Genomic DNA, 288,358 nt, shown 5'->3' on the forward strand with positions numbered 1-288,358 from the left:
CTTTTGTGCATCTTGGGCACATCTGTGATGAAAAATTGAAGATTTTAACCATTGTTGCAAAAATAGGCTTATCTCCCCGTTTCCAGCACTTTTTGGCACTTAGAGCGAATCTGACAGTAGAATCCGTGCAGTTGCTACTTTTTCATTGGGGTTTCCAAAACTTAAAATCTTTTTTTTAAAGAGTTCCTTTAGAGTTGAAACCAAGATTTCAAATTATCCTTTTTCATTATTATAATCCACTGTATGCATTTTAAGTATCAAGGAATTTGACTGAAGGCCTTTTGAGAAAACACGTTGATTAGTGACCCTATTTCATTATGGCAGTCAAACCACTGATTTTCAACTTTAGTCTATGAAACCTCCAAACCTTAAACATTGTTGCAAAATTAGGCTTATCTCACCGTTTCCAGCACTTTTGTGCACCTTGGGCATATCTGTGATGAAAAAATGAAGATTTTAACCAAAGTTGCAAAAATAGGCTTATCTCACCGTTTCCAGCGCTTTTGCGCATCTTGGGCACATCTGTGATGAAAAATTGAAGATTTTAACCAAAGTTGCAAAAATAGGCTTATCTCACCGTTTCCAGCGCTTTTGTGCATCTTGGGCACATCTGTGATGAAAAATTGAAGATTTTAACCAAAGTTGCAAAAATAGGCTTATCTCACCGTTTCCAGAGCTTTTGCGCATCTTGGGCACATCTGTGATGAAAAATTGAAGATTTTAACCAAAGTTGCAAAAATAGGCTTATCTCACCGTTTCCAGCGCTTTTGGGCATCTTGGGCACATCTGTGATGAAAAATTGAAGATTTTAACCAAAGTTGCAAAAATAGGCTTATCTCACCGTTTCCAGCGCTTTTGTGCATCTTGGGCACATCTGTGATGAAAAATTGAAGATTTTAACCATTGTTGCAAAAATAGGCTTATCTCCCCGTTTCCAGCACTTTTTGGCACTTAGAGCGAATCTGACAGTAGAATCCGTGCAGTTGCTACTTTTTCATTGGGGTTTCCAAAACTTAAAATCTTTTTTTTAAAGAGTTCCTTTAGAGTTGAAACCAAGATTTCAAATTATCCTTTTTCATTATTATAATCCACTGTATGCATTTTAAGTATCAAGGAATTTGACTGAAGGCCTTTTGAGAAAACACGTTGATTAGTGACCCTATTTCATTATGGCAGTCAAACCACTGATTTTCAACTTTAGTCTATGAAACCTCCAAACCTTAAACATTGTTGCAAAATTAGGCTTATCTCACCGTTTCCAGCACTTTTGTGCACCTTGGGCATATCTGTGATGAAAAAATGAAGATTTTAACCAAAGTTGCAAAAATAGGCTTATCTCACCGTTTCCAGCGCTTTTGCGCATCTTGGGCACATCTGTGATGAAAAATTGAAGATTTTAACCAAAGTTGCAAAAATAGGCTTATCTCACCGTTTCCAGCGCTTTTGTGCATCTTGGGCACATCTGTGATGAAAAATTGAAGATTTTAACCATTGTTGCAAAAATAGGCTTATCTCCCCGTTTCCAGCACTTTTTGGCACTTAGAGCCAATCTGACAGTAGAAACCGTGCAGTTGCTACTTTTTCATTGGGGTTTCCAAAACTTAAAATCTTTTTTTTAAAGAGTTCCTTTAGAGTTGAAACCAAGATTTCAAATTATCCTTTTTCATTATTATAATCCACTGTATGCATTTTAAGTATCAAGGAATTTGACTGAAGGCCTTTTGAGAAAACACGTTGATTAGTGACCCTATTTCATTATGGCAGTCAAACCACTGATTTTCAACTTTAGTCTATGAAACCTCCAAACCTTAAACATTGTTGCAAAATTAGGCTTATCTCACCGTTTCCAGCACTTTTGCGCACCTTGGGCACATCTGTGATGAAAAATTTAAGATTTTAACCAAAGTTGCAAAAATAGGCTTATCTCACCGTTTCCAGCGCTTTTGCGCATCTTGGGCACATCTGTGATGAAAAATTGAAGATTTTAACCAAAGTTGCAAAAATAGGCTTATCTCACCGTTTCCAGCGCTTTTGCGCATCTTGGACACATCTGTGATGAAAAATTTAAGATTTTAACCAAAGTTGCAAAAATAGGCTTATCTCACCGTTTCCAGCGCTTTTGTGCATCTTGGGCACATCTGTGATGAAAAATTGAAGATTTTAACCAAAGTTGCAAAAATAGGCTTATCTCACCGTTTCCAGCGCTTTTGTGCATCTTGGGCACATCTGTGATGAAAAATTGAAGATTTTAACCATTGTTGCAAAAATAGGCTTATCTCCCCGTTTCCAGCACTTTTTGGCACTTAGAGCCAATCTGACAGTAGAATCCGTGCAGTTGCTACTTTTTCATTGGGGTTTCCAAAACTTAAAATCTTTTTTTTAAAGAGTTCCTTTAGAGTTGAAACCAAGATTTCAAATTATCCTTTTTCATTATTATAATCCACTGTATGCATTTTAAGTATCAAGGAATTTGACTGAAGGCCTTTTGAGAAAACACGTTGATTAGTGACCCTATTTCATTATGGCAGTCAAACCACTGATTTTCAACTTTAGTCTATGAAACCTCCAAACCTTAAACATTGTTGCAAAATTAGGCTTATCTCACCGTTTCCAGCACTTTTGTGCACCTTGGGCATATCTGTGATGAAAAAATGAAGATTTTAACCAAAGTTGCAAAAATAGGCTTATCTCACCGTTTCCAGCGCTTTTGCGCATCTGGGCACATCTGTGATGAAAAATTTAAGATTTTAACCAAAGTTGCAAAAATAGGCTTATCTCACCGTTTCCAGCGCTTTTGGGCATCTTGGGCACATCTGTGATGAAAAATTGAAGATTTTAACCAAAGTTGCAAAAATAGGCTTATCTCAACGTTTCCAGCGCTTTTGTGCATCTTGGGCACATCTGTGATGAAAAATTGAAGATTTTAACCAAAGTTGCAAAAATAGGCTTATCTCACCGTTTCCAGCGCTTTTGTGCATCTTGGACACATCTGTGATGAAAAATTGAAGATTTTAACCAAAGTTGCAAAAATAGGCTTATCTCACCGTTTCCAGCGCTTTTGGGCATCTTGGGCACATCTGTGATGAAAAATTGAAGATTTTAACCAAAGTTGCAAAAATAGGCTTATCTCACCGTTTCCAGCGCTTTTGTGCATCTTGGGCACATCTGTGATGAAAAATTGAAGATTTTAACCATTGTTGCAAAAATAGGCTTATCTCCCCGTTTCCAGCACTTTTTGGCACTTAGAGCGAATCTGACAGTAGAATCCGTGCAGTTGCTACTTTTTCATTGGGGTTTCCAAAACTTAAAATCTTTTTTTTAAAGAGTTCCTTTAGAGTTGAAACCAAGATTTCAAATTATCCTTTTTCATTATTATAATCCACTGTATGCATTTTAAGTATCAAGGAATTTGACTGAAGGCCTTTTGAGAAAACACGTTGATTAGTGACCCTATTTCATTATGGCAGTCAAACCACTGATTTTCAACTTTAGTCTATGAAACCTCCAAACCTTAAACATTGTTGCAAAATTAGGCTTATCTCACCGTTTCCAGCACTTTTGTGCACCTTGGGCATATCTGTGATGAAAAAATGAAGATTTTAACCAAAGTTGCAAAAATAGGCTTATCTCACCGTTTCCAGCGCTTTTGCGCATCTTGGGCACATCTGTGATGAAAAATTGAAGATTTTAACCAAAGTTGCAAAAATAGGCTTATCTCACCGTTTCCAGCGCTTTTGTGCATCTTGGGCACATCTGTGATGAAAAATTGAAGATTTTAACCAAAGTTGCAAAAATAGGCTTATCTCACCGTTTCCAGAGCTTTTGCGCATCTTGGGCACATCTGTGATGAAAAATTGAAGATTTTAACCAAAGTTGCAAAAATAGGCTTATCTCACCGTTTCCAGCGCTTTTGTGCATCTTGGGCACATCTGTGATGAAAAATTGAAGATTTTAACCAAAGTTGCAAAAATAGGCTTATCTCACCGTTTCCAGCGCTTTTGTGCATCTTGGGCACATCTGTGATGAAAAATTGAAGATTTTAACCATTGTTGCAAAAATAGGCTTATCTCCCCGTTTCCAGCACTTTTTGGCACTTAGAGCGAATCTGACAGTAGAATCCGTGCAGTTGCTACTTTTTCATTGGGGTTTCCAAAACTTAAAATCTTTTTTTTAAAGAGTTCCTTTAGAGTTGAAACCAAGATTTCAAATTATCCTTTTTCATTATTATAATCCACTGTATGCATTTTAAGTATCAAGGAATTTGACTGAAGGCCTTTTGAGAAAACACGTTGATTAGTGACCCTATTTCATTATGGCAGTCAAACCACTGATTTTCAACTTTAGTCTATGAAACCTCCAAACCTTAAACATTGTTGCAAAATTAGGCTTATCTCACCGTTTCCAGCACTTTTGTGCACCTTGGGCATATCTGTGATGAAAAAATGAAGATTTTAACCAAAGTTGCAAAAATAGGCTTATCTCACCGTTTCCAGCGCTTTTGCGCATCTTGGGCACATCTGTGATGAAAAATTGAAGATTTTAACCAAAGTTGCAAAAATAGGCTTATCTCACCGTTTCCAGCGCTTTTGTGCATCTTGGGCACATCTGTGATGAAAAATTGAAGATTTTAACCAAAGTTGCAAAAATAGGCTTATCTCACCGTTTCCAGAGCTTTTGCGCATCTTGGGCACATCTGTGATGAAAAATTGAAGATTTTAACCAAAGTTGCAAAAATAGGCTTATCTCACCGTTTCCAGCGCTTTTGTGCATCTTGGGCACATCTGTGATGAAAAATTGAAGATTTTAACCAAAGTTGCAAAAATAGGCTTATCTCACCGTTTCCAGCGCTTTTGTGCATCTTGGGCACACCTGTGATGAAAAATTGAAGATTTTAACCATTGTTGCAAAAATAGGCTTATCTCCCCGTTTCCAGCACTTTTTGGCACTTAGAGCGAATCTGACAGTAGAATCCGTGCAGTTGCTACTTTTTCATTGGGGTTTCCAAAACTTAAAATCTTTTTTTTAAAGAGTTCCTTTAGAGTTGAAACCAAGATTTCAAATTATCCTTTTTCATTATTATAATCCACTGTATGCATTTTAAGTATCAAGGAATTTGACTGAAGGCCTTTTGAGAAAACACGTTGATTAGTGACCCTATTTCATTATGGCAGTCAAACCACTGATTTTCAACTTTAGTCTATGAAACCTCCAAACCTTAAACATTGTTGCAAAATTAGGCTTATCTCACCGTTTCCAGCACTTTTGTGCACCTTGGGCATATCTGTGATGAAAAAATGAAGATTTTAACCAAAGTTGCAAAAATAGGCTTATCTCACCGTTTCCAGCGCTTTTGCGCATCTTGGGCACATCTGTGATGAAAAATTGAAGATTTTAACCAAAGTTGCAAAAATAGGCTTATCTCACCGTTTCCAGCGCTTTTGGGCATCTTGGGCACATCTGTGATGAAAAATTTAAGATTTTAACCAAAGTTGCAAAAATAGGCTTATCTCACCGTTTCCAGCGCTTTTGGGCATCTTGGGCACATCTGTGATGAAAAATTGAAGATTTTAACCAAAGTTGCAAAAATAGGCTTATCTCACCGTTTCCAGCGCTTTTGTGCATCTTGGGCACATCTGTGATGAAAAATTGAAGATTTTAACCAAAGTTGCAAAAATAGGCTTATCTCACCGTTTCCAGCGCTTTTGTGCATCTTGGACACATCTGTGATGAAAAATTGAAGATTTTAACCATTGTTGCAAAAATAGGCTTATCTCCCCGTTTCCAGCACTTTTTGGCACTTAGAGCCAATCTGACAGTAGAAACCGTGCAGTTGCTACTTTTTCATTGGGGTTTCCAAAACTTAAAATCTTTTTTTTAAAGAGTTCCTTTAGAGTTGAAACCAAGATTTCAAATTATCCTTTTTCATTATTATAATCCACTGTATGCATTTTAAGTATCAAGGAATTTGACTGAAGGCCTTTTGAGAAAACACGTTGATTAGTGACCCTATTTCATTATGGCAGTCAAACCACTGATTTTCAACTTTAGTCTATGAAACCTCCAAACCTTAAACATTGTTGCAAAATTAGGCTTATCTCACCGTTTCCAGCACTTTTGTGCACCTTGGGCATATCTGTGATGAAAAAATGAAGATTTTAACCAAAGTTGCAAAAATAGGCTTATCTCACCGTTTCCAGCGCTTTTGTGCATCTTGGGCACATCTGTGATGAAAAATTGAAGATTTTAACCATTGTTGCAAAAATAGGCTTATCTCCCCGTTTCCAGCACTTTTTGGCACTTAGAGCGAATCTGACAGTAGAATCCGTGCAGTTGCTACTTTTTCATTGGGGTTTCCAAAACTTAAAATCTTTTTTTTAAAGAGTTCCTTTAGAGTTGAAACCAAGATTTCAAATTATCCTTTTTCATTATTATAATCCACTGTATGCATTTTAAGTATCAAGGAATTTGACTGAAGGCCTTTTGAGAAAACACGTTGATTAGTGACCCTATTTCATTATGGCAGTCAAACCACTGATTTTCAACTTTAGTCTATGAAACCTCCAAACCTTAAACATTGTTGCAAAATTAGGCTTATCTCACCGTTTCCAGCACTTTTGTGCACCTTGGGCATATCTGTGATGAAAAAATGAAGATTTTAACCAAAGTTGCAAAAATAGGCTTATCTCACCGTTTCCAGCGCTTTTGGGCATCTTGGGCACATCTGTGATGAAAAATTTAAGATTTTAACCAAAGTTGCAAAAATAGGCTTATCTCACCGTTTCCAGCGCTTTTGGGCATCTTGGGCACATCTGTGATGAAAAATTGAAGATTTTAACCAAAGTTGCAAAAATAGGCTTATCTCACCGTTTCCAGCGCTTTTGTGCATCTTGGGCACATCTGTGATGAAAAATTGAAGATTTTAACCATTGTTGCAAAAATAGGCTTATCTCCCCGTTTCCAGCACTTTTTGGCACTTAGAGCGAATCTGACAGTAGAATCCGTGCAGTTGCTACTTTTTCATTGGGGTTTCCAAAACTTAAAATCTTTTTTTTAAAGAGTTCCTTTAGAGTTGAAACCAAGATTTCAAATTATCCTTTTTCATTATTATAATCCACTGTATGCATTTTAAGTATCAAGGAATTTGACTGAAGGCCTTTTGAGAAAACACGTTGATTAGTGACCCTATTTCATTATGGCAGTCAAACCACTGATTTTCAACTTTAGTCTATGAAACCTCCAAACCTTAAACATTGTTGCAAAATTAGGCTTATCTCACCGTTTCCAGCACTTTTGTGCACCTTGGGCATATTTGTGATGAAAAAATGAAGATTTTAACCAAAGTTGCAAAAATAGGCTTATCTCACCGTTTCCAGCGCTTTTGCGCATCTTGGGCACATCTGTGATGAAAAATTGAAGATTTTAACCAAAGTTGCAAAAATAGGCTTATCTCACCGTTTCCAGCGCTTTTGTGCATCTTGGGCACATCTGTGATGAAAAATTGAAGATTTTAACCAAAGTTGCAAAAATAGGCTTATCTCACCGTTTCCAGAGCTTTTGCGCATCTTGGGCACATCTGTGATGAAAAATTGAAGATTTTAACCAAAGTTGCAAAAATAGGCTTATCTCACCGTTTCCAGCGCTTTTGTGCATCTTGGGCACATCTGTGATGAAAAATTGAAGATTTTAACCAAAGTTGCAAAAATAGGCTTATCTCACCGTTTCCAGCGCTTTTGTGCATCTTGGGCACATCTGTGATGAAAAATTTAAGATTTTAACCAAAGTTGCAAAAATAGGCTTATCTCACCGTTTCCAGAGCTTTTGCGCATCTTGGGCACATCTGTGATGAAAAATTGAAGATTTTAACCAAAGTTGCAAAAATAGGCTTATCTCACCGTTTCCAGCGCTTTTGTGCATCTTGGGCACATCTGTGATGAAAAATTGAAGATTTTAACCATTGTTGCAAAAATAGGCTTATCTCCCCGTTTCCAGCACTTTTTGGCACTTAGAGCCAATCTGACAGTAGAAACCGTGCAGTTGCTACTTTTTCATTGGGGTTTCCAAAACTTAAAATCTTTTTTTTAAAGAGTTCCTTTAGAGTTGAAACCAAGATTTCAAATTATCCTTTTTCATTATTATAATCCACTGTATGCATTTTAAGTATCAAGGAATTTGACTGAAGGCCTTTTGAGAAAACACGTTGATTAGTGACCCTATTTCATTATGGCAGTCAAACCACTGATTTTCAACTTTAGTCTATGAAACCTCCAAACCTTAAACATTGTTGCAAAATTAGGCTTATCTCACCGTTTCCAGCACTTTTGTGCACCTTGGGCACATCTGTGATGAAAAATTTAAGATTTTAACCAAAGTTGCAAAAATAGGCTTATCTCACCGTTTCCAGAGCTTTTGCGCATCTTGGGCACATCTGTGATGAAAAATTGAAGATTTTAACCAAAGTTGCAAAAATAGGCTTATCTCACCGTTTCCAGCGCTTTTGTGCATCTTGGGCACATCTGTGATGAAAAATTGAAGATTTTAACCAAAGTTGCAAAAATAGGCTTATCTCACCGTTTCCAGCGCTTTTGTGCATCTTGGGCACATCTGTGATGAAAAATTGAAGATTTTAACCATTGTTGCAAAAATAGGCTTATCTCCCCGTTTCCAGCACTTTTTGGCACTTAGAGCGAATCTGACAGTAGAATCCGTGCAGTTGCTACTTTTTCATTGGGGTTTCCAAAACTTAAAATCTTTTTTTTAAAGAGTTCCTTTAGAGTTGAAACCAAGATTTCAAATTATCCTTTTTCATTATTATAATCCACTGTATGCATTTTAAGTATCAAGGAATTTGACTGAAGGCCTTTTGAGAAAACACGTTGATTAGTGACCCTATTTCATTATGGCAGTCAAACCACTGATTTTCAACTTTAGTCTATGAAACCTCCAAACCTTAAACATTGTTGCAAAATTAGGCTTATCTCACCGTTTCCAGCACTTTTGTGCACCTTGGGCATATCTGTGATGAAAAAATGAAGATTTTAACCAAAGTTGCAAAAATAGGCTTATCTCACCGTTTCCAGCGCTTTTGGGCATCTTGGGCACATCTGTGATGAAAAATTGAAGATTTTAACCAAAGTTGCAAAAATAGGCTTATCTCACCGTTTCCAGCGCTTTTGGGCATCTTGGGCACATCTGTGATGAAAAATTGAAGATTTTAACCAAAGTTGCAAAAATAGGCTTATCTCACCGTTTCCAGCGCTTTTGTGCATCTTGGGCACATCTGTGATGAAAAATTGAAGATTTTAACCAAAGTTGCAAAAATAGGCTTATCTCACCGTTTCCAGCGCTTTTGTGCATCTTGGACACATCTGTGATGAAAAATTGAAGATTTTAACCATTGTTGCAAAAATAGGCTTATCTCCCCGTTTCCAGCACTTTTTGGCACTTAGAGCGAATCTGACAGTAGAATCCGTGCAGTTGCTACTTTTTCATTGGGGTTTCCAAAACTTAAAATCTTTTTTTTAAAGAGTTCCTTTAGAGTTGAAACCAAGATTTCAAATTATCCTTTTTCATTATTATAATCCACTGTATGCATTTTAAGTATCAAGGAATTTGACTGAAGGCCTTTTGAGAAAACACGTTGATTAGTGACCCTATTTCATTATGGCAGTCAAACCACTGATTTTCAACTTTAGTCTATGAAACCTCCAAACCTTAAACATTGTTGCAAAATTAGGCTTATCTCACCGTTTCCAGCACTTTTGTGCACCTTGGGCATATCTGTGTTGAAAAAATGAAGATTTTAACCAAAGTTGCAAAAATAGGCTTATCTCACCGTTTCCAGCGCTTTTGCGCATCTTGGGCACATCTGTGATGAAAAATTGAAGATTTTAACCAAAGTTGCAAAAATAGGCTTATCTCACCGTTTCCAGCGCTTTTGTGCATCTTGGGCACATCTGTGATGAAAAATTTAAGATTTTAACCAAAGTTGCAAAAATAGGCTTATCTCACCGTTTCCAGAGCTTTTGCGCATCTTGGGCACATCTGTGATGAAAAATTGAAGATTTTAACCAAAGTTGCAAAAATAGGCTTATCTCACCGTTTCCAGCGCTTTTGTGCATCTTGGGCACATCTGTGATGAAAAATTGAAGATTTTAACCATTGTTGCAAAAATAGGCTTATCTCCCCGTTTCCAGCACTTTTTGGCACTTAGAGCGAATCTGACAGTAGAATCCGTGCAGTTGCTACTTTTTCATTGGGGTTTCCAAAACTTAAAATCTTTTTTTTAAAGAGTTCCTTTAGAGTTGAAACCAAGATTTCAAATTATCCTTTTTCATTATTATAATCCACTGTATGCATTTTAAGTATCAAGGAATTTGACTGAAGGCCTTTTGAGAAAACACGTTGATTAGTGACCCTATTTCATTATGGCAGTCAAACCACTGATTTTCAACTTTAGTCTATGAAACCTCCAAACCTTAAACATTGTTGCAAAATTAGGCTTATCTCACCGTTTCCAGCACTTTTGTGCACCTTGGGCATATCTGTGATGAAAAAATGAAGATTTTAACCAAAGTTGCAAAAATAGGCTTATCTCACCGTTTCCAGCGCTTTTGGGCATCTTGGGCACATCTGTGATGAAAAATTTAAGATTTTAACCAAAGTTGCAAAAATAGGCTTATCTCACCGTTTCCAGCGCTTTTGGGCATCTTGGGCACATCTGTGATGAAAAATTGAAGATTTTAACCAAAGTTGCAAAAATAGGCTTATCTCACCGTTTCCAGCGCTTTTGTGCATCTTGGGCACATCTGTGATGAAAAATTGAAGATTTTAACCATTGTTGCAAAAATAGGCTTATCTCCCCGTTTCCAGCACTTTTTGGCACTTAGAGCGAATCTGACAGTAGAATCCGTGCAGTTGCTACTTTTTCATTGGGGTTTCCAAAACTTAAAATCTTTTTTTTAAAGAGTTCCTTTAGAGTTGAAACCAAGATTTCAAATTATCCTTTTTCATTATTATAATCCACTGTATGCATTTTAAGTATCAAGGAATTTGACTGAAGGCCTTTTGAGAAAACACGTTGATTAGTGACCCTATTTCATTATGGCAGTCAAACCACTGATTTTCAACTTTAGTCTATGAAACCTCCAAACCTTAAACATTGTTGCAAAATTAGGCTTATCTCACCGTTTCCAGCACTTTTGTGCACCTTGGGCATATCTGTTTTGAAAAAATGAAGATTTTAACCAAAGTTGCAAAAATAGGCTTATCTCACCGTTTCCAGCGCTTTTGCGCATCTTGGGCACATCTGTGATGAAAAATTGAAGATTTTAACCAAAGTTGCAAAAATAGACTTATCTCACCGTTTCCAGCGCTTTTGTGCATCTTGGGCACATCTGTGATGAAAAATTTAAGATTTTAACCAAAGTTGCAAAAATAGGCTTATCTCACCGTTTCCAGAGCTTTTGCGCATCTTGGGCACATCTGTGATGAAAAATTGAAGATTTTAACCAAAGTTGCAAAAATAGGCTTATCTCACCGTTTCCAGCGCTTTTGTGCATCTTGGGCACATCTGTGATGAAAAATTGAAGATTTTAACCAAAGTTGCAAAAATAGGCTTATCTCACCGTTTCCAGCGCTTTTGTGCATCTTGGGCACATCTGTGATGAAAAATTGAAGATTTTAACCATTGTTGCAAAAATAGGCTTATCTCCCCGTTTCCAGCACTTTTTGGCACTTAGAGCGAATCTGACAGTAGAATCCGTGCAGTTGCTACTTTTTCATTGGGGTTTCCAAAACTTAAAATCTTTTTTTTAAAGAGTTCCTTTAGAGTTGAAACCAAGATTTCAAATTATCCTTTTTCATTATTATAATCCACTGTATGCATTTTAAGTATCAAGGAATTTGACTGAAGGCCTTTTGAGAAAACACGTTGATTAGTGACCCTATTTCATTATGGCAGTCAAACCACTGATTTTCAACTTTAGTCTATGAAACCTCCAAACCTTAAACATTGTTGCAAAATTAGGCTTATCTCACCGTTTCCAGCACTTTTGTGCACCTTGGGCATATCTGTGATGAAAAAATGAAGATTTTAACCAAAGTTGCAAAAATAGGCTTATCTCACCGTTTCCAGCGCTTTTGGGCATCTTGGGCACATCTGTGATGAAAAATTTAAGATTTTAACCAAAGTTGCAAAAATAGGCTCATCTCACCGTTTCCAGCGCTTTTGGGCATCTTGGGCACATCTGTGATGAAAAATTGAAGATTTTAACCAAAGTTGCAAAAATAGGCTTATCTCACCGTTTCCAGCGCTTTTGTGCATCTTGGGCACATCTGTGATGAAAAATTGAAGATTTTAACCATTGTTGCAAAAATAGGCTTATCTCCCCGTTTCCAGCACTTTTTGGCACTTAGAGCCAATCTGACAGTAGAAACCGTGCAGTTGCTACTTTTTCATTGGGGTTTCCAAAACTTAAAATCTTTTTTTTAAAGAGTTCCTTTAGAGTTGAAACCAAGATTTCAAATTATCCTTTTTCATTATTATAATCCACTGTATGCATTTTAAGTATCAAGGAATTTGACTGAAGGCCTTTTGAGAAAACACGTTGATTAGTGACCCTATTTCATTATGGCAGTCAAACCACTGATTTTCAACTTTAGTCTATGAAACCTCCAAACCTTAAACATTGTTGCAAAATTAGGCTTATCTCACCGTTTCCAGCACTTTTGTGCACCTTGGGCATATCTGTGATGAAAAAATGAAGATTTTAACCAAAGTTGCAAAAATAGGCTTATCTCACCGTTTCCAGCGCTTTTGGGCATCTTGGGCACATCTGTGATGAAAAATTTAAGATTTTAACCAAAGTTGCAAAAATAGGCTTATCTCACCGTTTCCAGCGCTTTTGGGCATCTTGGGCACATCTGTGATGAAAAATTGAAGATTTTAACCAAAGTTGCAAAAATAGGCTTATCTCACCGTTTCCAGCGCTTTTGTGCATCTTGGGCACATCTGTGATGAAAAATTGAAGATTTTAACCATTGTTGCAAAAATAGGCTTATCTCCCCGTTTCCAGCACTTTTTGGCGCTTAGAGCGAATCTGACAGTAGAATCCGTGCAGTTGCTACTTTTTCATTGGGGTTTCCAAAACTTAAAATCTTTTTTTTAAAGAGTTCCTTTAGAGTTGAAACCAAGATTTCAAATTATCCTTTTTCATTATTATAATCCACTGTATGCATTTTAAGTATCAAGGAATTTGACTGAAGGCCTTTTGAGAAAACACGTTGATTAGTGACCCTATTTCATTATGGCAGTCAAACCACTGATTTTCAACTTTAGTCTATGAAACCTCCAAACCTTAAACATTGTTGCAAAATTAGGCTTATCTCACCGTTTCCAGCACTTTTGTGCACCTTGGGCATATCTGTGATGAAAAAATGAAGATTTTAACCAAAGTTGCAAAAATAGGCTTATCTCACCGTTTCGAGCGCTTTTGCGCATCTTGGGCACATCTGTGATGAAAAATTTAAGATTTTAACCAAAGTTGCAAAAATAGGCTTATCTCACCGTTTCCAGAGCTTTTGCGCATCTTGGGCACATCTGTGATGAAAAATTGAAGATTTTAACCAAAGTTGCAAAAATAGGCTTATCTCACCGTTTCCAGCGCTTTTGTGCATCTTGGGCACATCTGTGATGAAAAATTGAAGATTTTAACCATTGTTGCAAAAATAGGCTTATCTCCCCGTTTCCAGCACTTTTTGGCACTTAGAGCCAATCTGACAGTAGAAACCGTGCAGTTGCTACTTTTTCATTGGGGTTTCCAAAACTTAAAATCTTTTTTTTAAAGAGTTCCTTTAGAGTTGAAACCAAGATTTCAAATTATCCTTTTTCATTATTATAATCCACTGTATGCATTTTAAGTATCAAGGAATTTGACTGAAGGCCTTTTGAGAAAACACGTTGATTAGTGACCCTATTTCATTATGGCAGTCAAACCACTGATTTTCAACTTTAGTCTATGAAACCTCCAAACCTTAAACATTGTTGCAAAATTAGGCTTATCTCACCGTTTCCAGCACTTTTGTGCACCTTGGGCATATCTGTGATGAAAAAATGAAGATTTTAACCAAAGTTGCAAAAATAGGCTTATCTCACCGTTTCCAGCGCTTTTGCGCATCTTGGGCACATCTGTGATGAAAAATTTAAGATTTTAACCAAAGTTGCAAAAATAGGCTTATCTAACCGTTTCCAGAGCTTTTGCGCATCTTGGGCACATCTGTGATGAAAAATTGAAGAATTTAACCAAAGTTGCAAAAATAGGCTTATCTCACCGTTTCCAGCGCTTTTGTGCATCTTGGGCACATCTGTGATGAAAAATTGAAGATTTTAACCATTGTTGCAAAAATAGGCTTATCTCCCCGTTTCCAGCACTTTTTGGCACTTAGAGCCAATCTGACAGTAGAAACCGTGCAGTTGCTACTTTTTCATTGGGGTTTCCAAAACTTAAAATCTTTTTTTTAAAGAGTTCCTTTAGAGTTGAAACCAAGATTTCAAATTATCCTTTTTCATTATTATAATCCACTGTATGCATTTTAAGTATCAAGGAATTTGACTGAAGGCCTTTTGAGAAAACACGTTGATTAGTGACCCTATTTCATTATGGCAGTCAAACCACTGATTTTCAACTTTAGTCTATGAAACCTCCAAACCTTAAACATTGTTGCAAAATTAGGCTTATCTCACCGTTTCCAGCACTTTTGTGCACCTTGGGCATATCTGTGATGAAAAAATGAAGATTTTAACCAAAGTTGCAAAAATAGGCTTATCTCACCGTTTCCAGCGCTTTTGCGCATCTTGGGCACATCTGTGATGAAAAATTTAAGATTTTAACCAAAGTTGCAAAAATAGGCTTATCTCACCGTTTCCAGAGCTTTTGCGCATCTTGGGCACATCTGTGATGAAAAATTGAAGATTTTAACCAAAGTTGCAAAAATAGGCTTATCTCACCGTTTCCAGCGCTTTTGTGCATCTTGGGCACATCTGTGATGAAAAATTGAAGATTTTAACCATTGTTGCAAAAATAGGCTTATCTCCCCGTTTCCAGCACTTTTTGGCACTTAGAGCCAATCTGACAGTAGAAACCGTGCAGTTGCTACTTTTTCATTGGGGTTTCCAAAACTTAAAATCTTTTTTTTAAAGAGTTCCTTTAGAGTTGAAACCAAGATTTCAAATTATCCTTTTTCATTATTATAATCCACTGTATGCATTTTAAGTATCAAGGAATTTGACTGAAGGCCTTTTGAGAAAACACGTTGATTAGTGAACCTATTTCATTATGGCAGTCAAACCACTGATTTTCAAATTTTGTCTATGAAACCTCCAAACCTTAAACATTGTTGCAAAATTAGGCTTATCTCACCGTTTCCAGCAATTTTGTGCACCTTGGGCATATCTGTGATGAAAAAATGAAGATTTTAACCAAAGTTGCAAAAATAGGCTTATCTCACCGTTTCCAGCGCTTTTGCGCATCTGGGCACATCTGTGATGAAAAATTGAAGATTTTAACCAAAGTTGCAAAAATAGGCTTATCTCACCGTTTCCAGCGCTTTTGTGCATCTTGGGCACATCTGTGATGAAAAATTTAAGATTTTAACCAAAGTTGCAAAAATAGGCTTATCTCACCGTTTCCAGAGCTTTTGCGCATCTTGGGCACATCTGTGATGAAAAATTGAAGATTTTAACCAAAGTTGCAAAAATAGGCTTATCTCAACGTTTCCAGCGCTTTTGTGCATCTTGGGCACATCTGTGATGAAAAATTGAAGATTTTAACCAAAGTTGCAAAAATAGGCTTATCTCAACGTTTCCAGCGCTTTTGTGCATCTTGGGCACATCTGTGATGAAAAATTGAAGATTTTAACCATTGTTGCAAAAATAGGCTTATCTCCCCGTTTCCAGCACTTTTTGGCACTTAGAGCCAATCTGACAGTAGAAACCGTGCAGTTGCTACTTTTTCATTGGGGTTTCCAAAACTTAAAATCTTTTTTTTAAAGAGTTCCTTTAGAGTTGAAACCAAGATTTCAAATTATCCTTTTTCATTATTATAATCCACTGTATGCATTTTAAGTATCAAGGAATTTGACTGAAGGCCTTTTGAGAAAACACGTTGATTAGTGACCCTATTTCATTATGGCAGTCAAACCACTGATTTTCAACTTTAGTCTATGAAACCTCCAAACCTTAAACATTGTTGCAAAATTAGGCTTATCTCACCGTTTCCAGCACTTTTGCGCACCTTGGGCACATCTGTGATGAAAAATTGAAGATTTTAACCAAAGTTGCAAAAATAGGCTTATCTCACCGTTTCCAGCGCTTTTGCGCATCTTGGACACATCTGTGATGAAAAATTTAAGATTTCAACCAAAGTTGCAAAAATAGGCTTATCTCACCGTTTCCAGCGCTTTTGTGCATCTTGGGCACATCTGTGATGAAAAATTTAAGATTTTAACCAAAGTTGCAAAAATAGGCTTATCTCAACGTTTCCAGCGCTTTTGTGCATCTTGGGCACATCTGTGATGAAAAATTGAAGATTTTAACCAAAGTTGCAAAAATAGGCTTATCTCACCGTTTCCAGCGCTTTTGTGCATCTTGGACACATCTGTGATGAAAAATTGAAGATTTTAACCATTGTTGCAAAAATAGGCTTATCTCCCCGTTTCCAGCACTTTTTGGCACTTAGAGCCAATCTGACAGTAGAAACCGTGCAGTTGCTACTTTTTCATTGGGGTTTCCAAAACTTAAAATCTTTTTTTTAAAGAGTTCCTTTAGAGTTGAAACCAAGATTTCAAATTATCCTTTTTCATTATTATAATCCACTGTATGCATTTTAAGTATCAAGGAATTTGACTGAAGGCCTTTTGAGAAAACACGTTGATTAGTGACCCTATTTCATTATGGCAGTCAAACCACTGATTTTCAACTTTAGTCTATGAAACCTCCAAACCTTAAACATTGTTGCAAAATTAGGCTTATCTCACCGTTTCCAGCACTTTTGCGCACCTTGGGCACATCTGTGATGAAAAATTTAAGATTTTAACCAAAGTTGCAAAAATAGGCTTATCTCACCGTTTCCAGCGCTTTTGCGCATCTTGGGCACATCTGTGATGAAAAATTGAAGATTTTAACCAAAGTTGCAAAAATAGGCTTATCTCACCGTTTCCAGCGCTTTTGCGCATCTTGGACACATCTGTGATGAAAAATTTAAGATTTTAACCAAAGTTGCAAAAATAGGCTTATCTCACCGTTTCCAGCGCTTTTGTGCATCTTGGGCACATCTGTGATGAAAAATTGAAGATTTTAACCAAAGTTGCAAAAATAGGCTTATCTCAACGTTTCCAGCGCTTTTGTGCATCTTGGGCACATCTGTGATGAAAAATTGAAGATGTTAACCAAAGTTGCAAAAATAGGCTTATCTCACCGTTTCCAGCGCTTTTGTGCATCTTGGACACATCTGTGATGAAAAATTGAAGATTTTAACCATTGTTGCAAAAATAGGCTTATCTCCCCGTTTCCAGCACTTTTTGGCACTTAGAGCCAATCTGACAGTAGAAACCGTGCAGTTGCTACTTTTTCATTGGGGTTTCCAAAACTTAAAATCTTTTTTTTAAAGAGTTCCTTTAGAGTTGAAACCAAGATTTCAAATTATCCTTTTTCATTATTATAATCCACTGTATGCATTTTAAGTATCAAGGAATTTGACTGAAGGCCTTTTGAGAAAACACGTTGATTAGTGACCCTATTTCATTATGGCAGTCAAACCACTGATTTTCAACTTTAGTCTATGAAACCTCCAAACCTTAAACATTGTTGCAAAATTAGGCTTATCTCACCGTTTCCAGCACTTCTGTTCACCTTGGGCATATCTGTGATGAAAAAATGAAGATTTTAACCAAAGTTGCAAAAATAGGCTTATCTCACCGTTTCCAGCGCTTTTGGGCATCTTGGGCACATCTGTGATGAAAAATTTAAGATTTTAACCAAAGTTGCAAAAATAGGCTTATCTCACCGTTTCCAGCGCTTTTGGGCATCTTGGGCACATCTGTGATGAAAAATTGAAGATTTTAACCAAAGTTGCAAAAATAGGCTTATCTCACCGTTTCCAGCGCTTTTGTGCATCTTGGGCACATCTGTGATGAAAAATTGAAGATTTTAACCATTGTTGCAAAAATAGGCTTATCTCCCCGTTTCCAGCACTTTTTGGCACTTAGAGCGAATCTGACAGTAGAATCCGTGCAGTTGCTACTTTTTCATTGGGGTTTCCAAAACTTAAAATCTTTTTTTTAAAGAGTTCCTTTAGAGTTGAAACCAAGATTTCAAATTATCCTTTTTCATTATTATAATCCACTGTATGCATTTTAAGTATCAAGGAATTTGACTGAAGGCCTTTTGAGAAAACACGTTGATTAGTGACCCTATTTCATTATGGCAGTCAAACCACTGATTTTCAACTTTAGTCTATGAAACCTCCAAACCTTAAACATTGTTGCAAAATTAGGCTTATCTCACCGTTTCCAGCACTTTTGTTCACCTTGGGCATATCTGTGATGAAAAAATGAAGATTTTAACCAAAGTTGCAAAAATAGGCTTATCTCACCGTTTCCAGCGCTTTTGTGCATCTTGGGCACATCTGTGATGAAAAATTGAAGATTTTAACCATTGTTGCAAAAATAGGCTTATCTCCCCGTTTCCAGCACTTTTTGGCACTTAGAGCGAATCTGACAGTAGAATCCGTGCAGTTGCTACTTTTTCATTGGGGTTTCCAAAACTTAAAATCTTTTTTTTAAAGAGTTCCTTTAGAGTTGAAACCAAGATTTCAAATTATCCTTTTTCATTATTATAATCCACTGTATGCATTTTAAGTATCAAGGAATTTGACTGAAGGCCTTTTGAGAAAACACGTTGATTAGTGACCCTATTTCATTATGGCAGTCAAACCACTGATTTTCAACTTTAGTCTATGAAACCTCCAAACCTTAAACATTGTTGCAAAATTAGGCTTATCTCACCGTTTCCAGCACTTTTGCGCACCTTGGGCACATCTGTGATGAAAAATTTAAGATTTTAACCAAAGTTGCAAAAATAGGCTTATCTCACCGTTTCCAGCGCTTTTGCGCATCTTGGGCACATCTGTGATGAAAAATTGAAGATTTTAACCAAAGTTGCAAAAATAGGCTTATCTCACCGTTTCCAGCGCTTTTGCGCATCTTGGGCACATCTGTGATGAAAAATTGAAGATTTTAACCAAAGTTGCAAAAATAGGCTTATCTCACCGTTTCCAGCGCTTTTGTGCATCTTGGGCACATCTGTGATGAAAAATTGAAGATTTTAACCAAAGTTGCAAAAATAGGCTTATCTCACCGTTTCCAGCGCTTTTGCGCATCTTGGGCACATCTGTGATGAAAAATTTAAGATTTTAACCAAAGTTGCAAAAATAGGCTTATCTCACCGTTTCCAGCGCTTTTGTGCATCTTGGGCACATCTGTGATGAAAAATTGAAGATTTTAACCAAAGTTGCAAAAATAGGCTTATCTCAACGTTTCCAGCGCTTTTGTGCATCTTGGGCACATCTGTGATGAAAAATTGAAGATGTTAACCAAAGTTGCAAAAATAGGCTTATCTCACCGTTTCCAGCGCTTTTGTGCATCTTGGACACATCTGTGATGAAAAATTGAAGATTTTAACCATTGTTGCAAAAATAGGCTTATCTCCCCGTTTCCAGCACTTTTTGGCACTTAGAGCCAATCTGACAGTAGAAACCGTGCAGTTGCTACTTTTTCATTGGGGTTTCCAAAACTTAAAATCTTTTTTTTAAAGAGTTCCTTTAGAGTTGAAACCAAGATTTCAAATTATCCTTTTTCATTATTATAATCCACTGTATGCATTTTAAGTATCAAGGAATTTGACTGAAGGCCTTTTGAGAAAACACGTTGATTAGTGACCCTATTTCATTATGGCAGTCAAACCACTGATTTTCAACTTTAGTCTATGAAACCTCCAAACCTTAAACATTGTTGCAAAATTAGGCTTATCTCACCGTTTCCAGCACTTTTGTTCACCTTGGGCATATCTGTGATGAAAAAATGAAGATTTTAACCAAAGTTGCAAAAATAGGCTTATCTCACCGTTTCCAGCGCTTTTGGGCATCTTGGGCACATCTGTGATGAAAAATTGAAGATTTTAACCAAAGTTGCAAAAATAGGCTTATCTCACCGTTTCCAGCGCTTTTGGGCATCTTGGGCACATCTGTGATGAAAAATTGAAGATTTTAACCAAAGTTGCAAAAATAGGCTTATCTCACCGTTTCCAGCGCTTTTGTGCATCTTGGGCACATCTGTGATGAAAAATTGAAGATTTTAACCATTGTTGCAAAAATAGGCTTATCTCCCCGTTTCCAGCACTTTTTGGCACTTAGAGCGAATCTGACAGTAGAATCCGTGCAGTTGCTACTTTTTCATTGGGGTTTCCAAAACTTAAAATCTTTTTTTTAAAGAGTTCCTTTAGAGTTGAAACCAAGATTTCAAATTATCCTTTTTCATTATTATAATCCACTGTATGCATTTTAAGTATCAAGGAATTTGACTGAAGGCCTTTTGAGAAAACACGTTGATTAGTGACCCTATTTCATTATGGCAGTCAAACCACTGATTTTCAACTTTAGTCTATGAAACCTCCAAACCTTAAACATTGTTGCAAAATTAGGCTTATCTCACCGTTTCCAGCACTTTTGTTCACCTTGGGCATATCTGTGATGAAAAAATGAAGATTTTAACCAAAGTTGCAAAAATAGGCTTATCTCACCGTTTCCAGCGCTTTTGGGCATCTTGGGCACATCTGTGATGAAAAATTTAAGATTTTAACCAAAGTTGCAAAAATAGGCTTATCTCACCGTTTCCAGCGCTTTTGTGCATCTTGGGCACATCTGTGATGAAAAATTGAAGATTTTAACCATTGTTGCAAAAATAGGCTTATCTCCCCGTTTCCAGCACTTTTTGGCACTTAGAGCCAATCTGACAGTAAAAACCGTGCAGTTGCTACTTTTTCATTGGGGTTTCCAAAACTTAAAATCTTTTTTTTAAAGAGTTCCTTTAGAGTTGAAACCAAGATTTCAAATTATCCTTTTTCATTATTATAATCCACTGTATGCATTTTAAGTATCAAGGAATTTGACTGAAGGCCTTTTGAGAAAACACGTTGATTAGTGACCCTATTTCATTATGGCAGTCAAACCACTGATTTTCAACTTTAGTCTATGAAACCTCCAAACCTTAAACATTGTTGCAAAATTAGGCTTATCTCACCGTTTCCAGCACTTTTGCGCACCTTGGGCATATCTGTGATGAAAAAATGAAGATTTTAACCAAAGTTGTTAAAATAGGCATATCTCAACGTTTCCAGCGCTTTTGGGCATCTTGGGCACGTCTGTGATGAAAAATTTAAGATTTTAACAAAAATTGCAAAAATAGGCTTATCTCACCGTTTCCAGCGCTTTTAGGCATCTTGGGCACATCTGTGATGAAAAATTGAAGATTTTAACCAAAGTTGCAAAAATAGGCTTATCTCACCGTTTCCAGCGCTTTTGTGCATCTTGGGCACATCTGTGATGAAAAATTGAAGATTTTAACCATTGTTGCAAAAATATGCTTATCTCCCCCTAAAAGGCCTTCACTCAATTTCCTTGATACTTAAAATGCATACAGTGGATTATAATAATGAAAAAGGATAATTTGAAATCTTGGTTTCAACTCTAAAGGAACTCTTTAAAAAAAAGATTTTAAGTTTTGGAAACCCCAATGAAAAAGTAGCAACTGCACGGTTTCTACTGTCAGATTGGCTCTAAGTGCCAAAAAGTGCTGGAAACGGGGAGATAAGCCTATTTTTGCAACTATGGTTAAATTCTTAAATTTTTCATCACAGATGTGCCCAAGATGCGCAAAAGCGCAGGAAACGGTGAGATAAGCCTATTTTTGCAACTTTGGTTAAAATCTTCATTTTTTCATCACAGATATGCCCAAGGTGCACAAAGGTGCTGGAAACGGTGAGATAAGCCTAATTTTGCAACAATGTTTAAGGTTTGGAGGTTTCATAGACTAAAGTTGAAAATCAGTGGTTTGACTGCCATAATGAAATAGGGTCACTAATCAACGTGTTTTCTCAAAAGGCCTTCAGTCAAATTCCTTGATACTTAAAATGCATACAGTGGATTATAATAATGAAAAAGGATAATTTGAAATCTTGGTTTCAACTCTAAAGGAACTCTTTGAAAAAAAGATTTTAAGTTTTGGAAACCCCAATGAAAAAGTAGCAACTGCACGGTTTCTACTGTCAGATTGGCTCTAAGTGCCAAAAAGTGCTGGAAACGGGGAGATAAGCCTATTTATGCAACTTTGGTTAAAATCTTAAATTTTTCATCACAGATGTGCCCAAGATGCGCAAAAGCGCTGGAAACGGTGAGATAAGCCTATTTTTGCAACTATGGTTAAAATCTTAAATTTTTCATCACAGATGTGCCCAAGATGCGCAAAAGCGCTGGAAACGGTGAGATAAGCCTATTTTTGCAACTATGGTTAAAATCTTAAATTTTTCATCACAGATGTGCCCAAGATGCCCAAAAGCGCTGGAAACGGTGAGATAAGCCTATTTTTGCAACTTTGGTTAAAATTTTCATTTTTTCATCACAGATATGCCCAAGGTGCACAAACGTGCTGGAAACGGTGAGATAAGCCTAATTTTGCAACAATGTTTAAGGTTTGGAGGTTTCATAGACTAAAGTTGAAAATCAGTGGTTTGACTGCCATAATGAAATAGGGTCACTAATCAACGTGTTTTCTCAAAAGGCCTTCAGTCAAATTCCTTGATACTTAAAATGCATTCAGTGGATTATAATAATGAAAAAGGATAATTTGAAATCTTGGTTTCAACTCTAAAGGAACTCTTTAAAAAAAAGATTTTAAGTTTTGGAAACCCCAATGAAAAAGTAGCAACTGCACGGTTTCTACTGTCAGATTGGCTCTAAGTGCCAAAAAGTGCTGGAAACGGGGAGATAAGCCTATTTTTGCAACTTTGGTTAAAATCTTAAATTTTTCATCACAGATGTGCCCAAGATGCACAAAAGTGCTGGAAACGGTGAGATAAGCCTATTTTTGCAACTATGTTTAAAATCTTAAATTTTTCATCACAGATGTGCCCAAGATGCCCAAAAGCGCTGGAAACGGTGAGATAAGCCTATTTTTGCAACTTTGGTTAAAATCTTCATTTTTTCATCACAGATATGCCCAAGGTGCACAAAAGTGCTGGAAACGGTGAGATAAGCCTAATTTTGCAACAATGTTTAAGGTTTGGAGGTTTCATAGACTAAAGTTGAAAATCAGTGGTTTGACTGCCATAATGAAATAGGGTCACTAATCAACGTGTTTTCTCAAAAGACCTTCAGTCAAATTCCTTGATACTTAAAATGCATACAGTGGATTTTAATATTGAAAAACGATAATTTGAAATCTTGGTTTCAACTCTAAAGGAACTCTTTAAAGAAAAGATTTTAAGTTTTGGAAACCCCAATGAAAAAGTAGCAACTGCACGGTTTCTACTGTCAGATTGGCTCTAAGTGCCAAAAAGTGCTGGAAACGGGGAGATAAGCCTATTTTTGCAACAATGGTTAAAATCTTCAATTTTCATCACAGATGTGCCCAAGATGCACAAAAGCGCTGGAAACGGTGAGATAAGCCTATTTTTGCAACTTTGGTTAAAATCTTCAATTTTTCATCACAGATGTGCCCAAGATGCACAAAAGCGCTGGAAACGGTGAGATAAGCCTATTTTTTCAACTTTGGTTAAAATCCTCAATTTTTCATCACAGATGTGCCCAAGATGCGCAAAAGCGCTGGAAACGGTGAGATAAGCCTATTTTTGCAACTTTGGTTAAAATCTTAAATTTTTCATCACAGATGTGCCCAAGATGCCCAAAAGCGCTGGAAACGGTGAGATAAGCCTATTTTTGCAACTTTGGTTAAAATCTTCATTTTTTCATCACAGATATGCCCAAGGTGCACAAAAGTGCTGGAAACGGTGAGATAAGCCTAATTTTGCAACAATGTTTAAGGTTTGGAGGTTTCATAGACCAAAGTTGAAAATCAGTGGTTTGACTGCCATAATGAAATAGGGTCACTAATCAACGTGTTTTCTCAAAAGGCCTTCAGTCAAATTCCTTGATACTTAAAATGCATACAGTGGATTATAATAATGAAAAAGGATAATTTGAAATCTTGGTTTCAACTCTAAAGGAACTCTTTAAAAAAAAGATTTTAAGTTTTGGAAACCCCAATGAAAAAGTAGCAACTGCACGGTTTCTACTGTCAGATTGGCTCTAAGTGCCAAAAAGTGCTGGAAACGGGGAGATAAGCCTATTTTTGCAACAATGGTTAAAATCTTCAATTTTTCATCACAGATGTGCCCAAGATGCGCAAAAGCGCTGGAAACGGTGAGATAAGCCTATTTTTGCAACTTTGGTTAAAATCTTCAATTTTTCATCACAGATGTGCCCAAGATGCCCAAAAGCGCTGGAAACGGTGAGATAAGCCTATTTTTGCAACTTTGGTTAAAATCTTCATTTTTTCATCACAGATATGCCCAAGGTGCACAAAAGTGCTGGAAACGGTGAGATAAGCCTAATTTTGCAACAATGTTTAAGGTTTGGAGGTTTCATAGACCAAAGTTGAAAATCAGTGGTTTGACTGCCATAATGAAATAGGGTCACTACTCAACGTGTTTTCTCAAAAGGCCTTCAGTCAAATTCCTTGATACTTAAAATGCATACAGTGGATTATAATAATGAAAAAGGATAATTTGAAATCTTGGTTTCAACTCTAAAGGAACTCTTTAAAAAAAAGATTTTAAGTTTTGGAAACCCCAATGAAAAAGTAGCAACTGCACGGTTTCTACTGTCAGATTGGCTCTAAGTGCCAAAAAGTGCTGGAAACGGGGAGATAAGCCTATTTTTGCAACAATGGTTAAAATCTTCAATTTTTCATCACAGATGTGCCCAAGATGCGCAAAAGCGCTGGAAACGGTGAGATAAGCCTATTTTTGCAACTTTGGTTAAAATCTTCAATTTTTCATCACAGATGTGCCCAAGATGCCCAAAAGCGCTGGAAACGGTGAGATAAATCTATTTTTGCAACTTTGGTTAAAATCTTCATTTTTTCATCACAGATATGCCCAAGGTGCGCAAAAGTGCTGGAAACGGTGAGATAAGCCTAATTTTGCAACAATGTTTAAGGTTTGGAGGTTTCATAGACTAAAGTTGAAAATCAGTGGTTTGACTGCCATAATGAAATAGGGTCACTAATCAACGTGTTTTCTCAAAAGGCCTTCAGTCAAATTCCTTGATACTTAAAATGCATACAGTGGATTATAATAATGAAAAAGGATAATTTGAAATCTTGGTTTCAACTCTAAAGGAACTCTTTAAAAAAAAGATTTTAAGTTTTGGAAACCCCAATGAAAAAGTAGCAACTGCACGGTTTCTACTGTCAGATTGGCTCTAAGTGCCAAAAAGTGCTGGAAACGGGGAGATAAGCCTATTTTTGCAACTATGGTTAAATTCTTAAATTTTTCATCACAGATGTGCCCAAGATGCGCAAAAGCGCAGGAAACGGTGAGATAAGCCTATTTTTGCAACTATGGTTAAAATCTTAAATTTTTCATCACAGATGTGCCCAAGATGCCCAAAAGCGCTGGAAACGGTGAGATAAGCCTATTTTTGCAACTTTGGTTAAAATCTTCATTTTTTCATCACAGATATGCCCAAGGTGCACAAAGGTGCTGGAAACGGTGAGATAAGCCTAATTTTGCAACAATGTTTAAGGTTTGGAGGTTTCATAGACTAAAGTTGAAAATCAGTGGTTTGACTGCCATAATGAAATAGGGTCACTAATCAACGTGTTTTCTCAAAAGGCCTTCAGTCAAATTCCTTGATACTTAAAATGCATACAGTGGATTATAATAATGAAAAAGGATAATTTGAAATCTTGGTTTCAACTCTAAAGGAACTCTTTGAAAAAAAGATTTTAAGTTTTGGAAACCCCAATGAAAAAGTAGCAACTGCACGGTTTCTACTGTCAGATTGGCTCTAAGTGCCAAAAAGTGCTGGAAACGGGGAGATAAGCCTATTTATGCAACTTTGGTTAAAATCTTAAATTTTTCATCACAGATGTGCCCAAGATGCGCAAAAGCGCTGGAAACGGTGAGATAAGCCTACTTTTGCAACTATGGTTAAAATCTTAAATTTTTCATCACAGATGTGCCCAAGATGCGCAAAAGCGCTGGAAACGGTGAGATAAGCCTATTTTTGCAACTATGGTTAAAATCTTAAATTTTTCATCACAGATGTGCCCAAGATGCCCAAAAGCGCTGGAAACGGTGAGATAAGCCTATTTTTGCAACTTTGGTTAAAATTTTCATTTTTTCATCACAGATATGCCCAAGGTGCACAAACGTGCTGGAAACGGTGAGATAAGCCTAATTTTGCAACAATGTTTAAGGTTTGGAGGTTTCATAGACTAAAGTTGAAAATCAGTGGTTTGACTGCCATAATGAAATAGGGTCACTAATCAACGTGTTTTCTCAAAAGGCCTTCAGTCAAATTCCTTGATACTTAAAATGCATACAGTGGATTATAATAATGAAAAAGGATAATTTGAAATCTTGGTTTCAACTCTAAAGGAACTCTTTAAAAAAAAGATTTTAAGTTTTGGAAACCCCAATGAAAAAGTAGCAACTGCACGGTTTCTACTGTCAGATTGGCTCTAAGTGCCAAAAAGTGCTGGAAACGGGGAGATAAGCCTATTTTTGCAACTTTGGTTAAAATCTTAAATTTTTCATCACAGATGTGCCCAAGATGCGCAAAAGCGCTGGAAACGGTGAGATAAGCCTATTTTTGCAACTATGGTTAAAATCTTAAATTTTTCATCACAGATGTGCCCAAGATACCCAAAAGCGCTGGAAACTGTGAGATAAGCCTATTTTTGCAACTTTGGTTAAAATCTTCATTTTTTCATCACAGATATGCCCAAGGTGCACAAAAGTGCTGGAAACGGTGAGATAAGTCTAATTTTGCAACAATGTTTAAGTTTTGGAGGTTTCATAGACTAAAGTTGAAAATCAGTGGTTTGACTGCCATAATGAAATAGGGTCACTAATCAACGTGTTTTCTCAAAAGGCCTTCAGTCAAATTCCTTGATACTTAAAATGCATACAGTGGATTATAATAATGAAAAAGGATAATTTGAAATCTTGGTTTCAACTCTAAAGGAACTCTTTAAAAAAAAGGTTTTAAGTTTTGGAAACCCCAATGAAAAAGTAGCAACTGCACGGTTTCTACTGTCAGATTGGCTCTAAGTGCCAAAAAGTGCTGGAAACGGGGAGATAAGCCTATTTTTGCAACTTTGGTTAAAATCTTAAATTTTTCATCACAGATGTGCCCAAGATGCACAAAAGTGCTGGAAACGGTGAGATAAGCCTATTTTTGCAAATTTGGTTAAAATCTTCATTTTTTCATCACAGATATGCCCATGGTGCACAAAAGTGCTGGAAACGGTGAGATAAGCCTAATTTTGCAACAATGTTTAAGGTTTGGAGGTTTCATAGACTAAAGTTGAAAATCAGATGTTTGACTGCCATAATGAAATAGGGTCACTAATCAACGTGTTTTCTCAAAAGGCCTTCAGTCAAATTCCTTGATACTTAAAATGCATACAGTGGATTATAATAATGAAAAAGGATAATTTGAAATCTTGGTTTCAACTCTAAAGGAACTCTTTAAAAAAAAGATTTTAAGTTTTGGAGACCCCAATGAAAAAGTAGCAACTGCACGGTTTCTACTGTCAGATTGGCTCTAAGTGCCAAAAAGTGCTGGAAACGGGGAGATAAGCCTATTTATGAAACTTTGGTTAAAATCTTCAATTTTTCATCACAGATGTGCCCAAGATGCACAAAAGCGCTGGAAACGGTGAGATAAGCCTATTTTTGCAACTTTGGTTAAAATCTTCAATTTTTCATCACAGATGTGCCCAAGATGCCCAAAAGCGCTGGAAACGGTGAGATAAGCCTATTTTTGCAACTTTGGTTAAAATCTTAAATTTTTCATCACAGATGTGCCCAAGATGCCCAAAAGCGCTGGAAACGGTGAGATAAGCCTATTTTTGCAACTTTGGTTAAAATCTTCATTTTTTCATCACAGATATGCCCAAGGTGCACAAAAGTGCTGGAAACGGTGAGATAAGTCTAATTTTGCAACAATGTTTAAGTTTTGGAGGTTTCATAGACTAAAGTTGAAAATCAGTGGTTTGACTGCCATAATGAAATAGGGTCACTAATCAACGTGTTTTCTCAAAAGGCCTTCAGTCAAATTCCTTGATACTTAAAATGCATACAGTGGATTATAATAATGAAAAAGGATAATTTGAAATCTTGGTTTCAACTCTAAAGGAACTCTTTAAAAAAAAGATTTTAAGTTTTGGAAACCCCAATGAAAAAGTAGCAACTGCACGGTTTCTACTGTCAGATTGGCTCTAAGTGCCAAAAAGTGCTGGAAACGGGGAGATAAGCCTATTTTTGCAACTTTGGTTAAAATCTTAAATTTTTCATCACAGATGTGCCCAAGATGCGCAAAAGCGCTGGAAACGGTGAGATAAGCCTATTTTTGCAACTATGGTTAAAATCTTAAATTTTTCATCACAGATGTGCCCAAGATGCCCAAAAGCGCTGGAAACGTTGAGATAAGCCTATTTTTGCAACTTTGGTTAAAATCTTAAATTTTTCATCACAGATATGCCCAAGGTGCACAAAAGTGCTGGAAACGGTGAGATAAGCCTAATTTTGCAACAATGTTTAAGGTTTGGAGGTTTCATAGACTAAAGTTGAAAATCAATGGTTTGACTGCCATAATGAAATAGGGTCACTAATCAACGTGTTTTCTCAAAAGGCCTTCAGTCAAATTCCTTGATACTTAAAATGCATACAGTGGATTATAATAATGAAAAAGGATAATTTGAAATCTTGGTTTCAACTCTAAAGGAACTCTTTAAAAAAAAGGTTTTAAGTTTTGGAAACCCCAATGAAAAAGTAGCAACTGCACGGTTTCTACTGTCAGATTGGCTCTAAGTGCCAAAAAGTGCTGGAAACAGGGAGATAAGCCTATTTTTGCAACTTTGGTTAAAATCTTAAATTTTTCATCACAGATGTGCCCAAGATGCACAAAAGTGCTGGAAACGGTGAGATAAGCCTATTTTTGCAAATTTGGTTAAAATCTTCATTTTTTCATCACAGATATGCCCATGGTGCACAAAAGTGCTGGAAACGGTGAGATAAGCCTAATTTTGCAACAATGTTTAAGGTTTGGAGGTTTCATAGACTAAAGTTGAAAATCAGATGTTTGACTGCCATAATGAAATAGGGTCACTAATCAACGTGTTTTCTCAAAAGGCCTTCAGTCAAATTCCTTGATACTTAAAATGCATACAGTGGATTATAATAATGAAAAAGGATAATTTGAAATCTTGGTTTCAACTCTAAAGGAACTCTTTAAAAAAAAGATTTTAAGTTTTGGAGACCCAAATGAAAAAGTAGCAACTGCACGGTTTCTACTGTCAGATTGGCTCTAAGTGCCAAAAAGTGCTGGAAACGGGGAGATAAGCCTATTTATGAAACTTTGGTTAAAATCTTAAATTTTTCATCACAGATGTGCCCAAGATGCGCAAAAGCGCTGGAAACGGTGAGATAAGCCTATTTTTGCAACTATGGTTAAAATCTTACATTTTTCATCACAGATGTGCCCAAGATGCCCAAAAGCGCTGGAAACGGTGAGATAAGCCTATTTTTGCAACTTTGGTTAAAATCTTCATTTTTTCATCACAGATATGCCCAAGGTGCACAAAAGTGCTGGAAACGGTGAGATAAGCCTAATTTTGCAACAATGTTTAAGGTTTTGAGGTTTCATAGACTAAAGTTGAAAATCAGTGGTTTGACTGCCATAATGAAATAGGGTCACTAATCAACGTGTTTTCTCAAAAGGCCTTCAGTCAAATTCCTTGATACTTAAAATGCATACAGTGGATTATAATAATGAAAAAGGATAATTTGAAATCTTGGTTTCAACTCTAAAGGAACTCTTTAAAAAAAAGATTTTAAGTTTTGGAAACCCCAATGAAAAAGTAGCAACTGCACGGTTTCTACTGTCAGATTGGCTCTAAGTGCCAAAAAGTGCTGGAAACGGGGAGATAAGCCTATTTTTGCAACTTTGGTTAAAATCTTAAATTTTTCATCACAGATGTGCCCAAGATGCGCAAAAGCGCTGGAAACGGTGAGATAAGCCTATTTTTGCAACTATGTATAAAATCTTAAATTTTTCATCACAGATGTGCCCAAGATGCCCAAAAGCGCTGGAAACGGTGAGATAAGCCTATTTTTGCAACTTTGGTTAAAATCTTCATTTTTTCATCACAGATATGCCCAAGGTGCACAAAAGTGCTGGAAACGTTGAGATAAGTCTAATTTTGCAACAATGTTTAAGGTTTGGAGGTTTCATAGACTAAAGTTGAAAATCAGTGGTTTGACTGCCATAATGAAATAGGGTCACTAATCAACGTGTTTTCTCAAAAGGCCTTCAGTCATATTCCTTGATACTTAAAATGCATACAGTGGATTATAATAATGAAAAAGGATAATTTGAAATCTTGGTTTCAACTCTAAAGGAACTCTTTAAAAAAAAGATTTTAAGTTTTGGAAACCCCAATGAAAAAGTAGCAACTGCACGGTTTCTACTGTCAGATTGGCTCTAAGTGCCAAAAAGTGCTGGAAACGGGGAGATAAGCCTATTTTTGCAACTTTGGTTAAAATCTTAAATTTTTCATCACAGATGTGCCCAAGATGCGCAAAAGCGCTGGAAACGGTGAGATAAGCCTATTTTTGCAACTATGGTTAAAATCTTAAATTTTTCATCACAGATGTGCCCAAGATACACAAAAGTGCTGGAAATGGTGAGATAAGCCTAATTTTGCAACAATGTTTAAGGTTTGGAGGTTTCATAGACTAAAGTTGAAAATCAGTGGTTTGACTGCCATAATGAAATAGGGTCACTAATCAACGTGCTTTCTCAAAAGGCCTTCAGTCAAATTCCTTGATACTTAAAATGCATACAGTGGATTATAATAATGAAAAAGGATAATTTGAAATCTTGGTTTCAACTCTAAAGGAACTCTTTAAAAAAAAGATTTTAAGTTTTGGAAACCCCAATGAAAAAGTAGTAACTGCACGGTTTTCTACGTTTAGATTGGCTCTAAGTGCCAAAAAGTGCTGGAAACGGGGAGATAAGCCTGTTTTTGCAACTATGGTTAAAATCTTTAATTTTTCATCACAGATGTGCCCAAGATGCGCAAAAGCACTGGAAACGGTGAGATAAGCCTATTTTTGCAAATATGGTTAAAATCTTAAATTTTTCATCACAGATGTGCCCAAGATGCCCAAAAGCGCTGGAAACGGTGAGATAAGCCTATTTTTGCAACTTTGGTTAAAATCTTCATTTTTTCATCACAGATATGCCCAAGGTGCACAAAAGTGCTGGAAACGGTGAGATAAGCCTAATTTTGCAACAATGTTTAAGGTTTGGAGGTTTCATAGACTAAAGTTGAAAATCAGTGGTTTGACTGCCATAATGAAATAGGGTCACTAATCAACGTGTTTTCTCAAAAGGCCTTCAGTAAAATTCCTTGATACTTAAAATGCATACAGTGGATTATAATAATGAAAAAGGATAATTTGAAATCTTGGTTTCAACTCTAAAGGAACTCTTTAAAAAAAAGATTTTAAGTTTTGGAGACCCCAATGAAAAAGTAGCAACTGCACGGTTTCTACTGTCAGATTGGCTCTAAGTGCCAAAAAGTGCTGGAAACGGGGAGATAAGCCTATTTATGAAACTTTGGTTAAAATCTTAAATTTTTCATCACAGATGTGCCCAAGATGCGCAAAAAAGCGCTGGAAACGGTGAGATAAGCCTATTTTTGCAACTATGGTTAAAATCTTACATTTTTCATCACAGATGTGCCCAAGATGCCCAAAAGCGCTGGAAACGGTGAGATAAGCCTATTTTTGCAACTTTGGTTAAAATCTTCATTTTTTCATCACAGATATGCCCAAGGTGCACAAAAGTGCTGGAAACGTTGAGATAAGTCTAATTTTGCAACAATGTTTAAGGTTTGGAGGTTTCATAGACTAAAGTTGAAAATCAGTGGTTTGACTGCCATAATGAAATAGGGTCACTAATCAACGTGTTTTCTCAAAAGGCCTTCAGTCATATTCCTTGATACTTAAAATGCATACAGTGGATTATAATAATGAAAAAGGATAATTTGAAATCTTGGTTTCAACTCTAAAGGAACTCTTTAAAAAAAAGATTTTAAGTTTTGGAAACCCCAATGAAAAAGTAGCAACTGCACGGTTTCTACTGTCAGATTGGCTCTAAGTGCCAAAAAGTGCTGGAAATGGTGAGATAAGCCTATTTTTGCAACTTTGGTTAAAATCTTAAATTTTTCATCACAGATGTGCCCAAGATGCGCAAAAGCGCTGGAAACGGTGAGATAAGCCTATTTTTGCAACTATGGTTAAAATCTTAAATTTTTCATCACAGATGTGCCCAAGATACACAAAAGTGCTGGAAACGGTGAGATAAGCCTAATTTTGCAACAATGTTTAAGGTTTGGAGGTTTCATAGACTAAAGTTGAAAATCAGTGGTTTGACTGCCATAATGAAATAGGGTCACTAATCAACGTGTTTTCTCAAAAGGCCTTCAGTCAAATTCCTTGATACTTAAAATGCATACAGTGGATTATAATAATGAAAAAGGATAATTTGAAATCTTGGTTTCAACTCTAGAGGAACTCTTTAAAAAAAAGATTTGAAGTTTTGGAAACCCCAATGAAAAAGTAGCAACTGCACGGTTTCTACTGTCAGATTGGCTCTAAGTGCCAAAAAGTGCTGGAAACAGGGAGATAAGCCTATTTTTGCAACTTTGGTTAAAATCTTAAATTTTTCATCACAGATGTGCCCAAGATGCCCAAAAGCGCTGGAAACGGGGAGATAAGCCTTTTTTTGCAACTTTGGTTAAAATCTTAAATTTTTCATCACAGATGTGCCCAAGATGCGCAAAAGCGCTGGAAACGGTGAGATAAACCTATTTTTGCAACTATAATTAAAATCTTAAATTTTTCATCACAAATGTGCCCAAGATGCCCAAAGGCGCTGGAAACGGTGAGATAAGCCTATTTTTGCAACTTTGGTTAAAATCTTCATTTTTTCATCACAGATATGCCCAAGGTGCACAAAAGTGCTGGAAACGGTGAGATAAGCCTAATTTTGCAACAATGTTTAAGGTTTGGAGGTTTCATAGACTAAAGTTGAAAATCAGTGGTTTGACTGCCATAATGACATAGGGTCACTAATCAACGTGTTTTCTCAAAAGGCCTTCAGTCAAATTCCTTGATACTTAAAATGCATACAGTGGATTATAATAATGAAAAAGGATAATTTGAAATCTTGGTTTCAACTCTAAAGGAACTCTTTAAAAAAAAGATTTTAAGTTTTGGAAACCCCAATGAAAAAGTAGCAACTGCACGGTTTCTACTGTCAGATTGGCTCTAAGTGCCCAAAAGCGCTGGAAACGGTGAGATAAGCCTATTTTTGCAACTATGGTTAAAATCTTAAATTTTTCATCACAGATGTGCCTAAGATGCCCAAAAGCGCTGGAAACGGTGAGATAAGCCTATTTTTGCAACTATGGTTAAAATCTTAAATTTTTCATCACAGATGTGCCCAATATGCGCAAAAGCGCTGGAAACGGTGAGAAAACCCTATTTTTGCAACTATGGTTAAAATCTTAAATTTTTCATCACAGATGTGCCCAAGATGCGCAAAAGCGCTGGAAACGGTGAGATAAACCTATTTTTGCAACTATAATTAAAATCTTAAATTTTTCATCACAAATGTGCCCAAGATGCCCAAAGGCACTGGAAACTGTGAGATAAGCCTATTTTTGCAACTTTGGTTAAAATCTTCATTTTTTCATCACAGATATGCCCAAGGTGCACAAAAGTGCTGGAAACGGTGAGATAAGCCTAATTTTGCAACAATGTTTAAGGTTTGGAGGTTTCATAGACTAAAGTTGAAAATCAGTGGTTTGACTGCCATAATGAAATAGGGTCACTAATCAACGTGTTTTCTCAAAAGGCCTTCAGTCAAATTCCTTGATACTTAAAATGCATACAGTGGATTATAATAATGAAAAAGGATAATTTGAAATCTTGGTTTCAACTCTAGAGGAACTCTTTAAAAAAAAGATTTGAAGTTTTGGAAACCCCAATGAAAAAGTAGCAACTGCACGGTTTCTACTGTCAGATTGGCTCTAAGTGCCAAAAAGTGCTGGAAACAGGGAGATAAGCCTATTTTTGCAACTTTGGTTAAAATCTTAAATTTTTCATCACAGATGTGCCCAAGATGCCCAAAAGCGCTGGAAACGGGGAAATAAGCCTTTTTTTGCAACTTTGGTTAAAATCTTAAATGTTTCATCACAGATGTGCCCAAGATGCGCAAAAGCGCTGGAAACGGTGAGATAAACCTATTTTTGCAACTATAATTAAAATCTTAAATTTTTCATCACAAATGTGCCCAAGATGCCCAAAGGCGCTGGAAACGGTGAGATAAGCCTATTTTTGCAACTTTGGTTAAAATCTTCATTTTTTCATCACAGATATGCCCAAGGTGCACAAAAGTGCTGGAAACGGTGAGATAAGCCTAATTTTGCAACAATGTTTAAGGTTTGGAGGTTTCATAGACTAAAGTTGAAAATCAGTGGTTTGACTGCCATAATGAAATAGGGTCACTAATCAACGTGTTTTCTCAAAAGGCCTTCAGTCAAATTCCTTGATACTTAAAATGCATACAGTGGATTATAATAATGAAAAAGGATAATTTGAAATCTTGGTTTCAACTCTAAAGGAACTCTTTAAAAAAAAGATTTTAAGTTTTGGAAACCCCAATGAAAAAGTAGCAACTGCACGGTTTCTACTGTCAGATTGGCTCTAAGTGCCAAAAAGTGCTGGAAACGGAGAGATAAGCCTATTTTTGCAACTTTGGTTAAAATCTTAAATTTTTCATCACAGATTTGCCCAAGATGCCCAAAAGCGCTGGAAACGGTGAGATAAGCCTATTTTTGCAACTATGGTTAAAATCTTAAATTTTTCATCACAGATGTGCCCAATATGCGCAAAGGCACTGGAAACTGTGAGATAAGCCTATTTTTGCAACTTTGGTTAAAATCTTCATTTTTTCATCACAGATATGCCCAAGGTGCACAAAAGTGCTGGAAACGGTGAGATAAGCCTAATTTTGCAACAATGTTTAAGGTTTGGAGGTTTCATAGACTAAAGTTGAAAATCAGTGGTTTGACTGCCATAATGAAATAGGGTCACTAATCAACGTGAGGCCTTCAGTCAAATTCCTTGATACTTAAAATGCATACAGTGGATTATAATAATGAAAAAGGATAATTTGAAATCTTGGTTTCAACTCTAGAGGAACTCTTTAAAAAAAAGTTTTGAAGTTTTGGAAACCCCAATGAAAAAGTAGCAACTGCACGGTTTCTACTGTCAGATTGGCTCTAAGTGCCAAAAAGTGCTGGAAACAGGGAGATAAGCCTATTTTTGCAACTTTGGTTAAAATCATAAATTTTTCATCACAGATGTGCCCAAGATGCGCAAAAGCGCTGGAAACGGTGAGATAAGCCTATTTTTGCAACTTTGGTTAAATCTTAAATTTTTCATCACAGATGTGCCCAAGATGCGCAAAAGCGCTGGAAACGGTGAGATAAGCCTATTTTTGCAACTTTGGTTAAAATCTTAAATTTTTCATCACAGATATGCCCAAGGTGCGCAAAAGTGCTGGAAACGGTGAGATAAGCCTAATTTTGCAACAATGTTTAAGGTTTGGAGGTTTCATAGACTAAAGTTGAAAATCAGTGGTTTGACTGCCATAATGAAATAGGGTCACTAATCAACGTGTTTTCTCAAAAGGCCTTCAGTCAAATTCCTTGATACTTAAAATGCATACAGTGGATTATAATAATGAAAAAGGATAATTTGAAATCTTGGTTTCAACTCTAAAGGAACTCTTTAAAAAAAAGATTTTAAGTTTTGGAAACCCCAATGAAAAAGTAGCAACTGCACGGTTTCTACTGTCAGATTGGCTCTAAGTGCCAAAAAGTGCTGGAAACGGGGAGATAAGCCTATTTTTGCAACAATGGTTAAAATCTTCAATTTTTCATCACAGATGTGCCCAAGATGCACAAAAGCGCTGGAAACGGTGAGATAAGCCTATTTTTGCAACTTTGGTTAAAATCTTCAATTTTTCATCACAGATGTTCCCAAGATGCACAAAAGCGCTGGAAACGGTGAGATAAGCCTATTTTTGCAACTTTGGTTAAAATCTTCAATTTTTCATCACAGATGTGCCCAAGATGCGCAAAAGCGCTGGAAACGGTGAGATAAGCCTATTTTTGCAACTTTGGTTAAAATCTTAAATTTTTCATCACAGATGTGCCCAAGATGCCCAAAAGCGCTGGAAACGGTGAGATAAGCCTATTTTTGCAACTTTGGTTAAAATCTTCATTTTTTCATCACAGATATGCCCAAGGTGCACAAAAGTGCTGGAAACGGTGAGATAAGCCTAATTTTGCAACAATGTTTAAGGTTTGGAGGTTTCATAGACTAAAGTTGAAAATCAGTGGTTTGAATGCCATAATGAAATAGGGTCACTAATCAACGTGTTTTCTCAAAAGACCTTCAGTCAAATTCCTTGATACTTAAAATGCATACAGTGGATTTTAATAATGAAAAAGGATAATTTGAAATCTTGGTTTCAACTCTAAAGGAACTCTTTAAAGAAAAGATTTTAAGTTTTGGAAACCCCAATGAAAAAGTAGCAACTGCACGGTTTCTACTGTCAGATTGGCTCTAAGTCCCAAAAAGTGCTGGAAACGGGGAGATAAGCCTATTTTTGCAACAATGGTTAAAATCTTCAATTTTCATCACAGATGTGCCCAAGATGCACAAAAGCGCTGGAAACGGTGAGATAAGCCTATTTTTGCAACTTTGGTTAAAATCTTCAATTTTTCATCACAGATGTGCCCAAGATGCACAAAAGCGCTGGAAACGGTGAGATAAGCCTATTTTTGCAACTTTGGTTAAAATCCTCAATTTTTCATCACAGATGTGCCCAAGATGCGCAAAAGCGCTGGAAACGGTGAGATAAGCCTATTTTTGCAACTTTGGTTAAAATCTTAAATTTTTCATCACAGATGTGCCCAAGATGCCCAAAAGCACTGGAAACGGTGAGATAAGCCTATTTTTGCAACTTTGGTTAAAATCTTCATTTTTTCATCACAGATATGCCCAAGGTGCACAAAAGTGCTGGAAACGGTGAGATAAGCCTAATTTTGCAACAATGTTTAAGGTTTGGAGGTTTCATAGACCAAAGTTGAAAATCAGTGGTTTGACTGCCATAATGAAATAGGGTCACTAATCAACGTGTTTTCTCAAAAGGCCTTCAGTCAAATTCCTTGATACTTAAAATGCATACAGTGGATTATAATAATGAAAAAGGATAGTTTGAAATCTTGGTTTCAACTCTAAAGGAACTCTTTAAAAAAAAGATTTTAAGTTTTGGAAACCCCAATGAAAAAGTAGCAACTGCACGGTTTCTACTGTCAGATTGGCTCTAAGTGCCAAAAAGTGCTGGAAACGGGGAGATAAGCCTATTTTTGCAACTTTGGTTAAAATCTTAAATTTTTCATCACAGATGTGCCCAAGATGCGCAAAAGCGCTGGAAACGGTGAGATAAGCCTATTTTTGCAACTATGGTTAAAATCTTAAATTTTTCATCACAGATGTGCCCAAGATGCCCAAAAGCGCTGGAAACGTTGAGATAAGCCTATTTTTGCAACTTTGGTTAAAATCTTAAATTTTTCATCACAGATATGCCCAAGGTGCACAAAAGTGCTGGAAACGGTGAGATAAGCCTAATTTTGCAACAATGTTTAAGGTTTGGAGGTTTCATAGACTAAAGTTGAAAATCAATGGTTTGACTGCCATAATGAAATAGGGTCACTAATCAACGTGTTTTCTCAAAAGGCCTTCAGTCAAATTCCTTGATACTTAAAATGCATACAGTGGATTATAATAATGAAAAAGGATAATTTGAAATCTTGGTTTCAACTCTAAAGGAACTCTTTAAAAAAAAGGTTTTAAGTTTTGGAAACCCCAATGAAAAAGTAGCAACTGCACGGTTTCTACTGTCAGATTGGCTCTAAGTGCCAAAAAGTGCTGGAAACGGGGAGATAAGCCTATTTTTGCAACTTTGGTTAAAATCTTAAATTTTTCATCACAGATGTGCCCAAGATGCACAAAAGTGCTGGAAACGGTGAGATAAGCCTATTTTTGCAAATTTGGTTAAAATCTTCATTTTTTCATCACAGATATGCCCATGGTGCACAAAAGTGCTGGAAACGGTGAGATAAGCCTAATTTTGCAACAATGTTTAAGGTTTGGAGGTTTCATAGACTAAAGTTGAAAATCAGATGTTTGACTGCCATAATGAAATAGGGTCACTAATCAACGTGTTTTCTCAAAAGGCCTTCAGTCAAATTCCTTGATACTTAAAATGCATACAGTGGATTATAATAATGAAAAAGGATAATTTGAAATCTTGGTTTCAACTCTAAAGGAACTCTTTAAAAAAAAGATTTTAAGTTTTGGAGACCCCAATGAAAAAGTAGCAACTGCACGGTTTCTACTGTCAGATTGGCTCTAAGTGCCAAAAAGTGCTGGAAACGGGGAGATAAGCCTATTTATGAAACTTTGGTTAAAATCTTAAATTTTTCATCACAGATGTGCCCAAGATGCGCAAAAGCGCTGGAAACGGTGAGATAAGCCTATTTTTGCAACTATGGTTAAAATCTTACATTTTTCATCACAGATGTGCCCAAGATGCCCAAAAGCGCTGGAAACGGTGAGATAAGCCTATTTTTGCAACTTTGGTTAAAATCTTCATTTTTTCATCACAGATATGCCCAAGGTGCACAAAAGTGCTGGAAACGGTGAGATAAGCCTAATTTTGCAACAATGTTTAAGGTTTTGAGGTTTCATAGACTAAAGTTGAAAATCAGTGGTTTGACTGCCATAATGAAATAGGGTCACTAATCAACGTGTTTTCTCAAAAGGCCTTCAGTCAAATTCCTTGATACTTAAAATGCATACAGTGGATTATAATAATGAAAAAGGATAATTTGAAATCTTGGTTTCAACTCTAAAGGAACTCTTTAAAAAAAAGATTTTAAGTTTTGGAAACCCCAATGAAAAAGTAGCAACTGCACGGTTTCTACTGTCAGATTGGCTCTAAGTGCCAAAAAGTGCTGGAAACGGGGAGATAAGCCTATTTTTGCAACTTTGGTTAAAATCTTAAATTTTTCATCACAGATGTGCCCAAGATGCGCAAAAGCGCTGGAAACGGTGAGATAAGCCTATTTTTGCAACTATGTATAAAATCTTAAATTTTTCATCACAGATGTGCCCAAGATGCCCAAAAGCGCTGGAAACGGTGAGATAAGCCTATTTTTGCAACTTTGGTTAAAATCTTCATTTTTTCATCACAGATATGCCCAAGGTGCACAAAAGTGCTGGAAACGTTGAGATAAGTCTAATTTTGCAACAATGTTTAAGGTTTGGAGGTTTCATAGACTAAAGTTGAAAATCAGTGGTTTGACTGCCATAATGAAATAGGGTCACTAATCAACGTGTTTTCTCAAAAGGCCTTCAGTCATATTCCTTGAAACTTAAAATGCATACAGTGGATTATAATAATGAAAAAGGATAATTTGAAATCTTGGTTTCAACTCTAAAGGAACTCTTTAAAAAAAAGATTTTAAGTTTTGGAAACCCCAATGAAAAAGTAGCAACTGCACGGTTTCTACTGTCAGATTGGCTCTAAGTGCCAAAAAGTGCTGGAAACGGGGAGATAAGCCTATTTTTGCAACTTTGGTTAAAATCTTAAATTTTTCATCACAGATGTGCCCAAGATGCGCAAAAGCGCTGGAAACGGTGAGATAAGCCTATTTTTGCAACTATGGTTAAAATCTTAAATTTTTCATCACAGATGTGCCCAAGATACACAAAAGTGCTGTAAATGGTGAGATAAGCCTAATTTTGCAACAATGTTTAAGGTTTGGAGGTTTCATAGACTAAAGTTGAAAATCAGTGGTTTGACTGCCATAATGAAATAGGGTCACTAATCAACGTGCTTTCTCAAAAGGCCTTCAGTCAAATTCCTTGATACTTAAAATGCATACAGTGGATTATAATAATGAAAAAGGATAATTTGAAATCTTGGTTTCAACTCTAAAGGAACTCTTTAAAAAAAAGATTTTAAGTTTTGGAAACCCCAATGAAAAAGTAGTAACTGCACGGTTTTCTACGTTTAGATTGGCTCTAAGTGCCAAAAAGTGCTGGAAACGGGGAGATAAGCCTGTTTTTGCAACTATGGTTAAAATCTTTAATTTTTCATCACAGATGTGCCCAAGATGCGCAAAAGCACTGGAAACGGTGAGATAAGCCTATTTTTGCAAATATGGTTAAAATCTTAAATTTTTCATCACAGATGTGCCCAAGATGCCCAAAAGCGCTGGAAACGGTGAGATAAGCCTATTTTTGCAACTTTGGTTAAAATCTTCATTTTTTCATCACAGATATGCCCAAGGTGCACAAAAGTGCTGGAAACGGTGAGATAAGCCTAATTTTGCAACAATGTTTAAGGTTTGGAGGTTTCATAGACTAAAGTTGAAAATCAGTGGTTTGACTGCCATAATGAAATAGGGTCACTAATCAACGTGTTTTCTCAAAAGGCCTTCAGTAAAATTCCTTGATACTTAAAATGCATACAGTGGATTATAATAATGAAAAAGGATAATTTGAAATCTTGGTTTCAACTCTAAAGGAACTCTTTAAAAAAAAGATTTTAAGTTTTGGAGACCCCAATGAAAAAGTAGCAACTGCACGGTTTCTACTGTCAGATTGGCTCTAAGTGCCAAAAAGTGCTGGAAACGGGGAGATAAGCCTATTTATGAAACTTTGGTTAAAATCTTAAATTTTTCATCACAGATGTGCCCAAGATGCGCAAAAAAGCGCTGGAAACGGTGAGATAAGCCTATTTTTGCAACTATGGTTAAAATCTTACATTTTTCATCACAGATGTGCCCAAGATGCCCAAAAGCGCTGGAAACGGTGAGATAAGCCTATTTTTGCAACTTTGGTTAAAATCTTCATTTTTTCATCACAGATATGCCCAAGGTGCACAAAAGTGCTGGAAACGTTGAGATAAGTCTAATTTTGCAACAATGTTTAAGGTTTGGAGGTTTCATAGACTAAAGTTGAAAATCAGTGGTTTGACTGCCATAATGAAATAGGGTCACTAATCAACGTGTTTTCTCAAAAGGCCTTCAGTCATATTCCTTGATACTTAAAATGCATACAGTGGATTATAATAATGAAAAAGGATAATTTGAAATCTTGGTTTCAACTCTAAAGGAACTCTTTAAAAAAAAGATTTTAAGTTTTGGAAACCCCAATGAAAAAGTAGCAACTGCACGGTTTCTACTGTCAGATTGGCTCTAAGTGCCAAAAAGTGCTGGAAATGGTGAGATAAGCCTATTTTTGCAACTTTGGTTAAAATCTTAAATTTTTCATCACAGATGTGCCCAAGATGCGCAAAAGCGCTGGAAACGGTGAGATAAGCCTATTTTTGCAACTATGGTTAAAATCTTAAATTTTTCATCACAGATGTGCCCAAGATACACAAAAGTGCTGGAAACGGTGAGATAAGCCTAATTTTGCAACAATGTTTAAGGTTTGGAGGTTTCATAGACTAAAGTTGAAAATCAGTGGTTTGACTGCCATAATGAAATAGGGTCACTAATCAACGTGTTTTCTCAAAAGGCCTTCAGTCAAATTCCTTGATACTTAAAATGCATACAGTGGATTATAATAATGAAAAAGGATAATTTGAAATCTTGGTTTCAACTCTAGAGGAACTCTTTAAAAAAAAGATTTGAAGTTTTGGAAACCCCAATGAAAAAGTAGCAACTGCACGGTTTCTACTGTCAGATTGGCTCTAAGTGCCAAAAAGTGCTGGAAACAGGGAGATAAGCCTATTTTTGCAACTTTGGTTAAAATCTTAAATTTTTCATCACAGATGTGCCCAAGATGCCCAAAAGCGCTGGAAACGGGGAGATAAGCCTTTTTTTGCAACTTTGGTTAAAATCTTAAATTTTTCATCACAGATGTGCCCAAGATGCGCAAAAGCGCTGGAAACGGTGAGATAAACCTATTTTTGCAACTATAATTAAAATCTTAAATTTTTCATCACAAATGTGCCCAAGATGCCCAAAGGCGCTGGAAACGGTGAGATAAGCCTATTTTTGCAACTTTGGTTAAAATCTTCATTTTTTCATCACAGATATGCCCAAGGTGCACAAAAGTGCTGGAAACGGTGAGATAAGCCTAATTTTGCAACAATGTTTAAGGTTTGGAGGTTTCATAGACTAAAGTTGAAAATCAGTGGTTTGACTGCCATAATGACATAGGGTCACTAATCAACGTGTTTTCTCAAAAGGCCTTCAGTCAAATTCCTTGATACTTAAAATGCATACAGTGGATTATAATAATGAAAAAGGATAATTTGAAATCTTGGTTTCAACTCTAAAGGAACTCTTTAAAAAAAAGATTTTAAGTTTTGGAAACCCCAATGAAAAAGTAGCAACTGCACGGTTTCTACTGTCAGATTGGCTCTAAGTGCCCAAAAGCGCTGGAAACGGTGAGATAAGCCTATTTTTGCAACTATGGTTAAAATCTTAAATTTTTCATCACAGATGTGCCTAAGATGCCCAAAAGCGCTGGAAACGGTGAAATAAGCCTATTTTTGCAACTATGGTTAAAATCTTAAATTTTTCATCACAGATGTGCCCAATATGCGCAAAAGCGCTGGAAACGGTGAGAAAACCCTATTTTTGCAACTATGGTTAAAATCTTAAATTTTTCATCACAGATGTGCCCAAGATGCGCAAAAGCGCTGGAAACGGTGAGATAAACCTATTTTTGCAACTATAATTAAAATCTTAAATTTTTCATCACAAATGTGCCCAAGATGCCCAAAGGCACTGGAAACTGTGAGATAAGCCTATTTTTGCAACTTTGGTTAAAATCTTCATTTTTTCATCACAGATATGCCCAAGGTGCACAAAAGTGCTGGAAACGGTGAGATAAGCCTAATTTTGCAACAATGTTTAAGGTTTGGAGGTTTCATAGACTAAAGTTGAAAATCAGTGGTTTGACTGCCATAATGAAATAGGGTCACTAATCAACGTGTTTTCTCAAAAGGCCTTCAGTCAAATTCCTTGATACTTAAAATGCATACAGTGGATTATAATAATGAAAAAGGATAATTTGAAATCTTGGTTTCAACTCTAGAGGAACTCTTTAAAAAAAAGATTTGAAGTTTTGGAAACCCCAATGAAAAAGTAGCAACTGCACGGTTTCTACTGTCAGATTGGCTCTAAGTGCCAAAAAGTGCTGGAAACAGGGAGATAAGCCTATTTTTGCAACTTTGGTTAAAATCTTAAATTTTTCATCACAGATGTGCCCAAGATGCCCAAAAGCGCTGGAAACGGGGAAATAAGCCTTTTTTTGCAACTTTGGTTAAAATCTTAAATGTTTCATCACAGATGTGCCCAAGATGCGCAAAAGCGCTGGAAACGGTGAGATAAACCTATTTTTGCAACTATAATTAAAATCTTAAATTTTTCATCACAAATGTGCCCAAGATGCCCAAAGGCGCTGGAAACGGTGAGATAAGCCTATTTTTGCAACTTTGGTTAAAATCTTCATTTTTTCATCACAGATATGCCCAAGGTGCACAAAAGTGCTGGAAACGGTGAGATAAGCCTAATTTTGCAACAATGTTTAAGGTTTGGAGGTTTCATAGACTAAAGTTGAAAATCAGTGGTTTGACTGCCATAATGAAATAGGGTCACTAATCAACGTGTTTTCTCAAAAGGCCTTCAGTCAAATTCCTTGATACTTAAAATGCATACAGTGGATTATAATAATGAAAAAGGATAATTTGAAATCTTGGTTTCAACTCTAAAGGAACTCTTTAAAAAAAAGATTTTAAGTTTTGGAAACCCCAATGAAAAAGTAGCAACTGCACGGTTTCTACTGTCAGATTGGCTCTAAGTGCCAAAAAGTGCTGGAAACGGAGAGATAAGCCTATTTTTGCAACTTTGGTTAAAATCTTAAATTTTTCATCACAGATTTGCCCAAGATGCCCAAAAGCGCTGGAAACGGTGAGATAAGCCTATTTTTGCAACTATGGTTAAAATCTTAAATTTTTCATCACAGATGTGCCCAATATGCGCAAAGGCACTGGAAACTGTGAGATAAGCCTATTTTTGCAACTTTGGTTAAAATCTTCATTTTTTCATCACAGATATGCCCAAGGTGCACAAAAGTGCTGGAAACGGTGAGATAAGCCTAATTTTGCAACAATGTTTAAGGTTTGGAGGTTTCATAGACTAAAGTTGAAAATCAGTGGTTTGACTGCCATAATGAAATAGGGTCACTAATCAACGTGAGGCCTTCAGTCAAATTCCTTGATACTTAAAATGCATACAGTGGATTATAATAATGAAAAAGGATAATTTGAAATCTTGGTTTCAACTCTAGAGGAACTCTTTAAAAAAAAGTTTTGAAGTTTTGGAAACCCCAATGAAAAAGTAGCAACTGCACGGTTTCTACTGTCAGATTGGCTCTAAGTGCCAAAAAGTGCTGGAAACAGGGAGATAAGCCTATTTTTGCAACTTTGGTTAAAATCATAAATTTTTCATCACAGATGTGCCCAAGATGCGCAAAAGCGCTGGAAACGGTGAGATAAGCCTATTTTTGCAACTTTGGTTAAATCTTAAATTTTTCATCACAGATGTGCCCAAGATGCGCAAAAGCGCTGGAAACGGTGAGATAAGCCTATTTTTGCAACTTTGGTTAAAATCTTAAATTTTTCATCACAGATATGCCCAAGGTGCGCAAAAGTGCTGGAAACGGTGAGATAAGCCTAATTTTGCAACAATGTTTAAGGTTTGGAGGTTTCATAGACTAAAGTTGAAAATCAGTGGTTTGACTGCCATAATGAAATAGGGTCACTAATCAACGTGTTTTCTCAAAAGGCCTTCAGTCAAATTCCTTGATACTTAAAATGCATACAGTGGATTATAATAATGAAAAAGGATAATTTGAAATCTTGGTTTCAACTCTAAAGGAACTCTTTAAAAAAAAGATTTTAAGTTTTGGAAACCCCAATGAAAAAGTAGCAACTGCACGGTTTCTACTGTCAGATTGGCTCTAAGTGCCAAAAAGTGCTGGAAACGGGGAGATAAGCCTATTTTTGCAACAATGGTTAAAATCTTCAATTTTTCATCACAGATGTGCCCAAGATGCACAAAAGCGCTGGAAACGGTGAGATAAGCCTATTTTTGCAACTTTGGTTAAAATCTTCAATTTTTCATCACAGATGTTCCCAAGATGCACAAAAGCGCTGGAAACGGTGAGATAAGCCTATTTTTGCAACTTTGGTTAAAATCTTCAATTTTTCATCACAGATGTGCCCAAGATGCGCAAAAGCGCTGGAAACGGTGAGATAAGCCTATTTTTGCAACTTTGGTTAAAATCTTAAATTTTTCATCACAGATGTGCCCAAGATGCCCAAAAGCGCTGGAAACGGTGAGATAAGCCTATTTTTGCAACTTTGGTTAAAATCTTCATTTTTTCATCACAGATATGCCCAAGGTGCACAAAAGTGCTGGAAACGGTGAGATAAGCCTAATTTTGCAACAATGTTTAAGGTTTGGAGGTTTCATAGACTAAAGTTGAAAATCAGTGGTTTGAATGCCATAATGAAATAGGGTCACTAATCAACGTGTTTTCTCAAAAGACCTTCAGTCAAATTCCTTGATACTTAAAATGCATACAGTGGATTTTAATAATGAAAAAGGATAATTTGAAATCTTGGTTTCAACTCTAAAGGAACTCTTTAAAGAAAAGATTTTAAGTTTTGGAAACCCCAATGAAAAAGTAGCAACTGCACGGTTTCTACTGTCAGATGGCTCTAAGTCCCAAAAAGTGCTGGAAACGGGGAGATAAGCCTATTTTTGCAACAATGGTTAAAATCTTCAATTTTCATCACAGATGTGCCCAAGATGCACAAAAGCGCTGGAAACGGTGAGATAAGCCTATTTTTGCAACTTTGGTTAAAATCTTCAATTTTTCATCACAGATGTGCCCAAGATGCACAAAAGCGCTGGAAACGGTGAGATAAGCCTATTTTTGCAACTTTGGTTAAAATCCTCAATTTTTCATCACAGATGTGCCCAAGATGCGCAAAAGCGCTGGAAACGGTGAGATAAGCCTATTTTTGCAACTTTGGTTAAAATCTTAAATTTTTCATCACAGATGTGCCCAAGATGCCCAAAAGCACTGGAAACGGTGAGATAAGCCTATTTTTGCAACTTTGGTTAAAATCTTCATTTTTTCATCACAGATATGCCCAAGGTGCACAAAAGTGCTGGAAACGGTGAGATAAGCCTAATTTTGCAACAATGTTTAAGGTTTGGAGGTTTCATAGACCAAAGTTGAAAATCAGTGGTTTGACTGCCATAATGAAATAGGGTCACTAATCAACGTGTTTTCTCAAAAGGCCTTCAGTCAAATTCCTTGATACTTAAAATGCATACAGTGGATTATAATAATGAAAAAGGATAGTTTGAAATCTTGGTTTCAACTCTAAAGGAACTCTTTAAAAAAAAGATTTTAAGTTTTGGAAACCCCAATGAAAAAGTAGCAGCTGCACGGTTTCTACTGTCAGATTGGCTCTAAGTGCCAAAAAGTGCTGGAAACGGGGAGATAAGCCTATTTTTGCAACAATGGTTAAAATCTTCAATTTTTCATCACAGATGTGCCCAAGATGCGCAAAAGCGCTGGAAACGGTGAGATAAGCCTATTTTTGCAACTTTGGTTAAAATCTTCAATTTTTCATCACAGATGTGCCCAAGATGCCCAAAAGCGCTGGAAACGGTGAGATAAGCCTATTTTTGCAACTTTTGTTAAAATCTTAAATTTTTCATCACAGATGTGCCCAAGATGCCCAAAAGCGCTGGAAACGGTGAGATAAATCTATTTTTGCAACTTTGGTTAAAATCTTCATTTTTTCATCACAGATATGCCCAAGGTGCGCAAAAGTGCTGGAAACGGTGAGATAAGCCTAATTTTGCAACAATGTTTAAGGTTTGGAGGTTTCATAGACTAAAGTTGAAAATCAGTGGTTTGACTGCCATAATGAAATAGGGTCACTAATCAACGTGTTTTCTCAAAAGGCCTTCAGTCAAATTCCTTGATACTTAAAATGCATACAGTGGATTATAATAATGAAAAAGGATAATTTGAAATCTTGGTTTCAACTCTAAAGGAACTCTTTAAAAAAAAGATTTTAAGTTTTGGAAACCCCAATGAAAAAGTAGCAACTGCACGGTTTCTACTGTCAGATTGGCTCTAAGTGCCAAAAAGTGCTGGAAACGGGGAGATAAGCCTATTTTTGCAACTATGGTTAAATTCTTAAATTTTTCATCACAGATGTGCCCAAGATGCGCAAAAGCGCAGGAAACGGTGAGATAAGCCTATTTTTGCAACTATGGTTAAAATCTTAAATTTTTCATCACAGATGTGCCCAAGATGCCCAAAAGCGCTGGAAACGGTGAGATAAGCCTATTTTTGCAACTTTGGTTAAAATCTTCATTTTTTCATCACAGATATGCCCAAGGTGCACAAAAGTGCTGGAAACGGTGAGATAAGTCTAATTTTGCAACAATGTTTAAGGTTTGGAGGTTTCATAGACTAAAGTTGAAAATCAGTGGTTTGACTGCCATAATGAAATAGGGTCACTAATCAACGTGTTTTCTCAAAAGGCCTTCAGTCAAATTCCTTGATACTTAAAATGAATACAGTGGATTATAATAATGAAAAAGGATAATTTGAAATCTTGGTTTCAACTCTAAAGGAACTCTTTAAAAAAAAGATTTTAAGTTTTGGAAACCCCAATGAAAAAGTAGCAACTGCACGGTTTCTACTGTCAGATTGGCTCTAAGTGCCAAAAAGTGCTGGAAACGGGGAGATAAGCCTATTTTTGCAACTTTGGTTAAAATCTTAAATTTTTCATCACAGATGTGCCCAAGATGCGCAAAAGCGCTGGAAACGGTGAGATAAGCCTATTTTTGCAACTATGGTTAAAATCTTAAATTTTTCATCACAGATGTGCCCAAGATGCCCAAAAGCGCTGGAAACGTTGAGATGAGCCTATTTTTGCAACTTTGGTTAAAATCTTAAATTTTTCATCACAGATATGCCCAAGGTGCACAAAAGTGCTGGAAACGGTGAGATAAGCCTAATTTTGCAACAATGTTTAAGGTTTGGAGGTTTCATAGACTAAAGTTGAAAATCAGTGGTTTGACTGCCATAATGAAATAGGGTCACTAATCAACGTGTTTTCTCAAAAGGCCTTCAGTCAAATTCCTTGATACTTAAAATGCATACAGTGGATTATAATAATGAAAAAGGATAATTTGAAATCTTGGTTTCAACTCTAAAGGAACTCTTTAAAAAAAAGGTTTTAAGTTTTGGAAACCCCAATGAAAAAGTAGCAACTGCACGGTTTCTACTGTCAGATTGGCTCTAAGTGCCAAAAAGCGCTGGAAACGGTGAGATAAGCCTATTTTTGCAACTTTGGTTAAAATCTTCATTTTTTCATCACAGATATGCCCAAGGTGCACAAAAGTGCTGGAAACGGTGAGATAAGCCTAATTTTGCAACAATGTTTAAGGTTTGGAGGTTTCATAGACTAAAGTTGAAAATCAGTGGTTTGACTGCCATAATGAAATAGGGTCACTAATCAACGTGTTTTCTCAAAAGGCCTTCAGTCAAATTCCTTGATACTTAAAATGCATACAGTGGATTATAATAATGAAAAAGGATAATTTGAAATCTTGGTTTCAACTCTAAAGGAACTCTTTAAAAAAAAGATTTTAAGTTTTGGAGACCCCAATGAAAAAGTAGCAACTGCACGGTTTCTACTGTCAGATTGGCTCTAAGTGCCAAAAAGTGCTGGAAACGGGGAGATAAGCCTATTTATGAAACTTTGGTTAAAATCTTAAATTTTTCATCACAGATGTGCCCAAGATGCGCAAAAAAGCGCTGGAAATGGTGAGATAAGCCTATTTTTGCAACTATGGTTAAAATCTTACATTTTTCATCACAGATGTGCCCAAGATGCCCAAAAGCGCTGGAAACGGTGAGATAAGCCTATTTTTGCAACTTTGGTTAAAATCTTCATTTTTTCATCACAGATATGCCCAAGGTGCACAAAAGTGCTGGAAACGTTGAGATAAGTCTAATTTTGCAACAATGTTTAAGGTTTGGAGGTTTCATAGACTAAAGTTGAAAATCAGTGGTTTGACTGCCATAATGAAATAGGGTCACTAATCAACGTGTTTTCTCAAAAGGCCTTCAGTCATATTCCTTGATACTTAAAATGCATACAGTGGATTATAATAATGAAAAAGGATAATTTGAAATCTTGGTTTCAACTCTAAAGGAACTCTTTAAAAAAAAGATTTTAAGTTTTGGAAACCCCAATGAAAAAGTAGCAACTGCACGGTTTCTACTGTCAGATTGGCTCTAAGTGCCAAAAAGTGCTGGAAATGGGGAGATAAGCCTATTTTTGCAACTTTGGTTAAAATCTTAAATTTTTCATCACAGATGTGCCCAAGATGCGCAAAAGCGCTGGAAACGGTGAGATAAGCCTATTTTTGCAACTATGGTTAAAATCTTAAATTTTTCATCACAGATGTGCCCAAGATACACAAAAGTGCTGGAAACGGTGAGATAAGCCTAATTTTGCAACAATGTTTAAGGTTTGGAGGTTTCATAGACTAAAGTTGAAAATCAGTGGTTTGACTGCCATAATGAAATAGGGTCACTAATCAATGTGCTTTCTCAAAAGGCCTTCAGTCAAATTCCTTGATACTTAAAATGCATACAGTGGATTATAATAATGAAAAAGGATAATTTGAAATCTTGGTTTCAACTCTAAAGGAACTCTTTAAAAAAAAGATTTTAAGTTTTGGAAACCCCAATGAAAAAGTAGTAACTGCACGGTTTTCTACGTTTAGATTGGCTCTAAGTGCCAAAAAGTGCTGGAAACGGGGAGATAAGCCTGTTTTTGCAACTATGGTTAAAATCTTTAATTTTTCATCACAGATGTGCCCAAGATGCGCAAAAGCACTGGAAACGGTGAGATAAGCCTATTTTTGCAAATATGGTTAAAATCTTAAATTTTTCATCACAGATGTGCCCAAGATGCCCAAAAGCGCTGGAAACGGTGAGATAAGCCTATTTTTGCAACTTTGGTTAAAATCTTCATTTTTTCATCACAGATATGCCCAAGGTGCACAAAAGTGCTGGAAACGGTGAGATAAGCCTAATTTTGCAACAATGTTTAAGGTTTGGAGGTTTCATAGACTAAAGTTGAAAATCAGTGGTTTGACTGCCATAATGAAATAGGGTCACTAATCAACGTGTTTTCTCAAAAGGCCTTCAGTCAAATTCCTTGATACTTAAAATGCATACAGTGGATTATAATAATGAAAAAGGATAATTTGAAATCTTGGTTTCAACTCTAAAGGAACTCTTTGAAAAAAAGATTTTAAGTTTTGGAAACCCCAATGAAAAAGTAGCAACTGCACGGTTTCTACTGTCAGATTGGCTCTAAGTGCCAAAAAGTGCTGGAAACGGGGAGATAAGCCTATTTATGCAACTTTGGTTAAAATCTTAAATTTTTCATCACAGATGTGCCCAAGATGCGCAAAAGCGCTGGAAACGGTGAGATAAGCCTATTTTTGCAACTATGGTTAAAATCTTAAATTTTTCATCACAGATGTGCCCAAGATGCCCAAAAGCGCTGGAAACGGTGAGATAAGCCTATTTTTGCAATTTTGGTTAAAATCTTCATTTTTTCATCACAGATATGCCCAAGGTGCACAAAAGTGCTGGAAACGGTGAGATAAGTCTAATTTTGCAACAATGTTTAAGGTTTGGAGGTTTCATAGACTAAAGTTGAAAATCAGTGGTTTGACTGCCATAATGAAATAGGGTCACTAATCAACGTGTTTTCTCAAAAGGCCTTCAGTCAAATTCCTTGATACTTAAAATGCATACAGTGGATTATAATAATGAAAAAGGATAATTTGAAATCTTGGTTTCAACTCTAAAGGAACTCTTTAAAAAAAAGATTTTAAGTTTTGGAAACCCCAATGAAAAAGTAGCAACTGCACGGTTTCTACTGTCAGATTGGCTCTAAGTGCCAAAAAGTGCTGGAAACGGGGAGATAAGCCTATTTTTGCAACTTTGGTTAAAATCTTCATTTTTTCATCACAGATATGCCCAAGGTGCACAAAAGTGCTGGAAACGGTGAGATAAGCCTAATTTTGCAACAATGTTTAAGGTTTGGAGGTTTCATAGACTAAAGTTGAAAATCAGTGGTTTGACTGCCATAATGAAATAGGGTCACTAATCAACGTGTTTTCTCAAAAGGCCTTCAGTCAAATTCCTTGATACTTAAAATGCATACAGTGGATTATAATAATGAAAAAGGATAATTTGAAATCTTGGTTTCAACTCTAAAGGAACTCTTTGAAAAAAAGATTTTAAGTTTTGGAAACCCCAATGAAAAAGTAGCAACTGCACGATTTCTACTGTCAGATTGGCTCTAAGTGCCAAAAAGTGCTGGAAACGGGGAGATAAGCCTATTTATGCAACTTTGGTTAAAATCTTAAATTTTTCATCACAGATGTGCCCAAGATGCGCAAAAGTGCTGGAAACGGTGAGATAAGCCTATTTTTGCAACTTTGGTTAAAATCTTAAATTTTTCATCACAGATGTGCCCAAGATGCCCAAAAGCGCTGGAAACGTTGAGATATGCCTATTTTTGCAACTTTGGTTAAAATCTTCATTTTTTCATCACAGATATGCCCAAGGTGCACAAAAGTGCTGGAAACGGTGAGATAAGTCTAATTTTGCAACAATGTTTAAGGTTTGGAGGTTTCATAGACTAAAGTTGAAAATCAGTGGTTTGACTGCCATATTGAAATAGGGTCACTAATCAACGTGTTTTCTCAAAAGGCCTTCAGTCAAATTCCTTGATACTTAAAATGCATACAGTGGATTATAATAATGAAAAAGGATAATTTGAAATCTTGGTTTCAACTCTAAAGGAACTCTTTAAAAAAAAGATTTTAAATTTTGGAAACCCCAATGAAAAAGTAGCAACTGCACGGTTTCTACTGTCAGATTGGCTCTAAGTGCCAAAAAGTGCTGGAAACGGGGAGATAAGCCTATTTTTGCAACTTTGGTTAAAATCTTAAATTTTTCATCACAGATGTGCCCAAGATGCGCAAAAGCGCTGGAAACGGTGAGATAAGCCTATTTTTGCAACTATGGTTAAAATCTTAAATTTTTCATCACAGATGTGCCCAAGATGCGCAAAAGCGCTGGAAACGGTGAGATAAGCCTATTTTTGCAACTATGGTTAAAATCTTAAATTTTTCATCACAGATGTGCCCAAGATGCCCAAAAGCGCTGGAAACGGTGAGATAAGTCTAATTTTGCAACAATGTTTAAGGTTTGGAGGTTTCATAGACTAAAAATGAAAATCAGTGTTTTGACTGCCATAATGAAATAGGGTCACTAATCAACGTGTTTTCTCAAAAGGCCTTCAGTCAAATTCCTTGATACTTAAAATGCATACAGTAGATTATAATAATGAAAAAGGATAATTTGAAATCTTGGTTTCAACTCTAAAGGAACTCTTTAAAAAAAAGATTTGAAGTTTTGGAAACCCCAATGAAAAAGTAGCAACTGCACGGTTTCTACTGTCAGATTGGCTCTAAGTGCCAAAAAGTGCTGGAAACGGGGAGATAAGCCTATTTTTGCAACTATGGTTAAAATCTTTAATTTTTCATCACAGATGTGCCCAAGATGCGCAAAAGCACTGGAAACGGTGAGATAAGCCTATTTTTGCAAATATGGTTAAAATCTTAAATTTTTCATCACAGATGTGCCCAAGATGCCCAAAAGCGCTGGAAACGGTGAGATAAGCCTATTTTTGCAACTTTGGTTAAAATCTTCAATTTTTCATCACAGATGTTCCCAAGATGCACAAAAGCGCTGGAAACGGTGAGATAAGCCTATTTTTGCAACTTTGGTTAAAATCTTCAATTTTTCATCACAGATGTGCCCAAGATGCGCAAAAGCGCTGGAAACGGTGAGATAAGCCTATTTTTGCAACTTTGGTTAAAATCTTAAATTTTTCATCACAGATGTGCCCAAGATGCCCAAAAGCGCTGGAAACGGTGAGATAAGCCTATTTTTGCAACTTTGGTTAAAATCTTCATTTTTTCATCACAGATATGCCCAAGGTGCACAAAAGTGCTGGAAACGGTGAGATAAGCCTAATTTTGCAACAATGTTTAAGGTTTGGAGGTTTCATAGACTAAAGTTGAAAATCAGTGGTTTGAATGCCATAATGAAATAGGGTCACTAATCAACGTGTTTTCTCAAAAGACCTTCAGTCAAATTCCTTGATACTTAAAATGCATACAGTGGATTTTAATAATGAAAAAGGATAATTTGAAATCTTGGTTTCAACTCTAAAGGAACTCTTTAAAGAAAAGATTTTAAGTTTTGGAAACCCCAATGAAAAAGTAGCAACTGCACGGTTTCTACTGTCAGATGGCTCTAAGTCCCAAAAAGTGCTGGAAACGGGGAGATAAGCCTATTTTTGCAACAATGGTTAAAATCTTCAATTTTCATCACAGATGTGCCCAAGATGCACAAAAGCGCTGGAAACGGTGAGATAAGCCTATTTTTGCAACTTTGGTTAAAATCTTCAATTTTTCATCACAGATGTGCCCAAGATGCACAAAAGCGCTGGAAACGGTGAGATAAGCCTATTTTTGCAACTTTGGTTAAAATCCTCAATTTTTCATCACAGATGTGCCCAAGATGCGCAAAAGCGCTGGAAACGGTGAGATAAGCCTATTTTTGCAACTTTGGTTAAAATCTTAAATTTTTCATCACAGATGTGCCCAAGATGCCCAAAAGCACTGGAAACGGTGAGATAAGCCTATTTTTGCAACTTTGGTTAAAATCTTCATTTTTTCATCACAGATATGCCCAAGGTGCACAAAAGTGCTGGAAACGGTGAGATAAGCCTAATTTTGCAACAATGTTTAAGGTTTGGAGGTTTCATAGACCAAAGTTGAAAATCAGTGGTTTGACTGCCATAATGAAATAGGGTCACTAATCAACGTGTTTTCTCAAAAGGCCTTCAGTCAAATTCCTTGATACTTAAAATGCATACAGTGGATTATAATAATGAAAAAGGATAGTTTGAAATCTTGGTTTCAACTCTAAAGGAACTCTTTAAAAAAAAGATTTTAAGTTTTGGAAACCCCAATGAAAAAGTAGCAGCTGCACGGTTTCTACTGTCAGATTGGCTCTAAGTGCCAAAAAGTGCTGGAAACGGGGAGATAAGCCTATTTTTGCAACAATGGTTAAAATCTTCAATTTTTCATCACAGATGTGCCCAAGATGCGCAAAAGCGCTGGAAACGGTGAGATAAGCCTATTTTTGCAACTTTGGTTAAAATCTTCAATTTTTCATCACAGATGTGCCCAAGATGCCCAAAAGCGCTGGAAACGGTGAGATAAGCCTATTTTTGCAACTTTTGTTAAAATCTTAAATTTTTCATCACAGATGTGCCCAAGATGCCCAAAAGCGCTGGAAACGGTGAGATAAATCTATTTTTGCAACTTTGGTTAAAATCTTCATTTTTTCATCACAGATATGCCCAAGGTGCGCAAAAGTGCTGGAAACGGTGAGATAAGCCTAATTTTGCAACAATGTTTAAGGTTTGGAGGTTTCATAGACTAAAGTTGAAAATCAGTGGTTTGACTGCCATAATGAAATAGGGTCACTAATCAACGTGTTTTCTCAAAAGGCCTTCAGTCAAATTCCTTGATACTTAAAATGCATACAGTGGATTATAATAATGAAAAAGGATAATTTGAAATCTTGGTTTCAACTCTAAAGGAACTCTTTAAAAAAAAGATTTTAAGTTTTGGAAACCCCAATGAAAAAGTAGCAACTGCACGGTTTCTACTGTCAGATTGGCTCTAAGTGCCAAAAAGTGCTGGAAACGGGGAGATAAGCCTATTTTTGCAACTATGGTTAAATTCTTAAATTTTTCATCACAGATGTGCCCAAGATGCGCAAAAGCGCAGGAAACGGTGAGATAAGCCTATTTTTGCAACTATGGTTAAAATCTTAAATTTTTCATCACAGATGTGCCCAAGATGCCCAAAAGCGCTGGAAACGGTGAGATAAGCCTATTTTTGCAACTTTGGTTAAAATCTTCATTTTTTCATCACAGATATGCCCAAGGTGCACAAAAGTGCTGGAAACGGTGAGATAAGTCTAATTTTGCAACAATGTTTAAGGTTTGGAGGTTTCATAGACTAAAGTTGAAAATCAGTGGTTTGACTGCCATAATGAAATAGGGTCACTAATCAACGTGTTTTCTCAAAAGGCCTTCAGTCAAATTCCTTGATACTTAAAATGAATACAGTGGATTATAATAATGAAAAAGGATAATTTGAAATCTTGGTTTCAACTCTAAAGGAACTCTTTAAAAAAAAGATTTTAAGTTTTGGAAACCCCAATGAAAAAGTAGCAACTGCACGGTTTCTACTGTCAGATTGGCTCTAAGTGCCAAAAAGTGCTGGAAACGGGGAGATAAGCCTATTTTTGCAACTTTGGTTAAAATCTTAAATTTTTCATCACAGATGTGCCCAAGATGCGCAAAAGCGCTGGAAACGGTGAGATAAGCCTATTTTTGCAACTATGGTTAAAATCTTAAATTTTTCATCACAGATGTGCCCAAGATGCCCAAAAGCGCTGGAAACGTTGAGATGAGCCTATTTTTGCAACTTTGGTTAAAATCTTAAATTTTTCATCACAGATATGCCCAAGGTGCACAAAAGTGCTGGAAACGGTGAGATAAGCCTAATTTTGCAACAATGTTTAAGGTTTGGAGGTTTCATAGACTAAAGTTGAAAATCAGTGGTTTGACTGCCATAATGAAATAGGGTCACTAATCAACGTGTTTTCTCAAAAGGCCTTCAGTCAAATTCCTTGATACTTAAAATGCATACAGTGGATTATAATAATGAAAAAGGATAATTTGAAATCTTGGTTTCAACTCTAAAGGAACTCTTTAAAAAAAAGGTTTTAAGTTTTGGAAACCCCAATGAAAAAGTAGCAACTGCACGGTTTCTACTGTCAGATTGGCTCTAAGTGCCAAAAAGCGCTGGAAACGGTGAGATAAGCCTATTTTTGCAACTTTGGTTAAAATCTTCATTTTTTCATCACAGATATGCCCAAGGTGCACAAAAGTGCTGGAAACGGTGAGATAAGCCTAATTTTGCAACAATGTTTAAGGTTTGGAGGTTTCATAGACTAAAGTTGAAAATCAGTGGTTTGACTGCCATAATGAAATAGGGTCACTAATCAACGTGTTTTCTCAAAAGGCCTTCAGTCAAATTCCTTGATACTTAAAATGCATACAGTGGATTATAATAATGAAAAAGGATAATTTGAAATCTTGGTTTCAACTCTAAAGGAACTCTTTAAAAAAAAGATTTTAAGTTTTGGAGACCCCAATGAAAAAGTAGCAACTGCACGGTTTCTACTGTCAGATTGGCTCTAAGTGCCAAAAAGTGCTGGAAACGGGGAGATAAGCCTATTTATGAAACTTTGGTTAAAATCTTAAATTTTTCATCACAGATGTGCCCAAGATGCGCAAAAAAGCGCTGGAAATGGTGAGATAAGCCTATTTTTGCAACTATGGTTAAAATCTTACATTTTTCATCACAGATGTGCCCAAGATGCCCAAAAGCGCTGGAAACGGTGAGATAAGCCTATTTTTGCAACTTTGGTTAAAATCTTCATTTTTTCATCACAGATATGCCCAAGGTGCACAAAAGTGCTGGAAACGTTGAGATAAGTCTAATTTTGCAACAATGTTTAAGGTTTGGAGGTTTCATAGACTAAAGTTGAAAATCAGTGGTTTGACTGCCATAATGAAATAGGGTCACTAATCAACGTGTTTTCTCAAAAGGCCTTCAGTCATATTCCTTGATACTTAAAATGCATACAGTGGATTATAATAATGAAAAAGGATAATTTGAAATCTTGGTTTCAACTCTAAAGGAACTCTTTAAAAAAAAGATTTTAAGTTTTGGAAACCCCAATGAAAAAGTAGCAACTGCACGGTTTCTACTGTCAGATTGGCTCTAAGTGCCAAAAAGTGCTGGAAATGGGGAGATAAGCCTATTTTTGCAACTTTGGTTAAAATCTTAAATTTTTCATCACAGATGTGCCCAAGATGCGCAAAAGCGCTGGAAACGGTGAGATAAGCCTATTTTTGCAACTATGGTTAAAATCTTAAATTTTTCATCACAGATGTGCCCAAGATACACAAAAGTGCTGGAAACGGTGAGATAAGCCTAATTTTGCAACAATGTTTAAGGTTTGGAGGTTTCATAGACTAAAGTTGAAAATCAGTGGTTTGACTGCCATAATGAAATAGGGTCACTAATCAATGTGCTTTCTCAAAAGGCCTTCAGTCAAATTCCTTGATACTTAAAATGCATACAGTGGATTATAATAATGAAAAAGGATAATTTGAAATCTTGGTTTCAACTCTAAAGGAACTCTTTAAAAAAAAGATTTTAAGTTTTGGAAACCCCAATGAAAAAGTAGTAACTGCACGGTTTTCTACGTTTAGATTGGCTCTAAGTGCCAAAAAGTGCTGGAAACGGGGAGATAAGCCTGTTTTTGCAACTATGGTTAAAATCTTTAATTTTTCATCACAGATGTGCCCAAGATGCGCAAAAGCACTGGAAACGGTGAGATAAGCCTATTTTTGCAAATATGGTTAAAATCTTAAATTTTTCATCACAGATGTGCCCAAGATGCCCAAAAGCGCTGGAAACGGTGAGATAAGCCTATTTTTGCAACTTTGGTTAAAATCTTCATTTTTTCATCACAGATATGCCCAAGGTGCACAAAAGTGCTGGAAACGGTGAGATAAGCCTAATTTTGCAACAATGTTTAAGGTTTGGAGGTTTCATAGACTAAAGTTGAAAATCAGTGGTTTGACTGCCATAATGAAATAGGGTCACTAATCAACGTGTTTTCTCAAAAGGCCTTCAGTCAAATTCCTTGATACTTAAAATGCATACAGTGGATTATAATAATGAAAAAGGATAATTTGAAATCTTGGTTTCAACTCTAAAGGAACTCTTTGAAAAAAAGATTTTAAGTTTTGGAAACCCCAATGAAAAAGTAGCAACTGCACGGTTTCTACTGTCAGATTGGCTCTAAGTGCCAAAAAGTGCTGGAAACGGGGAGATAAGCCTATTTATGCAACTTTGGTTAAAATCTTAAATTTTTCATCACAGATGTGCCCAAGATGCGCAAAAGCGCTGGAAACGGTGAGATAAGCCTATTTTTGCAACTATGGTTAAAATCTTAAATTTTTCATCACAGATGTGCCCAAGATGCCCAAAAGCGCTGGAAACGGTGAGATAAGCCTATTTTTGCAATTTTGGTTAAAATCTTCATTTTTTCATCACAGATATGCCCAAGGTGCACAAAAGTGCTGGAAACGGTGAGATAAGTCTAATTTTGCAACAATGTTTAAGGTTTGGAGGTTTCATAGACTAAAGTTGAAAATCAGTGGTTTGACTGCCATAATGAAATAGGGTCACTAATCAACGTGTTTTCTCAAAAGGCCTTCAGTCAAATTCCTTGATACTTAAAATGCATACAGTGGATTATAATAATGAAAAAGGATAATTTGAAATCTTGGTTTCAACTCTAAAGGAACTCTTTAAAAAAAAGATTTTAAGTTTTGGAAACCCCAATGAAAAAGTAGCAACTGCACGGTTTCTACTGTCAGATTGGCTCTAAGTGCCAAAAAGTGCTGGAAACGGGGAGATAAGCCTATTTTTGCAACTTTGGTTAAAATCTTCATTTTTTCATCACAGATATGCCCAAGGTGCACAAAAGTGCTGGAAACGGTGAGATAAGCCTAATTTTGCAACAATGTTTAAGGTTTGGAGGTTTCATAGACTAAAGTTGAAAATCAGTGGTTTGACTGCCATAATGAAATAGGGTCACTAATCAACGTGTTTTCTCAAAAGGCCTTCAGTCAAATTCCTTGATACTTAAAATGCATACAGTGGATTATAATAATGAAAAAGGATAATTTGAAATCTTGGTTTCAACTCTAAAGGAACTCTTTGAAAAAAAGATTTTAAGTTTTGGAAACCCCAATGAAAAAGTAGCAACTGCACGATTTCTACTGTCAGATTGGCTCTAAGTGCCAAAAAGTGCTGGAAACGGGGAGATAAGCCTATTTATGCAACTTTGGTTAAAATCTTAAATTTTTCATCACAGATGTGCCCAAGATGCGCAAAAGTGCTGGAAACGGTGAGATAAGCCTATTTTTGCAACTTTGGTTAAAATCTTAAATTTTTCATCACAGATGTGCCCAAGATGCCCAAAAGCGCTGGAAACGTTGAGATATGCCTATTTTTGCAACTTTGGTTAAAATCTTCATTTTTTCATCACAGATATGCCCAAGGTGCACAAAAGTGCTGGAAACGGTGAGATAAGTCTAATTTTGCAACAATGTTTAAGGTTTGGAGGTTTCATAGACTAAAGTTGAAAATCAGTGGTTTGACTGCCATATTGAAATAGGGTCACTAATCAACGTGTTTTCTCAAAAGGCCTTCAGTCAAATTCCTTGATACTTAAAATGCATACAGTGGATTATAATAATGAAAAAGGATAATTTGAAATCTTGGTTTCAACTCTAAAGGAACTCTTTAAAAAAAAGATTTTAAATTTTGGAAACCCCAATGAAAAAGTAGCAACTGCACGGTTTCTACTGTCAGATTGGCTCTAAGTGCCAAAAAGTGCTGGAAACGGGGAGATAAGCCTATTTTTGCAACTTTGGTTAAAATCTTAAATTTTTCATCACAGATGTGCCCAAGATGCGCAAAAGCGCTGGAAACGGTGAGATAAGCCTATTTTTGCAACTATGGTTAAAATCTTAAATTTTTCATCACAGATGTGCCCAAGATGCGCAAAAGCGCTGGAAACGGTGAGATAAGCCTATTTTTGCAACTATGGTTAAAATCTTAAATTTTTCATCACAGATGTGCCCAAGATGCCCAAAAGCGCTGGAAACGGTGAGATAAGTCTAATTTTGCAACAATGTTTAAGGTTTGGAGGTTTCATAGACTAAAAATGAAAATCAGTGTTTTGACTGCCATAATGAAATAGGGTCACTAATCAACGTGTTTTCTCAAAAGGCCTTCAGTCAAATTCCTTGATACTTAAAATGCATACAGTAGATTATAATAATGAAAAAGGATAATTTGAAATCTTGGTTTCAACTCTAAAGGAACTCTTTAAAAAAAAGATTTGAAGTTTTGGAAACCCCAATGAAAAAGTAGCAACTGCACGGTTTCTACTGTCAGATTGGCTCTAAGTGCCAAAAAGTGCTGGAAACGGGGAGATAAGCCTATTTTTGCAACTATGGTTAAAATCTTTAATTTTTCATCACAGATGTGCCCAAGATGCGCAAAAGCACTGGAAACGGTGAGATAAGCCTATTTTTGCAAATATGGTTAAAATCTTAAATTTTTCATCACAGATGTGCCCAAGATGCCCAAAAGCGCTGGAAACGGTGAGATAAGCCTATTTTTGCAACTTTGGTTAAAATCTTCATTTTTTCATCACAGATATGCCCAAGGTGCACAAAAGTGCTGGAAACGGTGAGATAAGTCTAATTTTGCAACAATGTTTAAGGTTTGGAGGTTTCATAGACTAAAAATGAAAATCAGTGTTTTGACTGCCATAATGAAATAGGGTCACTAATCAACGTGTTTTCTCAAAAGGCCTTCAGTCAAATTCCTTGATACTTAAAATGCATACAGTAGATTATAATAATGAAAAAGGATAATTTGAAATCTTGGTTTCAACTCTAAAGGAACTCTTTAAAAAAAAGATTTTAAGTTTTGGAAACCCCAATGAAAATGTAGCAACTGCACGGTTTCTACTGTCAGATTGGCTCTAAGTGCCAAAAAGTGCTGGAAACGGGGAGATAAGCCTATTTTTGCAACTTTGGTTAAAATCTTAAATTTTTCATCACAGATGTGCCCAAGATGCGCAAAAGCGCTGGAAACGGTGAGATAAGCCTATTTTTGCAACTATGGTTAAAATCTTAAATTTTTCATCACAGATGTGCCCAAGATACCCAAAAGCGCTGGAAACTGTGAGATAAGCCTATTTTTGCAACTTTGGTTAAAATCTTCATTTTTTCATCACAGATATGCCCAAGGTGCACAAAAGTGCTGGAAACGGTGAGATAAGTCTAATTTTGCAACAATGTTTAAGTTTTGGAGGTTTCATAGACTAAAGTTGAAAATCAGTGGTTTGACTGCCATAATGAAATAGGGTCACTAATCAACGTGTTTTCTCAAAAGGCCTTCAGTCAAATTCCTTGATACTTAAAATGAATACAGTGGATTATAATAATGAAAAAGGATAATTTGAAATCTTGGTTTCAACTCTAAAGGAACTCTTTAAAAAAAAGATTTTAAGTTTTGGAAACCCCAATGAAAAAGTAGCAACTGCACGGTTTCTACTGTCAGATTGGCTCTAAGTGCCAAAAAGTGCTGGAAACGGGGAGATAAGCCTATTTTTGCAACTTTGGTTAAAATCTTAAATTTTTCATCACAGATGTGCCCAAGATGCGCAAAAGCGCTGGAAACGGTGAGATAAGCCTATTTTTGCAACTATGGTTAAAATCTTAAATTTTTCATCACAGATGTGCCCAAGATGCCCAAAAGCGCTGGAAACGTTGAGATGAGCCTATTTTTGCAACTTTGGTTAAAATCTTAAATTTTTCATCACAGATATGCCCAAGGTGCACAAAAGTGCTGGAAACGGTGAGATAAGCCTAATTTTGCAACAATGTTTAAGGTTTGGAGGTTTCATAGACTAAAGTTGAAAATCAGTGGTTTGACTGCCATAATGAAATAGGGTCACTAATCAACGTGTTTTCTCAAAAGGCCTTCAGTCAAATTCCTTGATACTTAAAATGCATACAGTGGATTATAATAATGAAAAAGGATAATTTGAAATCTTGGTTTCAACTCTAAAGGAACTCTTTAAAAAAAAGGTTTTAAGTTTTGGAAACCCCAATGAAAAAGTAGCAACTGCACGGTTTCTACTGTCAGATTGGCTCTAAGTGCCAAAAAGTGCTGGAAACGGGGAGATAAGCCTATTTTTGCAACTTTGGTTAAAATCTTAAATTTTTCATCACAGATGTGCCCAAGATGCCCAAAAGCGCTGGAAACGGTGAGATAAGCCTATTTTTGCAACTTTGGTTAAAATCTTCATTTTTTCATCACAGATATGCCCAAGGTGCACAAAAGTGCTGGAAACGGTGAGATAAGCCTAATTTTGCAACAATGTTTAAGGTTTGGAGGTTTCATAGACTAAAGTTGAAAATCAGTGGTTTGACTGCCATAATGAAATAGGGTCACTAATCAACGTGTTTTCTCAAAAGGCCTTCAGTCAAATTCCTTGATACTTAAAATGCATACAGTGGATTATAATAATGAAAAAGGATAATTTGAAATCTTGGTTTCAACTCTAAAGGAACTCTTTAAAAAAAAGATTTTAAGTTTTGGAGACCCCAATGAAAAAGTAGCAACTGCACGGTTTCTACTGTCAGATTGGCTCTAAGTGCCAAAAAGTGCTGGAAACGGGGAGATAAGCCTATTTATGAAACTTTGGTTAAAATCTTAAATTTTTCATCACAGATGTGCCCAAGATGCGCAAAAGTGCTGGAAACGGTGAGATAAGCCTATTTTTGCAACTTTGGTTAAAATCTTAAATTTTTCATCACAGATGTGCCCAAGATGCCCAAAAGCGCTGGAAACGTTGAGATATGCCTATTTTTGCAACTTTGGTTAAAATCTTCATTTTTTCATCACAGATATGCCCAAGGTGCACAAAAGTGCTGGAAACGGTGAGATAAGTCTAATTTTGCAACAATGTTTAAGGTTTGGAGGTTTCATAGACTAAAGTTGAAAATCAGTGGTTTGACTGCCATAATGAAATAGGGTCACTAATCAACGTGTTTTCTCAAAAGGCCTTCAGTCAAATTCCTTGATACTTAAAATGCATACAGTGGATTATAATAATGAAAAAGGATAATTTGAAATCTTGGTTTCAACTCTAAAGGAACTCTTTAAAAAAAAGATTTTAAATTTTGGAAACCCCAATGAAAAAGTAGCAACTGCACGGTTTCTACTGTCAGATTGGCTCTAAGTGCCAAAAAGTGCTGGAAACGGGGAGATAAGCCTATTTTTGCAACTTTGGTTAAAATCTTAAATTTTTCATCACAGATGTGCCCAAGATGCGCAAAAGCGCTGGAAACGGTGAGATAAGCCTATTTTTGCAACTATGGTTAAAATCTTAAATTTTTCATCACAGATGTGCCCAAGATGCGCAAAAGCGCTGGAAACGGTGAGATAAGCCTATTTTTGCAACTATGGTTAAAATCTTAAATTTTTCATCACAGATGTGCCCAAGATGCCCAAAAGCGCTGGAAACGGTGAGATAAGTCTAATTTTGCAACAATGTTTAAGGTTTGGAGGTTTCATAGACTAAAAATGAAAATCAGTGTTTTGACTGCCATAATGAAATAGGGTCACTAATCAACGTGTTTTCTCAAAAGGCCTTCAGTCAAATTCCTTGATACTTAAAATGCATACAGTAGATTATAATAATGAAAAAGGATAATTTGAAATCTTGGTTTCAACTCTAAAGGAACTCTTTAAAAAAAAGATTTGAAGTTTTGGAAACCCCAATGAAAAAGTAGCAACTGCACGGTTTCTACTGTCAGATTGGCTCTAAGTGCCAAAAAGTGCTGGAAACGGGGAGATAAGCCTATTTTTGCAACTATGGTTAAAATCTTTAATTTTTCATCACAGATGTGCCCAAGATGCGCAAAAGCGCTGGAAACGGTGAGATAAGCCTATTTTTGCAACTATGGTTAAAATCTTAAATTTTTCATCACAGATATGCCCAAGGTGCACAAAAGTGCTGGAAACGGTGAGATAAGTCTAATTTTGCAACAATGTTTAAGGTTTGGAGGTTTCATAGACTAAAGTTGAAAATCAGTGGTTTGACTGCCATAATGAAATAGGGTCACTAATCAACGTGTTTTCTCAAAAGGCCTTCAGTCAAATTCCTTGATACTTAAAATGCATACAGTGGATTATAATAATGAAAAAGGATAATTTGAAATCTTGGTTTCAACTCTAAAGGAACTCTTTAAAAAAAAGATTTTAAGTTTTGGAAACCCCAATGAAAAAGTAGCAACTGCACGGTTTCTACTGTCAGATTGGCTCTAAGTGCCAAAAAGTGCTGGAAACGGGGAGATAAGCCTATTTTTGCAACTTTGGTTAAAATCTTCATTTTTTCATCACAGATATGCCCAAGGTGCACAAAAGTGCTGGAAACGGTGAGATAAGCCTAATTTTGCAACAATGTTTAAGGTTTGGAGGTTTCATAGACTAAAGTTGAAAATCAGTGGTTTGACTGCCATAATGAAATAGGGTCACTAATCAACGTGTTTTCTCAAAAGGCCTTCAGTCAAATTCCTTGATACTTAAAATGCATACAGTGGATTATAATAATGAAAAAGGATAATTTGAAATCTTGGTTTCAACTCTAAAGGAACTCTTTGAAAAAAAGATTTTAAGTTTTGGAAACCCCAATGAAAAAGTAGCAACTGCACGATTTCTACTGTCAGATTGGCTCTAAGTGCCAAAAAGTGCTGGAAACGGGGAGATAAGCCTATTTATGCAACTTTGGTTAAAATCTTAAATTTTTCATCACAGATGTGCCCAAGATGCGCAAAAGTGCTGGAAACGGTGAGATAAGCCTATTTTTGCAACTTTGGTTAAAATCTTAAATTTTTCATCACAGATGTGCCCAAGATGCCCAAAAGCGCTGGAAACGTTGAGATATGCCTATTTTTGCAACTTTGGTTAAAATCTTCATTTTTTCATCACAGATATGCCCAAGGTGCACAAAAGTGCTGGAAACGGTGAGATAAGTCTAATTTTGCAACAATGTTTAAGGTTTGGAGGTTTCATAGACTAAAGTTGAAAATCAGTGGTTTGACTGCCATAATGAAATAGGGTCACTAATCAACGTGTTTTCTCAAAAGGCCTTCAGTCAAATTCCTTGATACTTAAAATGCATACAGTGGATTATAATAATGAAAAAGGATAATTTGAAATCTTGGTTTCAACTCTAAAGGAACTCTTTAAAAAAAAGATTTTAAGTTTTGGAGACCCCAATGAAAAAGTAGCAACTGCACGGTTTCTACTGTCAGATTGGCTCTAAGTGCCAAAAAGTGCTGGAAACGGGGAGATAAGCCTATTTATGAAACTTTGGTTAAAATCTTAAATTTTTCATCACAGATGTGCCCAAGATGCGCAAAAAAGCGCTGGAAATGGTGAGATAAGCCTATTTTTGCAACTATGGTTAAAATCTTACATTTTTCATCACAGATGTGCCCAAGATGCCCAAAAGCGCTGGAAACGGTGAGATAAGCCTATTTTTGCAACTTTGGTTAAAATCTTCATTTTTTCATCACAGATATGCCCAAGGTGCACAAAAGTGCTGGAAACGTTGAGATAAGTCTAATTTTGCAACAATGTTTAAGGTTTGGAGGTTTCATAGACTAAAGTTGAAAATCAGTGGTTTGACTGCCATAATGAAATAGGGTCACTAATCAACGTGTTTTCTCAAAAGGCCTTCAGTCATATTCCTTGATACTTAAAATGCATACAGTGGATTATAATAATGAAAAAGGATAATTTGAAATCTTGGTTTCAACTCTAAAGGAACTCTTTAAAAAAAAGATTTTAAGTTTTGGAAACCCCAATGAAAAAGTAGCAACTGCACGGTTTCTACTGTCAGATTGGCTCTAAGTGCCAAAAAGTGCTGGAAATGGGGAGATAAGCCTATTTTTGCAACTTTGGTTAAAATCTTAAATTTTTCATCACAGATGTGCCCAAGATGCGCAAAAGCGCTGGAAACGGTGAGATAAGCCTATTTTTGCAACTATGGTTAAAATCTTAAATTTTTCATCACAGATGTGCCCAAGATACACAAAAGTGCTGGAAACGGTGAGATAAGCCTAATTTTGCAACAATGTTTAAGGTTTGGAGGTTTCATAGACTAAAGTTGAAAATCAGTGGTTTGACTGCCATAATGAAATAGGGTCACTAATCAATGTGCTTTCTCAAAAGGCCTTCAGTCAAATTCCTTGATACTTAAAATGCATACAGTGGATTATAATAATGAAAAAGGATAATTTGAAATCTTGGTTTCAACTCTAAAGGAACTCTTTAAAAAAAAGATTTTAAGTTTTGGAAACCCCAATGAAAAAGTAGTAACTGCACGGTTTTCTACGTTTAGATTGGCTCTAAGTGCCAAAAAGTGCTGGAAACGGGGAGATAAGCCTGTTTTTGCAACTATGGTTAAAATCTTTAATTTTTCATCACAGATGTGCCCAAGATGCGCAAAAGCACTGGAAACGGTGAGATAAGCCTATTTTTGCAAATATGGTTAAAATCTTAAATTTTTCATCACAGATGTGCCCAAGATGCCCAAAAGCGCTGGAAACGGTGAGATAAGCCTATTTATGCAACTTTGGTTAAAATCTTAAATTTTTCATCACAGATGTGCCCAAGATGCGCAAAAGTGCTGGAAACGGTGAGATAAGCCTATTTTTGCAACTTTGGTTAAAATCTTAAATTTTTCATCACAGATGTGCCCAAGATGCCCAAAAGCGCTGGAAACGTTGAGATATGCCTATTTTTGCAACTTTGGTTAAAATCTTCATTTTTTCATCACAGATATGCCCAAGGTGCACAAAAGTGCTGGAAACGGTGAGATAAGTCTAATTTTGCAACAATGTTTAAGGTTTGGAGGTTTCATAGACTAAAGTTGAAAATCAGTGGTTTGACTGCCATAATGAAATAGGGTCACTAATCAACGTGTTTTCTCAAAAGGCCTTCAGTCAAATTCCTTGATACTTAAAATGCATACAGTGGATTATAATAATGAAAAAGGATAATTTGAAATCTTGGTTTCAACTCTAAAGGAACTCTTTAAAAAAAAGATTTTAAGTTTTGGAGACCCCAATGAAAAAGTAGCAACTGCACGGTTTCTACTGTCAGATTGGCTCTAAGTGCCAAAAAGTGCTGGAAACGGGGAGATAAGCCTATTTATGAAACTTTGGTTAAAATCTTAAATTTTTCATCACAGATGTGCCCAAGATGCGCAAAAAAGCGCTGGAAATGGTGAGATAAGCCTATTTTTGCAACTATGGTTAAAATCTTACATTTTTCATCACAGATGTGCCCAAGATGCCCAAAAGCGCTGGAAACGGTGAGATAAGCCTATTTTTGCAACTTTGGTTAAAATCTTCATTTTTTCATCACAGATATGCCCAAGGTGCACAAAAGTGCTGGAAACGTTGAGATAAGTCTAATTTTGCAACAATGTTTAAGGTTTGGAGGTTTCATAGACTAAAGTTGAAAATCAGTGGTTTGACTGCCATAATGAAATAGGGTCACTAATCAACGTGTTTTCTCAAAAGGCCTTCAGTCATATTCCTTGATACTTAAAATGCATACAGTGGATTATAATAATGAAAAAGGATAATTTGAAATCTTGGTTTCAACTCTAAAGGAACTCTTTAAAAAAAAGATTTTAAGTTTTGGAAACCCCAATGAAAAAGTAGCAACTGCACGGTTTCTACTGTCAGATTGGCTCTAAGTGCCAAAAAGTGCTGGAAATGGGGAGATAAGCCTATTTTTGCAACTTTGGTTAAAATCTTAAATTTTTCATCACAGATGTGCCCAAGATGCGCAAAAGCGCTGGAAACGGTGAGATAAGCCTATTTTTGCAACTATGGTTAAAATCTTAAATTTTTCATCACAGATGTGCCCAAGATACACAAAAGTGCTGGAAACGGTGAGATAAGCCTAATTTTGCAACAATGTTTAAGGTTTGGAGGTTTCATAGACTAAAGTTGAAAATCAGTGGTTTGACTGCCATAATGAAATAGGGTCACTAATCAATGTGCTTTCTCAAAAGGCCTTCAGTCAAATTCCTTGATACTTAAAATGCATACAGTGGATTATAATAATGAAAAAGGATAATTTGAAATCTTGGTTTCAACTCTAAAGGAACTCTTTAAAAAAAAGATTTTAAGTTTTGGAAACCCCAATGAAAAAGTAGTAACTGCACGGTTTTCTACGTTTAGATTGGCTCTAAGTGCCAAAAAGTGCTGGAAACGGGGAGATAAGCCTGTTTTTGCAACTATGGTTAAAATCTTTAATTTTTCATCACAGATGTGCCCAAGATGCGCAAAAGCACTGGAAACGGTGAGATAAGCCTATTTTTGCAAATATGGTTAAAATCTTAAATTTTTCATCACAGATGTGCCCAAGATGCCCAAAAGCGCTGGAAACGGTGAGATAAGCCTATTTTTGCAACTTTGGTTAAAATCTTCATTTTTTCATCACAGATATGCCCAAGGTGCACAAAAGTGCTGGAAACGGTGAGATAAGCCTAATTTTGCAACAATGTTTAAGGTTTGGAGGTTTCATAGACTAAAGTTGAAAATCAGTGGTTTGACTGCCATAATGAAATAGGGTCACTAATCAACGTGTTTTCTCAAAAGGCCTTCAGTCAAATTCCTTGATACTTAAAATGCATACAGTGGATTATAATAATGAAAAAGGATAATTTGAAATCTTGGTTTCAACTCTAAAGGAACTCTTTGAAAAAAAGATTTTAAGTTTTGGAAACCCCAATGAAAAAGTAGCAACTGCACGATTTCTACTGTCAGATTGGCTCTAAGTGCCAAAAAGTGCTGGAAACGTGGAGATAAGCCTATTTATGCAACTTTGGTTAAAATCTTAAATTTTTCATCACAGATGTGCCCAAGATGCGCAAAAGTGCTGGAAACGGTGAGATAAGCCTATTTTTGCAACTTTGGTTAAAATCTTAAATTTTTCATCACAGATGTGCCCAAGATGCCCAAAAGCGCTGGAAACGTTGAGATATGCCTATTTTTGCAACTTTGGTTAAAATCTTCATTTTTTCATCACAGATATGCCCAAGGTGCACAAAAGTGCTGGAAACGGTGAGATAAGTCTAATTTTGCAACAATGTTTAAGGTTTGGAGGTTTCATAGACTAAAGTTGAAAATCAGTGGTTTGACTGCCATAATGAAATAGGGTCACTAATCAACGTGTTTTCTCAAAAGGCCTTCAGTCAAATTCCTTGATACTTAAAATGCATACAGTGGATTATAATAATGAAAAAGGATAATTTGAAATCTTGGTTTCAACTCTAAAGGAACTCTTTAAAAAAAAGATTTTAAATTTTGGAAACCCCAATGAAAAAGTAGCAACTGCACGGTTTCTACTGTCAGATTGGCTCTAAGTGCCAAAAAGTGCTGGAAACGGGGAGATAAGCCTATTTTTGCAACTTTGGTTAAAATCTTAAATTTTTCATCACAGATGTGCCCAAGATGCGCAAAAGCGCTGGAAACGGTGAGATAAGCCTATTTTTGCAACTATGGTTAAAATCTTAAATTTTTCATCACAGATGCGCCCAAGATGCGCAAAAGCGCTGGAAACGGTGAGATAAGCCTATTTTTGCAACTATGGTTAAAATCTTAAATTTTTCATCACAGATGTGCCCAAGATGCCCAAAAGCGCTGGAAACGGTGAGATAAGTCTAATTTTGCAACAATGTTTAAGGTTTGGAGGTTTCATAGACTAAAAATGAAAATCAGTGTTTTGACTGCCATAATGAAATAGGGTCACTAATCAACGTGTTTTCTCAAAAGGCCTTCAGTCAAATTCCTTGATACTTAAAATGCATACAGTAGATTATAATAATGAAAAAGGATAATTTGAAATCTTGGTTTCAACTCTAAAGGAACTCTTTAAAAAAAAGATTTGAAGTTTTGGAAACCCCAATGAAAAAGTAGCAACTGCACGGTTTCTACTGTCAGATTGGCTCTAAGTGCCAAAAAGTGCTGGAAACGGGGAGATAAGCCTATTTTTGCAACTATGGTTAAAATCTTTAATTTTTCATCACAGATGTGCCCAAGATGCGCAAAAGCGCTGGAAACGGTGAGATAAGCCTATTTTTGCAACTATGGTTAAAATCTTAAATTTTTCATCACAGATGTGCCCAAGATGCCCAAAAGCGCTGGAAACGGTGAGATAAGCCTATTTTTGCAATTTTGGTTAAAATCTTCATTTTTTCATCACAGATATGCCCAAGGTGCACAAAAGTGCTGGAAACGGTGAGATAAGTCTAATTTTGCAACAATGTTTAAGGTTTGGAGGTTTCATAGACTAAAGTTGAAAATCAGTGGTTTGACTGCCATAATGAAATAGGGTCACTAATCAACGTGTTTTCTCAAAAGGCCTTCAGTCAAATTCCTTGATACTTAAAATGCATACAGTGGATTATAATAATGAAAAAGGATAATTTGAAATCTTGGTTTCAACTCTAAAGGAACTCTTTAAAAAAAAGATTTTAAGTTTTGGAAACCCCAATGAAAAAGTAGCAACTGCACGGTTTCTACTGTCAGATTGGCTCTAAGTGCCAAAAAGTGCTGGAAACGGGGAGATAAGCCTATTTTTGCAACTTTGGTTAAAATCTTCATTTTTTCATCACAGATATGCCCAAGGTGCACAAAAGTGCTGGAAACGGTGAGATAAGCCTAATTTTGCAACAATGTTTAAGGTTTGGAGGTTTCATAGACTAAAGTTGAAAATCAGTGGTTTGACTGCCATAATGAAATAGGGTCACTAATCAACGTGTTTTCTCAAAAGGCCTTCAGTCAAATTCCTTGATACTTAAAATGCATACAGTGGATTATAATAATGAAAAAGGATAATTTGAAATCTTGGTTTCAACTCTAAAGGAACTCTTTGAAAAAAAGATTTTAAGTTTTGGAAACCCCAATGAAAAAGTAGCAACTGCACGATTTCTACTGTCAGATTGGCTCTAAGTGCCAAAAAGTGCTGGAAACGGGGAGATAAGCCTATTTATGCAACTTTGGTTAAAATCTTAAATTTTTCATCACAGATGTGCCCAAGATGCGCAAAAGTGCTGGAAACGGTGAGATAAGCCTATTTTTGCAACTTTGGTTAAAATCTTAAATTTTTCATCACAGATGTGCCCAAGATGCCCAAAAGCGCTGGAAACGTTGAGATATGCCTATTTTTGCAACTTTGGTTAAAATCTTCATTTTTTCATCACAGATATGCCCAAGGTGCACAAAAGTGCTGGAAACGGTGAGATAAGTCTAATTTTGCAACAATGTTTAAGGTTTGGAGGTTTCATAGACTAAAGTTGAAAATCAGTGGTTTGACTGCCATAATGAAATAGGGTCACTAATCAACGTGTTTTCTCAAAAGGCCTTCAGTCAAATTCCTTGATACTTAAAATGCATACAGTGGATTATAATAATGAAAAAGGATAATTTGAAATCTTGGTTTCAACTCTAAAGGAACTCTTTAAAAAAAAGATTTTAAATTTTGGAAACCCCAATGAAAAAGTAGCAACTGCACGGTTTCTACTGTCAGATTGGCTCTAAGTGCCAAAAAGTGCTGGAAACGGGGAGATAAGCCTATGTTTGCAACTTTGGTTAAAATCTTAAATTTTTCATCACAGATGTGCCCAAGATGCGCAAAAGCGCTGGAAACGGTGAGATAAGCCTATTTTTGCAACTATGGTTAAAATCTTAAATTTTTCATCACAGATGTGCCCAAGATGCGCAAAAGCGCTGGAAACGGTGAGATAAGCCTATTTTTGCAACTATGGTTAAAATCTTAAATTTTTCATCACAGATGTGCCCAAGATGCCCAAAAGCGCTGGAAACGGTGAGATAAGTCTAATTTTGCAACAATGTTTAAGGTTTGGAGGTTTCATAGACTAAAAATGAAAATCAGTGTTTTGACTGCCATAATGAAATAGGGTCACTAATCAACGTGTTTTCTCAAAAGGCCTTCAGTCAAATTCCTTGATACTTAAAATGCATACAGTAGATTATAATAATGAAAAAGGATAATTTGAAATCTTGGTTTCAACTCTAAAGGAACTCTTTAAAAAAAAGATTTGAAGTTTTGGAAACCCCAATGAAAAAGTAGCAACTGCACGGTTTCTACTGTCAGATTGGCTCTAAGTGCCAAAAAGTGCTGGAAACGGGGAGATAAGCCTATTTTTGCAACTATGGTTAAAATCTTTAATTTTTCATCACAGATGTGCCCAAGATGCGCAAAAGCACTGGAAACGGTGAGATAAGCCTATTTTTGCAAATATGGTTAAAATCTTAAATTTTTCATCACAGATGTGCCCAAGATGCCCAAAAGCGCTGGAAACGGTGAGATAAGCCTATTTTTGCAACTTTGGTTAAAATCTTCATTTTTTCATCACAGATATGCCCAAGGTGCACAAAAGTGCTGGAAACGGTGAGATAAGTCTAATTTTGCAACAATGTTTAAGGTTTGGAGGTTTCATAGACTAAAAATGAAAATCAGTGTTTTGACTGCCATAATGAAATAGGGTCACTAATCAACGTGTTTTCTCAAAAGGCCTTCAGTCAAATTCCTTGATACTTAAAATGCATACAGTAGATTATAATAATGAAAAAGGATAATTTGAAATCTTGGTTTCAACTCTAAAGGAACTCTTTAAAAAAAAGATTTTAAGTTTTGGAAACCCCAATGAAAATGTAGCAACTGCACGGTTTCTACTGTCAGATTGGCTCTAAGTGCCAAAAAGTGCTGGAAACGGGGAGATAAGCCTATTTTTGCAACTTTGGTTAAAATCTTCATTTTTTCATCACAGATATGCCCAAGGTGCACAAAAGTGCTGGAAACGGTGAGATAAGCCTAATTTTGCAACAATGTTTAAGGTTTGGAGGTTTCATAGACTAAAGTTGAAAATCAGTGGTTTGACTGCCATAATGAAATAGGGTCACTAATCAACGTGTTTTCTCAAAAGGCCTTCAGTCAAATTCCTTGATACTTAAAATGCATACAGTGGATTATAATAATGAAAAAGGATAATTTGAAATCTTGGTTTCAACTCTAAAGGAACTCTTTGAAAAAAAGATTTTAAGTTTTGGAAACCCCAATGAAAAAGTAGCAACTGCACGGTTTCTACTGTCAGATTGGCTCTAAGTGCCAAAAAGTGCTGGAAACGGGGAGATAAGCCTATTTATGCAACTTTGGTTAAAATCTTAAATTTTTCATCACAGATGTGCCCAAGATGCGCAAAAGCGCTGGAAACGGTGAGATAAGCCTATTTTTGCAACTATGGTTAAAATCTTAAATTTTTCATCACAGATGTGCCCAAGATGCCCAAAAGCGCTGGAAACGGTGAGATAAGCCTATTTTTGCAATTTTGGTTAAAATCTTCATTTTTTCATCACAGATATGCCCAAGGTGCACAAAAGTGCTGGAAACGGTGAGATAAGTCTAATTTTGCAACAATGTTTAAGGTTTGGAGGTTTCATAGACTAAAAATGAAAATCAGTGTTTTGACTGCCATAATGAAATAGGGTCACTAATCAACGTGTTTTCTCAAAAGGCCTTCAGTCAAATTCCTTGATACTTAAAATGCATACAGTAGATTATAATAATGAAAAAGGATAATTTGAAATCTTGGTTTCAACTCTAAAGGAACTCTTTAAAAAAAAGATTTGAAGTTTTGGAAACCCCAATGAAAAAGTAGCAACTGCACGGTTTCTACTGTCAGATTGGCTCTAAGTGCCAAAAAGTGCTGGAAACGGGGAGATAAGCCTATTTTTGCAACTATGGTTAAAATCTTTAATTTTTCATCACAGATGTGCCCAAGATGCGCAAAAGCACTGGAAACGGTGAGATAAGCCTATTTTTGCAAATATGGTTAAAATCTTAAATTTTTCATCACAGATGTGCCCAAGATGCCCAAAAGCGCTGGAAACGGTGAGATAAGCCTATTTTTGCAACTTTGGTTAAAATCTTCATTTTTTCATCACAGATATGCCCAAGGTGCACAAAAGTGCTGGAAACGGTGAGATAAGTCTAATTTTGCAACAATGTTTAAGGTTTGGAGGTTTCATAGACTAAAAATGAAAATCAGTGTTTTGACTGCCATAATGAAATAGGGTCACTAATCAACGTGTTTTCTCAAAAGGCCTTCAGTCAAATTCCTTGATACTTAAAATGCATACAGTAGATTATAATAATGAAAAAGGATAATTTGAAATCTTGGTTTCAACTCTAAAGGAACTCTTTAAAAAAAAGATTTTAAGTTTTGGAAACCCCAATGAAAATGTAGCAACTGCACGGTTTCTACTGTCAGATTGGCTCTAAGTGCCAAAAAGTGCTGGAAACGGGGAGATAAGCCTATTTTTGCAACTTTGGTTAAAATCTTCATTTTTTCATCACAGATATGCCCAAGGTGCACAAAAGTGCTGGAAACGGTGAGATAAGCCTAATTTTGCAACAATGTTTAAGGTTTGGAGGTTTCATAGACTAAAGTTGAAAATCAGTGGTTTGACTGCCATAATGAAATAGGGTCACTAATCAACGTGTTTTCTCAAAAGGCCTTCAGTCAAATTCCTTGATACTTAAAATGCATACAGTGGATTATAATAATGAAAAAGGATAATTTGAAATCTTGGTTTCAACTCTAAAGGAACTCTTTGAAAAAAAGATTTTAAGTTTTGGAAACCCCAATGAAAAAGTAGCAACTGCACGGTTTCTACTGTCAGATTGGCTCTAAGTGCCAAAAAGTGCTGGAAACGGGGAGATAAGCCTATTTATGCAACTTTGGTTAAAATCTTAAATTTTTCATCACAGATGTGCCCAAGATGCGCAAAAGCGCTGGAAACGGTGAGATAAGCCTATTTTTGCAACTATGGTTAAAATCTTAAATTTTTCATCACAGATGTGCCCAAGATGCCCAAAAGCGCTGGAAACGGTGAGATAAGCCTATTTTTGCAATTTTGGTTAAAATCTTCATTTTTTCATCACAGATATGCCCAAGGTGCACAAAAGTGCTGGAAACGGTGAGATAAGTCTAATTTTGCAACAATGTTTAAGGTTTGGAGGTTTCATAGACTAAAGTTGAAAATCAGTGGTTTGACTGCCATAATGAAATAGGGTCACTAATCAACGTGTTTTCTCAAAAGGCCTTCAGTCAAATTCCTTGATACTTAAAATGCATACAGTGGATTATAATAATGAAAAAGGATAATTTGAAATCTTGGTTTCAACTCTAAAGGAACTCTTTAAAAAAAAGATTTTAAGTTTTGGAAACCCCAATGAAAAAGTAGCAACTGCACGGTTTCTACTGTCAGATTGGCTCTAAGTGCCAAAAAGTGCTGGAAACGGGGAGATAAGCCTATTTTTGCAACTTTGGTTAAAATCTTCATTTTTTCATCACAGATATGCCCAAGGTGCACAAAAGTGCTGGAAACGGTGAGATAAGCCTAATTTTGCAACAATGTTTAAGGTTTGGAGGTTTCATAGACTAAAGTTGAAAATCAGTGGTTTGACTGCCATAATGAAATAGGGTCACTAATCAACGTGTTTTCTCAAAAGGCCTTCAGTCAAATTCCTTGATACTTAAAATGCATACAGTGGATTATAATAATGAAAAAGGATAATTTGAAATCTTGGTTTCAACTCTAAAGGAACTCTTTGAAAAAAAGATTTTAAGTTTTGGAAACCCCAATGAAAAAGTAGCAACTGCACGATTTCTACTGTCAGATTGGCTCTAAGTGCCAAAAAGTGCTGGAAACGGGGAGATAAGCCTATTTATGCAACTTTGGTTAAAATCTTAAATTTTTCATCACAGATGTGCCCAAGATGCGCAAAAGTGCTGGAAACGGTGAGATAAGCCTATTTTTGCAACTTTGGTTAAAATCTTAAATTTTTCATCACAGATGTGCCCAAGATGCCCAAAAGCGCTGGAAACGTTGAGATATGCCTATTTTTGCAACTTTGGTTAAAATCTTCATTTTTTCATCACAGATATGCCCAAGGTGCACAAAAGTGCTGGAAACGGTGAGATAAGTCTAATTTTGCAACAATGTTTAAGGTTTGGAGGTTTCATAGACTAAAGTTGAAAATCAGTGGTTTGACTGCCATAATGAAATAGGGTCACTAATCAACGTGTTTTCTCAAAAGGCCTTCAGTCAAATTCCTTGATACTTAAAATGCATACAGTGGATTATAATAATGAAAAAGGATAATTTGAAATCTTGGTTTCAACTCTAAAGGAACTCTTTAAAAAAAAGATTTTAAATTTTGGAAACCCCAATGAAAAAGTAGCAACTGCACGGTTTCTACTGTCAGATTGGCTCTAAGTGCCAAAAAGTGCTGGAAACGGGGAGATAAGCCTATTTTTGCAACTTTGGTTAAAATCTTAAATTTTTCATCACAGATGTGCCCAAGATGCGCAAAAGCGCTGGAAACGGTGAGATAAGCCTATTTTTGCAACTATGGTTAAAATCTTAAATTTTTCATCACAGATGTGCCCAAGATGCGCAAAAGCGCTGGAAACGGTGAGATAAGCCTATTTTTGCAACTATGGTTAAAATCTTAAATTTTTCATCACAGATGTGCCCAAGATGCCCAAAAGCGCTGGAAACGGTGAGATAAGTCTAATTTTGCAACAATGTTTAAGGTTTGGAGGTTTCATAGACTAAAAATGAAAATCAGTGTTTTGACTGCCATAATGAAATAGGGTCACTAATCAACGTGTTTTCTCAAAAGGCCTTCAGTCAAATTCCTTGATACTTAAAATGCATACAGTAGATTATAATAATGAAAAAGGATAATTTGAAATCTTGGTTTCAACTCTAAAGGAACTCTTTAAAAAAAAGATTTGAAGTTTTGGAAACCCCAATGAAAAAGTAGCAACTGCACGGTTTCTACTGTCAGATTGGCTCTAAGTGCCAAAAAGTGCTGGAAACGGGGAGATAAGCCTATATTTGCAACTATGGTTAAAATCTTAAATTTTTCATCCTAGATGTGCCCAAGATGCCCAAAAGCGCTGGAAACGGTGAGATAAGCCTATTTTTGCAACTTTGGTTAAAATCTTCATTTTTTCATCACAGATATGCCCAAGGTGCACAAAAGTGCTGGAAACGGTGAGATAAGCCTAATTTTGCAACAATGTTTAAGGTTTGGAGGTTTCATAGACTAAAGTTGAAAATCAGTGGTTTGACTGCCATAATGAAATAGGGTCACTAAACAACGTGTTTTCTCAAAAGGCCTTCAGTCAAATTCCTTGATACTTAAAATGCATACAGTGGATTATAATAATGAAAAAGGATAATTTGAAATCTTGGTTTCAACTCTAAAGGAACTCTTTAAAAAAAAGATTTTAAGTTTTGGAAACCCCAATGAAAAAGTAGTAACTGCACGGTTTTCTACGTTTAGATTGGCTCTAAGTGCCAAAAAGTGCTGGAAACGGGGAGATAAGCCTATTTTTGCAACTATGGTTAAAATCTTTAATTTTTCATCACAGATGTGCCCAAGATGCGCAAAAGCACTGGAAACGGTGAGATAAGCCTATTTTTGCAAATATGGTTAAAATCTTAAATTTTTCATCACAGATGTGCCCAAGATGCCCAAAAGCGCTGGAAACGGTGAGATAAGCCTATTTTTGCAACTTTGGTTAAAATCTTCATTTTTTCATCACAGATATGCCCAAGGTGCACAAAAGTGCTGGAAACGGTGAGATAAGTCTAATTTTGCAACAATGTTTAAGGTTTGGAGGTTTCATAGACTAAAAATGAAAATCAGTGTTTTGACTGCCATAATGAAATAGGGTCACTAATCAACGTGTTTTCTCAAAAGGCCTTCAGTCAAATTCCTTGATACTTAAAATGCATACAGTAGATTATAATAATGAAAAAGGATAATTTGAAATCTTGGTTTCAACTCTAAAGGAACTCTTTAAAAAAAAGATTTTAAGTTTTGGAAACCCCAATGAAAATGTAGCAACTGCACGGTTTCTACTGTCAGATTGGCTCTAAGTGCCAAAAAGTGCTGGAAACGGGGAGATAAGCCTATTTTTGCAACTTTGGTTAAAATCTTCATTTTTTCATCACAGATATGCCCAAGGTGCACAAAAGTGCTGGAAACGGTGAGATAAGCCTAATTTTGCAACAATGTTTAAGGTTTGGAGGTTTCATAGACCAAAGTTGAAAATCAGTGGTTTGACTGCCATAATGAAATAGGGTCACTAATCAACGTGTTTTCTCAAAAGGCCTTCAGTCAAATTCCTTGATACTTAAAATGCATACAGTGGATTATAATAATGAAAAAGGATAATTTGAAATCTTGGTTTCAACTCTAAAGGAACTCTTTGAAAAAAAGATTTTAAGTTTTGGAAACCCCAATGAAAAAGTAGCAACTGCACGGTTTCTACTGTCAGATTGGCTCTAAGTGCCAAAAAGTGGTGGAAACGGGGAGATAAGCCTATTTATGCAACTTTGGTTAAAATCTTAAATTTTTCATCACAGATGTGCCCAAGATGCGCAAAAGCGCTGGAAACGGTGAGATAAGCCTATTTTTGCAACTATGGTTAAAATCTTAAATTTTTCATCACAGATGTGCCCAAGATGCCCAAAAGCGCTGGAAACGTTGAGATATGCCTATTTTTGCAACTTTGGTTAAAATCTTCATTTTTTCATCACAGATATGCCCAAGGTGCACAAAAGTGCTGGAAACGGTGAGATAAGTCTAATTTTGCAACAATGTTTAAGGTTTGGAGGTTTCATAGACTAAAAATGAAAATCAGTGTTTTGACTGCCATAATGAAATAGGGTCACTAATCAACGTGTTTTCTCAAAAGGCCTTCAGTCAAATTCCTTGATACTTAAAATGCATACAGTAGATTATAATAATGAAAAAGGATAATTTGAAATCTTGGTTTCAACTCTAAAGGAACTCTTTAAAAAAAAGATTTTAAGTTTTGGAAACCCCAATGAAAAAGTAGCAACTGCACGGTTTCTACTGTCAGATTGGCTCTAAGTGCCAAAAAGCGCTGGAAACGGTGAGATAAGCCTATTTTTGCAACTATGGTTAAAATCTTAAATTTTTCATCACAGATGTGCCCAAGATGCCCAAAAGCGCTGGAAACGTTGAGATATGCCTATTTTTGCAACTTTGGTTAAAATCTTCATTTTTTCATCACAGATATGCCCAAGGTGCACAAAAGTGCTGGAAACGGTGAGATAAGTCTAATTTTGCAACAATGTTTAAGGTTTGGAGGTTTCATAGACTAAAGTTGAAAATCAGTGGTTTGACTGCCATAATGAAATAGGGTCACTAATCAACGTGTTTTCTCAAAAGGCCTTCAGTCAAATTCCTTGATACTTAAAGTGCATACAGTGGATAATAATAATGAAAAAGGATAATTTGAAATCTTGGTTTCAACTCTAAAGGAACTCTTTAAAAAAAAGATTTTAAATTTTGGAAACCCCAATGAAAAAGTAGCAACTGCACTGTTTCTACTGTCAGATTGGCTCTAAGTGCCAAAAAGTGCTGGAAACGGGGAGATAAGCCTATTTTTGCAACTTTGGTTAAAATCTTAAATTTTTCATCACAGATGTGCCCAAGATGCGCAAAAGCGCTGGAAACGGTGAGATAAGCCTATTTTTGCAACTTTGGTTAAAATCTTCATTTTTTCATCACAGATATGCCCAAGGTGCACAAAAGTGCTGGAAACGGTGAGATAAGCCTAATTTTGCAACTTTGGTTAAAATCTTCATTTTTTCATCACAGATGTGCCCAAGATGCCCAAAAGCGCTGGAAACGTTGAGATATGCCTATTTTTGCAACTTTGGTTAAAATCTTCATTTTTTCATCACAGATATGCCCAAGGTGCACAAAAGTGCTGGAAACGGTGAGATAAGTCTAATTTTGCAACAATGTTTAAGGTTTGGAGGTTTCATAGACTAAAGTTGAAAATCAGTGGTTTGACTGCCATAATGAAATAGGGTCACTAATCAACGTGTTTTCTCAAAAGGCCTTCAGTCAAATTCCTTGATACTTAAAGTGCATACAGTGGATAATAATAATGAAAAAGGATAATTTGAAATCTTGGTTTCAACTCTAAAGGAACTCTTTAAAAAAAAGATTTTAAATTTTGGAAACCCCAATGAAAAAGTAGCAACTGCACTGTTTCTACTGTCAGATTGGCTCTAAGTGCCAAAAAGTGCTGGAAACGGGGAGATAAGCCTATTTTTGCAACTTTGGTTAAAATCTTAAATTTTTCATCACAGATGTGCCCAAGATGCGCAAAAGCGCTGGAAACGGTGAGATAAGCCTATTTTTGCAACTTTGGTTAAAATCTTCATTTTTTCATCACAGATATGCCCAAGGTGCACAAAAGTGCTGGAAACGGTGAGATAAGCCTAATTTTGCAACTTTGGTTAAAATCTTCATTTTTTCATCACAGATATGCCCAAGGTGCACATAAGTGCTGGAAACGGTGAGATAAGCCTAATTTTGCAACAATGTTTAAGGTTTGGAGGTTTCATAGACTAAAGTTGAAAATCAGTGGTTTGACTGCCATAATGAAATAGGGTCACTAAACAACGTGTTTTCTCAAAAGGCCTTCAGTCAAATTCCTTGATACTTAAAATGCATACAGTGGATTATAATAATGAAAAAGGATAATTTGAAATCTTGGTTTCAACTCTAAAGGAACTCTTTAAAAAAAAGATTTTAAGTTTTGTAAACCCCAATGAAAAAGTAGTAACTGCACGGTTTTCTACGTTTAGATTGGCTCTAAGTGCCAAAAAGTGCTGGAAACGGGGAGATAAGCCTATTTTTGCAACTTTGGTTAAAATCTTAAATTTTTCATCACAGATGTGCCCAAGATGCGCAAAAGCGCTGGAAACGGTGAGATAAGCCTATTTTTGCAACTTTGGTTAAAATCTTCATTTTTTCATCACAGATATGCCCAAGGTGCACAAAAGTGCTGGAAACGGTGAGATAAGCCTAATTTTGCAACTTTGGTTAAAATCTTCATTTTTTCATCACAGATATGCCCAAGGTGCACAAAAGTGCTGGAAACGGTGAGATAAGCCTAATTTTGCAACAATGTTTAAGGTTTGGAGGTTTCATAGACTAAAGTTGAAAATCAGTGGTTTGACTGCCATAATGAAATAGGGTCACTAAACAACGTGTTTTCTCAAAAGGCCTTCAGTCAAATTCCTTGATACTTAAAATGCATACAGTGGATTATAATAATGAAAAAGGATAATTTGAAATCTTGGTTTCAACTCTAAAGGAACTCTTTAAAAAAAAGATTTTAAGTTTTGGAAACCCCAATGAAAAAGTAGTAACTGCACGGTTTTCTACGTTTAGATTGGCTCTAAGTGCCAAAAAGTGCTGGAAACGGGGAGATAAGCCTATATTTGCAACTATGGTTAAAATCTTAAATTTTTCATCCTAGATGTGCCCAAGATGCCCAAAAGCGCTGGAAACGGTGAGATAAGCCTATTTTTGCAACTTTGGTTAAAAATCTTCATTTTTTCATCACAGATATGCCCAAGGTGCACAAAAGTGCTGGAAACGGTGAGATAAGCCTAATTTTGCAACAATGTTTAAGGTTTGGAGGTTTCATAGACTAAAGTTGAAAATCAGTGGTTTGACTGCCATAATGAAATAGGGTCACTAAACAACGTGTTTTCTCAAAAGGCCTTCAGTCAAATTCCTTGATACTTAAAATGCATACAGTGGATTATAATAATGAAAAAGGATAATTTGAAATCTTGGTTTCAACTCTAAAGGAACTCTTTGAAAAAAAGATTTTAAGTTTTGGAAACCCCAATGAAAAAGTAGCAACTGCACGATTTCTACTGTCAGATTGGCTCTAAGTGCCAAAAAGTGCTGGAAACGGGGAGATAAGCCTATTTATGCAACTTTGGTTAAAATCTTAAATTTTTCATCACAGATGTGCCCAAGATGCGCAAAAGTGCTGGAAACGGTGAGATAAGCCTATTTTTGCAACTATGGTTAAAATCTTAAATTTTTCATCACAGATGTGCCCAAGATGCCCAAAAGCGCTGGAAACGTTGAGATATGCCTATTTTTGCAACTTTGGTTAAAATCTTCATTTTTTCATCACAGATATGCCCAAGGTGCACAAAAGTGCTGGAAACGGTGAGATAAGTCTAATTTTGCAACAATGTTTAAGGTTTGGAGGTTTCATAGACTAAAGTTGAAAATCAGTGGTTTGACTGCCATAATGAAATAGGGTCACTAATCAACGTGTTTTCTCAAAAGGCCTTCAGTCAAATTCCTTGATACTTAAAATGCATACAGTGGATTATAATAATGAAAAAGGATAATTTGAAATCTTGGTTTCAACTCTAAAGGAACTCTTTAAAAAAAAGATTTTAAATTTTGGAAACCCCAATGAAAAAGTAGCAACTGCATGGTTTCTACTGTCAGATTGGCTCTAAGTGCCAAAAAGTGCTGGAAACGGGGAGAAAAGCCTATTTTTGCAACTTTGGTTAAAATCTTAAATTTTTCATCACAGATGTGCCCAAGATGCGCAAAAGCGCTGGAAACGGTGAGATAAGCCTATTTTTGCAACTATGGTTAAAATCTTAAATTTTTCATCACAGATGTGCCCAAGATGCGCAAAAGCGCTGGAAACGGTGAGATAAGCCTATTTTTGCAACTATGGTTAAAATCTTAAATTTTTCATCACAGATGTGCCCAAGATGCCCAAAAGCGCTGGAAACGGTGAGATAAGTCTAATTTTGCAACAATGTTTAAGGTTTGGAGGTTTCATAGACTAAAAATGAAAATCAGTGTTTTGACTGCCATAATGAAATAGGGTCACTAATCAACGTGTTTTCTCAAAAGGCCTTCAGTCAAATTCCTTGATACTTAAAATGCATACAGTAGATTATAATAATGAAAAAGGATAATTTGAAATCTTGGTTTCAACTCTAAAGGAACTCTTTAAAAAAAAGATTTGAAGTTTTGGAAACCCCAATGAAAAAGTAGCAACTGCACGGTTTCTACTGTCAGATTGGCTCTAAGTGCCAAAAAGTGCTGGAAACGGGGAGATAAGCCTATATTTGCAACTATGGTTAAAATCTTAAATTTTTCATCCTAGATGTGCCCAAGATGCCCAAAAGCGCTGGAAACGGTGAGATAAGCCTATTTTTGCAACTTTGGTTAAAATCTTCATTTTTTCATCACAGATATGCCCAAGGTGCACAAAAGTGCTGGAAACGGTGAGATAAGCCTAATTTTGCAACAATGTTTAAGGTTTGGAGGTTTCATAGACTAAAGTTGAAAATCAGTGGTTTGACTGCCATAATGAAATAGGGTCACTAAACAACGTGTTTTCTCAAAAGGCCTTCAGTCAAATTCCTTGATACTTAAAATGCATACAGTGGATTATAATAATGAAAAAGGATAATTTGAAATCTTGGTTTCAACTCTAAAGGAACTCTTTAAAAAAAAGATTTTAAGTTTTGGAAACCCCAATGAAAAAGTAGTAACTGCACGGTTTTCTACGTTTAGATTGGCTCTAAGTGCCAAAAAGTGCTGGAAACGGGGAGATAAGCCTATTTTTGCAACTATGGTTAAAATCTTTAATTTTTCATCACAGATGTGCCCAAGATGCGCAAAAGCACTGGAAACGGTGAGATAAGCCTATTTTTGCAAATATGGTTAAAATCTTAAATTTTTCATCACAGATGTGCCCAAGATGCCCAAAAGCGCTGGAAACGGTGAGATAAGCCTATTTTTGCAACTTTGGTTAAAATCTTCATTTTTTCATCACAGATATGCCCAAGGTGCACAAAAGTGCTGGAAACGGTGAGATAAGTCTAATTTTGCAACAATGTTTAAGGTTTGGAGGTTTCATAGACTAAAAATGAAAATCAGTGTTTTGACTGCCATAATGAAATAGGGTCACTAATCAACGTGTTTTCTCAAAAGGCCTTCAGTCAAATTCCTTGATACTTAAAATGCATACAGTAGATTATAATAATGAAAAAGGATAATTTGAAATCTTGGTTTCAACTCTAAAGGAACTCTTTAAAAAAAAGATTTTAAGTTTTGGAAACCCCAATGAAAATGTAGCAACTGCACGGTTTCTACTGTCAGATTGGCTCTAAGTGCCAAAAAGTGGTGGAAACGGGGAGATAAGCCTATTTATGCAACTTTGGTTAAAATCTTAAATTTTTCATCACAGATGTGCCCAAGATGCGCAAAAGCGCTGGAAACGGTGAGATAAGCCTATTTTTGCAACTATGGTTAAAATCTTAAATTTTTCATCACAGATGTGCCCAAGATGCCCAAAAGCGCTGGAAACGTTGAGATATGCCTATTTTTGCAACTTTGGTTAAAATCTTCATTTTTTCATCACAGATATGCCCAAGGTGCACAAAAGTGCTGGAAACGGTGAGATAAGTCTAATTTTGCAACAATGTTTAAGGTTTGGAGGTTTCATAGACTAAAAATGAAAATCAGTGTTTTGACTGCCATAATGAAATAGGGTCACTAATCAACGTGTTTTCTCAAAAGGCCTTCAGTCAAATTCCTTGATACTTAAAATGCATACAGTAGATTATAATAATGAAAAAGGATAATTTGAAATCTTGGTTTCAACTCTAAAGGAACTCTTTAAAAAAAAGATTTTAAGTTTTGGAAACCCCAATGAAAAAGTAGCAACTGCACGGTTTCTACTGTCAGATTGGCTCTAAGTGCCAAAAAGTGCTGGAAACGGGGAGATAAGCCTTTTTATGCAACTTTGGTTAAAATCTTAAATTTTTCATCACAGATGTGCCCAAGATGCGCAAAAGCGCTGGAAACGGTGAGATAAGCCTATTTTTGCAACTATGGTTAAAATCTTAAATTTTTCATCACAGATGTGCCCAAGATGCCCAAAAGCGCTGGAAACGTTGAGATATGCCTATTTTTGCAACTTTGGTTAAAATCTTCATTTTTTCATCACAGATATGCCCAAGGTGCACAAAAGTGCTGGAAACGATGAGATAAGTCTAATTTTGCAACAATGTTTAAGGTTTGGAGGTTTCATAGACTAAAGTTGAAAATCAGTGGTTTGACTGCCATAATGAAATAGGGTCACTAATCAACGTGTTTTCTCAAAAGGCCTTCAGTCAAATTCCTTGATACTTAAAGTGCATACAGTGGATAATAATAATGAAAAAGGATAATTTGAAATCTTGGTTTCAACTCTAAAGGAACTCTTTAAAAAAAAGATTTTAAATTTTGGAAACCCCAATGAAAAAGTAGCAACTGCACTGTTTCTACTGTCAGATTGGCTCTAAGTGCCAAAAAGTGCTGGAAACGGGGAGATAAGCCTATTTTTGCAACTTTGGTTAAAATCTTAAATTTTTCATCACAGATGTGCCCAAGATGCGCAAAAGCGCTGGAAACGGTGAGATAAGCCTATTTTTGCAACTTTGGTTAAAATCTTCATTTTTTCATCACAGATATGCCCAAGGTGCACAAAAGTGCTGGAAACGGTGAGATAAGCCTAATTTTGCAACTTTGGTTAAAATCTTCATTTTTTCATCACAGATATGCCCAAGGTGCACAAAAGTGCTGGAAACGGTGAGATAAGCCTAATTTTGCAACAATGTTTAAGGTTTGGAGGTTTCATAGACTAAAGTTGAAAATCAGTGGTTTGACTGCCATAATGAAATAGGGTCACTAAACAACGTGTTTTCTCAAAAGGCCTTCAGTCAAATTCCTTGATACTTAAAATGCATACAGTGGATTATAATAATGAAAAAGGATAATTTGAAATCTTGGTTTCAACTCTAAAGGAACTCTTTAAAAAAAAGATTTTAAGTTTTGGAAACCCCAATGAAAAAGTAGTAACTGCACGGTTTTCTACGTTTAGATTGGCTCTAAGTGCCAAAAAGTGCTGGAAACGGGGAGATAAGCCTATTTTTGCAACTTTGGTTAAAATCTTAAATTTTTCATCACAGATGTGCCCAAGATGCGCAAAAGCGCTGGAAACGGTGAGATAAGCCTATTTTTGCAACTTTGGTTAAAATCTTCATTTTTTCATCACAGATATGCCCAAGGTGCACAAAAGTGCTGGAAACGGTGAGATAAGCCTAATTTTGCAACTTTGGTTAAAATCTTCATTTTTTCATCACAGATATGCCCAAGGTGCACAAAAGTGCTGGAAACGGTGAGATAAGCCTAATTTTGCAACAATGTTTAAGGTTTGGAGGTTTCATAGACTAAAGTTGAAAATCAGTGGTTTGACTGCCATAATGAAATAGGGTCACTAAACAACGTGTTTTCTCAAAAGGCCTTCAGTCAAATTCCTTGATACTTAAAATGCATACAGTGGATTATAATAATGAAAAAGGATAATTTGAAATCTTGGTTTCAACTCTAAAGGAACTCTTTAAAAAAAAGATTTTAAGTTTTGGAAACCCCAATGAAAAAGTAGTAACTGCACGGTTTTCTACGTTTAGATTGGCTCTAAGTGCCAAAAAGTGCTGGAAACGGGGAGATAAGCCTATTTTTGCAACTATGGTTAAAATCTTTAATTTTTCATCACAGATGTGCCCAAGATGCGCAAAAGCACTGGAAACGGTGAGATAAGCCTATTTTTGCAAATATGGTTAAAATCTTAAATTTTTCATCACAGATGTGCCCAAGATGCCCAAAAGCGCTGGAAACGGTGAGATAAGCCTATTTTTGCAACTTTGGTTAAAATCTTCATTTTTTCATCACAGATGTGCCCAAGATGCGCAAAAGCGCTGGAAACGGTGAGATAAGTCTATTTTTGCAACTATGGTTAAAATCTTAAATTTTTCATCACAGATGTGCCCAAGATGCCCAAAAGCGCTGGAAACGTTGAGATATGCCTATTTTTGCAACTTTGGTTAAAATCTTCATTTTTTCATCACAGATATGCCCAAGGTGCACAAAAGTGCTGGAAACGGTGAGATAAGTCTAATTTTGCAACAATGTTTAAGGTTTGGAGGTTTCATAGACTAAAAATGAAAATCAGTGTTTTGACTGCCATAATGAAATAGGGTCACTAATCAACGTGTTTTCTCAAAAGGCCTTCAGTCAAATTCCTTGATACTTAAAATGCATACAGTAGATTATAATAATGAAAAAGGATAATTTGAAATCTTGGTTTCAACTCTAAAGGAACTCTTTAAAAAAAAGATTTTAAGTTTTGGAAACCCCAATGAAAAAGTAGCAACTGCACGGTTTCTACTGTCAGATTGGCTCTAAGTGCCAAAAAGTGCTGGAAACGGGGAGATAAGCCTTTTTATGCAACTTTGGTTAAAATCTTAAATTTTTCATCACAGATGTGCCCAAGATGCGCAAAAGCGCTGGAAACGGTGAGATAAGCCTATTTTTGCAACTATGGTTAAAATCTTAAATTTTTCATCACAGATGTGCCCAAGATGCCCAAAAGCGCTGGAAACGTTGAGATATGCCTATTTTTGCAACTTTGGTTAAAATCTTCATTTTTTCATCACAGATATGCCCAAGGTGCACAAAAGTGCTGGAAACGGTGAGATAAGTCTAATTTTGCAACAATGTTTAAGGTTTGGAGGTTTCATAGACTAAAGTTGAAAATCAGTGGTTTGACTGCCATAATGAAATAGGGTCACTAATCAACGTGTTTTCTCAAAAGGCCTTCAGTCAAATTCCTTGATACTTAAAGTGCATACAGTGGATAATAATAATGAAAAAGGATAATTTGAAATCTTGGTTTCAACTCTAAAGGAACTCTTTAAAAAAAAGATTTTAAATTTTGGAAACCCCAATGAAAAAGTAGCAACTGCACTGTTTCTACTGTCAGATTGGCTCTAAGTGCCAAAAAGTGCTGGAAACGGGGAGATAAGCCTATTTTTGCAACTTTGGTTAAAATCTTAAATTTTTCATCACAGATGTGCCCAAGATGCGCAAAAGCGCTGGAAACGGTGAGATAAGCCTATTTTTGCAACTATGGTTAAAATCTTAAATTTTTCATCACAGATGTGCCCAAGATGCCCAAAAGCGCTGGAAACGGTGAGATAAGCCTATTTTTGCAACTTTGGTTAAAATCTTCATTTTTTCATCACAGATATGCCCAAGGTGCACAAAAGTGCTGGAAACGGTGAGATAAGCCTAATTTTGCAACAATGTTTAAGGTTTGGAGGTTTCATAGACTAAAAATGAAAATCAGTGTTTTGACTGCCATAATGAAACAGGGTCACTAATCAACGTGTTTTCTCAAAAGGCCTTCAGTCAAATTCCTTGATACTTAAAATGCATACAGTAGATTATAATAATGAAAAAGGATAATTTGAAATCTTGGTTTCAACTCTAAAGGAACTCTTTAAAAAAAAGATTTTAAGTTTTGGAAACCCCAATGAAAAAGTAGCAACTGCACGGTTTCTACTGTCAGATTGGCTCTAAGTGCCAAAAAGTGCTGGAAACGGGGAGATAAGCCTATTTTTGCAACTATGGTTAAAATCTTAAATTTTTCATCCTAGATGTGCCCAAGATGCCCAAAAGCGCTGGAAACGGTGAGATAAGCCTATTTTTGCAACTATGGTTAAAATCTTAAATTTTTCATCACAGATGTGCCCAAGATGCCCAAAAGCGCTGGAAACGGTGAGATAAGCCTATTTTTGCAACTTTGGTTAAAATCTTCATTTTTTCATCACAGATGTGCCCAAGGTGCACAAAAGTGCTGGAAACGGTGAGATAAGTCTAATTTTGCAACAATGTTTAAGGTTTGGAGGTTTCATAGACTAAAGTTGAAAAATCAGATGTTTGACTGCCATAATGAAATAGGGTCACTAATCAACGTGTTTTCTCAAAAGGCCTTCAGTCAAATTCCTTGATACTTAAAATGCATACAGTGGATTATAATAATGAAAAAGGATAGCTTGAAATCTTGGTTTCAACTCTAAAGGAACTCTTTAAAAAAAAGATTTTAAGTTTTGGAAACCCCAATGAAAAAGTAGCAACTGCACGGTTTCTACTGTCAGATTGGCTCTAAGTGCCAAAAAGTGCTGGAAACGGGGAGATAAGCCTATTTTTGCAACTATGGTTAAAATCTTAAATTTTTCATCACAGATGTGCCCAAGATGCGCAAAAGCACTGGAAACGGTGAGATAAGCCTATTTTTGCAAATATGGTTAAAATCTTAAATTTTTCATCACAGATGTGCCCAAGATGCCCAAAAGCGCTGGAAACGGTGAGATAAGCCTATTTTTGCAACTTTGGTTAAAATCTTCATTTTTTCATCACAGATATGCCCAAGGTGCACAAAAGTGCTGGAAACGGTGAGATAAGCCTAATTTTGCAACAATGTTTAAGGTTTGGAGGTTTCATAGAGTAAATTTGAAAATCAGTGGTTTGACTGCCATAATGAAATAGGGTCACTAATCAACGTGTTTTCTCAAAAGGCCTTCAGTCAAATTCCTTGATACTTAAAATGCATACAGTGGATTATAATAATGAAAAAGGATATTTTGAAATCTTGGTTTCAACTCTAAAGGAACTCTTTAAAAAAAAGATTTTAAGTTTTGGAAACCCCAATGAAAAAATAGCAACTGCACGGTTTCTACTGTCAGATTGGCTCTAAGTGCCAAAAAGCGCTGGAAACGGTGAGATAAGCCTATGTTGGGCAAGAGTCCCTGCTGAACTGGCCATGTGGTGGGACCCACACAATGAGTCGTAAAAGTAAGGCCTGTGAGCCAAGATGAAACCAGCTCTAAAGTTTCCAGCTAAGATCAAGCATGGAGATAGCGTCTCCTCTGGTAGTAACTTCATCCCTGGGGTTTCCCCAGAAACCCCTGCTCTGCTCCTGGCCGTTCCCACTCTGATCTGACCTCTGACACTCAATTGGCTTAAAGCCAGCATCATCCCAGGACCACACCTCAAGGAGGCTGGGCCTCCACAGGTTAATAAGAGGGGCTGCTCATCAATAATCGCTGCCCATTCCCGATTCCCTGAAGATAGAGCTGACCTTTCCAGTTAGTTGATCCGGAGGTAATTTTAGGGAGCAATTACAGACGTTTGTTTTAATTCCATTTTCTTTTATTTCTTTAATTCAGTCGACGTTTTATTTTGATAGGACTTTTTGTTATTTTAACTTGAAGGAGATCGCCAAAGGAAGTCCACTCGCCGGCCGAGATCACAGATTTTCTTTTTCACGATCCCCACAACAGCGCCACCGCTGTTAATCCCTGCAGGACAAAGTATCCTCTCTGTTGCAGAAGAGACGAGGCCGAATTCCGTTCCAAGAGCAAGAGAAGTTCGCTCTATTCGGCCCAGCGCTGACCTCCGTTGCAACCACGAGACCCAGCGGAGCCCCGCTTAAGAGGCCAGGACTTCACTCATTTGTTTTCCAGGAATTCGCCGTTCGAGCACGCATCCTGAGGTTAACAACGAGATTCACTGGACTTCTGGAAAATCCGCGCTACGCGCAAGCAACACCGCGAAGGTCACAGTAAGAGGCTTATTGTCTGGGCAGAAACTAGTTTAAATACTTAGCGTGTCATGTTTATTTGAGTGTGTTTGTTTGTAGATCGCTGATCTGTTTTTAGCCGTGTAACGCGTGGCGAACTGGAGACGTCACATCCGGTTCCTTTGTCTACTATGTTCTGAGAAGCGCGTGTAATAAGCCGGCACTTCCCGTTTTAAAGTGTTACCGTCAGAGATATTGTACGGAGATTTACATCTGTTAAAAGATACATCTCATGTAACTGGACTGCCCGCTTCGCCGGAAGTTTGTCTCTGACGATGTTTTGAGAGCTTTCCTGATCTCTCTATCTCTCCCTCTCTCTCTCTTTTCTCCTAAACCTGTTTTTACACACGTCCCGACCTACACTTACATATTTCATGTGGCATAGAAAATTCTAGATTTAAGGAGCCTTGATACATCTCGACGCCATTCGGCGCCAGAACCAGGAGATAAGAAATCCCTTTGTCTAAAGATCCCCTTTGTTAAGTTCAGTGACCGGCAGCCATTTTGCTTTTCGCAACGTGGCTTCATTCATAAACCTCCATCTTGAAAGTACGTGAACGTAACATCCTGATCCTGGCCAGACTTCGTCACCACGTGATCTCGTCATTACGCCATAGCCACTCCCTTTTTTCTTTAGACACACACACCCACACACACACATAGAGACACAGACAGGCAGACACACACGACCACACACACACACACACCAGTAGATACCCAGTATTACCTGTGTGACCATTGTGATAAGTGCTGCTGCTGCTGTTGCCATCTTTGAAATATTGGTTTTGTTAAATGAAGAATCATTGAAATAACATTAACTTTATTTCCCCTTTTTAATAAATACTTTTGTAATTAAAGTATTTGTATTTCTGTGATTATTTGTACATGTGTATGTGAATGCAGCTGGATTACTATAGCCTGTGCTCGAACTTAAAACCCTTCATTGTTTATTATATAATCATTAATATTAAATATTGAGATTATTAATATAACATTTATCACTTGAGACTGATAACTATAGTTTGACTAGTTGGTCCCTGTAACCAGGGTGGTGCCCCGCTACGATAAGCATTAATTACAGATTGTTTCATTCTTAATTGATAATTTTATTGTTTTCATTAATTATTTAACCATTATTAATTGATAACCGTATCATTTCTAATTAATTATTTTACTATTCTTAATTACTAGCTTTATAATTTTTAATTATTTTTAACAAATAATTTCTACTTTAATAATCATTTCTCATGATTATTAATAATTAGCCAACGTCAAATCTACTACTACTATTGCACAACACCTATTTTTGCAACTATGGTTAAAATCTTAAATTTTTCATCACAGATGTGCCCAAGATGCGCAAAAGCGCTGGAAACGGTGAGATAAGCCTATTTTTGCAACTATGGTTAAAATCTTCATTTTTTCATCACAGATATGCCCAAGGTGCACAAAAGTGCTGGAAACGGTGAGATAAGCCTAATTTTGCAACAATGTTTAAGGTTTGGAGGTTTCATAGACTAAAGTTGAAAATCAGTGGTTTGACTGCCATAATGAAATAGGGTCATTAATCAACGTGTTTTCTCAAAAGGCCTTCAGTCAAATTCCTTGATACTTAAAATGCATACAGTGGATTATAATAATGAAAAAGGATAATTTGAAATCTTGGTTTCAACTCTAAAGGAACTCTTTAAAAAAAGGATTTTAAGTTTTGGAAACCCCAATGAAAAAGTAGCAACTGCACGGTTTCTACTGTCAGATTGGCTCTAAGTGCCAAAAAGTGCTGGAAACGGGGAGATAAGCCTATTTTTGCAACTTTGGTTAAAATCTTAAATTTTTCATCACAGATGTGCCCAATATGCGCAAAAGCGCTGGAAACGGTGAGATAAACCTATTTTTGCAACTATAATTAAAATCTTAAATTTTTCATCACAAATGTGCCCAAGATGCCCAAAGGCGCTTGTCACAACCTAGGGTGGGAATGACATACAAAACACGGACGTGGTACCAGGTAATACTAAGGTTTTATTTCAGATTTCGTTCCCTACAATTGTTCAGCCCAAGTCAAGTTAACAAAAACGTCTGCAACCAATCAATACACGACGCACAGGTACGAAACAAAAGATTAACACAACACCCCCGCTGCTGGGCCAAGACCAGCCTCCAGCCGTCTCTGCTGCAGGTCCAACAACCCCGATGGAGGAGGAGCCAGAGCCTTTTAACCAGTCCGGGACCTGCGCGCCGGGTGCACCCAGTTACAGCTCATCAGCCAATCTGCATACAGCGATCAGAGGGCACAAACAGGGGGTTAGATACAATACCGGCACAGGCCAGCAGGCCGTCACAGCGCTGGAAACGGTGAGATAAGCCTATTTTTGCAACTTTGGTTAAAATCTTCATTTTTTCATCACAGATATGCCCAAGGTGCACAAAAGTGCTGGAAACGGTGAGATAAGCCTAATTTTGCAACAATGTTTAAGGTTTGGAGGTTTCATAGACTAAAGTTGAAAATCAGTGGTTTGACTGCCATAATGAAATAGGGTCACTAATCAACGTGTTTTCTCAAAAGGCCTTCAGTCAAATTCCTTGATACTTAAAATGCATACAGTGGATTATAATAATGAAAAAGGATAATTTGAAATCTTGGTTTCAACTCTAAAGGAACTCTTTAAAAAAAAGATTTTAAGTTTTGGAAACCCCAATGAAAAAGTAGCAACTGCACGGTTTCTACTGTCAGATTGGCTCTAAGTGCCAAAAAGTGCTGGAAACGGGGAGATAAGCCTATTTTTGCAACTTTGGTTAAAATCTTAAATTTTTCATCACAGATGTGCCCAAGATGCCCAAAAGCGCTGGAAACGGTGAGATAAGCCTATTTTTGCAACTATGGTTAAAATCTTAAATTTTTCATCACATATGTGCCCAATATGCGCAAAAGCGCTGGAAACGGTGAGATAAGCCTATTTTTGCAACTTTGGTTAAAATCTTCATTTTTTCATCACAGATATGCCCAAGGTGCACAAAAGTGCTGGAAACGGTGAGATAAGCCTAATTTTGCAACAATGTTTAAGGTTTGGAGGTTTCATAGACTAAAGTTGAAAATCAATGGTTTGACTGCCATAATGAAATAGGGTCACTAATCAACGTGTTTTCTCAAAAGGCCTTCAGTCAAATTCCTTGATACTTAAAATGCATACAATGGATTATAATAATGAAAAAGGATAATTTGAAATCTTGGTTTCAACTCTAAAGGAACTCTTTAAAAAACAGATTTTAAGTTTTGGAAACCCCAATGAAAAAGTAGCAACTGCACGGTTTTTACTGTCAGATTGGCTCTAAGTGCCAAAAATTGCTGGAAACGGGGAGATAAGCCTATTTTTCCAACAATGGTTAAAATCTTCAATTTTTCATCACAGATGTGCCCAAGATGCACAAAAGCGCTGGAAACGGTGAGATAAGCCTATTTTTGCAACTTTGGTTAAAATCTTAATTTTTTCATCACACATATGCCCAAGGTGCACAAAAGTGCTGGAAACGGTGAGATAAGCCTAATTTTGCAACAATGTTTAAGGTTTGGAGGTTTCATAGACTAAAGTTGAAAATCAGTGGTTTGACTGCCATAATGAAATAGGGTCACTAATCAACGTGTTTTCTCAAAAGGCCTTCAGTCAAATTCCTTGATACTTAAAATGCATACAGTGGATTATAATAATGAAAAAGGATAATTTGAAATCTTGGTTTCAACTCTAAAGGAACTCTTTAAAAAAAAGATTTTAAGTTTTGGATACCCCAATGAAAAAGTAGCAACTGCACGGTTTCTACTGTTCAGATTGGCTCTAAGTGCCAAAAAGTGCTGGAAACGGGGAGATAAGCCTATTTTTGCAACAATTGTTAAAATCTTCAATTTTTCATCACAGATGTGCCCAAGATGCACAAAAGCGCTGGAAACGGTGAGATAAGCCTATTTTTGCAACTTTTGTTAAAATCTTAAATTTTTCATCACAGATGTGCCCAAGATGCCCAAAAGCGCTGGAAACGGTGAGAAAACCCTATTTTTGCAACTATGGTTAAAATCTTAAATTTTTCATCACAGATGTGCCCAAGATGCGCAAAAGCGCTGGAAACGGTGAGATAAACCTATTTTTGCAACTATAATTAAAATCTTAAATTTTTCATCACAAATGTGCCCAAGATGCCCAAAGGCACTGGAAACTGTGAGATAAGCCTATTTTTGCAACTTTGGTTAAAATCTTCATTTTTTCATCACAGATATGCCCAAGGTGCACAAAAGTGCTGGAAACGGTGAGATAAGCCTAATTTTGCAACAATGTTTAAGGTTTGGAGGTTTCATAGACTAAAGTTGAAAATCAGTGGTTTGACTGCCATAATGAAATAGGGTCACTAATCAACGTGTTTTCTCAAAAGGCCTTCAGTCAAATTCCTTGATACTTAAAATGCATACAGTGGATTATAATAATGAAAAAGGATAATTTGAAATCTTGGTTTCAACTCTAGAGGAACTCTTTAAAAAAAAGATTTGAAGTTTTGGAAACCCCAATGAAAAAGTAGCAACTGCACGGTTTCTACTGTCAGATTGGCTCTAAGTGCCAAAAAGTGCTGGAAACAGGGAGATAAGCCTATTTTTGCAACTTTGGTTAAAATCTTAAATTTTTCATCACAGATGTGCCCAAGATGCCCAAAAGCGCTGGAAACGGGGAGATAAGCCTTTTTTTGCAACTTTGGTTAAAATCTTAAATTTTTCATCACAGATGTGCCCAAGATGCGCAAAAGCGCTGGAAACGGTGAGATAAACCTATTTTTGCAACTATAATTAAAATCTTAAATTTTTCATCACAAATGTGCCCAAGATGCCCAAAGGCGCTGGAAACGGTGAGATAAGCCTATTTTTGCAACTTTGGTTAAAATCTTCATTTTTTCATCACAGATATGCCCAAGGTGCACAAAAGTGCTGGAAACGGTGAGATAAGCCTAATTTTGCAACAATGTTTAAGGTTTGGAGGTTTCATAGACTAAAGTTGAAAATCAGTGGTTTGACTGCCATAATGAAATAGGGTCACTAATCAACGTGTTTTCTCAAAAGGCCTTCAGTCAAATTCCTTGATACTTAAAATGCATACAGTGGATTATAATAATGAAAAAGGATAATTTGAAATCTTGGTTTCAACTCTAAAGGAACTCTTTAAAAAAAAGATTTTAAGTTTTGGAAACCCCAATGAAAAAGTAGCAACTGCACGGTTTCTACTGTCAGATTGGCTCTAAGTGCCAAAAAGTGCTGGAAACGGAGAGATAAGCCTATTTTTGCAACTTTGGTTAAAATCTTAAATTTTTCATCACAGATTTGCCCAAGATGCCCAAAAGCGCTGGAAACGGTGAGATAAGCCTATTTTTGCAACTATGGTTAAAATCTTAAATTTTTCATCACAGATGTGCCCAATATGCGCAAAAGCGCTGGAAACGGTGAGAAAACCCTATTTTTGCAACTATGGTTAAAATCTTAAATTTTTCATCACAGATGTGCCCAAGATGCGCAAAAGCGCTGGAAACGGTGAGATAAAACTATTTTTGCAACTATAATTAAAATCTTAAATTTTTCATCACAAATGTGCCCAAGATGCCCAAAGGCACTGGAAACTGTGAGATAAGCCTATTTTTGCAACTTTGGTTAAAATCTTCATTTTTTCATCACAGATATGCCCAAGGTGCACAAAAGTGCTGGAAACGGTGAGATAAGCCTAATTTTGCAACAATGTTTAAGGTTTGGAGGTTTCATAGACTAAAGTTGAAAATCAGTGGTTTGACTGCTATAATGAAATAGGGTCACTAATCAACGTGAGGCCTTCAGTCAAATTCCTTGATACTTAAAATGCATACAGTGGATTATAATAATGAAAAAGGATAATTTGAAATCTTGGTTTCAACTCTAGAGGAACTCTTTAAAAAAAAGTTTTGAAGTTTTGGAAACCCCAATGAAAAAGTAGCAACTGCACGGTTTCTACTGTCAGATTGGCTCTAAGTGCCAAAAAGTGCTGGAAACAGGGAGATAAGCCTATTTTTGCAACTTTGGTTAAAATCATAAATTTTTCATCACAGATGTGCCCAAGATGCGCAAAAGCGCTGGAAACGGTGAGATAAGCCTATTTTTGCAACTTTGGTTAAATCTTAAATTTTTCATCACAGATGTGCCCAAGATGCGCAAAAGCGCTGGAAACGGTGAGATAAGCCTATTTTTGCAACTTTGGTTAAAATCTTCATTTTTTCATCACAGATATGCCCAAGATGCACAAAAGTGCTGGAAACGGTGAGATAAGCCTAATTTTGCAACAATGTTTAAGGTTTGGAGGTTTCATAGACTAAAGTTGAAAATCAGTGGTTTGACTGCCATAATGAAATAGGGTCACTAATCAACGTGTTTTCTCAAAAGGCCTTCAGTCAAATTCCTTGATACTTAAAATGCATACAGTGGATTATAATAATGAAAAAGGATAATTTGAAATCTTGGTTTCAACTCTAAAGGAACTCTTTAAAAAAAAGATTTTAAGTTTTGGAAACCCCAATGAAAAAGTAGCAACTGCACGGTTTCTACTGTCAGATTGGCTCTAAGTGCCAAAAAGTGCTGGAAACGGAGAGATAAGCCTATTTTTGCAACTTTGGTTAAAATATTAAATTTTTCATCACAGATGTGCCCAAGATGCCCAAAAGCGCTGGAAACGGTGAGATAAGCCTATTTTTGCAACTATGGTTAAAATCTTAAATTTTTCATCACAGATGTCCCCAATATGCGCAAAAGCGCTGGAAACGGTGAGAAAACCCTATTTTTGCAACTATGGTTAAAATCTTAAATTTTTCATCACAGATGTGCCCAAGATGCGCAAAAGCGCTGGAAACGGTGAGATAAACCTATTTTTGCAACTATAATTAAAATCTTAAATTTTTCATCACAAATGTGCCCAAGATGCCCAAAGGCACTGGAAACTGTGAGATAAGCCTATTTTTGCAACTTTGGTTAAAATCTTCATTTTTTCATCACAGATGTGCCCAAGGTGCACAAAAGTGCTGGAAACGGTGAGATAAGCCTAATTTTGCAACAATGTTTAAGGTTTGGAGGTTTCATAGACTAAAGTTGAAAATCAGTGGTTTGACTGCCATAATGAAATAGGGTCACTAATCAACGTTTTTTCTCAAAAGGCCTTCAGTCAAATTCCTTGATACTTAAAATGCATACAGTGGATTATAATAATGAAAAAGGATAATTTGAAATCTTGGTTTCAACTCTAGAGGAACTCTTTAAAAAAAAGATTTGAAGTTTTGGAAACCCCAATGAAAAAGTAGCAACTGCACGGTTTCTACTGTCAGATTGGCTCTAAGTGCCAAAAAGTGCTGGAAACAGGGAGATAAGCCTATTTTTGCAACTTTGGTTAAAATCTTAAATTTTTCATCACAGATGTGCCCAAGATGCCCAAAAGCGCTGGAAACGGGGAGATAAGCCTTTTTTTGCAACTTTGGTTAAAATCTTAAATTTTTCATCACAGATGTGCCCAAGATGCGCAAAAGCGCTGGAAACGGTGAGATAAACCTATTTTTGCAACTATAATTAAAATCTTAAATTTTTCATCACAAATGTGCCCAAGATGCCCAAAGGCGCTGGAAACGGTGAGATAAGCCTATTTTTGCAACTTTGGTTAAAATCTTCATTTTTTCATCACAGATGTGCCCAAGATGCCCAAAGGCACTGGAAACTGTGAGATAAGCCTATTTCTGCAACTTTGGTTAAAATCTTAAATTTTTCATCACAGATGTGCCCAATATGCGCAAAAGCGCTGGAAACGGTGAGAAAACCCTATTTTTGCAACTATGGTTAAAATCTTAAATTTTTCATCACAGATGTGCCCAAGATGCGCAAAAGCGCTGGAAACGGTGAGATAAACCTATTTTTGCAACTATAATTAAAATCTTAAATTTTTCATCACAAATGTGCCCAAGATGCCCAAAGGCACTGGAAACTGTGAGATAAGCCTGTTTTTGCAACTTTGGTTAAAATCTTCATTTTTTCATCACAGATATGCCCAAGGTGCACAAAAGTGCTGGAAACGGTGAGATAAGCCTAATTTTGCAACAATGTTTAAGGTTTGGAGGTTTCATAGACTAAAGTTGAAAATCAGTGGTTTGACTGCCATAATGAAATAGGGTCACTAATCAACGTGTTTTCTCAAAAGGCCTTCAGTCAAATTCCTTGATACTTAAAATGCATACAGTGGATTATAATAATGAAAAAGGATAATTTGAAATCTTGGTTTCAACTCTAAAGGAACTCTTTAAAAAAAAGATTTTAAGTTTTGGAAACCCCAATGAAAAAGTAGCAACTGCACGGTTTCTACTGTCAGATTGGCTCTAAGTGCCAAAAAGTGCTGGAAACGGAGAGATAAGCCTATTTTTGCAACTTTGGTTAAAATATTAAATTTTTCATCACAGATGTGCCTAAGATGCCCAAAAGCGCTGGAAACGGTGAGATAAGCCTATTTTTGCAACTATGGTTAAAATCTTAAATTTTTCATCACAGATGTGCCCAATATGCGCAAAAGCGCTGGAAACGGTGAGAAAACCCTATTTTTGCAACTATGGTTAAAATCTTAAATTTTTCATCACAGATGTGCCCAAGATGCGCAAAAGCGCTGGAAACGGTGAGATAAACCTATTTTTGCAACTATAATTAAAATCTTAAATTTTTCATCACAAATGTGCCCAAGATGCCCAAAGGCACTGGAAACTGTGAGATAAGCCTATTTTTGCAACTTTGGTTAAAATCTTCATTTTTTCATCACAGATATGCCCAAGGTGCACAAAAGTGCTGGAAACGGTGAGATAAGCCTAATTTTGCAACAATGTTTAAGGTTTGGAGGTTTCATAGACTAAAGTTGAAAATCAGTGGTTTGACTGCCATAATGAAATAGGGTCACTAATCAACGTGTTTTCTCAAAAGGCCTTCAGTCAAATTCCTTGATACTTAAAATGCATACTGTGGATTATAATAATGAAAAAGGATAATTTGAAATCTTGGTTTCAACTCTAGAGGAACTCTTTAAAAAAAAGATTTGAAGTTTTGGAAACCCCAATGAAAAAGTAGCAACTGCACGGTTTCTACTGTCAGATTGGCTCTAAGTGCCAAAAAGTGCTGGAAACAGGGAGATAAGCCTATTTTTGCAACTTTGGTTAAAATCTTAAATTTTTCATCACAGATGTGCCCAAGATGCCCAAAAGCGCTGGAAACGGGAAGATAAGCCTTTTTTTGCAACTTTGGTTAAAATCTTAAATTTTTCATCACAGATGTGCCCAAGATGCGCAAAAGCGCTGGAAACGGTGAGATAAACCTATTTTTGCAACTATAATTAAAATCTTAAATTTTTCATCACAAATGTGCCCAAGATGCCCAAAGGCGCTGGAAACGGTGAGATAAGCCTATTTTTGCAACTTTGGTTAAAATCTTCATTTTTTCATCACAGATATGCCCAAGGTGCACAAAAGTGCTGGAAACGGTGAGATAAGCCTAATTTTGCAACAATGTTTAAGGTTTGGAGGTTTCATAGACTAAAGTTGAAAATCAGTGGTTTGACTGCCATAATGAAATAGGGTCACTAATCAACGTGTTTTCTCAAAAGGCCTTCAGTCAAATTCCTTGATACTTAAAATGCATACAGTGGATTATAATAATGAAAAAGGATAATTTGAAATCTTGGTTTCAACTCTAAAGGAACTCTTTAAAAAAAAGATTTTAAGTTTTGGAAACCCCAATGAAAAAGTAGCAACTGCACGGTTTCTACTGTCAGATTGGCTCTAAGTGCCAAAAAGTGCTGGAAACGGAGAGATAAGCCTATTTTTGCAACTTTGGTTAAAATCTTAAATTTTTCATCACAGATTTGCCCAAGATGCCCAAAAGCGCTGGAAACGGTGAGATAAGCCTATTTTTGCAACTATGGTTAAAATCTTAAATTTTTCATCACAGATGTGCCCAATATGCGCAAAAGCGCTGGAAACGGTGAGAAAACCCTATTTTTGCAACTATGGTTAAAATCTTAAATTTTTCATCACAGATGTGCCCAAGATGCGCAAAAGCGCTGGAAACGGTGAGATAAACCTATTTTTGCAACTATAATTAAAATCTTAAATTTTTCATCACAAATGTGCCCAAGATCCCCAAAGGCACTGGAAACTGTGAGATAAGCTTATTTTTGCAACTTTGGTTAAAATCTTCATTTTTTCATCACAGATATGCCCAAGGTGCACAAAAGTGCTGGAAACGGTGAGATAAGCCTAATTTTGCAACAATGTTTAAGGTTTGGAGGTTTCATAGACTAAAGTTGAAAATCAGTGGTTTGACTGCCATAATGAAATAGGGTCACTAATCAACGTGAGGCCTTCAGTCAAATTCCTTGATACTTAAAATGCATACAGTGGATTATAATAATGAAAAAGGATAATTTGAAATCTTGGTTTCAACTCTAGAGGAACTCTTTAAAAAAAAGTTTTGAAGTTTTGGAAACCCCAATGAAAAAGTAGCAACTGCACGGTTTCTACTGTCAGATTGGCTCTAAGTGCCAAAAAGTGCTGGAAACAGGGAGATAAGCCTATTTTTGCAACTTTGGTTAAAATCATAAATTTTTCATCACAGATGTGCCCAAGATGCGCAAAAGCGCTGGAAACGGTGAGATAAGCCTATTTTTGCAACTTTGGTTAAATCTTAAATTTTTCATCACAGATGTGCCCAAGATGCGCAAAAGCGCTGGAAACGGTGAGATAAGCCTATTTTTGCAACTTTGGTTAAAATCTTCATTTTTTCATCACAGATATGCCCAAGATGCACAAAAGTGCTGGAAACGGTGAGATAAGCCTAATTTTGCAACAATGTTTAAGGTTTGGAGGTTTCATAGACTAAAGTTGAAAATCAGTGGTTTGACTGCCATAATGAAATAGGGTCACTAATCAACGTGTTTTCTCAAAAGGCCTTCAGTCAAATTCCTTGATACTTAAAATGCATACAGTGGATTATAATAATGAAAAAGGATAATTTGAAATATTGGTTTCAACTCTAAAGGAACTCTTTAAAAAAAAGATTTTAAGTTTTGGAAACCCCAATGAAAAAGTAGCAACTGCACGGTTTCTACTGTCAGATTGGCTCTAAGTGCCAAAAAGTGCTGGAAACGGAGAGATAAGCCTATTTTTGCAACTTTGGTTAAAATATTAAATTTTTCATCACAGATGTGCCCAAGATGCCCAAAAGCGCTGGAAACGGTGAGATAAGCCTATTTTTGCAACTATGGTTAAAATCTTAAATTTTTCATCACAGATGTGCCCAATATGCGCAAAAGCGCTGGAAACGGTGAGAAAACCCTATTTTTGCAACTATGGTTAAAATCTTAAATTTTTCATCACAGATGTGCCCAAGATGCGCAAAAGCGCTGGAAACGGTGAGATAAACCTATTTTTGCAACTATAATTAAAATCTTAAATTTTTCATCACAAATGTGCCCAAGATGCCCAAAGGCACTGGAAACTGTGAGATAAGCCTATTTTTGCAACTTTGGTTAAAATCTTCATTTTTTCATCACAGATATGCCCAAGGTGCACAAAAGTGCTGGAAACGGTGAGATAAGCCTAATTTTGCAACAATGTTTAAGGTTTGGAGGTTTCATAGACTAAAGTTGAAAATCAGTGGTTTGACTGCCATAATGAAATAGGGTCACTAATCAACGTGTTTTCTCAAAAGGCCTTCAGTCAAATTCCTTGATACTTAAAATGCATACAGTGGATTATAATAATGAAAAAGGATAATTTGAAATCTTGGTTTCAACTCTAGAGGAACTCTTTAAAAAAAAGATTTGAAGTTTTGGAAACCCCAATGAAAAAGTAGCAACTGCACGGTTTCTACTGTCAGATTGGCTCTAAGTGCCAAAAAGTGCTGGAAACAGGGAGATAAGCCTATTTTTGCAACTTTGGTTAAAATCTTAAATTTTTCATCACAGATGTGCCCAAGATGCCCAAAAGCGCTGGAAACGGTGAGATAAGCCTATTTTTGCAACTTTGGTTAAATCTTAAATTTTTCATCACAGATGTGCCCAAGATGCGCAAAAGCGCTGGAAACGGTGAGATAAGCCTATTTTTGCAACTTTGGTTAAAATCTTCATTTTTTCATTACAGATATGCCCAAGATGCACAAAAGTGCTGGAAACGGTGAGATAAGCCTAATTTTGCAACAATGTTTAAGGTTTGGAGGTTTCATAGACTAAAGTTGAAAATCAGTGGTTTGACTGCCATAATGAAATAGGGTCACTAATCAACATGTTTTCTCAAAAGGCCTTCAGTCAAATTCCTTGATACTTAAAATGCATACAGTGGATTATAATAATGAAAAAGGATAATTTGAAATCTTGGTTTCAACTCTAAAGGAACTCTTTAAAAAACAGATTTTAAGTTTTGGAAACCCCAATGAAAAAGTAGCAACTGCAAGGTTTTTACTGTCAGATTGGCTCTAAGTGCCAAAAAGTGCTGGAAACGGGGAGATAAGCCTATTTTTGCAACAATGGTTAAAATCTTCAATTTTTCATCACAGATGTGCCCAAGATGCACAAAAGCGCTGGAAACGGTGAGATAAGCCTATTTTTGCAACTTTGGTTAAAATCTTAAATTTTTCATCACAGATGTGCCCAAGATGCGCAAAAGCGCTGGAAACGGTGAGATAAGCCTATTTTTGCAACTTTGGTTAAAATCTTCATTTTTTCATCACAGATATGCCCAAGGTGCACAAAAGTGCTGGAAACGGTGAGATAAGCCTAATTTTGCAACAATGTTTAAGGTTTGGAGGTTTCATAGACTAAAGTTGAAAATCAATGGTTTGACTGCCATAATGAAATAGGGTCACTAATCAACGTGTTTTCTCAAAAGGCCTTCAGTCAAATTCCTTGATACTTAAAATGCATACAGTGGATTATAATAATGAAAAAGGATAATTTGAAATCTTGGTTTCAACTCTAAAGGAACTCTTTAAAAAAAAGATTTTAAGTTTTGGAAACCCCAATGAAAATGTAGCAACTGCACGGTTTCTACTGTCAGATTGGCTCTAAGTGCCAAAAAGAGCTGGAAACGGGGAGATAAGCCTATTTTTGCAACTTTGGTTAAAATCTTCATTTTTTCATCACAGATATGCCCAAGGTGCACAAAAGTGCTGGAAACGGTGAGATAAGCCTAATTTTGCAACAATGTTTAAGGTTTGGAGGTTTCATAGACCAAAGTTGAAAATCAGTGGTTTGACTGCCATAATGAAATAGGGTCACTAATCAACGTGTTTTCTCAAAAGGCCTTCAGTCAAATTCCTTGATACTTAAAATGCATACAGTGGATTATAATAATGAAAAAGGATAATTTGAAATCTTGGTTTCAACTCTAAAGGAACTCTTTGAAAAAAAGATTTTAAGTTTTGGAAACCCCAATGAAAAAGTAGCAACTGCACGGTTTCTACTGTCAGATTGGCTCTAAGTGCCAAAAAGTGGTGGAAACGGGGAGATAAGCCTATTTATGCAACTTTGGTTAAAATCTTAAATTTTTCATCACAGATGTGCCCAAGATGCGCAAAAGCGCTGGAAACGGTGAGATAAGCCTATTTTTGCAACTATGGTTAAAATCTTAAATTTTTCATCACAGATGTGCCCAAGATGCCCAAAAGCGCTGGAAACGTTGAGATATGCCTATTTTTGCAACTTTGGTTAAAATCTTCATTTTTTCATCACAGATATGCCCAAGGTGCACAAAAGTGCTGGAAACGGTGAGATAAGCCTAATTTTGCAACAATGTTTAAGGTTTGGAGGTTTCATAGACTAAAGTTGAAAATCAGTGGTTTGACTGCCATAATGAAATAGGGTCACTAATCAACGTGTTTTCTCAAAAGGCCTTCAGTCAAATTCCTTGATACTTAAAATGCATACAGTGGATTATAATAATGAAAAAGGATAATTTGAAATCTTGGTTTCAACTCTAGAGGAACTCTTTAAAAAAAAGATTTGAAGTTTTGGAAACCCCAATGAAAAAGTAGCAACTGCACGGTTTCTACTGTCAGATTGGCTCTAAGTGCCAAAAAGTGCTGGAAACAGGGAGATAAGCCTATTTTTGCAACTTTGGTTAAAATCATAAATTTTTCATCACAGATGTGCCCAAGATGCGCAAAAGCGCTGGAAACGGTGAGATAAGCCTATTTTTGCAACTTTGGTTAAATCTTAAATTTTTCATCACAGATGTGCCCAAGATGCGCAAAAGCGCTGGAAACGGTGAGATAAGCCTATTTTTGCAACTTTGGTTAAAATCTTCATTTTTTCATTACAGATATGCCCAAGATGCACAAAAGTGCTGGAAACGGTGAGATAAGCCTAATTTTGCAACAATGTTTAAGGTTTGGAGGTTTCATAGACTAAAGTTGAAAATCAGTGGTTTGACTGCCATAATGAAATAGGGTCACTAATCAACATGTTTTCTCAAAAGGCCTTCAGTCAAATTCCTTGATACTTAAAATGCATACAGTGGATTATAATAATGAAAAAGGATAATTTGAAATCTTGGTTTCAACTCTAAAGGAACTCTTTAAAAAACAGATTTTAAGTTTTGGAAACCCCAATGAAAAAGTAGCAACTGCAAGGTTTTTACTGTCAGATTGGCTCTAAGTGCCAAAAAGTGCTGGAAACGGGGAGATAAGCCTATTTTTGCAACAATGGTTAAAATCTTCAATTTTTCATCACAGATGTGCCCAAGATGCACAAAAGCGCTGGAAACGGTGAGATAAGCCTATTTTTGCAACTTTGGTTAAAATCTTAAATTTTTCATCACAGATGTGCCCAAGATGCGCAAAAGCGCTGGAAACGGTGAGATAAGCCTATTTTTGCAACTTTGGTTAAAATCTTCATTTTTTCATCACAGATATGCCCAAGGTGCACAAAAGTGCTGGAAACGGTGAGATAAGCCTAATTTTGCAACAATGTTTAAGGTTTGGAGGTTTCATAGACTAAAGTTGAAAATCAATGGTTTGACTGCCATAATGAAATAGGGTCACTAATCAACGTGTTTTCTCAAAAGGCCTTCAGTCAAATTCCTTGATACTTAAAATGCATACAGTGGATTATAATAATGAAAAAGGATAATTTGAAATCTTGGTTTCAACTCTAAAGGAACTCTTTAAAAAAAAGATTTTAAGTTTTGGAAACCCCAATGAAAATGTAGCAACTGCACGGTTTCTACTGTCAGATTGGCTCTAAGTGCCAAAAAGAGCTGGAAACGGGGAGATAAGCCTATTTTTGCAACTTTGGTTAAAATCTTCATTTTTTCATCACAGATATGCCCAAGGTGCACAAAAGTGCTGGAAACGGTGAGATAAGCCTAATTTTGCAACAATGTTTAAGGTTTGGAGGTTTCATAGACCAAAGTTGAAAATCAGTGGTTTGACTGCCATAATGAAATAGGGTCACTAATCAACGTGTTTTCTCAAAAGGCCTTCAGTCAAATTCCTTGATACTTAAAATGCATACAGTGGATTATAATAATGAAAAAGGATAATTTGAAATCTTGGTTTCAACTCTAAAGGAACTTTTAAAAAAAAGATTTTAAATTTTGGAAACCCCAATGAAAAAGTAGCAACTGCACTGTTTCTACTGTCAGATTGGCTCTAAGTGCCAAAAAGTGCTGGAAACGGGGAGATAAGCCTATTTTTGCAACTTTGGTTAAAATCTTAAATTTTTCATCACAGATGTGCCCAAGATGCGCAAAAGCGCTGGAAACGGTGAGATAAGCCTATTTTTGCAACTATGGTTAAAATCTTAAATTTTTCATCACAGATGTGCCCAAGATGCCCAAAAGCGCTGGAAACGGTGAGATAAGCCTATTTTTGCAACTTTGGTTAAAATCTTCATTTTTTCATCACAGATATGCCCAAGGTGCACAAAAGTGCTGGAAACGGTGAGATAAGCCTAATTTTGCAACAATGTTTAAGGTTTGGAGGTTTCATAGACTAAAAATGAAAATCAGTGTTTTGACTGCCATAATGAAATAGGGTCACTAATCAACGTGTTTTCTCAAAAGGCCTTCAGTCAAATTCCTTGATACTTAAAATGCATACAGTAGATTATAATAATGAAAAAGGATAATTTGAAATCTTGGTTTCAACTCTAAAGGAACTCTTTAAAAAAAAGATTTTAAGTTTTGGAAACCCCAATGAAAAAGTAGCAACTGCACGGTTTCTACTGTCAGATTGGCTCTAAGTGCCAAAAAGTGCTGGAAACGGGGAGATAAGCCTATTTTTGCAACTATGGTTAAAATCTTAAATTTTTCATCCTAGATGTGCCCAAGATGCCCAAAAGCGCTGGAAACGGTGAGATAAGCCTATTTTTGCAACTATGGTTAAAATCTTAAATTTTTCATCACAGATGTGCCCAAGATGCCCAAAAGCGCTGGAAACGGTGAGATAAGCCTATTTTTGCAACTTTGGTTAAAATCTTCATTTTTTCATCACAGATGTGCCCAAGGTGCACAAAAGTGCTGGAAACGGTGAGATAAGTCTAATTTTGCAACAATGTTTAAGGTTTGGAGGTTTCATAGACTAAAGTTGAAAAATCAGATGTTTGACTGCCATAATGAAATAGGGTCACTAATCAACGTGTTTTCTCAAAAGGCCTTCAGTCAAATTCCTTGACACTTAAAATGCATACAGTGGATTATAATAATGAAAAAGGATAGCTTGAAATCTTGGTTTCAACTCTAAAGGAACTCTTTAAAAAAAAGATTTTAAGTTTTGGAAACCCCAATGAAAAAGTAGCAACTGCACGGTTTCTACTGTCAGATTGGCTCTAAGTGCCAAAAAGTGCTGGAAACGGGGAGATAAGCCTATTTTTGCAACTATGGTTAAAATCTTAAATTTTTCATCACAGATGTGCCCAAGATGCGCAAAAGCACTGGAAACGGTGAGATAAGCCTATTTTTGCAAATATGGTTAAAATCTTAAATTTTTCATCACAGATGTGCCCAAGATGCCCAAAAGCGCTGGAAACGGTGAGATAAACCTAATTTTGCAACAATGTTTAAGGTTTGGAGGTTTCATAGAGTAAATTTGAAAATCAGTGGTTTGACTGCCATAATGAAATAGGGTCACTAATCAACGTGTTTTCTCAAAAGGCCTTCAGTCAAATTCCTTGATACTTAAAATGCATACAGTGGATTATAATAATGAAAAAGGATATTTTGAAATCTTGGTTTCAACTCTAAAGGAACTCTTTAAAAAAAAGATTTTAAGTTTTGGAAACCCCAATGAAAAAATAGCAACTGCACGGTTTCTACTGTCAGATTGGCTCTAAGTGCCAAAAAGCGCTGGAAACGGTGAGATAAGCCTATGTTGGGCAAGAGTCCCTGCTGAGCTGGCCATGTGGTGGGACCCACACAATGAGTCGTAAAAGTAAGGCCTGTGAGCCAAGATGAAACCAGCTCTAAAGTTTCCAGCTAAGATCAAGCATGGAGATAGCGTCTCCTCTGGTAGTAACTTCATCCCTGGGGTTTCCCCAGAAACCCCTGCTCTGCTCCTGGCCGTTCCCACTCTGATCTGACCTCTGACACTCAATTGGCTTAAAGCCAGCATCATCCCAGGACCACACCTCAAGGAGGCTGGGCCTCCACAGGTTAATAAGAGGGGCTGCTCATCAATAATCGCTGCCCATTCCCGATTCCCTGAAGATAGAGCTGACCTTTCCAGTTAGTTGATCCGGAGGTAATTTTAGGGAGCAATTACAGACGTTTGTTTTAATTCCATTTTCTTTTATTTCTTTAATTCAGTCGACGTTTTATTTTGATAGGACTTTTTGTTATTTTAACTTGAAGGAGATCGCCAAAGGAAGTCCACTCGCCGGCCGAGATCACAGACTTTCTTTTTCACGATCCCCACAACAGCGCCACCGCTGTTAATCCCTGCAGGACAAAGTATCCTCTCTGTTGCAGAAGAGACGAGGCCGAATTCCGTTCCAAGAGCAAGAGAAGTTCGCTCTATTCGGCCCAGCGCTGACCTCCGTTGCAACCACGAGACCCAGCGGAGCCCCGCTTAAGAGGCCAGGACTTCACTCATTTGTTTTCCAGGAATTCGCCGTTCGAGCACGCATCCTGAGGTTAACAACGAGATTCACTGGACTTCTGGAAAATCCGCGCTACGCGCAAGCAACACCGCGAAGGTCACAGTAAGAGGCTTATTGTCTGGGCAGAAACTAGTTTAAATACTTAGCGTGTCATGTTTATTTGAGTGTGTTTGTTTGTAGATCGCTGATCTGTTTTTAGCCGTGTAACGCGTGGCGAACTGGAGACGTCACATCCGGTTCCTTTGTCTACTATGTTCTGAGAAGCGCGTGTAATAAGCCGGCACTTCCCGTTTTAAAGTGTTACCGTCAGAGATATTGTACGGAGATTTACATCTGTTAAAAGATACATCTCATGTAACTGGACTGCCCGCTTCGCCGGAAGTTTGTCTCTGACGATGTTTTGAGAGCTTTCCTGATCTCTCTATCTCTCCCTCTCTCTCTCTTTTCTCCTAAACCTGTTTTTACACACGTCCCGACCTACACTTACATATTTCATGTGGCATAGAAAATTCTAGATTTAAGGAGCCTTGATACATCTCGACGCCATTCGGCGCCAGAACCAGGAGATAAGAAATCCCTTTGTCTAAAGATCCCCTTTGTTAAGTTCAGTGACCGGCAGCCATTTTGCTTTTCGCAACGTGGCTTCATTCATAAACCTCCATCTTGAAAGTACGTGAACGTAACATCCTGATCCTGGCCAGACTTCGTCACCACGTGATCTCGTCATTACGCCATAGCCACTCCCTTTTTTCTTTAGACACACACACCCACACACACACATAGAGACACAGACAGGCAGACACACACGACCACACACATACACACACCAGTAGATACCCAGTATTACCTGTGTGACCATTGTGATAAGTGCTGCTGCTGCTGTTGCCATCTTTGAAATATTGGTTTTGTTAAATGAAGAATCATTGAAATAACATTAACTTTATTTCCCCTTTTTAATAAATACTTTTGTAATTAAAGTATTTGTATTTCTGTGATTATTTGTACATGTGTATGTGAATGCAGCTGGATTACTATAGCCTGTGCTCGAACTTAAAACCCTTCATTGTTTATTATATAATCATTAATATTAAATATTGAGATTATTAATATAACATTTATCACTTGAGACTGATAACTATAGTTTGACTAGTTGGTCCCTGTAACCAGGGTGGTGCCCCGCTACGATAAGCATTAATTACAGATTGTTTCATTCTTAATTGATAATTTTATTGTTTTCATTAATTATTTAACCATTATTAATTGATAACCGTATCATTTCTAATTAATTATTTTACTATTCTTAATTACTAGCTTTATAATTTTTAATTATTTTTAACAAATAATTTCTACTTTAATAATCATTTCTCATGATTATTAATAATTAGCCAACGTCAAATCTACTACTACTATTGCACAACACCTATTTTTGCAACTATGGTTAAAATCTTAAATTTTTCATCACAGATGTGCCCAAGATGCGCAAAAGCGCTGGAAACGGTGAGATAAGCCTATTTTTGCAACTATGGTTAAAATCTTCATTTTTTCATCACAGATATGCCCAAGGTGCACAAAAGTGCTGGAAACGGTGAGATAAGCCTAATTTTGCAACAATGTTTAAGGTTTGGAGGTTTCATAGACTAAAGTTGAAAATCAGTGGTTTGACTGCCATAATGAAATAGGGTCATTAATCAACGTGTTTTCTCGAAAGGCCTTCAGTCAAATTCCTTGATACTTAAAATGCATGCAGTGGATTATAATAATGAAAAAGGATAATTTGAAATCTTGGTTTCAACTCTAAAGGAACTCTTTAAAAAAAGGATTTTAAGTTTTGGAAACCCCAATGAAAAAGTAGCAACTGCACGGTTTCTACTGTCAGATTGGCTCTAAGTGCCAAAAAGTGCTGGAAACGGGGAGATAAGCCTATTTTTGCAACTTTGGTTAAAATCTTAAATTTTTCATCACAGATGTGCCCAATATGCGCAAAAGCGCTGGAAACGGTGAGATAAACCTATTTTTGCAACTATAATTAAAATCTTAAATTTTTCATCACAAATGTGCCCAAGATGCCCAAAGGCGCTTGTCACAACCTAGGGTGGGAATGACATACAAAACACGGACGTGGTACCAGGTAATACTAAGGTTTTATTTCAAATTTCGTTCCCTACAATTGTTCAGCCCAAGTCAAGTTAACAAAAACGTCTGCAACCAATCAATACACGACGCACAGGTACGAAACAAAAGATTAACACAACACCCCCGCTGCTGGGCCAAGACCAGCCTCCAGCCGTCTCTGCTGCAGGTCCAACAACCCCGATGGAGGAGGAGCCAGAGCCTTTTAACCAGTCCGGGACCTGCGCGCCGGGTGCACCCAGTTACAGCTCATCAGCCAATCTGCATACAGCGATCAGAGGGCACAAACAGGGGGTTAGATACAATACCGGCACAGGCCAGCAGGCCGTCACACCCTCCCCCTAAAAAGATGGAAACCCCCCCCCAGGTTTTCACCTGTCCCAATGTTTACACAATAAACAAAAACAAAATTCAGTTAAACATATAAACATTACTCAGCACACATAGGGGCTCGTGACAATGCATCTGCAACTACATTGTCAGAGCCCCTAACGTGGCGAATATCCAAGTTGTATGGCTGAAGAAAGAGACTCCATCTCATCAGCCGTTGGTTTGGGTTCTGGAGAGAATGTAGAAAGGTCAGTGGGTTATGGTCGCTATAAATAACCACGGCCGAACAATGCCCACCCACATACACCTCGAAATGCTGGAGTGCCCATACGAGCGCGAGGGCCTCCTTTTCAATCACAGAATAATTCAATTGGTAATTCTTGAATTTTCGCGAAAAGAAACATACAGGATGTTCTACGCCAGTGTCATTTTCTTGTATCAACACCGCTCCAGCGCCGACGTTACTGGCATCCGTTTGAATTTTAAATGGTTTGTCCAGTCGTGGAGCCATCAAAACGGGTGCAGAGCTTAACAGAGCTTTAACCGAGTCAAACGCGTTTTGACAGGTGTCTGTCCACGTATAAGTGGCCTTTGCTTTTAACAAACTAGTCAATGGCGCGACTACGGACGAAAAGTTTCTGAAGAAGCAGCGGTAAAAACCCACCATCCCGAGGAAGCGCATTAATTCGCGTTTTGTAGCAGGAACAGGGAACTCGTCAATAACCTGCACTTTGGCCCGGATGGGGAGCACTTGCCCCTGCCCCACTACCTTACCCAGGTAGGTCACGGTCGCTCCAGCAAACTCACACTTGGCTAGATTAACCGTGAGCCGTGCCTGTGCCAGGCGCGCGAGGAGCAGTCGCAAGCGCTCCAGATGTGATGACCAGGTATTACTGACCGTAACCACATCATCCAAATAAACAGTTACCCCTTCCAGCCCAGCCACAACACGATTCATTAATCTTTGAAATGTCGCTGGGGCATTACGCAACCCAAATGACATGACACGATACGAAAATAACCCTTTAGGTGTGATAAAAGCGGAAACTTCACGAGCCCTCTCAGTTAACAGCACTTGCCAATATCCTTTAAGGAGATCTAATTTTGTGACGAATTTGGCTGCTCCGACGACATCAATACAATCCTCTATACGAGGTAAAGGAAACGAATCAGGTTTGGTTACAGCATTTAGTTTGCGATAATCAGTACAAAAACGAAACGTACCGTCAGACTTTTTAACCAATAAGCATGGCGAAGACCAGCTGGAGAAAGACGGTTCAGCTAAGTTATTGTCAAGCAAATACTGAACCTCTTCGTCCTGACTTTCCTTTTTCCCGATAGGCACTCGATAAAAACGCTGCCGGATGGGCTCAGCACCCCCCACATCGATATCGTGCTCCAGCAAATCAGTCTGTGTAGGCACATCAGAGAACAACACTTTAAACTCCCCAAGCAAATCAGCGAGCTCTTGGCTCTGAATCGAATTTAAATGTTTTAGGACTGACGACATGGCTAGCAATGTCTCGGAATTCTTTAAACGTCCTTGTAACACACAATCATCGGTTGTGTTAAGCTCCTCCCCCTCTGATGCTGCCACCATCAAAGGTGCGCGAACCAGAGAGGAGCTGTCCACTAGCACCACGGGATCGATCGTTTTCCCAGCGTGCCGCTCCTCCCGATTATAGAACGGTTTCAAGAGATTGACGTGACATCTTTGAGCGCAATTCCTCCTATCCGGGGTCGAGATCATGTAATTATCATTTGGGCCACAATGCAGGACCTTATAGGGCCCAGCGTACTTGGCCTGAAACGGTGAACCAAGTACCGGAAGCAGCGCGAGCACTAAATCACCAACAACAAACGTTCTGTGCTCAGTGCGACGATCGAACAGTGTTTTCATTTTTTTCTGAGATTCCTCCAACCGTTCCCTAGCCATTCTCCAGGCAGAGGACAGACGGCGGCGGAACCCCAGAACATATTCAGACAAATTATCAGGCGGCTCTGAATCAGTCCATTTATCATGGAGCACTGACATTACCCCACGCACACGGTGTGCAAAAACAAGATCATTTGGACTAAAGCCAGTACTTTCATGAGTGACCCCCCTGGCTGCTAACATCAGCCATGGCAGGCCCTCCTCCCAATCGCAACCTAACTCGACACAATATGCACGAAGCAGTGATTTCAGCGTTGAATGAAAGCGCTCCAAAGCACCTTGGCTCTGAGGGTGATAAGCGGTTGCCAGATTTTGCTTAACCCCCAATTGCCTGAGAACGTCTTTGAACAATTTTGATGTAAAGTTACTCCCACGATCAGATTGAACAACTTTCGGCAACCCGAAAGTTGAAATAAATTGACTCAGTGCTTTCACAATTGCTTTCGTGTTAATAGAACGTAATGGAAAAGCAGCTGGGTAGCGAGTGGTCTGGCACATAACCGTGAGCAGGTACTCACAGCCTGTTTTAGAGCGAGGTAGAGGCCCAACATTGTCAATGATAAGGTGCTCAAAAGGTTGACTTGCAGTCGGAATCGGACGCAACGGAGCCGGCTTCAACGTCACATTGGGTTTCCCTGTCAGTTGACATGTTATGCATGTTTTGACAAAACTGGCAACGTCGCGCTTAACTCGCGGCCAGTGGAAATAGCGCAAAATGCGATCATACGTTTTCTGTACACCGGCATGACCAGCGAGCTTATCATGAGCGGTTTCGAGTACCAGCGGACGAAACTTAGCAGGCACCACCACCTGGACAATTGGATCACCAACAAAACAATCGGCGTGAGGAGACCATTTCCTCAACAACACGCCGTCTTTAATGAAGTAGCCCCCAGCCTTATTCCGAATTTCATTGTCAACGAGTTCAAACAGCGATTTCAATGTCTCATCTGATTTCTGCTCTTCTGCCAATTCCTCACGTGATACAGAGACCGGATAATCCGCGAGCGAAAAAGATTTTGATTTAGTTGACTGCACTCTGTCAGTCTCAGTCTTTAGACTGGCAGAGCGAGTAACTACACATGCGGTAAACACCTTTGGATACTTTTTCGCACTCTCGTCGGTGGACAGCGGCTCTTCAGTAACCACCAGAGGAGAAGACGTATCTGACCAGATGCGTCTACCTGCCAGCTGGTTCCCAAGCACCAATGAGATCCCTTCAATAGGAAGTGCAGGCCGAACCATCGGCGTCGGCAGACCCTTTTCACCGGGGCACGTGCCCCGTTGTGGATCTGCGGTGCCTGGGTATGCCTGGGGCACTGATTTTTTAATTAATTAATTTATTTATACCTTTAATTTTTTTTTATTTAAGTCTGACTCATCTGGCAATCTACAGAATGCATGCTAGCATTTTTTTTTCTTAAAATAGGCCTATAGACTACCACTTTCGTTAGAATTTAAGTCCGACATACGGACAGAGTAATTAGAATCCACTTGCGGCCACTCGGAGCATGTTGCAGCCGGAGAGTTGCCTGTAACACAGAGCCAGGAGTTGTCCAGCACAGCGTCAGCGACCATTCACTCCGGCCGGCGTGAAGTGAAGTAAACAGTAAGCGTTACATTTTTATCCTCTGGAAGCATAGAATGTCTAACAAATGTGTATGCCCTTCATCAAATAAGGTGAAGGGGCGTCTCTGAAGTGGTGTTATTAGCTAATGTGGTCACGTCTGTCGTTATGCTATAGTAGCCAGACAGTTCGCTAATATATTAAACTGTAGCGATAACTGTTTAAGCTGGACCTGTTGATCGGAGAAGATCACAAATGTCGGGTTCACACTACATGCCATCTTATGGTGTTTCTCGATTCTTTACGTTCATGTTTTCAGGGGGTGATGATCCCGTGATGGGGTATCCAAGTTGTCTTGTCAGCTTAGTTAGCTAGCTATCGGCATACTGTATAAGACATCTTCTCAAGTTGCCTGGAACCAATGGCACCGATGTTATACTAGCGCAATTTATAACAGAATACAACACTCGGAGGTGGAAGCTGTTTTGTACGCTGTTGCTTTTAAAAATAGCCCAGTGCATGCTTAAATAAGCAGGCTGGCTTAAGCAGCTCAAGCACACGTTGGTCTCAAAGTTGAAAATGAATGATTCTGAAATTATTCTCATTCTGGTGTTTTCTGCTCGAGTAGGCCTACAGACAAAAGCACAGACATTAAGGGGGCATGATGACATACAGGTGGTTACTTTCAAGACAGTAGAAACATAATGTAGAAAAAACAAACAATTGATAGGTATCATTCATAGCATGCATATAGACGAATGTCCTGTTTTTACTATTCGTTTTTTTGGTGTGTCAGGTATGTAGAGAGTTATGGAAGAAGTATGTTGTACTAGTAGGCTATGTTATTTTATGATCTTTTGCTGGCATTGAATTATTTGTTATCTCAGTGACCGGAACTAGATATAACAGCCTACTGTATTAGTTATGATTTTGATCTCAATTCAACTCAAACAACATTGTTCTTGTAGATGGACATCAGAAAGTTATTCGCTCGGAGCAGGGATAAAGCAGCAAGGAGAAATGAGAGAGCTACGCTAGGTAACAAGGCAATGCAAACCACTTTTAGGTAACAACCCAGTTGAGTTGACCACTGGTCACTAGCCCAAGCCTAACAGTTACATATCTGTCCAGACAAAGAGGAGCAGCAGAGTGCCGGAGGAGGTGACGGAGGAGTTGAAGGAAAAGGTGAAGGAGAGAGGGATGTTGATGAGCACGAGCAGAGGTGATATGACTATTACTTTCATATTAATTAGGAATAACTGCAAACAGGTTATACACAAGTAACTTTACATATGCATATATACAAATCTAGATAGTGAAAATGCAGACAGGAGACTGTAATATGTTCTTGTTGCTTCAAGACTCAGTGCAGCAGAGTGCAGAGGAGAGGAGCAGATTGAAGGGACGCAGGTAGAGTTGGCATTGAGAGATGACACTGACAGGTGAGACTCAGCTTAGATTTGATTAATTTTATTTGAACTTTTAATGGTTATCTGAGGTAACCATTGATCATATGATTTTTTGTATGTTGCACCAGACAGGAGAATCAGAGGGCAGAAGAGAATGAGCTGGTTGAGGCAGGGGAAATGCAGAGAGAGAAGGAAGGACAACAGGAGACAGACAGGCCAGAGAGATCACACCCCAGATATGAGACTGAGAAAACAGTTGCCACAGTGGCAGAGAACATTAGACTGGGGGCAAGAGAAAAAAGCAGTGTCCACAATGTTGAGGGACATACAAGTGATCTTGGGGGAAAGGAGTCTGGCCCAAACCAAGTTAAGTTGTCAAAATATCCCCAGCACAACTTTGGTGCCAAGAATCGATCCTTTAACGCCAACTGGTTTGAAAGCTTTACATGGCTGGAATATTCCAAGTCTAAAGATGCAGCCTTGTGTTTTCCCTGTAGAATATTTGGGAAACATTTGAAGAATGACACCTTTGTAAACACTGGCTTTCAAAATTGGAAAAAAGCTCTGGATGTCTATAGAGAGCATGAGAAATCACCAGCCCATAAGGCAAGCATGGAGTCTTGGTGTAGTTATAAAGCCAGTGCGGCTCATGGCAGTGTTGTCGAGCAGTTGGATTCTGCAAGTGAGCGTGAAATCAAAGAGAGACGCGAGTACCTCAGCCGGGTTGTGGCTGTTACCAAGTTTTTGGGTAAACAAAATATCCCATTCCGTGGCCATGATGAGGGCATGTCCAGCGACAACCAGGGAAACTTTCTGGAGTGTATGAACCTCTTGAAAGAGTTTGATCCTTTTCTTCAGGCATATTCACCACCATCTCACAGTACATACTTATCACCTTCATCCCAAAATGAGGTCATTCAATGCTGTGCCCAAGAGATAGTAAAAGCTATCAGTCAAGAAATAAAGGAGGCTGGAATGTTTTCAGTAATGGCAGATGAAGCGAGAGATGGCACCACTGAGCAGCTAGCTGTGTGTGTTCGTTATGTTGCTGGGGGGAGTGTGAAAGAGCATTTGCTAGCCATGACAGATTTGAAAGGGTTTGACGCAGAGTCCATTACCACTGCAATTGAAGATCAGCTAAGATTGAATGGCTTAGATCATGTGAAGGTGGTTGCACAGGCTTATGATGGCGCCTCAGTCATGAGTGGGACTGTTGGAGGGGTCCAAGCTAAGTTCAGAGAGAACCATCCCATGGCCATTTATGTGCATTGCTATGCACATCAATTGAATTTAGTGCTGTGTTGCACATGTCAAGCCATACCAGAGGCCAGGAATTTATTTGACCTCATGCAGAATGTGTATACATTCTTTTCAGTCTCCCTTGTTAACCACGACAAGTTTAAGGAGACCCAGAAACAGCTTGGCTTACAGCCTTCTGAGCTGGTACAGCTGTCCAAGACCCGATGGTCGTGCCAGCTGAGGTCAATCAACGCTATGATAGAGAATTTCCCCGCAGTTCTCACGTGCCTGTCCAACATCAGCAACCCCACGGCTGTGGGTTTGCATGCCAACCTTGCCAGGTTCACCACAATTTATCTGTTGATGGTCTTCAAGACTTTTTTGTCTGTGACAGAAAGTCTTCATAAATACCTGCAAAGTGAAACTGTGGACCTGGCAAAAGCAGAGGAATTTAAATGCGCTGTGTGTGCCACTCTAAAAGAAATGCGCACTGACCCCAAAGCGACGGAGGTATATGACCGTGCAAAGGCCTTGTGCGAAACGCACCAAATCCCTGAGTCATGTGTTCCAAGACAAAGGCAAAAGCAAAGACGCCTGGAGGAGTAAATAGTCGAGTCTAGTTGTGGGGCAGCGAGTGACCTAGGCAATGCTGAAAAATTGAGAACAAATGTCTACCTACCTTGCCTAGACAGGATGATTGCGGAGCTGGAGCAACGCTTTTCATCTCTGAACAGCGTTGTTCTGAAGGGTGTTCAGGCCTGTAACCCAGGCTCGAGCACCTTTCTCAAAGAGGAGGACCTCAGAGGTCTCGCAGATCACTACAATGTTGATCTTAAACAAGAGGAGGTGTGGGTAGCGAAACATTACCTGGACAGAAAGCAGGAGAGCCTGCCAATTACTGACATGCAATGTCTTTTCGGTTTACTCGATAATGTCATGTTCCCTACACTGACACAGGTCATTAAAATATGTCTGACCATTCCTGTGTCCAGCTGCAGTTGTGAAAGGACATTCAGCGTACTGAGACGCCTTCACACTTGGTTGAGGAGCACAATGGGGCAAGATAGGCTTCATCATCTTGCCATCATGTCGGTTGAGCGAGGAGAACTCTCCAAATTAAGCCAGTCACAATTGATCGACAGCTTCGCAAAAATGAAGCAGAGGCGCTACCGTTTACTGTTAAAAAAATGAACAGCTCCCCTATCTTTCTGGCCATGATATACACACCTCATAGGATCATCACCATCACACATAGGATGGTCTGAAATAGAAATGATAAACACAGACATGTATGTATGTAGAGGTGTTTTTTTGTTTTTCCTTTTACAGTTGCACATTTCAAGTTTTCAGTTTTCAAGTTCATGTTTGCTGACAGATATTTATTCATGTTTGATGAAGATACGCTTTATGATAATAAATAAGTGCTATAAAATATTTGCTTGCGTGCTTGCATTAATTATCTGTGCCCATGCTTTTTTTAAATAAATAATTGCCCAAAATTTTTTTAGCTCGCGCGCTTCGCGCGCTCACATTTTTTTTTCGGTGCCCTATTGTGCCCCTGTATGGTATTGGGTGAGCTGACGCCCCTGGGCCGAACACCAAGCTCCACGTTACCCTCCACTAGCTCATACTCCAGAGAGACATTATGCAACGGCACTGAAATTGTGTTTAAGCCAATTCCACGAATTAACAGCGAATTTCCCGTGTAAGACTCATTAGAGAAAGGCAACACCGACCCTAATATGAACGACCCACTAGCCCCAGTATCCCTCAAAATTTTCAATCGGACTTTATGACCACCAACAAGTGACACAAAGCCATCAGAGATGAATGGGTCAAACGTCACCTCGCGGTCTGCCACACACGCAGAGGCGCACGCCAGCCTGTGGTCAGGCACTGGAACAGCCAGGATCGAAGCCTCAGCAGTCGTGTTAAACAATTGAGCTTTCTTTGCTTTGAGCACTGGACATTGCCTCAACCAATGACCTTTTTCAAAACAATAACCACACGTATCCTTATCCAGAGCAGGCCTTTGCATCGGCTGATATCTTTGAGCAGACCGCTGCTCCTGAGCTTGAGGCACCGGTATAACATTAGGCCATGACCGAAAATTACCTCTATCCATTTTTGTACGATCTAAACGTGAACGGTGCGTCAGCTCCCATTCATCAGCCAGCACGGCTGCCTCAGAAGCAGTGCGCACCTTACGCTCCACAATGTACGTAGCGACACCTTCGGAGAGCGTGTTCTTATACTGTTCTAACAAAAATAGATCGACTAACTCATCCAATGTAGTAATATTTTCGGATCTCCGCCAACGAGCAAACTGCAAAGTTAAAGCTCTCACGAAATCAACATTCGTTTGCTCGTATATCCTCCGGACACTGCGGAACAGAACACGGTAAGCCTCTGGCACCAGCTCGTATGCTTTAAGCACTGCAGCTTTCACTTTATCATAAACCTGACTGTCTGCCACAGACAGTGCCGCATAGGCGAGCTGAGCGCGGCCGGTCAACACACACTGGAGGAGCAAGGTCCTCTCCACATCTGACCAACTGTGCGCATCAGCTACCCGCTCGAACAATTGAAAAAAAGTGTCCACATCAGCCTCTCTAAACGGTGGAACTAACCGAATCTTCCTTTCAACATCTAAATTTGCCGTAGGTGCCTGGCCACCTGGAATTCTACCCTCCCGCAGTAAATTGATGCGCTGTTGCTCTTGATCCAGCTTTATTTTCTCAACCTCTTGTGTGAGACGGATTTTCTCAAGCTCCGTACGTTGCTCTCTATCAAGGCAATTTTTCTCAAACTCCTGCGTGAGACGGATTTTCTCAAAATCCGTCTCCCGCTGCATGACCAGCAGAGCCTTTTGCTCCTCAAAAGTAAACGCTTGTGGTGCAGGTGGTTCAGATGGTGTCGCTGTAGTTATAAGCACCTGCTGATCCACTAACCCGGCCACAACTACACACCTAACGCTCTCTTTTAATCTCCTTTGTATCACGGAAACGACGATGTTATAATTGTCCGCAACCTCGATTAACTGGTCTTTAGTTAACGAGTTTAATAATTCAGCCGAAGGAGTTTGGATAAAACCAGTCACAATTTTTGACGCCATATTCAAACAAAATCAATATTCCCCAATTAACCTTTGATTTGCTACAGAGATCAACAAATTACCCCAGTACCTATCTCAGCAGTAGACCCTGCTTTTCTTCAGGTGGCGTGAGACCGGGGATTTTAAGCACGGAGCCCGTAAATCCAAACAAATCACCGGTTGATAGTGACTCAGTGGAAATCGGAAGTGCCCCCGAGACAACCGCTCTAGATCTTCTGCCACCCAAAAACAACAAACAAAAATAAAAAAAACCACGCATCCGAAGACACGCACTAATCCTAATCAAGGTAATTTATTGATCCGATTTTATAAATCCAAGTTAATCAAAAATCATAACAAGATGACGCTTTACGTACCCAAGAACATTTACTGGTGTTTTAGACGAGCCCCCATATGTCACAACCTAGGGTGGGAATGACATACAAAACACGGACGTGGTACCAGGTAATACTAAGGTTTTATTTCAGATTTCGTTCCCTACAATTGTTCAGCCCAAGTCAAGTTAACAAAAACGTCTGCAACCAATCAATACACGACGCACAGGTACGAAACAAAAGATTAACACAACACCCCCGCTGCTGGGCCAAGACCAGCCTCCAGCCGTCTCTGCTGCAGGTCCAACAACCCCGATGGAGGAGGAGCCAGAGCCTTTTAACCAGTCCGGGACCTGCGCGCCGGGTGCACCCAGTTACAGCTCATCAGCCAATCTGCATACAGCGATCAGAGGGCACAAACAGGGGGTTAGATACAATACCGGCACAGGCCAACAGGCCGTCACAGCGCTGGAAACGGTGAGATAAGCCTATTTTTGCAACTTTGGTTAAAATCTTCATTTTTTCATCACAGATATGCCCAAGGTGCACAAAAGTGCTGGAAACGGTGAGATAAGCCTAATTTTGCAACAATGTTTAAGGTTTGGAGGTTTCATAGACTAAAGTTGAAAATCAGTGGTTTGACTGCCATAATGAAATAGGGTCACTAATCAACGTGTTTTCTCAAAAGGCCTTCAGTCAAATTCCTTGATACTTAAAATGCATACAGTGGATTATAATAATGAAAAAGGATAATTTGAAATCTTGGTTTCAACTCTAAAGGAACTCTTTAAAAAAAAGATTTTAAGTTTTGGAAACCCCAATGAAAAAGTAGCAACTGCACGGTTTCTACTGTCAGATTGGCTCTAAGTGCCAAAAAGTGCTGGAAACGGGGAGATAAGCCTATTTTTGCAACTTTGGTTAAAATCTTAAATTTTTCATCACAGATGTGCCCAAGATGCCCAAAAGCGCTGGAAACGGTGAGATAAGCCTATTTTTGCAACTATGGTTAAAATCTTAAATTTTTCATCACATATGTGCCCAATATGCGCAAAAGCGCTGGAAACGGTGAGATAAGCCTATTTTTGCAACTTTGGTTAAAATCTTCATTTTTTCATCACAGATATGCCCAAGGTGCACAAAAGTGCTGGAAACGGTGAGATAAGCCTAATTTTGCAACAATGTTTAAGGTTTGGAGGTTTCATAGACTAAAGTTGAAAATCAATGGTTTGACTGCCATAATGAAATAGGGTCACTAATCAACGTGTTTTCTCAAAAGGCCTTCAGTCAAATTCCTTGATACTTAAAATGCATACAGTGGATTATAATAATGAAAAAGGATAATTTGAAATCTTGGTTTCAACTCTAAAGGAACTCTTTAAAAAACAGATTTTAAGTTTTGGAAACCCCAATGAAAAAGTAGCAACTGCACGGTTTTTACTGTCAGATTGGCTCTAAGTGCCAAAAATTGCTGGAAACGGGGAGATAAGCCTATTTTTCCAACAATGGTTAAAATCTTCAATTTTTCATCACAGATGTGCCCAAGATGCACAAAAGCGCTGGAAACGGTGAGATAAGCCTATTTTTGCAACTTTGGTTAAAATCTTAATTTTTTCATCACACATATGCCCAAGGTGCACAAAAGTGCTGGAAACGGTGAGATAAGCCTAATTTTGCAACTATGGTTAAAATCTTAAATTTTTCATCACAGATGTGCCCAATATGCGCAAAAGCGCTGGAAACGGTGAGAAAACCCTATTTTTGCAACTATAGTTAAAATCTTAAATTTTTCATCACAGATGTGCCCAAGATGCGCAAAAGCGCTGGAAACGGTGAGATAAACCTATTTTTGCAACTATAATTAAAATCTTAAATTTTTCATCACAAATGTGCCCAAGATGCCCAAAGGCACTGGAAACTGTGAGATAATACTATTTTTGCAACTTTGGTTAAAATCTTCATTTTTTCATCACAGATATGCCCAAGGTGCACAAAAGTGCTGGAAACGGTGAGATAAGCCTAATTTTGCAACAATGTTTAAGGTTTGGAGGTTTCATAGACTAAAGTTGAAAATCAGTGGTTTGACTGCCATAATGAAATAGGGTCACTAATCAACGTGTTTTCTCAAAAGGCCTTCAGTCAAATTCCTTGATACTTAAAATGCATACAGTGGATTATAATAATGAAAAAGGATAATTTGAAATCTTGGTTTCAACTCTAGAGGAACTCTTTAAAAAAAAGATTTGAAGTTTTGGAAACCCCAATGAAAAAGTAGCAACTGCACGGTTTCTACTGTCAGATTGGCTCTAAGTGCCAAAAAGTGCTGGAAACAGGGAGATAAGCCTATTTTTGCAACTTTGGTTAAAATCATAAATTTTTCATCACAGATGTGCCCAAGATGCGCAAAAGCGCTGGAAACGGTGAGATAAGCCTATTTTTGCAACTTTGGTTAAATCTTAAATTTTTCATCACAGATGTGCCCAAGATGCGCAAAAGCGCTGGAAACGGTGAGATAAGCCTATTTTTGCAACTTTGGTTAAAATCTTCATTTTTTCATCACAGATATGCCCAAGATGCACAAAAGTGCTGGAAACGGTGAGATAAGCCTAATTTTGCAACAATGTTTAAGGTTTGGAGGTTTCATAGACTAAAGTTGAAAATCAGTGGTTTGACTGCCATAATGAAATAGGGTCACTAATCAACGTGTTTTCTCAAAAGGCCTTCAGTCAAATTCCTTGATACTTAAAATGCATACAGTGGATTATAATAATGAAAAAGGATAATTTGAAATCTTGGTTTCAACTCTAAAGGAACTCTTTAAAAAAAAGATTTTAAGTTTTGGAAACCCCAATGAAAAAGTAGCAACTGCACGGTTTCTACTGTCAGATTGGCTCTAAGTGCCAAAAAGTGCTGGAAACGGAGAGATAAGCCTATTTTTGCAACTTTGGTTAAAATATTAAATTTTTCATCACAGATGTGCCCAAGATGCCCAAAAGCGCTGGAAACGGTGAGATAAGCCTATTTTTGCAACTATGGTTAAAATCTTAAATTTTTCATCACAGATGTGCCCAATATGCGCAAAAGCGCTGGAAACGGTGAGAAAACCCTATTTTTGCAACTATGGTTAAAATCTTAAATTTTTCATCACAGATGTGCCCAAGATGCGCAAAAGCGCTGGAAACGGTGAGATAAACCTATTTTTGCAACTATAATTAAAATCTTAAATTTTTCATCACAAATGTGCCCAAGATGCCCAAAGGCACTGGAAACTGTGAGATAAGCCTATTTTTGCAACTTTGGTTAAAATCTTCATTTTTTCATCACAGATATGCCCAAGGTGCACAAAAGTGCTGGAAACGGTGAGATAAGCCTAATTTTGCAACAATGTTTAAGGTTTGGAGGTTTCATAGACTAAAGTTGAAAATCAGTGGTTTGACTGCCATAATGAAATAGGGTCACTAATCAACGTGTTTTCTCAAAAGGCCTTCAGTCAAATTCCTTGATACTTAAAATGCATACAGTGGATTATAATAATGAAAAAGGATAATTTGAAATCTTGGTTTCAACTCTAAAGGAACTCTTTAAAAAAAAGATTTTAAGTTTTGGAAACCCCAATGAAAAAGTAGCAACTGCACGGTTTCTACTGTCAGATTGGCTCTAAGTGCCAAAAAGTGCTGGAAACGGAGAGATAAGCCTATTTTTGCAACTTTGGTTAAAATATTAAATTTTTCATCACAGATGTGCCCAAGATGCCCAAAAGCGCTGGAAACGGTGAGATAAGCCTATTTTTGCAACTATGGTTAAAATCTTAAATTTTTCATCACAGATGTGCCCAATATGCGCAAAAGCGCTGGAAACGGTGAGAAAACCCTATTTTTGCAACTATGGTTAAAATCTTAAATTTTTCATCACAGATGTGCCCAAGATGCGCAAAAGCGCTGGAAACGGTGAGATAAACCTATTTTTGCAGCTATAATTAAAATCTTAAATTTTTCATCACAAATGTGCCCAAGATGCCCAAAGGCACTGGAAACTGTGAGATAAGCCTATTTTTGCAACTTTGGTTAAAATCTTAAATTTTTCATCACAGATGTGCCCAATATGCGCAAAAGCGCTGGAAACGGTGAGAAAACCCTATTTTTGCAACTATGTTTAAAATCTTAAATTTTTCATCACAGATGTGCCCAAGATGCGCAAAAGCGCTGGAAACGGTGAGATAAACCTATTTTTGCAACTATAATTAAAATCTTAAATTTTTCATCACAAATGTGCCCAAGATGCCCAAAGGCACTGGAAACTGTGAGATAAGCCTATTTTTGCAACTTTGGTTAAAATCTTCATTTTTTCATCACAGATATGCCCAAGGTGCACAAAAGTGCTGGAAACGGTGAGATAAGCCTAATTTTGCAACAATGTTTAAGGTTTGGAGGTTTCATAGACTAAAGTTGAAAATCAGTGGTTTGACTGCCATAATGAAATAGGGTCACTAATCAACGTGTTTTCTCAAAAGGCCTTCAGTCAAATTCCTTGATACTTAAAATGCATACAGTGGATTATAATAATGAAAAAGGATAATTTGAAATCTTGGTTTCAACTCTAAAGGAACTCTTTAAAAAAAAGATTTTAAGTTTTGGAAACCCCAATGAAAAAGTAGCAACTGCACGGTTTCTACTGTCAGATTGGCTCTAAGTGCCAAAAAGTGCTGGAAACGGAGAAATAAGCCTATTTTTGCAACTTTGGTTAAAATATTAAATTTTTCATCACAGATGTGCCCAAGATGCCCAAAGGCACTGGAAACTGTGAGATAAGCCTATTTTTGCAACTTTGGTTAAAATCTTCATTTTTTCATCACAGATATGCCCAAGGTGCACAAAAGTGCTGGAAACGGTGAGATAAGCCTAATTTTGCAACAATGTTTAAGGTTTGGAGGTTTCATAGACTAAAGTTGAAAATCAGTGGTTTGACTGCCATAATGAAATAGGGTCACTAATCAACGTGTTTTCTCAAAAGGCCTTCAGTCAAATTCCTTGATACTTAAAATGCATACAGTGGATTATAATAATGAAAAAGGATAATTTGAAATCTTGGTTTCAACTCTAAAGGAACTCTTTAAAAAAAAGATTTTAAGTTTTGGAAACCCCAATGAAAAAGTAGCAACTGCACGGTTTCTACTGTCAGATTGGCTCTAAGTGCCAAAAAGTGCTGGAAACGGAGAAATAAGCCTATTTTTGCAACTTTGGTTAAAATATTAAATTTTTCATCACAGATGTGCCCAAGATGCCCAAAAGCGCTGGAAACGGTGAGATAAGCCTATTTTTGCAACTATGGTTAAAATCTTAAATTTTTCATCACAGATGTGCCCAATATGCGCAAAAGCGCTGGAAACGGTGAGAAAACCCTATTTTTGCAACTATGGTTAAAATCTTAAATTTTTCATCACAGATGTGCCCAAGATGCGCAAAAGCGCTGGAAACGGTGAGATAAACCTATTTTTGCAACTATAATTAAAATCTTAAATTTTTCATCACAAATGTGCCCAAGATGCCCAAAGGCACTGGAAACTGTGAGATAAGCCTATTTTTGCAACTTTGGTTAAAATCTTAAATTTTTCATCACAGATGTGCCCAATATGCGCAAAAGCGCTGGAAACGGTGAGAAAACCCTATTTTTGCAACTATGGTTAAAATCTTAAATTTTTCATCACAGATGTGCCCAAGATGCGCAAAAGCGCTGGAAACGGTGAGATAAACCTATTTTTGCAGCTATAATTAAAATCTTAAATTTTTCATCACAAATGTGCCCAAGATGCCCAAAGGCACTGGAAACTGTGAGATAAGCCTATTTTTGCAACTTTGGTTAAAATCTTAAATTTTTCATCACAGATGTGCCCAATATGCGCAAAAGCGCTGGAAACGGTGAGAAAACCCTATTTTTGCAACTATGGTTAAAATCTTAAATTTTTCATCACAGATGTGCCCAAGATGCGCAAAAGCGCTGGAAACGGTGAGATAAACCTATTTTTGCAACTATAATTAAAATCTTAAATTTTTCATCACAAATGTGCCCAAGATGCCCAAAGGCACTGGAAACTGTGAGATAAGCCTATTTTTGCAACTTTGGTTAAAATCTTCATTTTTTCATCACAGATATGCCCAAGGTGCACAAAAGTGCTGGAAACGGTGAGATAAGCCTAATTTTGCAACAATGTTTAAGGTTTGGAGGTTTCATAGACTAAAGTTGAAAATCAGTGGTTTGACTGCCATAATGAAATAGGGTCACTAATCAACGTGTTTTCTCAAAAGGCCTTCAGTCAAATTCCTTGATACTTAAAATGCATACAGTGGATTATAATAATGAAAAAGGATAATTTGAAATCTTGGTTTCAACTCTAGAGGAACTCTTTAAAAAAAAGATTTGAAGTTTTGGAAACCCCAATGAAAAAGTAGCAACTGCACGGTTTCTACTGTCAGATTGGCTCTAAGTGCCAAAAAGTGCTGGAAACAGGGAGATAAGCCTATTTTTGCAACTTTGGTTAAAATCATACATTTTTCATCACAGATGTGCCCAAGATGCGCAAAAGCGCTGGAAACGGTGAGATAAGCCTATTTTTGCAACTTTGGTTAAATCTTAAATTTTTCATCACAGATGTGCCCAAGATGCGCAAAAGCGCTGGAAACGGTGAGATAAGCCTATTTTTGCAACTTTGGTTAAAATCTTCATTTTTTCATCACAGATATGCCCAAGATGCACAAAAGTGCTGGAAACGGTGAGATAAGCCTAATTTTGCAACAATGTTTAAGGTTTGGAGGTTTCATAGACTAAAGTTGAAAATCAGTGGTTTGACTGCCATAATGAAATAGGGTCACTAATCAACGTGTTTTCTCAAAAGGCCTTCAGTCAAATTCCTTGATACTTAAAATGCATACAGTGGATTATAATAATGAAAAAGGATAATTTGAAATCTTGGTTTCAACTCTAGAGGAACTCTTTAAAAAAAAGATTTGAAGTTTTGGAAACCCCAATGAAAAAGTAGCAACTGCACGGTTTCTACTGTCAGATTGGCTCTAAGTGCCAAAAAGTGCTGGAAACAGGGAGATAAGCCTATTTTTGCAACTTTGGTTAAAATCTTAAATTTTTCATCACAGATGTGCCCAAGATGCCCAAAAGCGCTGGAAAGGGGGAGATAAGCCTTTTTTTGCAACTTTGGTTAAAATCTTAAATTTTTCATCACAGATGTGCCCAAGATGCGCAAAAGCGCTGGAAACGGTGAGATAAACCTATTTTTGCAACTATAATTAAAATCTTAAATTTTTCATCACAAATGTGCCCAAGATGCCCAAAGGCACTGGAAACTGTGAGATAAGCCTGTTTTTGCAACTTTGGTTAAAATCTTCATTTTTTCATCACAGATATGCCCAAGGTGCACAAAAGTGCTGGAAACGGTGAGATAAGCCTAATTTTGCAACAATGTTTAAGGTTTGGAGGTTTCATAGACTAAAGTTGAAAATCAGTGGTTTGACTGCCATAATGAAATAGGGTCACTAATCAACGTGTTTTCTCAAAAGGCCTTCAGTCAAATTCCTTGATACTTAAAATGCATACAGTGGATTATAATAATGAAAAAGGATAATTTGAAATCTTGGTTTCAACTCTAGAGGAACTCTTTAAAAAAAAGATTTGAAGTTTTGGAAACCCCAATGAAAAAGTAGCAACTGCACGGTTTCTACTGTCAGATTGGCTCTAAGTGCCAAAAAGCGCTGGAAACGGTGAGAAAACCCTATTTTTGCAACAATGGTTAAAATCTTCAATTTTTCATCACAGATGTGCCCAATATGCGCAAAAGCGCTGGAAACGGTGAGAAAACCCTATTTTTGCAACTATGGTTAAAATCTTAAATTTTTCATCACAGATGTGCCCAAGATGCGCAAAAGCGCTGGAAACGGTGAGATAAACCTATTTTTGCAACTATAATTAAAATCTTAAATTTTTCATCACAAATGTGCCCAAGATGCCCAAAGGCACTGGAAACTGTGAGATAAGCCTATTTTTGCAACTTTGGTTAAAATCTTCATTTTTTCATCACAGATATGCCCAAGGTGCACAAAAGTGCTGGAAACGGTGAGATAAGCCTAATTTTGCAACAATGTTTAAGGTTTGGAGGTTTCATAGACTAAAGTTGAAAATCAGTGGTTTGACTGCCATAATGAAATAGGGTCACTAATCAACGTGTTTTCTCAAAAGGCCTTCAGTCAAATTCCTTGATACTTAAAATGCATACAGTGGATTATAATAATGAAAAAGGATAATTTGAAATCTTGGTTTCAACTGTAAAGGAACTCTTTAAAAAAAAAGATTTTAAGTTTTGGAAACCCCAATGAAAAAGTAGCAACTGCACGGTTTCTACTGTCAGATTGGCTCTAAGTGCCAAAAAGTGCTGGAAACGGAGAGATAAGCCTATTTTTGCAACTTTGGTTAAAATATTAAATTTTTCATCACAGATGTGCCCAAGATGCCCAAAAGCGCTGGAAACGATGAGATAAGCCTATTTTTGCAACTATGGTTAAAATCTTAAATTTTTCATCACAGATGTGCCCAATATGCGCAAAAGCGCTGGAAACGGTGAGAAAACCCTATTTTTGCAACTATGGTTAAAATCTTAAATTTTTCATCACAGATGTGCCCAAGATGCGCAAAAGCGCTGGAAACGGTGAGATAAACCTATTTTTGCAGCTATAATTAAAATCTTAAATTTTTCATCACAAATGTGCCCAAGATGCCCAAAGGCACTGGAAACTGTGAGATAAGCCTATTTTTGCAACTTTGGTTAAAATCTTAAATTTTTCATCACAGATGTGCCCAATATGCGCAAAAGCGCTGGAAACGGTGAGAAAACCCTATTTTTGCAACTATGGTTAAAATCTTAAATTTTTCATCACAGATGTGCCCAAGATGCGCAAAAGCGCTGGAAACGGTGAGATAAACCTATTTTTGCAACTATAATTAAAATCTTAAATTTTTCATCACAAATGTGCCCAAGATGCCCAAAGGCACTGGAAACTGTGAGATAAGCCTATTTTTGCAACTTTGGTTAAAATCTTCATTTTTTCATCACAGATATGCCCAAGGTGCACAAAAGTGCTGGAAACGGTGAGATAAGCCTAATTTTGCAACAATGTTTAAGGTTTGGAGGTTTCATAGACTAAAGTTGAAAATCAGTGGTTTGACTGCCATAATGAAATAGGGTCACTAATCAACGTGTTTTCTCAAAAGGCCTTCAGTCAAATTCCTTGATACTTAAAATGCATACAGTGGATTATAATAATGAAAAAGGATAATTTGAAATCTTGGTTTCAACTCTAGAGGAACTCTTTAAAAAAAAGATTTGAAGTTTTGGAAACCCCAATGAAAAAGTAGCAACTGCACGGTTTCTACTGTCAGATTGGCTCTAAGTGCCAAAAAGTGCTGGAAACAGGGAGATAAGCCTATTTTTGCAACTTTGGTTAAAATCATACATTTTTCATCACAGATGTGCCCAAGATGCGCAAAAGCGCTGGAAACGGTGAGATAAGCCTATTTTTGCAACTTTGGTTAAATCTTAAATTTTTCATCACAGATGTGCCCAAGATGCGCAAAAGCGCTGGAAACGGTGAGATAAGCCTATTTTTGCAACTTTGGTTAAAATCTTCATTTTTTCATCACAGATATGCCCAAGATGCACAAAAGTGCTGGAAACGGTGAGATAAGCCTAATTTTGCAACAATGTTTAAGGTTTGGAGGTTTCATAGACTAAAGTTGAAAATCAGTGGTTTGACTGCCATAATGAAATAGGGTCACTAATCAACGTGTTTTCTCAAAAGGCCTTCAGTCAAATTCCTTGATACTTAAAATGCATACAGTGGATTATAATAATGAAAAAGGATAATTTGAAATCTTGGTTTCAACTCTAGAGGAACTCTTTAAAAAAAAGATTTGAAGTTTTGGAAACCCCAATGAAAAAGTAGCAACTGCACGGTTTCTACTGTCAGATTGGCTCTAAGTGCCAAAAAGTGCTGGAAACAGGGAGATAAGCCTATTTTTGCAACTTTGGTTAAAATCTTAAATTTTTCATCACAGATGTGCCCAAGATGCCCAAAAGCGCTGGAAACGGGGAGATAAGCCTTTTTTTGCAACTTTGGTTAAAATCTTAAATTTTTCATCACAGATGTGCCCAAGATGCGCAAAAGCGCTGGAAACGGTGAGATAAACCTATTTTTGCAACTATAATTAAAATCTTAAATTTTTCATCACAGATGTGCCCAAGATGCGCAAAAGCGCTGGAAACGGTGAGATAAACCTATTTTTGCAACTATAATTAAAATCTTAAATTTTTCATCACAAATGTGCCCAAGATGCCCAAAGGCGCTGGAAACGGTGAGATAAGCCTATTTTTGCAACTTTGGTTAAAATCTTCATTTTTTCATCACAGATATGCCCAAGGTGCACAAAAGTGCTGGAAACGGTGAGATAAGCCTAATTTTGCAACAATGTTTAAGGTTTGGAGGTTTCATAGACTAAAGTTGAAAATCAGTGGTTTGACTGCCATAATGAAATAGGGTCACTAATCAACGTGTTTTCTCAAAAGGCCTTCAGTCAAATTCCTTGATACTTAAAATGCATACAGTGGATTATAATAATGAAAAAGGATAATTTGAAATCTTGGTTTCAACTCTAAAGGAACTCTTTAAAAAAAAGATTTTAAGTTTTGGAAACCCCAATGAAAAAGTAGCAACTGCACGGTTTCTACTGTCAGATTGGCTCTAAGTGCCAAAAAGTGCTGGAAACGGAGAGATAAGCCTATTTTTGCAACTTTGGTTAAAATATTAAATTTTTCATCACAGATGTGCCCAAGATGCCCAAAAGCGCTGGAAACGGTGAGATAAGCCTATTTTTGCAACTATGGTTAAAATCTTAAATTTTTCATCACAGATGTGCCCAATATGCGCAAAAGCGCTGGAAACGGTGAGAAAACCCTATTTTTGCAACTATGGTTAAAATCTTAAATTTTTCATCACAGATGTGCCCAAGATGCGCAAAAGCGCTGGAAACGGTGAGATAAACCTATTTTTGCAACTATAATTAAAATCTTAAATTTTTCATCACAAATGTGCCCAAGATGCCCAAAGGCACTGGAAACTGTGAGATAAGCCTATTTTTGCAACTTTGGTTAAAATCTTAAATTTTTCATCACAGATGTGCCCAATATGCGCAAAAGCGCTGGAAACGGTGAGAAAACCCTATTTTTGCAACTATGGTTAAAATCTTAAATTTTTCATCACAGATGTGCCCAAGATGCGCAAAAGCGCTGGAAACGGTGAGATAAACCTATTTTTGCAACTATAATTAAAATCTTAAATTTTTCATCACAAATGTGCCCAAGATGCCCAAAGGCACTGGAAACTGTGAGATAAGCCTGTTTTTGCAACTTTGGTTAAAATCTTCATTTTTTCATCACAGATATGCCCAAGGTGCACAAAAGTGCTGGAAACGGTGAGATAAGCCTAATTTTGCAACAATGTTTAAGGTTTGGAGGTTTCATAGACTAAAGTTGAAAATCAGTGGTTTGACTGCCATAATGAAATAGGGTCACTAATCAACGTGTTTTCTCAAAAGGCCTTCAGTCAAATTCCTTGATACTTAAAATGCATACAGTGGATTATAATAATGAAAAAGGATAATTTGAAATCTTGGTTTCAACTCTAGAGGAACTCTTTAAAAAAAAGATTTGAAGTTTTGGAAACCCCAATGAAAAAGTAGCAACTGCACGGTTTCTACTGTCAGATTGGCTCTAAGTGCCAAAAAGTGCTGGAAACAGGGAGATAAGCCTATTTTTGCAACTTTGGTTAAAATCATACATTTTTCATCACAGATGTGCCCAAGATGCGCAAAAGCGCTGGAAACGGTGAGATAAGCCTATTTTTGCAACTTTGGTTAAATCTTAAATTTTTCATCACAGATGTGCCCAAGATGCGCAAAAGCGCTGGAAACGGTGAGATAAGCCTATTTTTGCAACTTTGGTTAAAATCTTCATTTTTTCATCACAGATATGCCCAAGATGCACAAAAGTGCTGGAAACGGTGAGATAAGCCTAATTTTGCAACAATGTTTAAGGTTTGGAGGTTTCATAGACTAAAGTTGAAAATCAGTGGTTTGACTGCCATAATGAAATAGGGTCACTAATCAACGTGTTTTCTCAAAAGGCCTTCAGTCAAATTCCTTGATACTTAAAATGCATACAGTGGATTATGATAATGAAAAAGGATAATTTTAAATCTTGGTTTCAACTCTAAAGGAACTCTTTAAAAAAAAGATTTTAAGTTTTGGAAACCCCAATGAAAAAGTAGCAACTGCACGGTTTCTACTGTCAGATTGGCTCTAAGTGCCAAAAAGTGCTGGAAACGGAGAGATAAGCCTATTTTTGCAACTTTGGTTAAAATATTAAATTTTTCATCACAGATGTGCCTAAGATGCCCAAAAGCGCTGGAAACGGTGAGATAAGCCTATTTTTGCAACTATGGTTAAAATCTTAAATTTTTCATCACAGATGTGCCCAATATGCGCAAAAGCGCTGGAAACGGTGAGAAAACCCTATTTTTGCAACTATGGTTAAAATCTTAAATTTTTCATCACAGATGTGCCCAAGATGCGCAAAAGCGCTGGAAACGGTGAGATAAACCTATTTTTGCAACTATAATTAAAATCTTAAATTTGTCATCACAAATGTGCCCAAGATGCCCAAAGGCACTGGAAACTGTGAGATAAGCCTATTTTTGCAACTTTGGTTAAAATCTTCATTTTTTCATCACAGATATGCCCAAGGTGCACAAAAGTGCTGGAAACGGTGAGATAAGCCTAATTTTGCAACAATGTTTAAGGTTTGGAGGTTTCATAGACTAAAGTTGAAAATCAGTGGTTTGACTGCCATAATGAAATAGGGTCACTAATCAACGTGTTTTCTCAAAAGGCCTTCAGTCAAATTCCTTGATACTTAAAATGCATACAGTGGATTATAATAATGAAAAAGGATAATTTGAAATCTTGGTTTCAACTCTAGAGGAACTCTTTAAAAAAAAGATTTGAAGTTTTGGAAACCCCAATGAAAAAGTAGCAACTGCACGGTTTCTACTGTCAGATTGGCTCTAAGTGCCAAAAAGTGCTGGAAACAGGGAGATAAGCCTATTTTTGCAACTTTGGTTAAAATCTTAAATTTTTCATCACAGATGTGCCCAAGATGCCCAAAAGCGCTGGAAACGGGGAGATAAGCCTTTTTTTGCAACTTTGGTTAAAATCTTAAATTTTTCATCACAGATGTGCCCAAGATGCGCAAAAGCGCTGGAAACGGTGAGATAAACCTATTTTTGCAACTATAATTAAAATCTTAAATTTTTCATCACAAATGTGCCCAAGATGCCCAAAGGCGCTGGAAACGGTGAGATAAGCCTATTTTTGCAACTTTGGTTAAAATCTTCATTTTTTCATCACAGATATGCCCAAGGTGCACAAAAGTGCTGGAAACGGTGAGATAAGCCTAATTTTGCAACAATGTTTAAGGTTTGGAGGTTTCATAGACTAAAGTTGAAAATCAGTGGTTTGACTGCCATAATGAAATAGGGTCACTAATCAACGTGAGGCCTTCAGTCAAATTCCTTGATACTTAAAATGCATACAGTGGATTATAATAATGAAAAAGGATAATTTGAAATCTTGGTTTCAACTCTAGAGGAACTCTTTAAAAAAAAGTTTTGAAGTTTTGGAAACCCCAATGAAAAAGTAGCAACTGCACGGTTTCTACTGTCAGATTGGCTCTAAGTGCCAAAAAGTGCTGGAAACAGGGAGATAAGCCTATTTTTGCAACTTTGGTTAAAATCATAAATTTTTCATCACAGATGTGCCCAAGATGCGCAAAAGCGCTGGAAACGGTGAGATAAGCCTATTTTTGCAACTTTGGTTAAATCTTAAATTTTTCATCACAGATGTGCCCAAGATGCGCAAAAGCGCTGGAAACGGTGAGATAAGCCTATTTTTGCAACTTTGTTTAAAATCTTCATTTTTTCATCACAGATGTGCCCAAGATGCGCAAAAGCGCTGGAAACGGTGAGATAAACCTATTTTTGCAACTATAATTAAAATCTTAAATTTTTCATCACAAATGTGCCCAAGATGCCCAAAGGCGCTGGAAACGGTGAGATAAGCCTATTTTTGCAACTTTGGTTAAAATCTTCATTTTTTCATCACAGATATGCCCAAGGTGCACAAAAGTGCTGGAAACGGTGAGATAAGCCTAATTTTGCAACAATGTTTAAGGTTTGGAGGTTTCATAGACTAAAGTTGAAAATCAGTGGTTTGACTGCCATAATGAAATAGGGTCACTAATCAACGTGTTTTCTCAAAAGGCCTTCAGTCAAATTCCTTGATACTTAAAATGCATACAGTGGATTATAATAATGAAAAAGGATAATTTGAAATCTTGGTTTCAACTCTAAAGGAACTCTTTAAAAAAAAGATTTTAAGTTTTGGAAACCCCAATGAAAAAGTAGCAACTGCACGGTTTCTACTGTCAGATTGGCTCTAAGTGCCAAAAAGTGCTGGAAACGGAGAGATAAGCCTATTTTTGCAACTTTGGTTAAAATCTTCATTTTTTCATCACAGATATGCCCAAGGTGCACAAAAGTGCTGGAAACGGTGAGATAAGCCTAATTTTGCAACAATGTTTAAGGTTTGGAGGTTTCATAGACTAAAGTTGAAAATCAGTGGTTTGACTGCCATAATGAAATAGGGTCACTAATCAACGTGTTTTCTCAAAAGGCCTTCAGTCAAATTCCTTGATACTTAAAATGCATACAGTGGATTATAATAATGAAAAAGGATAATTTGAAATCTTGGTTTCAACTCTAAAGGAACTCTTTAAAAAAAAGATTTTAAGTTTTGGAAACCCCAATGAAAAAGTAGCAACTGCACGGTTTCTACTGTCAGATTGGCTCTAAGTGCCAAAAAGTGCTGGAAACGGAGAGATAAGCCTATTTTTGCAACTTTGGTTAAAATATTAAATTTTTCATCACAGATGTGCCCAAGATGCCCAAAAGCGCTGGAAACGGTGAGATAAGCCTATTTTTGCAACTATGGTTAAAATCTTAAATTTTTCATCACAGATGTGCCCAATATGCGCAAAAGCGCTGGAAACGGTGAGAAAACCCTATTTTTGCAACTATGGTTAAAATCTTAAATTTTTCATCACAGATGTGCCCAAGATGCGCAAAAGCGCTGGAAACGGTGAGATAAACCTATTTTTGCAACTATAATTAAAATCTTAAATTTTTCATCACAAATGTGCCCAAGATGCCCAAAGGCACTGGAAACTGTGAGATAAGCCTATTTTTGCAACTTTGGTTAAAATCTTAAATTTTTCATCACAGATGTGCCCAATATGCGCAAAAGCGCTGGAAACGGTGAGAAAACCCTATTTTTGCAACTATGGTTAAAATCTTAAATTTTTCATCACAGATGTGCCCAAGATGCGCAAAAGCGCTGGAAACGGTGAGATAAACCTATTTTTGCAACTATAATTAAAATCTTAAATTTTTCATCACAAATGTGCCCAAGATGCCCAAAGGCACTGGAAACTGTGAGATAAGCCTGTTTTTGCAACTTTGGTTAAAATCTTCATTTTTTCATCACAGATATGCCCAAGGTGCACAAAAGTGCTGGAAACGGTGAGATAAGCCTAATTTTGCAACAATGTTTAAGGTTTGGAGGTTTCATAGACTAAAGTTGAAAATCAGTGGTTTGACTGCCATAATGAAATAGGGTCACTAATCAACGTGTTTTCTCAAAAGGCCTTCAGTCAAATTCCTTGATACTTAAAATGCATACAGTGGATTATAATAATGAAAAAGGATAATTTGAAATCTTGGTTTCAACTCTAGAGGAACTCTTTAAAAAAAAGATTTGAAGTTTTGGAAACCCCAATGAAAAAGTAGCAACTGCACGGTTTCTACTGTCAGATTGGCTCTAAGTGCCAAAAAGTGCTGGAAACAGGGAGATAAGCCTATTTTTGCAACTTTGGTTAAAATCATACATTTTTCATCACAGATGTGCCCAAGATGCGCAAAAGCGCTGGAAACGGTGAGATAAGCCTATTTTTGCAACTTTGGTTAAATCTTAAATTTTTCATCACAGATGTGCCCAAGATGCGCAAAAGCGCTGGAAACGGTGAGATAAGCCTATTTTTGCAACTTTGGTTAAAATCTTCATTTTTTCATCACAGATATGCCCAAGATGCACAAAAGTGCTGGAAACGGTGAGATAAGCCTAATTTTGCAACAATGTTTAAGGTTTGGAGGTTTCATAGACTAAAGTTGAAAATCAGTGGTTTGACTGCCATAATGAAATAGGGTCACTAATCAACGTGTTTTCTCAAAAGGCCTTCAGTCAAATTCCTTGATACTTAAAATGCATACAGTGGATTATGATAATGAAAAAGGATAATTTTAAATCTTGGTTTCAACTCTAAAGGAACTCTTTAAAAAAAAGATTTTAAGTTTTGGAAACCCCAATGAAAAAGTAGCAACTGCACGGTTTCTACTGTCAGATTGGCTCTAAGTGCCAAAAAGTGCTGGAAACGGAGAGATAAGCCTATTTTTGCAACTTTGGTTAAAATATTAAATTTTTCATCACAGATGTGCCTAAGATGCCCAAAAGCGCTGGAAACGGTGAGATAAGCCTATTTTTGCAACTATGGTTAAAATCTTAAATTTTTCATCACAGATGTGCCCAATATGCGCAAAAGCGCTGGAAACGGTGAGAAAACCCTATTTTTGCAACTATGGTTAAAATCTTAAATTTTTCATCACAGATGTGCCCAAGATGCGCAAAAGCGCTGGAAACGGTGAGATAAACCTATTTTTGCAACTATAATTAAAATCTTAAATTTGTCATCACAAATGTGCCCAAGATGCCCAAAGGCACTGGAAACTGTGAGATAAGCCTATTTTTGCAACTTTGGTTAAAATCTTCATTTTTTCATCACAGATATGCCCAAGGTGCACAAAAGTGCTGGAAACGGTGAGATAAGCCTAATTTTGCAACAATGTTTAAGGTTTGGAGGTTTCATAGACTAAAGTTGAAAATCAGTGGTTTGACTGCCATAATGAAATAGGGTCACTAATCAACGTGTTTTCTCAAAAGGCCTTCAGTCAAATTCCTTGATACTTAAAATGCATACAGTGGATTATAATAATGAAAAAGGATAATTTGAAATCTTGGTTTCAACTCTAGAGGAACTCTTTAAAAAAAAGATTTGAAGTTTTGGAAACCCCAATGAAAAAGTAGCAACTGCACGGTTTCTACTGTCAGATTGGCTCTAAGTGCCAAAAAGTGCTGGAAACAGGGAGATAAGCCTATTTTTGCAACTTTGGTTAAAATCTTAAATTTTTCATCACAGATGTGCCCAAGATGCCCAAAAGCGCTGGAAACGGGGAGATAAGCCTTTTTTTGCAACTTTGGTTAAAATCTTAAATTTTTCATCACAGATGTGCCCAAGATGCGCAAAAGCGCTGGAAACGGTGAGATAAACCTATTTTTGCAACTATAATTAAAATCTTAAATTTTTCATCACAAATGTGCCCAAGATGCCCAAAGGCGCTGGAAACGGTGAGATAAGCCTATTTTTGCAACTTTGGTTAAAATCTTCATTTTTTCATCACAGATATGCCCAAGGTGCACAAAAGTGCTGGAAACGGTGAGATAAGCCTAATTTTGCAACAATGTTTAAGGTTTGGAGGTTTCATAGACTAAAGTTGAAAATCAGTGGTTTGACTGCCATAATGAAATAGGGTCACTAATCAACGTGAGGCCTTCAGTCAAATTCCTTGATACTTAAAATGCATACAGTGGATTATAATAATGAAAAAGGATAATTTGAAATCTTGGTTTCAACTCTAGAGGAACTCTTTAAAAAAAAGTTTTGAAGTTTTGGAAACCCCAATGAAAAAGTAGCAACTGCACGGTTTCTACTGTCAGATTGGCTCTAAGTGCCAAAAAGTGCTGGAAACAGGGAGATAAGCCTATTTTTGCAACTTTGGTTAAAATCATAAATTTTTCATCACAGATGTGCCCAAGATGCGCAAAAGCGCTGGAAACGGTGAGATAAGCCTATTTTTGCAACTTTGGTTAAATCTTAAATTTTTCATCACAGATGTGCCCAAGATGCGCAAAAGCGCTGGAAACGGTGAGATAAGCCTATTTTTGCAACTTTGTTTAAAATCTTCATTTTTTCATCACAGATGTGCCCAAGATGCGCAAAAGCGCTGGAAACGGTGAGATAAACCTATTTTTGCAACTATAATTAAAATCTTAAATTTTTCATCACAAATGTGCCCAAGATGCCCAAAGGCGCTGGAAACGGTGAGATAAGCCTATTTTTGCAACTTTGGTTAAAATCTTCATTTTTTCATCACAGATATGCCCAAGGTGCACAAAAGTGCTGGAAACGGTGAGATAAGCCTAATTTTGCAACAATGTTTAAGGTTTGGAGGTTTCATAGACTAAAGTTGAAAATCAGTGGTTTGACTGCCATAATGAAATAGGGTCACTAATCAACGTGTTTTCTCAAAAGGCCTTCAGTCAAATTCCTTGATACTTAAAATGCATACAGTGGATTATAATAATGAAAAAGGATAATTTGAAATCTTGGTTTCAACTCTAAAGGAACTCTTTAAAAAAAAGATTTTAAGTTTTGGAAACCCCAATGAAAAAGTAGCAACTGCACGGTTTCTACTGTCAGATTGGCTCTAAGTGCCAAAAAGTGCTGGAAACGGAGAGATAAGCCTATTTTTGCAACTTTGGTTAAAATCTTAAATTTTTCATCACAGATTTGCCCAAGATGCCCAAAAGCGCTGGAAACGGTGAGATAAGCCTATTTTTGCAACTATGGTTAAAATCTTAAATTTTTCATCACAGATGTGCCCAATATGCGCAAAAGCGCTGGAAACGGTGAGAAAACCCTATTTTTGCAACTATGGTTAAAATCTTAAATTTTTCATCACAGATGTGCCCAAGATGCGCAAAAGCGCTGGAAACGGTGAGATAAACCTATTTTTGCAACTATAATTAAAATCTTAAATTTTTCATCACAAATGTGCCCAAGATGCCCAAAAGCACTGGAAACTGTGAGATAAGCCTATTTTTGCAACTTTGGTTAAAATCTTCATTTTTTCATCACAGATATGCCCAAGGTGCACAAAAGTGCTGGAAACGGTGAGATAAGCCTAATTTTGCAACAATGTTTAAGGTTTGGAGGTTTCATAGACTAAAGTTGAAAATCAGTGGTTTGACTGCCATAATGAAATAGGGTCACTAATCAACGTGAGGCCTTCAGTCAAATTCCTTGATACTTAAAATGCATACAGTGGATTATAATAATGAAAAAGGATAATTTGAAATCTTGGTTTCAACTCTAGAGGAACTCTTTAAAAAAAAGTTTTGAAGTTTTGGAAACCCCAATGAAAAAGTAGCAACTGCACGGTTTCTACTGTCAGATTGGCTCTAAGTGCCAAAAAGTGCTGGAAACAGGGAGATAAGCCTATTTTTGCAACTTTGGTTAAAATCATAAATTTTTCATCACAGATGTGCCCAAGATGCGCAAAAGCGCTGGAAACGGTGAGATAAGCCTATTTTTGCAACTTTGGTTAAATCTTAAATTTTTCATCACAGATGTGCCCAAGATGCGCAAAAGCGCTGGAAACGGTGAGATAAGCCTATTTTTGCAACTTTGGTTAAAATCTTCATTTTTTCATCACAGATATGCCCAAGATGCACAAAAGTGCTGGAAACGGTGAGATAAGCCTAATTTTGCAACAATGTTTGAGGTTTGGAGGTTTCATAGACTAAAGTTGAAAATCAGTGGTTTGACTGCCATAATGAAATAGGGTCACTAATCAACGTGTTTTCTCAAAAGGCCTTCAGTCAAATTCCTTGATACTTAAAATGCATACAGTGGATTATAATAATGAAAAAGGATAATTTGAAATCTTGGTTTCAACTCTAAAGGAACTCTTTAAAAAAAAGATTTTAAGTTTTGGAAACCCCAATGAAAAAGTAGCAACTGCACGGTTTCTACTGTCAGATTGGCTCTAAGTGCCAAAAAGTGCTGGAAACGGAGAGATAAGCCTATTTTTGCAACTTTGGTTAAAATATTAAATTTTTCATCACAGATGTGCCCAAGATGCCCAAAAGCGCTGGAAACGGTGAGATAAGCCTATTTTTGCAACTATGGTTAAAATCTTAAATTTTTCATCACAAATGTGCCCAATATGCGCAAAAGCGCTGGAAACGGTGAGAAAACCCTATTTTTGCAACTATGGTTAAAATCTTAAATTTTTCATCACAGATGTGCCCAAGATGCGCAAAAGCGCTGGAAACGGTGAGATAAACCTATTTTTGCAACTATAATTAAAATCTTAAATTTTTCATCACAAATGTGCCCAAGATGCCCAAAGGCACTGGAAACTGTGAGATAAGCCTATTTTTGCAACTTTGGTTAAAATCTTCATTTTTTCATCACAGATATGCCCAAGGTGCACAAAAGTGCTGGAAACGGTGAGATAAGCCTAATTTTGCAACAATGTTTAAGGTTTGGAGGTTTCATAGACTAAAGTTGAAAATCAGTGGTTTGACTGCCATAATGAAATAGGGTCACTAATCAACGTGTTTTCTCAAAAGGCCTTCAGTCAAATTCCTTGATACTTAAAATGCATACAGTGGATTATAATAATGAAAAAGGATAATTTGAAATCTTGGTTTCAACTCTAAAGGAACTCTTTAAAAAAAAGATTTTAAGTTTTGGAAACCCCAATGAAAAAGTAGCAACTGCACGGTTTCTACTGTCAGATTGGCTCTAAGTGCCAAAAAGTGCTGGAAACGGAGAGATAAGCCTATTTTTGCAACTTTGGTTAAAATCTTAAATTTTTCATCACAGATTTGCCCAAGATGCCCAAAAGCGCTGGAAACGGTGAGATAAGCCTATTTTTGCAACTATGGTTAAAATCTTAAATTTTTCATCACAGATGTGCCCAATATGCGCAAAAGCGCTGGAAACGGTGAGAAAACCCTATTTTTGCAACTATGGTTAAAATCTTAAATTTTTCATCACAGATGTGCCCAAGATGCGCAAAAGCGCTGGAAACGGTGAGATAAACCTATTTTTGCAACTATAATTAAAATCTTAAATTTTTCATCACAAATGTGCCCAAGATGCCCAAAGGCACTGGAAACTGTGAGATAAGCCTATTTTTGCAACTTTGGTTAAAATCTTCATTTTTTCATCACAGATATGCCCAAGGTGCACAAAAGTGCTGGAAACGGTGAGATAAGCCTAATTTTGCAACAATGTTTAAGGTTTGGAGGTTTCATAGACTAAAGTTGAAAATCAGTGGTTTGACTGCCATAATGAAATAGGGTCACTAATCAACGTGAGGCCTTCAGTCAAATTCCTTGATACTTAAAATGCATACAGTGGATTATAATAATGAAAAAGGATAATTTGAAATCTTGGTTTCAACTCTAGAGGAACTCTTTAAAAAAAAGTTTTGAAGTTTTGGAAACCCCAATGAAAAAGTAGCAACTGCACGGTTTCTACTGTCAGATTGGCTCTAAGTGCCAAAAAGTGCTGGAAACAGGGAGATAAGCCTATTTTTGCAACTTTGGTTAAAATCATAAATTTTTCATCACAGATGTGCCCAAGATGCGCAAAAGCGCTGGAAACGGTGAGATAAGCCTATTTTTGCAACTTTGGTTAAATCTTAAATTTTTCATCACAGATGTGCCCAAGATGCGCAAAAGCGCTGGAAACGGTGAGATAAGCCTATTTTTGCAACTTTGGTTAAAATCTTCATTTTTTCATCACAGATATGCCCAAGATGCACAAAAGTGCTGGAAACGGTGAGATAAGCCTAATTTTGCAACAATGTTTAAGGTTTGGAGGTTTCATAGACTAAAGTTGAAAATCAGTGGTTTGACTGCCATAATGAAATAGGGTCACTAATCAACGTGTTTTCTCAAAAGGCCTTCAGTCAAATTCCTTGATACTTAAAATGCATACAGTGGATTATAATAATGAAAAAGGATAATTTGAAATCTTGGTTTCAACTCTAAAGGAACTCTTTAAAAAAAAGATTTTAAGTTTTGGAAACCCCAATGAAAAAGTAGCAACTGCACGGTTTCTACTGTCAGATTGGCTCTAAGTGCCAAAAAGTGCTGGAAACGGAGAGATAAGCCTATTTTTGCAACTTTGGTTAAAATCATAAATTTTTCATCACAGATGTGCCCAAGATGCGCAAAAGCGCTGGAAACGGTGAGATAAGCCTATTTTTGCAACTTTGGTTAAATCTTAAATTTTTCATCACAGATGTGCCCAAGATGCGCAAAAGCGCTGGAAACGGTGAGATAAGCCTATTTTTGCAACTTTGGTTAAAATCTTCATTTTTTCATTACAGATATGCCCAAGATGCACAAAAGTGCTGGAAACGGTGAGATAAGCCTAATTTTGCAACAATGTTTAAGGTTTGGAGGTTTCATAGACTAAAGTTGAAAATCAGTGGTTTGACTGCCATAATGAAATAGGGTCACTAATCAACATGTTTTCTCAAAAGGCCTTCAGTCAAATTCCTTGATACTTAAAATGCATACAGTGGATTATAATAATGAAAAAGGATAATTTGAAATCTTGGTTTCAACTCTAAAGGAACTCTTTAAAAAACAGATTTTAAGTTTTGGAAACCCCAATGAAAAAGTAGCAACTGCAAGGTTTTTACTGTCAGATTGGCTCTAAGTGCCAAAAAGTGCTGGAAACGGGGAGATAAGCCTATTTTTGCAACAATGGTTAAAATCTTCAATTTTTCATTACAGATGTGCCCAAGATGCACAAAAGCGCTGGAAACGGTGAGATAAGCCTATTTTTGCAACTTTGGTTAAAATCATAAATTTTTCATCACAGATGTGCCCAAGATGCGCAAAAGCGCTGGAAACGGTGAGATAAGCCTATTTTTGCAACTTTGGTTAAATCTTAAATTTTTCATCACAGATGTGCCCAAGATGCGCAAAAGCGCTGGAAACGGTGAGATAAGCCTATTTTTGCAACTTTGGTTAAAATCTTCATTTTTTCATTACAGATATGCCCAAGATGCACAAAAGTGCTGGAAACGGTGAGATAAGCCTAATTTTGCAACAATGTTTAAGGTTTGGAGGTTTCATAGACTAAAGTTGAAAATCAGTGGTTTGACTGCCATAATGAAATAGGGTCACTAATCAACATGTTTTCTCAAAAGGCCTTCAGTCAAATTCCTTGATACTTAAAATGCATACAGTGGATTATAATAATGAAAAAGGATAATTTGAAATCTTGGTTTCAACTCTAAAGGAACTCTTTAAAAAACAGATTTTAAGTTTTGGAAACCCCAATGAAAAAGTAGCAACTGCAAGGTTTTTACTGTCAGATTGGCTCTAAGTGCCAAAAAGTGCTGGAAACGGGGAGATAAGCCTATTTTTGCAACAATGGTTAAAATCTTCAATTTTTCATTACAGATGTGCCCAAGATGCACAAAAGCGCTGGAAACGGTGAGATAAGCCTATTTTTGCAACTTTGGTTAAAATCTTAAATTTTTCATCACAGATGTGCCCAAGATGCGCAAAAGCGCTGGAAACGGTGAGATAAACCTATTTTTGCAACTTTGGTTAAATCTTAAATTTTTCATCACAGATGTGCCCAAGATGCCCAAAAGCGCTGGAAACGGTGAGATAAGCCTATTTTTGCAACTATGGTTAAAATCTTAAATTTTTCATCACAGATATGCCCAAGGTGCACAAAAGTGCTGGAAACGGTGAGATAAGCCTAATTTTGCAACAATGTTTAAGGTTTGGAGGTTTCATAGACTAAAGTTGAAAATCAGTGGTTTGACTGCCATAATGAAATAGGGTCACTAATCAACGTGTTTTCTCAAAAGGCCTTCAGTCAAATTCCTTGATACTTAAAATGCATACAGTGGATTATAATAATGAAAAAGGATAATTTGAAATCTTGGTTTCAACTCTAGAGGAACTCTTTAAAAAAAAGATTTGAAGTTTTGGAAACCCCAATGAAAAAGTAGCAACTGCACGGTTTCTACTGTCAGATTGGCTCTAAGTGCCAAAAAGTGCTGGAAACAGGGAGATAAGCCTATTTTTGCAACTTTGGTTAAAATCATACATTTTTCATCACAGATGTGCCCAAGATGCGCAAAAGCGCTGGAAACGGTGAGATAAGCCTATTTTTGCAACTTTGGTTAAATCTTAAATTTTTCATCACAGATGTGCCCAAGATGCGCAAAAGCGCTGGAAACGGTGAGATAAGCCTATTTTTGCAACTTTGGTTAAAATCTTCATTTTTTCATCACAGATATGCCCAAGATGCACAAAAGTGCTGGAAACGGTGAGATAAGCCTAATTTTGCAACAATGTTTAAGGTTTGGAGGTTTCATAGACTAAAGTTGAAAATCAGTGGTTTGACTGCCATAATGAAATAGGGTCACTAATCAACGTGTTTTCTCAAAAGGCCTTCAGTCAAATTCCTTGATACTTAAAATGCATACAGTGGATTATAATAATGAAAAAGGATAATTTGAAATCTTGGTTTCAACTCTAGAGGAACTCTTTAAAAAAAAGATTTGAAGTTTTGGAAACCCCAATGAAAAAGTAGCAACTGCACGGTTTCTACTGTCAGATTGGCTCTAAGTGCCAAAAAGTGCTGGAAACAGGGAGATAAGCCTATTTTTGCAACTTTGGTTAAAATCATACATTTTTCATCACAGATGTGCCCAAGATGCGCAAAAGCGCTGGAAACGGTGAGATAAGCCTATTTTTGCAACTTTGGTTAAATCTTAAATTTTTCATCACAGATGTGCCCAAGATGCGCAAAAGCGCTGGAAACGGTGAGATAAGCCTATTTTTGCAACTTTGGTTAAAATCTTCATTTTTTCATCACAGATATGCCCAAGATGCACAAAAGTGCTGGAAACGGTGAGATAAGCCTAATTTTGCAACAATGTTTAAGGTTTGGAGGTTTCATAGACTAAAGTTGAAAATCAGTGGTTTGACTGCCATAATGAAATAGGGTCACTAATCAACGTGTTTTCTCAAAAGGCCTTCAGTCAAATTCCTTGATACTTAAAATGCATACAGTGGATTATAATAATGAAAAAGGATAATTTGAAATCTTGGTTTCAACTCTAGAGGAACTCTTTAAAAAAAAGATTTGAAGTTTTGGAAACCCCAATGAAAAAGTAGCAACTGCACGGTTTCTACTGTCAGATTGGCTCTAAGTGCCAAAAAGTGCTGGAAACAGGGAGATAAGCCTATTTTTGCAACTTTGGTTAAAATCTTAAATTTTTCATCACAGATGTGCCCAAGATGCCCAAAAGCGCTGGAAAGGGGGAGATAAGCCTTTTTTTGCAACTTTGGTTAAAATCTTAAATTTTTCATCACAGATGTGCCCAAGATGCGCAAAAGCGCTGGAAACGGTGAGATAAACCTATTTTTGCAACTATAATTAAAATCTTAAATTTTTCATCACAAATGTGCCCAAGATGCCCAAAGGCGCTGGAAAAGGTGAGATAAGCCTATTTTTGCAACTTTGGTTAAAATCTTCATTTTTTCATCACAGATATGCCCAAGGTGCACAAAAGTGCTGGAAACGGTGAGATAAGCCTAATTTTGCAACAATGTTTAAGGTTTGGAGGTTTCATAGACTAAAGTTGAAAATCAGTGGTTTGACTGCCATAATGAAATAGGGTCACTAATCAACGTGTTTTCTCAAAAGGCCTTCAGTCAAATTCCTTGATACTTAAAATGCATACAGTGGATTATAATAATGAAAAAGGATAATTTGAAATCTTGGTTTCAACTCTAAAGGAACTCTTTAAAAAAAAGATTTTAAGTTTTGGAAACCCCAATGAAAAAGTAGCAACTGCACGGTTTCTACTGTCAGATTGGCTCTAAGTGCCAAAAAGTGCTGGAAACGGAGAGATAAGCCTATTTTTGCAACTTTGGTTAAAATATTAAATTTTTCATCACAGATGTGCCCAAGATGCCCAAAAGCGCTGGAAACGGTGAGATAAGCCTATTTTTGCAACTATGGTTAAAATCTTAAATTTTTCATCACAGATGTGCCCAATATGCGCAAAAGCGCTGGAAACGGTGAGAAAACCCTATTTTTGCAACTATGGTTAAAATCTTAAATTTTTCATCACAGATGTGCCCAAGATGCGCAAAAGCGCTGGAAACGGTGAGATAAACCTATTTTTGCAACTATAATTAAAATCTTAAATTTTTCATCACAAATGTGCCCAAGATGCCCAAAGGCACTGGAAACTGTGAGATAAGCCTATTTTTGCAACTTTGGTTAAAATCTTAAATTTTTCATCACAGATGTGCCCAATATGCGCAAAAGCGCTGGAAACGGTGAGAAAACCCTATTTTTGCAACTATGGTTAAAATCTTAAATTTTTCATCACAGATGTGCCCAAGATGCGCAAAAGCGCTGGAAACGGTGAGATAAACCTATTTTTGCAACTATAATTAAAATCTTAAATTTTTCATCACAAATGTGCCCAAGATGCCCAAAGGCACTGGAAACTGTGAGATAAGCCTGTTTTTGCAACTTTGGTTAAAATCTTCATTTTTTCATCACAGATATGCCCAAGGTGCACAAAAGTGCTGGAAACGGTGAGATAAGCCTAATTTTGCAACAATGTTTAAGGTTTGGAGGTTTCATAGACTAAAGTTGAAAATCAGTGGTTTGACTGCCATAATGAAATAGGGTCACTAATCAACGTGTTTTCTCAAAAGGCCTTCAGTCAAATTCCTTGATACTTAAAATGCATACAGTGGATTATAATAATGAAAAAGGATAATTTGAAATCTTGGTTTCAACTCTAGAGGAACTCTTTAAAAAAAATATTTGAAGTTTTGGAAACCCCAATGAAAAAGTAGCAACTGCACGGTTTCTACTGTCAGATTGGCTCTAAGTGCCAAAAAGTGCTGGAAACAGGGAGATAAGCCTATTTTTGCAACTTTGGTTAAAATCATACATTTTTCATCACAGATGTGCCCAAGATGCGCAAAAGCGCTGGAAACGGTGAGATAAGCCTATTTTTGCAACTTTGGTTAAATCTTAAATTTTTCATCACAGATGTGCCCAAGATGCGCAAAAGCGCTGGAAACGGTGAGATAAGCCTATTTTTGCAACTTTGGTTAAAATCTTCATTTTTTCATCACAGATATACCCAAGATGCACAAAAGTGCTGGAAACGGTGAGATAAGCCTAATTTTGCAACAATGTTTAAGGTTTGGAGGTTTCATAGACTAAAGTTGAAAATCAGTGGTTTGACTGCCATAATGAAATAGGGTCACTAATCAACGTGTTTTCTCAAAAGGCCTTCAGTCAAATTCCTTGATACTTAAAATATATACAGTGGATTATAATAATGAAAAAGGATAATTTGAAATCTTGGTTTCAACTCTAAAGGAACTCTTTAAAAAAAAGATTTTAAGTTTTGGAAACCCCAATGAAAAAGTAGCAACTGCACGGTTTCTACTGTCAGATTGGCTCTAAGTGCCAAAAAGTGCTGGAAACGGAGAGATAAGCCTATTTTTGCAACTTTGGTTAAAATATTAAATTTTTCATCACAGATGTGCCTAAGATGCCCAAAAGCGCTGGAAACGGTGAGATAAGCCTATTTTTGCAACTTTGGTTAAAATCTTCATTTTTTCATCACAGATATGCCCAAGGTGCACAAAAGTGCTGGAAACGGTGAGATAAGCCTAATTTTGCAACAATGTTTAAGGTTTGGAGGTTTCATAGACTAAAGTTGAAAATCAGTGGTTTGACTGCCATAATGAAATAGGGTCACTAATCAACGTGTTTTCTCAAAAGGCCTTCAGTCATATTCCTTGATACTTAAAATGCATACAGTGGATTATAATAATGAAAAAGGATAATTTGAAATCTTGGTTTCAACTCTAAAGGAACTCTTTAAAAAAAAGATTTTAAGTTTTGGAAACCCCAATGAAAAAGTAGCAACTGCACGGTTTCTACTGTCAGATTGGCTCTAAGTGCCAAAAAGTGCTGGAAACAGGTAGATAAGCCTATTTTTGCAACTTTGGTTAAAATCTTAAATTTTTCATCACAGATGTGCCCAAGATGCCCAAAAGCGCTGGAAACGGGGAGATAAGCCTTTTTTTGCAACTTTGGTTAAAATCTTAAATTTTTCATCACAGATGTGCCCAAGATGCGCAAAAGCGCTGGAAACGGTGAGATAAACCTATTTTTGCAACTGTAATTAAAATCTTAAATTTTTCATCACAAATGTGCCCAAGATGCCCAAAGGCGCTGGAAACGGTGAGATAAGCCTATTTTTGCAACTTTGGTTAAAATCTTCATTTTTTCATCACAGATATGCCCAAGGTGCACAAAAGTGCTGGAAACGGTGAGATAAGCCTAATTTTGCAACAATGTTTAAGGTTTGGAGGTTTCATAGACTAAAGTTGAAAATCAGTGGTTTGACTGCCATAATGAAATAGGGTCACTAATCAACGTGAGGCCTTCAGTCAAATTCCTTGATACTTAAAATGCATACAGTGGATTATAATAATGAAAAAGGATAATTTGAAATCTTGGTTTCAACTCTAGAGGAACTCTTTAAAAAAAAGTTTTGAAGTTTTGGAAACCCCAATGAAAAAGTAGCAACTGCACGGTTTCTACTGTCAGATTGGCTCTAAGTGCCAAAAAGTGCTGGAAACAGGGAGATAAGCCTATTTTTGCAACTTTGGTTAAAATCATAAATTTTTCATCACAGATGTGCCCAAGATGCGCAAAAGCGCTGGAAACGGTGAGATAAGCCTATTTTTGCAACTTTGGTTAAATCTTAAATTTTTCATCACAGATGTGCCCAAGATGCGCAAAAGCGCTGGAAACGGTGAGATAAGCCTATTTTTGCAACTTTGGTTAAAATCTTCATTTTTTCATCACAGATATACCCAAGGTGCACAAAAGTGCTGGAAACGGTGAGATAAGCCTAATTTTGCAACAATGTTTAAGGTTTGGAGGTTTCATAGACTAAAGTTGAAAATCAGTGGTTTGACTGCCATAATGACATAGGGTCACTAATCAACGTGTTTTCTCAAATGGCCTTCAGTCAAATTCCTTGATACTTAAAATGCATACAGTGGATTATAATAATGAAAAAGGATAATTTGAAATCTTGGTTTCAACTCTAAAGGAACTCTTTAAAAAAAAGATTTTAAGTTTTGGAAACCCCAATGAAAAAGTAGCAACTGCACGGTTTCTACTGTCAGATTGGCTCTAAGTGCCCAAAAGCGCTGGAAACGGTGAGATAAGCCTATTTTTGCAACTATGGTTAAAATCTTAAATTTTTCATCACAGATGTGCCCAATATGCGCAAAAGCGCTGGAAACGGTGAGAAAACCCTATTTCTGCAACTATGGTTAAAATCTTAAATTTTTCATCACAGATGTGCCCAAGATGCGCAAAAGCGCTGGAAACGGTGAGATAAGCCTATTTTTGCAACTTTGGTTAAAATCTTCATTTTTTCATCACAGATATGCCAAAGGTGCACAAAAGTGCTGGAAACGGTGAGATAAGCCTAATTTTGCAACAATGTTTAAGGTTTGGAGGTTTCATAGACTAAAGTTGAAAATCAGTGGTTTGACTGCCATAATGACATAGGGTCACTAATCAACGTGTTTTCTCAAAAGGCCTTCAGTCAAATTCCTTGATACTTAAAATGCATACAGTGGATTATAATAATGAAAAAGGATAATTTGAAATCTTGGTTTCAACTCTAAAGGAACTCTTTAAAAAAAAGATTTTAAGTTTTGGAAACCCCAATGAAAAAGAAGCAACTGCACGGTTTCTACTGTCAGATTGGCTCTAAGTGCCAAAAAGTGCTGGAAACGGAGAGATAAGCCTATTTTTGCAACTTTGGTTAAAATCTTAAATTTTTCATCACAGATTTGCCCAAGATGCCCAAAAGCGCTGGAAACGGTGAGATAAGCCTATTTTTGCAACTATGGTTAAAATCTTAAATTTTTCATCACAGATGTGCCCAATATGCGCAAAAGCGCTGGAAACGGTGAGAAAACCCTATTTTTGCAACTATGGTTAAAATCTTAAATTTTTCATCACAGATGTGCCCAAGATGCGCAAAAGCGCTGGAAACGGTGAGATAAACCTATTTTTGCAACTATAATTAAAATCTTAAATTTTTCATCACAAATGTGCCCAAGATGCCCAAAGGCACTGGAAACTGTGAGATAAGCCTATTTTTGCAACTTTGGTTAAAATCTTCATTTTTTCATCACAGATATGCCCAAGGTGCACAAAAGTGCTGGAAACGGTGAGATAAGCCTAATTTTGCAACAATGTTTAAGGTTTGGAGGTTTCATAGACTAAAGTTGAAAATCAGTGGTTTGACTGCCATAATGAAATAGGGTCACTAATCAACGTGTTTTCTCAAAAGGCCTTCAGTCAAATTCCTTGATACTTAAAATGCATACAGTGGATTATAATAATGAAAAAGGATAATTTGAAATCTTGGTTTCAACTCTAGAGGAACTCTTTAAAAAAAAGATTTGAAGTTTTGGAAACCCCAATGAAAAAGTAGCAACTGCACGGTTTCTACTGTCAGATTGGCTCTAAGTGCCAAAAAGTGCTGGAAACAGGGAGATAAGCCTATTTTTGCAACTTTGGTTAAAATCTTAAATTTTTCATCACAGATGTGCCCAAGATGCCCAAAAGCGCTGGAAACGGGGAGATAAGCCTTTTTTTGCAACTTTGGTTAAAATCTTAAATTTTTCATCACAGATGTGCCCAAGATGCGCAAAAGCGCTGGAAACGGTGAGATAAACCTATTTTTGCAACTATAATTAAAATCTTAAATTTTTCATCACAAATGTGCCCAAGATGCCCAAAGGCGCTGGAAACGGTGAGATAAGCCTATTTTTGCAACTTTGGTTAAAATCTTCATTTTTTCATCACAGATATGCCCAAGGTGCACAAAAGTGCTGGAAACGGTGAGATAAGCCTAATTTTGCAACAATGTTTAAGGTTTGGAGGTTTCATAGACTAAAGTTGAAAATCAGTGGTTTGACTGCCATAATGACATAGGGTCACTAATCAACGTGTTTTCTCAAAAGGCCTTCAGTCAAATTCCTTGATACTTAAAATGCATACAGTGGATTATAATAATGAAAAAGGATAATTTGAAATCTTGGTTTCAACTCTAAAGGAACTCTTTAAAAAAAAGATTTTAAGTTTTGGAAACCCCAATGAAAAAGTAGCAACTGCACGGTTTCTACTGTCAGATTGGCTCTAAGTGCCCAAAAGCGCTGGAAACGGTGAGATAAGCCTATTTTTGCAACTATGGTTAAAATCTTAAATTTTTCATCACAGATGTGCCCAATATGCGCAAAAGCGCTGGAAACGGTGAGAAAACCCTATTTTTGCAACTATGGTTAAAATCTTAAATTTTTCATCACAGATGTGCCCAAGATGCGCAAAAGCGCTGGAAACGGTGAGATAAGCCTATTTTTGCAACTATAATTAAAATCTTAAATTTTTCATCACAAATGTGCCCAAGATGCCCAAAGGCGCTGGAAACGGTGAGATAAGCCTATTTTTGCAACTTTGGTTAAAATCTTCATTTTTTCATCACAGATATGCCCAAGGTGCACAAAAGTGCTGGAAACGGTGAGATAAGCCTAATTTTGCAACAATGTTTAAGGTTTGGAGGTTTCATAGACTAAAGTTGAAAATCAATGGTTTGACTGCCATAATGAAATAGGGTCACTAATCAACGTGTTTTCTCAAAAGGCCTTCAGTCAAATTCCTTGATACTTAAAATGCATACAGTGGATTATAATAATGAAAAAGGATAATTTGAAATCTTGGTTTCAACTCTAAAGGAACTCTTTAAAAAAAAGATTTTAAGTTTTGGAAACCCCAATGAAAAAGTAGCAACTGCACGGTTTCTACTGTCAGATTGGCTCTAAGTGCCAAAAAGTGCTGGAAACGGAGAGATAAGCCTATTTTTGCAACTTTGGTTAAAATATTAAATTTTTCATCACAGATGTGCCTAAGATGCCCAAAAGCGCTGGAAACGGTGAGATAAGCCTATTTTTGCAACTATGGTTAAAATCTTAAATTTTTCATCACAGATGTGCCCAATATGCGCAAAAGCGCTGGAAACGGTGAGAAAACCCTATTTTTGCAACTATGGTTAAAATCTTAAATTTTTCATCACAGATGTGCCCAAGATGCGCAAAAGCGCTGGAAACGGTGAGATAAACCTATTTTTGCAACTATAATTAAAATCTTAAATTTTTCATCACAAATGTGCCCAAGATGCCCAAAGGCACTGGAAACTGTGAGATAAGCCTATTTTTGCAACTTTGGTTAAAATCTTCATTTTTTCATCACAGATATGCCCAAGGTGCACAAAAGTGCTGGAAACGGTGAGATAAGCCTAATTTTGCAACAATGTTTAAGGTTTGGAGGTTTCATAGACTAAAGTTGAAAATCAGTGGTTTGACTGCCATAATGAAATAGGGTCACTAATCAACGTGTTTTCTCAAAAGGCCTTCAGTCAAATTCCTTGATACTTAAAATGCATACAGTGGATTATAATAATGAAAAAGGATAATTTGAAATCTTGATTTCAACTCTAGAGGAACTCTTTAAAAAAAAGATTTGAAGTTTTGGAAACCCCAATGAAAAAGTAGCAACTGCATGGTTTCTACTGTCAGATTGGCTCTAAGTGCCAAAAAGTGCTGGAAACGGAGAGATAAGCCTATTTTTGCAACTTTGGTTAAAATATTAAATTTTTCATCACAGATGTGCCTAAGATGCCCAAAAGCGCTGGAAACGGTGAGATAAGCCTATTTTTGCAACTATGGTTAAAATCTTAAATTTTTCATCACAGATGTGCCCAATATGCGCAAAAGCGCTGGAAACGGTGAGAAAACCCTATTTTTGCAACTATGGTTAAAATCTTAAATTTTTCATCACAGATGTGCCCAAGATGCGCAAAAGCGCTGGAAACGGTGAGATAAACCTATTTTTGCAACTATAATTAAAATCTTAAATTTTTCATCACAAATGTGCCCAAGATGCCCAAAGGCACTGGAAACTGTGAGATAAGCCTATTTTTGCAACTTTGGTTAAAATCTTCATTTTTTCATCACAGATATGCCCAAGGTGCACAAAAGTGCTGGAAACGGTGAGATAAGCCTAATTTTGCAACAATGTTTAAGGTTTGGAGGTTTCATAGACTAAAGTTGAAAATCAGTGGTTTGACTGCCATAATGAAATAGGGTCACTAATCAACGTGTTTTCTCAAAAGGCCTTCAGTCAAATTCCTTGATACTTAAAATGCATACAGTGGATTATAATAATGAAAAAGGATAATTTGAAATCTTGGTTTCAACTCTAGAGGAACTCTTTAAAAAAAAGATTTGAAGTTTTGGAAACCCCAATGAAAAAGTAGCAACTGCATGGTTTCTACTGTCAGATTGGCTCTAAGTGCCAAAAAGTGCTGGAAACAGGGAGATAAGCCTATTTTTGCAACTTTGGTTAAAATCATAAATTTTTCATCACAGATGTGCCCAAGATGCGCAAAAGCGCTGGAAACGGTGAGATAAGCCTATTTTTGCAACTTTGGTTAAATCTTAAATTTTTCATCACAAATGTGCCCAAGATGCCCAAAGGCGCTGGAAACGGTGAGATAAGCCTATTTTTGCAACTTTGGTTAAAATCTTCATTTTTTCATCACAGATATGCCCAAGGTGCACAAAAGTGCTGGAAACGGTGAGATAAGCCTAATTTTGCAACAATGTTTAAGGTTTGGAGGTTTCATAGACTAAAGTTGAAAATCAGTGGTTTGACTGCCATAATGACATAGGGTCACTAATCAACGTGTTTTCTCAAAAGGCCTTCAGTCAAATTCCTTGATACTTAAAATGCATACAGTGGATTATAATAATGAAAAAGGATAATTTGAAATCTTGGTTTCAACTCTAAAGGAACTCTTTAAAAAAAAGATTTTAAGTTTTGGAAACCCCAATGAAAAAGAAGCAACTGCACGGTTTCTACTGTCAGATTGGCTCTAAGTGCCAAAAAGTGCTGGAAACGGAGAGATAAGCCTATTTTTGCAACTTTGGTTAAAATCTTAAATTTTTCATCACAGATTTGCCCAAGATGCCCAAAAGCGCTGGAAACGGTGAGATAAGCCTATTTTTGCAACTATGGTTAAAATCTTAAATTTTTCATCACAGATGTGCCCAATATGCGCAAAAGCGCTGGAAACGGTGAGAAAACCCTATTTTTGCAACTATGGTTAAAATCTTAAATTTTTCATCACAGATGTGCCCAAGATGCGCAAAAGCGCTGGAAACGGTGAGATAAACCTATTTTTGCAACTATAATTAAAATCTTAAATTTTTCATCACAAATGTGCCCAAGATGCCCAAAGGCACTGGAAACTGTGAGATAAGCCTATTTTTGCAACTTTGGTTAAAATCTTCATTTTTTCATCACAGATATGCCCAAGGTGCACAAAAGTGCTGGAAACGGTGAGATAAGCCTAATTTTGCAACAATGTTTAAGGTTTGGAGGTTTCATAGACTAAAGTTGAAAATCAGTGGTTTGACTGCCATAATGAAATAGGGTCACTAATCAACGTGTTTTCTCAAAAGGCCTTCAGTCAAATTCCTTGATACTTAAAATGCATACAGTGGATTATAATAATGAAAAAGGATAATTTGAAATCTTGGTTTCAACTCTAAAGGAACTCTTTAAAAAAAAGATTTTAAGTTTTGGAAACCCCAATGAAAAAGTAGCAACTGCACGGTTTCTACTGTCAGATTGGCTCTAAGTGCCAAAAAGTGCTGGAAACGGAGAGATAAGCCTATTTTTGCAACTTTGGTTAAAATATTAAATTTTTCATCACAGATGTGCCTAAGATGCCCAAATGCGCTGGAAACGGTGAGATAAGCCTATTTTTGCAACTATGGTTAAAATCTTAAATTTTTCATCACAGATGTGCCCAATATGCGCAAAAGCGCTGGAAACGGTGAGAAAACCCTATTTTTGCAACTATGGTTAAAATCTTAAATTTTTCATCACAGATGTGCCCAAGATGCGCAAAAGCGCTGGAAACGGTGAGATAAACCTATTTTTGCAACTATAATTAAAATCTTAAATTTTTCATCACAAATGTGCCCAAGATGCCCAAAGGCACTGGAAACTGTGAGATAAGCCTATTTTTGCAACTTTGGTTAAAATCTTCATTTTTTCATCACAGATATGCCCAAGCTGCACAAAAGTGCTGGAAACGGTGAGATAAGCCTAATTTTGCAACAATGTTTAAGGTTTGGAGGTTTCATAGACTAAAGTTGAAAATCAGTGGTTTGACTGCCATAATGAAATAGGGTCACTAATCAACGTGTTTTCTCAAAAGGCCTTCAGTCAAATTCCTTGATACTTAAAATGCATACAGTGGATTATAATAATGAAAAAGGATAATTTGAAATCTTGGTTTCAACTCTAAAGGAACTCTTTAAAAAAAAGATTTTAAGTTTTGGAAACCCCAATGAAAAAGTAGCAACTGCACGGTTTCTACTGTCAGATTGGCTCTAAGTGCCAAAAAGTGCTGGAAACGGAGAGATAAGCCTATTTTTGCAACTTTGGTTAAAATCTTAAATTTTTCATCACAGATTTGCCCAAGATGCCCAAAAGCGCTGGAAACGGTGAGATAAGCCTATTTTTGCAACTATGGTTAAAATCTTAAATTTTTCATCACAGATGTGCCCAATATGCGCAAAAGCGCTGGAAACGGTGAGAAAACCCTATTTTTGCAACTATGGTTAAAATCTTAAATTTTTCATCACAGATGTGCCCAAGATGCGCAAAGGCACTGGAAACTGTGAGATAAGCCTATTTTTGCAACTTTGGTTAAAATCTTCATTTTTTCATCACAGATATGCCCAAGGTGCACAAAAGTGCTGGAAACGGTGAGATAAGCCTAATTTTGCAACAATGTTTAAGGTTTGGAGGTTTCATAGACTAAAGTTGAAAATCAGTGGTTTGACTGCCATAATGAAATAGGGTCACTAATCAACGTGAGGCCTTCAGTCAAATTCCTTGATACTTAAAATGCATACAGTGGATTATAATAATGAAAAAGGATAATTTGAAATCTTGGTTTCAACTCTAGAGGAACTCTTTAAAAAAAAGTTTTGAAGTTTTGGAAACCCCAATGAAAAAGTAGCAACTGCACGGTTTCTACTGTCAGATTGGCTCTAAGTGCCAAAAAGTGCTGGAAACAGGGAGATAAGCCTATTTTTGCAACTTTGGTTAAAATCATAAATTTTTCATCACAGATGTGCCCAAGATGCGCAAAAGCGCTGGAAACGGTGAGATAAGCCTATTTTTGCAACTTTGGTTAAATCTTAAATTTTTCATCACAGATGTGCCCAAGATGCGCAAAAGCGCTGGAAACGGTGAGATAAGCCTATTTTTGCAACTTTGGTTAAAATCTTCATTTTTTCATCACAGATATGCCCAAGATGCACAAAAGTGCTGGAAACGGTGAGATAAGCCTAATTTTGCAACAATGTTTAAGGTTTGGAGGTTTCATAGACTAAAGTTGAAAATCAGTGGTTTGACTGCCATAATGAAATAGGGTCACTAATCAACGTGTTTTCTCAAAAGGCCTTCAGTCAAATTCCTTGATACTTAAAATGCATACAGTGGATTATAATAATGAAAAAGGATAATTTGAAATCTTGGTTTCAACTCTAAAGGAACTCTTTAAAAAAAAGATTTTAAGTTTTGGAAACCCCAATGAAAAAGTAGCAACTGCACGGTTTCTACTGTCAGATTGGCTCTAAGTGCCAAAAAGTGCTGGAAACGGAGAGATAAGCCTATTTTTGCAACTTTGGTTAAAATATTAAATTTTTCATCACAGATGTGCCCAAGATGCGCAAAAGCGCTGGAAACGGTGAGATAAGCCTATTTTTGCAACTTTGGTTAAATCTTAAATTTTTCATCACAGATGTGCCCAAGATGCGCAAAAGCGCTGGAAACGGTGAGATAAGCCTATTTTTGCAACTTTGGTTAAAATCTTCATTTTTTCATCACAGATATGCCCAAGATGCACAAAAGTGCTGGAAACGGTGAGATAAGCCTAATTTTGCAACAATGTTTAAGGTTTGGAGGTTTCATAGACTAAAGTTGAAAATCAGTGGTTTGACTGCCATAATGATATAGGGTCACAAATCAACGTGTTTTCTCAAAAGGCCTTCAGTCAAATTCCTTGATACTTAAAATGCATACAGTGGATTATAATAATGAAAAAGGATAATTTGAAATCTTGGTTTCAACTCTAAAGGAACTCTTTAAAAAACAGATTTTAAGTTTTGGAAACCCCAATGAAAAAGTAGCAACTGCACGGTTTTTACTGTCAGATTGGCTCTAAGTGCCAAAAAGTGCTGGAAACGGGGAGATAAGCCTATTTTTGCAACAATGGTTAAAATCTTCAATTTTTCATCACAGATGTGCCCAAGATGCACAAAAGCGCTGGAAACGGTGAGATAAGCCTATTTTTGCAACTTTGGTTAAAATCTTAAATTTTTCATCACAGATGTGCCCAAGGTGCACAAAAGTGCTGGAAACGGTGAGATAAGCCTAATTTTGCAACAATGTTTAAGGTTTAGAGGTTTCATAGACTAAAGTTGAAAATCAGTGGTTTGACTGCCATAATGAAATAGGGTCACGAATCAACGTGTTTTCTCAAAAGGCCTTCAGTCAAATTCCTTGATACTTAAAATGCATACAGTGGATTATAATAATGAAAAAGGATAATTTGAAATCTTGGTTTCAACTCTAAAGGAACTCTTTAAAAAAAAGATTTTAAGTTTTGGAAACCCCAATGAAAAAGTAGCAACTGCACGGTTTCTACTGTCAGATTGGCTCTAAGTGCCAAAAAGTGCTGGAAACGGAGAGATAAGCCTATTTTTGCAACTTTGGTTAAAATCTTAAATTTTTCATCACAGATTTGCCCAAGATGCCCAAAAGCGCTGGAAACGGTGAGATAAGCCTATTTTTGCAACTATGGTTAAAATCTTAAATTTTTCATCACAGATGTGCCCAATATGCGCAAAAGCGCTGGAAACGGTGAGAAAACCCTATTTTTGCAACTATGGTTAAAATCTTAAATTTTTCATCACAGATGTGCCCAAGATGCGCAAAGGCACTGGAAACTGTGAGATAAGCCTATTTTTGCAACTTTGGTTAAAATCTTCATTTTTTCATCACAGATATGCCCAAGGTGCACAAAAGTGCTGGAAACGGTGAGATAAGCCTAATTTTGCAACAATGTTTAAGGTTTGGAGGTTTCATAGACTAAAGTTGAAAATCAGTGGTTTGACTGCCATAATGAAATAGGGTCACTAATCAACGTGAGGCCTTCAGTCAAATTCCTTGATACTTAAAATGCATACAGTGGATTATAATAATGAAAAAGGATAATTTGAAATCTTGGTTTCAACTCTAGAGGAACTCTTTAAAAAAAAGTTTTGAAGTTTTGGAAACCCCAATGAAAAAGTAGCAACTGCACGGTTTCTACTGTCAGATTGGCTCTAAGTGCCAAAAAGTGCTGGAAACAGGGAGATAAGCCTATTTTTGCAACTTTGGTTAAAATCATAAATTTTTCATCACAGATGTGCCCAAGATGCGCAAAAGCGCTGGAAACGGTGAGATAAGCCTATTTTTGCAACTTTGGTTAAATCTTAAATTTTTCATCACAGATGTGCCCAAGATGCGCAAAAGCGCTGGAAACGGTGAGATAAGCCTATTTTTGCAACTTTGGTTAAAATCTTCATTTTTTCATCACAGATATGCCCAAGATGCACAAAAGTGCTGGAAACGGTGAGATAAGCCTAATTTTGCAACAATGTTTAAGGTTTGGAGGTTTCATAGACTAAAGTTGAAAATCAGTGGTTTGACTGCCATAATGAAATAGGGTCACTAATCAACGTGTTTTCTCAAAAGGCCTTCAGTCAAATTCCTTGATACTTAAAATGCATACAGTGGATTATAATAATGAAAAAGGATAATTTGAAATCTTGGTTTCAACTCTAAAGGAACTCTTTAAAAAAAAGATTTTAAGTTTTGGAAACCCCAATGAAAAAGTAGCAACTGCACGGTTTCTACTGTCAGATTGGCTCTAAGTGCCAAAAAGTGCTGGAAACGGAGAGATAAGCCTATTTTTGCAACTTTGGTTAAAATATTAAATTTTTCATCACAGATGTGCCCAAGATGCGCAAAAGCGCTGGAAACGGTGAGATAAGCCTATTTTTGCAACTTTGGTTAAATCTTAAATTTTTCATCACAGATGTGCCCAAGATGCGCAAAAGCGCTGGAAACGGTGAGATAAGCCTATTTTTGCAACTTTGGTTAAAATCTTCATTTTTTCATCACAGATATGCCCAAGATGCACAAAAGTGCTGGAAACGGTGAGATAAGCCTAATTTTGCAACAATGTTTAAGGTTTGGAGGTTTCATAGACTAAAGTTGAAAATCAGTGGTTTGACTGCCATAATGAAATAGGGTCACAAATCAACGTGTTTTCTCAAAAGGCCTTCAGTCAAATTCCTTGATACTTAAAATGCATACAGTGGATTATAATAATGAAAAAGGATAATTTGAAATCTTGGTTTCAACTCTAAAGGAACTCTTTAAAAAACAGATTTTAAGTTTTGGAAACCCCAATGAAAAAGTAGCAACTGCACGGTTTTTACTGTCAGATTGGCTCTAAGTGCCAAAAAGTGCTGGAAACGGGGAGATAAGCCTATTTTTGCAACAATGGTTAAAATCTTCAATTTTTCATCACAGATGTGCCCAAGATGCACAAAAGCGCTGGAAACGGTGAGATAAGCCTATTTTTGCAACTTTGGTTAAAATCTTAAATTTTTCATCACAGATGTGCCCAAGGTGCACAAAAGTGCTGGAAACGGTGAGATAAGCCTAATTTTGCAACAATGTTTAAGGTTTAGAGGTTTCATAGACTAAAGTTGAAAATCAGTGGTTTGACTGCCATAATGAAATAGGGTCACGAATCAACGTGTTTTCTCAAAAGGCCTTCAGTCAAATTCCTTGATACTTAAAATGCATACAGTGGATTATAATAATGAAAAAGGATAATTTGAAATCTTGGTTTCAACTCTAAAGGAACTCTTTAAAAAAAAGATTTTAAGTTTTGGAAACCCCAATGAAAAAGTAGCAACTGCACGGTTTCTACTGTCAGATTGGCTCTAAGTGCCAAAAAGTGCTGGAAACGGAGAGATAAGCCTATTTTTGCAACTTTGGTTAAAATCTTAAATTTTTCATCACAGATTTGCCCAAGATGCCCAAAAGCGCTGGAAACGGTGAGATAAGCCTATTTTTGCAACTATGGTTAAAATCTTAAATTTTTCATCACAGATGTGCCCAATATGCGCAAAAGCGCTGGAAACGGTGAGAAAACCCTATTTTTGCAACTATGGTTAAAATCTTAAATTTTTCATCACAGATGTGCCCAAGATGCGCAAAAGCGCTGGAAACGGTGAGATAAACCTATTTTTGCAACTATAATTAAAATCTTAAATTTTTCATCACAAATGTGCCCAAGATGCCCAAAGGCACTGGAAACTGTGAGATAAGCCTATTTTTGCAACTTTGGTTAAAATCTTCATTTTTTCATTACAGATATGCCCAAGATGCACAAAAGTGCTGGAAACGGTGAGATAAGCCTAATTTTGCAACAATGTTTAAGGTTTGGAGGTTTCATAGACTAAAGTTGAAAATCAGTGGTTTGACTGCCATAATGAAATAGGGTCACTAATCAACGTGTTTTCTCAAAAGGCCTTCAGTCAAATTCCTTGATACTTAAAATGCATACAGTGGATTATAATAATGAAAAAGGATAATTTGAAATCTTGGTTTCAACTCTAAAGGAACTCTTTAAAAAACAGATTTTAAGTTTTGGAAACCCCAATGAAAAAGTAGCAACTGCACGGTTTTTACTGTCAGATTGGCTCTAAGTGCCAAAAAGTGCTGGAAACAGGGAGATAAGCCTATTTTTGCAACTTTGGTTAAAATCATAAATTTTTCATCACAGATGTGCCCAAGATGCGCAAAAGCGCTGGAAACGGTGAGATAAGCCTATTTTTGCAACTTTGGTTAAATCTTAAATTTTTCATCACAGATGTGCCCAAGATGCGCAAAAGCGCTGGAAACGGTGAGATAAGCCTATTTTTGCAACTTTGGTTAAAATCTTCATTTTTTCATTACAGATATGCCCAAGATGCACAAAAGTGCTGGAAACGGTGAGATAAGCCTAATTTTGCAACAATGTTTAAGGTTTGGAGGTTTCATAGACTAAAGTTGAAAATCAGTGGTTTGACTGCCATAATGAAATAGGGTCACTAATCAACGTGTTTTCTCAAAAGGCCTTCAGTCAAATTCCTTGATACTTAAAATGCATACAGTGGATTATAATAATGAAAAAGGATAATTTGAAATCTTGGTTTCAACTCTAAAGGAACTCTTTAAAAAACAGATTTTAAGTTTTGGAAACCCCAATGAAAAAGTAGCAACTGCACGGTTTTTACTGTCAGATTGGCTCTAAGTGCCAAAAAGTGCTGGAAACGGGGAGATAAGCCTATTTTTGCAACAATGGTTAAAATCTTCAATTTTTCATCACAGATGTGCCCAAGATGCACAAAAGCGCTGGAAACGGTGAGATAAGCCTATTTTTGCAACTTTGGTTAAAATCTTAAATTTTTCATCACAGATGTGCCCAAGATGCGCAAAAGCGCTGGAAACGGTGAGATAAACCTATTTTTGCAACTATAATTAAAATCTTAAATTTTTCATCACAGATGTGCCCAAGATGCGCAAAAGCGCTGGAAACGGTGAGATAAGCCTATTTTTGCAACTTTGGTTAAATCTTAAATTTTTCATCACAGATGTGCCCAAGATGCGCAAAAGCGCTGGAAACGGTGAGATAAGCCTATTTTTGCAACTTTGGTTAAAATCTTAAATTTTTCATCACAGATGTGCCCAAGGTGCACAAAAGTGCTGGAAACGGTGAGATAAGCCTAATTTTGCAACAATGTTTAAGGTTTAGAGGTTTCATAGACTAAAGTTGAAAATCAGTGGTTTGACTGCCATAATGAAATAGGGTCACGAATCAACGTGTTTTCTCAAAAGGCCTTCAGTCAAATTCCTTGATACTTAAAATGCATACAGTGGATTATAATAATGAAAAAGGATAATTTGAAATCTTGGTTTCAACTCTAAAGGAACTCTTTAAAAAAAAGATTTTAAGTTTTGGAAACCCCAATGAAAAAGTAGCAACTGCACGGTTTCTACTGTCAGATTGGCTCTAAGTGCCAAAAAGTGCTGGAAACGGAGAGATAAGCCTATTTTTGCAACTTTGGTTAAAATCTTAAATTTTTCATCACAGATTTGCCCAAGATGCCCAAAAGCGCTGGAAACGGTGAGATAAGCCTATTTTTGCAACTATGGTTAAAATCTTAAATTTTTCATCACAGATGTGCCCAATATGCGCAAAAGCGCTGGAAACGGTGAGAAAACCCTATTTTTGCAACTATGGTTAAAATCTTAAATTTTTCATCACAGATGTGCCCAAGATGCGCAAAAGCGCTGGAAACGGTGAGATAAACCTATTTTTGCAACTATAATTAAAATCTTAAATTTTTCATCACAAATGTGCCCAAGATGCCCAAAGGCACTGGAAACTGTGAGATAAGCCTATTTTTGCAACTTTGGTTAAAATCTTCATTTTTTCATTACAGATATGCCCAAGATGCACAAAAGTGCTGGAAACGGTGAGATAAGCCTAATTTTGCAACAATGTTTAAGGTTTGGAGGTTTCATAGACTAAAGTTGAAAATCAGTGGTTTGACTGCCATAATGAAATAGGGTCACTAATCAACGTGTTTTCTCAAAAGGCCTTCAGTCAAATTCCTTGATACTTAAAATGCATACAGTGGATTATAATAATGAAAAAGGATAATTTGAAATCTTGGTTTCAACTCTAAAGGAACTCTTTAAAAAACAGATTTTAAGTTTTGGAAACCCCAATGAAAAAGTAGCAACTGCACGGTTTTTACTGTCAGATTGGCTCTAAGTGCCAAAAAGTGCTGGAAACAGGGAGATAAGCCTATTTTTGCAACTTTGGTTAAAATCATAAATTTTTCATCACAGATGTGCCCAAGATGCGCAAAAGCGCTGGAAACGGTGAGATAAGCCTATTTTTGCAACTTTGGTTAAATCTTAAATTTTTCATCACAGATGTGCCCAAGATGCGCAAAAGCGCTGGAAACGGTGAGATAAGCCTATTTTTGCAACTTTGGTTAAAATCTTCATTTTTTCATTACAGATATGCCCAAGATGCACAAAAGTGCTGGAAACGGTGAGATAAGCCTAATTTTGCAACAATGTTTAAGGTTTGGAGGTTTCATAGACTAAAGTTGAAAATCAATGGTTTGACTGCCATAATGAAATAGGGTCACTAATCAACGTGTTTTCTCAAAAGGCCTTCAGTCAAATTCCTTGATACTTAAAATGCATACAGTGGATTATAATAATGAAAAAGGATAATTTGAAATCTTGGTTTCAACTCTAAAGGAACTCTTTAAAAAAAAGATTTTAAGTTTTGGAAACCCCAATGAAAAAGTAGCAACTGCACGGTTTCTACTGTCAGATTGGCTCTAAGTGCCAAAAAGTGCTGGAAACGGAGAGATAAGCCTATTTTTGCAACTTTGGTTAAAATATTAAATTTTTCATCACAGATGTGCCTAAGATGCCCAAAAGCGCTGGAAACGGTGAGATAAGCCTATTTTTGCAACTATGGTTAAAATCTTAAATTTTTCATCACAGATGTGCCCAATATGCGCAAAAGCGCTGGAAACGGTGAGAAAACCCTATTTTTGCAACTATGGTTAAAATCTTAAATTTTTCATCACAGATGTGCCCAAGATGCGCAAAAGCGCTGGAAACGGTGAGATAAACCTATTTTTGCAACTATAATTAAAATCTTAAATTTTTCATCACAAATGTGCCCAAGATGCCCAAAGGCACTGGAAACTGTGAGATAAGCCTATTTTTGCAACTTTGGTTAAAATCTTCATTTTTTCATCACAGATATGCCCAAGGTGCACAAAAGTGCTGGAAACGGTGAGATAATTCTAATTTTGCAACAATGTTTAAGGTTTGGAGGTTTCATAGACTAAAGTTGAAAATCAGTGGTTTGACTGCCATAATGAAATAGGGTCACTAATCAACGTGAGGCCTTCAGTCAAATTCCTTGATACTTAAAATGCATACAGTGGATTATAATAATGAAAAAGGATAATTTGAAATCTTGGTTTCAACTCTAAAGGAACTCTTTAAAAAAAAGATTTTAAGTTTTGGAAACCCCAATGAAAAAGTAGCAACTGCACGGTTTCTACTGTCAGATTGGCTCTAAGTGCCAAAAAGTGCTGGAAACGGAGAGATAAGCCTATTTTTGCAACTTTGGTTAAAATATTAAATTTTTCATCACAGATGTGCCCAAGATGCGCAAAAGCGCTGGAAACGGTGAGATAAGCCTATTTTTGCAACTTTGGTTAAATCTTAAATTTTTCATCACAGATGTGCCCAAGATGCGCAAAAGCGCTGGAAACGGTGAGATAAGCCTATTTTTGCAACTTTGGTTAAAATCTTCATTTTTTCATCACAGATATGCCCAAGATGCACAAAAGTGCTGGAAACGGTGAGATAAGCCTAATTTTGCAACAATGTTTAAGGTTTGGAGGTTTCATAGACTAAAGTTGAAAATCAGTGGTTTGACTGCCATAATGAAATAGGGTCACTAATCAACGTGTTTTCTCAAAAGGCCTTCAGTCAAATTCCTTGATACTTAAAATGCATACAGTGGATTATAATAATGAAAAAGGATAATTTGAAATCTTGGTTTCAACTCTAAAGGAACTCTTTAAAAAACAGATTTTAAGTTTTGGAAACCCCAATGAAAAAGTAGCAACTGCACGGTTTTTACTGTCAGATTGGCTCTAAGTGCCAAAAAGTGCTGGAAACGGGGAGATAAGCCTATTTTTGCAACAATGGTTAAAATCTTCAATTTTTCATCACAGATGTGCCCAAGATGCACAAAAGCGCTGGAAACGGTGAGATAAGCCTATTTTTGCAACTTTGGTTAAAATCTTAAATTTTTCATCACAGATGTGCCCAAGGTGCACAAAAGTGCTGGAAACGGTGAGATAAGCCTAATTTTGCAACAATGTTTAAGGTTTAGAGGTTTCATAGACTAAAGTTGAAAATCAGTGGTTTGACTGCCATAATGAAATAGGGTCACTAATCAACGTGTTTTCTCAAAAGGCCTTCAGTCAAATTCCTTGATACTTAAAATGCATACAGTGGATTATAATAATGAAAAAGGATAATTTGAAATCTTGGTTTCAACTCTAAAGGAACTCTTTAAAAAAAAGATTTTAAGTTTTGGAAACCCCAATGAAAAAGTAGCAACTGCACGGTTTCTACTGTCAGATTGGCTCTAAGTGCCAAAAAGTGCTGGAAACGGAGAGATAAGCCTATTTTTGCAACTTTGGTTAAAATCTTAAATTTTTCATCACAGATTTGCCCAAGATGCCCAAAAGCGCTGGAAACGGTGAGATAAGCCTATTTTTGCAACTATGGTTAAAATCTTAAATTTTTCATCACAGATGTGCCCAATATGCGCAAAAGCGCTGGAAACGGTGAGAAAACCCTATTTTTGCAACTATGGTTAAAATCTTAAATTTTTCATCACAGATGTGCCCAAGATGCGCAAAAGCGCTGGAAACGGTGAGATAAACCTATTTTTGCAACTATAATTAAAATCTTAAATTTTTCATCACAAATGTGCCCAAGATGCCCAAAGGCACTGGAAACTGTGAGATAAGCCTATTTTTGCAACTTTGGTTAAAATCATAAATTTTTCATCACAGATGTGCCCAAGATGCGCAAAAGCGCTGGAAACGGTGAGATAAGCCTATTTTTGCAACTTTGGTTAAATCTTAAATTTTTCATCACAGATGTGCCCAAGATGCGCAAAAGCGCTGGAAACGGTGAGATAAGCCTATTTTTGCAACTTTGGTTAAAATCTTCATTTTTTCATTACAGATATGCCCAAGATGCACAAAAGTGCTGGAAACGGTGAGATAAGCCTAATTTTGCAACAATGTTTAAGGTTTGGAGGTTTCATAGACTAAAGTTGAAAATCAGTGGTTTGACTGCCATAATGAAATAGGGTCACTAATCAACGTGTTTTCTCAAAAGGCCTTCAGTCAAATTCCTTGATACTTAAAATGCATACAGTGGATTATAATAATGAAAAAGGATAATTTGAAATCTTGGTTTCAACTCTAAAGGAACTCTTTAAAAAACAGATTTTAAGTTTTGGAAACCCCAATGAAAAAGTAGCAACTGCACGGTTTTTACTGTCAGATTGGCTCTAAGTGCCAAAAAGTGCTGGAAACGGGGAGATAAGCCTATTTTTGCAACAATGGTTAAAATCTTCAATTTTTCATCACAGATGTGCCCAAGATGCACAAAAGCGCTGGAAACGGTGAGATAATCTTATTTTTGCAACTTTGGTTAAATCTTAAATTTTTCATCACAGATGTGCCCAAGATGCGCAAAAGCGCTGGAAACGGTGAGATAAGACTATTTTTGCAACTTTGGTTAAAATCTTCATTTTTTCATCACAGATATGCCCAAGATGCACAAAAGTGCTGGAAACGGTGAGATAAGCCTAATTTTGCAACAATGTTTAAGGTTTGGAGGTTTCATAGACTAAAGTTGAAAATCAGTGGTTTGACTGCCATAATGAAATAGGGTCACTAATCAACGTGTTTTCTCAAAAGGCCTTCAGTCAAATTCCTTGATACTTAAAATGCATACAGTGGATTATAATAATGAAAAAGGATAATTTGAAATCTTGGTTTCAACTCTAAAGGAACTCTTTAAAAAACAGATTTTAAGTTTTGGAAACCCCAATGAAAAAGTAGCAACTGCACGGTTTTTACTGTCAGATTGGCTCTAAGTGCCAAAAAGTGCTGGAAACGGGGAGATAAGCCTATTTTTGCAACAATGGTTAAAATCTTCAATTTTTCATCACAGATGTGCCCAAGATGCACAAAAGCGCTGGAAACGGTGAGATAAGCCTATTTTTGCAACTTTGGTTAAAATCTTAATTTTTTCATCACAGATATGCCCAAGGTGCACAAAAGTGCTGGAAACGGTGAGATAAGCCTAATTTTGCAACAATGTTTAAGGTTTGGAGGTTTCATAGACTAAAGTTGAAAATCAGTGGTTTGACTGCCATAATGAAATAGGGTCACTAATCAACGTGTTTTCTCAAAAGGCCTTCAGTCAAATTCCTTGATACTTAAAATGCATACAGTGGATTATAATAATGAAAAAGGATAATTTGAAATCTTGGTTTCAACTCTAAAGGAACTCTTTAAAAAAAAGATTTTAAGTTTTGGAAACCCCAATGAAAAAGTAGCAACTGCACGGTTTCTACTGTTCAGATTGGCTCTAAGTGCCAAAAAGTGCTGGAAACGGGGAGATAAGCCTATTTTTGCAACAATGGTTAAAATCTTCAATTTTTCATCACAGATGTGCCCAAGATGCACAAAAGTGCTGGAAACGGAGAGATAAGCCTATTTTTGCAACTTTGGTTAAAATCTTCATTTTTTCATCACAGATATGCCCAAGATGCACAAAAGTGCTGGAAACGGTGAGATAAGCCTAATTTTGCAACAATGTTTAAGGTTTGGAGGTTTCATAGACTAAAGTTGAAAATCAGTGGTTTGACTGCCATAATGAAATAGGGTCACTAATCAACGTGTTTTCTCAAAAGGCCTTCAGTCAAATTCCTTGATACTTAAAATGCATACAGTGGATTATAATAATGAAAAAGGATAATTTGAAATCTTGGTTTCAACTCTAAAGGAACTCTTTAAAAAACAGATTTTAAGTTTTGGAAACCCCAATGAAAAAGTAGCAACTGCACGGTTTTTACTGTCAGATTGGCTCTAAGTGCCAAAAAGTGCTGGAAACGGGGAGATAAGCCTATTTTTGCAACAATGGTTAAAATCTTCAATTTTTCATCACAGATGTGCCCAAGATGCACAAAAGCGCTGGAAACGGTGAGATAAGCCTATTTTTGCAACTTTGGTTAAAATCTTAATTTTTTCATCACAGATATGCCCAAGGTGCACAAAAGTGCTGGAAACGGTGAGATAAGCCTAATTTTGCAACAATGTTTAAGGTTTGGAGGTTTCATAGACTAAAGTTGAAAATCAGTGGTTTGACTGCCATAATGAAATAGGGTCACTAATCAACGTGTTTTCTCAAAAGGCCTTCAGTCAAATTCCTTGATACTTAAAATGCATACAGTGGATTATAATAATGAAAAAGGATAATTTGAAATCTTGGTTTCAACTCTAAAGGAACTCTTTAAAAAAAAGATTTTAAGTTTTGGAAACCCCAATGAAAAAGTAGCAACTGCACGGTTTCTACTGTTCAGATTGGCTCTAAGTGCCAAAAAGTGCTGGAAACGGGGAGATAAGCCTATTTTTGCAACAATGGTTAAAATCTTCAATTTTTCATCACAGATGTGCCCAAGATGCACAAAAGTGCTGGAAACGGAGAGATAAGCCTATTTTTGCAACTTTGGTTAAAATCTTAAATTTTTCATCACAGATGTGCCCAAGATGCCCAAAAGCGCTGGAAACGGTGAGATAAGCCTATTTTTGCAACTATGGTTAAAATCTTAAATTTTTCATCACAGATGTGCCCAAGATGCGCAAAAGCGCTGGAAACGGTGAGATAAACCTATTTTTGCAACTATAATTAAAATCTTAAATTTTTCATCACAAATGTGCCCAAGATGCCCAAAGGCACTGGAAACTGTGAGATAAGCCTATTTTTGCAACTTTGGTTAAAATCTTCATTTTTTCATCACAGATATGCCCAAGGTGCACAAAAGTGCTGGAAACGGTGAGATAAGCCTAATTTTGCAACAATGTTTAAGGTTTGGAGGTTTCATAGACTAAAGTTGAAAATCAGTGGTTTGACTGCCATAATGAAATAGGGTCACTAATCAACGTGTTTTCTCAAAAGGCCTTCAGTCAAATTCCTTGATACTTAAAATGCATACAGTGGATTATAATAATGAAAAAGGATAATTTGAAATCTTGGTTTCAACTCTAGAGGAACTCTTTAAAAAAAAGATTTGAAGTTTTGGAAACCCCAATGAAAAAGTAGCAACTGCACGGTTTCTACTGTCAGATTGGCTCTAAGTGCCAAAAAGTGCTGGAAACAGGGAGATAAGCCTATTTTTGCAACTTTGGTTAAAATCATAAATTTTTCATCACAGATGTGCCCAAGATGCGCAAAAGCGCTGGAAACGGTGAGATAAACCTATTTTTGCAACTATAATTAAAATCTTAAATTTTTCATCACAAATGTGCCCAAGATGCCCAAAGGCGCTGGAAACGGTGAGATAAGCCTATTTTTGCAACTTTGGTTAAAATCTTCATTTTTTCATCACAGATATGCCCAAGGTGCACAAAAGTGCTGGAAACGGTGAGATAAGCCTAATTTTGCAACAATGTTTAAGGTTTGGAGGTTTCATAGACTAAAGTTGAAAATCAGTGGTTTGACTGCCATAATGAAATAGGGTCACTAATCAACGTGTTTTCTCAAAAGGCCTTCAGTCAAATTCCTTGATACTTAAAATGCATACAGTGGATTATAATAATGAAAAAGGATAATTTGAAATCTTGGTTTCAACTCTAAAGGAACTCTTTAAAAAAAAGATTTTAAGTTTTGGAAACCCCAATGAAAAAGTAGCAACTGCACGGTTTCTACTGTCAGATTGGCTCTAAGTGCCAAAAAGTGCTGGAAACGGAGAGATAAGCCTATTTTTGCAACTTTGGTTAAAATCTTAAATTTTTCATCACAGATTTGCCCAAGATGCCCAAAAGCGCTGGAAACGGTGAGATAAGCCTATTTTTGCAACTATGGTTAAAATCTTAAATTTTTCATCACAGATGTGCCCAATATGCGCAAAAGCGCTGGAAACGGTGAGAAAACCCTATTTTTGCAACTATGGTTAAAATCTTAAATTTTTCATCACAAATGTGCCCAAGATGCGCAAAAGCGCTGGAAACGGTGAGATAAGCCTATTTTTGCAACTTTGGTTAAATCTTAAATTTTTCATCACAGATGTGCCCAAGATGCGCAAAAGCGCTGGAAACGGTGCGATAAGCCTATTTTTGCAACTTTGGTTAAAATCTTCATTTTTTCATCACAGATATGCCCAAGATGCACAAAAGTGCTGGAAACGGTGAGATAAGCCTAATTTTGCAACAATGTTTAAGGTTTGGAGGTTTCATAGACTAAAGTTGAAAATCAGTGGTTTGACTGCCATAATGAAATAGGGTCACTAATCAACGTGTTTTCTCAAAAGGCCTTCAGTCAAATTCCTTGATACTTAAAATGCATACAGTGGATTATAATAATGAAAAAGGATAATTTGAAATCTTGGTTTCAACTCTAAAGGAACTCTTTAAAAAAAAGATTTTAAGTTTTGGAAACCCCAATGAAAAAGTAGCAACTGCACGGTTTCTACTGTTCAGATTGGCTCTAAGTGCCAAAAAGTGCTGGAAACGGGGAGATAAGCCTATTTTTGCAACAATGGTTAAAATCTTCAATTTTTCATCACAGATGTGCCCAAGATGCACAAAAGTGCTGGAAACGGAGAGATAAGCCTATTTTTGCAACTTTGGTTAAAATCTTAAATTTTTCATCACAGATGTGCCCAAGATGCCCAAAAGCGCTGGAAACGGTGAGATAAGCCTATTTTTGCAACTATGGTTAAAATCTTAAATTTTTCATCACAGATGTGCCCAAGATGCGCAAAAGCGCTGGAAACGGTGAGATAAACCTATTTTTGCAACTATAATTAAAATCTTAAATTTTTCATCACAAATGTGCCCAAGATGCCCAAAGGCACTGGAAACTGTGAGATAAGCCTATTTTTGCAACTTTGGTTAAAATCTTCATTTTTTCATCACAGATATGCCCAAGGTGCACAAAAGTGCTGGAAACGGTGAGATAAGCCTAATTTTGCAACAATGTTTAAGGTTTGGAGGTTTCATAGACTAAAGTTGAAAATCAGTGGTTTGACTGCCATAATGAAATAGGGTCACTAATCAACGTGTTTTCTCAAAAGGCCTTCAGTCAAATTCCTTGATACTTAAAATGCATACAGTGGATTATAATAATGAAAAAGGATAATTTGAAATCTTGGTTTCAACTCTAGAGGAACTCTTTAAAAAAAAGATTTGAAGTTTTGGAAACCCCAATGAAAAAGTAGCAACTGCACGGTTTCTACTGTCAGATTGGCTCTAAGTGCCAAAAAGTGCTGGAAACAGGGAGATAAGCCTATTTTTGCAACTTTGGTTAAAATCATAAATTTTTCATCACAGATGTGCCCAAGATGCGCAAAAGCGCTGGAAACGGTGAGATAAGCCTATTTTTGCAACTTTGGTTAAATCTTAAATTTTTCATCACAGATGTGCCCAAGATGCGCAAAAGCGCTGGAAACGGTGAGATAAGCCTAATTTTGCAACAATGTTTAAGGTTTGGAGGTTTCATAGACTAAAGTTGAAAATCAGTGGTTTGACTGCCATAATGAAATAGGGTCACTAATCAACGTGTTTTCTCAAAAGGCCTTCAGTCAAATTCCTTGATACTTAAAATGCATACAGTGGATTATAATAATGAAAAAGGATAATTTGAAATCTTGGTTTCAACTCTAAAGGAACTCTTTAAAAAAATGATTTTAAGTTTTGGAAACCCCAATGAAAAAGTAGCAACTGCACGGTTTCTACTGTTCAGATTGGCTCTAAGTGCCAAAAAGTGCTGGAAACGGGGAGATAAGCCTATTTTTGCAACAATGGTTAAAATCTTCAATTTTTCATCACAGATGTGCCCAAGATGCACAAAAGCGCTGGAAACGTTGAGATAAGCCTATTTTTGCAACTTTGGTTAAAATCTTAAATTTTTCATCACAGATGTGCCCAAGATGCCCAAAAGCGCTGGAAACGGGGAGATAAGCCTTTTTTTGCAACTTTGGTTAAAATCTTAAATTTTTCATCACAGATGTGCCCAAGATGCGCAAAAGCGCTGGAAACGGTGAGATAAACCTATTTTTGCAACTATAATTAAAATCTTAAATTTTTCATCACAAATGTGCCCAAGATGCCCAAAGGCGCTGGAAACGGTGAGATAAGCCTATTTTTGCAACTTTGGTTAAAATCTTCATTTTTTCATCACAGATATGCCCAAGGTGCACAAAAGTGCTGGAAACGGTGAGATAAGCCTAATTTTGCAACAATGTTTAAGGTTTGGAGGTTTCATAGACTAAAGTTGAAAATCAGTGGTTTGACTGCCATAATGAAATAGGGTCACTAATCAACGTGTTTTCTCAAAAGGCCTTCAGTCAAATTCCTTGATACTTAAAATGCATACAGTGGATTATAATAATGAAAAAGGATAATTTGAAATCTTGGTTTCAACTCTAGAGGAACTCTTTAAAAAAAAGATTTGAAGTTTTGGAAACCCCAATGAAAAAGTAGCAACTGCACGGTTTCTACTGTCAGATTGGCTCTAAGTGCCAAAAAGTGCTGGAAACAGGGAGATAAGCCTATTTTTGCAACTTTGGTTAAAATCATACATTTTTCATCACAGATGTGCCCAAGATGCACAAAAGCGCTGGAAACGGTGAGATAAGCCTATTTTTGCAACTTTGGTTAAAATCTTAAATTTTTCATCACAGATGTGCCCAAGATGCCCAAAAGCGCTGGAAACGGGGAGATAAGCCTTTTTTTGCAACTATGGTTAAAATCTTCATTTTTTCATCACAGATATGCCCAAGGTGCACAAAAGTGCTGGAAACGGTGAGATAAGCCTAATTTTGCAACAATGTTTAAGGTTTGGAGGTTTCATAGACTAAAGTTGAAAATCAGTGGTTTGACTGCCATAATGAAATAGGGTCACTAATCAACGTGTTTTCTCAAAAGGCCTTCAGTCAAATTCCTTGATACTTAAAATGCATACAGTGGATTATAATAATGAAAAAGGATAATTTGAAATCTTGGTTTCAACTCTAAAGGAACTCTTTAAAAAAAAGATTTTAAGTTTTGGAAACCCCAATGAAAAAGTAGCAACTGCACGGTTTCTACTGTCAGATTGGCTCTAAGTGCCAAAAAGTGCTGGAAACGGAGAGATAAGCCTATTTTTGCAACTTTGGTTAAAATCTTAAATTTTTCATCACAGATTTGCCCAAGATGCCCAAAAGCGCTGGAAACGGTGAGATAAGCCTATTTTTGCAACTATGGTTAAAATCTTAAATTTTTCATCACAGATGTGCCCAATATGGGCAAAAGCGCTGGAAACGGTGAGAAAACCCTATTTTTGCAACTATGGTTAAAATCTTAAATTTTTCATCACAGATGTGCCCAAGATGCGCAAAAGCGCTGGAAACGGTGAGATAAACCTATTTTTGCAACTATAATTAAAATCTTAAATTTTTCATCACAAATGTGCCCAAGATGCCCGAAGGCACTGGAAACTGTGAGATAAGCCTATTTTTGCAACTTTGGTTAAATCTTAAATTTTTCATCACAGATGTGCCCAAGATGCGCAAAAGCGCTGGAAACGGTGAGATAAGCCTATTTTTGCAACTATGGTTAAAATCTTAAATTTTTCATCACAGATGTGCCCAAGATGCCCAAAAGCGCTCGAAACGGTGAGATAAGCCTATTTTTGCAACTATGGTTAAAATCTTAAATTTTTCATCACAGATGTGCCCAATATGCTTAAAAGCGCTGGAAACGGTGAGAAAACCCTATTTTTGCAACTATGGTTAAAATCTTAAATTTTTCATCACAGATGTGCCCAAGATGCGCAAAAGCGCTGGAAACGGTGAGATAAACCTATTTTTGCAACTATAATTAAAATCTTAAATTTTTCATCACAAATGTGCCCAAGATGCCCAAAGGCACTGGAAACGGTGAGATAAGCCTAATTTTGCAACAATGTTTAAGGTTTGGAGGTTTCATAGACTAAAGTTGAAAATCAGTGGTTTGACTGCCATAATGAAATAGGGTCACTAATCAACGTGTTTTCTCAAAAGGCCTTCAGTCAAATTCCTTGATACTTAAAATGCATACAGTGGATTATAATAATGAAAAAGGATAATTTGAAATCTTGGTTTCAACTCTAAAGGAACTCTTTAAAAAACAGATTTTAAGTTTTGGAAACCCCAATGAAAAAGTAGCAACTGCACGGTTTCTACTGTCAGATTGGCTCTAAGTGCCAAAAAGTGCTGGAAACAGGGAGATAAGCCTATTTTTGCAACTTTGGTTAAAATCATACATTTTTCATCACAGATGTGCCCAAGATGCGCAAAAGCGCTGGAAACGGTGAGATAAGCCTATTTTTGCAACTTTGGTTAAATCTTAAATTTTTCATCACAGATGTGCCCAAGATGCGCAAAAGCGCTGGAAACGGTGAGATAAGCCTATTTTTGCAACTTTGGTTAAAATCTTCATTTTTTCATCACAGATATGCCCAAGATGCACAAAAGTGCTGGAAACGGTGAGATAAGCCTAATTTTGCAACAATGTTTAAGGTTTGGAGGTTTCATAGACTAAAGTTGAAAATCAGTGGTTTGACTGCCATAATGAAATAGGGTCACTAATCAACGTGTTTTCTCAAAAGGCCTTCAGTCAAATTCCTTGATACTTAAAATGCATACAGTGGATTATAATAATGAAAAAGGATAATTTGAAATCTTGGTTTCAACTCTAAAGAAACTCTTTAAAAAATTTTTTTTTAAGTTTTGGAAACCCCAATGAAAAAGTAGCAACTGCACGGTCAGATTGGCTCTAAGTGCCAAAAAGTGCTGGAAACGGGTTAGGGTTAGAAATTGGAAATTGAGTGAAGGCCTTTTGAGAAAACACGTTGATTAGTGACCCTATTTCATTATGGCAGTCAAACCACTGATTTTCAACTTTGGTCTATGAAACCTCCAAACCTTAAACATTGTTGCAAAATTAGGCTTATCTCACCGTTTCCAGCACTTTTGTGCACCTTGGGCATATCTGTGATGAAAAAATGAAGATTTTAACCAAAGTTGCAAAAATAGGCTTATCTCACCGTTTCCAGCGCTTTTGGGCATCTTGGGCATATCTGTGATGAAAAATTTAAGATTTTAACCATAGTTGCAAAAATAGGCTTATCTCACCGTTTCCAGCGCTTTTGCGCATCTTGGGCACATCTGTGATGAAAAATTTAAGATTTTAACCAAAGTTGCAAAAATAGGCTTATCGCCCCGTTTCCAGCACTTTTTGGCATCTTCGGCACATCTGTGATGAAAAATTTAAGATTTTAACCAAAGTTGCAAAAATAGGCTTATCTCCCCGTTTCCAGCACTTTTTGGCACGTAGAGCCAATCTGACAGTAGAAACCGTGCAGTTGCTACTTTTTCATTGGGGTTTCCAAAAATTAAAAACTGTTTTTTAAAGAGTTCCTTTAGAGTTGAAACCAAGATTTCAAATGATCCTTTTTCATTATAAACATCCACTGTATGCATGTTAAGTATCAAGTAATTTGACTGAAGACCTTTTGAGAAAATACATTGATTAGTATCCCTATTTCATTATGGCAGTCAAACCACTGATTTTCAGCTTTAGTCCTTGAAACCTCCAAACCTTAAACATTGTTGCAAAATTAGGCTTATCTCATCGTTTCCAGCACTTTTGTGCACCTTGGGCATATCTGTGATGAAAAAATGAAGATTTTAACCATAGTTGCAAAAATAGGCTTATCTCAACGTTTCCAGCGCTTTTGCGCATCTTGGGCACATCTGTGATGAAAAATTGAAGATTTTAACCATTGTTGCAAAAATAGGCTTTTCTCCCCGTTTCCAGCACTTTTTGGCACTTAGAGCCAATCTGACCGTGCAGTTGCTACTTTTTCATTGGGGTTTCCAAAACTTAAAAATTTTTTTTTTAAAGAATTCCTTTAGAGTTGAAACCAAGATTTCAAATTATCCTTTTTCATTCTTATAATCCACTGTATGCATGTTAAGTATCAAGGAATTTGACTGAAGGCCTTTTGAGAAAATACGTTGATTAGTGACCCTATTTCATTATAACAGTCAAACCCTGCGTGCACATCTCCTACGGTGCACATCTCCAGTGGGGCACATCTCCTGCGGTGAACATTCTGCGTCGCACACCTTGCGGTGCACATAAATGAAACATTTATTTACAAAAAAATTATAATAATTAACTAAAATTCCTAAAAAAACTGTGAGCACACATCCTGCGGCGCACATCTCCTGCTGCGCACTTCTCCTGCTGCGCACATATCCTGCGGCGCACATCTCCTGCGGTGCACATCTCCTGCTATGTACATCTCCTGCTGCGCACATCTCCTGCGGCTCAAATCTCCTGCGGCCCACATCTCCTGCGATGCACATCTCCAGTGGCGCACATCTCCTGCTGCGCATATCGCCTGCGGCGCACATATCCTGCTATGTACATCTCCTGCGGCGCACATCTCCTGCACTGGATATTTAGAAAAGACAAGAATAAACGGTGCTCTAAGCTGCTCTCCAGGTCCTCTCAGTAGTTGATAAACTTGTGGGCTCAAACATACTCTAAATACTCTTTGTTCAGTATTATATTGAGTACCAGTAGCAGTAATATCGCTCCGTAATTTCAACTTCTCATCAGGCTCCATCTGTCTCCACACTGAACTGCACCTCTCTGACTCGAGTGAGGAGGCGGGACTTAGACCGTTTTACACCAATAACATGCAGTTATTTCACCTTGAACCAATAGGCTCACTTGTTAAGTTTTTTGACCGGTAGAACACTTCCTGAGCAAAAAGGAAATGACTTAATAATAATAAATTAAATACAGAAGAAATAAAACAGAATTGTTAATGAAATAAAAGGAATTCTTAGTAAGGAGGAAATATAAATAATACGGCGCACATCTCCTGCATTGAAAATCTGCTGCGTCACACATCCTGCGTTGCACACCCTGTGGTGCACATGAATAAAACATTTACAAAAAAAATATTATTAAATCACATTAATAAATTAACTGTGCGCACATCTCCTGCGGCGCACATCTCCTCCGGTGCACATCTCCAGTGGCGCACATCTCCTGATGCGCAAATCTCCTGCGGTGTACATCCTGCGTCGCACACCCTGCGGTGCAAATAAATTAAACATTTATTTACAAAAAATAATAATAATGAACTCAAATTCCTAAAAAAAACTGTGCGCACACATCCTGCAGCGCACATCTCCTGCTATGTACATCTCCTGCGGCGCACATCTCCTGCGTGCACATCTCCTGCTATGTACATCTCCTGCTGCGCATATCGCCTGCGGCGCACATCTCCTGCTATGTACATCTCCTGCGGCGCACATGTCCTGCAGCGCACATCTCCTGCAGTGAATATCCCAAGTGGTGCACATCTCCTGCTGCGCACGTCTCCTGCGGTGCACATCTCCTAATGCGCACATCTCCGGCGGTGCACATCTCTTACGGCGCACACCATGCGGTGCATATCTCAAGTGGTGCACATCTCCTGCTGCGCACATCTCCTGCAGCACACATCTTCTGCTGCGCACATCTCCGGCGGTGCATATCTCTTGCGGCGCACATTCTGCGGCGCACACCCTTCGTTGCACATGAATGAAACATTTATTTACAAAAAAATAATAATAATTAACTCAAATTAATAAAATAAATGTGCCCACACATCCTGCGGCGCACATCTCCTGTGGCACTCATCTCCTGCGGCGCATATCTCCTGCGTACACATTTCCTGCGGTGCACATCTCCTGCTGCGCACATCTCCTGCGGTGCACATCTCCTGCTGCGCACATCTCCGGCAGTGCATATCTCTTGCGGCGCACATCTCCTGCGGCTCACATCTCCTGCATGCACATCTCCTGCGGCGCACATCTCCTGCGATGCCTATCTCCAGTGGCGCACATCTCCTGCTGCGCATATCGCCTGCGGCGCATATCTCCTGCTATGTACATGTCCTGCAGCGCACATTTCCTGTGCACATCTCCTGCATGCACATCTCCTGCGGCGCACATCTCCTGCGGCGCACATCTCCTGCGGTGCAAATCTCCTGCGGCGCACATCTCTTGCGGTGCACATCTCCTGCTGCGCAAATCTCCTGCGGTGCACATCTCCTGCTGCGCACATCTCCTGCGGTGCACATCTCCTGCTTCGCACATCTCCTGCGGTGCACATCTCCTGCAGTGCACATCTCCTGCTGCGCACATCTCCTGCGGTGCACATCTCTTGCGGCGCACATCCTGCGGCGCACACCCTGCGTTGCACATAAATTAAACATTTATTTACAAAAAAATTATAATAATTAACTCAAATTAATAAAAAAACTGTGCGCACACATCCTGCGGCACACATCTCCTGCTGCGCATATTGCCTGCGGCGCACATCTCCTGCTATGTACATCTCCTGCGGCTCACATCTCCTGCATGCACATCTCCTGCGGCGCACATCTCCTGCGATGCCTATCTCCAGTGGCGCACATCTCCTGCTGCGCATATCGCCTGCGGCGCATATCTCCTGCTATGTACATGTCCTGCAGCGCACATTTCCTGTGCACATCTCCTGCATGCACATCTCCTGCGGCGCACATCTCCTGCGGCGCACATCTCCTGCGGTGCAAATCTCCTGCGGCGCACATCTCTTGCGGTGCACATCTCCTGCTGCGCAAATCTCCTGCGGTGCACATCTCCTGCTGCGCACATCTCCTGCGGTGCACATCTCCTGCTTCGCACATCTCCTGCGGTGCACATCTCCTGCAGTGCACATCTCCTGCTGCGCACATCTCCTGCGGTGCACATCTCTTGCGGCGCACATCCTGCGGCACACACCCTGCGTTGCACATAAATTAAACATTTATTTACAAAAAAATTATAATAATTAACTCAAATTAATAAAAAAACTGTGCGCACACGTCCTGCGGCGCACATCTCCTGCGTGCCAATCTCCTGCTGCGTGCACATCTCCTGCGGTGCACATCTCCTGCGGCGCACATCTCCTGCGATGCACATTTCCAGTGGCGCACATCTCCGGGGGTGCACATCTCTTGCGGCGCGCACCCTGCGGTGCACATAAATGAAACATTTATTTACAAAAAAATAATAATAATTAACTCAAATTAATAAAAAAACTGCGGCACACATCTCCTGCTGCGCATTTCGCCTGCGGCGCACATCTCCTGCTATGTACATCTCCTTCGGCTCACATCTCCTGCATGCACATCTCCTGCGGCGCACATCTCCTGCGATGCACATCTCCAGTGGCGCACATTTCCTGCTGCGCATATCGCCTGCGGCGCATATCTCCTGCTATGTACATCTCCTGCAGCACACATTTCCTGTGCACATCTCCTGCAGTGCATATCTCAAGTGGTGCACATCTCCTGCTGCGCACATCTCCTGCGGCGCATATCTCCTGCGTACACATCTCCTGCGGTGCACATCTCCTGCTGCGCACATCTCCTGCGGTGCACATCTCCGCACACATCCTGCGGCGCACATCTCCTGCGGCACTCATCTCCTGCGGCGCATATCTCCTGCGTACACATCTCCTGCGTACACATCTCCTGCGGTGCACATCTCCTGCTGCGCACATCTCCTGCGGTTTACATCTCCTGCGGTGCACATCTCCTGCTGCGCACATCTCCGGCAGTGCATATCTCTTGCGGCGCACATCCTGCGGCGCACACCCTTCGTTGCACATAAATGAAACATTTATTTACAAAAAATTATAATAATTAACTCAAATTAATAAAAAAACTGTGCGCACACATCCTGCGGCGCAAATCTCCTGCTGTGCACATCTCCTGCTTTGCACAACATGCGATGCACATAAATAAAATTAATAAAAAAACTGTGCGCACACATCCTGCGGCGCACATCTCCTGCGTGCTAATCTCCTGCGTGCACATCTCCTGCGGTGCACATCTCCTGCGGCGCACATCTCCTGCGGTGCACATCTCCTGCTGCGCACATCTCCTGTGGTGCACATTTCCTGTTGCGCACATTTCCTGCAGTGCATATCTCTTGCGGCGCACATCCTGCGTTGCGAACCCTGCGTTGCACATAAATAAAACAGTTATTTACAAAAAAATTAAAAAATCAAATCAAATTAATAAAAAAACTGCGGCACACATCTCCTGCTGCGCATATTGCCTGCGGCGCACATCTCCTGCTATGTACATCTCCTGCGGCTCACATCTCCTGCATGCACATCTCCTGCGGCGCACATCTCCTGCGATGCCTATCTCCAGTGGCGCACATCTCCTGCTGCGCATATCGCCTGCGGCGCATATCTCCTGCTATGTACGTGTCCTGCAGCGCACATTTCCTGTGCACATCTCCTGCAGTGCATATCTCAAGTGGTGCACATCTCCTGCTGCGCACATCTCCTGCGGCGCATATCTCCTGCGTACACATCTCCTGCGGTGCACATCTCCTGCTGCGCACATCTCCTGCGTTTTACATCTCCTGCGGTGCACATCTCCTGCTGCGCACATCTCCGGCGGTGCAAATCTCTTGCGGCGCACATCCTGCGGCGCACACCCTTCGTTGGACATAAATGAAACATTTATTTACAAAAAAATTATAATAATTAACTCAAATTAATAAAAAAACTGTGCGCACACGTCCTGCGGCGCACATCTCCTGCGTGCCAATCTCCTGCTGCGCACATCTCCTGCGGTGCACATCTCCTGCGGCGCACATCTCCTGCGGTGCACTTCTCCTGCGGCGCACATCTCCTGCGGTGCACTTCTCCTGCGGCGCACATCTCCTGCTGCGCACATCGCCTGCGACACTCATCTCCTGCGGCGCATATCTCCTGCGTACACATCTCCTGCGGTGCACATCTCCTGCTGCGCACATCTCCTGCGGTGTACATCTCCAGCGGTGCACATCTCCTGCTGCGCACATCTGCGGCGGTGCATATCTCTAGCGGCGCACATCCTGCAGCGCACATCTCCTGCGGTGCACATCTCCTGAGGCCCACATCTCCTCCGGCGCACATCTCCTGCGGGGCACATCTCCTGCTGCGCACATCTCCTGCGGTGCACATCTCCGCACACATCCTGCGGCGCACATCTCTTGCGGCACTCATCTCCTGCGGCGCATATCTCCTGCGTACAAATCTCCTGCGGTGCACATCTCCTGCTGCGCACATCTCCTGCGGTGTACATCTCCTGCGGTGCACATCTCCTGCTGCGCACATCTCCGGCGGTGCATATCTCTTGCGGCGCACATTCTGCGGCGCACACCCTTCGTTGCACATAAATGAAACATTTATTTACAAAAAAATTATAATAATTAACTCAAATTAATAAAATAAATGTGCGCACACATCCTGCGGCGCACATCTCCTGTGGCACTCATCTCCTGCGGCGCATATCTCCTGCGTACACATTTCCTGGGGTGCACATCTCCTGCTGCGCATATCTCCTGCGGTGCACATCTCCTGCTGCGCACATCTCCGGCAGTGCATATCTCTTGCGGCGCACATCTCCTGCGGTGCACATCTCCTGAGGCGCACATCTCCTGCGGTGCACATCTCCTGCGGTGCACATCTCTTGCGGCACACATCCTGCGGCGCACACCCTTCGTTGCACATAAATGAAACATTTATTTACAAAAAAATTATAATAATTAACTCAAATTAATAAAAAAACTGTGCGCACACATCCTGCGGCTCAAATCTCCTGCTGCGCACATCTCCTGCATTGCAGAACATGCGATGCACATAAATAAAATTAATAAAAAAACTGTGCGCACACATCCTGCGGCGCACACCTCCTGCATGCCAATCTCCTGCTGCGCACATCTCCTGCGGTGCACATCTCCTGCGGCTCACATCTCCTGCATGCACATCTCCTGCGGCGCAAATCTCCTGCGGTGCAAATCTCCTGCGGTGCATATCTCCTGCTGCGCAAATCTCCTGCGGTGCACATCTCCTGCTGCGCACATCTCCTGCAGTGCACATCTCCTGCTTCGCACTTCTCCTGCGGTGCACATCTCTTGCGGCGCACATCTCCTGCGGCGCACATCTCTTGCGGCGCACATCTCCTGCGGCGCACATCTCTTGCGGTGCACATCTCCTGCTGCGCACATCTCCTGCGGTGCACATCTCCGCACACATCCTGCTGCGCACATCTCCTGCGGTGCACATCTCCTGCGGCGCACATCTCCTGCAGTGCACATCTACTGCGGCGCACATCTCCTGCTGCGCACATCTCCTGCGGTGCACATCTCCGCAAACATCCTGCGGTGCACATCTCCTGCTGCGCACATCTCCTGCGGTGTACATCTCCTGCGGTGTACATCTCCTGCGGTGCACATCTCCTGCTGCGCACATCTCCGGTGGTGCATATCTCTTGCGGCGCACATCCTGTGGCGCACACCCTTCGTTGCACATAAATGAAACATTTATTTACAAAAAAATTATAATAATTAACTCAAATTAATAAAAAAACTGTGCGCACACATCCTGCGGCGCACATCTACTGCGTGCTAATCTCCTGCGTGCACATCTCCTGCGGTGCACATCTCCTGCGGCGCACATCTCCTGCGGTGCACATCTCCTGCTGCGCACATCTCCTGTGGTGCACATCTCCTGTTGCGCACTTCTCCTGCGGTGCATATCTCTTGCGGCGCACATCCTGCATTGCAAACCCTGCGTTGCACATAAATGAAACAGTTATTTACAAAAAAATAAAAAAATCAAATCAAATTAATAAAAAAACTGCGGCACACATCTCCTGCTGCGCATTTCGCCTGCGGCGCACATCTCCTGCTATGTACATCTCCTTCGGCTCACATCTCCTGCATGCACATCTCCTGCGGCGCACATCTCCTGCGATGCACATCTCCAGTGGCGCACATTTCCTGCTGCGCATATCGCCTGCGGCGCATATCTCCTGCTATGTACATCTCCTGCAGCACACATTTCCTGTGCACATCTCCTGCAGTGCATATCTCAAGTGGTGCACATCTCCTGCTGCGCACATCTCCTGCGGCGCATATCTCCTGCGTACACATCTCCTGCGGTGCACATCTCCTGCTGAGCACATCTCCTGCGTTGTACATCTCCTGCGGTGCACATCTCCTGCTGCTCTCCACATCCTGCGGCGCACACCCTTCGTTGCACATAAATGAAACATTTATTTACAAAAAAATTATAATAATAAACTCAAATTAATAAAAAAACTGTGCGCACACATCCTGCGGCGCACATCTCCTGCGTGCCAATCTCTTGCTGCGCACATCTCCTGCGGTGCACATCTCCTGCGACGCACATCTCCTGCGGTGCACATCTCCTGCTGCGCACATCTCCTGCTGCGCACATCTCCTGCGGTGCACATCTCTTGCGGCCCACATCGTGCGGCGCACACCCTGCGTTGCACATAAATGAAACATTTATTTACAAAAAAATAAAAAAATCAAATCAAATTAATAAAAAAACTGCGGCACACATCTCCTGCTGCGCATATCGCCTGCGGCGCACATCTCCTGCGTGCACATCTCTTGCGGCGCACATCTCCTGCTGCGCATTTCGCCTGCGGCGCACATCTCCTGTTATGTACATCTCCTGCGGCGCACATCTCCTGCAGCGCACATCTCAAGTGGTGCACATCTCCTGCTGAGCACATCTCCTGCGGCACACATCTCCTGCTGCGCACATCTCCTGCGGTGCACATCTCCTGCTGCGCACATCTCCTGCGGTGCACATCTCCTGCTGCGCACATCTCCTGCTGCGCACATCTCCTGCGGTGCACATCTCTTGCGGCGCACATCCTGCGGCGCACACCCTGCGTTGCACATAAATGAAACATTTATTTACAAAAAAATAAAAAAATCAAATCAAATTAATAAAAAAACTGCGGCACACATCTCCTGCTGCGCACATCTCCTGTGGTGCACATCTCCTCTTGCGCACATCTCCTGCAGTGCATATCGCCTGCGGCGCACATCTCCTGCGTGCACATCTCTTGCGGCGCACATCTCCTGCTGCGCATTTCGCCTGCGGCGCACATCTCCTGCGATGCACATCTCCAGTGGCGCATATCTCCGGCGGTGCACATCTCTTGCGGCGCGCACCCTGCGGTGCACATAAATGAAACATTATTTACAAAAAAATAATAATAATTAACTCAAATTAATAAAAAAACTGTGCGCACACATCCTGCGGCGCACATCTACTGCGTGCTAATCTCCTGCGTGCACATCTCCTGCGGTGCACATCTCCTGCGGCGCACATCTCCTGCGGTGCACATCTCCTGCTGCGCACATCTCCTGTGGTGCACATCCCCTGTTGCGCACTTCTCCTGCAGTGCATATCTCTTGCGGCGCACATCCTGCATTGCGAACCCTGCGTTGCACATAAATTAAACAGTTATTTACAAAAAAATAAAAAAATCAAATCAAATTAATAAAAAAACTGCGGCACACATCTCCCACTGCGCATTTCGCCTGCGGCGCACATCTCCTGCTATGTACATCTCCTTCGGCTCACATCTCCTGCATGCACATCTCCTGCGGCGCACATCTCCTGCGATGCACATCTCCAGTGGCGCACATTTCCTGCTGCGCACATCTCCTGCTGTGCACATAAATTAAACATTTATTTACAAAAAAATTATAATAATTAACTCAAATTAATAAAAAAACTGTGCGCACACATCCTGCGGCGCACATCTCCTGCGGTGCACATCTCCTGCTGCGCACATCTCCTGCGGTGCACATCTCCGCACACATCCTGCTGCGCACATCTCCTGCGGTGCACATCTCCTGCGGCGCACATCTCCTGCGGCGCACATCTCCTGCTGCGCACATCTCCTGCTGTGCACATCTCCGCACACATCCTGCGGTGCACATCTCCTGCTGCGCACATCTCCTGCGGTGTACATCTCCTGCGGTGCAAATCTCCTGCTGCGCACATCTCCAGTGGTGCATATCTCTTGCGGCGCACATCCTGCGGCGCACACCCTTCGTTGCACATAAATGAAACATTTATTTACATAAAAATTATAATAATTAACTCAACTTAATAAAAAAACTGTGCGCACACATCCTGCGGCGCACATCTCCTGCGTGCTAATCTCCTGCGTGCACATCTCCTGCGGTGCACATCTCCTGCGGCGCACATCTCCTGCGATGCACATCTCCAGTGGCGCACATCTCCGGCGGTGCACATCTCTTGCGGCGCGCACCCTGCGGTGCACATAAATGAAACATTTATTTACAAAAAATAATAATAATTAACTCAAATTAATAAAAAAACTGTGCGCACACATCCTGCGGCGCACATCTACTGCGTGCTAATCTCCTGCGTGCACATCTCCTGCGGTGCACATCTCCTGCGGCGCACATCTCCTGCGGTGCACATCTCCTGCTGCGCACATCTCCTGTGGTGCACTTCTCCTGTTGCGCACTTCTCCTGCGGTGCATATCTCTTGCGGCGCACATCCTGCATTGCGAACCCTGCGTTGCCCATAAATGAAACAGTTATTTACAAAAAAATTAAAAATAAAATAAAATTAATAAAAAAACTGCGGCACACATCTCCTGCTGCGCATTTCGCCTGCGGCTCACATCTCCTGCATGCACATCTCCTGCGGCGCACATCTCCTGCGGCGCACATCTCCTGCGGTGCAAATCTCCTGCGGTGCACATCTCTTGCGGTGCACATCTCCTGCTGCGCAAATCTCCTGCGGTGCACATCTCCTGCTGCGCACATCTCCTGCGGTGCACATCTCCTGCTTCGCACATCTCCTGCGGTGCACATCTCCTGCAGTGCACATCTCCTGCTGCGCACATCTCCTGCGGTGCACATCTCTTGCGGCGCACATCCTGCGGCGCACACCCTGCGTTGCACATAAATTAAACATTTATTTACAAAAAAATTATAATAATTAACTCAAATTAATAAAAAAACTGTGCGCACACATCCTGCGGCGCACATCTCCTGCGTGCACATCTCCTGCGGTGCACATCTCCTGCGGCGCACATCTCCTGCGGTGCACATCTCCTGCTGCGCACATCTCCTGCGTGCACATCTCTTGCGGCGCACATCTCCTGCTGCGCATTTCGCCTGCGGCGCACATCTCCTGCGATGCACATCTCCAGTGGTGCATATCTCCGGCGGTGCACATCTCTTGCGGCGCGCACCCTGCGGTGCACATAAATGAAACATTATTTACAAAAAAATAATAATAATTAACTCAAATTAATAAAAAAACTGTGCGCACACATCCTGCGGCGCACATCTACTGCGTGCTAATCTCCTGCGTGCACATCTCCTGCGGTGCACATCTCCTGCGGCGCACATCTCCTGCGGTGCACATCTCCTGCTGCGCACATCTCCTGTGGTGCACATCCCCTGTTGCGCACTTCTCCTGCAGTGCATATCTCTTGCGGCGCACATCCTGCATTGCGAACCCTGCGTTGCACATAAATTAAACAGTTATTTACAAAAAAATAAAAAAATCAAATCAAATTAATAAAAAAACTGCGGCACACATCTCCCACTGCGCATTTCGCCTGCGGCGCACATCTCCTGCTATGTACATCTCCTTCGGCTCACATCTCCTGCATGCACATCTCCTGCGGCGCACATCTCCTGCGATGCACATCTCCAGTGGCGCACATTTCCTGCTGCGCACATCTCCTGCTGTGCACATAAATTAAACATTTATTTACAAAAAAATTATAATAATTAACTCAAATTAATAAAAAAACTGTGCGCACACATCCTGCGGCGCACATCTCCTGCGGTGCACATCTCCTGCTGCGCACATCTCCTGCGGTGCACATCTCCGCACACATCCTGCTGCGCACATCTCCTGCGGTGCACATCTCCTGCGGCGCACATCTCCTGCGGCGCACATCTCCTGCTGCGCACATCTCCTGCTGTGCACATCTCCGCACACATCCTGCGGTGCACATCTCCTGCTGCGCACATCTCCTGCGGTGTACATCTCCTGCGGTGCAAATCTCCTGCTGCGCACATCTCCAGTGGTGCATATCTCTTGCGGCGCACATCCTGCGGCGCACACCCTTCGTTGCACATAAATGAAACATTTATTTACATAAAAATTATAATAATTAACTCAACTTAATAAAAAAACTGTGCGCACACATCCTGCGGCGCACATCTCCTGCGTGCTAATCTCCTGCGTGCACATCTCCTGCGGTGCACATCTCCTGCGGCGCACATCTCCTGCGATGCACATCTCCAGTGGCGCACATCTCCGGCGGTGCATATCTCTTGCGGCGCGCACCCTGCGGTGCACATAAATGAAACATTTATTTACAAAAAATAATAATAATTAACTCAAATTAATAAAAAAACTGTGCGCACACATCCTGCGGCGCACATCTACTGCGTGCTAATCTCCTGCGTGCACATCTCCTGCGGTGCACATCTCCTGCGGCGCACATCTCCTGCGGTGCACATCTCCTGCTGCGCACATCTCCTGTGGTGCACTTCTCCTGTTGCGCACTTCTCCTGCGGTGCATATCTCTTGCGGCGCACATCCTGCATTGCGAACCCTGCGTTGCCCATAAATGAAACAGTTATTTACAAAAAAATTAAAAATAAAATAAAATTAATAAAAAAACTGCGGCACACATCTCCTGCTGCGCATTTCGCCTGCGGCTCACATCTCCTGCATGCACATCTCCTGCGGCGCACATCTCCTGCGGCGCACATCTCCTGCGGTGCAAATCTCCTGCGGTGCACATCTCTTGCGGTGCACATCTCCTGCTGCGCAAATCTCCTGCGGTGCACATCTCCTGCTGCGCACATCTCCTGCGGTGCACATCTCCTGCTTCGCACATCTCCTGCGGTGCACATCTCCTGCAGTGCACATCTCCTGCTGCGCACATCTCCTGCGGTGCACATCTCTTGCGGCGCACATCCTGCGGCGCACACCCTGCGTTGCACATAAATTAAACATTTATTTACAAAAAAATTATAATAATTAACTCAAATTAATAAAAAAACTGTGCGCACACATCCTGCGGCGCACATCTCCTGCGTGCTAATCTCCTGCGTGCACATCTCCTGCGGTGCACATCTCCTGCGGCGCACATCTCCTGCGATGCACATTTCCAGTGGCGCACATCTCCGGCGGTGCAAGTCTCTTGCGGCGCGCACCCTGCGGTGCACATAAATGAAACATTTATATACAAAAAAATAATAATAATTAACTCAAATTAATAAAAAAACTGTGCGCACACATCCTGCGGCACACATCTACTGCGTGTTAATCTCCTGCGTGCACATCTCCTGCTGTGCACATCTCCTGCGGCGCACATCTCCTGCGGTGCACATCTCCTGCTGCGCACATCTCCTGCGGTGCACATCTCCTGCTGCGCACATCTCCGGCGGTGCATATCTCTTGCGGCGCACATCCTGCGGCGCACCCTGCGGTGCACATAAATGAAACATTTATTTACAAAAAAATAATAATAATTACCTCAAATTAATAAAAAAACTGCGGCACACATCTCCTGCTGCGCATTTCGCCTGCGGCGCACATCTCCTGCTATGCACATCTCCAGTTGCGCACATTTCCTGCTGCGCATATCGCCTGCGGCGCATATCTCCTGCTATGTACATCTCCTGCAGCACACATTTCCTGTGCACATCTCCTGCAGTGCATATCTCAAATGGTGCACATCTCCTGCTGCGCACATCTCCTGCGGCGCATATCTCCTGCGTACACATCTCCTGCGGTGCACATCTCCTGCTGCGCACATCTCCTGCGTTGTACATCTCCTGCGGTGCACATCTCCTGCTGCTCTCCACATCCTGCGGCGCACACCCTTCGTTGCACATAAATTAAACATTTATTTACAAAAAAATTATAATAATTAACTCAAATTAATAAAAAAACTGTGCGCACACATCCTGCGGCGCACATCTCCTGCGTGCCAATCTCCTGCTGCGCACATCTCCTGCGGTGCACATCTCCTGCGACGCACATCTCCTGCGGTGCACATCTCCTGCTGCGCACATCTCCTGCTGCGCACATCTCCTGCGGTGCACATCTCTTGCGGCCCACATCCTGCGGCACACACCCTGCGTTGCACATAAATGAAACATTTATTTACAAAAAAATAAAAAAATCAAATCAAATTAATAAAAAAAATGCGGCACACATCTCCTGCTGCGCATATCGCCTGAGGCGCACATCTCCTGCTATGTACATCTCCTGCGGCTCACATCTCCTGCATGCACATCTCCTGCGGCGCACATCTCCTGCGGTGCAAATCTCCTGCGGCGCACATCTCCTGCATGCACATCTCCTGCTGCGCACATCTCCTGCGGTGCACATCTCTTGCGGCGCACATCCTGCGGCGCACACCCTGCGTTGCACATAAATTAAACATTTATTTACAAAACAATTATAATAATTAACTCAAATTAATAAAAAAACTGTGCGCACACATCCTGCTGCGCACATCTCCTGCGGTGCACATCTCCTGCGGCGCACATCTCCTGCGGTGCACATCTCCTGCTGCGCACATCTCCTGCTGCGCACATCTCCTGCGGTGCACATCTCTTGCGGCGCACATCCTGCGGCGCACACCCTGCGTTGCACATAAATGAAACATTTATTTACAAAAAATAAAAAAATAAAATCAAATTAATAAAAAAACTGCGGCACACATCTCCTGCTGCGCATATCGCCTGCGGCGCACATCTCCTGCTATGTACATCTCCTGTGGCTCACATCTCCTGCATGCACATCTCCTGCGGCGCACATCTCCTGCGATGCACATCTCCAGTGGCGCACATCTCCGGCGGTGCACATCTCTTGTGGCGCGCACCCTGCGGTGCACATAAATGAAACATTTATTTACAAAAAAATAATAATAATTAACTCAAATTAATAAAAAAACTGTGCGCACACATCCTGCGGCGCACATCTACTGCGTGCTAATCTCCTGCGTGCACATCTCCTGCGGCGCACATCTCCTGCGGTGCACATCTCCTGCTGCGCACATCTCCTGCGGTGCACATCTCCTGCTGCGCACATCTCCGGCGGTGCATATCTCTTGCGGCGCACATCCTGCGGCGCACCCTGCGGTGCACATAAATGAAACATTTATTTACAAAAAAATAATAATAATTACCTCAAATTAATAAAAAAACTGCGGCACACATCTCATGCTGCGCATTTCGCCTGCGGCGCACATCTCCTGCTATGTACATCTCCTGCGGCTCACATCTCCTGCATGCACATCTCCTACGGCGCACATCTCCTGCGATGCACATCTACAGTGGCGCACATTTCCTGCTGCGCATATCGCCTGCGGCGCATATCTCCTGCTATGTACATCTCCTGCAGCACACATTTCCTGTGCACATCTCCTGCAGTGCATATCTCAAATGGTGCACATCTCCTGCTGCGCACATCTCCTGCGGCGCATATCTCCTGCGTACACATCTCCTGCGGTGCACATCTCCTGCTGCGCACATCTCCTGCGTTGTACATCTCCTGCGGTACACATCTCCTGCTGCTCTCCACATCCTGCGGCGCACACCCTTCGTTGCACATAAATTAAACATTTATTTACAAAAAAATTATAATAATTAACTCAAATTAATAAAAAAACTGTGCGCACACATCCTGCGGCGCACATCTCCTGCGTGCCAATCTCCTGCTGCGCACATCTCCTGCGGTGCACATCTCCTGCGACGCACATCTCCTGCGGTGCACATCTCCTGCTGCGCACATCTCCTGCTGCGCACATCTCCTGCGGTGCACATCTCTTGCGGCCCACATCCTGCGGCACACACCCTGCGTTGCACATAAATGAAACATTTATTTACAAAAAAATAAAAAAATCAAATCAAATTAATAAAAAAACTGCGGCACACATCTCCTGCTGCGCACATCTCCTGTGGTGCACATCTCCTCTTGCGCACATCTCCTGCAGTGCATATCTCTTGCGGCGCACATCCTGCGTTGCGAACCCTGCGTTGCACATAAATAAAACAGTTATTTACAAAAAAATTAAATCAAATTAATAAAAAAACTGCGGCACACATCTCCTGCTGCGCATATCGCCTGCGGCGCACATCTCCTGCGTGCACATCTCTTGCGGCGCACATCTCCTGCTGCGCATTTCGCCTGCGGCGCACATCTCCTGCTATGTACATCTCCTGCGGCGCACATCTCCTGCTATGTACATATCCTGCGGCGCACATCTCCTGCAGCGCACATCTCAAGTGGTGCATATATCCTGCTGAGCACATCTCCTGCGGCACACATCTCCTGCTGCGCACATCTCCTGCGGTGCACATCTCCTGCTGCGCACATCTCCTGCGGTGCACATCTCCTGCTGCGCACATCTCCTTCTGCGCACATCTCCTGCGGTGCACATCTCTTGCGGCGCACATCCTGCGGCGCACACCCTGCGTTGCACATAAATGAAACATTTATTTACAAAAAAATAAAAAAATCAAATCAAATTAATAAAAAAACTGCGGCACACATCTCCTGCTGCGCATATCGCCTGCGGCGCACATCTCCTGCTATGTACATCTCCTGCGGCTCACATCTCCTGCTTTGCACATCTCCTGTTGTGCACATCTCTTGCGGCTCACATCTCCTGCGGCACACATCTCTTGCGGTGCACATCCTGCGGTGCACACCCTTCGTTGCACATGAATCAAACATTTATTTACAAAAAAATTATAATAATTAACTCAAATTAATAAAAAAACTGTGCGCACACATCCTGCGGCGCACATCTCCTGCGTGCTAATCTCCTGCGTGCACATCTCCTGCTGTGCACATCTCCTGTGGTGCACATCTCCTCTTGCGCACATCTCCTGCAGTGCATATCTCTTGCTGCGCACATCCTGCGTTGCGAACCCTGCGTTGCACATAAATAAAACAGTTATTTACAAAAAAATTAAATCAAATTAATAAAAAAACTGCGGCACACATCTCCTGCTGCGCATATCGCCTGCGGCGCACATCTCCTGCGTGCACATCTCTTGCGGCGCACATCTCCTGCTGCGCATTTCGCCTGCGGCGCACATCTCCTGCTATGTACATCTCCTGCGGCGCACATCTCCTGCAGCGCACATCTCAAGTGGTGCACATCTCCTGCTGAGCACATCTCCTGCGGCACACATCTCCTGCTGCGCACATCTCCTGCGGTGCACATCTCCTGCTGCGCACATCTCCTGCGGTGCACATCTCCTGCTGCGCACATCTCCTGCTGCGCACATCTCCTGCGGTGCACATCTCTTGCGGCGCACATCCTGCGGCGCACACCCTGCGTTGCACATAAATGAAACATTTATTTACAAAAAAATAAAAAAATCAAATCAAATTAATAAAAAAACTGCGGCACACATCTCCTGCTGCGCACATCTCCTGTGGTGCACATCTCCTCTTGCGCACATCTCCTGCAGTGCATATCTCTTGCGGCGCACATCCTGCGTTGCGAACCCTGCGTTGCACATAAATAAAACAGTTATTTACAAAAAAATTAAATCAAATTAATAAAAAAACTGCGGCACACATCTCCTGCTGCGCATATCGCCTGCGGCGCACATCTCCTGCGTGCACATCTCTTGCGGCGCACATCTCCTGCTGCGCATTTCGCCTGCGGCGCACATCTCCTGCTATGTACATCTCCTGCGGCGCACATCTCCTGCAGCGCACATCTCAAGTGGTGCACATCTCCTGCTGAGCACATCTCCTGCGGCACACATCTCCTGCTGCGCAAATCTCCTGCGGTGCACATCTCCTGCTGCGCACATCTCCTGCGGTGCACATCTCCTGCTGCGCACATCTCCTTCTGCGCACATCTCCTGCGGTGCACATCTCTTGCGGCGCACATCCTGCGGCGCACACCCTGCGTTGCACATAAATGAAACATTTATTTACAAAAAAATAAAAAAATCAAATCAAATTAATAAAAAAACTGAGGCACACATCTCCTGCTGCGCATATCGCCTGCGGCGCACATCTCCTGCTATGTACATCTCCTGCGGCTCACATCTCCTGCTTCGCACATCTCCTGCGGTGCACATCTCTTGCGGCTCACATCTCCTGCGGCACACATCTCTTGCGGTGCACATCTCCTGCTACGCACATCTCCTGCAGTGCACATCTCCTGCTGTGCACATCTCCGGCGGTGCACATCTCTTGCGGCACACATCCTGCGGCGCACACCCTTCGTTGCACATAAATGAAACATTAATTTACAAAAAAATTATAATAATTAACTCAAATTAATAAAAAAACTGTGCGCACACATCCTGCGGCGCAAATCTCCTGCTGCGCACATCTCCTGCATTGCAGAACATGCGATGCACATAAATAAAATTAATAAAAAAACTGTGCGCACACATCCTGAGGCGCACATCTCCTGCGGCGCACATCTCCTGCGGTGCACATCTCCTGCTGCGCACATCTCCTGCGGTGCACATCTCCGCACACATCCTGCTGCGCACATCTCCTGTGGTGCACATCTCCTGCGGCGCACATCTCCTGCGGCGCACATCTCCTGCTGCGCACATCTCCTGCGGTGCACATCTCCGCACACATCCTGCTGCGCACATCTCCTGCGGTGCACATCTCTTGCGGCGCACATCTCATGCGGCGCACATCTCCTGCTGCGCACATCTCCTGCGGTGCACATCTCCGCACACATCCTGCGGTGCACATCTCCTGCTGCGCACATCTCCGGCGGTGCATATCTCTTGCGGCGCACATCCTGCGGCGCACACCCTTCGTTGCACATAAATGAAACATTTATTTACAAAAAAATTATAATAATTAACTCAAATTAATAAAAAAACTGTGCGCACACATCCTGCGGCGCACATCTCCTGCGTGCTAATCTCCTGCGTGCACATCTCCTGCGGTGCACATCTCCTGCGGTGCACATCTCCTGCGGTGCACATCTCCTGCTGCGCACATCTCCTGTGGTGCACATCTCCTGTTGCGCACATCTCCTGCGGTGCATATCTCTTGCGGTGCACATCCCGCGTTGCGAACCCTGCGTTGCACATAAATAAAACAGTTATTTACAAAAAATCAAAAAATCAAATCAAATTAATAAAAAAACTGCGGCACACATCTCGTGCTGCGCATATCGCCTGCGGCGCACATCTCCTGCTATGTACATCTCCTGCGGCTCACATCTCCTGCATGCACATCTCCTGCGGCGCACATCTCCTGCGATGCACATCTCCAGTGGCGCACATCTCCTGCTGCGCATATCGCCTGCGGCGCATATCTCCTGCTATGTACATCTCCTGCAGCGCACATTTCCTGTGCACATCTCCTGCAGTGCATATCTCAAGTGGTGCACATCTCCTGCTGCGCACACCTCCTGCGGCGCATATCTCCTGCGTACACATCTCCTGCGGTGCACATCTCCTGCTGCGCACATCTCCGGCGGTGCACATCTCTTGCGGCGCGCACCCTGCGGTCCACATAAATGAAACATTTATTTACAAAAAAATAATAATAATTAACTCAAATTAATAAAAAAACTGTGCGCACACATCCTGCGGCGCACATCTCCTGCGTGCTAATCTCCTGCGTGCACATCTCCTGCGGTGCACATCTCCTGCTGCGCATATCTCCGGCGGTGCACATCTCTTGCGGCTCACATCCTGCGGCGCACACCCTTCGTTGCACATAAATGAAACATTTATTTACAAAAAAATTATAATAATTAACTCAAATTAATAAAAAAACTCTGCGCACACATCCTGCGGCGCACATCTCCTGCGTGCCAATCTCCTGCTGCGCACATCTCCTGCGGTGCACATCTCCTGCGGCGCACATCTCCTGCGGTGCAAATCTCCTGCGGCGCACATCTCTTGCGGTGCATATCTCCTGCTGCGCAAATATCCTGCGGTGCACATCTCCTGCTGCGCACATCTCCTGCGGTACACATCTCCTGCTTCGCACATCTCCTGCGGTGCACATCTCTTGCGGCGCACATCTCCTGCGGCGCACATCTCTTGCGGTGCACATCTCCTGCTGCGCACATCTCCTGCTGTGCACATCTCCTGCTGCGCACATCTCCTGCGGTGCACATCTCTTGCGGCGCACATCCTGCGGCGCACACCCTGCGTTGCACATAAATTAAACATTTATTTACAAACAAATTATAATAATTAACTCAAATTAATAAAAAAACTGAGGCACACATCTCCTGCTGCGCATATCACCTGCGGCGCAAATCTCCTGCGGCGCACATCTCTTGCGGTGCACATCTCCTGCTGCGCACATCTCCTAGGGTGCACATCTCCTGCTGCGCACATCTCCTGCGGTGCACATCTCCTGCTTCGCACATCTCCTGCGGTGCACATCTCTTGCGGCGCACATCTCCTGCGGCGCACATCTCTTGCGGTGCACATCTCCTGCTGCGCACATCTCCTGCAGTGCACATCTCCTGCTGGGCACATCTCCTGCGGTGCACATCTCTTGCAGCGCACATCCTGCGGCGCACACCCTGCGTTGCACATAAATTAAACATTTATTTACAAAAAAATTATAATAATTAACTCAAATTAATAAAAAAACTGTGCGCACACATCCTGCGGCGCAAATCTCCTGCTGCGCACATCTCCTGTGTTGCAAAACATGCGATGCACATAAAAACTTTGCACAAAACTTTGCACATCTCCTGCATTCCAATCTCCTGCGTGCATATCTCCTGCGGTGCAGATCTCCAGTGGCGCACATCTCCTGCTGCGCACATCTCCTGCGGTGCACATCTCCGCACACATCCTGCGGTGCACATCTCCTGCGGCGCACATCTCCTGCTGCGCACATCTCCTGCGGTGCACATCTCTTGCGGCGCACATCCTGCGGCGCACACCCTGCGTTGCACATAAATTAAACATTTATTTACAAAAAAATTATAATAATTAACTCAAATTAATAAAAAAACTGTGCGCACACATCCTGCGGCGCACATCTCCTGCGGTGCACATCTCCTGCGGTGCACATCTCCTGCTGCGCACATCTCCTGCGGTGCACATCTCCGCACACATCCTGCTGCGCACATCTCCTGCGGTGCACATCTCCTGCGGCGCACATCTCCTGCGGTGCACATTTACTGCGGCGCACATCTCCTGCTGCGCACATCTCCTGCGGTGCACATCTCCGCACACATCCTGCGGTAAACATCTCCTGCTGCGCACATCTCCTGCGGTGTACATCTCCTGCGGTGCACATCTCCTGCTGCGCACATCTCCTGCGGTGCACATCTCCTGCTGCGCACATCTCCTTCTGCGCACATCTCCTGCGGTGCACATCTCTTGCGGCGCACATCCTGCGGCGCACACCCTGCGTTGCACATAAATGAAACATTTATTTACAAAAAAATAAAAAAATCAAATCAAATTAATAAAAAAACTGAGGCACACATCTCCTGCTGCGCATATCGCCTGCGGCGCACATCTCCTGCTATGTACATCTCCTGCGGCTCACATCTCCTGCTTCGCACATCTCCTGCGGTGCACATCTCTTGCGGCTCACATCTCCTGCGGCACACATCTCTTGCGGTGCACATCTCCTGCTACGCACATCTCCTGCAGTGCACATCTCCTGCTGTGCACATCTCCGGCGGTGCACATCTCTTGCGGCACACATCCTGCGGCGCACACCCTTCGTTGCACATAAATGAAACATTAATTTACAAAAAAATTATAATAATTAACTCAAATTAATAAAAAAACTGTGCGCACAAATCCTGCGGCGCAAATCTCCTGCTGCGCACATCTCCTGCATTGCAGAACATGCGATGCACATAAATAAAATTAATAAAAAAACTGTGCGCACACATCCTGAGGCGCACATCTCCTGCGGCGCACATCTCCTGCGGTGCACATCTCCTGCTGCGCACATCTCCTGCGGTGCACATCTCCGCACACATCCTGCTGCGCACATCTCCTGTGGTGCACATCTCCTGCGGCGCACATCTCCTGCGGCGCACATCTCCTGCTGCGCACATCTCCTGCGGTGCACATCTCCGCACACATCCTGCTGCGCACATCTCCTGCGGTGCACATCTCTTGCGGCGCACATCTCATGCGGCGCACATCTCCTGCTGCGCACATCTCCTGCGGTGCACATCTCCGCACACATCCTGCGGTGCACATCTCCTGCTGCGCACATCTCCGGCGGTGCATATCTCTTGCGGCGCACATCCTGCGGCGCACACCCTTCGTTGCACATAAATGAAACATTTATTTACAAAAAAATTATAATAATTAACTCAAATTAATAAAAAAACTGTGCGCACACATCCTGCGGCGCACATCTCCTGCGTGCTAATCTCCTGCGTGCACATCTCCTGCGGTGCACATCTCCTGCGGTGCACATCTCCTGCGGTGCACATCTCCTGCTGCGCACATCTCCTGTGGTGCACATCTCCTGTTGCGCACATCTCCTGCGGTGCATATCTCTTGCGGTGCACATCCCGCGTTGCGAACCCTGCGTTGCACATAAATAAAACAGTTATTTACAAAAAATCAAAAAATCAAATCAAATTAATAAAAAAACTGCGGCACACATCTCGTGCTGCGCATATCGCCTGCGGCGCACATCTCCTGCTATGTACATCTCCTGCGGCTCACATCTCCTGCATGCACATCTCCTGCGGCGCACATCTCCTGCGATGCACATCTCCAGTGGCGCACATCTCCTGCTGCGCATATCGCCTGCGGCGCATATCTCCTGCTATGTACATCTCCTGCAGCGCACATTTCCTGTGCACATCTCCTGCAGTGCATATCTCAAGTGGTGCACATCTCCTGCTGCGCACACCTCCTGCGGCGCATATCTCCTGCGTACACATCTCCTGCGGTGCACATCTCCTGCTGCGCACATCTCCGGCGGTGCACATCTCTTGCGGCGCGCACCCTGCGGTCCACATAAATGAAACATTTATTTACAAAAAAATAATAATAATTAACTCAAATTAATAAAAAAACTGTGTGCACACATCCTGCGGCGCACATCTCCTGCGTGCTAATCTCCTGCGTGCACATCTCCTGCGGTGCACATCTCCTGCTGCGCATATCTCCGGCGGTGCACATCTCTTGCGGCTCACATCCTGCGGCGCACACCCTTCGTTGCACATAAATGAAACATTTATTTACAAAAAAATTATAATAATTAACTCAAATTAATAAAAAAACTCTGCGCACACATCCTGCGGCGCACATCTCCTGCGTGCCAATCTCCTGCTGCGCACATCTCCTGCGGTGCACATCTCCTGCGGCGCACATCTCCTGCGGTGCAAATCTCCTGCGGCGCACATCTCTTGCGGTGCATATCTCCTGCTGCGCAAATATCCTGCGGTGCACATCTCCTGCTGCGCACATCTCCTGCGGTACACATCTCCTGCTTCGCACATCTCCTGCGGTGCACATCTCTTGCGGCGCACATCTCCTGCGGCGCACATCTCTTGCGGTGCACATCTCCTGCTGCGCACATCTCCTGCTGTGCACATCTCCTGCTGCGCACATCTCCTGCGGTGCACATCTCTTGCGGCGCACATCCTGCGGCGCACACCCTGCGTTGCACATAAATTAAACATTTATTTACAAACAAATTATAATAATTAACTCAAATTAATAAAAAAACTGAGGCACACATCTCCTGCTGCGCATATCACCTGCGGCGCAAATCTCCTGCGGCGCACATCTCTTGCGGTGCACATCTCCTGCTGCGCACATCTCCTAGGGTGCACATCTCCTGCTGCGCACATCTCCTGCGGTGCACATCTCCTGCTTCGCACATCTCCTGCGGTGCACATCTCTTGCGGCGCACATCTCCTGCGGCGCACATCTCTTGCGGTGCACATCTCCTGCTGCGCACATCTCCTGCAGTGCACATCTCCTGCTGGGCACATCTCCTGCGGTGCACATCTCTTGCAGCGCACATCCTGCGGCGCACACCCTGCGTTGCACATAAATTAAACATTTATTTACAAAAAAATTATAATAATTAACTCAAATTAATAAAAAAACTGTGCGCACACATCCTGCGGCGCAAATCTCCTGCTGCGCACATCTCCTGTGTTGCAAAACATGCGATGCACATAAAAACTTTGCACAAAACTTTGCACATCTCCTGCATTCCAATCTCCTGCGTGCATATCTCCTGCGGTGCAGATCTCCAGTGGCGCACATCTCCTGCTGCGCACATCTCCTGCGGTGCACATCTCCGCACACATCCTGCGGTGCACATCTCCTGCGGCGCACATCTCCTGCTGCGCACATCTCCTGCGGTGCACATCTCTTGCGGCGCACATCCTGCGGCGCACACCCTGCGTTGCACATAAATTAAACATTTATTTACAAAAAAATTATAATAATTAACTCAAATTAATAAAAAAACTGTGCGCACACATCCTGCGGCGCACATCTCCTGCGGTGCACATCTCCTGCGGTGCACATCTCCTGCTGCGCACATCTCCTGCGGTGCACATCTCCGCACACATCCTGCTGCGCACATCTCCTGCGGTGCACATCTCCTGCGGCGCACATCTCCTGCGGTGCACATTTACTGCGGCGCACATCTCCTGCTGCGCACATCTCCTGCGGTGCACATCTCCGCACACATCCTGCGGTGCACATCTCCTGCTGCGCACATCTCCTGCGGTGTACATCTCCTGCGGTGCACATCTCCTGCTGCGCACATCTCCGGTGGTGCATATCTCTTGCGGCGCACATCCTGCGGCGCACACCCTTCGTTGCACATAAATGAAACATTTATTTACAAAAAAATTATAATAATTAACTCAAATTAATAAAAAAACTGTGCGCACACATCCTGCGGCGCACATCTCCTGCGTGCTAATCTCCTGCGTGCACATGTCCTGCGGTGCACATCTCCTGCGGCGCACATCTCCTGCGATGCACATCTCCTGTGGCGCACATCTCCGGCGGTGCACATCTCTTGCGGCACGCACCCTGCGGTGCACATAAATGAAACATTTATTTACAAAAAAATAATAATAATTAACTCAAATTAATAAAAAAACTGTGCGCACACATCCTGCGGCGCACATCTACTGCGTGCTAATCTCCTGCGTGCACATCTCCTGCGGTGCACATCTCCTGCGGCGCACATCTCCTGCGGTGCACATCTCCTGCTGCGCACATCTCCTGCGGTGTACATCTCCTGCTATGTACATCTCCTGCGGCGCACATCTCCTGCAGCGCACATCTCAAGTGGTGCACATCTCCTGCTGAGCACACCTCCTGCGGCACACATCTCCTGCTGCGCACATCTCCTGCGGTGCACATCTCCTGCTGCGCACATCTCCTGCGGTGCACATCTCCTGCTGCGCACATCTCCTGCTGCGCACATCTCCTGCGGTGCACATCTCCTGCTGCGCACATCTCCTGTGGTGCACATCTCCTCTTGCGCATATCTCCTGCAGTGCATATCTCTTGCGGCGCACATCCTGCGTTGCGAACCCTGCGTTGCACATAAATAAAACAGTTATTTACAAAAAAATTAAATAAAATTAATAAAAAAACTGCGGCACACATCTCCTGCTGCGCATATCGCCTGCGGCGCACATCTCCTGCGTGCACATCTCCTGCGGTGCACATCTCTTGCGGCGCACATCCTGCGGCGCACACCCTGCGTTGCACATAAATGAAACATTTATTTACAAAAAAATAAAAAAATAAAATCAAATTAATAAAAAAACTGCGGCACACATCTCCTGCTGCGCATATCGCCTGCGGCGCACATCTCCTGCTATGTACATCTCCTGCGGCTCACATCTCCTGCATGCACATCTCCTGCGGCGCACATCTCTTGCGGTGCACATCTCCTGCTGCGCACATCTCCTGCGGTGCACATCTCCTGCTGCGCACATCTCCTGCGGTGCACATCTCCTGCTTCGCACATCTCCTGCGGTGCACATCTCTTGCGGCTCACATCTTCTGCGGCACACATCTCTTGCGGTGCACATCTCCTGCTACGCACATCTCCTGCAGTGCACATCTCCTGCTGTGCACATCTCCGGCGGTGCACATCTCTTGCGGCACACATCCTGTGGCGCACACCCTTCGTTGCACATAAATGAAACATTTATTTACAAAAAAATTATAATAATTAACTCAAATTAATAAAAAAACTGTGCACACACATCCTGCGGCGCAAATCTCCTGCTGCGCACATCTCCTGCATTGCAGAACATGCGATGCACATAAATGAAATTAATAAAAAAACTGTGCGCACACATCCTGAGGCGCACATCTCCTGCGGCGCACATCTCCTGCGGCGCACATCTCCTGCGGTGCACATCTCCTGCTGCGCACATCTCCTGCGGTGCACATCTCCGCACACATCCTGCGGTGCACATCTCCTGCTGCGCACATCTCCGGCGGTGCATATCTCTTGCGGCGCACATCCTGCGGCGCACACCCTTCGTTGCACATAAATGAAACATTTATTTACAAAAAACTTATAATAATTAACTGAAATTAATAAAAAAACTGTGCGCACACATTCTGCGGCGCACATCTCCTGCGTGCTAATCTCCTGCGTGCACATCTCCTGCGGTGCACATCTCCTGCGGTGCACATCTCCTGCGGTGCACATCTCCTGCTGCGCACATCTCCTGTGGTGCACATCTCCTGTTGCGCACATCTCCTGCGGTGCATATCTCTTGCGGTGCACATCCTGCGTTGCGAACCCTGCGTTGCACATAAATAAAACAGTTATTTACAAAAAATAAAAAAATCAAATCAAATTAATAAAAAAACTGCGGCACACATCTCGTGCTGCGCATATCGCCTGCGGCGCACATCTCCTGCTATGTACATCTCCTGCGGCTCACATCTTCTGCATGCACATCTCCTGCGGCGCACATCTCCTGCGATGCACATCTCCAGTGGCGCACATCTCCTGCTGCGCATATCGCCTGCGGCGCATATCTCCTGCTATGTACATCTCCTGCAGCGCACATTTCCTGTGCACATCTCCTGCAGTGCATATCTCAAGTGGTGCACATCTCCTGCTGCGCACACCTCCTGCGGCGCATATCTCCTGCGTACACATCTCCTGCGGTGCACATCTCCTGCTGCGCACATCTCCGGCGGTGCACATCTCTTGCGGCGCGCACCCTGCGGTCCACATAAATGAAACATTTATTTACAAAAAAATAATAATAATTAACTCAAATTAATAAAAAAACTGTGCGCACACATCCTGCGGCGCACATCTCCTGCGTGCTAATCTCCTGCGTGCACATCTTCTGCGGTGCACATCTCCTGCTGCGCATATCTCCGGCGGTGCACATCTCTTGCGGCTCACATCCTGCGGCGCACACCCTTCGCTGCACATAAATGAAACATTTATTTACAAAAAAATTATAATAATTAACTCAAATTAATAAAAAAACTCTGCGCACACATCCTGCGGCGCACATCTCCTGCGTGCCAATCTCCTGCTGCGCACATCTCCTGCGGTGGACATCTCCTGCGGCGCACATCTCCTGCGGTGCAAATCTCCTGCGGCGCACATCTCTTGCGGTGCACATCCCCTGCTGCGCAAATATCCTGCGGTGCACATCTCCTGCTGCGCACATCTCCTGCGGTACACATCTCCTGCTTCGCACATCTCCTGCGGTGCACATCTCTTGCGGCGCACATCTCCTGCGGCGCACATCTCTTGCGGTGCACATCTCCTGCTGCGCACATCTCCTGCTGTGCACATCTCCTGTTGCGCACATCTCCTGCAGTGCACATCTCTTGCGGCGCACATCCTGCGGCGCACACCCTGCGTTGCACATAAATTAAACATTTATTTACAAAAAAATTATAATAATTAACTCAAATTAATAAAAAAACTGAGGCACACATCTCCTGCTGCGCATATCACCTGCGGCGCACATCTCCTGCATGCACATCTCCTGCGGCGCACATCTCCTGCGGTGCAAATCTCCTGCGGCGCACATCTCTTGCGGTGCACATCTCCTGCTGCGCACATCTCCTAGGGTGCACATCTCCTGCTGCGCACATCTCCTGCGGTGCACATCTCCTGCTTCGCACATCTCCTGCGGTGCACATCTCTTGCGGCGCACATCTCCTGCGGCGCACATCTCTTGCGGTGCACATCTCCTGCTGCGCACATCTCCTGCAGTGCACATCTCCTGCTGGGCACATCTCCTGCGGTGCACATCTCTTGCGGCGCACATCCTGCGGCGCACACCCTTCGTTGCACATAAATGAAACATTTATTTACAAAAAAATTATAATAATTAACTCAAATTAATAAAAAAACTCTGCGCACACATCCTGCGGCGCACATCTCCTGCGTGCCAATCTCCTGCTGCGCACATCTCCTGCGGTGCACATCTCCTGCGGCGCACATCTCCTGCGGTGCAAATCTCCTGCGGCGCACATCTCTTGCGGTGCATATCTCCTGCTGCGCAAATATCCTGCGGTGCACATCTCCTGCTGCGCACATCTCCTGCGGTACACATCTCCTGCTTCGCACATCTCCTGCGGTGCACATCTCTTGCGGCGCACATCTCCTGCGGCGCACATCTCTTGCGGTGCACATCTCCTGCTGCGCACATCTCCTGCTGTGCACATCTCCTGCTGCGCACATCTCCTGCGGTGCACATCTCTTGCGGCGCACATCCTGCGGCGCACACCCTGCGTTGCACATAAATTAAACATTTATTTACAAACAAATTATAATAATTAACTCAAATTAATAAAAAAACTGAGGCACACATCTCCTGCTGCGCATATCACCTGCGGCGCAAATCTCCTGCGGCGCACATCTCTTGCGGTGCACATCTCCTGCTGCGCACATCTCCTAGGGTGCACATCTCCTGCTGCGCACATCTCCTGCGGTGCACATCTCCTGCTTCGCACATCTCCTGCGGTGCACATCTCTTGCGGCGCACATCTCCTGCGGCGCACATCTCTTGCGGTGCACATCTCCTGCTGCGCACATCTCCTGCAGTGCACATCTCCTGCTGGGCACATCTCCTGCGGTGCACATCTCTTGCAGCGCACATCCTGCGGCGCACACCCTGCGTTGCACATAAATTAAACATTTATTTACAAAAAAATTATAATAATTAACTCAAATTAATAAAAAAACTGTGCGCACACATCCTGCGGCGCAAATCTCCTGCTGCGCACATCTCCTGTGTTGCAAAACATGCGATGCACATAAAAACTTTGCACAAAACTTTGCACATCTCCTGCATTCCAATCTCCTGCGTGCATATCTCCTGCGGTGCAGATCTCCAGTGGCGCACATCTCCTGCTGCGCACATCTCCTGCGGTGCACATCTCCGCACACATCCTGCGGTGCACATCTCCTGCGGCGCACATCTCCTGCTGCGCACATCTCCTGCGGTGCACATCTCTTGCGGCGCACATCCTGCGGCGCACACCCTGCGTTGCACATAAATTAAACATTTATTTACAAAAAAATTATAATAATTAACTCAAATTAATAAAAAAACTGTGCGCACACATCCTGCGGCGCACATCTCCTGCGGTGCACATCTCCTGCGGTGCACATCTCCTGCTGCGCACATCTCCTGCGGTGCACATCTCCGCACACATCCTGCTGCGCACATCTCCTGCGGTGCACATCTCCTGCGGCGCACATCTCCTGCGGTGCACATTTACTGCGGCGCACATCTCCTGCTGCGCACATCTCCTGCGGTGCACATCTCCGCACACATCCTGCGGTGCACATCTCCTGCTGCGCACATCTCCTGCGGTGTACATCTCCTGCGGTGCACATCTCCTGCTGCGCACATCTCCGGTGGTGCATATCTCTTGCGGCGCACATCCTGCGGCGCACACCCTTCGTTGCACATAAATGAAACATTTATTTACAAAAAAATTATAATAATTAACTCAAATTAATAAAAAAACTGTGCGCACACATCCTGCGGCGCACATCTCCTGCGTGCTAATCTCCTGCGTGCACATGTCCTGCGGTGCACATCTCCTGCGGCGCACATCTCCTGCGATGCACATCTCCTGTGGCGCACATCTCCGGCGGTGCACATCTCTTGCGGCACGCACCCTGCGGTGCACATAAATGAAACATTTATTTACAAAAAAATAATAATAATTAACTCAAATTAATAAAAAAACTGTGCGCACACATCCTGCGGCGCACATCTACTGCGTGCTAATCTCCTGCGTGCACATCTCCTGCGGTGCACATCTCCTGCGGCGCACATCTCCTGCGGTGCACATCTCCTGCTGCGCACATCTCCTGCGGTGTACATCTCCTGCTATGTACATCTCCTGCGGCGCACATCTCCTGCAGCGCACATCTCAAGTGGTGCACATCTCCTGCTGAGCACACCTCCTGCGGCACACATCTCCTGCTGCGCACATCTCCTGCGGTGCACATCTCCTGCTGCGCACATCTCCTGCGGTGCACATCTCCTGCTGCGCACATCTCCTGCTGCGCACATCTCCTGCGGTGCACATCTCCTGCTGCGCACATCTCCTGTGGTGCACATCTCCTCTTGCGCATATCTCCTGCAGTGCATATCTCTTGCGGCGCACATCCTGCGTTGCGAACCCTGCGTTGCACATAAATAAAACAGTTATTTACAAAAAAATTAAATAAAATTAATAAAAAAACTGCGGCACACATCTCCTGCTGCGCATATCGCCTGCGGCGCACATCTCCTGCGTGCACATCTCCTGCGGTGCACATCTCTTGCGGCGCACATCCTGCGGCGCACACCCTGCGTTGCACATAAATGAAACATTTATTTACAAAAAAATAAAAAAATAAAATCAAATTAATAAAAAAACTGCGGCACACATCTCCTGCTGCGCATATCGCCTGCGGCGCACATCTCCTGCTATGTACATCTCCTGCGGCTCACATCTCCTGCATGCACATCTCCTGCGGCGCACATCTCTTGCGGTGCACATCTCCTGCTGCGCACATCTCCTGCGGTGCACATCTCCTGCTGCGCACATCTCCTGCGGTGCACATCTCCTGCTTCGCACATCTCCTGCGGTGCACATCTCTTGCGGCTCACATCTTCTGCGGCACACATCTCTTGCGGTGCACATCTCCTGCTACGCACATCTCCTGCAGTGCACATCTCCTGCTGTGCACATCTCCGGCGGTGCACATCTCTTGCGGCACACATCCTGTGGCGCACACCCTTCGTTGCACATAAATGAAACATTTATTTACAAAAAAATTATAATAATTAACTCAAATTAATAAAAAAACTGTGCACACACATCCTGCGGCGCAAATCTCCTGCTGCGCACATCTCCTGCATTGCAGAACATGCGATGCACATAAATGAAATTAATAAAAAAACTGTGCGCACACATCCTGAGGCGCACATCTCCTGCGGCGCACATCTCCTGCGGCGCACATCTCCTGCGGTGCACATCTCCTGCTGCGCACATCTCCTGCGGTGCACATCTCCGCACACATCCTGCGGTGCACATCTCCTGCTGCGCACATCTCCGGCGGTGCATATCTCTTGCGGCGCACATCCTGCGGCGCACACCCTTCGTTGCACATAAATGAAACATTTATTTACAAAAAACTTATAATAATTAACTGAAATTAATAAAAAAACTGTGCGCACACATTCTGCGGCGCACATCTCCTGCGTGCTAATCTCCTGCGTGCACATCTCCTGCGGTGCACATCTCCTGCGGTGCACATCTCCTGCGGTGCACATCTCCTGCTGCGCACATCTCCTGTGGTGCACATCTCCTGTTGCGCACATCTCCTGCGGTGCATATCTCTTGCGGTGCACATCCTGCGTTGCGAACCCTGCGTTGCACATAAATAAAACAGTTATTTACAAAAAATAAAAAAATCAAATCAAATTAATAAAAAAACTGCGGCACACATCTCGTGCTGCGCATATCGCCTGCGGCGCACATCTCCTGCTATGTACATCTCCTGCGGCTCACATCTTCTGCATGCACATCTCCTGCGGCGCACATCTCCTGCGATGCACATCTCCAGTGGCGCACATCTCCTGCTGCGCATATCGCCTGCGGCGCATATCTCCTGCTATGTACATCTCCTGCAGCGCACATTTCCTGTGCACATCTCCTGCAGTGCATATCTCAAGTGGTGCACATCTCCTGCTGCGCACACCTCCTGCGGCGCATATCTCCTGCGTACACATCTCCTGCGGTGCACATCTCCTGCTGCGCACATCTCCGGCGGTGCACATCTCTTGCGGCGCGCACCCTGCGGTCCACATAAATGAAACATTTATTTACAAAAAAATAATAATAATTAACTCAAATTAATAAAAAAACTGTGCGCACACATCCTGCGGCGCACATCTCCTGCGTGCTAATCTCCTGCGTGCACATCTTCTGCGGTGCACATCTCCTGCTGCGCATATCTCCGGCGGTGCACATCTCTTGCGGCTCACATCCTGCGGCGCACACCCTTCGCTGCACATAAATGAAACATTTATTTACAAAAAAATTATAATAATTAACTCAAATTAATAAAAAAACTCTGCGCACACATCCTGCGGCGCACATCTCCTGCGTGCCAATCTCCTGCTGCGCACATCTCCTGCGGTGGACATCTCCTGCGGCGCACATCTCCTGCGGTGCAAATCTCCTGCGGCGCACATCTCTTGCGGTGCACATCCCCTGCTGCGCAAATATCCTGCGGTGCACATCTCCTGCTGCGCACATCTCCTGCGGTACACATCTCCTGCTTCGCACATCTCCTGCGGTGCACATCTCTTGCGGCGCACATCTCCTGCGGCGCACATCTCTTGCGGTGCACATCTCCTGCTGCGCACATCTCCTGCTGTGCACATCTCCTGTTGCGCACATCTCCTGCAGTGCACATCTCTTGCGGCGCACATCCTGCGGCGCACACCCTGCGTTGCACATAAATTAAACATTTATTTACAAAAAAATTATAATAATTAACTCAAATTAATAAAAAAACTGAGGCACACATCTCCTGCTGCGCATATCACCTGCGGCGCACATCTCCTGCATGCACATCTCCTGCGGCGCACATCTCCTGCGGTGCAAATCTCCTGCGGCGCACATCTCTTGCGGTGCACATCTCCTGCTGCGCACATCTCCTAGGGTGCACATCTCCTGCTGCGCACATCTCCTGCGGTGCACATCTCCTGCTTCGCACATCTCCTGCGGTGCACATCTCTTGCGGCGCACATCTCCTGCGGCGCACATCTCTTGCGGTGCACATCTCCTGCTGCGCACATCTCCTGCAGTGCACATCTCCTGCTGGGCACATCTCCTGCGGTGCACATCTCTTGCGGCGCACATCCTGCGGCGCACACCCTGCGTTGCACATAAATTAAACATTTATTTACAAAAAAATTATAATAATTAACTCAAATTAATAAAAAAACTGTGCGCACACATCCTGCGGCGCAAATCTCCTGCTGCGCACATCTCCTGTGTTGCAAAACATGCGATGCACATAAAAACTTTGCACAAAACTTTGCACATCTCCTGCATTCCAATCTCCTGCGTGCATATCTCCTGCGGTGCAGATCTCCAGTGGCGCACATCTCCTGCTGCGCACATCTCTTGCGGTGCACATCTCCGCACACATCCTGCTGCGCACATCTCCTGCGGTGCACATCTCCTGCGGAGCACATCTCCTGCGGTGCACATCTCCTGCGGCGCACATCTCCTGCGGTGCACATCTCCTGCGGCGCACATCTCCTGCTGCGCACATCTCCTGCGGTGCACATCTCCGCACACATCCTGCGGTGCACATCTCCTGCTGCGCACATCTCCTGCGGTGTACATCTCCTGCGGTGCACATCTCCTGCTGCGCACATCTCCGGCGGTGCATATCTCTTGCGGCGCACATCCTGCGGCGCACACCCTTCGTTGCACATAAATGAAACAGTTATTTACAAAAAAATTAAATAAAATTAATAAAAAAACTGCGGCACACATCTCCTGCTGCGCATATCGCCTGCGGCGCACATCTCCTGCGTGCACAACTCTTGCGGCGCACATCTCCTGCTGCGCATTTCGCCTGCGGCGCACATCTCCTGCTATGTACATCTCCTGCGGCGCACATCTCCTGCAGCGCACATCTCAAGTGGTGCACATCTCCTGCTGAGCACATCTCCTGCGGCACACATCTCCTGCTGCGCACATCTCCTGCGGTGCACATCTCCTGCTGCGCACATCTCCTTCTGCGCACATCTCCTGCGGTGCACATCTCTTGCGGCGCACATCCTGCGGCGCACACCCTGCGTTGCACATAAATGAAACATTTATTTACAAAAAAATAAAAAAATCAAATCAAATTAATAAAAAAACTGCGGCACACATCTCCTGCTGCGCATATCGCCTGCGGCGCACATCTCCTGCTATGTACATCTCCTGCGGCTCACATCTCCTGCATGCACATCTCCTGCGGCGCACATCTCCTGCGGTGCAAATCTCCTGCGGCGCACATCTCTTGCGGTGCACATCTCCTGCTGCGCACATCTCCTGCGGTGCACATCTCCTGCTGCGCACATCTCCTGCGGTGCACATCTCCTGCTTCGCACATCTCCTGCGGTGCACATCTCTTGCGGCTCACATCTTCTGCGGCACACATCTCTTGCGGTGCACATCTCCTGCTACGCACATCTCCTGCAGTGCACATCTCCTGCTGTGCACATCTCCGGCGGTGCACATCTCTTGCGGCTCACATCCTGCGGCGCACACCCTTCGTTGCACATAAATGAAACATTTATTTACAAAAAAATTATAATAATTAACTCAAATTAATAAAAAAACTCTGCGCACACATCCTGCGGCGCACATCTCCTGCGTGCCAATCTCCTGCTGCGCACATCTCCTGCGGTGCACATCTCCTGCGGCGCACATCTCCTGCGGTGCAAATCTCCTGCGGCGCACATCTCTTGCGGTGCACATCTCCTGCTGCGCAAATATCCTGCGGTGCACATCTCCTGCTGCGCACATCTCCTGCGGTACACATCTCCTGTTTCGCACATCTCCTGCAGTGCACATCTCTTGCGGCGCACATCTCCTGCGGCGCACATCTCTTGCGGTGCACATCTCCTGCTGCGCACATCTCCTGCTGTGCACATCTCCTGCTGCGCACATCTCCTGCGGTGCACATCTCTTGCGGCGCACATCCTGCGGCGCACACCCTGCGTTGCACATAAATGAAACATTTATTTACAAAAAAATAATAATAATTAACTCAAATTAATAAAAAAACTGTGCGCACACATCTTGCGGCGCACATCTCCTGCGTGCTAATCTCCTGCGTGCACATCTCCTGCGGTGCACATCTCCTGCTGCGCATATCTCCGGCGGTGCACATCTCTTGCGGCTCACATCCTGCGGCGCACACCCTTCGTTGCACATAAATGAAACATTTATTTACAAAAAAATTATAATAATTAACTCAAATTAATAAAAAAACTCTGCGCACACATCCTGCGGCGCACATCTCCTGCGTGCCAATCTCCTGCTGCGCACATCTCCTGCGTTGCACATCTCCTGCGGCGCACATCTCCTGCGGTGCAAATCTCCTGCGGCGCACATCTCTTGCGGTGCACATCTCCTGCTGCGCAAATATCCTGCGGTGCACATCTCCTGCTGCGCACATCTCCTGCGGTACACATCTCCTGTTTCGCACATCTCCTGCAGTGCACATCTCTTGCGGCGCACATCTCCTGCGGCGCACATCTCTTGCGGTGCACATCTCCTGCTGCGCACATCTCCTGCTGTGCACATCTCCTGCTGCGCACATCTCCTGCGGTGCACATCTCTTGCGGCGCACATCCTGCGGCGCACACCCTGCGTTGCACATAAATGAAACATTTATTTACAAAAAAATAATAATAATTAACTCAAATTAATAAAAAAACTGTGCGCACACATCTTGCGGCGCACATCTCCTGCGTGCTAATCTCCTGCGTGCACATTTCCTGCGGTGCACATCTCCTGCTGCGCATATCTCCGGCGGTGCACATCTCTTGCGGCTCACATCCTGCGGCGCACACCCTTCGTTGCACATAAATGAAACATTTATTTACAAAAAAATTATAATAATTAACTCAAATTAATAAAAAAACTCTGCGCACACATCCTGCGGCGCACATCTCCTGCGTGCCAATCTCCTGCTGCGCACATCTCCTGCGGTGCACATCTCCTGCGGCGCACATCTCCTGCGGTGCAAATCTCCTGCGGCGCACATCTCTTGCGGTGCACATCTCCTGCTGCGCAAATATCCTGCGGTGCACATCTCCTGCTGCGCACATCTCCTGCGGTACACATCTCCTGTTTCGCACATCTCCTGCAGTGCACATCTCTTGCGGCGCACATCTCCTGCGGCGCACATCTCCTGCGTGCCAATCTCCTGCTGCGCACATCTCCTGCTGTGCACATCTCCTGCTGCGCACATCTCCTGCGGTGCACATCTCTTGCGGCGCACATCCTGCGGCGCACACCCTGCGTTGCACATAAATTAAACATTTATTTACAAACAAATTATAATAATTAACTCAAATTAATAAAAAAACTGAGGCGCACATCTCCTGCGGTGCATATCTCTTGCGGTGCACATCCTGCGTTGCGAACCCTGCGTTGCACATAAATAAAACAGTTATTTACAAAAAAATTAAATCAAATTAATAAAAAAACTGCGGCACACATCTCCTGCTGCGCATATCGCCTGCGGCGCACATCTCCTGCGTGCACATCTCTTGCGGCGCACATCTCCTGCTGCGCATTTCGCCTGCGGCGCACATCTCCTGCTATGTACATCTCCTGCGGCGCACATCTCCTGCAGCGCACATCTCAAGTGGTGCACATCTCCTGCTGAGCACATCTCCTGCGGCACACATCTCCTGCTGCGCACATCTCCTGCGGTGCACATCTCCTGCTGCGCACATCTCCTGCGGTGCACATCTCCTGCTGCGCACATCTCCTGCTGCGCACATCTCCTGCGGTGCACATCTCTTGCGGCGCACATCCTGCGGCGCACACCCTGCGTTGCACATAAATGAAACATTTATTTACAAAAAAATAAAAAAATCAAATCAAATTAATAAAAAAACAGCGGCACACATCTCCTGCTGCGCATATCGCCTGCGGCGCACATCTCCTGCTATGTACATCTCCTGCGGCTCACATCTCCTGCATGCACATCTCCTGCGGCGCACATCTCCTGCGGTGCAAATCTCCTGCGGCGCACATCTCTTGCGGTGCACATCTCCTGCTGCGCACATCTCCTGCGGTGCACATCTCCTGCTGCGCACATCTCCTGCGGTGCACATCTCCTGCTTCGCACATCTCCTGCGGTGCACATCTCTTGCGGCTCACATCTCCTGCGGCACACATCTCTTGCGGTGCACATCTCCTGCTACGCACATCTCCTGCAGTGCACATCTCCTGCTGCGCACATCTCCTGCGGTGCACATCTCTTGCGGCGCACCTCCTGCGGCGCACACCCTGCGTTGCACATAAATTAAACATTTATTTACAAAAAAATTATAATAATTAACTCAAATTAATAAAAAAATTGTGCGCACACATCCTGCGGCGCAAATCTCCTGCTGCGCAAATCTCCTGTGTTGCAAAACATGCGATGCACATAAATAAAATTAATAAAAAAACTTTGCACATCTCCTGCATTCCAATCTCCTGCGTGCATATCTCCTGCGGTGCACATCTCCTGCGGTGCACATCTCCTGCTGCGCACATCTCCTGCAGTGTAAATGTCCTGCGGTGCACATCTCCTGCTGCGCACATCTCCGGCGGTGCATATCTCTTGCGACGCACATCCTGCGGCGCACATCTCCTGCGGTGCACATCTCCTGAGGCGCACATCTCCTGCGGTGCACATCTCCTGCGGTGCACATCTCTTGCTGCGCACATCTCCGGCGGTGCACATCTCTTGCGGCACACATCCTGCGGCGCACACCCTTCGTTGCACATACATGAAACATTTATTTACAAAAAAATTATAATAATTAACTCAAATTAATAAAAAAAATGTGCGCACACATCCTGCGGCGCAAATCTCCTGCTGCGCACATCTCCTGCATTGCAGAACATGTGATGCACATAAATAAAATTAATAAAAAAACTGTGCGCACACATCCTGAGGCGCACATCTCCTGTGACGCACATCTCCTGCTGCGCACATCTCCTGCGGCACACATCTCCTGCGGTGCACATCTCCTGCGGTGTACATCTCCTGCGGTGCACATCTCCTGCTGCGCACATCTCCTGTGGTGCATATCTCTTGCGGCGCACATCCTGCGTTGCGAACCCTGCGTTACACATAAATAAAACAGTTATTTACAAAAAAAATCAAAAAATCAAATCAAATTAATAAAAAAACTGCGGCACACATCTCCTGCTGCGCATATAGCCTGCGACGCACATCTCCTGCTATGTACATCTCCTGCGGCTCACATCTCCTGCATGCACATCTCCTGCGGCGCACATCTCCTGCGGTGCAAATCTCCTGCGGCGCACATCTCTTGCGGTGCACATCTCCTGCTGCGCAAATCTCCTGCGGTGCACATCTCTTGCGGTGCATATGTCCTGCTGCGCACATCTCCTGCAGTGCACATCTCCTGCTGCGCACATCTCCTGCGGTGCACATCTCCTGCTGCGCACATCTCCTGCGGTGTACATCTCCTGCGGTGCACATCTCCTGCTGCGCACATCTCCGGCGGTGCACATCTCTTGCGGCGCACACCCTGCTTTGCACATAAATGAAACATTTATTTACAAAAAAATAAAAAAATAAAATCAAATTAATAAAAAAACTGCGGCACACATCTCCTGCTGCGCATATTGCCTGCGGCGCACATCTCCTGCTATGTACATCTCCTGCGATGCACATCTCCAGTGGCGCACATCTCCGGCGGTGCACATCTCTTGCGGCGCGCACCCTGCGGTGCACATAAATGAAACATTTATTTACAAAAAAATTATAATAATTAACACAAATTAATAAAAAAACTGTGCGCACACATCCTGCGGCGCACATCTCCTGCGGTGCACATCTCCTGCTCCTGCGGTGCACATAAATGAAACATTTATTTACAAAAAAATAATACTAATTAACTCAAATTAATAAAAAAACTGTGCGCACACATCCTGCGGCGCAAATCTCCTGCGTGCTAATCTCCTGTGTGCACATCTCCTATGGTGCACATCTCCTGCGGCGCACATCTCATGCGGTGCACATCTCCTTCTGCGCACATCTCCTGTGGTGCACATCTCATGCGGCTCACATCTCCTGCATGCATATCTCCTGCTGCGCATATCTCCTGCGGTGCAAATCTCCTGCGGCGCACATCTCTTGCGGTGCACATCTCCTTCTGCGCACATCTCCTGCGGTGCACATCTCCTGCTGCGCACATCTCCTGCGGTGCACATCTCCGCACACATCCTGCGGCGCACATCTCCTGCGGTGTACATCTCCTTCTGCCCACATCTCCTGTGGCGCACATCTCCTGTTGCGCACTTCTCCTGCGTTGCATATCTCTTGCGGCGCACATCCTGCGTTGCGAACCCTGCGTTGCACATAAATAAAACAGTTATTTACAAAAAAATAAAAAAATCAAATCAAATTAATAAAAAAACTGCGGCACACATCTCTTGCTGCGCATATCGCCTGCGGAGCACATCTCCTGCGTGCTAATCTCCTGCGTCCACATCTCCTGCGGTGCACATCTCCTGTGGCGCACATCTCCTGCTGCGCACATTTCCGGCGGTGCACATCTCTTGCGGCGCACACCCTGCGGTGCACATAAATGAAACATTTATTTACAAAAAAAAAATAATAATTAACTCAAATTAATAAAAAAACTGTGCGCACACATCCTGCGGCGCACATCTCCTGTGGCGCACATCTCCTGCGTTGCACATCTCCGGTGGCGCATATCGCCTGCGGCGCACATCTCCTGCTTTGTACATCTCCTGAGGCGCACATCTCCTGCGTGCATCTCTTGCTATGTAGATCTCCTGCGGCGCACATCTCCTGCGGTGCACATCTCCGGTGGCGCATATCGCCTGCGGCGCACATCTCCTACTTTGTACATCTCCTGCGGCGCACATCTCCTGCGTGCACATCTCCTGCTATGTAGATCTCCTGTGGCGCACACATCCTACGGCGAAAATCTCCTGCTGCGCACATCTCCTGCGTTGCACAACATGCGATGCACATAAATAAAATTAATAAAAAAACTGTGCGCACACATCCTGCGGCGCACATATCCTGCGTGCCAATCTCCTGCTGTTCACATCTCCTGCGGTGCACATCTCCTGCGGCGTACATCGCCTGCGGCGCACATCTCCTGCTATGTACATCTCCTGCGGCGCACATCTCCTGCTATGTACATCTCCTGCGGCGCACATCTCCTGTGATGCACATCTCCAGTGGCGCACATCTCCGGCGGTGCACATCTCTTGCGGCGCGCACCCTGCGGTGCACATTTCCTGCGTGCCAATCTCCTGCTGCGCACATCTCCTGCGGTGCACATCTCCTGCGGCGCACATCTCCTGCTGCGCACATCTCCTGCGGTGCACATCTCCTGCAGTGCACATCTCCTGCTGCGCACATCTCCTGCGGTGTACATCTCCTGCGCACATCCTGCGGCGCACATCTCCTGTGGTGCACATCTCCTGAGGCGCACATCTCCTGCGGTGCACATCTCCTGCGGTGCACATCTCCTGCTGCCCAAATCTCCGGCGGTGCACATCTCTTGCGGCACACATCCTGTGGCGCACACCCTCCGTTGCACATAAATGAAACATTTATTTACATAAAATTTATAATAATTAACTCAAATTAATAAAAAAACTGTGCGCACACATCCTGCGGCGCACATCTCCTGCCTGCCAATCTCCTGCTGTGCAAATCTCCTGCGGTGCACATCTCCTGCTTTGTACATCTCCTGCGGCGCACATCTCCTGCGTGCACATCTCCTGCTATGTAGATCTCCTGCGGCGCACATCTCCTGCGGTGCACATCTCCGGTGGCGCATATCGCCTGCGGCGCACATCTTCTACTTTGTACATCTCCTGCGGCGCACATCTCCTGCGTGCACATCTCCTGCTATGTAGATCTCCTGCGGCGCACACATCCTACGGCGAAAATCTCCTGCTGCGCACATCTTCTGCGTTGCACAACATGCCATGCACATAAATAAAATTAATAAAAAAACTGTGCGCACACATCCTGCGGCGCACATCTCCTGCGTGCCAATCTCCTGCGTGCCAATCTCCTGCTGTTCACATCTCCTGCGGTGCACATCGCCTGCGGCGCACATCGCCTGCGGCGCACATCGCCTGCGGCGCACATCTCCTGCTATGTACATCTCCTGCGGCGCACATCTCCTGCTATGTACATCTCCTGCGGCGCACATCTCCTGCGATGCACATCTCCAGTGGCGCACATCTCCGGCGGTGCACATCTCTTGCGGCGCGCACCCTGCGGTGCACATCTCCTGCGTGCCAATCTCCTGCTGCGCACATCTCCTGCGGTGCACATCTCCTGCGGCGCACATCTCCTGCTGCGCACATCTCCTGCGGTGCACATCTCCTGCGGTGCACATCTCCTGCTGCGCACATCTCCTGCGGTGTACATCTCCTGCGCACATCCTGCGGCGCACATCTCCTGCGGTGCACATCTCCTGAGGCGCACATCTCCTGCGGTGCACATCTCCTGCGGTGCACATCTCCTGCTGCCCAAATCTCCGGCGGTGCACATCTCTTGCGGCACACATCCTGTGGCGCACACCCTTCGTTGCACATAAATGAAACATTTATTTACATAAAATTTATAATAATTAACTCAAATTAATAAAAAAACTGTGCGCACACATCCTGCGGCGCACATCTCCTGCTGCGCACATCTCCTGCGGTGCACATCTCCTGCGGTGCACATCTCTCGCGGTGCACATCCTGCGGCGCACACACTACAGTGCACATAAATGAAACATTTATTTACAAAAAAATATTATTACATCAAATTAATAAAAAAACTGTGTGCACACATCCTGCTGCGCACATCTCCTGCTGCGCACATCTCCTGCAGTGCACATCTCCTGCTGCGCATATCGCCTGCGGCGCACATCTCCTGCTATGTACATCTCCTGCGGCTCACATCTCCTGCATGCACATCTCCTGCGGCGCACATCTCCTGCGGTGCAAATCTCCTGCGGCGCACATCTCTTGCGGTGCACATCTCCTGCTGCGCACATCTCCTGCGGTGCACATCTCCTGCTGCGCACATCTCCTGCGGTGCACATCTCCTGCTTCGCACATCTCCTGCGGTGCACATCTCTTGCGGCTCACATCTCCTGCGGCACACATCTCTTGCGGTGCACATCTCCTGCTACGCACATCTCCTGCAGTGCACATCTCCTGCTGCGCACATCTCCTGCGGTGCACATCTCTTGCGGCGCACCTCCTGCGGCGCACACCCTGCGTTGCACATAAATTAAACATTTATTTACAAAAAAATTATAATAATTAACTCAAATTAATAAAAAAATTGTGCGCACACATCCTGCGGCGCAAATCTCCTGCTGCGCAAATCTCCTGTGTTGCAAAACATGCGATGCACATAAATAAAATTAATAAAAAAACTTTGCACATCTCCTGCATTCCAATCTCCTGCGTGCATATCTCCTGCGGTGCACATCTCCTGCGGTGCACATCTCCTGCTGCGCACATCTCCTGCAGTGTAAATGTCCTGCGGTGCACATCTCCTGCTGCGCACATCTCCGGCGGTGCATATCTCTTGCGACGCACATCCTGCGGCGCACATCTCCTGCGGTGCACATCTCCTGAGGCGCACATCTCCTGCGGTGCACATCTCCTGCGGTGCACATCTCTTGCTGCGCACATCTCCGGCGGTGCACATCTCTTGCGGCACACATCCTGCGGCGCACACCCTTCGTTGCACATACATGAAACATTTATTTACAAAAAAATTATAATAATTAACTCAAATTAATAAAAAAAATGTGCGCACACATCCTGCGGCGCAAATCTCCTGCTGCGCACATCTCCTGCATTGCAGAACATGTGATGCACATAAATAAAATTAATAAAAAAACTGTGCGCACACATCCTGAGGCGCACATCTCCTGTGACGCACATCTCCTGCTGCGCACATCTCCTGCGGCACACATCTCCTGCGGTGCACATCTCCTGCGGTGTACATCTCCTGCGGTGCACATCTCCTGCTGCGCACATCTCCTGTGGTGCATATCTCTTGCGGCGCACATCCTGCGTTGCGAACCCTGCGTTACACATAAATAAAACAGTTATTTACAAAAAAAATCAAAAAATCAAATCAAATTAATAAAAAAACTGCGGCACACATCTCCTGCTGCGCATATAGCCTGCGACGCACATCTCCTGCTATGTACATCTCCTGCGGCTCACATCTCCTGCATGCACATCTCCTGCGGCGCACATCTCCTGCGGTGCAAATCTCCTGCGGCGCACATCTCTTGCGGTGCACATCTCCTGCTGCGCAAATCTCCTGCGGTGCACATCTCTTGCGGTGCATATGTCCTGCTGCGCACATCTCCTGCAGTGCACATCTCCTGCTGCGCACATCTCCTGCGGTGCACATCTCCTGCTGCGCACATCTCCTGCGGTGTACATCTCCTGCGGTGCACATCTCCTGCTGCGCACATCTCCGGCGGTGCACATCTCTTGCGGCGCACACCCTGCTTTGCACATAAATGAAACATTTATTTACAAAAAAATAAAAAAATAAAATCAAATTAATAAAAAAACTGCGGCACACATCTCCTGCTGCGCATATTGCCTGCGGCGCACATCTCCTGCTATGTACATCTCCTGCGATGCACATCTCCAGTGGCGCACATCTCCGGCGGTGCACATCTCTTGCGGCGCGCACCCTGCGGTGCACATAAATGAAACATTTATTTACAAAAAAATTATAATAATTAACACAAATTAATAAAAAAACTGTGCGCACACATCCTGCGGCGCACATCTCCTGCGGTGCACATCTCCTGCTCCTGCGGTGCACATAAATGAAACATTTATTTACAAAAAAATAATACTAATTAACTCAAATTAATAAAAAAACTGTGCGCACACATCCTGCGGCGCAAATCTCCTGCGTGCTAATCTCCTGTGTGCACATCTCCTATGGTGCACATCTCCTGCGGCGCACATCTCATGCGGTGCACATCTCCTTCTGCGCACATCTCCTGTGGTGCACATCTCATGCGGCTCACATCTCCTGCATGCATATCTCCTGCTGCGCATATCTCCTGCGGTGCAAATCTCCTGCGGCGCACATCTCTTGCGGTGCACATCTCCTTCTGCGCACATCTCCTGCGGTGCACATCTCCTGCTGCGCACATCTCCTGCGGTGCACATCTCCGCACACATCCTGCGGCGCACATCTCCTGCGGTGTACATCTCCTTCTGCCCACATCTCCTGTGGCGCACATCTCCTGTTGCGCACTTCTCCTGCGTTGCATATCTCTTGCGGCGCACATCCTGCGTTGCGAACCCTGCGTTGCACATAAATAAAACAGTTATTTACAAAAAAATAAAAAAATCAAATCAAATTAATAAAAAAACTGCGGCACACATCTCTTGCTGCGCATATCGCCTGCGGAGCACATCTCCTGCGTGCTAATCTCCTGCGTCCACATCTCCTGCGGTGCACATCTCCTGTGGCGCACATCTCCTGCTGCGCACATTTCCGGCGGTGCACATCTCTTGCGGCGCACACCCTGCGGTGCACATAAATGAAACATTTATTTACAAAAAAAAAATAATAATTAACTCAAATTAATAAAAAAACTGTGCGCACACATCCTGCGGCGCACATCTCCTGTGGCGCACATCTCCTGCGTTGCACATCTCCGGTGGCGCATATCGCCTGCGGCGCACATCTCCTGCTTTGTACATCTCCTGAGGCGCACATCTCCTGCGTGCATCTCCTGCTATGTAGATCTCCTGCGGCGCACATCTCCTGCGGTGCACATCTCCGGTGGCGCATATCGCCTGCGGCGCACATCTCCTACTTTGTACATCTCCTGCGGCGCACATCTCCTGCGTGCACATCTCCTGCTATGTAGATCTCCTGTGGCGCACACATCCTACGGCGAAAATCTCCTGCTGCGCACATCTCCTGCGTTGCACAACATGCGATGCACATAAATAAAATTAATAAAAAAACTGTGCGCACACATCCTGCGGCGCACATATCCTGCGTGCCAATCTCCTGCTGTTCACATCTCCTGCGGTGCACATCTCCTGCGGCGTACATCGCCTGCGGCGCACATCTCCTGCTATGTACATCTCCTGCGGCGCACATCTCCTGCTATGTACATCTCCTGCGGCGCACATCTCCTGTGATGCACATCTCCAGTGGCGCACATCTCCGGCGGTGCACATCTCTTGCGGCGCGCACCCTGCGGTGCACATTTCCTGCGTGCCAATCTCCTGCTGCGCACATCTCCTGCGGTGCACATCTCCTGCGGCGCACATCTCCTGCTGCGCACATCTCCTGCGGTGCACATCTCCTGCAGTGCACATCTCCTGCTGCGCACATCTCCTGCGGTGTACATCTCCTGCGCACATCCTGCGGCGCACATCTCCTGTGGTGCACATCTCCTGAGGCGCACATCTCCTGCGGTGCACATCTCCTGCGGTGCACATCTCCTGCTGCCCAAATCTCCGGCGGTGCACATCTCTTGCGGCACACATCCTGTGGCGCACACCCTCCGTTGCACATAAATGAAACATTTATTTACATAAAATTTATAATAATTAACTCAAATTAATAAAAAAACTGTGCGCACACATCCTGCGGCGCACATCTCCTGCCTGCCAATCTCCTGCTGTGCAAATCTCCTGCGGTGCACATCTCCTGCTTTGTACATCTCCTGCGGCGCACATCTCCTGCGTGCACATCTCCTGCTATGTAGATCTCCTGCGGCGCACATCTCCTGCGGTGCACATCTCCGGTGGCGCATATCGCCTGCGGCGCACATCTTCTACTTTGTACATCTCCTGCGGCGCACATCTCCTGCGTGCACATCTCCTGCTATGTAGATCTCCTGCGGCGCACACATCCTACGGCGAAAATCTCCTGCTGCGCACATCTTCTGCGTTGCACAACATGCCATGCACATAAATAAAATTAATAAAAAAACTGTGCGCACACATCCTGCGGCGCACATCTCCTGCGTGCCAATCTCCTGCGTGCCAATCTCCTGCTGTTCACATCTCCTGCGGTGCACATCGCCTGCGGCGCACATCGCCTGCGGCGCACATCGCCTGCGGCGCACATCTCCTGCTATGTACATCTCCTGCGGCGCACATCTCCTGCTATGTACATCTCCTGCGGCGCACATCTCCTGCGATGCACATCTCCAGTGGCGCACATCTCCGGCGGTGCACATCTCTTGCGGCGCGCACCCTGCGGTGCACATCTCCTGCGTGCCAATCTCCTGCTGCGCACATCTCCTGCGGTGCACATCTCCTGCGGCGCACATCTCCTGCTGCGCACATCTCCTGCGGTGCACATCTCCTGCGGTGCACATCTCCTGCTGCGCACATCTCCTGCGGTGTACATCTCCTGCGCACATCCTGCGGCGCACATCTCCTGCGGTGCACATCTCCTGAGGCGCACATCTCCTGCGGTGCACATCTCCTGCGGTGCACATCTCCTGCTGCCCAAATCTCCGGCGGTGCACATCTCTTGCGGCACACATCCTGTGGCGCACACCCTTCGTTGCACATAAATGAAACATTTATTTACATAAAATTTATAATAATTAACTCAAATTAATAAAAAAACTGTGCGCACACATCCTGCGGCGCACATCTCCTGCTGCGCACATCTCCTGCGGTGCACATCTCCTGCGGTGCACATCTCTCGCGGTGCACATCCTGCGGCGCACACACTACAGTGCACATAAATGAAACATTTATTTACAAAAAAATATTATTACATCAAATTAATAAAAAAACTGTGTGCACACATCCTGCTGCGCACATCTCCTGCTGCGCACATCTCCTGCAGTGCACATCTCCTGCTGCGCACATCTCCTGCGGTGCACATCTCTTGCGGCACACATCTCCTGCGGTGCACACCTCCTGCGGTGCACATCTCCTGCTGCGCAGATCTCCTGCGGTGCACATCTCTCGCGGCGCACATCCTGCGGCGCACACCCTGCGGTGCACATAAATGAAACATTTATTTACAAAAAAATATTATTACATCAAAATAATAAAAAAACTGTGTGCACACATCCTGCTGCGCACATCTCCTGCTGTGCACATGTCCTGCGTTGCACATCTCCTGCGTGCAAATCTCCTGCTGCGCACATCTCCTGCGTTGTACATCTCCTGCGTTGCACATCTCCTGCTGCGCACATCTCCGGCGGTGCACATCTCTTGCGGCGCACATCCTGCGGCGCACACCCTTCGTTGCACATAAATGAAACATTTATTTACAAAAAAATTATAATAATTAACTCAAATTAATAAAAAAACTCTGCGCACACATCCTGCGGCGCACATCTCCTGCGTGCCAATCTCCTGCTGCGCACATCTCCTGCGGTGCACATCTCCTGCGGCGCACATCTCCTGCGGCGCACATCTCCTGCTGCGCACATCTCCTGCTGCGCACATCTCCTGCTGCGCACATCTCCTGCGGTGCACATCTCTTGCGGCGCACATCCTGCGGCGCACACCCTGCGTTGCACATAAATGAAACATTTATTTACAAAAAAATATTATTACATCAAATTAATAAAAAAACTGTGTGCACACATCCTGCTGCGCACATCTCCTGCTATGCACATGTCCTGCGTTGCACATCTCCTGCGTGCAGATCTCCTGTGGCGCACATCTCCTGCGGTGCACATCTCCGGTGGCGCATATCGCCTGCGGCGCACATCTCCTGCTTTGTACATCTCCTGCGGCGCACATCTCCTGTGTGCAAATCTCCTGCGTGCACATCTCCTGCGGAGCATATCTCCTGTGTACACATCTCCTGCGGCGCATATCTCCTGTGTACACATCTCCTGCGGCGCACATCTCCTGCGGTGCACATCTCCTGCGGTGCACATCTCCTGCTGCGCAAATCTCCGGCGGTGCACATCTCTTGCGGCGCACATCCTGCGGCGCACACCCTTCGTTGCACATAAATGAAACATTTATTTAAAAAAAAATTATAATAATTAACTCAAATTAATAAAAAAACTGTGCGCACACATCCTACGGCGCAAATCTCCTGCTGCGCACATCTCCTGCGTTGCACATCTCTTGCGGCAACACATCTCCTGCTGCGCACATCTCCTGCGGTGCACATCTCTTGCGGCGCGCACCCTGCGGTGCAAATCTCCTGCGACGCACATCTCTTGCGGTGCACATCTCCTGCTGCGCACATCTCCTGCGGTGCACATCTCCTGCTGCGCACATCTCCTGCGGTGCACATCTCCTGCTGCGCACATCTCCTGCGGTGCACATCTCTTGCGGCGCACATCTCCTGCGGCGCACATCTCCTGCGGTGCACATCTCCTGCTGCGCACATCTCCTGCGGTGTACATCTCCTGCGGTGCACATCTCCTGCTGCGCACATCTCCGGCGGTGCACATCTCTTGCGGCGCACACCCTGCTTTGCACATAAATGAAACATTTATTTACAAAAAAATAAAAAAATAAAATCAAATTAATAAAAAAACTGCGGCACACATCTCCTGCTGCGCATATCGCCTGCGGCGCTCATCTCCTGCTATGTACATCTCCTGCGATGCACATCTCCAGTGGCGCACATCTCCGGCGGTTCACATCTCTTGCGGCGCGCACCCTGCGGTGCACATAAATGAAACATTTATTTACAAAAAATAATAATATTAACACAAATTAATAAAAAAACTGTGCGCACACATCCTGCGGCGCACATCTCCTGCGTGCTAATCTCCTGCGTGCACATCTCCTGCGGTGCACATCTCCTGCGGCGCACATCTCCTGCGGTGCACATCTCCTTCTGCGCACATCTCCTGTGGTGCACATCTCCTGTTGCGCACATCTCCTGCGGTGCATATCTCTTGCGGCGCACATCCTGCGTTGCACATCTCCTTCTGCGCACATCTCCTGTGGTGCACATCTCCTGCGATGCACATCTCCAGTGGCGCACATCTCCTGCTGCGCATATCGCCTGCGGCGCATATCTCCTGCTATGTACATCTCCTGCATCACACATTTCCTGTGCACATCTCCTGCAGTGCATATCTCAAGTGGTGCACATCTCCTGCTGCGCACATCTCCTGCGTTGTACATCTCCTGCGGTGCACATCTCCTGCTGCGCACATCTCTTGCGGCGCACATCCTGCAGCGCACACCCTTCGTTGCACATAAATGAAACATTTATTTACAAAAAAATTATAATAATTAACTCAAATTAATAAAAAAACTGTGCGCACACATCCTGCGGTGCAAATCTCCTGCTGCGCACATCTCCTGCATTGCAGAACATGCGATGCACATAAATAAAATTAATAAAAAAACTGTGCGCACACATCCTGCGGCGCACATCTCCTGCGGTGCACATCTCCTGCTCCTGCGGTGCACATAAATGAAACATTTATTTACAAAAAAATAATACTAATTAACTCAAATTAATAAAAAAACTGTGCGCACACATCCTGCGGCGCAAATCTCCTGCGTGCTAATCTCCTGCGTGCACATCTCCTATGGTGCACATCTCCTGCGGCGCACATCTCATGCGGTGCACATCTCCTTCTGCGCACATCTCCTGTGGTGCACATCTCCTGCGGCTCACATCTCCTGCATGCATATCTCCTGCTGCGCATATCTCCTGCGGTGCAAATCTCCTGCGGCGCACATCTCTTGCGGTGCACATCTCCTTCTGCGCACATCTCCTGCGGTGCACATCTCCTGCTGCGCACATCTCCTGCGGTGCACATCTCCGCACACATCCTGCGGCGCACATCTCCTGCGGTGTACATCTCCTTCTGCCCACATCTCCTGTGGCGCACATCTCCTGTTGCGCACTTCTCCTGCGTTGCATATCTCTTGCGGCGCACATCCTGCGTTGCGAACCCTGCGTTGCACATAAATAAAACAGTTATTTACAAAAAAATAAAAAAATCAAATCAAATTAATAAAAAAACTGCGGCACACATCTCCTGCTGCGCATATCGCCTGCGGAGCACATCTCCTGCGTGCTAATCTCCTGCGTCCACATCTCCTGCGGTGCACATCTCCTGTGGTGCACATCTCCTGCTGCGCACATTTCCGGCGGTGCACATCTCTTGCGGCGCACACCCTGCGGTGCACATAAATGAAACATTTATTTACAAAAAAAAAATAATAATTAACTCAAATTAATAAAAAAACTGTGCGCACACATCCTGCGGCGCACATCTCCTGTGGCGCACATCTCCTGCGGTGCACATCTCCGGTGGCGCATATCGCCTGCGGCGCACATCTCCTGCTTTGTACATCTCCTGCGGCGCACATCTCCCGCGTGCATCTCCTGCTATGTAGATCTCCTGCGGCGCACATCTCCTGCGGTGCACATCTCCGGTGGCGCATATCGCCTGCGGCGCACATCTCCTACTTTGTACATCTCCTGCGGCGCACATCTCCTGCGTGCACATCTCCTGCTATGTAGATCTCCTGCGGCGCACACATCCTACGGCGAAAATCTCCTGCTGCGCACATCTTCTGCGTTGCACAACATGCCATGCACATAAATAAAATTAATAAAAAAACTGTGCGCACACATCCTGCGGCGCACATCTCCTGCGTGCCAATCTCCTGCTGTTCACATCTCCTGCGGCGCACATCGCCTGCGGCGCACATCTCCTGCTATGTACATCTCCTGCGGCGCACATCTCCTGCTATGTACATCTCCTGCGGCGCACATCTCCTGCGATGCACATCTCCAGTGGCGCACATCTCCGGCGGTGCACATCTCTTGCGGCGCGCACCCTGCGGTGCACATCTCCTGCGTGCCAATCTCCTGCTGCGCACATCTCCTGCGGTGCACATCTCCTGCGGCGCACATCTCCTGCTGCGCACATCTCCTGCGGTGCACATCTCCTGCGGTGCACATCTCCTGCTGCGCACATCTCCTGCGGTGTACATCTCCTGCGCACATCCTGCGGCGCACATCTCCTGCGGTGCACATCTCCTGAGGCGCACATCTCCTGCGGTGCACATCTCCTGCGGTGCACATCTCCTGCTGCCCAAATCTCCGGCGGTGCACATCTCTTGCGGCACACATCCTGTGGCGCACACCCTTCGTTGCACATAAATGAAACATTTATTTACATAAAATTTATAATAATTAACTCAAATTAATAAAAAAACTGTGCGCACACATCCTGCGGCGCACATCTCCTGCTGCGCACATCTCCTGCGGTGCACATCTCCTGCGGTGCACATCTCCTGCTGCGCACATCTCCTGCGGCGCACATCTCCTGCGGTGCACATCTCCGGTGGCGCATATCGCCTGCGGCGCACATCTCCTGCTTTGTACATCTCCTGCGGCGCACATCTCCTGTGGTGCACATCTCCTGTTGCGCACTTCTCCTGCGTTGCATATCTCTTGCGACGCACATCCTGCGTTGCGAACCCTGCGTTGCACATAAATAAAACAGTTATTTACAAAAAAATATAAAAATCAAATCAAATTAATAAAAAAACTGCGTCACACATCTCCTGCTGCGCATATCGCCTGCGGCGCACATCTCTTGCGTGCTAATCTCCTGCGTCCACATCTCCTGCGGTGCACATCTCCTGCTGCGCACATTTCCGGCGGTGCACATCTCTTGCGGCGCACACCCTGCGGTGCACATAAATGAAACATTTATTTAAAAAAAAAAAATAATAATTAACTCAAATTAATAAAATAACTGTGCGCACAAATCCTGCGGCGCACATCTCCTGTGGCGCACATCTCCTGCTGCGCATATCGCCTGCGGCGCATATCTCCTGCTATGTACATCTCCTGCAGCGCACATCTCCTGTGCACATCTCCTGCATTGCATATCTCCTGCTGCGCACATCTCCTGCGGCGGACATCTCCTGCGGTGCACATCTCCTGCTGCGCACATCTCCTGCGGTGCACATCTCTCGCGGCGCACATCCTGCGGCGCACACCCTGCGGTGCACATAAATGAAACATTTATTTACAAAAAAATATTATTACATCAAATTAATAAAAAAACTGTGTGCACACATCCTGCTGCGCACATCTCCTGCGGCGCACATCTCCTGCGGTGCACATCTCCGGTGGCGCATATCGCCTGCGGCGCACATCTCCTGCTTTGTACATCTCCTGCGGCGCACATCTCCTGCGCGCACATCTCCTGCTATGTAGATCTCCTGCGGCGCACATCTCCTGCGGTGCACATCTCCGGTGGCGCATATCGCCTGCGGCGCACATCTCCTACTTTGTACATCTCCTGCGGCGCACATCTCCTGCGTGCACATCTCCTGCTATGTAGATCTCCTGCGGCTCACACATCCTACGGCGAAAATCTCCTGCTGCGCACGTCTCCTGCGTTGCACAACATGCGATGCACATAAATAAAATTAGTAAAAAAACTGTGCGCACACATCCTGCGGCGCACATCTCCTGCGTGCCAATCTCCTGCTGTTCACATCTCCAGCGGTGCACATCGCCTGCGGCGCACATCTCCTGCTATGTACATCTCCTGCGGCGCACATCTCCTGCTATGTACATCTCCTGCGGCGCACATCTCCTGCGATGCACATCTCCAGTGGCGCACATCTCCGGCGGTGCACATCTCTTGCGGCGCGCACCCTGCGGTGCACATCTCCTGCGGTGCACATCTCCTGCTGCGCACATCTCCTGCGGCGCACATCTCCTGCGGTGCACATCTCCTGCTGCGCACATCTCCTGCGGTGCACATCTCTCGCGGTGCACATCCTGCGGCGCACACCCTGCGGTGCACATAAATGAAACATTTATTTACAAAAAAATATTATTACATCAAATTAATAAAAAAACTGAGTGCACACATCCTGCTGCGCACATCTCCTGCAGCGCACATCTCCTGCGGTGCACATCTCCGGTGGCGCATATCGCCTGCGGCGCACATCTCCTGCTTTGTACATCTCCTGCGGCGCACATCTCCTGCGTGCACATCTCCTGCTATGTAGATCTCCTGCGGCGCACATCTCCTGCGGTGCACATCTCCGGTGGCGCATATCGCCTGCGGCGCACATCTCCTGCTTTGTACATCTCCTGCGGCGCACATCTCCTGCGTGCACATCTCCTGCTATGTAGATCTCCTGCGGCGCACATCTCCTGCGGTGCACATCTCCGGTGGCGCATATCGCCTGCGGCGCACATCTCCTACTTTGTACATCTCCTGCGGCGCACATCTCCTGCGTGCACATCTCCTGCTATGTAGATCTCATGCGGCGCACACATCCTACGGCGAAAATCTCCTGCTGCGCACATCTCCTGCGTTGCACAATATGCGATGCACATAAATAAAATTAATAAAAAACCTTGCGCACACATCGTGCGGCGCACATCTCCTGCTGTTCACATCTCCTGCTGTTCACATCTCCTGCGGTGCACATCGCCTGCGGCGCACATCGCCTGCGGCGCACATCTCCTGCTATGTACATCTCCTGCGGCGCACATCTCCTGCGATGCACATCTCCAGTGGCGCACATCTCTTGCGGCGCGCACCCTGCGGTGCACATCTCCTGCGTTCCAATCTCCTGCTGCGCACATCTCCTGCGGTGCACATCTCCTGCGGCTTACATCTCCTGCTGCGCACATCTCCTGCGGTGCACATCTCCTGCGGTGCACATCTCCTGCTGCGCACATCTCCTGCGGTGTACATCTCCTGCGCACATCCTGCGGCGCACATTTCCTGCGGTGCACATCTCCTGAGGCGCACATCTCCTGCGGTGCACATCTCCTGCGGTGCACATCTCCTGCTGCCCAAATCTCCGGCGGTGCACATCTCTTGCGGCACACATCCCGTGGCGCACACCCTTCGTTGCACATAAATGAAACATTTATTTACATAAAATTTATAATAATTAACTCAAATTAATAAAAAAACTGTGCGCACACATCCTGCGGCGCACATCTCCTGCTGCGCACATCTCCTGCGATGCACATCTCCAGTGGCGCACATCTCCGGCGGTGCACATCTCTTGCGGCGCGCACCCTGCGGTGCACATCTCCTGCGTGCCAATCTCCTGCTGCGCACATCTCCTGCGGTGCACATCTCCTGCGGCGCACATCTCCTGCTGCGCACATCTCCTGCGGTGCACATCTCCTGCTGCGCACATCTCCTGCGGTGTACATCTCCTGCGCACATCCTGCAGCGCACATCTCCTGCGGTGCACATCTCCTGAGGCGCACATCTCCTGCGGTGCACATCTCCTGCTGCCGAAATCTCCGGCGGTGCACATCTCTTGCGGCAAACATCCTGTGGCGCACACCCTTCGTTGCACATAAATGAAACATTTATTTACATAAAATTTATAATAATTAACTCAAATTAATAAAAAAACTGTGCGCACACATCCTGCGGCGCACATCTCCTGCTGCGCACATCTCCTGCGGTGCACATCTCCTGCGGTGCACATCTCCTGCTGCGCACATCTCCTGCTGCGCACACCCCCTGCGGTGCACATCTCTCGCGGCGCACATCCTGCGGCGCACACCCTGCGGTGCACATAAATGAAACATTTATTTACAAAAAAATATTATTACATCAAATTAATAAAAAAACTGTGTGCACACATCCTGCTGCGCACATCTCCTGCAGCGCAAATCTCCTGCGGTGCACATCTCCGGTGGCTCATATCGCCTGCGGCGCACATCTCCTGCTTTGAACATCTCCTGCGGCGCACATCTCCTGCGTGCACATCTCCTGCTATGTAGATCTCCTGCGGCGCACATCTCCTGCGGTGCACATCTCCGGTGGCGCATATCGCCTGCGGCGCACATCTCCTGCTTTGTACATCTCCTGCGGCGCACATCTCCTGCGTGCACATCTCCTGCTATGTAGATCTCCTGCGGCGCACATCTCCTGCGGTGCACATCTCCGGTGGCGCATATCGCCTGCGGCGCACATCTCCTACTTTGTACATCTCCTGCGGCGCACATCTCCTGCGTGCACATCTCCTGCTATGTAGATCTCCTGCGGCGCACACATCCTAAGGGGAAATTCTCCTGCTGCGCACATCTCCTGCGTTGCACAATATGCGATGCACATAAATAAAATTAATAAAAAAACTGTGCGCACACATCCTGCGGCGCACATCTCCTGCGTGCCAATCTCCTGCTGTTCACATCTCCTGCGGTGCACATCGCCTGCGGCGCACATCTCCTGCTATGTACATCTCCTGCGGCGCACATCTCCTGCGATGCACATCTCCAGTGGCGCACATCTCCGGCGGTGCACATCTCTTGCGGCGCGCACCCTGCGGTGCACATCTCCTGCGTGCCAATCTCCTGCTGCGCACATCTCCTGCGGTGCACATCTCCTGCGGCGCACATCTCCTGCTGCGCACATCTCCTGCGGTGCACATCTCCTGCGGTGCACATCTCCTGCTGCGCACATCTCCTGCGGTGTACATCTCCTGCGCACATCCTGCGGCGCACATCTCCTGCGGTGCACATCTCCTGAGGCGCACATCTCCTGCGGTGCACATCTCCTGCGGTGCACATCTCCTGCTGCCCAAATCTCCGGCGGTGCACATCTCTTGCGGCACACATCCTGTGGCGCACACCCTTCGTTGCACATAAATGAAACATTTATTTACATAAAATTTATAATAATTAACTCAAATTAATAAAAAAACTGTGCGCACACATCCTGCGGCGCACATCTCCTGCTGCGCACATCTCCTGCGGTGCACATCTCCTGCGGTGCACATCTCCTGCTGCGCACATCTCCTGCGGCGCACATCTCCTGCGGTGCACATCTCCTGCTGCGCACATCTCCTGCGGTGCACATCTCTCGCGGCGCACATCCTGCGGCGCACACCCTGCGGTGCACATAAATGAAACATTTATTTACAAAAAAATATTATTACATCAAATTAATAAAAAAACTCTCTGCACACATCCTGCTGCGCACATCTCCTGCTTGCCAATCTCCTGCTGCGCACATCTCCTGCGGTGCACATCTCCTGCGGCGCACATCTCCTGCTGCGCACATCTCCTGCGGTGCACATCTCCTGCTGCGCACATCTCCTGCGGTGTACATCTCCTGCGCACATCCTGCGGCGCACATCTCCTGCGGTGCACATCTCCTGAGGCGCACATCTCCTGCGGTGCACATCTCCTGCGGTGCACATCTCCGGGCGCGCATATCGCCTGCGGCGCACATCTCCTGCTTTGAACATCTCCTGCGGCGCACATCTCCTGCGTGCACATCTCCTGCTATGTAGATCTCCTGCGGCGCACATCTCCTGCGGTGCACATCTCCGGTGGCGCATATCGCCTGCGGCGCACATCTCCTGCTTTGTACATCTCCTGCGGCGCACATCTCCTGCGTGCACATCTCCTGCTATGTAGATCTCCTGCGGCGCACATCTCCTGCGGTGCACATCTCCGGTGGCGCATATCGCCTGCGGCGCACATCTCCTACTTTGTACATCTCCTGCGGCGCACATCTCCTGCGTGCACATCTCCTGCTATGTAGATCTCCTGCGGCGCACACATCCTACGGCGAAAATCTCCTGCTGCGCACATCTCCTGCGTTGCACAATATGCGATGCACATAAATAAAATTAATAAAAAAACTGTGCGCACACATCCTGCGGCGCACATCTCCTGCGTGCCAATCTCCTGCTGTTCACATCTCCTGCGGTGCACATCGCCTGCGGCGCACATCGCCTGCGGCGCACATCTCCTGCTATGTACATCTCCTGCGGCGCACATCTCCTGCGATGCACATCTCCAGTGGCGCACATCTCCGGCGGTGCACATCTCTTGCGGCGCGCACCCTGCGGTGCACATCTCCTGCGTGCCAATCTCCTGCTGCGCACATCTCCTGCGGTGCACATCTCCTGCGGCGCACATCTCCTGCTGCGCACATCTCCTGCGGTGCACATCTCCTGCGGTGCACATCTCCTGCTGCGCACATCTCCTGCGGTGTACATCTCCTGCGCACATCCTGCGGCGCACATCTCCTGCGGTGCACATCTCCTGAGGCGCACATCTCCTGCGGTGCACATCTCCTGCGGTGCACATCTCCTGCTGCCCAAATCTCCGGCGGTGCACATCTCTTGCGGCACACATCCTGTGGCGCACACCCTTCGTTGCACATAAATGAAACATTTATTTACATAAAATTTATAATAATTAACTCAAATTAATAAAAAAACTGTGCGCACACATCCTGCGGCGCACATCTCCTGCTGCGCACATCTCCTGCGGTGCACATCTCCTGCGGTGCACATCTCCTGCTGCGCACATCTCCTGCGGCGCACATCTCCTGCGGTGCACATCTCCTGCTGCGCACATCTCCTGCGGCGCACATCTCCTGCGGTGCACATCTCCGGTGGCGCATATCGCCTGCGGCGCACATCTCCTGCTTTGTACATCTCCTGCGGCGCACATCTCCTGCGTGCACATCTCCTGCTATGTAGATCTCCTGCGGCGCACATCTCCTGCGGTGCACATCTCCGGTGGCGCATATCGCCTGCGGCGCACATCTCCTGCTTTGTACATCTCCTGCGGCGCACATCTCCTGCGTGCACATCTCCTGCTATGTAGATCTCCTGCGGCGCACATCTCCTGCTGCGCACATCTCCTGCGGTGCACATCTCTTGCGGCGCACATGTCCTGCGGCGCACATCTCTTGCGGCGCACATGTCCTGCGGCGCACATCTCTTGCGGTGCACATCTCCTGCTGCGCACATCTCCTGCGTTGCACAACATGCGATGCACATACATAAAATTAATAAAAAAACTGTGCGCACACATAAATGAAACATTTATTTACAAAATCTCGCCTGCGGCGCATATCTCCTGCTATGTACATCTCCTGCGGCTCACATCTCCTGCGGTCCACATCTCCTGCTGCGCACAACTCCTGCGGTGCATATCTCTTGCGGCGCACATGTCCTGCGGCGCACATCTCTTGCGGTGCACATCTCCTACGGTGCACATCTCCAGTGGCGCACATCTCCTGCTGCGCAAATCTCCTGCAGTGACCCTCCCTCGTCGCACACCCTGCGGTGCACATAAATGAAACATTTATTTACAAAAAATAATAATAATTAACTCAAATTCCTAAAAAAACTGTGCGCACACATCCTGCGGCGCACATCTCCTGCGGCACTCATCTCCTGCGGCGCATATCTCCTGCTGCGCAAATCTCCGGCGGTGCACATCTCTTGCGGCGCACATCTCCTGCGGTGCACATCTCCTGCTATGTACATCTCCTGCGGCTCACATCTCCTGCATGCACATCTCCTGCGGCGCATATCTCCTGCGTACACATCTCCTGCGGTGCACATCTCCTGCTGCGCACATCTCCTGCGTTGTACATCTCCTGCGGTGCACATCTCCGGCTGCGCACATCTCAGGCGGTGCACATCTCTTGCGGCTCACATCCTGCGGCACACACCCTTTGTTGCACATAAATGAAACATTTATTTACAAAAAAATTATAATAATTAACTCAAATTAATAAAAAAACTGCGGCACACATCTCCTGCTGCGCACATCTCCTGCGGTGCACATCTCCTGCTGCGCACATCTCCTGCGGTGCACATCTCTTGCGGCGCACATCTCCTGCGGCGCACATCTCTTGCGGTGCACATCTCCTGCTGCGCCCATCTCCTGCAGTGCACATCTCCTGCGGTGCACATCTCTTGCGGCGCACATCCTGCGGCGCACACCCTGCGGTGCACATAAATGAAACATTTATTTACAAAAAAATAAAAAAATAAAATCAAATTAATAAAAAAACTGCGGCACACATCTCCTGCTGCGCATATCGCCTGCGGCGCATATCTCCTGCTATGTACATCTCCTGCGGCTCACATCTCCTGCATGCACATCTCCTGCGGCGCACATCTCCTGCGGTGCAAATCTCCTGCGGCGCACATCTCTTGCGGTGCACATCTCCTGCTGCGCACATCTCCTGCGGTTCACATCTCCTGCTGCGCACATCTCCTGCGGTCCACATCTCCTGCTGCGCACATCTCCTGCGGTGCACATCTCTTGCGGCGCACATGTCCTGCGGCGCACATCTCTTGCGGTGCACATCTCCTGCTGCGCACATCTCCTGCAGCGCACATCTCCTGCTGCGCACATCTCCTGCGGTGCACATCTCGTGCGGCGCACATCCTGCGGCGCACACCCTGAGTTGCACATTAATGAAACATTTATTTACAAAAAAAATTATAATAATTAACTCAAATTAATAAAAAAACTGCGACGCACATCTCCTGTTATGTACAGCTCCTGCGGCTCACATCTTCCATGCACATCTCCTGCGGCGCACATCTCCTGCGATGCACATCTCCAGTTGCGCATATCGCCTGCGGCGCATATCTCCTGCTATGTACATCTCCTGCAGCACACATTTCCTGTGCACATCTCCTGCAGTGCAAATCTCAAGTGGTGCACATCTCCTGCTGCGCACATCTCCTGCGGCGCATATCTCCTGCGTACACATCTCCTGCGGTGCACATCTCCTGCTGCGCACATCTCCTGCGTTGTACATCTCCTGCGGTGCACATCTCCTGCTGCGCACATCTCTTGCGGCGCACATCCTGCGGCGCACACCCTTCGTTGCACATAAATGAAACATTTATTTACAAAAGAATTATAATAATTAACTAAAATTAATAAAAAAACTGTGCGCACACATCCTGCGGCGCACATCTCCTGCGGTGCACATCTCTTGCGGCGCACATCCTGCTGCGCATATCTCCTGCTATGTACATCTCCTGCGGCTCACATCTCCTGCATGCACATCTCCTGCGGCGCACATCTCCTGCGGTGCAAATCTCCTGCGGCGCACATCTCTTGCGGTGCACATCTCCTGCTGCGCACATCTCCTGCGGTGCACATCTCCTGCTGCGCACATCTCCTGCGGTCCACATCTCCTGCTGCGCACATCTCCTGCGGCGCACATCTCTTGCGGTGCACATCTCCTGCTGCGCACATCTCCTGCAGTGCACATCTCCTGCTGCGCACATCTCCTGCGGTGCACATCTCTTGCGGCGCACATCCTGCGGCGCACACCCTGCGTTGCACATAGATGAAACATTTATTTACAAAAAAATTATAATAATTAACTCAAATTAATAAAAAAACTGTGCGCACACATCCTGCGGCGCACATCTCCTGCTATGTACATCTCCTGCGGCGCACATCTCCTGTGGTGCACATCTCCTGAGGCGCACATCTCCTGCGGTGCACATCTCCTGCTGCCCAAATCTCCGGCGGTGCACATCTCTTGCGGCGCACATCTCCTGCGGCGCATATCTCTTGCGGTGCACATCTCCTGCTGCGCACATCTCCTGCAGTGCACATCTCCTGCGGTGCACATCTCTTGCGGCGCATATCCTGCGGCGCACACCCTGCGGTGCACATAAATGAAACATTTATTTACAAAAAAATAAAAAAATAAAATCAAATTAATAAAAAAACTGCGGCACACATCTCCTGCTGCGCACATCTCTTGCGGCGCACATGTCCTGCGGCGCACATCTCTTGCGGTGCACATCTCCTGCTGCGCACATCTCCTGCGGTGCACATCTCCTGCTGCGCACATCTCCTGCGGTCCACATCTCCTGCTGCGCACATCTCCTGCGGCGCACATCTCTTGCGGTGCACATCTCCTGCTGCGCACATCTCCTGCAGTGCACATCTCCTGCTGCGCACATCTCCTGCGGTGCACATCTCTTGCGGCGCACATCCTGCGGCGCACACCCTGCGTTGCACATAGATGAAACATTTATTTACAAAAAAATTATAATAATTAACTCAAATTAATAAAAAAACTGTGCGCACACATCCTGCGGTGCAAAACTCCTGCTGCGCACATCTCCTGCATTGCAGAACATGCGATGCACATAAATAAAATTAATAAAAAAACTGTGTGCACACATCCTGCGGCGCACATCTCCTGCGATGCACATCTCCTGCGGTGCACATCTCCTGCTGCGCACATCTCCTGCGGTGCACATCTCCGCACACATCCTGCGGCGCACATCTCCTGCGGCACTCATCTCCTGCGGCGCATATCTCCTGCGTACACATCTCCTGCGGTGCACATCTCCTGCTGCGCACATCCTGCGGCTCACATCTCCTGCGGTCCACATCTCCTGCTGCACACATCTCCTGCGGTGCACATCTCTTGTGGCGCACATGTCCTGCGGCGCACATCTCTTGCGGTGCACATCTCCTACGGTGCACATCTCCAGTGGCGCACATCTCCTGCTGCGCAAATCTCCTGCAGTGACCCTCCCTCGTCGCACACCCTGCGGTGCACATAAATTAAACATTTATTTACAAAAAATAATAATAATTAACTCAAATTCCTAAAAAAACTGTGCGCACACATCCTGCGGCGCACATCTCCTGCGGCACTCATCTCCTGCGGCGCATATCTCCTGCGTACACATCTCCTGCGGCGCACATCTCCTGCGGTGCACATCTCCTGCGGTGCACATCTCCTGCGGTGCACATCTCCTGCTGCGCAAATCTCCGGCGGTGCACATCTCTTGCGGCGCACATCTCCTGCGGTGCACATCTCCTGCTATGTACATCTCCTGCGGCGCATATCTCCTGCGTTGTACATCTCCTGCTGCGCACATCTCCTGCAGTGCACATCTCCTGCGGTGCACATCTCTTGCGGCGCACATCCTGCGGTGCACACCCTGCGGTGCACATAAATGAAACATTTATTTACAAAAAAATAAAAAAATAAAATCAAATTAATAAAAAAACTGCGGCACACATCTCCTGCTGCGCATATCGCCTGCGGCGCATATCTCCTGCTATGTACATCTCCTGCGGCTCACATCTCCTGCATGCACATCTCCTGCGGCGCACATCTCCTGCGGTGCAAATCTCCTGCGGTGCACATCTCTTGCGGTGCACATCTCCTGCTGCGCACATCTCCTGCGGTTCACATCTCCTGCTGCGCACATCTCCTGCGGTCCACATCTCCTGCTGCGCACATCTCCTGCGGTGCACATCTCTTGCGGCGCACATGTCCTGCGGCGCACATCTCTTGCGGTGCACATCTCCTGCTGCGCACATCTCCTGCAGTGCACATCTCCTGCTGCGCACATCTCCTGCGGTGCACATCTCGTGCGGCGCACATCCTGCGGCGCACACCCTGAGTTGCACATAAATGAAACATTTATATACAAAAAAATTATAATAATTAACTCAAATTAATAAATAAACTGCGACGCACATCTCCTGTTATGTACAGCTCCTGCGGCTCACATCTTCCATGCACATCTCCTGCGGCGCACATCTCCTGCGATGCACATCTCCAGTTGCGCATATCGCCTGCGGCGCATATCTCCTGCTATGTACATCTCCTGCAGCACACATTTCCTGTGCACATCTCCTGCAGTGCATATCTCAAGTGGTGCACATCTCCTGCTGCGCACATCTCCTGCGGCGCATATCTCCTGCGTACACATCTCCTGCGGTGCACATCTCCTGCTGCGCACATCTCCTGCGTTGTACATCTCCTGCGGTGCACATCTCCTGCTGCGCACATCTCTTGCGGCGCACATCCTGCGGCGCACACCCTTCGTTGCACATAAATGAAACATTTATTTACAAAAAAATTATAATAATTAACTAAAATTAATAAAAAAACTGTGCGCACACATCCTGCGGCGCACATCTCCTGCGGTGCACATCTCTTGCGGCGCACATCCTGCTGCGCATATCTCCTGCTATGTACATCTCCTGCGGCTCACATCTCCTGCATGCACATCTCCTGCGGCGCACATCTCCTGCGGTGCAAATCTCCTGCGGCGCACATCTCTTGCGGTGCACATCTCCTGCTGCGCACATCTCCTGCGGTGCACATCTCCTGCTGCGCACATCTCCTGCGGTCCACATCTCCTGCTGCGCACATCTCCTGCGGTGCACATCTCTTGCGGCGCACATCCTGCGGCGCACACCCTGCGTTGCACACCCTGCGTTGCACATAGATGAAACATTTATTTACAAAAAAATTATAATAATTAACTCAAATTAATAAAAAAACTGTGCGCACACATCCTGCGGTGCAAACCTCCTGCTGCGCACATCTCCTGCATTGCAGAACATGCGATGCACATAAATAAAATTAATAAAAAAACTGTGTGCACACATCCTGCGGCGCACATCTCCTGCGGTGCACATCTCCTGCGGTGCACATCTCCTGCTGCGCACATCTCCTGCGGTGCACATCTCCGCACACATCCTGCGGCGCACATCTCCTGCGGCACTCATCTCCTGCGGCGCATATCTCCTGCGTACACATCTCCTGCGGTGCACATCTCCTGCTGCGCACATCTCCTGCGGTGTACATCTCCTGCGGTGCACATCTCCTGCTGCGCACATCTCCGGCGGTGCATATCTCTTGCGGCGCACATCCTGCGGCGCACATCTCCTGCGGTGCACATCTCCTGAGGCGCACATCTCCTGCGGCGCACATCTCCTGCGGTGCACATCTCCTGCTGCGCACATCTCCGGCGGTGCACATCTCTTGCGGCACACATCCTGTGGCGCACACCCTTCGTTGCACATAAATGAAACATTTATTTACAAAAAAATTATAATAATTAACTCAAATTAATAAAAAAAATGTGCGCACACATCCTACAGCGCAAATCTCCTGCTGCGCACATCTCCTGCGTTGAACAACATGCGATGCACATAAATAAAATTAATAAAAAAATCTCCTGCTGTGCACATCTCCTGCGGCACACATCTCCTGCTGCGCACATCTCCTGCGGTGCACATCTCTTGCGGCGCGCACCCTGCGGTGCACATAAATGAAACATTTATTTACAAAAAAATAATAAGAATTAACTCAAATTAATAAAAGAACTGTGCGCACTCATCCTGCGGCGCACATCTCCTGCTGCGCACATCTCCTGCTCTGCACATCTCCTGTGACGCACATCTCCTGCTGCGCACATCTCCTTCGGCACACATCTCCTGCGGTGCACATCTCTTGCGGCGCACATCCTGTGGCGCACACCCTGCGGTGCACATAAATGAAACATTTATTTACAAAAAAATATTATTACATCAAATTAATAAAAAAACTGTGTGCATACATCCAGCTGCGCACATCTCCTGCTGTGCACATCTCCTGCGTGCAGATCTCCTGCGGCGCACATCTCCTGCGGCGCACATCTCCGGTGGCGCATATCGCCTGCGGCGCACATCTCCTGCTTTGTACATTTCCTGCGGCGCACATCTCTTGCGGCGCACATGTCCTGCGGCGCACATCTCTTGAGGTGCACATCTCCTGCTGCGCACATCTCCTGCGTTGCACAACATGCGATGCACATACATAAAATTAATAAAAAAACTGTGCGCACACATAAATGAAACATTTATTTACAAAATCTCGCCTGCGGCGCATATCTCCTGCTATGTACATCTCCTGCGGCTCACATCTCCTGCGGTCCACATCTCCTTCTGCACACATCTCCTGCGGTGCACATCTCTTGCGGCGCACATGTCCTGCGGCGCACATCTCTTGCGGTGCACATCTCCTACGGTGCACATCTCCAGTGGCGCACATCTCCTGCTGCGCAAATCTCCTGCAGTGACCCTCCCTCGTCGCACACCCTGCGGTGCACATAAATTAAACATTTATTTACAAAAAATAATAATAATTAACTCAAATTCCTAAAAAAACTGTGCGCACACATCCTGCAGCGCACATCTCCTGCGGCACTCATCTCCTGCGGCGCATATCTCCTGCGTACACATCTCCTGCGGCGCACATCTCCTGCGGTGCACATCTCCTGCGGTGCACATCTCCTGCGGTGCACATCTCCTGCTGCGCAAATCTCCGGCGGTGCACATCTCTTGCGGCGCACATCTCCTGCGGTGCACATCTCCTGCTATGTACATCTCCTGCGGCTCACATCTCCTGCATGCACATCTCCTGCGGCGCATATCTCCTGCGTTGTACATCTCCTGCGGTGCACATCTCCTGCTGCGCACATCTCAGGCGGTGCACATCTCTTGCGGCTCACATCCTGCGGCACACACACTTTGTTGCACATAAATGAAACATTTATTTACAAAAAAATTATAATAATTAACTCAAATTAATAAAAAAACTGCGGCACACATCTCCTGCTGCGCACATCTCCTGCTATGTACATCTCCTGCGGCTCACATCTCCTGCATGCACATCTCCTGCGGCGCACATCTCCTGCGGTGCATACTCCTGCGGCGCACATCTCTTGCGGTGCACATCTCCTGCTGCGCACATCTCCTGCGGTGCACATCTCCTGCTGCGCACATCTCCTGCGGTCCACATCTCCTGCTGCGCACATCTCCTGCGGCGCACATCTCTTGCGGTGCACATCTCCTGCTGCGCACATCTCCTGCAGTGCACATCTCCTGCTGCGCACATCTCCTGCGGTGCACATCTCTTGCGGCGCACATCCTGCGGCGCACACCCTGCGTTGCACATAGATGAAACATTTATTTACAAAAAAATTATAATAATTAACTCAAATTAATAAAAAAACTGTGCGCACACATCCTGCGGCGCACATCTCCTGCTATGTACATCTCCTGCGGCTCACATCTCCTGCATGCACATCTCCTGCGGCGCACATCTCCTGCGGTGCAAATCTCCTGCGGCGCACATCTCTTGCGGTGCACATCTCCTGCTGCGCACATCTCCTGCGGTTCACATCTCCTGCTGCGCACATCTCCTGCGGTGCACATCTCCTGCTGCGCACATCTCCTGCGGTGTACATCTCCTGCGCACATCCTGCGGCGCACATCTCCTGTGGTGCACATCTCCTGAGGCGCACATCTCCTGCGGTGCACATCTCCTGCTGCCCAAATCTCCGGCGGTGCACATCTCTTGCGGCGCGCACCCTGCGGTGCACATAAATGAAACATTTATTTACAAAAAAATAATAAGAATTAACTCAAATTAATAAAAGAACTGTGCGCACTCATCCTGCGGCGCACATCTCCTGCTGCGCACATCTCCTGCTCTGCACATCTCCTGTGACGCACATCTCCTGCTCTGCACATCTCCTGCGGCGCACATCTCCTGCGATGCACATCTCCAGTTGCGCATATCGCCTGCGGCGCATATCTCCTGCTATGTACATCTCCTGCAGCACACATTTCCTGTGCAAATCTCCTGCAGTGCATATCTCAAGTGGTGCACATCTCCTGCTGCGCACATCTCCTGCGGCGCATATCTCCTGCGTACACATCTCCTGCGGTGCACATCTCCTGCTGCGCACATCTCCTGCGTTGTACATCTCCTGCGGTGCACATCTCCTGCTGCGCACATCTCTTGCGGCTCACATCCTGCGGCGCACACCCTTCGTTGCACATAAATGAAACATTTATTTACAAAAAAAGTATAATAATTAACTAAAATTAATAAAAAAACTGTGCGCACACATCCTGCGGCGCACATCTCCTGCGGTGCACATCTCTTGCGGCGCACATCCTGCTGCGCATATCTCCTGCTATGTACATCTCCTGCGGCTCACATCTCCTGCATGCACATCTCCTGCGGCGCACATCTCCTGCGGTGCAAATCTCCTGCGGCGCACATCTCTTGCGGTGCACATCTCCTGCTGCGCACATCTCCTGCGGTGCACATCTCCTGCTGCGCACATCTCCTGCGGTCCACATCTCCTGCTGCGCACATCTCCTGCGGCGCACATCTCTTGCGGTGCACATCTCCTGCTGCGCACATCTCCTGCAGTGCACATCTCCTGCTGCTCACATCTCCTGCGGTGCACATCTCTTGCGGCGCACATCCTGCGGCGCACACCCTGCGTTGCACATAGATGAAACATTTATTTACAAAAAAATTATAATAATTAACTCAAATTAATAAAAAAACTGTGCGCACACATCCTGCGGTGCAAACCTCCTGCTGCGCACATCTCCTGCATTGCAGAACATGCGATGCACATAAATAAAATTAATAAAAAAACTGTGTGCACACATCCTGCGGCGCACATCTCCTGCGGTGCACATCTCCTGCGGTGCACATCTCCTGCTGCGCACATCTCCTGCGGTGCACATCTCCGCACACATCCTGCGGCGCACATCTCCTGCGGCACTCATCTCCTGCGGCGCATATCTCCTGCGTACACATCTCCTGCGGTGCACATCTCCTGCTGCGCACATCTCCTGCGGTGTACATCTCCTGCGGTGCACATCTCCTGCTGCACACATCTCCGGCGGTGCATATCTCTTGCGGCGCACATCCTGCGGCGCACATCTCCTGCGGTGCACATCTCCTGAGGCTCACATCTCCTGCGGCGCACATCTCCTGCGGTGCACATCTCCTGCTGCGCACATCTCCGGCGGTGCACATCTCTTGCGGCACACATCCTGTGGCGCACACCCTTCGTTGCACATAAATGAAACATTTATTTACAAAAAAATATTATTACATCAAATTAATAAAAAAACTGTGTGCATACATCCTGCTGCGCACATCTCCTGCTGTGCACATCTCCTGCGTGCAGATCTCCTGCGGCGCACATCTCCTGCGGCGCACATCTCCGGTGGCGCATATCGCCTGCGGCGCACATCTCCTGCTTTGTACATTTCCTGCGGCGCACATCTCCTGCGTGCACATCTCCTGCGGCGCACATCTCCTGCGGTGCACATCTCCTGCTGCGCACATCTCCTGTGGTGCACATCTCCTGTTGCGCACATCTCCTGCGGTGCATATCTCTTGCGGCGCACATCCTGCGTTGCGAACCCTGCGTTGCACATAAATAAAACAGTTATGTACAAAAAAATAAAAAAATCAAATCAAATTAATAATTAACTCAAATTAATAAAAAAACTGTGCACACATCTCCTGCTGCGCACATCTCCTGCGGTGCACATCTCCTGCTGCGCACATCTCCTGCGGTGCACATCTCTTGCGGCGCACATCTCCTGCTGTGCACATCTCCTGCAGTGCACATCTCTTGCGGCGCACATCCTGCGGCGCACACCCTGCGGTGCACATAAATGAAACATTTATTTACAAAAAATTAGTATTACATCAAATTAATAAAAAAACTGTGTGCATACATCCTGCTGCGCACATCTCCTGCTGTGCACATCTCCTGCGTTGCACATCTCCTGCTGTGCACATCTCCTGCGTTGCACATCTCCTGCGGTGCACATCTCTTGCGGCGCACATCCTGCGGCGCACACCCTTCGGTGCACATAAATGAAACATTTATTTACAAAAAAATAAAAAAATCAAATCAAATTAATAAAAAAACTGCGGCACACATCTCCTGCTGCGCATATCGCCTGCGGCGCACATCCTGCGGCGCACACCCTTCGTTGCACATAAATGAAACATTTATTTACAAAAAAATTATAATAATTAACTAAAATTAATAAAAAAACTGTGCGCACACATCCTGCGGCGCACATCTCCTGCGGTGCACATCTCTTGCGGCGCACATCTCCTGCGGCGCACATCTCTTGCGGTGCACATCTCCTGCTGCGCACATCTCCTGCAGTGCACATCTCCTGCTGCGCACATCTCCTGCGTTGTACATCTCCTGCGGCGCACATCTCCTGCGGTGCACATCTCTTGCGGCGCACATCCTGCTGCGCATATCTCCTGCTATGTACATCTCCTGCGGCTCACATCTCCTGCATGCACATCTCCTGCGGCGCACATCTCCTGCGGTGCAAATCTCCTGCGGCGCACATCTCCTGCTGCGCACATCTCCTGCGGTGCACATCTCCGCACACATCCTGCGGCGCACATCTCCTGCGGCACTCATCTCCTGCGGCGCATATCTCCTGCGTACACATCTCCTGCGGTGCACATCTCCTGCTGCGCACATCTCCTGCGGTGTACATCTCCTGCGGTGCACATCTCCTGCTGTGCACATCTCCGGCGGTGCATATCTCTTGCGGCGCACATCCTGCGGCGCACATCTCCTGCGGTGCACATCTCCTGAGGCGCACATCTCCTGCGGCGCACATCTCCTGCGGTGCACATCTCCTGCTGCGCACATCTCCGGCGGTGCACATCTCTTGCGGCACACATCCTGTGGCGCACACCCTTCGTTGCACATAAATGAAACATTTATTTACAAAAAAATTATAATAATTAACTCAAATTAATAAAAAAAATGTGCGCACACATCCTACAGCGCAAATCTCCTGCTGCGCACATCTCCTGCGTTGAACAACATGCGATGCACATAAATAAAATTAATAAAAAAATCTCCTGCTGTGCACATCTCCTGCTGCGCACATCTCCTGCGGTGTACATCTCCTGCGCACATCCTGCGGCGCACATCTCCTGTGGTGCACATCTCCTGAGGCGCACATCTCCTGCGGTGCACATCTCCTGCTGCCCAAATCTCCGGCGGTGCACATCTCTTGCGGCGCACATCTCCTGCGGCGCACATCTCTTGCGGTGCACATCTCCTGCTGCGCACATCTCCTGCAGTGCACATCTCCTGCGGTGCACATCTCTTGCGGCGCACATCCTGCGGTGCACACCCTGCGGTGCACATAAATGAAACATTTATTTACAAAAAAATAAAAAAATAAAATCAAATTAATAAAAAAACTGCGGCACACATCTCCTGCTGCGCATATCGCCTGCGGCGCATATCTCCTGCTATGTACATCTCCTGCGGCTCACATCTCCTGCATGCACATCTCCTGCGGCGCACATCTCCTGCGGTGCAAATCTCCTGCGGCGCACATCTCTTGCGGTGCACATCTCCTGCTGCGCACATCTCCTGCGGTTCACATCTCCTGCTGCGCACATCTCCTGCGGTCCACATCTCCTGCTGCGCACATCTCCTGCGGTGCACATCTCTTGCGGCGCACATGTCCTGCGGCGCACATCTCTTGCGGTGCACATCTCCTGCTGCGCACATCTCCTGCAGTGCACATCTCCTGCTGCGCACATCTCCTGCGGTGCACATCTCGTGCGGCGCACATCCTGCGGCGCACACCCTGAGTTGCACATAAATGAAACATTTATTTACAAAAAAATTATAATAATTAACTCAAATTAATAAAAAAACTGCAACGCACATCTCCTGTTATGTACAGCTCCTGCGGCTCACATCTTCCATGCACATCTCCTGCGGCGCACATCTCCTGCGATGCACATCTCCAGTTGCGCATATCGCTTGCGGCGCATATCTCCTGCTATGTACATCTCCTGCAGCACACATTTCCTGTGCACATCTCCTGTAGTGCATATCTCAAGTGGTGCACATCTCCTGCTGCGCACATCTCCTGCGGCGCATATCTCCTGCGTACACATCTCCTGCGGTGCACATCTCCTGCTGCGCACATCTCCTGCGTTGTACATCTCCTGCGGTGCACATCTCCTGCTGCGCACATCTCTTGCGGCGCACATCCTGCGGCGCACACCCTTCGTTGCACATAAATGAAACATTTATTTACAAAAAAATTATAATAATTAACTAAAATTAATAAAAAAACTGTGCGCACACATCCTGCGGCGCACATCTCCTGCGGTGCACATCTCTTGCGGCGCACATCCTGCTGCGCATATCTCCTGCTAAGTACATCTCCTGCGGCTCACATCTCCTGCATGCACATCTCCTGCGGCGCACATCTCCTGCGGTGCAAATCTCCTGCGGCGCACATCTCTTGCGGTGCACATCTCCTGCTGCGCACATCTCCTGCGGTGCACATCTCCTGCTGCGCACATCTCCTGCGGTCCACATCTCCTGCTGCGCACATCTCCTGCGGTGCACATCTCTTGCGGCGCACATCCTGCGGCGCACACCCTGCGTTGCACACCCTGCGTTGCACATAGATGAAACATTTATTTACAAAAAAATTATAATAATTAACTCAAATTAATAAAAAAACTGTGCGCACACATCCTGCGGTGCAAACCTCCTGCTGCGCACATCTCCTGCATTGCAGAACATGCGATGCACATAAATAAAATTAATAAAAAAACTGTGTGCACACATCCTGCGGCGCACATCTCCTGCGGTGCACATCTCCTGCGGTGCACATCTCCTGCTGCGCACATCTCCTGCGGTGCACATCTCCGCACACATCCTGCGGCGCACATCTCCTGCGGCACTCATCTCCTGCGGCGCATATCTCCTGCGTACACATCTCCTGCGGTGCACATGTCCTGCTGCGCACATCTCCTGCGGTGTACATCTCCTGCGGTGCACATCTCCTGCTGCGCACATCTCCGGCGGTGCATATCTCTTGCGGCGCACATCCTGCGGCGCACATCTCCTGCGGTGCACATCTCCTGAGGCGCACATCTCCTGCGGCGCACATCTCCTGCGGTGCACATCTCCTGCTGCGCACATCTCCGGCGGTGCACATCTCTTGCGGCACACATCCTGTGGCGCACACCCTTCGTTGCACATAAATGAAACATTTATTTACAAAAAAATATTATTACATCAAATTAATAAAAAAACTGTGTGCATACATCCTGCTGCGCACATCTCCTGCTGTGCACATCTCCTGCGTGCAGATCTCCTGCGGCGCACATCTCCTGCGGCGCACATCTCCGGTGGCGCATATCGCCTGCGGCGCACATCTCCTGCTTTGTACATTTCCTGCGGCGCACATCTCCTGCGTGCACATCTCCTGCGGCGCACATCTCCTGCGGTGCACATCTCCTGCTGCGCACATCTCCTGTGGTGCACATCTCCTGTTGCGCACATCTCCTGCGGTGCATATCTCTTGCGGCGCACATCCTGCGTTGCGAACCCTGCGTTGCACATAAATAAAACAGTTATGTACAAAAAAATAAAAAAATCAAATCAAATTAATAATTAACTCAAATTAATAAAAAAACTGTGCACACATCTCCTGCTGCGCACATCTCCTGCGGTGCACATCTCCTGCTGCGCACATCTCCTGCGGTGCACATCTCTTGCGGCGCACATCTCCTGCTGTGCACATCTCCTGCAGTGCACATCTCTTGCGGCGCACATCCTGCGGCGCACACCCTGCGGTGCACATAAATGAAACATTTATTTACAAAAAATTAGTATTACATCAAATTAATAAAAAAACTGTGTGCATACATCCTGCTGCGCACATCTCCTGCTGTGCACATCTCCTGCGTTGCACATCTCCTGCTGTGCACATCTCCTGCGTTGCACATCTCCTGCGGTGCACATCTCTTGCGGCGCACATCCTGCGGCGCACACCCTGCGGTGCACATAAATGAAACATTTATTTACAAAAAAATAAAAAAATCAAATCAAATTAATAAAAAAACTGCGGCACACATCTCCTGCTGCGCATATCGCCTGCGGCGCACATCCTGCGGCGCACACCCTTCGTTGCACATAAATGAAACATTTATTTACAAAAAAATTATAATAATTAACTAAAATTAATAAAAAAACTGTGCGCACACATCCTGCGGCGCACATCTCCTGCGGTGCACATCTCTTGCGGCGCACATCTCCTGCGGCGCACATCTCTTGCGGTGCACATCTCCTGCTGCGCACATCTCCTGCAGTGCACATCTCCTGCTGCGCACATCTCCTGCGTTGTACATCTCCTGCGGCGCACATCTCCTGCGGTGCACATCTCTTGCGGCGCACATCCTGCTGCGCATATCTCCTGCTATGTACATCTCCTGCGGCTCACATCTCCTGCATGCACATCTCCTGCGGCGCACATCTCCTGCGGTGCAAATCTCCTGCGGCGCACATCTCTTGCGGTGCACATCTCCTGCTGCGCACATCTCCTGCGGTGCACATCTCCTGCTGCGCACATCTCCTGCGGTCCACATCTCCTGCTGCGCACATCTCCTGCGGCGCACATCTCTTGCGGTGCACATCTCCTGCTGCGTACATCTCCTGCAGTGCACATCTCCTGCTGCGCACATCTCCTGCGGTGCACATCTCTTGCGGCGCACATCCTGCGGCGCACACCCTGCGTTGCACATAGATGAAACATTTATTTACAAAAAAATTATAATAATTAACTCAAATTAATAAAAAAACTGTGCGCACACATCCTGCGGTGCAAACCTCCTGCTGCGCACATCTCCTGCATTGCAGAACATGCGATGCACATAAATAAAATTAATAAAAAAACTGTGTGCACACATCCTGCGGCGCACATCTCCTGCGGTGCACATCTCCTGCGGTGCACATCTCCTGCTGCGCACATCTCCTGCGGTGCACATCTCCGCACACATCCTGCGGCGCACATCTCCTGCGGCACTCATCTCCTGTGGCGCATATCTCCTGCGTACACATCTCCTGCGGTGCACATCTCCTGCTGCGCACATCTCCTGCGGTGTACATCTCCTGCGGTGCACATCTCCTGCTGCGCACATCTCCGGCGGTGCATATCTCTTGCGGCGCACATCCTGCGGCGCACATCTCCTGCGGTGCACATCTCCTGAGGCGCACATCTCCTGCGGCGCACATCTCCTGCGGTGCACATCTCCTGCTGCGCACATCTCCGGCGGTGCACATCTCTTGCGGCACACATCCTGTGGCGCACACCCTTCGTTGCACATAAATGAAACATTTATTTACAAAAAAATTATAATAATTAACTCAAATTAATAAAAAAAATGTGCGCACACATCCTACAGCGCAAATCTCCTGCTGCGCACATCTCCTGCGTTGAACAACATGCGATGCACATAAATAAAATTAATAAAAAAATCTCCTGCTGTGCACATCTCCTGCGGCGCACATCTCCTGCGGTGCACATCTCCTGCGGTGCACATCTCCTGCTGCGCACATCTCCTGCGGTGCACATCTCCGCACACATCCTGCGGCGCACATCTCCTGCGGCACTCATCTCCTGCGGCGCATATCTCCTGCGTACACATCTCCTGCGGTGCACATCTCCTGCTGCGCACATCTCCTGCGGTGTACATCTCCTGCGGTGCACATCTCCTGCTGCACACATCTCCGGCGGTGCATATCTCTTGCGGCGCACATCCTGCGGCGCACATCTCCTGCGGTGCACATCTCCTGAGGCTCACATCTCCTGCGGCGCACATCTCCTGCAGTGCACATCTCCTGCTGCGCACATCTCCGGCGGTGCAAATCTCTTGCGGCACACATCCTGTGGCGCACACCCTTCGTTGCACATAAATGAAACATTTATTTACAAAAAAATTATAATAATTAACTCAAATTAATAAAAAAAATGTGCGCACACATCCTATAGCGCAAATCTCCTGCTGCGCACATCTCCTGCGTTGAACAACATGCGATGCACATAAATAAAATTAATAAAAAAATCTCCTGCTGTGCACATCTCCTGCGGCACACATCTCCTGCTGCGCACATCTCCTGCGGTGCACATCTCTTGCGGCGCGCACCCTGCGGTGCACATAAATGAAACATTTATTTACAAAAAAATAATAAGAATTAACTCAAATTAATAAAAGAACTGTGCGCACTCATCCTGCGGCGCACATCTCATGCTGCGCACATCTCCTGCTCTGCACATCTCCTGTGACGCACATCTCCTGCTGCGCACATCTCCTTCGGCACACATCTCCTGCGGTGCACATCTCTTGCGGCGCACATCCTGTGGCGCACACCCTGCGGTGCACATAAATGAAACATTTATTTACAAAAAAATATTATTACATCAAATTAATAAAAAAACTGTGTGCATACATCCTGCTGCGCACATCTCCTGCTGTGCACATCTCCTGCGTGCAGATCTCCTGCGGCGCACATCTCCTGCGGCGCACATCTCCGGTGGCGCATATCGCCTGCGGCGCACATCTCCTGCTTTGTACATTTCCTGCGGCGCACATCTCCTGCGTGCACATCTCCTGCGGCGCACATCTCCTGCGGTGCACATCTCCTGCTGCGCACATCTCCTGTGGTGCACATCTCCTGTTGCGCACATCTCCTGCGGTGCATATCTCTTGCGGCGCACATCCTGCGTTGCGAACCCTGCGTTGCACATAAATAAAACAGTTATGTACAAAAAAATAAAAAAATCAAATCAAATTAATAATTAACTCAAATTAATAAAAAAACTGTGCACACATCTCCTGCTGCGCACATCTCCTGCGGTGCACATCTCCTGCTGCGCACATCTCCTGCGGTGCACATCTCTTGCGGCGCACATCTCCTGCGGCGCACATCTCTTGCGGTGCACATCTCCTGCTGTGCACATCTCCTGCAGTGCACATCTCTTGCGGCGCACATCCTGCGGCGCACACCCTGCGGTGCACATAAATGAAACATTTATTTACAAAAAATTAGTATTACATCAAATTAATAAAAAAACTGTGTGCATACATCCTGCTGCGCACATCTCCTGCTGTGCACATCTCCTGCGTTGCACATCTCCTGCTGTGCACATCTCCTGCGTTGCACATCTCCTGCGGTGCACATCTCTTGCGGCGCACATCCTGCGGCGCACACCCTGCGGTGCACATAAATGAAACATTTATTTACAAAAAAATAAAAAAATCAAATCAAATTAATAAAAAAACTGCGGCACACATCTCCTGCTGCGCATATCGCCTGCGGCGCACATCCTGCGGCGCACACCCTTCGTTGCACATAAATGAAACATTTATTTACAAAAAAATTATAATAATTAACTAAAATTAATAAAAAAACTGTGCGCACACATCCTGCGGCGCACATCTCCTGCGGTGCACATCTCTTGCGGCGCACATCTCCTGCGGCGCACATCTCTTGCGGTGCACATCTCCTGCTGCGCACATCTCCTGCAGTGCACATCTCCTGCTGCGCACATCTCCTGCGTTGTACATCTCCTGCGGTGCACATCTCCTGCTGCGCACATCTCTTGCGGCGCACATCCTGCGGCGCACACCCTTCGTTGCACATAAATGAAACATTTATTTACAAAAAATTATAATAATTAACTCAAATTAATAAAAAAACTGTGCGCACACATCCTGCGGCGCACATCTCCTGCGTGCCAATCTCCTGCTGCGCACATCTCCTGCGGTGCACATCTCCTGCGGCGCACATCTCCTGCGGTGCAAAACTCCTGCTGCGCACATCTCCTGCTACGCACATCTCCTGCGGTGCACATCTCTTGCGGCGCACATCCTGCGGCGCACACCCTGCGTTGCACATAAATGAAACATTTATTTACAAAAAAATAAAAAAATCAAATCAAATTAATAAAAAAACTGCGGCACACATCTCCTGCTGCGCATATCGCCTGCGGCGCATATCTCCTGCTATGTACATCTCCTGCGGCTCACATCTCCTGCATGCACATCTCCTGCGGCGCACATCTCCTGCGGTGCAAATCTCCTGCGGCGCACATCTCTTGCGGTGCACATCTCCTGCTGCGCACATCTCCTGCGGTGCACATCTCCTGCTGCGCACATCTCCTGCGGTGCAAATCTCGTGCGGCGCACATCCTGCGGCGCACACCCTGAGTTGCACATAAATGAAACATTTATTTACAAAAAAATTATAATAATTAACTCAAATTAATAAAAAAACTGCGACGCACATCTCCTGTTATGTACAGCTCCTGCGGCTCACATCTTCCATGCACATCTCCTGCGGCGCACATCTCGTGCGATGCACATCTCCAGTTGCGCATATCGCCTGCGGCGCATATCTCCTGCTATGTACATCTCCTGCAGCACACATTTCCTGTGCACATCTCCTGCAGTGCATATCTCAAGTGGTGCACATCTCCTGCTGCGCACATCTCCTGCGGCGCATATCTCCTGCGTACACATCTCCTGCGGTGCACATCTCCTGCTGCGCACATCTCCTGCGTTGTACATCTCCTGCGGTTTACATCTCCTGCTGCGCACATCTCCTGCTCTGCACATCTCCTGTGACGCACATCTCCTGCTGCGCACATCTCCTTCGGCACACATCTCCTGCGGTGCACATCTCTTGCGGCGCACATCCTGCGGCGCACACCCTGCGGTGCACATAAATGAAACATTTATTTACAAAAAAATATTATTACATCAAATTAATAAAAAAACTGTGTGCATACATCTTGCTGCGCACATCTCATGCTGTGCACATCTCCTGCGTGCAGATCTCCTGCGGCGCACATCTCCTGCGGTGCACATCTCCGGTGGCGCATATCGCCTGCGGCGCACATCTCTTGCGGTGCACATCTCCTGCTGCGCACATCTCCTGCAGTGCACATCTCTTGCGGCGCACATCCTGCGGCGCACACCCTGCGGTGCACATAAATGAAACATTTATTTACAAAAAATTAGTATTACATCAAATTAATAAAAAAACTGTGTGCATACATCCTGCTGCGCACATCTCCTGCTGTGCACATCTCCTGCGTTGCACATCTCCTGCGTGCAGATCTCTTGCGGCGCACATCTCCTGCGGTGCACATCTCCGGTGGCGCATATCTCCTGCGGCGCACATCTCCTGCTTTGTACATCTCCTGCTTGCACATCTCCTGCGTGCACATCTCCTACGGTGCACATCTCCAGTGGCGCACATCTCCTGCTGCGCAAATCTCCTGCAGTGACCCTCCCTCGTCGCACACCCTGCGGTGCACATAAATGAAACATTTATTTACAAAAAATAATAATAATTAACTCAAATTCCTAAAAAAACTGTGCGCACACATCCTGCGGCGCACATCTCCTGCGGCACTCATCTCCTGCGGCGCATATCTCCTGCGTACACATCTCCTGCGGCGCACATCTCCTGCGGTGCACATCTCCTGCGGTGCACATCTCCTGCGGTGCACATCTCCTGCTGCGCAAATCTCCGGCGGTGCACATCTCTTGCGGCGCACATCTCCTGCGGTGCACATCTCCTGCTATGTACATCTCCTGCGGCTCACATCTCCTGCATGCACATCTCCTGCGGCGCATATCTCCTGCGTACACATCTCCTGCGGTGCACATCTCCTGCTGCGCACATCTCCTGCGTTGTACATCTCCTGCGGTGCACATCTCCTGCTGCGCACATCTCAGGCGGTGCACATCTCTTGCGGCGCACATCCTGCGGCACACACCCTTTGTTGCACATAAATGAAACATTTATTTACAAAAAAATTATAATAATTAACTCAAATTAATAAAAAAACTGCGGCACACATCTCCTGCTGCGCACATCTCCTGCGGTGCACATCTCCTGCTGCGCACATCTCCTGCGGTGCACATCTCTTGCGGCGCACATCTCCTGCGGCGCACATCTCTTGCGGTGCACATCTCCTGCTGCGCACATCTCCTGCAGTGCACATCTCCTGCGGTGCACATCTCTTGCGGCACACATCCTGCGGCGCACACCCTGCGGTGCACATAAATGAAACATTTATTTACAAAAAAATAAAAAAATAAAATCAAATTAATTAAAAAACTGCGGCACACATCTCCTGCTGCGCATATCGCCTGCGGCGCATATCTCCTGCTATGTACATCTCCTGCGGCTCACATCTCCTGCATGCACATCTCCTGCGGCGCACATCTCCTGCGGTGCAAATCTCCTGCGGCGCACATCTGTTGCGGTGCACATCTCCTGCTGCGCACATCTCCTGCGGTTCACATCTCCTGCTGCGCACATCTCCTGCGGTCCACATCTCCTGCTGCGAACATCTCCTGCGGTGCACATCTCTTGCGGCGCACATGTCCTGCGGCGCACATCTCTTGCGGTGCACATCTCCTGCTGCGCACATCTCCTGCAGTGCACATCTCCTGCTGCGCACATCTCCTGCGGTGCACATCTCGTGCGGCGCACATCCTGCGGCGCACACCCTGTGTTGCACATAAATGAAACATTTATTTACAAAAAAATTATAATAATTAACTCAAATTAATAAAAAAACTGCGACGCACATCTCCTGTCATGTACAGCTCCTGCGGCTCACATCTTCCATGCACATCTCCTGCGGCGCACATCTCCTGCGATGCACATCTCCAGTTGCGCATATCGCCTGCGGCGCATATCTTCTGCTATGTACATCTCCTGCAGCACACATTTCCTGTGCACATCTCCTGCAGTGCATATCTCAAGTGGTGCACATCTCCTGCTGCGCACATCTCCTGCGGCGCATATCTCCTGCGTACACATCTCCTGCGGTGCACATCTCCTGCTGTGCACATCTCCTGAGGCGCACATCTCCTGCTGCGCACATCTCCTGCGTTGAACAACATGCGATGCACATAAATAAAATGAATAAAAAAATCTCCTGCTGTGCACATCTCCTGCGGCACACATCTCCTGCTGCGCACATCTCCTGCGGTGCACATCTCTTGCGGCGCGCACCCTGCGGTGCACATAAATGAAACATTTATTTACAAAAAAATAATAAGAATTAACTCAAATTAATAAAAGAACTGTGCGCACTCATCCTGCGGCGCACATCTCCTGCTGCGCACATCTCCTGCTCTGCACATCTCCTGTGAAGCACATCTCCTGCTGCGCACATCTCCTTCGGCACACATCTCCTGCGGTGCACATCTCTTGCGGCGCACATCCTGCGGCGCACACCCTGCGGTGCACATAAATGAAACATTTAATTACAAAAAATATTAAGAATTAACTCAAATTAATAAAAGAACTGTGCGCACTCATCCTGCGGCGCACATCTCCTGCTGCGCACATCTCCTGTGACGCACATCTCCTGTGACGCACATCTCCTGCTGCGCACATCTCCTTCGGCACACATCTCCTGCGGTGCACATAAATGAAACATTTATTTACAAAAAAATATTATTACATCAAATTAATAAAAAAACTGTGTGCATACATCCTGCTGCGCACATCTCATAATGTGCACATCTCCTGCGTGCAGATCTCCTGCTGCGCACATCTCCTGCGGTGCACATCTCCGGTGGCGCATATCGCCTGCGGCGCACATCTCCTGCTTTGTACATTTCCTGCGGCGCACATCTCCTGCGTGCACATCTCCTGCGGCGCACATCTCCTGCGGTGCACATCTCCTGCTGCGCACATCTCCTGTGGTGCACATCTCCTGTTGCGCACATCTCCTGCGGTGCATATCTCTTGCGGCGCACATCCTGCGTTGCGAACCCTGCGTTGCACATAAATAAAACAGTTATTTACAAAAAAATAAAAAAATAAAATCAAATTAATAATGAACTCAAATTAATAAAAAAACTGTGCACACATCTCCTGCTGCGCACATCTCCTGCGGTGCACATCTCCTGCTGCGCACATCTCCTGCGGTGCACATCTCTTGCGGCGCACATCTCCTGCGGCGCACATCTCTTGCGGTGCACATCTCTTGCGGCGCACATCCTGTGGCGCACACCCTGCGGTGCACATAAATGAAACATTTATTTACAAAAAAATAAAAAAATAAAATCAAATTAATAAAAAAACTGCGGCACACATCTCCTGCTGCGCATATCGCCTGCGGCGCACATCCTGCGGCGCACACCCTTCGTTGCACATAAATGAAACATTTATTTACAAAAAAATTATAATAATTAACTAAAATTAATAAAAAAACTGCGCACACATCCTGCGGCGCACATCTCCTGCGGTGCACATCTCTTGCGGCGCACATCTCCTGCGGCGCACATCTCTTGCGGTGCATATCTCCTGCTGCGCACATCTCCTGCAGTGCACATCTCCTGCTGCGCACATCTCCTGCGTTGTACATCTCCTGCGGTGCACATCTCCTGCTGCGCACATCTCTTGCGGCGCACATCCTGCGGCGCACACCCTTCGTTGCACATAAATGAAACATTTATTCACAAAAAAATTATAATAATTAACTCAAATTAATAAAAAAACTGTGCGCACACATCCTGCGGCGCACATCTCCTGCGTGCCAATCTCCTGCTGCGCACATCTCCTGCGGTGCACATCTCCTGCGGCGCACATCTCCTGCGGTGCAAAACTCCTGCTGCGCACATCTCCTGCTACGCACATCTCCTGCGGTGCACATCTCTTGCGGCGCACATCTCTTGCGGCGCACATCCTGCGGCGCACACCCTTCGTTGCACATAAATGAAACATTTATTTACAAAAAAATTATAATAATTAACTAAAATTAATAAAAAAACTGTGCGCACACATCCTGCGGCGCACATCTCCTGCGGTGCACATCTCCTGCTGCGCAAATCTCCTACTGCGCACATCTCCTGCGGTGCACATCTCTTGCGGCGCACATCCTGCTGCGCATATCTCCTGCTATGTACATCTCCTGCGGCTCACATCTCCTGCAAGCACATCTCCTGCGGCGCACATCTCCTGCGGTGCAAATCTCCTGCGGCGCACATCTCTTGCGGTGCATATCTCCTGCTGCGCACATCTCCTGCGGTGCACATCTCCTGCTGCGCACATCTCCTGCGGTCCACATCTCCTGCTGCGCACATCTCCTGCGGCGCACATCTCTTGCGGTGCACATCTCCTGCTGCGCACATCTCCTGCTGCGCACATCTCCTGCGGTGCACATCTCTTGCGGCGCACATCCTGCGGCGCACACCCTGCGTTGCACATAAATGAAACATTTATTTACAAAAAAATTATAATAATTAACTCAAATTAATAAAAAAAACTGTGCGCACACATCCTGCGGTGCAAACCTCCTGTTGCGCACATCTCCTGCATTGCAGAACATGCGATGCACATAAATAAAATTAATAAAAAAACTGTGTGCACACATCCTGCGGCGCACATCTCCTGCGGTGCACATCTCCTGCGGTGCACATATCCTGCTGCGCACATCTCCTGCGGTGCACATCTCCGCACACATCCTGCGGCGCACATCTCCTGCGGCACTCATCTCCTGCGGCGCATATCTCCTGCGTACACATCTCCTGCGGTGCACATCTCCTGCTGCGCACATCTCCTGCGGTGTACATCTCCTGCGGTGCACATCTCCTGCTGCGCACATCTCCGGCGGTGCATATCTCTTGCGGCGCACATCCTGCGGCGCACATCTCCTGCGGCGCACATCTCCTGCTGCGCACATCTCCGGCGGTGCACATCTCTTGCGGCACACATCCTGTGGCGCACACCCTTCGTTGCACATAAATGAAACATTTATTTACAAAAAAATTACAATAATTAACTCAAATTAATATAAAAACTGCGGCGCACATCTCCTGCTATGTACAGCTCCTGCGGCTCACATCTTCCATGCACATCTCCTGCGGCGCAAATCTCCTGCGATGCACATCTCCAGTTGCGCATATCGCCTGCGGCGCATATCTCCTGCTATGTACATCTCCTGCAGCACACATTTCCTGTGCACATCTCCTGCAGTGCATATCTCAAGTGGTGCACATCTCCTGCTGCGCACATCTCCTGCGGCGCATATCTCCTGCGTACACATCTCCTGCGGCGCACATCCTGCGGCGCCCACCCTTCGTTGCACATAAATGAAACATTTATTCACAAAAAAATTATAATAATTAACTAAAATTAATAAAAAAACTGTGCGCACACATCCTGCGGCGCACATCTCCTGCGGTGCACATCTCCTGCTGCGCAAATCTCCTGCTGCGCACATCTCCTGCGGTGCACATCTCTTGCGGCGCACATCCTGCTGCGCATATCTCCTGCTATGTACATCTCCTGCGGCTCACATCTCCTGCATGCACATCTCCTGCGGCGCTCATCTCCTGCGGTGCAAATCTCCTGCGGCGCACATCTCTTGCGGTGCACATCTCCTGCTGCGCACATCTCCTGCGGTGCACATCTCCTGCTGCGCACATCTCCTGCGGTCCACATCTCCTGCTGCGCACATCTCCTGCGGCGCACATCTCTTGCGGTGCACATCTCCTGCTGCGCACATCTCCTGCAGTGCATATCTCCTGCTGCGCACATCTCCTGAGGTGCACATCTCTTGCGGCGCACATCCTGCGGCGCACACCCTGCGTTGCACATAAATGAAACATTTATTTACAAAAAAATTATAATAATTAACTCAAATTAATAAAAAAACTGTGCGCACACATCCTGCGGTGCAAACCTCCTGCTGCGCACATCTCCTGCATTGCAGAACATGCGATGCACATAAATAAAATTAATAAAAAAACTGTGCGCACACATCCTGCGGCGCACATCTCCTGCGGTGCACATCTCCTGCGGTGCACATCTCCTGCTGCGCACATCTCCTGCGGTGCACATCTCCGCACACATCCTGCGGCGCACATCTCCTGCGGCACTCATCTCCTGCGGCGCATATCTCCTGCGTACACATCTCCTGCAGCACACATTTCCTGTGCACATCTCCTGCAGTGCATATCTCAAGTGGTGCACATCTCCTGCTGCGCACATCTCCTGCGGCGCATATCTCCTGCGTACACATCTCCTGCGGTGCACATCTCCTGCTGCGCACATCTCCTGCGTTGTACATCTCCTGCGGTGCACATCTCCTGCTGCGCACATCTCTTGCGGCGCACATCCTGCGGCGCACACCCTTCGTTGCACATAAATGAAACATTTATTTACAAAAAAATTATAATAATTAACTCAAATTAATAAAAAAAATGTGCGCACACATCCTACGGCGCAAATCTCCTGCTGCGCACATCTCCTGCGTTGAACAACATGCGATGCACATAAATAAAATTAATAAAAAAATCTCCTGCTGTGCACATCTCCTGCGGCACACATCTCCTGCTGCGCACATCTCCTACGGTGCACATCTCTTGCGGCGCGCACCCTGCGGTGCACATAAATGAAACATTTATTTACAAAAAAATAATAAGAATTAACTCAAATTAATAAAAGAACTGTGCGCACTCATCCTGCGGCGCACATCTCCTGCTGCGCACATCTCCTGCTCTGCACATCTCCTGTGAAGCACATCTCCTGCTGCGCACATCTCCTTCGGCACACATCTCCTGAGGTGCACATCTCTTGCGGCGCACATCCTGCGGCGCACACCCTGCGGTGCACATAAATGAAACATTTATTTACAAAAAAATATTAAGAATTAACTCAAATTAATAAAAGAACTGTACGCACTCATCCTGCGGCGCACATCTCCTGCTGCGCACATCTCCTGTGACGCACATCTCCTGTGACGCACATCTCCTGCTGCGCACATCTCCTTCGGCACACATCTCCTGCGGTGCACATCTCTTGCGGCGCACATCCTGCGGCGCACACCCTGCGGTGCACATAAATGAAACATTTATTTACAAAAAAATATTATTACATCAAATTAATAAAAAAACTGTGTGCATACATCCTGCTGCGCACATCTCATGCTGTGCACATCTCCTGCGTGCAGATCTCCTGCGGCGCACATCTCCTGCGGTGCACATCTCCGGTGGCGCATATCGCCTGCGGCGCACATCTCCTGCTTTGTACATTTCCTGCGGCGCACATCTCCTGCGTGCACATCTCCTGCGGCGCACATCTCCTGCGGTGCACATCTCCTGCTGCGCACATCTCCTGCGGTGCATATCTCTTGCGGCGCACATCCTGCGTTGCGAACCCTGCGTTGCACATAAATAAAACAGTTATTTACAAAAAAATAAAAAAATTAAATCAAATTAATAATTAACTCAAATTAATAAAAAAACTGTGCACACATCTCCTGCTGCGCACATCTCCTGCGGTGCACATCTCCTGCTGCGCACATCTCCTGCGGTGCACATCTCTTGCGGCGCACATCTCCTGCGGCGCACATTTCCTTTGCACATCTCCTGCAGTGCATATCTCAAGTGGTGCACATCTCCTGCTGCGCACATCTCCTGCGGCGCATATCTCCTGCGTACACATCTCCTGCGGTGCACATCTCCTGCTGCGAGCATCTCCTGCGTTGTACATCTCCTGCGGTGCACATCTCCTGCTGCGCACATCTCTTGCGGCGCACATCCTGCGGCGCACACCCTTCGTTGCACATAAATGAAACATTTATTTACAAAAAAATTATAAGAATTAACTCAAATTAATAAAAAAACTGTGCGCACACATCCTGCGGTGCACATCTCCTGCGTGCCAATCTCCTGCTGCGCACATCTCCTGCGGTGCACATCTCCTGCGGCGCACATCTCCTGCGGTGCAAAACTCCTGCTGCGCACATCTCCTGCTACGCACATCTCCTGCAGTGCACATCTCTTGCGGCGCACATCTCTTGCGGCGCACATCCTGCGGCGCACACCCTTCGTTGCACATAAATGAAACATTTATTTACAAAAAAATTATAATAATTAACTAAAATTAATAAAAAAACTGTGCGCACACATCCTGCGGCGCACATCTCCTGCGGTGCACATCTCCTGCTGCGCAAATCTCCTACTGCGCACATCTCCTGCGGTGCACATCTCTTGCGGCGCACATCCTGCTGCGCATATCTCCTGCTATGTACATCTCCTGCGGCTCACATCTCCTGCAAGCACTTCTCCTGCGGCGCACATCTCCTGCGGTGCAAATCTCCTGCGGCGCACATCTCTTGCGGTGCATATCTCCTGCTGCGCACATCTCCTGCGGTGCACATCTCCTGCTGCGCACATCTCCTGCGGTCCACATCTCCTGCTGCGCACATCTCCTGCGGCGCACATCTCTTGCGGTGCACATCTCCTGCTGCGCACATCTCCTGCTGCGCACATCTCCTGCGGTGCACATCTCTTGCGGCGCACATCCTGCGGCGCACACCCTGCGTTGCACATAAATGAAACATTTATTTACAAAAAAATTATAATAATTAACTCAAATTAATAAAAAAACTGTGCGCACACATCCTGCGGTTTAAATCTCCTGTTGCGCACATCTCCTGCATTGCAGAACATGCGATGCACATAAATAAAATTAATAAAAAAACTGTGTGCACACATCCTGCGGCGCACATCTCCTGCGGCACTCATCTCCTGCGGCGCATATCTCCTGCGTACACATCTCCTGCGGTGCACATCTCCTGCTGCGCACATCTCCTGCGGTGTACATCTCCTGCGGTGCACATCTCCTGCTGCGCACATCTCCGGCGGTGCATATCTCTTGCGGCGCACATCCTGCGGCGCACATCTCCTGCGGCGCACATCTCCTGCTGCGCACATCTCCGGCGGTGCACATCTCTTGCGGCACACATCCTGTGGCGCACACCCTTCGTTGCACATAAATGAAACATTTATTTACAAAAAAATTATAATAATTAACTCAAATTAATAAAAAAAATGTGCGCACACATCCTACGGCGCAAATCTCCTGCTGCGCACATCTCCTGCGTTGAACAACATGCGATGCACATAAATAAAATTAATAAAAAAATCTCCTGCTGTGCACATCTCCTGCGGCACACATCTCCTGCTGCGCACATCTCCTGCGGTGCACATCTCTTGTGGCGCGCACCCTGCGGTGCACATAAATGAAACATTTATTTACAAAAAAATAATAAGAATTAACTCAAATTGATAAAAGAACTGTGCGCACTCATCCTGCGGCGCACATCTCCTGCTGCGCACATCTCCTGCTCTGCACATCTCCTGTGACGCACATCTCCTGCTGCGCACATCTCCTTCGGCACACATCTCCTGCGGTGCACATCTCTTGCGGCGCACATCCTGCGGCGCACACCCTGCGGTGCACATAAATGAAACATTTATTTACAAAAAAATATTATTACATCAAATTAATAAAAAAACTGTGTGCATACATCCTGCTGCGCACATCTCATGCTGTGCACATCTCCTGCGTGCAGATCTCCTGCGGCGCACATCTCCTGCGGTGCACATCTCCGGTGGCGCATATCGCCTGCGGCGCACATCTCCTGCTTTGTACATTTCCTGCGGCGCACATCTCTTGCGTGCACATCTCCTGCGGCGCACATCTCCTGCGGTGCACATCTCCTGCTGCGCACATCTCCTGTGGTGCACATCTCCTGTTGCGCACATCTCCTGCGGCGCACATCTCTTGCGGTGCATATATCCTGCTGCGCACATCTCCTGCGGTGCACATCTCCTGCTGCGCACATCTCCTGCGGTCCACATCTCCTGCTGCGCACATCTCTTGCGGCGCACATCTCCTGCGGTGCACATCTCCTGCTATGTACATCTCCTGCGGCTCACATCTCCTGCATGCACATCTCCTGCGGCGCATATCTCCTGCGTACACATCTCCTGCGGTGCACATCTCCTGCTGCGCACATCTCCTGCTATGTACATCTCTTGCGGCGCACATCCTGCGGCACACACCCTTTTTTGCACATAAATGAAACATTTATTTACAAAAAAATTATAATAATTAACTCAAATTAATAAAAAAACTGCGGCACACATCTTCTGCTGCGCACATCTCCTGCGGTGCACATCTCCTGCTGCGCACAGCTCCTGCGGTGCACATCTCTTGCGGCGCACATCTCCTGCGGCGCAAATCTCTTGCGGTGCACATCTCCTGCTGCGCACATCTCCTGCAGTGCACTTCTCCTGCGGTGCACATCTCTTGCGGCGCACATCCTGCGGCGCACACCCTGCGGTGCACATAAATGAAACATTTATTTACAAAAAAATAAAAAAATAAAATCAAATTAATAAAAAAACTGCGGCACACATCTCCTGCTGCGCATATCGCCTGCGGCGCATATCTCCTGCTATGTACATCTCCTGCGGCTCACATCTCCTGCATGCACATCTCCTGCGGCGCACATCTCCTGCGGTGCAAATCTCCTGCGGCGCACATCTCTTGCGGTGCACATCTCCTGCTGCGCACATCTCCTGCGGTTCACATCTCCTGCTGCGCACATCTCCTGCGGTCCACATCTCCTGCTGCGCACATCTCCTGCGGTGCACATCTCTTGCGGCGCACATGTCCTGCGGCGCACATCTCTTGCAGTGCACATCTCCTGCTGCGCACATCTCCTGCAGTGCACATCTCCTGCTGCGCACATCTCCTGCGGTGCACATCTCGTGCGGCGCACATCCTGCGGCGCACACCCTGAGTTGCACATAAATGAAACATTTATTTACAAAAAAATTACAATAATTAACTCAAATTAATATAAAAACTGCGGCGCACATCTCCTGCTATGTACAGCTCCTGCGGCTCACATCTTCCATGCACATCTCCTGCGGCGCACATCTCCTGCGATGCACATCTCCAGTTGCGCATATCGCCTGCGGCGCATATCTCCTGCTATGTACATCTCCTGCAGCACACATTTCCTTTGCACATCTCCTGCAGTGCATATCTCAAGTGGTGCACATCTCCTGCTGCGCACATCTCCTGCGGCGCATATCTCCTGCGTACACATCTCCTGCGGTGCACATCTCCTGCTGCGAGCATCTCCTGCGTTGTACATCTCCTGCGGTGCACATCTCCTGCTGCGCACATCTCTTGCGGCGCACATCCTGCGGCGCCCACCCTTCGTTGCACATAAATGAAACATTTATTCACAAAAAAATTATAATAATTAACTAAAATTAATAAAAAAACTGTGCGCACACATCCTGCGGCGCACATCTCCTGCGGTGCACATCTCCTGCTGCGCAAATCTCCTGCTGCGCACATCTCCTGCGGTGCACATCTCTTGCGGCGCACATCCTGCTGCGCATATCTCCTGCTATGTACATCTCCTGCGGCTCACATCTCCTGCATGCACATCTCCTGCGGCGCTCATCTCCTGCGGTGCAAATCTCCTGCGGCGCACATCTCTTGCGGTGCACATCTCCTGCTGCGCACATCTCCTGCGGTGCACATCTCCTGCTGCGCACATCTCCTGCGGTCCACATCTCCTGCTGCGCACATCTCCTGCGGCGCACATCTCTTGCGGTGCACATCTCCTGCTGCGCACATCTCCTGCAGTGCATATCTCCTGCTGCGCACATCTCCTGAGGTGCACATCTCTTGCGGCGCACATCCTGCGGCGCACACCCTGCGTTGCACATAAATGAAACATTTATTTACAAAAAAATTATAATAATTAACTCAAATTAATAAAAAAACTGTGCGCACACATCCTGCGGTGCAAACCTCCTGCTGCGCACATCTCCTGCATTGCAGAACATGCGATGCACATAAATAAAATTAATAAAAAAACTGTGCGCACACATCCTGCGGCGCACATCTCCTGCGGTGCACATCTCCTGCGGTGCACATCTCCTGCTGCGCACATCTCCTGCGGTGCACATCTCCGCACACATCCTGCGGCGCACATCTCCTGCGGCACTCATCTCCTGCGGCGCATATCTCCTGCGTACACATCTCCTGCAGCACACATTTCCTGTGCACATCTCCTGCAGTGCATATCTCAAGTGGTGCACATCTCCTGCTGCGCACATCTCCTGCGGCGCATATCTCCTGCGTACACATCTCCTGCGGTGCACATCTCCTGCTGCGCACATCTCCTGCGTTGTACATCTCCTGCGGTGCACATCTCCTGCTGCGCACATCTCTTGCGGCGCACATCCTGCGGCGCACACCCTTCGTTGCACATAAATGAAACATTTATTTACAAAAAAATTATAATAATTAACTAAAATTAATAAAAAAACTGTGCGCACACATCCTGCGGCGCACATCTCCTGCGGTGCACATCTCCTGCTGCGCAAATCTCCTGCTGCGCACATCTCCTGCGGTGCACATCTCTTGCGGCGCACATCCTGCTGCGCATATCTCCTGCTATGTACATCTCCTGCGGCTCACATCTCCTGCATGCACATCTCCTGCGGCGCACATCTCCTGCGGTGCAAATCTCCTGCGGCGCACATCTCTTGCGGTGCACATCTCCTGCTGCGCACATCTCCTGCGGTGCACATCTCCTGCTGCGCACATCTCCTGCGGTCCACATCTCCTGCTGCGCACATCTCCTGCGGTGCACATCTCTTGCGGCGCACATCCTGCGGAGCACACCCTGCGTTGCACATAAATGAAACATTTATTTACAAAAAAATTATAATAATTAACTCAAATTAATAAAAAAACTATGCGCACACATCCTGCGGTGCAAACCTCCTGCTGCGCACATCTCCTGCATTGCAGAACATGCGATGCACATAAATAAAATTAATAAAAATCTGTGCGCACACATCCTGCGGTGCACATCTCCTGCGGTGCACATCTCCTGCGGTGCATATCTCCTGCTGCGCACATCTCCTGCGGTGCACATCTCCGCACACATCCTGCGGCGCACATCTCCTGCGGTGCACATCTCCTGAGGCGCACATCTCCTGCGGTGCACATCTCCTGCGGTGCACATCTCCTGCTGCGCACATCTCCGGCGGTGCACATTCTTTGCGGCACACATCCTGTGGCGCAAACCCTTCGTTGCACATAAATGAAACATTTATTTACAAAAAAATTATAATAATTAACTCAAATTAATAAAAAAAATGTGCGCACACATCCTACGGCGCAAATCTCCTGCTGCGCACATCTCCTGCGTTGAACAACATGCGATGCACATAAATAAAATTAATTAAAAAATCTCCTGCTGCGCACATCTCCTGTGGTGAACATCTCCTGTTGCGCACATCTCCTGCGGTGCATATCTCTTGCGGCGCACATCCTGCGTTGCGAACCCTGCGTTGCACATAAATAAAACAGTTATTTACAAAAAAATAAAAAAATCAATTCAAATTAATAATTAAATCAAATTAATAAAAAAACTGTGCGCACACATCCTGCGGCGCACATCTCCTGCGGTGCACATCTCCTGCTGCGCACATCTCCTGCTGCGCACATCTCCTGCGGTGCACATCTCTTGCGGCGCACATCCTGCTGTGCACACCCTGCGTTGCACATAAATGAAACATTTATTTACAAAAAAATAAAAAAATAAAATCAAATTAATAAAAAAACTGCGGCACACATCTCCTGCTGCGCACATCTGCTGCGGTGCACATCTCCTGCTGCGCACATCTCCTGCAGTGCACATCTCTTGCGGCGCACATCCTGCGGCGCACACCCTGCGGTGCACATAAATGAAACATTTATTTACAAAAAAATAGTATTACATCAAATTAATAAAAAAACTGTGTGCATACATCCTGCTGCGCACATCTCCTGCTGTGCACATCTCCTGCGTTGCACATCTCCTGCGTGCAGATCTCCTGCGGCGCACATCTCCTGCGGTGCACATCTCCGGTGGCGCATATCGCCTGCGGCGCACATCTCCTGCTTTGTACATCTCCTGCTTGCACATCTCCTGCGTGCACATCTCCTACGGTGCACATCTCCAGTGGCGCACATCTCCTGCTGCGCAAATCTCCTGCAGTGACCCTCCCTCGTCGCACACCCTGCGGTGCACATAAATGAAACATTTATTTACAAAAAATAATAATAATTAACTCAAATTCCTAAAAAAACTGTGCGCACACATCCTGCGGCGCACATCTCCTGCGGCACTCATCTCCTGCGGCGCACATCTCCTTCGTACACATCTCCTGCGGCGCACATCTCCTGCGGTGCACATTTCCTGTGCACATCTCCTGCAGTGCATATCTCAAGTGGTGCACATCTCCTGCTGCGCACATCTCCTGCGGCGCATATCTCCTGCGTACACATCTCCTGCGGTGCACATCTCCTGCTGCGCACATCTCCTGCGTTGTACATCTCCTGCGGTGCACATCTCCTGCTGCGCACATCTCTTGCGGCGCACATCCTGCGGCGCACACCCTTCGTTGCACATAAATGAAACATTTATTTACAAAAAAATTATAATAATTAACTCAAATTAATAAAAAAAATGTGCGCACACATCCTACGGCGCAAATCTCCTGCTGCGCACATCTCCTGCGTTGAACAACATGCGATGCACATAAATAAAATTAATAAAAAAATCTCCTGCTGTGCACATCTCCTGCGGCACACATCTCCTGCTGCGCACATCTCCTGCGGTGCACATCTCTTGCGGCGCGCACCCTGCGGTGCACATAAATGAAACATTTATTTACAAAAAAATAATAAGAATTAACTCAAATTAATAAAAGAACTGTGTGCACTCATCCTGCGGCGCACATCTCCTGCTGCGCACATCTCCTGCTCTGCACATCTCCTGTGAAGCACATCTCCTGCTGCGCACATCTCCTTCGGCACACATCTCCTGAGGTGCACATCTCTTGCGGCGCACATCCTGCGGCGCACACCCTGCGGTGCACATAAATGAAACATTTATTTACAAAAAAATATTAAGAATTAACTCAAATTAATAAAAGAACTGTACGCACTCATCCTGCGGCGCACATCTCCTGCTGCGCACATCTCCTGTGACGCACATCTCCTGTGACGCACATCTCCTGCTGCGCACATCTCCTTCGGCACACATCTCCTGCGGTGCACATCTCTTGCGGCGCACATCCTGCGGCGCACACCCTGCGGTGCACATAAATGAAACATTTATTTACAAAAAAATATTATTACATCAAATTAATAAAAAAACTGTGTGCATACATCCTGCTGCGCACATCTCATGCTGTGCACATCTCCTGCGTGCAGATCTCCTGCGGCGCACATCTCCTGCGGTGCACATCTCCGGTGGCGCATATCGCCTGCGGCGCACATCTCCTGCTTTGTACATTTCCTGCGGCGCACATCTCCTGCGTGCACATCTCCTGCGGCGCACATCTCCTGCGGTGCACATCTCCTGCTGCGCACATCTCCTGTGGTGCACATCTCCTGTTGCGCACATCTCCTGCGGTGCATATCTCTTGCGGCGCACATCCTGCGTTGCGAACCCTGCGTTGCACATAAATAAAACAGTTATTTACAAAAAAATAAAAAAATTAAATCAAATTAATAATTAACTCAAATTAATAAAAAAACTGTGCACACATCTCCTGCTGCGCACATCTCCTGCGGTGCACATCTCCTGCTGCGCACATCTCCTGCGGTGCACATCTCTTGCGGCGCACATCTCCTGCGGCGCACATCTCTTGCGGTGCACATCTCTTGCGGCGCACATCCTGTGGCGCACACCCTGCGGTGCACATAAATGAAACATTTATTTACAAAAAAATAAAAAAATGAAATCAAATTAATAAAAAAACTGCGGCACACATCTCCTGCTGCGCATATCGCCTGCGGCGCACATCCTGCGGCGCACACCCTTCGTTGCACATAAATGAAACATTTATTTACAAAAAAATTATAATAATTAACTAAAATTAATAAAAAAACTGTGCGCACACATCCTGCGGCGCACATCTCCTGCGGTGCACATCTCTTGCGGCGCACATCTCCTGCGTCGCACATCTCTTGCGGTGCATATCTCCTGCTGCGCACATCTCCTGCAGTGCACATCTCCTGCTGCGCACATCTCCTGCGTTGTACATCTCCTGCGGTGCACATCTCCTGCTGCGCACATCTCTTGCGGCGCACATCCTGCGGCGCACACCCTTCGTTGCACATAAATGAAACATTTATTTACAAAAAAATTATAAGAATTAACTCAAATTAATAAAAAAACTGTGCGCACACATCCTGCGGTGCACATCTCCTGCGTGCCAATCTCCTGCTGCGCACATCTCCTGCGGTGCACATCTCCTGCGGCGCACATCTCCTGCGGTGCAAAACTCCTGCTGCGCACATCTCCTGCTACGCACATCTCCTGCGGTGCACATCTCTTGCGGCGCACATCTCTTGCGGCGCACATCCTGCGGCGCACACCCTTCGTTGCACATAAATGAAACATTTATTTACAAAAAAATTATAATAATTAACTAAAATTAATAAAAAAAACTGTGCGCACACATCCTGCGGTGCACATCTCCTGCGGTGCACATCTCCTGCTGCGCAAATCTCCTACTGCGCACATCTCCTGCGGTGCACATCTCTTGCGGCGCACATCCTGCTGCGCATATCTCCTGCTATGTACATCTCCTGCGGCTCACATCTCCTGCAAGCACTTCTCCTGCGGCGCACATCTCCTGCGGTGCAAATCTCCTGCGGCGCACATCTCTTGCGGTGCATATCTCCTGATGCGCACATCTCCTGCGGTGCACATCTCCTGCTGCGCACATCTCCTGCGGTCCACATCTCCTGCTGCGCACATCTCCTGCGGCGCACATCTCTTGCGGTGCACATCTCCTGCTGCGCACATCTCCTGCTGCGCACATCTCCTGCGGTGCACATCTCTTGCGGCGCACATCCTGCGGCGCACACCCTGCGTTGCACATAAATGAAACATTTATTTACAAAAAAATTATAATAATTAACTCAAATTAATAAAAAAACTGTGCGCACACATCCTGCGGTTTAAACCTCCTGTTGCGCACATCTCCTGCATTGCAGAACATGCGATGCACATAAATAAAATTAATAAAAAAATCTCCTGCTGTGCACATCTCCTGCGGCACACATCTCCTGCTGCGCACATCTCCTGCGGTGCACATCTCTTGTGGCGCGCACCCTGCGGTGCACATAAATGAAACATTTATTTACAAAAAAATAATAAGAATTAACTCAAATTAATAAAAGAACTGTGCGCACTCATCCTGCGGCGCACATCTCCTGCTGCGCACATCTCCTGCTCTGCACATCTCCCGTGACGCACATCTCCTGCTGCGCACATCTCCTTCGGCACACATCTCCTGCGGTGCACATCTCTTGCGGCGCACATCCTGCGGCGCACACCCTGCGGTGCACATAAATGAAACATTTATTTACAAAAAAATATTATTACATCAAATTAATAAAAAAATTGTGTGCATACATCCTGCTGCGCACATCTCATGCTGTGCACATCTCCTGCGTGCAGATCTCCTGCGGCGCACATCTCCTGCGGTGCACATCTCCGGTGGCGCATATCGCCTGCGGCGCACATCTCCTGCTTTGTACATTTCCTGCGGCGCACATCTCTTGCGTGCACATCTCCTGCGGCGCACATCTCCTGCGGTGCACATCTCCTGCTGCGCACATCTCCTGTGGTGCACATCTCCTGTTGCGCACATCTCCTGCGGTGCACATCTCTTGCGGCGCACATCCTGCTGCGCATATCTCCTGCTATGTACATCTCCTGCGGCTCACATCTCCTGCAAGCACATCTCCTGCGGCGCACATCTCCTGCGGTGCAAATCTCCTGCGGCGCACATCTCTTGCGGTGCATATATCCTGCTGCGCACATCTCCTGCGGTGCACATCTCCTGCTGCGCACATCTCCTGCGGTCCACATCTCCTGCTGCGCACATCTCTTGCGGCGCACATCTCCTGCGGTGCACATCTCCTGCTATGTACATCTCCTGCGGCTCACATCTCCTGCATGCACATCTCCTGCGGCGCATATCTCCTGCGTACACATCTCCTGCGGTGCACATCTCCTGCTGCGCACATCTCCTGCTATGTACATCTCTTGCGGCGCACATCCTGCGGCACACACCCTTTTTTGCACATAAATGAAACATTTATTTACAAAAAAATTATAATAATTAACTCAAATTAATAAAAAAACTGCGGCACACATCTTTTGCTGCGCACATCTCCTGCGGTGCACATCTCCTGCTGCGCACATCTCCTGCGGTGCACATCTCTTGCGGCGCACATCTCCTGCGGCGCAAATCTCTTGCGGTGCACATCTCCTGCTGCGCACATCTCCTGCAGTGCACTTCTCCTGCGGTGCACATCTCTTGCGGCGCACATCCTGCGGCGCACACCCTGCGGTGCACATAAATGAAACATTTATTTACAAAAAAATAAAAAAATAAAATCAAATTAATAAAAAAACTGCGGCACACATCTCCTGCTGCGCATATCGCCTGCGGCGCATATCTCCTGCTATGTACATCTCCTGCGGCTCACATCTCCTGCATGCACATCTCCTGCGGCGCACATCTCCTGCGGTGCAAATCTCCTGCGGCGCACATCTCTTGCGGTGCACATCTCCTGCTGCGCACATCTCCTGCGGTTCACATCTCCTGCTGCGCACATCTCCTGCGGTCCACATCTCCTGCTGCGCACATCTCCTGCGGTGCACATCTCTTGCGGCGCACATGTCCTGCGGCGCACATCTCTTGCAGTGCACATCTCCTGCTGCGCACATCTCCTGCAGTGCACATCTCCTGCTGCGCACATCTCCTGCGGTGCACATCTCGTGCGGCGCACATCCTGCGGCGCACACCCTGAGTTGCACATAAATGAAACATTTATTTACAAAAAAATTACAATAATTAACTCAAATTAATATAAAAACTGCGGCGCACATCTCCTGCTATGTACAGCTCCTGCGGCTCACATCTTCCATGCACATCTCCTGCGGCGCACATCTCCTGCGATGCACATCTCTAGTTGCGCATATCGCCTGCGGCGCATATCTCCTGCTATGTACATCTCCTGCAGCACACATTTCCTTTGCACATCTCCTGCAGTGCATATCTCAAGTGGTGCACATCTCCTGCTGCGCACATCTCCTGCGGCGCATATCTCCTGCGTACACATCTCCTGCGGTGCACATCTCCTGCTGCGAGCATCTCCTGCGTTGTACATCTCCTGCGGTGCACATCTCCTGCTGCGCACATCTCTTGCGGCGCACATCCTGCGGCGCCCACCCTTCGTTGCACATAAATGAAACATTTATTCACAAAAAAATTATAATAATTAACTAAAATTAATAAAAAAACTGTGCGCACACATCCTGCGGCGCACATCTCCTGCGGTGCACATCTCCTGCTGCGCAAATCTCCTGCTGCGCACATCTCCTGCGGTGCACATCTCTTGCGGCGCACATCCTGCTGCGCATATCTCCTGCTATGTACATCTCCTGCGGCTCACATCTCCTGCATGCACATCTCCTGCGGCGCACATCTCCTGCGGTGCAAATCTCCTGCGGCGCACATCTCTTGCGGTGCACATCTCCTGCTGCGCACATCTCCTGCGGTGCACATCTCCTGCTGCGCACATCTCCTGCGGTCCACATCTCCTGCTGCGCACATCTCCTGCGGCGCACATCTCTTGCGGTGCACATCTCCTGCTGCGCACATCTCCTGCAGTGCACATCTCCTGCTGCGCACATCTCCTGCGGTGCACATCTCTTGCGGCGCACATCCTGCGGAGCACACCCTGCGTTGCACATAAATGAAACATTTATTTACAAAAAAATTATAATAATTAACTCAAATTAATAAAAAAACTATGCGCACACATCCTGCGGTGCAAACCTCCTGCTGCGCACATCTCCTGCATTGCAGAACATGCGATGCACATAAATAAAATTAATAAAAATCTGTGCGCACACATCCTGCGGCGCACATCTCCTGCGGTGCACATCTCCTGCGGTGCACATCTCCTGCTGCGCACATCTCCTGCGGTGCACATCTCCGCACACATCCTGCGGCGCACATCTCCTGCGGTGCACATCTCCTGAGGCGCACATCTCCTGCGGTGCACATCTCCTGCGGTGCACATCTCCTGCTGCGCACAACTCCGGCGGTGCACATTCTTTGCGGCACACATCCTGTGGCGCAAACCCTTCGTTGCACATAAATGAAACATTTATTTACAAAAAAATTATAATAATTAACTCAAATTAATAAAAAAAATGTGCGCACACATCCTACGGCGCAAATCTCCTGCTGCGCACATCTCCTGCGTTGAACAACATGCGATGCACATAAATAAAATTAATTAAAAAATCTCCTGCTGCGCACATCTCCTGTGGTGAACATCTCCTGTTGCGCACATCTCCTGCGGTGCATATCTCTTGCGGCGCACATCCTGCGTTGCGAACCCTGCGTTGCACATAAATAAAACAGTTATTTACAAAAAAATAAAAAAATCAATTCAAATTAATAATTAAATCAAATTAATAAAAAAACTGTGCGCACACATCCTGCGGCGCACATCTCCTGCGGTGCACATCTCCTGCTGCGCACATCTCCTGCTGCGCACATCTCCTGCGGTGCACATCTCTTGCGGCGCACATCCTGCTGTGCACACCCTGCGTTGCACATAAATGAAACATTTATTTACAAAAAAATAAAAAAATAAAATCAAATTAATAAAAAAACTGCGGCACACATCTCCTGCTGCGCATATCTGCTGCGGTGCACATCTCCTGCTGCGCACATCTCCTGCAGTGCACATCTCTTGCGGCGCACATCCTGCGGCGCACACCCTGCGGTGCACATAAATGAAACATTTATTTACAAAAAAATAGTATTACATCAAATTAATAAAAAAACTGTGTGCATACATCCTGCTGCGCACATCTCCTGCTGTGCACATCTCCTGCGTTGCACATCTCCTGCGTGCAGATCTCCTGCGGCGCACATCTCCTGCGGTGCACATCTCCGGTGGCGCATATCGCCTGCGGCGCACATGTCCTGCTTTGTACATCTCCTGCTTGCACATCTCCTGCGTGCACATCTCCTACGGTGCACATCTCCAGTGGCGCACATCTCCTGCTGCGCAAATCTCCTGCAGTGACCCTCCCTCGTCGCACACCCTGCGGTGCACATAAATGAAACATTTATTTACAAAAAATAATAATAATTAACTCAAATTCCTAAAAAAACTGTGCGCACACATCCTGCGGCGCACATCTCCTGCGGCACTCATCTCCTGCGGCGCATATCTCCTTCGTACACATCTCCTGCGGCGCACATCTCCTGCGGTGCACATCTCCTGCGGTGCACATCTCCTGCGGTGCACATCTCCTGCTGCGCACATCTCCTGCTGCGCACATCTCCTGCGGTGCACATCTCTTGCGGCGCACATCCTGCGGTGCACACCCTGCGTTGCACATAAATGAAACATTTATTTACAAAAAAATAAAAAAATAAAATCAAATTAATAAAAAAACTGCGGCACACATCTCCTGCTGCGCACATCTGCTGCGGTGCACATCTCCTGCTGCGCACATCTCCTGCAGTGCACATCTCTTGCGGCGCACATCCTGCGGCGCACACCCTGCGGTGCACATAAATGAAACATTTATTTACAAAAAAATAGTATTACATCAAATTAATAAAAAAACTGTGTGCATACATCCTGCTGCGCACATCTCCTGCTGTGCACATCTCCTGCGTTGCACATCTCCTGCGTGCAGATCTCCTGCGGCGCACATCTCCTGCGGTGCACATCTCCGGTGGCGCATATCGCCTGCGGCGCACATCTCCTGCTTTGTACATCTCCTGCTTGCACATCTCCTGCGTGCACATCTCCTACGGTGCACATCTCCAGTGGCGCACATCTCCTGCTGCGCAAATCTCCTGCAGTGACCCTCCCTCGTCGCACACCCTGCGGTGCACATAAATGAAACATTTATTTACAAAAAATAATAATAATTAACTCAAATTCCTAAAAAAACTGTGCGCACACATCCTGCGGCGCACATCTCCTGCGGCACTCATCTCCTGCGGCGCATATCTCCTTCGTACACATCTCCTGCGGCGCACATCTCCTGCGGTGCACATCTCCTGCGGTGCACATCTCCTGCGGTGCACATCTCCTGCTGCGCAAATCTCCGGCGGTGCACATCTCTTGCGGCGCACATCTCCTGCGGTGCACATCTCCTGCTATGTACATCTCCTGCGGCTCACATCTCCTGCATGCACATCTCCTGCGGCGCATATCTCCTGCGTACACATCTCCTGCGGTGCACATCTCCTGCTGCGCACATCTCCTGCGTTGTACATCTCCTGCGGTGCACATCTCCTGCTGCGCACATCTCAGGCGGTGCTCATCTCTTGCGGCGCACATCCTGCGGCACACACCCTTTGTTGCACATAAATGAAACATTTATTTACAAAAAAATTATAATAATTAACTCAAATTAATAAAAAAACTGCGGCACACATCTCCTGCTGCGCACATCTCCTGCGGTGCACATCTCCTGCTGCGCACATCTCCTGCGGTGCACATCTCTTGCGGCGCACATCTCCTGCGGCGCACATCTCTTGCGGTGCACATCTCCTGCTGCGCACATCTCCTGCAGTGCACATCTCCTGCTGCGCACATCTCCTGCGGTGCACATCTCTTGCGGCGCACATCTCCTGCTCTGCACATCTCCTGCGGTGCACATCTCCTGCTGCGCACATCTCCTGCGGTGCACATCTCTTGCGGCGCACATCCTGCGGCGAACACCCTGCGGTGCACATAAATGAAACATTTATTTACAAAAAATAATAATAATTAAATCAAATTCCTAAAAAACTGTGCGCACACAGCCTGCGGCGCACATCTCCTGCGGCACTCATCTCCTGCGACGCATATCTCCTGCGGTGCACATCTCCTGCTATGTACATCTCCTGCGGCGCACATCTCCTGCGGCGCACATCTCCTGCGTGCACATCTCCTGCGTGCACATCTCCTGCGGTGCACATCTCCTGCTATGTACATCTCCTGCGGCGCACATCTCCTGCGGCGCACATCTCCTGCGTGCACATCTCCTGCTATGTACATCTCCTGCGGCGCACATCTCCTGCGGTGCACATCTCTTGCGGCGCACACCCTGCGGTGCACATAAATGAAACATTTACTTACAAAAAAATAATAATTAACTCAAATTAATAAAAAAACTGTGCGCACTAATCCTGCAACGCACATCTCCTGCTCTGCACATCTCCTGCTGCGCACATCTCCTGCTCTGCACATCTCCTGTGACGCACATCTCCTGCTGCGCACATCTTCTGCGGCACACATCTCCTGCGGTGCACATCTCCTACTGCGCACATCTCCTGCGGTGCACATTTATTTACAAATAAATTATAATAATTAACTCAAATTAATAAAAAAACTGTGCGCACACATCCTGCGGCGCACATCTCCTGCGGCGCACATCTCCTGCGTGCACATCTCCTGCTATGTACATCTCTTGCGGCGCACATCTCCTGCGGTGCACATCTCTTGCGGCGCACACCCTGCGGTGCACATAAATGAAACATTTACTTACAAAAAAAATAATAATTAACTCAAATTAATAAAAAAACTGTGCGCACTAATCCTGCTACGCACATCTCCTGCTCTGCACATCTCCTGCTGCGCACATCTCCTGCTCTGCACATCTCCTGTGACGCACATCTCCTGCTGCGCACATCTTCTGCGGCACACATCTCCTGCGGTGCACATCTCCTACTGCGCACATCTCCTGCGGTGCACATTTATTTACAAATAAATTATAATAATTAACTCAAATTAATAAAAAAACTGTGCGCACACATCCTGCGGCGCACATTTCCTGCGTGCTAATCTCCTGCGTGCACTTCTCCTGCGGTGCACATCTCCTGCGGCGCACATCTCCTGCGGTGCACATCTCCTGCTGCGCACATCTCCTGTGGTGCACATCTCCTGTTGCACACATCTCCTGCGGTGCATATCTCTTGCGGCACACATCCTGCGTTGCGAACCCTGCGTTGCACATAAATAAAACAGTTATTTACAAAAAAAATTTAAATTAAATCATATTAATAAAAAAACTGCGGCACACATCTCCTGCTGCGCATATCGCCTGCGGCGCATATCTCCTGCGTACACATCTCCTGCAGCGCACATCTCAAGTGGTGCACATCTCCTGCTGAGCACATCTCCTGCGGCACACATCTCCTGCGACTCACATCTCCTGCGGTGCACATCTCCTGCAGTGCACATCTCCTGCTGCGCACATCTCCTGCGGTGCACATCTCTTGCGGCGCACATCCTGCGGCGCACACCCTGCGTTGCACATAAATGAAACATTTATTTTAAAAGAAAATTATAATAATTAACTCAAATTAATAAAAAAACTGTGCGCACACATCCTGCGGCGCACATCTCCTGCGGCGCACATCTCCTGCGGTGCACATCTCCTGCTATGTACATCTCCTGCGGCGCACATCTCCTGCGGCGCACATCTCCTGCGTGCACATCTCTTGCTATGTACATCTCCTGCGGCGCACATCTCCTGCGTGCACATCTCCTGCGTGCACATCTCCTGCGGTGCACATCTCCTGCTATGCACATCTCTTGCGGCGCACATCCTGCGGCGCACACCCTGCGGTGCACATAAATGAAACATTTATTTACAAAAAAATATTATTACATCAAATTAATAAAAAAACTGTGCAAACATCCTGCTGCGCACATCTCCTGCTGTGCACATCTCCTGCGTTGCACATCTCCTGCGTGCAGATCTCCTGCGGCGCACATCTCCTGCGGTGCACATCTCCGGTGGCGCATATCGCCTGCGGCGCACATCTCCTGCTTTGTACATCTCCTGCGGCGCACATCTCCTGCGTGCACGTCTCCTGCTATGTACATCTCCTATGGCGCACATCTCCTGCGGCGCACATCTCCTGCGTGCACATCTCCTGCGTGCACATCTCCTGCGGCGCACATCTCCAGTGGCGCACATCTCCTGCTGCGCAAATCTCCTGCAGTGACCCTCCCTCGTCGCACACCCTGCGGTGCACATAAATGAAACATTTATTTACAAAAAATAATAATAATTAACTCAAATTCCTAAAAAAACTGTGCGCACACATCCTGCTGCGCACATCTCCTGCGGCACTCATCTCCTGCGGTGCATATCTCCTGCGTCCACATCTCATGCGGTGCACATCTCATGCGGTGCACATCTCCTGCTGCGCACATCTCCTGCGGTGTACATCTCCTGCGGTGCACATCTCCTGCTGCGCACATCTCCTGTGGTGCACATCTCCTGTTGCGCACATCTCCTGCGGTGCATATCTCTTGCGGCGCACATCCTGCGTTGCGAACCCTGCGTTGCACATAAATAAAACAGTTATTTACAAAAAAATTAAAATTAAATCATATTAATAAAAAAACTGCGGCACACATCTCCTGCTGCGCATATCGCCTGCGGCGCACATCTCCTGCAGCGCACATCTCAAGTGGTGCACATCTCCTGCTGAGCACATCTCCTGTGGCGCACATCTCTTGCGGTGCACATCTCCTGCTGCGCACATTTCCGACGGTGCACATCTCTTGCGGCGCACACCCTGCGGTGCACATAAATGAAACATTTACTTACAAAAAAAATAATAATGAACTCAAATTAATAAAAAAACTGTGCGCACTAATCCTGCAACGCACATCTCCTGCTCTGCACATCTCCTGCTGCGCACATCTCCTGCTCTGCACATCTCCTGCGGTGCACATCTCCTGCTGCGCACATCTCCTGCGGTGCACATCTCTTGCGGCGCACATCCTGCGGCGAACACCCTGCGGTGCACATAAATGAAACATTTATTTACAAAAAATAATAATAATTAACTCAAATTCCTAAAAAAACTGTGCGCACACAGCCTGCGGCGCACATCTCCTGCGGCACTCATCTCCTGCGACGCATATCTCCTGCGTACACATCTCCTGCGGTGCACATCTCCTGCTGCGCACATCTCCTGCTCTGCACATCTCCTGTGACGCACATCTCCTGCTGCGCACATCTTCTGCGACACACATCTCCTGCGGTGCACATCTCCTGCTGCGCACATCTCCTGCGGTGCACATCTCTTGCGGCGCACATCCTGCGGCGCACACCCTGCGGTGCACATAAATGAAACATTTATTTACAAAAAAATATTATTACATCAAATTAATAAAAAAACTGTGTGCACACATCCTGCTGCGCACATCTCCTGCTGTGCACATCTCCTGCGTTGCACATCTCCTGCGTGCAGATCTCCTGCGGCACACATCTCCTGCGGTGCACATCTCCGGTGGCGCATATCGCCTGCGGCGCACATCTCCTGCTTTGTACATCTCCTGCGGCGCACATGTCCTGCGTGCACATCTCCTGCTATGTACATCTCCTGCGGCGCACATCTCCTGCGGCGCACATCTCCTGCGTGCACATCTCCTGCGTGCACATCTCTTGCGGTGCACATCTCCAGTGGCGCACATCTCCTGCTGCGCAAATCTCCTGCAGTGACCCTCCCTCGTCGCACACCCTGCGGTGCACATAAATGAAACATTTATTTACAAAAAATAATAATAATTAACTCAAATTCCTAAAAAAACTGTGCGCACACAGCCTGCGGCGCACATCTCCTGCGGCACTCATCTCCTGCGACGCATATCTCCTGCGTACACATCTCCTGCGGTGCACATCTCCTGCTGCGCACATCTCCGCCGGTGCATATCTCTTGCGGCGCACCTCCTGCGGCGCACACCCTGCGTTGCACATAAATGAAACATTTATTTAAAAAGAAAATTATAATAATTAACTCAAATTAATAAAAAAACTGTGCGCACACATCCTGCGGCGCAAATCTCCTGCTGCGCACATCTCCTGCATTGCAGAACATAAGATGCACATAAATAAAATTAATAAAAAAACTGTGCGCACACATCCTGCGGCGCACATCTCCTGCGGCGCACATCTCCTGCGGTGCACATCTCCTGCTATGTACATCTCCTGCGGCGCACATCTCCTGCGGCGCACATCTCCTGCGTGCACATCTCCTGCTATGTACATCTCCTGCGGCGCACATCTCCTGCGGCGCACATCTCCTGCGTACACATCTCCTGCGTGCACATCTCCTGCGGTGCACATCTCCTGCTATGTACATCTCCTGCGGCGCACATCTCCTGCGGCGCACATCTCCTGCGTGCACATCTCCTGCTATGTACATCTCCTGCGGCGCACATCTCCTGCGGCGCACATCTCCTGCGTGCACATCTCCTGCGTGCACATCTCCTGCGGTGCACATCTCCAGTGGAGCACATCTCCTGCTGCGCAAATCTCCTGCAGTGACCCTCCCTCGTCGCACACCCTGCGGTGCACATAAATGAAACATTTATTTATAAAAAATAATAATAATTAACTCAAATTCCTAAAAAAACTGTGCGCACACATCCTGCGGCGCACATCTCCTGCGGCACTCATCTCCTGCGGCGCATATCTCCTGCGTGCTAATCTCCTGCGACTCACATCTCCTGCGGCGCACATCTCCTGCAGTGCACATCTCCTGCTGCGCACATCTCCTGCGGTGCACATCTCTTGCGGCGCACATCCTGCGGCGCACACCCTGCGTTGCACATAAATGAAACATTTATTTACAAAAAAATTATAATAATTAACTCAAATTAATAAAAAAACTGTGCGCACACATCCTGCGGCGCAAATCTCCTGCTGCGCACATCTCCTGCATTGCAGAACATAAGATGCACATAAATAAAATTAATAAAAAAACTGTGCGCACACATCCTGCGGCGCACATCTCCTGCGGTGCACATCTCCTGCGGTGCACATCTCCTGCTGCGCACATCTCCTGCGGTGCACATCTCCGCACACATCCTGCGGCGCACATCTCCTGCGGCACTCATCTCCTGCGGCGCATATCTCCTGCGTACACATCTCCTGCGGTGCACATCTCATGCTGAGCACATCTCCTGCTGCGCACATCTCCGCCGGTGCATATCTCTTGCGGCGCACCTCCTGCGGCGCACACCCTGCGTTGCACATAAATGAAACATTTATTTACAAAAAAATAAAAAAATAAAATCAAATTAATAAAAAATCTGCGGCACACATCTCCTGCTGCGCATATCACCTGCGGCGCACATCTCCTGCTATGTACATCTCCTGCGACTCACATCTCCTGCGGCGCACATCTCCTGCAGTGCACATCTCCTGCTGCGCACATCTCCTGCGGTGCACATCTCTTGCGGCGCACATCCTGCGGCGCACACCCTGCGTTGCACATAAATGAAACTTTTATTTAAAAAGAAAATTATAATAATTAACTCAAATTAATAAAAAAACTGTGCGCACACATCCTGCTGCGCAAATCTCCTGCTGCGCACTTCTCCTGCATTGCAGAACATAAGATGCACATAAATAAAATTAATAAAAAAACTGTGCGCACACATCCTGCGGCGCACATCTCCTGCGGCGCACATCTCCTGCGGTGCACATCTCCTGCTATGTACATCTCCTGCGGCGCAGATCTCCTGCGGCGCACATCTACTGCGTGCACATCTCCTGCTATGTACATCTCCTGCTGCGCACATCTCCTGCGGCGCACATCTCCTGCGTGCACATCTCCTGCGTGCACATCTCCTGCGGTGCACATCTCCTGCTATGTACATCTCCTGCGGCGCACATTTCCTGCGGCGCACATCTCCTGCGTGCACATCTCCTGCTATGTACATCTCCTGCGGCGCACATCTCCTGCGGCGCACATCTCCTGCGTGCACATCTCCTGCGTGCACATCTCCTGCGGTGCACATCTCCAGTGGCGCACATCTCCTGCTGCGCAAATCTCCTGCAGTGACCCTCCCTTGTCGCACACCCTGCGGTGCACATAAATGAAACATTTATTTAAAAAATAATAATAATTAACTCAAATTCCTAAAAAAACTGTGCGCACACATCCTGCGGCGCACATCTCCTGCGGCACTCATCTCCTGCGGCGCATATCTCCTGCGTACACATCTCCTGCGGTGCACATCTCCTGCTGCGCACATTTCCGGCGGTGCACATCTCTTGCGGCGCACACCCTGCGGTGCACATAAATGAAACATTTACTTACAAAAAAAAAATAATAATTAACTCAAATTAATAAAAAAACTGTGCGCACTCATCCTGCAACGCACATCTCCTGCTCTGCACATCTCCTGCTGCGCACATCTCCTGCTCTGCACATCTCCTGTGACGCACATCTCCTGCTGCGCACATCTTCTGCGGCACACATCTCCTGCGGTGCACATCTCCTGCTGCGCACATCTCCTGCGGTGCACATCTCTTGCGGCGCACGTCCTGCGGCGCACACCCTGCGGTGCACATAAATAAAACATTTATTTACAAAAAAATATTATTACATCAAATTAATAAAAAAACTGTGTGCACACATCCTGCTGCGCACATCTCCTGCTGTGTACATCTCCTGCGTTGCACATCTCCTGCGTGCAGATCTCCTGCGGCGCACATCTCCTGCAGTGCACATCTCCGGTGGCGCATATCGCCTGCGGCGCACATCTCCTGCTTTGTACATCTCCTGCGGCGCACATCTCCTGCGTGCACATCTCCTGCGTGCACATCTCCTGCGGTGCACATCTCCAGTGGCGCACATCTCCTGCTGCGCAAATCTCCTGCAGTGACCCTCCCTCGTCGCACACCCTGCGGTGCACATAAATGAAACATTTATTTACAAAAAATAATAATAATTAACTCAAATTCCTAAAAAAACTGTGCGCACACAGCGTGCGGCGCACATCTCCTGCGGCACTCATCTCCTGCGACGCATATCTCCTGCGTACACATCTCCTGCGGTGCACATCTCCTGCTGCGCACATCTCCGCCGGTGCATATCTCTTGCGGCGCACATCCTGCGGCGCACACCCTGCGTTGCACATAAATGAAACATTTATTTACAAAAAAATAAAAAAATAAAATCAAATTAATAAAAAAACTGCGGCACACATCTCCTGCTGCGCATATCGCCTGCGGCACACATCTCCTGCTATGTACATCTCCTGCGACTCACATCTCCTGCGGCGCACATCTCCTGCAGTGCACATCTCCTGCTGCGCACATCTCCTGCGGTGCACATCTCTTGCGGCGCACATCCTGCGGCGCACACCCTGCGTTGCACATAAATGAAACATTTATTTACAAAAAAATTATAATAATTAACTCAAATTAATAAAAAAACTGTGCGCACACATCCTGCGGCGCAAATCTCCTGCTGCGCACATCTCCTGCATTGCAGAACATAAGATGCACATAAATAAAATTAATAAAAAAACTGTGCGCACACATCCTGCGGCGCACATCTCCTGCGGCGCACATCTCCTGCGGTGCACATCTCCTGCTATGTACATCTCCTGCGGCGCACATCTTCTGCGGCGCACATCTCCTGCGTGCACATCTCCTGCTATGTACATCTCCTGCGTCACACATCTCCTGCGGCGCACATCTCCTGCGTGCACATCTCCTGCGTGCACATCTCCTGCGGTGCACATCTCCTGCTATGTACATCTCCTGCGGCGCACATCTCCTGCGGCGCACATCTCCTGCGTGCACATCTCCTGCGTGCACATCTCCTGCGGCGCATATCTCCAGTGGCGCACATCTCCTGCTGCGCAAATCTCCTGCAGTGACCCTCCCTCGTCGCACACCCTGCGGTGCACATAAATGAAACATTTATTTACAAAAAATAATAATAATTAACTCAAATTCCTAAAAAAACTGTGCGCACACATCCTGCGGCGCACATCTCCTGCGGCACTCATCTCCTGCGGCGCATATCTCCTGCGTACACATCTCCTGCGGTGCACATCTCCTGCTGCGCACATCTCCTGCGGTGCACATGTCCTGCTGCGCACATCTCCTGCGGTGTACATCTCCTCCGGCGCACATCTCCTGCTGCGCACATCTCCTGCGGTGCACATATCTTGCGGCGCACATCCTGCGGCGCACACCCTGCGGTGCACATAAATGAAACATTTATTTACAAAAAAATATTATTACATCAAATTAATAAAAAAACTGTTTGCACACATTCTGCTGCGCACATCTCCTGCTGTGCACATCTCCTGCGTTGCACATCTCCTGCGTGCAGATCTCCTGCGGCGCACATCTCCTGCGGTGCACATCTCCGGTGGCGCATATCGCCTGCGGCGCACATCTCCTGCTTTGTACATCTCCTGCGGCGCACATGTCCTGCGTGCACATCTCCTGCTATGTACATCTCCTGCGGCGCACATCTCCTGCGGCGCACATCTCCTGCGTGCACATCTCCTGCGTGCACATCTCCTGCGGTGCACATCTCCAGTGGCGCACATCTCCTGCTGCGCAAATCTCCTGCAGTGACCCTCCCTCGTCGCACACCCTGCGGTGCACATAAATGAAACATTTATTTACAAAAAATAATAATAATTAACTCAAATTCCTAAAAAAACTGTGCGCACACAGCCTGCGGCGCACATCTCCTGCGGCACTCATCTCCTGCGACGCATATCTCCTGCGTACACATCTCCTGCGGTGCACATCTCCTGCTGCGCACATCTCCGCCGGTGCATATCTCTTGCGGCGCACATCCTGCGGCGCACACCCTGCGTTGCACATAAATGAAACATTTATTTACAAAAAAATAAAAAAATAAAATCAAATTAATAAAAAAACTGCGGCACACATCTCCTGCTGCGCATATCGCCTGCGGCACACATCTCCTGCTATGTACATCTCCTGCGACTCACATCTCCTGCGGCGCACATCTCCTGCAGTGCACATCTCCTGCTGCGCACATCTCCTGCGGTGCACATCTCTTGCGGCGCACATCCTGCGGCGCACACCCTGCGTTGCACATAAATGAAACATTTATTTACAAAAAAATTATAATAATTAACTCAAATTAATAAAAAAACTGTGCGCACACATCCTGCGGCGCAAATCTCCTGCTGCGCACATCTCCTGCATTGCAGAACATAAGATGCACATAAATAAAATTAATAAAAAAACTGTGCGCACACATCCTGCGTCGCACATCTCCTGCGGCGCACATCTCCTGCGGTGCACATCTCCTGCTATGTACATCTCCTGCGGCGCACATCTTCTGCGGCGCACATCTCCTGCGTGCACATCTCCTGCTATGTACATCTCCTGCGTCGCACATCTCCTGCGGCGCACATCTCCTGCGTGCACATCTCCTGCGTGCACATCTCCTGCGGTGCACATCTCCTGCTATGTACATCTCCTGCGGCGCACATCTCCTGCGGCGCACATCTCCTGCGTGCACATCTCCTGCGTGCACATCTCCTGCGGCGCATATCTCCAGTGGCGCACATCTCCTGCTGCGCAAATCTCCTGCAGTGACCCTCCCTCGTCGCACACCCTGCGGTGCACATAAATGAAACATTTATTTACAAAAAATAATAATAATTAACTCAAATTCCTAAAAAAACTGTGCGCACACATCCTGCGGCGCACATCTCCTGCGGCACTCATCTCCTGCGGCGCATATCTCCTGCGTACACATCTCCTGCGGTGCACATCTCCTGCTGCGCACATCTCCTGCGGTGCACATGTCCTGCTGCGCACATCTCCTGCGGTGTACATCTCCTGCGGCGCACATCTCCTGCTGCGCACATCTCCTGCGGTGCACATATCTTGCGGCGCACATCCTGCGGCGCACACCCTGCGGTGCACATAAATGAAACATTTATTTACAAAAAAATATTATTACATCAAATTAATAAAAAAACTGTTTGCACACATTCTGCTGCGCACATCTCCTGCTGTGCACATCTCCTGCGTTGCACATCTCCTGCGTGCAGATCTCCTGCGGCGCACATCTCCTGCGGTGCACATCTCCGGTGGCGCATATCGCCTGCGGCGCACATCTCCTGCTTTGTACATCTCCTGCGGCGCACATGTCCTGCGTGCACATCTCCTGCTATGTACATCTCCTGCGGCGCACATCTCCTGCGTGCACATCTCCTGCGTGCACATCTCCTGCGGTGCACATCTCCAGTGGCGCACATCTCCTGCTGCGCAAATCTCCTGCAGTGACCCTCCCTCGTCGCACACCCTGCGGTGCACATAAATGAAACATTTATTTACAAAAAATAATAATAATTAACTCAAATTCCTAAAAAAACTGTGCGCACACAGCCTGCGGCGCACATCTCCTGCGGCACTCATCTCCTGCGACGCATATCTCCTGCGTACACATCTCCTGCGGTGCACATCTCCTGCTGCGCACATCTCCGCCGGTGCATATCTCTTGCGGCGCACCTCCTGCGGCGCACACCCTGCGTTGCACATAAATGAAACATTTATTTCCAAAAATAAAAAAAATTAAATCAAATTAATAAAAAAACTGCGGCACACATCTCCTGCTGCGCATATCGCCTGCGGCGCACATCTCCTGCTATGTACATCTCCTGCGACTCACATCTCCTGCGGCGCACATCTCCTGCAGTGCACATCTCCTGCTGCGCACATCTCCTGCGGTGCACATCTCTTGCGGCGCACATCCTAAGGTGCACACCCTGCGTTGCACATAAATGAAACATTTATTTAAAAAGAAAATTATAATAATTAACTCAAATTAATAAAAAAACTGTGCGCACACATCCTGCGGCGCAAATCTCCTGCTGCGCACATCTCCTGCATTGCAGAACATAAGATGCACATAAATAAAATTAATAAAAAAACTGTGCGCACACATCCTGCGGCGCACATCTCCTGCGGCGCACATCTCCTGCGGTGCACATCTCCTGCTATGTACATCTCCTGCGGCGCACATCTCCTGCGTCGCACATCTACTGCGTGCACATCTCCTGCTATGTACATCTCCTGCGGCGCACATCTCCTGCGGCGCACATCTCCTGCATGCACATCTCCTGCGTGCACATCTCCTGCGGTGCACATCTCCTGCTATGTACATCTCCTGCGGCGCACATCTCCTGCGTGCACATCTCCTGCTATGTACATCTCCTGCGGCGCACATCTCCTGCGGCGCACATCTCCTGCGTGCACATCTCCTGCATGCACATCTCCTGCGTGCACATCTCCTGCGGTGCACATCTCCTGCTATGTACATCTCCTGCGGCGCACAT

The sequence above is a fragment of the Pleuronectes platessa genome, unplaced genomic scaffold (assembly GCF_947347685.1).
Source record: "Pleuronectes platessa unplaced genomic scaffold, fPlePla1.1 scaffold_25, whole genome shotgun sequence".
Classification (NCBI taxonomy): domain Eukaryota; kingdom Metazoa; phylum Chordata; class Actinopteri; order Pleuronectiformes; family Pleuronectidae; genus Pleuronectes; species Pleuronectes platessa.